At 45.5% G+C, this 257,305-nt stretch overlaps 1 protein-coding gene across 3 annotated transcripts; it reads right to left on the reverse strand.

Annotated features, from left to right (window-relative positions):
- Positions 1–34,823: 34,823 nt before the first annotated feature.
- Positions 34,824–178,415, reverse strand: MAVS (mitochondrial antiviral signaling protein). 3 transcript variants are annotated; one of them, XM_029593586.1, is made up of 6 exons: positions 178,100–178,415; positions 139,830–139,957; positions 110,858–111,035; positions 98,981–99,483; positions 57,435–58,134; positions 34,824–35,043 (listed from the first exon to the last, which is right to left on the reverse strand). In XM_029593586.1, the coding sequence occupies exons 2-6, from the start codon at positions 139,941–139,943 to the stop codon at positions 35,033–35,035; spliced, it is 1,506 nt and encodes a 501-aa protein (XP_029449446.1). In that variant the 5' UTR covers positions 139,944–139,957; positions 178,100–178,415; the 3' UTR covers positions 34,824–35,032. The 3 variants fall into 3 exon arrangements, with proteins under 3 accessions (XP_029449446.1, XP_029449437.1, XP_029449454.1); XM_029593577.1 differs by lacking the exon at positions 34,824–35,043 and having other exon boundaries at positions 53,998–58,134; XM_029593594.1 differs by lacking the exons at positions 34,824–35,043; positions 110,858–111,035 and having other exon boundaries at positions 53,998–58,134.
- Positions 178,416–257,305: the final 78,890 nt, after the last annotated feature.

Genomic DNA, 257,305 nt, shown 5'->3' on the forward strand with positions numbered 1-257,305 from the left:
AGATTTATAAAATCATAAGTGAGGTAGAGTGAGTAAATACTAAATAGGGAATGGTTATTTACCCTTTCAAACCACACTAGGACTATAGGATACAAACCAGCAACCGGCAGATTTAAAACAAACCTTAGAAAGTATTTTTTTCACTCACAACACAATAAAGCTACGGAGTCTGTTGCCAGAGGATGTGATTAAGGCGACATAGTTGGTTTCAAAAGAGTTTTGGACAAGTTTCTAAAGGAAAAGTCCATAAACAATTATTAGCTAGATAGACTTTTGAAAGCTAGCCCTTATCCCTCAGGGTAAGATACAAGAAATTATTCAACTATTGCAGAACTGCGGGTACTTGTGACCCAGACTGGCCACTATCGGAGATATGATCATGTTGGGCTCGATGGACCTTGCTCTGACCCAGCATGGCACTTAAGTTCTTAAGTTAATAATATTTCAAAAAAAGCATTTACTAAGTTACATTTGGTTTGATGCTAAGTAACATAATAAATGATGGCAGATATAACCAAAATAGTCCATCTAGTCTGCCCAGCAAGGTTTCTTTGGGGTAGTAACTGCCACTCCGTGCAGGTTAACCCCAAGCCAGACCATGTAAACTTTAGGAGTAACAGAAGTTATCCCATTTCTTCACTTCTATTTTCTAACCACTATGGATCCTCTGTGTTTGTCCCATGTCCTTTTGAATTCTATTACCATTCTTGTCTTCACTACCTCTTTTAGAAGGGCATTCCATGCATCCATCACCCTCTCCTTGAAGAAATATTTCCTGACATTGTTCCTAAGTCTTTTTCCTTGGAATAACATATTGTTACCCCCTACTTCTACAGCTATCTTTGCATTAGAAAAGAATTGATTTTTGTGCATCATTAATTACTTTCAGGTATTTGAAAATCTTATCATATATACTGTCTCTCCTCTTCTCCAGGATATACATATTTTGGTCCTTCAGTCTCATCTCACAAGTCTTTCCATGCAGATCCCACATCATTTTGGTTACCTTTATCTGGATTGTATCCATTTTGCCCTTATCTTTTTTGAGATGTGGTCTCCAGAACTGAGCACTCCTTGTGAGGCTTCATCAAGCACCTGTATAAGGGCATTATCACCTTGTTCCTGTTATTTATGCCTCTTGCTATGCAGCTTAGCCTTGTCACATTGCTTCGCTGCTATGCCTCTGGCCTTAGCCTTGTCACATTGCTTCGCTGCCTTCAGACCATCCGATAATAGCACCCCACAGTCTCTCTTCCAGTCCATGTACATCAGCTTTCTCCTGCATCACATACAACTCCTTTGGACTGCCGAACCCCAGATGCACAAATCTGCATTTCTTGGAAATGAATTCCAGTTGCCAAAACTTTGACTATCTCTTGAGCTTTCCTAGGTCACTTCTCATTCTCTCTACTCCTTCCAGCGTGTTCACTCCATTGCAGAGTTTAGTGTCATCTGCAAAAAGACAAACGTTATCTTCTAATCCCTCCACAGAATCACTCAAAAAGATATTGAACAGAACTGGTCCCAGAACCAATCCTTGTACTCCACTTCTCTCTCCTCAGAGTAGGTTTCATTTACCTGACATCTTTCGGACCTACTCCAGGCTTCTCATTTTATTCATCAGCCTCCTGTGCAGGACTATATCAAAAGCCTTACTGAAATGCATGTAAAAAATACAACACCCTCCCCCCATGTTGGCCACTAGATGTCACTGTCCCTGTATAGAATATACAATCAATGAGCCTTCCATTCCTCACAACCCCCTCACAACCTGGAGAGTCTGGATTGTATGCCTCAACTCTATTTAACCCAGCCATTTTATAACTTTTTGGAATCAGTTCTGGGAATCCTTGGAACAGTAAGGATGTTTAAGTTTTGCACTCTGGTGAGGCCTCCCCGCTTCACGCTGGAGTTTCAGTTAGAAGTGATCCCTCAGCATGCACTACTTCTCAAACTAATTTACAGAAGAGAGAGATTTTTATGCTCAATTCCCTTTTGGGGTGAAAGGGCTCTCACCTAGAGGACCAAAGTGCGAATACACTCTAAAGCCGAAGTGGACAAGCACCAGTGATGGAGCCTGCTGCAAGAGACAGAGATGGATGAAGGTGTATCCAGCTTTATATTTAGAAGTATTTTTTGGACACAGACAGTGTGGGAGGTTTTTGGATCCCCTCTCCCCACAGGGATTGCAGTGTTGAGGTAGCCTGATCCCATTCTGACTTTTCCGCAAGAGAAATCCCCAGAACTGTCAACTACGGATGAAAGAACAAGATGGGGCGACCTCAACTGGATCTCCATCCAAGGGACCAGAATGGGCTGGGAAGTGGGGACCCCTCCAATAGGATTCTCGGTTAGCTGCTGTGTGAGCTTTACAGAAGTAAAATCACCTTGGGATCTCTATCAGTTGTCAGATGTAACTTCACTATTTATGGACAAATGGACTTTTATGTAATTATCAAATCAGTTAACTTTAATTTAACACCCCAAGCCTGGTCCTGCTGATTTATCCCGTCCCCCCATAGAAATCAGCTACACTCTAAACCAGGGGTGGGCAATTAATTTTCCCATGGGGCCGCATGAGAAATTGGGATGGTTTTAGAGGGCCGGACTAATATAATTAACTCAGTTCTACCCAATACTGTATATAGTATATATATACAGTATTGTGTAAACAATACTCCATAAATACTTCATAAACAAACAGTAAGTTAAATACAAAGATTCAATGAAAATATGGAGGACCTAATTACATCATTATTTAATGATGAGATGATGAACTTTAATGAACTTGTGATTGTTCACTTTAGAAAATTGTCAACTTTTACAGTGTTTAAAAAACTAACATCACATCTTGAATGTTTCCCTTACAGCTCATCCTACTAAAAGATATTTTCAAATTCTGGTGTCACCTCACAGTAACAACAACACAAACACCTTTCATTGTCAGATACATTGTGAACTAACACAAAACCCCGCAAAAAAGACACTCAAAATCTATACTGCAATCCCATCATAACATAACAGTAATAACACCAAGGACTCAAACAACAATAACCCTGCCAGTGAATAAGCAAGGGTAAATATTACACTGGGTCCTAGAATACCAATACACCACCTACTGAGGAAACAAACAAACCAGATTGCTATAGATCCCTATGCTAGCAGAATCTCTCATCATGGTCACACACACAGAGCAGAAACAGACTCTCACCAAATACAGAATACAAAATAAAGGAGCACAAATTAGAAAAAACTGAAATGGAAACCCCAAGAAGCCAGACTCTGTGTATTAATAATGGAAAAACAGAGCCACCATTCCTCATAAAACAATAAAATCAAGAAACATAAAGCATCAGTTATAATAGTAAAACCATACTAATAAAAGAATATTTTAAAACTACTGATAAACAGAATTTCTATTAATTAAAATCATATACATTTTTTACAATTTCCCAAACACCAATAAAATATTTCAAAACAGCACATATATCAAATAACACCCAATAATTAAAACTAATAAGGATTTTAAAAAAGTCCATGCATGGAAGCTCTTGATTTCCAGTCACCCTGATATTGTCGAGGATTAGGAGGTTATCCTCTCTCTCTCACACATACTCACATGTCCATTCTCTCTCACACATACACTGTCACATACATACACATTCATGCTCTTATACCCACCATAACCTCTCGCTCTCACAGACACTGACACACTCTCAGGTGTAAGACACTCTCTCCCCCAACACACACTCCCCCCCACACACTCTTACTCCCCTGGATTTTCTCATACACACTCATGCTCTCACTCTCACTGGCTCCCTCACATACACACAAACACATACACCCAGGCAAGCTCCCAATCATTCTCACACTGACCCTCAGGCAGGCTCCCATTCATTTTCACACCACTCCTTCACCATCCCCCAGGCATGCACACATTCATTCTCACACACACAGACCCCAGGCAGGCACCAATTCATTTACACACACACATGCATCACACACAGGCAGGCACCTATTCTCACACATACAAACCCCAGGAAGACACCCATTCATTCTCATACACAGACACACCCTCAGGCAGGCACACATGCATTCACACACGTGCACCCCCAGGCAGACTCCCATTCATTCACTTGCACACACTAAAGGCAGATCCCTCTCTTTCTTTTGCCAGCAACCTCAGAGCCTCTCTCATTCCTCTGCTGCCACTGTCACTGCTGCTGCATGGCTATTGGGGAGGCACTGATTGCTGCTACTGGCACTGAAGCCCATTCTGCTGCTTCTTCTCTGCAGGCCCCATGGGCTTCCACTTCCTCCATGCTGATCTCCTACATTGTGAGATCCGCATAGAGAAAGTGCTACTCTTGCACATTCCCAAAGATTACATGTGCCAATCAGTAAAAAGTAATTTTTTTTTTTTTTTTACTTTGCTGTCTGATCTTAGTTTTCTAATCGGTTGGTCACAGGATTTTTTTTTCCACCTTTCCTTTCTTATTTTTTTTGCCAATTTCTTTTATATTGTCTTTTTTTCTATTTATTTTCTCTCCATCTGTCTTCTTCCCTCAAAATCACAGTCAGGTTCTCATTCTCACATGCCTTCTCTCTCTCTCACACAGACACACAGGCTCTCACTCTCACATGCTCTCTCTCATACAATCATTCATACACACAGTCTCTCACTGGCACATGCTGTCTGACTCACACACACAGGCTCTCTCTCACTCCCACATGCTGTCTCTCTCTCACACACACACAGAGGCTCTCACATGCTGTCTCTGCAAACATTCAGGTCCTCACTCCCACACACAGTCTCTCAACTCATCTCATACATGCGCACACACACACCCTCAGCCTCTCTCTCACCTCTGGGCCTCCTCTTCACGGGTCGCCGCAGGATGGGCTCTGCAGCGGCCCTGGTCTTCTCGGGCCGCCCGCAATGTGGGATTCACGGCGGCCCGTAAGCGCTGCTCCTCTTCTGCACGTGGCGATGCTCCTCCTCCTTCCGGCACGCGGCTGATGCTCATCTTCCTTCCGGCACGCGGCTGATGCTCCTCTTCTGCACGCGGCTGATGCTCCTCCCCCTTCCTGCCTGCGCGGCTCCGGCAACATTTTTCTTCCGGGGCGCGGGGGCAGGAAGGAGGAGGAGTATTTGCAGGCTTAGAGCGACCTTTTTTTTCTGGCCGTGGCCGATCTTCGGCGGCTGTATGAGCCTTCTTATCGGCCACCAGCGGCTCGGCGCCCCCTAATGCTAGGCGCCAGTGCTTCCACCGGCCCTGGTCTCAGCTCCTGTCCGATTGGCCAGTGCTGGGCAAGCCTTGCCCAGCACCGGCCAATCGGGCAGCGTGCCTTCGCTCGAGTCACTCCCTCCCCCCCACCCCGATTGGCCGTTGCTGGCCAATCGGGGAGCGAGGGAGCGGAGAATGAACTTTTTTTTTTTTACAGCCTCCGGTGGGGGGGGGAGGGAGTGACTCGAGCGAAGGCATGCTATCCGATTGGCCGGTGCTGGGCAAGGCTTGCCCAGCACCGGCCAATCAGACAGCGTGCCTTCGCTCGAGTCACTCCCTCCCCCCCACCGGATGCTCGCTCTGCAAGGGAAGGCAGCGTGCCTCATTCTCCGTCTGCTCTCAGCAGCGGGCGGGCCGGTCACAGACAGTAGGCGGGCCGGATTCGGCCCGCGGGCCGCCCCTTGCCCAGGTCTGCTCTAAACCAACTGAAATCAAGACACCATGGTCCGTGCTATAAGCAAGAGCTTCTCCCCCCTAGAAACAATCCCCCCAGGATTAAAAATTAAGCATAGGAGTAAATTGCTAGCCGGAGCAGCTCAGAAGAAAATAAATATGTGTGTGTGCCCTTGGGATTAAACCTCCCACTAAGGGTTACCCCTATATCTGAAAAACATGGCCATGCAAATGATTAATCAGGTCAAATAAAATGTCTGCCTAAATAAGGGCGTTTTCAGCTGCTTTTTGTTTTGTTTTGGGTTTTTTTTAACATTTTCCAGCAGACGTCTTTGCGTAAATGCAGAGGTAGCTGGTTCCATAACATTGCGCCTGCTACTGAAAACATCTCTCTAAATTCTGAAAGCCTAATCAGCTTAAAGCTTAGCATATCAAGAAGGCATTGATCCTCCGATTGCAGATTTCTAACAAGGCGAAGATTTCTGAGCAAGGAGTTGATACAGTAAAGAGAATCATCACGCAAAGCATTATGAATCATTAATACTTTATAGTATATCCGGTATTTCACAGGTAACCAGTGTAGTGAGCTCAGCACAGGAATGATAGGATCACACCTGGTGGAGGCTGTCAGTATTCTGGCCACAGAGTTTTGAATTATTTGTAAAGCCTTTAAAGTATTTTGGGCAATCTTAAATATAGGAAGTTACAGTAATATAAACTTGTCAATATTGTTTATAACAGTTCAGAAACTGGAGAAATCCAAATAAAGTTTTAGTCTATGAAGCTTCCAGCACAGTGATGGCGAACTCCAGTTCTCAAGTGCCACAAAGAGGCCAGGTTTTCAGGATATCTACAATAAATATGTATGAGAAAGGTTTGTATGCACTGCCTCCATTGTATGCAAATCTATCTCATGCTTATTCATTGTGGATATCCTGAAAACCTGGCCTGTTTGTGGCACTTGAGGACTGGAATTTGCCATCACTGTTGCAGTATAATCTCTGTCTTTGATTTAACACAGGGTTTCCCAAACCTGTCCTGAGGACCCCATAGCCAGTCGGGTTTTCAGGATATCCACAATGAATATGCATGAGATCAATTTACATATACTGAGTCTCCATGGTATGCAAATTTATCACATGTATATTCATTGTGGATATCCTGAAAACCCGACTGGCTGTGGGGTCCCCAGGACAGGTTTGGGAAGCCCTGATTTAACATGTCCTTTAAATAGAGGTCAGACTGCAAAATAACTCCAAGATTCTTTTTGCTTGGCATTTGATCGGAACATCATAGCCCTGGAAGGAAAGTACTAATAGAAAGGCCTTTTCTACATTTTTACTTAAAAGAATCTCAGTCTTGCCAAGATTTAGTGATAATCTGTTATAAGATAGCCAGCTTTTTATGGATGTCAAATTAATGACAAGTAGACCTAAGGTGGTACTGATATCTGAAAAACGAACTGGATATCACCTGCATACAGCTAATAATGCAGATCTAGCCCTGTTAGTAGTTTATACAAAGGTCTCGAATAAATGTTAAACAATAGGGCTTAAAGTGAAGACCCCTGTGGGACACAAATATTTAATGGGAGCCATACAGAAGTTTGCTGCCCAAATCTGTTCACAACAGTACCTCTCATTCTGATTTGGGTAAGATGAGTCCTAAGTATCTTATGGTCAAGGGTTTCGAAAGCAGAAGTGAGGTCTAATAGTACTATGATAAAACTTGAGTTGTAGTCAAACCCACACTAGATGTCAGCTACACTGGATCTTAGAAGAAATTTTGTGCTGAATTTGGGCCTAACCTAAACTGAGAGTTATTAATGCATTCCATATTTGTCCAGAAATGTCTGCAACTGCTTTAGGACTCTGCTTCAGCAACCTTAGCAAACTATAGGCCTATACCATTTTTGGCCAAGTCAGACCTATCTGTTTGCGGATTTTTTTATTTTTTTGGTATAAACTGTTTATTAGAATGTAAAAGAAAAAACATTACAGTATGTAAAATACACAACAAATATTTAACCAACAGTTTACATTTGTATACAGATCCCCTGCGTTCCCCATCCCTCCCCCCTATTTCTCTCTCCCCCCCTATTTCTCTCTCCCCCATCCCCGTCCTTTAAAGGGTAGAAAGTGTAAGCATAGGTAAATATTGTTGGTGTTAGAAAGTCTTAAAGCAGTATAAGAGATTTGCATCAACTACTTCGTAGATACATCTCCGTTTCCGCCGTCTCCGTCAAAATAGTGGTCTATGATCCGTCAGCCTCTAGGCTTGAGTCCTCTGCATATTTATCCGCCATTCCATCGAGAGGTGTTGAAGAAACGATCCCCAAGAGCCAAGATCGATGATCCATCTGTAATAGTGTACACATCTCAGAGATCCAAAAATCATTTGTGGGGGTGTATATCTGAATCCATTTTGTTAGGATACATTTCTTCGCTTGGCCTAATGCTTTGTTAATTAGCAAATATTTCCCTGGTTCCCAATACAAGCTGGGTTGGCCCACTCCGAGAATCGCCCATTCAGCCCGGAGAAATGGCAGATTGACAAGTACGGTTTCCATGAATTGCCCTACTGCAGTCCAGAAGGCTTGAACCGGTGGACACTCCCCCAGCCCATGAACCAATGTCTCCTAGGCTTCTGGGCACTTAAGGCATGCTGGAGTAGAAATAAGTTTCATTTGGAATGCACGTATGCAGGGAGCCTGGGAGGACAACCAATAGGATGTCATCTGCAAACAAAAAGGTATTAGGAAGTCTCATCCCATTGTGAACTGTGAGGCTATGTAGAATAAATTGTAAGGCATGAACTAGCGGTTCCAGGGACAAAATGAACAAAAGAGGGGACATCGGGCACCCTTGTCTGGTACCTCTGGTTAAAGAGAAAGGTTTCAATAGACACCCATTAACCATAATTCTGGCCCCAGGATTAGAGTAAAGAACCTGGATAGCTTGATAGTAAAATCCCATTTTGTCCAAAGTGTATCGTAGAAATGAGCATGACACCCTATCAAATGCCTTTTTGCCGTCAAATCCCACTAGAATTGGGTCGGCAAACACGTGTTGGTGACATAAATGTAAAATTTGTGCCAATCTCCTGATATTTATGCTGGATCTTCAGCCCTTAACAAAACCCGCCTGCCCCGCCGAAACCAGAGTCGGCAATATATCCCCCAGTCTATTGGCTAGCACTTTGGCAAAGATTTTGATATCTAGGTTTAATAGGGAAATTGGCAGAAACACTGAGGGTGTGTCAGGTGAGCGTCCCGGCTTGGGCAGGACTATAATTGTGGCCATTCGAAGCAACTCTGGCATCATTCCCGAGTCTACCATGGAGTTAAAAAGAGACTCCATGCTACCCCCTATCTCTGATCTGAGAATTTTGTAAAATAAGGATGACATCCCATCTGGCCCTGGTGACTTGAAGTTTTGCAGACCCTGGATCACTTTTTAAATCTCTCCCTCGTGAATTGGTTCATTTAATTTAATCACCTGTTCATCAGTAAGCGTAGGCAAGATAATAGATTGCATAAAACTCTCTCTCTTTGCTTCATCTTCCCTATCAGCACTATATAATTGCGTTCGTGCCTATTCTCGCCCTCGCTCCACCCTCTCTACCTCTGTGGGGACTCCCTTCGGCTCTGACGGACAAATGCTGCCGCGGCTTCTCTCTGCCTCTGTGTCCCGGAGTCCCCGGGCTGGCTTGACGCTACAGATCCGCCATGTTCCTGATGACTTAAGGGTAAGCGCACTCCAGACTTGTACCGGCAAGGGCGCGAACCTCGGGGGCGTCCCCCCATAGTGACGTCATCTGCTTCCAACATAAAAGTTCTTTGCTTGCAACTACGAATCGAATTAGCAAGGAGGATTCTTTCTTTGCTGCTCTGCCTCTATAAACTTACCTAGGGGTACCCGCTCTCTCTCTTCTTGATTTCAGATACAGGACGGAATCCGGTACTCGCTCCACGAGGGCCCACGTTCCTGAAGACTCCTATTGCCTGGAAGCGATCGCAGACGTGAACACTGTGAGTTCTATTCAGATAGGAACCGGTACTCGCTCCACGAGGGCCTATGTTCCTCAACTCTCTTCTATTGCAGAAGCCATCTCATACACAGTTATTGTGAATTACTATTTCAGACTGTTTACAGGAACCAGTACTCGCCTGTGGCTCCTGTTCCTGAATACTGAAGACTCTCTGTTGCATAAGAGGACCTTACAGACATCTAAAATTGTGAGTGTTTCATCCACTACTGGTTATGTATCCAGCATACCCTGTCTACTCACTACCTATAGTCTCTCTCTACAGCTCAGCAACTCAGAGATCGCTATTCCAGTATCTGAAGGACTTCAGCCCTGCCGAGCACATCAGCTCACTACTACCACCTCTGGTGGTTCTACTTCCAGTCTAATAAAGAACTATCTGTGTTTGTCTCAATACTCCAGCCTAGCCGGTGGTTCCTCTCAGGATCTCCTCTTCGGGGTGCTGTCATCTGCCATTGGCGCAAGGATTCACCATTTCTACTAAGTGTTCATTCCTTACAATAATAGAGCGGTATTATATCATCTACCACACTGTGGGAGCCAACCCACATTAGTTCACTATTCTGCCTACAAAGTATCATCACTGTTACTCCTTCTTCAAGGGAACAGATCCATAACAGATTGCTACTTCAGTACAGAGATTATATTAAGTGCTAACTCCCTAGTGGATCTGTCTCAGATTGCTCAACTCCAAAGCAGAATTATAACAGAGTGCTTACTCTTTCATTCTACAGGAACCAGCGCATACCAGGTTGCCAACTCTGCCCTCCTGGCGGGGTTAGCCATATCAGACTGCCAACTCCTCCCCTCAGAGGAGCTGGTCGATATAGACTGCTAACTCCACCCGCCTGGCAGGTTGAGCCACAACAGTTTGCTAACTCCTCCTCCCGGGGAGCTGGAACTTAATAGATTGCTAACTCCACCCTCCTGGCGGGGTGAGCAATAACAATAATTCTCGATAATAATCATGAAACAGGGTAGCTATCTGTTGTATCGTAGAGACACATTCCCCACTGGTGGTTTTTAAGTGGGTGATATGACTCGTCTTCCGTTCCCCTTTAACGATCTGGGACAGTAGTTTCCCCACTTTGTTTCCATATAGGTATAGACGATGTTTCAGAGAGAATAACGAGGAGGTCGCTCGTTTGTGGAGGAGTTCGTTATGTTCTGTGCGGACCAGGGGATATGTTTTGAGGGCTGTTGAATTATCTGTGAGACCTAAGTCTTTTTTATACCCCTGTAGTTGAGATGTAAGGCATAAAATATCTTTGTCAATTTCCCTTTTACGGCGTATAGAATATCCAATGATATTTCCTCTCAGGACTGCTTTAGCAGTCTCCCAGAACAATATGGGCATGGACTAATGATCAGCATTAAAAGACAAACTCTTTCCATTTAGTAAGCAAAAATTCTTTAAAGTTTTTATCTTGAACTAACCAAGCTGGCATTTTCCAGGTAGCTGGATCTCTATAATTTCCCTTTTTCCCTATCTGGCATAATACTGGACTGTGATCGGAAATCACTAACTGTTCTATGCTTGCAGTACGCAGTTGTGAAAACAGTGAGTCAGAAATAAGTATATAATCCAATCTGGATTTAGCATCTGATGCCCTCGCCATATGGGTAAAGTCTCTAGTATCAGGGTTTAGTATTCTCCATGTATCTAGAAGATGTAAAGAGTCTTGTAGGAAGGGAATTCCCTTGTGTGGGCCTGAAGGCTTGGGGTAGATTTTTAAAGAAGCACGCGCGGGGTACATTTGTGCATGCTACCCGGCGCGCACAAATGTACACCCGATTTTATAACATGCGAGTGCTGCCGCGCGCATGTTATAAAATCCAGGGTCGGCACGCGCAAGGGGGTGCATACTTGTGCACCTTGCACGCACCGAGCCCTAGGGGAGCCCCGATGGCTTTCCCCGTTCTCTCCGAGGCCACTCCAAAATCGGAGTGGCCTCGGAGGGAACTTTCCTTCCGCTCCCCCCCACCTTCCCCTCCCTTCCCCTATCTAACCCACCCCCCAGCCTTACCTAAATCCTCCCCCATCTTTGTTTCAAGAGTTACGCTTCTGGCAGGTGTAACTTGCATGCGCCGGCCAGCTGCCGGCGCGCCATCCCCCGGCACAGCCTCTGTGCCGGAGGTCTCTGTCCCACCCCCGGACCGGCACCATGCCCCCGGCCCTGCCCCCGGCCCTGCCCCCTTCCCGCCCCTTTTTCAAAGCCCCGGGACATACGCGCGTCCCGGGGCTTGCGTGTGCCGCCAAGCTTATGCAAAATAGGCTCGGCCCGCGCAGGAGGGTTTTTAAAGGGTTATGCGCATATATTACATGCTTAACCCTTTGAAAATCTACCCCTTAATGTGAGCACTAGATGCCTTGTCCAATGCATGATCCGCCACACAATTAAAGTCTCCTCCCATCACAATAGGTGCCTGATTTAGGGAGAGTATTTTAGTCACAATACCTGAAAAAAAAAATGGTTATATTGATTGGTGCCATTTACAGATGCCAAGCTGACCATTTGACCAAAGAGCATCCCTGTAATTATAATATATCTCCCCCTGGGTCACCTAAAGTTTGTTGAAGTTGGAAAGAAATAGATTTGTGAATCAAGATGGCCACACCTCTGCTATGGGACGTCCCATGTGCCACATAAATCTGATTGAAACCTCTCTTTTTGAGTTTCAAGTGGGTATTAGCCTTCATGTGAGTTTCCTGGAGAAACACAACAGTTCCTTTAAGTCTATTAATATGCAAAATAATTTTTTCCTGCTTTAACTGGGGTACCCATCCCCGCTACATTCCAGGACAAATATTTTACATTGTCCGTCATTTATACTTTCCCGTGTGGGTAATTGCCCTTGGGATTGGGTTTAGTTTGGGCTGGCGCTCTAAGTTTAATCACAGATCTTGACGCTTACCGCTCCGCAGGCCTTGAGAACATAACTCCCAGTGATAGGGGCTCTCTACCCGCTGCTTTCGCCTATGTGCTATTCCCAACAATCCCTTCCAACAAGTTCTATGCTTACCAAGTCTCCCATACTTAAATCCCTTCATCCCACCCCCTCTCCCCACCTCCCCTCCCCCCTGTAATTCTTCCGGTAGCAAACGAAACCATTCCCTTCCTTAGAGATCACTCATGAATGCGTGGGTGCTCCCCTCCCCCCCCCCCCCCATGTCTGATCATTTCCTAGGGTTGCAACAGGGTGGACTATACATAGTTATTCTTTAGATATTTCACATACCTGGAACAAAGCAATGTAAATCCAATTGTTGCTTCTCTAACACTTGCGTCTGTTAAGTCTTAGCCTATATGACAGGTAATGCTGCCTATCCCAAAACATTTTCCACTTTTGGAGCTGTGAAATTGTGCTCCCTCTCAAAGATATTAACATTCAACAATGCTCAATCGCGGTTTGAGGTCTCTCTTATTCTTGCTAGCCATCTGCCGACTACCAAAGTACTTAGTTCAGGATGCTGCTTCTGAGAAAGTGAGAAGAAATTTTTCTGCCTCCTTGGGCTCTTCAAAAAAAATGGCATCCCGAGTTGGCCCAAATTTTAAGCTTTGCAGGATAATTGAGAGCGAATTTAATCTTACGGTTCACCAAATTCGTGCAGAGCGGCGCAAAGGCCCGTCTTTTCTGCGCCACCTGAGTAGAAAAATCTTGGAATATAAGCAAACGCTTCCCACCATGCAACAGCTCTTTCTTTTTATGGTAGGCCTGGAGCAGCTGCGCTTTTGTGCTAGTTCAGAAATTTGGCAGCTAGTACTACTCAGGGAGATCTCTGTTCTGCCTACCTGGCCGTGCCCTCCTTAGGTTCATCTTCCAGGCACAGTAGTGCTACATTCTAAAGGATGTCTGACCACATTTGCAGCAATTGGAGGAGTCATGGTCCAGACCCAAGCAGCAATAGCAGATGAAGTGCATATCTGAAATGGATATATAATGATTATGGAGATACAGGCCTTGAAGCTGCTGTATGTGGGATTCTCCACACTTTTCTTAATCCTTTTTTTTTTTTTAACTGAAAAGTTCCAGTTAATGGGCTGTCAAGGAAGCAGTAAGAAAACAGAAAAGCAATGAGGCAGCAACAAGGCACAAGGCCAAAAGCTGAAATAATTTGAGAGAGTGGGACACGTATGTGCCATAGCTTGCATTAAAAAAGACTGAGAGGCACTTGAAGCAGTGTTCCCATGCGGGAGCTCCCATGTATGCTCAGTAAGGTTTTTACTGAGCTCTGAGAGCTAGGTCCATGTCAGAATTGTCAGATAACATCACCCATGTGTAATGGCTAATTCATGCATACATGTCGATGGAGAATATCATAGTGCCTCTTTATTGGGCCATGGAGCAATCACACCTTGAGTATTTTGGGAAGTTCTGGTTGCCCACACCCAAAGGAGATATAGCATAGCTAGAAAAGGTACACAGAAGGGTAAAAAAATGAAAAAGGGGATGGAACGGCTTCCTTATGACGAAAGGTTTAAACAGATTTGGGCTTCTCATCTTGAAGAGGGGCTATAACAGAAGTTGACTAAATCATGAGTGGGGTAGAACAAGTAAATATATAACTGTCATTTACCCTATCAATTAGTGCCATGGCATGTCCCTTAGTCCTAGTACTAATGGGTAGCAGATTTAATACAAATTAGAGAAAGTATTTTTTCACTCAACCCACAATCAAGCTGTTGCATTTGTTGACAGAGGGTGAGATCAAGGTGTCTGGCACAGCTGGGTTTAGAGAGAGTTTGGACAAATTCCTTAAGGTAAAAAGCTCCTTAAACAATAATTGGTTAGACAGATTTGGGAACACATTACATATCCCTGGGAGCCTGATCTTTCCTTCAAATTCAAGTAAAAACTGTAGTGAGGAGCTCCTTCTTTAAACAGACTTTTGTAGAAACTTAAACCTTATCTGTGTTTCAGTGATTTCCAAACTGTATTACTGTAATTCTATCTACAATGGACTTCCTTTATCTGAAAGCAATGCAAAATTCAGCAGCATGGGTTTTCATGAGAGCCAAGCCTCAGACTACATTATTCCAGTTTTAAAGTCTCTTCACTGGTTGCTGTCCAGAAGAGAATAAAGTTTAAGATTCTCACACCAATACTTAAGGCCATTGTCACAATCTTTGCTGGGAGGGAAGCTGCCTAGCAGCCAAGATCCTCACTGAGGCACTCTCTCTCCCTGTGCTAGCTAATTCCTTGATGCTTCCGTGATGCAGTAGGGCCAGCTGTATTTAGCCCTTCCTCTCTCATAACTCATTGCTTCTTCATTAAGTAACTTGACTCTTTGTATTGGCCCACCTTGCCTTACCCTCCTTCTGTGTGGCCTTCCTGCCCTTCTGTCTTGCTTGTGGCCTTTCTGGCCTTCTCATCCTGTGCTGTGGCTTTGGGCCTTCTTGTCCTGCTAAGTTTTACATGGGCCTTTGGGCCTTCTGTATTTCCTTGCCCTGTCTGTGGAATTTGTTGCCAGGGGATGTGGTTAGTGCAGTTAGTGTAGCTGGGTTTAAAAAAGGATTGGATAAGTTCTTGGAAGAGAAGTCCATTACCTGCTATTAAGTTGACTTAGAAAATTGCCACTGCTATTACTAGCAACAGTAACATGGGACAGACTTAGTTTTTGGGAACTTGCCATGTTCTTATGGCCTGGATTGGCCACTGTTGGAGACAGGATGCTGGGCTTGATGGACCCTTGGTCTGCTCCAGTATGGCATGTTCTTATGTATTTCCTTGTCTTGTCCATGTCTACTCTCTTGTCTAGTCCTCCCTGTGGCCTCAGTTCCTAGTAGGTATTCTGAGTCTCCCTCTATAGCCCTTGCCTCCTGTTGCAGCCGTGTCTTCAGGCCAGGCCTTAGCTCCTGTTCCAGACCTATCTCTAACCCCTGCCTGCTTCCATCTCCTGTCTGCCTTCAATGCCATCCTGTGCCTCCAGTTCCAGTCCCTGCTTCTAGTTTCAGCTTGTCTCTGGTTCCTATCTCATTGCCGCTACCGGCCTTAACTCCTGTGCTTGCTCTATTTTGAGACCCAGCTTGTCTCCAGTTACAGCCTAAATCCTGCTGGCCAACAGCATCCAAGGGCTCAACCTTTGGGGGAGGTGGCTGGTTGGGTGGAAAATTCTGTCCAGCCATGCCCTAGAATCTGGCCCTACTTCTGCAGAGGAAATTCCTGTCCAGCTGGTTCCCCACTCTTGACAGCCATGAGCAGTGATACACCAGCTACTATAGGTCATCTTAAGAATCTGCAGATCAACTAGGGCTTTGAGATCTGCTAATTGCAATGACCTGGACATGCCCTCCTACCATATAACTCAGCTCACTGAATCACTTGCAAGGACTTTTGCAGTGGCTGGACCACTATTATGGAATTTCCCATCCAGACAAGTTCTTGACTGAACCTTGTTTGGCCGCATTTGACACTGTGAACCATGAGTGTCTCATTGATAGATTAACGGAGATCAGCATCAAAAACACTGCCCTAAAATGGTTCAAATCCTTCCTCCAGAACAGATATTACAGAGTCAAGATCAACAGCAAAGAGTCTCCTCCATTCATTTCCACCCTAGGAGTCCCTCAAGGTTCTTCATTATCCCCAACTTTATTTAACATCTACCTACTCCCACTTTGTCAACTCCTTTCCGAGCTCAAGCTAACCCATTACTTATATGCAGATGACGTCCAAATCCTTATACCGATTACAGACTCACTGCACAAAACCATACTCCTTTGGAATTCCTGCCTTCTCTCCATCAATAACCTCCTGTCAAATCTCAACTTGTTACTCAACACCAAGACAGAGTACCTCCTGATTACACAGGATGGCAACCTTCCGCTAAACAACTCACTCCCTACTGCTCCAACCTTCTCCCCCCGAGTCAGAAACCTTGGGGTAGTCATGGATAATCAACTGAGCTTTACAGATTTCATCAATAACACGGTAAAAGAGTGCTACTATAAACTCCAAGTTTTAAAAAGGCTAAGACCCCTCCTCCATTTCTATGATTTCAGGTCAGTTTTACAATCAATCATTTTCTCAAAAATCGATTATTGTAATTCTCTGCTACACGGCCTCCCAGACAACTCCCTAAAACCTCTCCAGTTGTTACAAAACACAACAGCAAGGATCCTTACAAAATCCAACAAAAGGGACCATATAACACCAATACTAAAGAATCTCCACTGGCTCCCAGTCAAATTTAGAATCCGCTACAAACTTCTATCTATCATCCACAAAGCCATTCACAACATCACTTCGTTGGACCTCAGGATCCCGCTACAACTTCACACCTCCTCCCGTCCACTGAGACTAGCACAGAGAGGCACTCTACAGGCACCATCTATCAATACGTCAGTAAGAAAAAGAGCTCTTTCCACCACTGGCCCCAAACAGTGGAATTCGCTCCCACCTGACCTTAGGCTGGAACATTGTCCAATCACGTTCAAGAAAAGACTCAAGACTTTGCTCTTCTCCCAAGCTTTTCCATAACAACACGTCCCCTCCACAGCTCCACGGTCTGTCCCCACCTAGGGCCTTCCGCTTAGTTTCCATCTCGTGTTTTTAATAAAGCTTTAGTAACACTTTTCCCTCTACCCTCATTTAGTCAACCGTCCCTCTCCTGTCAGCTTGAAACCCCTCAAGCCCGCCTCCTACTTTTCTTTACACTCTGTTTCTTCCAAGTTAAGTTTATCCAAGTTGTTTCGCCACCCTGTTCGATGTAAGACAATTCTTTGTCATTGTTTGCTTGCTTGTTGGAATGTAAACCGAAGTGATAAGTAACTATGTTACCTGAACCTCAGTATATAAAAGCTATATATATATATATATATATATATATATATATATATATATAAATAAATAAATAGTTTTAAAAGTGGCTAAAAACAGTTTTGTTCAAGGAAGCACTTGGGCTACCTTAACTAACAGCTGAATTTACTAGTTAACTTTGATACTGGCAGGCACACTTTATAATAGGCACTGATTTATAATACACATGGAAAATATAATTGCTTGTTGCAAGAGACAGAATGACATTACAAAGATCCATTATTGAGTGCTTCTGTGGCCTGCAGATTGTGCTGTAAACTACTTGAACTGTCTGTCTAGTCCTGCCAGCTCTGAGTGCCTGGCTTCCTCCTGGCAGCAGTGGCAGAGTCACAAGTGGGCCTGAATGAGCAGTGGTCCACCCAACCAGAAGAGGCCTGTTGGAACAATGCCTCGTGGGATCCCATCCCCACGACAGCGAAGAGGAAGGAGACTGAGAAGACTAAAGGTCATCCTGGGATCCCATTTCCACGATGGCAAAGACGAGGGGCCTCAGAAGAAGAAAGGCCATCGCAGGATTCCATCCCGGCGGCGGCAGAAGTAGGACTTTGACTGTGCCTAATGATAAAGGCCCTGTATGTGTGAGAACGGGAGCTTGAATGTGTGCATGTGAGAACGGGAGCGAGAGAGAGAGTGTGTGTGAGTGTGTAAGGGAGCTTGAATGTGTGTTTTGTGGGTGAGAATGGGAGCCTGGGGGGGGGGGGGGGGCGGGGGAAGAGAGTGTTTGTGTGTGTGCAGAGAATGTAAGCTTGTGGGGGAAGGAGGACAGCATATGAGAGTGAGAGATTTTGTGTGTGTGTGAGGGAGGAAGGGAAGAAGACAGTAGGAGAAGAAAGACACTGAAAAGGAATTAGGAAATGAACGATAAGGGAAAAATGGGAAAGAGACCAGGACCAACTGATTAGAAAAATACAAAGATCAGACAACAAAGGTAAAAAAAAATAATAATAACATGGGACACAACACCTGCGCTCGTTTGCTGTCCCGTTTGACCCTCCCAATCAACACACAACACCTGAGTGGCTTTAAATTGGCCGCAGTTCATTTACAAACATAACCCGAGCCCGTACAAACAAACTGTCTCCCCACTTCCCCCTTTTCCTTCCCACCCCAGTTCTCCACCACCATAGAACCCCAATGGTGGAAAGGCCCCTCCGCCACCTGCCAGCGAGAGCGGGCTCCATTATGAACCTTTCGCCCAAGGTTCAAGTCATCCAGCGTAGCAGCCCCCCCTTGGCTACGCAGGGCACCCCCCTCTCCCTTCCCCCAACTCCCCCTTTAAACAGGTAACACAAACTGGGCTCGGGTTTACCGCCTCCACTGCGACATTACATAGTGTCTGAACCTAACAATCGAATCGAATACAGGGAGGGAGGGCGGGCGGGACAACAACAACAACGCTCGTGCTCCTACCCTGCTCAGCTCGCTCTCGAACTGCTGCCTGAATTTTCCTATGTCATTGCTTTTCACCAATCCCTACACTCCCATTTGAATGTATCTAATATCTCTGCCTCCTGAACCGCCCTTCACCCTAACTCCTCCCCCTCGTTTTCCTGCACTTTCTTGCCTGCTTCCCTATCCCTTCCCCCAACCTATCCGCTCCTGCCTCACTCATACGGTTGCCCCCACATTATTGTCGCGGCTCGGTATCCCCTCGCCACTTGACTTTAACATGGGATGCAACACCTGCGCTCGTTTGCTGTCCCGTCTGAGCCCCCCCCCAATCAACACACAACACCTGAGTGGCTTTAAATTGGCCGCAGTTTATTTACAAACATAACCCGAGCCCGTACAAACATAAACTGTCCCCCCACTTCCCCCTTTTCCTTCCGCCATCTCACCCCACCCCAGTTCTTCACCACCATAGAACCCCAATGGTGGAGAGGCCCCTCCCCCCGTTTTCCATGCCTGCTCTGCCACCTGCCAGCGAGAGCGGGCTCCACTATGAGCCTTTCGCCCAAGGTTCAAGTCATCCAGCGTAGCAGCCCCCCCTTGGCTACGCATGGCACCCCCCTCTCCCTTCCTCCAACTCCCCCTTTAAACAGGTAACACAAACTGGGCTCAGGTTTACCACCACAAATGAACGACTTATGGACAGTTCGTTCCCCCCAAATTGCGGCTACTACCACTTTCTAATTTCTTTCTCCAACCTTTCTTGTAGCTCATTATTAAACAAGTCCATGCCGATCTCCGACAAATGTATCCCGTCCCCACTGAAATGTCCTGCCTTGCACTCCCATGACCATCTGTGTCTGATCTAAAAACCCCTTCCCACCCCATCCACTTGCCCATTTGGCGGTTCAATTTCTTAACCACTGTGTTCCATATTACTTCGTCCTTATTTTTTAAGCGGACAATTATGTTCGACCATCCTATGCGCATGTGCGGCCATCTACTCATGAACTGGGCTAGATCCTTTTAGTACAAGTTAGCAGAGATCGGCATGTCTTGACACTTATATCATTACCCCCTAAGTGAATTACTAAGATATTCAGCGTCCCCCATAACTTGATTCGGTTCCTCACGAAAGACCGCAGTTCGTCCCACTGCATGCCTCTCTTGCTGAACCAGGCCAGCTTCCACCCGAAACGTTCAAGTTCCAGACTTTCTCAAGGCATGCCGCTGAGCTCTGTGGATGAAGGAATGGCCCACAATCCAGGAACATCCCGTCCCATGCCTCCTCCCCATGCTTTCTGTAAGAAAAAAAATCTTATTAAACACTGCCGATCCCTCCCCTTTACCAAATCCCTTCCCATGTTCTTATGCTCTACCTCTATTCTGCGCCCTTCCTAATGTACCCCTTATAAGCGTCCAAACTCCATCTTCCCAACCGCTTGATCCCTTCGGCCGACACTCCTGCTTCCACCACTGAAGTCGCCGCTCCAATCTGAAATGAGTGGGAACTATATAACCCCGGCTCTCTACCCTCTTCTCGCACTACACAATGCAAAACCTGTGAGAATTGGTATGAGGTCAACCCCGATCCATCCTTGTGTATTAGGAAAGGCCCTTGCCCCTCCGGCCTATGTCTGATGTAATTCCAGGCGGTCTGGACCGGGAAAACCACTTCATCCAAAACGGGCAATAACTGTATGTGTTTTCCCCTACACGCCTGGTCCGTTTTTAACCTGGGCAGGAATAATATAACTTCTCTTGCTTGAATACTCAGCTCTTCGCCCCCAACCCGTGGGTCTGTGTACCCTTCTTGGATTTTGCAATCATCTCCCCAATACACAGTGCCCCAAAAAATGCCCACGAGAATGCTACCTGAAATAAAGCAACTTCAAAATTGGACCAACAAACTTTCGGTAAACTAGAAGAAAATTTCACCAAGTCATGATATCTTATCGGCAACTGCTTATCGCTGATGTCACCTAAGCCTCTTTTCCATCCAAGCAACACTTTCTTGACCCTAAAACTGCGCACCTGTCTTTTGCCTTCTGCCAGTTTCTGAAAGAAGTTAAAGCCTGCCATGTAGGCATTCACCGATCCCACTGTATACCCATCTCTTTTTGCTTGCAACACAAATCTGAATAACATGTCCTCTGGCACTGGCATGCCCCGCCACCCCATCCGTCGTAAGTACCCCGTAACTAACTGATTTCCTTTCACGTAAGCTGCCCATGTGTTGAGCGCTACTGAACTCTGGATTAGAGCTCATTCCTCTTTGTCCATGCTCTTCGACCTGGTCGCCGCTCCCGACAAGTGCCATGCCTCAACCCGTCCTTTCATGAAAGGGAAATGTGAACACAGCCTGCTTACTTGCATGCCACTGTCTCTAATCTCTATTCCTGTCCCCTCCGTCCTATTTTTTTTTGTTCCCCTTCGTTCTCCCCCTCTGCTGCTTTAGTTAACGCCTGTGAACATTTCGCGCTGGGATGGGCGCCATTACATGTCGCTCACGCATGTCAGAATTTACAATCAGGAAACAGACACATGGCTCGGTTGTACCTCCAGTTTATGTCCTTACTACCTCCTAATGACCTATCCTCTCATAAGGCTGCTGCAGTCCCTCCCCCTTTGTCCCCCCATGCGTTCGTTCCTCCTCCTACCCCCCTGCTAAGGCTCCTGATCTCGCTCCTCCGGTGGCTCTCCCCTGTGAGGCCCCTTTGTTCGTCATCTGAGTAAGCCATAGGTTGATATCCTACACCCCCCAACTCATGAACCTATTGCCTGCCATTTTCTCCAGGAACTTCTCATCATAGTTGAGCCATGCCCAACCTTCATAATCCTTGTAAGCCCCCAGTATGCTGTCATAATATGATAGCAACGCACCATGCAATTCTGGCTGGTAGTGCCCTACCACGCTAGCTAATCTTAAGAAACCTCTCATCCAGTTAAGTATATTCTTGGCTATGCTGTTCCCGAGCTCACTTTCCTGGGCTCGTTTACTACTCTTCTTCTTGCACCTTTTGTTCCCCCATCTCCCTGCGAGTAATAGGAAAATGTTGACATATCTACACTTCCTGATCTTCCTACGCAAATGGCTGGGTACACCTTCCCATAATTCTGTTAACGAAGCTAGCGCGGTGTGCCCCATATCCTGCTGCAGCCCTAGGTTGCTCCTCCTCATGACCTTCCTTTCCACACTCGAATCCGAGGTGGACTCCATGGAGGAACTGCTACTGGTGGTGTCGCTAGATGAGGATTCCCTGCGACACTTTCCTTTCTTCTGGCTCGCCTTGTCTACCTGCCCGTCCCCTACTTTACCTGCTGCCTGTCTGTACATCCTGTCGCCTGAGACTTCTCCCAGCAATCCAGGAGTCCCTTCCTCTCGTTGACTCTCGCCGCACTGCATGGTTTGGTCCTGCTGCCCTCTCGCTCCGGTCTCCCCAGCCGCCCCCTGTTGACTCGTTTCTTCACCACCTGTCAAGACAAAAACCCTGGCCACAGCATCTGGATACTCTGACTCAGGCTCGTTCCCTGCACTATATCTTGTCCCGGCCCATGGGCTCTTTCCCACAGTTCTACCTTCTCCCGCCATGAAGCTCTGATACACAGGTACCCCGCTGTACCCAGCTTGCCCCAGGACTCTGCCCCCAAGCTCTACCCTGATCCCCCCCCTCTGTAATCTGAGCCCCTCCCCCCCCCCCCCCCCACATGATGCACGTGATACCCCTCATCCCCTGCCACCTGGTCCCCTACAACCCCCATACTCCCCACATCCCTTGCCCAGTCCACTCCATATTCACCGCCCGAAAACTGGGGTCTACTTGCCACGTGCTCTTCCCCGCTTCTGCTGGGCCTATGCGCTCCTGCTACCGACCTACTCCTTCCTTTTCTCTCTCCTGGGTGCACCGGGCTTGCGGCTCGTCTGGTAAGCCTCCCTGCTGGGCCCTCTGCGCCCGACCCCTCTCCTGCCAGCGTGCTACATGCGGCGCTGGAATTCCTCCCCCCTTAGCGCCGCCATTGTGTGTCTCCTGGGCACTGCAGCTCCCTGCTTGCCTATTCGCTCCATGTCTGGCTGGGGGCCGCACCCAATCGCGGCCGGGCACCTGGGGTCACCTCCGTGTCTCATTGCCGTACCAGGGACTCTATGTCCGATCCGGATGCCAGGATAGATATCACCTCACCGCCCTCTTGCTCTCGTGGTGATATCACCTGTCTTGGGTTCCCTGGCTCGCTCGCTTCCGCTTCTGGGCCGCTCTTGTCCGAGCTATGATCTCTACGTGGCCCTGCATCGATCGCCTCTCCCCACTCAATGCTGTCCGGCTCCGGCACCACAGCTGCGGTCGGCTCGCCCTCCTGCTCACATCTGCTGTGCGTCTTCGCCAGCATTTTGCCGGTTCCCTTCCTGCCTCTCTCCTCATTCTTATCTCCGTAGGCCGCACAACAACGCTCGTGCTCCTACCCTGCTCAGCTCGCTCTCGAACTGCTGCCTGAATTTTCCTATGTCATTGCTTTTCACCAATCCCTACACTCCCATTTGAATGTATCTAATATCTCTGCCTCCTGAACCGCCCTTCACCCTAACTCCTCCCCCTCGTTTTCCCGTACTTTCTTGCCTGCTTCCCTATCCCTTCCCCCCAACCTATTTGCTCCTGCCTCACTCACGCGGTTGCCCCCACGTTATTGTCGCAGCTCGGTATCCCCCTCGCCACTTGACTTTAATTTTGAGATTATAGCAATCTGAATATGCCATCTTTGGGAATGTGCATTTCTTATATTTAGTTCTTTCTTCAGTATTCCACTGTTCAGGATCTAGTTTCTCAGGCTATTTTGTTTTGATCTGCTTCTTTCTGTTTCTAATTTGTAATCTCTTATTTCTATATTATATGTTTTGCCTACGTGTGTGTGTGTGACTGAAGTGTAGTATTTCAGTTTGCATGTAGTTTCTCTGGAGTAGTCCAGCTTGTTCTGTTATTCCAGTAGGTGATGTATTAATGTTAAGGTCTGGTGTAGTATTTGCATTGCTGCTTTTTCATAAGGTTGCTGTTATTCGAGACCTGAGCATCAGTGACTGTAAGTGTGCAAGGTTCTAGATGTCTCTTTCTTTGCAGGAGTTTGTGTACTTCACAAAATAGCAGTGGAGGGATATTTTTTGCTGAGGTGACACCAAAATCTGAATTTTTTTTTTCATGATAGTTGTAACACCAGGACAGGTGCCATGCACCTATCCTGGTGTTTAATGATATTTTATTGTAGTTATGATGATTTCTGGCTTTCTGCAAAGAGGATTCATGAAAGAATACATTATTTTTTTTATTTATTATATGATTGACTGGATATGATTGTTTTCTTTGCATTTTACATGATACACTTGTGCATTAATAAACTGCAATAAATAAAAAATAAATAAATTAATTTATTTATTTTTTGTTTTTTTATACCGATCTTCCTACATTAGATGCAAATCAAACCGGTTTACATAGAACAAAAAGAAACTTGCCTGATGGCATTACATGAAACAATGAACATTTATGCAACTTTAAGTAACATAGTCAAAGAGAAGAAAAACCAAGTATACAATTTGAATTACATAGTAATCACAGTAAATAAGAATTGGGTAACATAGTAATGAAGGTCATAAGTAATAAAATCTAACAAATGAATAAACAGACAATTTGTTGTCTTGTACTAAGCTTAGTTAGGGAGAAGGAAAGAAGATAAGTAGAAACAGGAGTGGAGAATAGCTGAAGAACCAATAAAAAGGAAAGAAATAAAATAAAAATAAAATAAAATAAAATAAAATAAATAAATAAATAAAAATAAAAATTAATGCAGATTAATAAGGAATTTTTAATGCTTGAAATAATTAAGGTAAAATGTTTTTAAAGTTTCATGCATGATGCATAATAGCTGTTGCAAACTACAGAGAAAGCCATTGTAGGGTGCAATATATGGCATTATTTATCAATAAGAATACAAGTAGTAGGTCTCAGACCTGCATTCCTACAGCCCACCAATGTTAACCTTGGGCCCACCCAAAAAATAAATTCTGGCTATGCCACTGCCTGGCAGCCATCTTGTTTCCTGTATAGACTCGTTATTATACTGAAGTAGTCTAAGCAGTCAATTGCCAGGGATTCGTCCTACTTTCCCATCCTCATACTCTGGCTCCACTCCGCTATACAGTAGACTTCATTATCTTCAGCTTCCACATTCAGTGCTCCTGTTTATTCTCCTTCCTGGGTTCCTGGATTTCTGAATCATTCTTCTTTATTTCCCTGTTTCAGGCCTCTTGCCCCCCTGTCTATGTTGGGGGACTTTCCCCGGTTTTCATGCCTTGCCAGCCATCAGCACTGGAAAGCTCAACTCTAAGGGAAGGTGAATGGCCTAGGCCAGGGGTCGGGAACCCATGGCTCGCGAGCCAGATATGGCTCTTTTGAGGGCTGCATCTGGCTCGCAGACAAGTGTCCCCACACTTTCCCGCTGACCCAGCTGCTCCCCGGTCCTCCTCCGCCCGGGCTTAAAATGCTGTCAGCCCGGGCGGAACGCGGCAGGACAGCTGGAGTCAGTGGCACCGGCGTGCTCTCTTCTTCCCGCCCCCCCCCCCCCCCGCGGCCCGGAAGAGGAAGTGGAGAGTATCGGGTGCCTGCGCGGCAAGCAGAGGCCACGCTAGTGTGCTCGGCATCGGCCCGAAGAAAAGAAGACTGCAGCGCGGCTCGGAGGAAAATGAAGAGGTTCAGCCGCGGCCATGGGACTCCGCCTCCGCGAGGGCTGAAGATGAAGGAGGTTAGCGTTGGGAGGAGGCTGCTGCTGCCGCGAGTTCCCGGGGTGGGGGAGAGAGTGAATGAGCGAGCAAACACAGCTCGCTCATTCACTCTCTCTCCCCCCCACCCCGGGAACTCGCGGCAGCAGCAGCCTCCTCCCAACGCTAACCTCCTTCATCTTCAGCCCTCGCGGAGGCGGAGTCCCATGGCCGCGGCTGAACCTCTTCATTTTCCTCCGAGCCGCGCTGCAGTCTTCTTTTCTTCGGGCCGATGCCGAGCACACTAGCGTGGCCTCTGCTTGCCGCGCAGGCACCCGATACTCTCCACTTCCTCTTCCGGGCCGCAGGGGGGGGGGGCTGTGTGTGTGTGTGTGTGAGAGATTGCATGTATGTGAATGATTGAGAGCCTGTATGTAAGTTTACCATTGGGAACCTGTATGTGTAAGTTTGTGATTGAAAACCTGTTTGTGTGAAAGAGTATGTGTGTATGATTGAGATCCTTTGTGTGTGAGAGAAATCATGTGTATGTATGATTAAGAGCCTGTGTGTATAAGTAAGAGAGATCATGTGTGTCTGTGTGTGATTGAGAGCTGGTTTAGGTGATGGAGCATGTGAGTATGTGATTGAGAGCCTGTGTGTAAATGAGAGAGAGACCATGTGTGTCTGTGTGTGATTGAGAGCTGGTTTAGGTGAGGGAGCATGTGAGTATGTGATTGAGAGCCTGTGTGTAAATGAGAGAAAGAGAGGACATGTTTGTAAGCATGTGAATGAGAGTCTGTGTGTGAGAGAAAAAGACAGCATGTATTTATGTGATTGAAAGCCTGTGTGTGTGTAAGCATGAAAAGATAGACAGCATGTGTGTAAATGTGTAATCAAGAGCCTATATAAGTGAGAGAGAAAAAACATGTGTATATGTGAGTACTGAGAGCATGTGTGTATAGGTGTGTCATTGAGAGCCAGTGTGAGAGAGAGCGCTGGTATGTGACAGAGAGGAGAAAGTTCCAAGCAAACCACCCCACCTCCTGCTAATTCAGAACAATCTCAGGACACCTGGATATCAAACGTTCCCAGGTATGCAGAGCAAAAAAATTTTTGTATCCTTATTATTTTTCATTACTGGGTCTTTGTGTCTGCTATTTTGAAATATTTTGTTGGTATCTGGAAATGTTTTATATGAGTTTTTAATTATTGGATATTCCACTCATCAGCTGTTTTGAAATATGTTCTTTTTGTTAGTACAGTTTTACTGCAGATTTTATATTTCTTGATTTGTTTTATAAGGATGGGTGATGTTTCTTTTTTCCTTTGTTACACTGCATACAGAGACTCTGGCTTGTTGCAGTTTCCAATTCAGTTTTTTCTGCATGCTTCTTGTTATGCATTTTGGTCTCTTTATTCTATGTTAGGTGAGGGACAGCATGTGATTCAGGTGAGGTTTTCTGCTGGCGTGTAGTTTCTGTGTAGGACTCTATAGCAGCCTGACTTGGTCCGTTTTCCTAATAGGAGATGTATTGGTGTCTTAAGGCCTGGTGTAATATTTTCAGAGACTTATTGTACTTTAAAAGTGTGATCTTACATAAAATGCACACATTTACTTGTATTTAGTTTTAAACATATTGTATGGCTCTCATGGAATTACATTTTAAAATATGTGGCGTTTATGGCTCTCTCAGCCAAAAAGGTTCCTGACCCCTGGCCTAGGCAGAAGTCTATCTACCTTCAATGGCATGCATTCCTGGGATTAGATCACTCATTTCTGGGGCAAACCACCCTCACAGACAGAGCATGAGTTTTATGCAGGTCTTATATGTTTTTTAAGTTGCTCTAAAGGAATTGTGTATATTGTACTATACACCACCTGGCACTATGAATTGTAGATTATGAATATTTTAAATAAGTCTATTCTTTGTAGATAGGGTTCTGGGTTTGATAAACCTTTGGTCTGACCCAACATAGCACACCTTATGTTCATAAGATTATAATTACTATAGCAAATGCATATGTATATTTCTTAAGGTGTGTAGTAGAGGGATGTGCATTGATTTTTTTGTGTCATTTTTGTTTCAGTTCATTACCTGTTTGATTTCATTTTTAAAATGGTTCAGGGGTTCCTTAATTTCAGAGTTAGTGCGCACTAACTATAGTAGGTGCACACTAACTGAAAATGTTACCTATATGTTAAAAAGTGTCAATCAGGGAGCTGTTCGTTAGCTAGAGGTATGGTTCTGCATTCCCATTGGCTGTCTTCTTAGTTACTTGTTTGTGCTGCTAAGATTGTAAGGTGGTGTTTGTGGGGGGATGTAATAATAGCATCAAGTTCTAGTCAGCAAAAGCCTGTAGGGCAAATGCATATTTTGAATTCTCCATCCCTTTGTATTTTAGGAAAGGAGCCCTAGCATGTTGGGATATGCATACTTTGAATTCCCCTGGTGTGTGTTTGAGTGTTTGGGATTTGGGGGGGGGGGGCTGGTGAGAAGGGAAGTGACTGGGGTGAATGTCACCCCATACATTCACCCCAGTCACTCCCCCTTTCACCAGTCCCGTCCCCCCCCAGATACCAGGATGCTTCTCTCTCACCAGTCACCACTCACATCTCCAACCAGTCTCTCCCCACCTGTCACTCCATACATTTACCCTAGTTACTTACCCTTTCACTAGTCACACCCATACCACCAAGGGAATTATAAATATTCATATCCCAAAATGCCAGGGGCCTTTTCCTAAAACACAAAGGGATTGGCAAAAATCAAAATATGCATTTGCATTACATACTTTTGCTAACTAGAACTTATTTGTTTACATTTGTTACCAGGTACTTTTCCATCCCCCCCACAAACACCACCTTGCAACCCTGGCAAACAAACAAGTAACTAAGGAGACATCCAATGGGAATGCAGAACCATACCTCTAGCCAACAAACTGCTCTCCCAATTGACACTTTTAAACTTATAGATAATATTTTCAATTAATGCGCACTAACATCCAGTTAACGCATACTAACAGAAAATACTAATTTTTACGAAATGTTGTCATTTTTTCATTCGTTTCATGGTACTCCCGAAACAAGACGAAATAGACAATTGTTTCCATTGTCTATTTTGTTTAAAACGAATGCACATCCCTGTATAGTATACATCTCCTCACAGGAAAGACAGGAGGAATCAGCCCATTACAAGGAAAGGCAATCAGCTGTTTAGGGAGTACACAGCAACAGCCCCAGGTAAAAGTATCAAATGTATCAGATGGAAAACCTCTCTCAGGTGGGGATAACAGGGCTTCTGGGGTGCAGTTCAGAAAAAAAGTGGGCCTAGAGCTCCAAGTCATTCTCATCCTAACCGAGAAAAAGGAAGGCAGTTTGGAAATATGAGGGAGGAGGAATAGACAAACTGGCTGAAAGCCCAGAAGAGGAGAAACTGAAGGTACCAAGCCTTGAGCAGCAAGCAAGCCAAGGAAGTCATTAAAGTTCGGAAATAATGTTTTTGCAGAGAGAAGCCAGAACAGAACCTACAAGCCAGCATCAGTTTATGTATGCTGAAAGGCATACTGCCCAGGAACCTGCAAGACTGACATTACTGCTGTGGGATATGGTTTTTCCCTCATACTTGGGGCTGTTCATATCTGAAATAGGTCTAAAAGAATTCATTCAGGCTATATAGTAGTGAGCAAAAATTGCCAGACAAACCTGGCAATTTAATGCCTTGGTGTGCTCTGGCTCATGGCTGAGCTAGGAAGGACTGTGATAAATTGGGACTGCTGATCACAGATCACAGAGCTAAAAGCAGAGGTGAGACAGGTTCATATGTGGAGCCACAGCCTCTCTTGTCAAAAGTGGCTTTGCTTTGCTTTTTTAATGGTTTACTGACAGGCTGGAGGTGGTCCAGATAAGAGCTACTAAAATGGTACAAGCTCTACAGAAAAAAGTCATATGAGATTAAACTTAAGGACCTAAATATATATACCACAAAGGAGAGGAGACACATGGGTGATATGATAAAAACATTAAAATATTTATTTAAACCATTTATAGTCCATAGTTATCCAAAGGTCTAAGCAGAGTACAATTATACTTTCATAAAAGTACATAAAATGCAGCATGACAATCTTTAATACAAATGCTTTGCCAACACCTATTCCTAACTCATCACACTGCATGCCATAACTCAAGAGGAATCAATCATAAACAGTTCATGCTTCCTCAGTATTTAATCATCCCGGGCTTACCTACCACTCCAACAGCATGCATAAAAAAGTAAGCCTTCAGATGTTTCTTAAAGGATTGAGTACAAATCTTGATTCAGTGCATCAGGAAGTGAATTCCACAATTGGGGATTGGCAAACAATACAGTCCTTGCTGAATTTCACTCAAATGACAAATCCATGGGGAAGGAATGGCCAAATCAGTTCTGACCATCGGTTCTCAATAAGCATGGGGTCTATAAATCTTTAACAGAGTGCTAAAGAAAGCAGGAACATCCAAGTTCAAACTTTTATGAATGTATAGTAGTATCTTAAATGTGACCCACCACTGAATTGGTAGCCAAAGCAAGAAATACAGAATTGGCAAAAGAGATCCAGTCAAACTCTCAAAAGGTATAAGCACAAGTAGCAAACCTTTGAGAGGTAAGAATGCTGTAGAACAAGTAGTCATGACATGAAGTTCCCAACACGTAGAGTCAAGAGCAACATCAGAAAATATTTCTTCATGGAAAGGATGGTGGCTGCATGAAATGGCCTCCCAAGGGAGATGATGAAAACAGAAATGTCAGAGTGGGGAATCCGTTGGATGTGGGATTTCCCTAGCAAGAGCAGGGCCATACTCTAAGGCAAAACTGGACAGGGCTTTCACCTAACCAGTCACTTCCACTTTTGTTGAGCCCACAGATTCTGATGGGCAGGAGGGATTTCCCAAGGGTAGTACATAGCAGGCAGGGTCTAGGCAGGTAGAGTTCAGAAAAAGTCAGAGTTCATACAGGAGGTCAGGGCAGGCAGTGAAGTCAAGGCCAGAGACAGTCTGAGCCAGCCCTAGGAAGGCGAGACAGCACAAGGAAATCCTTGTGCTGTCTTGTGCAGAAGCAGAGGACTGGCACAGGAGACAAGGCCTGGGACTGGAAACAGGTACTGGAACTAGAGGCAAGGCAGAAGAGGGTGACAAGGGCTGGAACTGAAGGCCCATAGGGCACAGGGGCCACAGGGAGGACCAGGCAGGACAAGACTAGGACTGGACAGAGCCATGAGACCATGACAAGGAATATATAGACACAGGCTAACAGGAACTAACATAAAGCAAGGTACATATAAAGTAAGACAAGGGAGAAATAGGCAAGGAGGCCTAAACCCAGGCCACAAAGCAAGGTCGAGTGAGGCTAGTAGGCCCGAAGACCACAAGGCTGGGCAAGAAGGCCACAGGGGGCCAAAGGACAAGGCAGAAGGTCACAAAGGCTACAAAGCAAGGTAGAAGGCCACAGGACAAGGTAAGGTGTGCAAATGCAGAGAGCTGAGGTGATTCGATGAAGAGTTACAGAGTTCTGGGAGATGCAGGGCTAAATAGGGCTGGCCCTGCTGTGTCATGGGAGCATTAAGGAGGTGGCTAGTACAGGAAAGAGGGTGGCTCCATGAGGACATCTGCTGGCATGGAGGCTGCCTTGCAGCCAGGATCATGGCAAATGGTAAGTTCATTAAAGCTTTGGATAATAACAGACAATCACTTAATGCAAAGAGATAATGAGAAAGCAAGTGGGATTTATGACTATGCACCAGGTATTAAACTGAGCAGACTAGCTGGTCTTTACAGTCTTATCTGCCATCATTTTCTACTTTTATATGAAAATTTTTTTAACAAACTTATAGCCCACACTCTCCAAAGATCAGCGTGGGTTAGAGTTAAACATGCATAAAATCATACAATACAACAATTAAATGACATAAAAATACAGATTTCTGGTGTATGAACAAAACTATCAAGAGGCTACAGAACATAATCAGGAGGAGGATGACTAGTCTGCCCGTTCCAAAACAATTTTAGAGGAGGAAGGTTTTTCAGGGCCTCCTTGAACAGCTGAGCATCAGCTATTATGTGAACTTGTCCAAGTAGAGATTTCCAGAGTATGGGACCAGCAACTTAAAATTACTCTTTTGCAAGTAAACCTCTGGACATAAATGATAATCTCAAATGAAAAGGAAAACGCAATAGAAGAGTTTGGTACATGATTTTTTCAGTTAAAACTTAATGGAAAAACTATTCACTATGTTAGGAGCTATCCAATGCATTAGAAAAACATAACAGCCAGAAAAATAGTATGGATTTTCCCTATTATTTATTGAACTTAACACATTATATAGCATCAAGGTAGACAACTCCGGTCCTCAAGTGCCACAAGCCATTCAGGTTTTCAAGATATCCAAGCTGAATATTCATGAGCTGCATTTGCGTGCACTGCTTCCAATGCATGCAAAAGCATCTCATGTATATTCTTAGCATGGTTAGCCTGAAAACCCAACTGGCTTATGGCACTCATGGACTGGAGTTGCCAACCTCTGGTTTAACACTTAAATCTTACTTTGTTATTCTAAAGTTTGCAAAAATCCCTGCTTCTCTGTGTTACAGTGTTTCTTGGTCCAGCACAAGCCCTAAGTTACATAGATTTGTTTTTTTACTTTTGTGACCAATAGACACTTAAAGCCTGGCGTTTTTTCACTGAATACATGTAGCCACTAAAATATTCTGAGCTTCTCAGAATACTAACAGAATAATAGAAAGCAATATAATTTACAATAATCTTCACTATATTAGGAAATTTACTAAAACAAGATGAGAGCTTCAACTGTACTCTGCATACATACACAGTGCTCCCTACTTTTCATAATTATAGTACAGTATTTCAAAATCATATCTAGCAATGTCTGAAGTGAATGGTCTCACATGAACTAAATACCGGCTTTGGAAATGTAAGTGAAAATGGAACAATACATATTATTGTCAGGACACAAGTGCTGGTTATTATTGTCAGGCAGGAACAGAGTGAACCAAGGGACAGGTCTGGCTTGGCAACAGAAATCTTCTGCCTGACAGCTACCTCTCCCTCAGGTTGAGTGCTCAGGTTCTTGTAGTCGGCAGAACTTGAACTTGTGCTCATAGAACTGAAAGGAACCCATTAAGACAAGGCAGGACTAAAGCCAGGACAAAACAAGAGGATGCCCACAAAGACAGAACATGGAAGAGCACTTCAGAAGCCACAAAAAAAAAAAAAAAAAAGACATAGAACAAGACCAAAACAAGAGAAACAGAAGGCCAAACAGGACACAAGAACAAATACTACGAACAAACACCATGTGAGGGAGTCTACAGGAAGCTCCCTCACACCACTTTCAGGGACCAGCCACAGCTATCTGGCCTGGTCCTCATTAAGTCCCAACCCAGCAAAGAATTCTGGGCCCAGGGAGGATCCCTTCAGCTTAGCATAAACTCTCAGGGCCTAGAGAGGTTAAAGAAGCCTGGGAAGCAGGCAGGAAGCTACTCTATAAGAAAACATGCTGTGTGTGATGTCTCAGTGCTACCTGAACTTTAAGGTGAACTGCATAATTTGTTTGTTTTACTTTGCATTTTGTTTTTCCACTGTAAATAAGTTGCACAAAAGGAAGCAGCCAGAGTCTGCCTCCTTATTCTTTCTGGCTGTTTCCCAAGCTGCTATTGCCCAAGTTACCACATACCAAAAATACAGAGCAAAGACTAAGATAAACACAGGCCGCCACAATAATAGGGCAAAATACAGAGCTAAGGCAAGAACTAGGACTAAGATGGACACAACACAGAAGGTAAGAGACTCAAAGATGAGGCAGGCTACCTCCTGTGAGGTCAGTTTTTAAATTGTGGCAATGCAGGAAACATGGCCGCCAGCAGGACCTCCAAGCCAAAGCCAGCTTTAGGGTTGTGCGACCTGTGTGATAGCACAGGGCACCATGACTGAGGGGTGCCATGCCAGCAGTGCTGGTGCAGTGTGATAGCATCCCTCCTCCAGTGTTTTCTCACTTAGTAACCGGCACTTTCACTCTGATCCCTCATTAGGCTGCAAATACTGTCCCTGCAAAGGTAAGGCCTGCCTCTGCAGCTTCATGCTGCACGCTTCCACCCCCAAGAAAGTAGAGGTACGACATGCTTAGAGACTGCCATTTCGGATCATCTTGGTTTTAGTTGTCTTTCCTGCTGTGCCCCCCCCCCCCCCAATCTCTTCATTGCAAGACAAGCCATGGAAACTGTAAAAAAATTGTCACCACTACCAGTGGGGTGGAGGCAATCATATGGCTGGTGTACATAGGAACGTAGGATATGCCATACTGGGTCAGACAAGGGTCCATTAAGCCTAATATCCTGTTTCCAAACAGTTGCCAATCCAAGTCACAAGTACCTAGTAAGTATCCAAACATTAGAAAGCTCACAAGCTACTATTACCATCATAGCAGTTTATGGATTTATCCTCAGGAACTTATCCAAATCTTTTTTAAACCCAATTACACTAACTGCTGTAACCACATCCTCTGGGAATGAATTCCAGAGCTTAACTATGTGCTGAATGAAAAAGAATTTTCTTTGATTTGTTTTAAATGAGCTACTTGCTAACTTCACAGAGTGCCCCCTGGTCCTTCTATTATCTGAGATAGTAATAACCGATTACATTAACGTTCAAGTTCTTTCATGATTTTGTACACTTCTAGCATATCCCCCCTCAGTCATCCCTTCTCTAGCCTTTCCTCATAGGGCAGCCGTTCTATGCCCCTTATTTTGGTTGCCCTTCTCTGTACCTTCTCCATCGCAACCATATCTTTTTTGAGATGTGGTGACCAGAACTGCACACAGTATTCAAGGTGCGGTCTCACCATGGGGCAATATAGAGGCATTATGACATCCTCCGTTTTATTTTCCATTCCCTTCTTAATAATTCCTAACATTCTGGTGTGTTGATCTCAGCAGCCCCTACATATGGAGGTGCTGCAACAAGTACTATTCTCTGCTGCAGCAGCATCATTTTTCCTGTACAGCAAGTTATTCCTGCTGCTCTCCTCACACCTACCTTGCCTCTGTCTCAAAGTGGCGATGAAAGTAGCACAGGGGTCTTTCCACTTCTGCCAGCTCCCCTCTTGCATGTCTCTCCCAGCAGCTCCTGCCTGTGGAGTTATTGTGACAAACACTAGGCCCTGCTGCAGCATTTTTCCCATGTGGTGATGGCAGTGACCTGCTCCTTCTGCTCCCCTCACACATCTGCATCTAAGTGCGGACGGGCGGCAAGTGCGAGGATCATCCTCCCCCTACTGCAGCACAGCTCTCAGCCGCTGGCTCCCCTCATGCTGGGCCTGCAGCAAAACATAATTTAATAATAATGATAATTAAAAAAAAACAACCCCTCCATCGGGGCCCTTCCAGCCTCTCCTTCCTTTCTACACCTAGAAAGGAACACAACTTTGGGTTAAGAGCAGTAGCAAGAGCCAACCTGGATTCAATTATTTTGGGGCCCACTATGTTTGCTGTCAATTCCCTTGTCCCTGACCCACTAATACAAGTAAAATTAGAAATTACTACTTTCTTGATAATTTCCTTTTCTTTAGTATAGACAGGTGGATCCAGAACAAGTGGGTTATGCTACCAGCAGATGATACAAAATTATTCAGAGTAGTTAAATCACAAGCGGACTGTGATACATTACAGGAGGACCTTGCAAGCCTGGAAGATTGGGTATCCAAATGGCAGATGAAATTTAATGTGGACAAGTGCAAGGTGTTGCATATATAACCCTTGCTGTAGTTACACGATGTTAGGTTCCATATTAGGAGCTACCACCCAGGAAAAAGATCTAGGCATCATAGTGGATAATACTTTAAAATCATCGGCTCAGTGTGCTGCAGCAGTCAAAAAAGCAAACAGAATGTTAGGAATTATTAGGAAGGAAATGGTTAATAAAACAGAAAATGTCATAATGCCTCTATATCGCTCCATGGTGAGACCGCACCTTGAATACTGTGTACAATTCTGGTCGCCGCATCTCAAAAAAGATATAGTTGCGATGGAGAAGGTATAGAGAAGGGCAAGCAAAATGATAAAGGGGATAGAACAGCTCCCCTATGAGGAAAGGCTGAAGAGGTTAGGGCTGTTCAGCTTGGAGAAGAGATGGCTGAGGGGGGATATGATAGAGGTCTTTAAGATCATGAGAGGTCTTGAACGAGTAGATGTGACTCTGTTATTTACGCTTTCGAATAATAGAAGGACTAGGGGGCATTCCATGAAGTTAGCAAGTAGCACATTTAAGACTAATCGGAGAATATTCTTTTTCACTCAACGCACAATAAAGCTCTGGAATTTGTTGCCAGAGGATGTGGTTAGTGCAATTAGTGTAGATCCACATTTCTATACTAAAGAAAAGATCCAAAACAGTACACCGGAGAAAAAAGCACTCCAAAAACAAATATCCACACAAAAAGGAGATACAAACAAATGAATCACAGTCCAGATATCCACATAAGTTGAAGAGAATCTTCTTAAAGTATTAATTTTTTTATAAGTTAACCACGGCAACTCCAATGCTCATCATATTTATACAGACGTTGTCAACTGGGTTCCCCAACATGGTCTCCGTGTTTTGCCAAAAGGCTGCATCGGGAGGGACCATAGCAAAGTAAATTTTTCAGCTAAAAGTAAAACACAAGAGAATAAACACATCAATTTAAAAAATGGACTGTAAAAGAACAGGGCATACCGTAAGTATTTCGCCAAAACAATACCTTAACTTCAAGTACATTTCTGAGTCAAAAGGAGAGCAAGCAGTAATGACAGATACGGCAATTTAAAGGTCTAAGTATTGGCGTGAAACTGCGGGCCAATAGGAGTAAACCAATGCAGAATGATTAAACCAATCAAAGACCCAGGACTACAATGACGTTTAGATGAAATAATGCCATTTTATCTCATTATTGAGATCTTTGGGAGCTAAACAATCCAATCTATGGATCCATTTTTGTTCCCTAAGGATCAGTATCTCAGAGAAATTCCCCCTCCCCCCGGGGAGGTACCAGGTCAATTACAAAAATTATTTTTAGATCGGCTTCAGTGTGTGCATGGATGGAACAATGGGGGACCAAAGGGGCGACTTCTCTACCTGTCCTTATTTTAGAGCAGTGTTCAATAATTCGTGTACCGTACTGGGTGAATAATCTTACCAACATATAATTTAGAACAGGGGCTTATTGAACACTTATTGAATACTGTCGGGTTAAAAGGATCCCCCGGGGATTGCGGATTCAGAAGGAACCCCGTTTACACACTGACAATAAGGAATTTATTACTCGATTAAACCAGATCCTGAGCAAATGTTCTTTTGATCTGATGTTACTTATCGAAACTACAAACATCTAACATCTTCTCTACGGGGTGAATTAACTGTTCAGACATCCTCTATTTTGGAATCCTTAGACCAACAACTAACAGACTTTAATACCAACCTAGATACATTTAGAAGTGATTTGAAGGCAGCTAAGTTTAAGAAATTCCAAAGAGACGAAGCGGATTATTCTAAGGGTTTTGTTTATTCATGGATGTCCACGTCACGTCCAGCGCACAAGAAAGTCACCTATGCTACTTCATCCGATGAAGAGATTTTTCCAGTGACACATCAGGAAGATACATCTACTGGCTCTGGAGCCTATGTCTCATCTATGTCATCTTCATAACAACAACAAACATTTTTAGACCAACCTCAGCCTGTGCCACCGCAGCCAGGGAAACCCGGACGGAATCCCCGTTTTCGGGGCAAGTCCCAATCTATACAGACTCCTCATGTAACACGTACCACTCGACAACAGCAGTTCAACAATCCGTGGCAATAACTACTGAGAACTCGGGTCTAGTATTCAATTTATCTTCTCGTTCATTTTCTCAATCTGAAATTGCTGTCTTGGAGAAGGGGCTGTCCTTTGTTCAGACAGTCTACTTTGATTCTTTTGATATACAAGTGCACCTGTACCATTTCTTTCGAATGTTACGTATCAAGTGTTTTTTTGCTGATTCTCCTCCTAGCTATAACACCTCTCTTATACGTAAGAAGTTCAGATGGGTACCGCCGGGTCCAGGGACCCGATCTTATAAACTTTTGAGAGATTGATACAGTATGACATCAATCAGTTACCTTCACGACCTTATGTTAAATACTATAATGTCTCCAGAGCTGAAAGAACTGCCATTAATTCCTTATCTAATGATCCCTCGATTGCGATTAAACCAGCAGACAAGGGAGGAGGAATTGTTGTTTTGGAAAAAATTTGGTTCATTAACGAGGTCATACATCAGTTACAAGATATAGAATTCTACACTCCTTTATCTCAGGATCCTACAATTGAATTACAACAACTCATTAAAGTATCAATACAACAAGCTTTGGACTCACAACAGATCACTCCCCACGAAGCAGCTTTTTTATAGGTCGACTTCCCAAGAATACCAACCTTTACATACTTCCCAAAATCCATAAATCCTTGCAAAATCCCCTGGGTCATCCCATTATTTCAGGGATTGGCTCGATGTTGGAACCATTATCTCAGTTCGTGGATCTGTTTTTGCAGCCTTTTGTCTGTAAAGCTGTTCCTTTGTTAGAGATTCCAGCCATTTTATCAATCTGCTCCATGAATTTCCTCAACCCCCCAAGTCCTTGTTTATTGGTTACCTTGGATATTGTATCACTTTATTCAAATATTCCCCAGGAAGAAGCCTCTTGTTGATCGAGGAAGTCCTCGACCTTCGGCCTGGTCCCACTCGCACATTCACGTCATTTTTACTCACATTCACACATCTGGCATTGACAAGGAATTATTTTCAATTTCAATCAACCATATATCAACAAATAAAGGGGACTGATATGGGCGAAACCATGGCGCCCAGTCTAGCATGTTTATATGTTAGCAAATTTGAAGAAGTTTTCATTTATCCTTCATTTTGGTTTTCTTTTATTCACACTTGGCATCGATACATAGACGATATATTTTTGATCTGGACTGGGACTGACATCCAGTTCTTTTTGTTTTTAGACTGGCTCAACTCTTGCAATAAACATTTACAATTTAATTTTTGCATTAATCCCTCAAGGATCCCATTCCTTGATATTATGGTCACACTTGATTCAGGGTCGTTCACCACTTCTATTTTTCGTAAGGCTACTGACCACAACACTCTACTGAAATTTGACAGTCATCATCCACCTCACTTAAGAAAGAATATACCTGTGGGCCAGCTATTAAGGCTTCGGCAGCTATGTTCATCAAAGTCGGATTTTCTCACTCAAGCTAAGCAGATGATGGTCAGGTTCAGGGAGAGAGGGTACCCCTGACATGTGCTTCAAAAGGCTTTCAAATGCGCTCTATTTGCAAATCTAGAGTTCGTTCCTCTGACGGCTGTATCAACTGCATTTTACCTTTCTCCACTCAAAGGAACTTACATCTATTATCAGCCACTACTGGCCTATTTTGTCTCTTCATAAGTTTTTTGATTGTCTCCTTAGATTCACATTTTGTCGGGGTAGAAACCTTAGGGACCTATAAGTTCAGTCTCAGCTTAGCAATGACGCCCTTTTAAACCCTTCAAGTGTTTCTGGTCACTTATGTGGACACTGTTCAGTTTGCCCTCACATATTGCCTTTAACTATTTTTGAACATCCGGTGTCACAAACTTTACACTCTGAATTTTCTACTACCTGCTCTTCTAGGGGAGTGATCTATGTGATTGTTTGCCCCTGTTCTAAATTATATGTTGGTAAGACTACTCGCCCTGTACGTACACGAATTATTGAGCACCGCTCTAACATAAGGACTGGTAGAGAAGTCGCCCCTTTGGTCCCCCATTGGTCCAGCCATGCACACACTGAAGCAGATTTAAAAAAAATTTTTGTAATTGACCTGGTACTTCCCCTCCCTGGGGGGGGGGGGGGGGGTGTAATTTCTCTGAGATACTGACCCATAGGGAACAAAAATGGATCCATAGACTGCATTGTTTAGCTCCTAAAGGTCTCGATAATGAGATAGAATGGCATTATTTCATCTAAACGTCATTACAGTCCTGGGTCTGTGATTGATTTAATCATTCTGCATTGTTTACTCCTATTGGCCCGCAGTTTCACGCCAATACTTAGACCTTTAAATTGCCGTATCTGTCATTACTGCTTGCTCTCCTTTGACTCAGAAATGTACTTGAAATTAAGGTATGTGTTTCGGTGAAATACTTACGGTATATGCCCTGTTCTTTTACAGTCCATTTTTTTAATTTTACATGTTTATTCTCTTGTGTTTACTTTTAGCTGAAAAATTTACATTGTTATAGTCCCCTCCTGACGCAGCCTTTGGCGAAACACAGGGTCCATGTCGGATGGACCCAGTTGACAACTTCTGTATAAATATGATGAGCATTGGAGTTGCCGTGGTTAACTTATAAAAAAAATAAATACTTTAAGAAGATTCTCTTCAACTTATGTGGATATCTGGATTGCATCTCCTTTTTATGTGGATATACTAAAGAAAAGGAAATTATCAGGTAAGTAGTAATTTCTCATTTCTTAATGTTTTGACAGGTGGTTCCAGAACAAGTGGGATATAACAAAGCTACTCCCGAACAGGGTGGGGGGCTGCCCAAGGTCCAGTCAAAACCACATGTGTAAAGGCTGCATCCTTCTGGGCCTGCACATCCAGACCTGGAAAAACGTGTGAAAGGAGGACCATGTTGCCGCTTGGCAAATGTAAACAAGAGACAACATTCTAACCTCCACCCATGACACTGCCTGAGCCCTAGTAAAATGAGCCCTAACCTGACTAGGCAATGGCTTCTCAGCATTCACATACATGGCTATGACTACCTCCTTAATCCAGGAGCTATTGTAGCCCGTGAAGCCAGCTTGCCCCGTTTGGTTCCACTGCGGAGAACAAACAGGTGATCCATTTTCCCAAGAGGTTTAGAAACCTCCAGATACTTCACGATATGTCTATATCCTCCCCATCTCTTTCCCTGTCCAGGGAAATGGATTGATTCAAGTGAAAATCTGAAACCACTTTTGGCAAAAAGGAAGGCGCAGGTTGCAACTGTATTGCCTCTGGAGTCACCAAAAGGAACAGTTCCCAGCAGGACAAGGCCTGCAGTTCAGATTCTCTGCGTGTAGAACATATTGCCACAAAAAAAACATTTTCAAGGCCAGTAACTGCAAGGAGAGGTTATGCATCAGTCAAAAGGTAAGGCCTGCTAAAAAAAATCCAAAACCAGATTAAGACTCCAGAAGGGCACCAGTAACCACAAGGGAGGATGAAGATGTTTTCATTCATTTCAAGAAATGGGCCACATCTGGATGAGCTGACAAGGGTCCACTGTTCACCTGATCCCTGAAACAGGCAAGATCCGCTACCTATACTTTTAAGGAATTAAGGGCCAATCCTTTAACTCAATCCATCCTGCAAAAATTCCAAAATGAGCGGAATCTTAACCAAACGAGGAACCCCCTCCTCGATCTTCACACCAAGCCTCAAACACTCGCCAAACCCGCATGTAAGCTAAGGAAGTGGAAAACCTTCTCACTCATAGCAAGGTGGCAATCATCGTAGCAGAATATCCACTCTTCAGCAAGTGAGCCCTCTCAAGGGCTATACCATAATACAAAACTGAATCAGATCTTTGTGAAGAATAAGCTCCTGCCACAGCAAATCCCTGTGCACCAGAAGCCGGGGGGGGGGGGGGGGGGGGGGACCACCTCCAGGCGCTTTCGCAGATCTGCATACCATGGTCTCCTGGGGCAAGCTGCTGCCACCAGAAGCACCATCCCCCTGTGACACTTGATCTTCCGGATCACTCTGCCCAACATGGGCCACAGGGGGCAGGCATACAGTAACTCGCTCCCCAGCCACTCCTACACAAGGGCATCAATGCCCAAGGACTTTGGATCTCTCCTACGACTGAAGAAACTAGGAACCTTTGTAGTGCGAGAAGTCGCTAGTAGGTCCAGAAACAGAAGGCCCCAGCGATCCACTATCAGCTGAAATGCCTCATTTGACAATTCCCATTCTTCTGGATTCAAAACTGTTTGCTGAGAAAGTCTGCTCTTACATTATCTTTTCCTGTAATGACCTGGACCTATACAATCTTAGGCAGAAGTAGTGAATGGAAGGGATATTTGGCCTTGATTTTACAGGTGATTTCAGAATGGCATTTTGAAATGTTTTTTTTTATTTTGTCTTTTTATGTTTTGATTTCATGTTCATTTAAGTTTGTAAAACACATCGATGTATTATGATTTTGCGGTATATAAGTGACTGTAAATAAGTAAATGCACGAGGCTGAGAGCTCCTGAAGATGCAACTCTGCCCATTCCATTAACTGGGCTATTTGCTTTTTGCTGGCTCTTGGTTCCTCCCTGCTGACTGATGTAAGCTACTATCGTTGCATTGTCTGCTATTATTTGGACTGCTCGACCCTGCAATTGGTCATCGAATCGCAAACAAGCCAACGGACAGAACAGGCTTCTACCCCGATTGATACTCCAGAGAGATGCTTCTGCATTTCAGCGCCCCTTGTGCTGTCAACTCCTGACAGTGAAACCCCCCCCCCCCCCCAACCCTAGAGGCTCACATCTGCCATGAGTACAAGTCAGTCCGGTGAGCATAGAGAAACCCCCTTTCTCAGATGATCTGCTTTTAACCACCACTGCAGATATGGGCAGACCTCCATCAGCAGGAGAAGCTAAATCAAATAGCCTTGAGACTGTGGCTTCCAACAAAATAGCAGACTGAGCCGAAGAGAAAGCATATGTACCCTCACTCACGGTACCACTTCTAGTCTCACTGCCATCCGAGCACCTGTAGATAGGAACACACTGTCAGGCATATTGAGTTCATCAATAGACACACCTGCGTCAACAACTTCTGAATACGCTCCTCCGGCAGGAACACCCCCTACCCTGCTTCGTGTTGAGCCAAATATCGAGATACTCTAGCTGAAGACTGCTTTTGGCCAGGTTCACCACCCAACCAAGCTCCTGCAACAAAGAGATCAACTTGCGCAATACCAGGAGGCTGTCTTCCAGAGTTTTGGCCTGAATCAGCCAGTCGTCCAAGTACGGGTGGACTAGAATCCCATCCTGTCTCAACTCTGCTGCTACCACCACCATAACTTTGAAAAAGTTCTGGATGCGATGGCCAAACCAAAAGGCAGAGCTCGAAACTGATGACATCCCAAAACCACAAATCACAGAAAAAGTTGATGGTCTAGCTGAATAGAAATATGCAGGTATGCCTTGGACGGATCAAAGGATGTCAAAAACTTCCCCAACTAGCCAATGCAAATGAGTTGCCCACAAATGGATCCCTTTGGGATCTAGGATGGGATGAAAAGAGCTCTCCTGCTTGGGCACAAATTCCACACAACTCAGTAGCAGTTGAATCAGCAATGAAAAAGGCAAAAAATCCCCCAAAAACCCCAGACTGCATTCAAATACTCCCCCACAAATTGGCCGCAAATTATTCCAAAATTCCATGCTAAATGCCTGCATTCAGCACCATCAATTGTATATAGCACAGTATCTATATGAATGTGCACAACGATTGAAATCTTTCGTATCATCACAGGGAGATGCAGTGCTTCCACAACCCTTCCAGGACCTGCAGGAAGGATTGCGACACCTTTTGAGGACGGTGTATGAGGCCCTCTGCCTGTTCAGCGGCAGTCTCCATAGCAGCTGGACTGATGTCGTTGGCTATGTGCTGGCAGCATAAGGGAAGATGTACATGAAAAACTAGCCAATTTACCCTGCAAAGCATATAATCTTTTTTGGAGAAAAGCTCAGGGAAACAGTATCACAGATAAAAACAAAACATAGCAGTTCAGTCCCTAACATCTCCTTCTGACGGTTATAGCATCTCCAAGAAAATATTACAACCAGTACAAGCAGAGGTATTACTATCAAAGACCATATAGGTTGAACCAATCATACTACCAGTACTACAGACTACCAACTTATCAGCAAATGAGGCCACAACCTCAACAGCAGCAGCAAAGAAGTCGCCAAAGATCAAAAGGGCACAAAAAATTCAACAAACTCAGATAAAACAAAGTTTTTAAGTCTGTGTGCCACAACAATTCGCCATGTCGGGAGCAGAATTTCCTTTTTCCACCAGAAGTGATCAGAAATTACTACGGACCAATGGGTACTCAACATAGTAGCAGAAGGTGACAAACTACAGTTCAACCATCTTCCCATATTGCGTCATCGGGTAAAACCCAGACCATCTCATTCCGGGAATCCCTTACTACAACAAGAAATAAAATCACTCCCTCAACAGAAAGCAATCCAGCCCCTTCCCCCTTCTCAACTGGGAAAGGGACACTTCTCCCAATACTTCCTCATTCCCAAGAAAATGGGAGGACTTTGTCCCATACTGGATTTGCAATTCCCAAACAAAACATCTTATGAAGCATAAATTCAAAATGACCTCTTTGAAGGTAGTACTCCCAATTCCTGGATGTGCTCTCTAGACCTAAAAGATGCATACACACACATTCCCATCCACAAGAATTTCTGCGATACCTATGTCTACAAGTTGGGAATCAGTATTACCAATACAAGGTACTCCCACTGTTTGGACTCTCTTCTGCCTCAAGGGTATTTACGAAATGTCTTGCGGTTGTCATGGCGCACTTACAGAAACATGGAATAAGGATTGTTTCCTACCTCAACGACTGGCTCATTAACTCCCCAAATGCTCACACAATAGAGAACCATTTGATAGACACAATCAAATGCTTGGAGAACCTGGTTTGGATAATAAATTACGAAAAATCTCACCTCTATCCTAACTCAGACTCTGCAATTCATCAGAGCGAGGATTCACATTTCCATTTCCAGAGTTTTCTTCCCTTAGACTGAGCACAAAACTCTGCACTCTGTATCTATCTCTTCAAAATTAACTTATTCTTCAGTATGCCGAATACTGTAGAGATTACTTACCTGATAATCTCGTTTTCCTTAGTGTATGCAGATGGACTCAAAACAAGTGGGTATAGTATGCTCGTGCTAGCAGTTGGAGACTGATCTGACGTCAGCACGGGTACATATACCCCCGCAGGAAGTGCAGCAACTCAGTAATCTTCCTTGCAAAAGCTTTATGGATATATGTGTAACTGACCGATCGATTAAAATATACAGGATTACCCTGACCGATTGATAGTAGCTGGAGACCACCAGTGTTCTCAACCGGAAGGCGTCGACACCCGGCAGGGTGGATGCCCTATATCAGAAAACATGGCTTACCGTGAGTCGGTGAATCCCCATGTATACCAGCAGCCGGGCGGGATGCTGAGTCCATCTGCATACACTAAGGAAAAAGAGATTATCAGGTAAGTAATCTCTACATTTCCTAGTGTGTAGCAGATGGACTCAAAACAAGTGGGATGTACAAAAGCTACTCCCGGACTTGGCAGGAGGCTGCCCGAGGTCCGTTCAGGATTGCCCTTGCAAATGCTGTGTCCTCCCTGGCCTGGACGTCCAGACGATAGAATCTGGAGAAGGTATGGAGGGAGGACCATGTCGCCGCTCTACATATTTCTGCAGGCGACAGCATCCTAGTTTCTGCCCAAGAGGCCGCTTGCGCTCTGGTAGAGTGAGCCTTGACCCGTAGAGGCGGTGGTTTTCCTGCTTCTACGTAGGCTGCCTTGACAACTTCTTTGATCCAACGGGCGATGGTTGCCCGTGAGGCCGCTTCCCCTTGCTTCTTCCCGCTGTGAAGGACGAACAGGTGGTCCGTCTTTCGTACTGCCTCTGACATTGCCAGGTATCTGGACAGCAGCCTGCCGAAGTCGAGATGGCGTAGTATTCGACCTTCTTCTGACTTCTCCAAACCTTCCGTGGTAGGCAAGGATATGGTTTGGTTGAGGTGAAATTGTGAGACTACTTTGGGTAAGAAGGAAGGAACCGTGCGAAGATGGATAGCCTCTGGGGTGATCCTGAGAAACGGATCACGGCAGGACAGCGCTTGTAGCTCTGAGATGAGGCGTGCTGAGCATACGGCCAGCAGGAACACCATCTTCAAGGTTAACAACGGAGGGACAGGCCTCGAAGGGGTCTGAAGGCGTGTCCCGCTAGGAAGTCCAAGACTAGGTTGAGGTTCCACAGGGGCACTGGCCACTTCAGTGGCGGGCGAATGTGTTTGACTCCTTTCAGGAAATGTGAAATGTCTGGGTGTGTGGCGATGCTGTTGCCGTCACTCCAAGGACCGTAGCAGGATAGCGCTGCCACTTGAACCTTGATGGAATTGAGGAACAGACCCTTCTGAAGTCCATCTTGCACGAAATCCAAAATGATAGGGATCTTAGCGGCATGTGGATTGGTGCTGTGAGTGTCGCACCAGGCTTCAAATACTCTCCAGATCCTTATATATGTTAATGATGTGGAGAACTTGCGTGCTCGGAGGAGGGTATCTATTACCGGCCCCGAGTATCCTCTTTTCTTCAGTCTAGCCCTCTCAATGGCCAGACCGTAAGAGAGAATTGAGCTGGATCCTCGTGGAGGATGGGACCTTGCCGCAGCAGGTCCCTGTGTGGAGGCAGGGGAAATGGAGCCCCTGCCAGTAGTCTTCTCATGTCTGCGTACCATGTCTGCGTACCAAGGGTCTTCTTGGCCAGTTCGGGGCCACTAGAAGAACTAGGCCTCTGTGCCGCTGAATCTTGTGTAGAAGGGCGCCCAGCAGGGGCCATGGAGGGAAGGCATAGAGCAGGATCCCCTGAGGCCATGGCTATACCAGGGCGTCGATCCCCTGGGATAGCTGATCCTGTCTGCGGCTGAAATATCTGGGTACTTGAGCGTTGGACCTGTCTGCTAGTAGGTCCATGCCCGGCGTCCCCCACTGATCCACAATCATCTGGAAAGCTGTGGGCGACAGCTGCCATTCCCCTGGATTTAGGCTTTCTCTGCTGAGGAAGTCTGCCGTGGTGTTGTCCTTCCCGGCGATGTGGACGGCGGAGATGTCCTGGAGATTTGCTTCCGCCCAAGTCATCAGGGGGGCTATTTCTAGGGATACCTGTTGGCTTCTGGTTCTGCCCTGTCGGTTGATGTATGCCACAGTGGTGGCGTTGTCCGACATCACTCTGACCGCTCTGTTTCGAAGTCTGTGGGCAAATCGCAGGCATGCTAGCCTGACTGCCCGTGCCTCTAGTCGGTTGATGTTCCACCCCGACTCTACTCTGTTCCACCGCCCTTGGGCGGTGAGTTCTTCACAGTGCGCTCCCCATCCGTTCAGGCTGGCATCTGTAGTGAGCAGGGTCCAGGTTGGGGAGGACATTCTTGCCCCCCGGCTCATGTGGCCGGGCTGTAACCACCATCGCATCTGATTCCGCACTCTGGCTGGTAGAGGTAGGTGTACGGTGTAGTTCTGTGATCGTGGGCTCCACCGAGATAGGAGGGCGCGTTGTAATGGCCTCATATGAGCCCGCGCCCATGGTATCACCTTCAGCGTGGATGCCATAAGGCCGAGGACCTGTAGGTAATCCCAAGCTGTGGGCCGGGTGGCACTCAGCAGGGCCTGCAGACGATTCCGGAGCTTTGCTCTCCTCTTGGCTGTCAGGCTGACCTTGTCTTCCTGGGTGTCGAATCGGACTCCTAGGTATTCCAGCGACTGAGAAGGCTGTAGGGAACTCTTGTTCAAGTTTACTACCCATCCTAGGCGTTCCAGAAGAGCTATAACTCTGTTGGTTGCCTGGTGGCTCTCCTCCGGGGACTTTGCCCTGATCAGCCAATCGTCCAGGTAGGGATGGACGAGGATCCCTTCCTTCCTGAGTGACGCCGCCACTACTACTATGACCTTGGTAAAGATTTGTGGTGCGGTGGCTAACCCGAAGGGTAAAGCTCGGAACTGGAAGTGTTGATTCAGGACTTTGAAGTGTAAATAGCGCTGGTGATCCCGATGGATTGGGATATGCAAGTAGGCTTCCGACAGATCTAGGGATGTGAGAAACTCCCCTGGCTGTACTGCATTCTTGACCGATCGCAGGGTTTCCATGCGAAAGCTGGGGACCCGTAGGTGTCGGTTGACTGACTTGAGGTCCAGGACGGGCCTGAAAGTGCCCTCCTTCTTGGGTACTATGAAATAAATGGAATACTGCCCAGAATTTTCCTCCCATGCAGGCACTGGGATTATGGCTTTTAGGGATAGGAGCCTCTGCAAGGTAACCTCTAGTGCCGCCCTCTTGAGGGGTGAGCAAGGAGATTCCACAAACCTGTCCGTCGGGAGTCGAAGAAAGTCCAGGTAATACCCTTCTCGGATAATGGCGAGGACCCACCGGTCCGAGGTAATCTCGACCCACCTGCGGTAGAAGAGGGTTAGCCTGCCCCCTATGGCTGCTACCCCGGATGGGTCGGCTGATTGTCATTGTGGGGTGCGGCCGGAACCAGAGCCCGAGCCGGTTCGTCTCTTGTTGTGCTTAGTCCGAAAGGACTGGTTCCTGGCCTGAGAACGAGGTGCTTGGTAGCGAGCCCTATATGGGTTGAAGCGCTGAGAGTTTCTACCTCTGGATGGCCTAGGAAAAAGGCGCTGGGCCCTCCTGGACCTGTCTTCCGGTAGACGGGGTAATGGAGAGGCGCCCCATTTATTAGCCAATTTCTCGAGGTCGCTGCCGAACAAGAGGGATCCCTTAAAGGGCATTCTCGTGAGGCGAGTCTTGGAGGAGTCGTCGGCCAACCAATTACGTAGCCAGAGGTGTCTTCTGGCTGCCACTGAGGATGATACTCCTTTGGTTGCCGTACGAATTAGGTCGGAGGCAGCGTCAGTGAGGAACGAGAGAGCTGATTCCATTTCTTCTCCCGGGGTGTTCCTGGCTTGTGATAAACAGGAACGCGTCACCACGGTGCAGCAGGTCGCGATTCGTAGGGACATGGCTGCCACCTCAAAGGTTTGTTTCAGAATGGCGTCCATGCGCCGGTCATGTGCATCCTTGAGGGCCACCCCTCCCTCCACCGGAATGGTGGTGCGCTTCACAATTGCGCTAACTATGGCGTCTACCATCGGGCATGCCAGCAGTTCCTTGGTTGCCGGGTCTAGGGGGTACATGCTAAACAAAACCCGACCCCCTTTGAAGGAAGCATCTGGCGTATTCCACTCCAGATCGATTAACTGCTGTGCTGCTTTTAGGAGGGGAAAATGGTGAGACCTTGGACGCAGGCCCTCTAGTAGGGGGTTCCTTCTGGGTTCCCCTGGGGTGCCCTGGCCTGGTATAGCCAGCTCCGACAGGCATTGAGAGACCAGGTCTGGAAGATCCTCTTTAGGAAAGAAGCGTCTCATGGTTCGATATGGTTCTATCCCCGAGGGGAGTTCTCCCTCCTCGGGGGGCTCGCCATCTTCCTCAGAGTAATCTGAGTCCCCATAAGTGGGGCTTCCGGGTGGCGGGTGGCCATGCGTAGGTCTTGAGGGTCCCGGGGCAGGGTCATCCGGTGTGTATGGGTCCGGTCGGGGATCAGACTGCATCTTGACGAAGGCATGAATCCCCTTGAACAATTCCACCCAGGAGAGGGAAGCAGGCTCTAGCCGTAGGGGCACCAGGTCTGTAGGGTTCCCTGGCTGCTCACTGCGGCCTGCTAGGTTTGGGGTGTTCCCTGAGGAACTGGCAGTCAAACTGGGCTGAGACCGGCCCTGGCCTGGAACTCCCAGGGCCTCTTCACATTGGGCACATAGGGAGTCTGTTTCCTCGCTCTGTGTAGCTCTGAGGTGGCATGCTGAGCAGAGGCCTAGAGCTCTTATGCCTGCATCTGGAGGTGCCGGCTCTGCGGCCGCATGGGCTCTCTTACGCTCCATCGCGTCTGAGCTCCTATCAATGAGCGCCTCTAAGTGTGCGCGTATCAACGTGCGTCTACACGTATTAATGTGCGCCTATGAACGTGCGCCTATGAACGTGCGCGTATCAATGTGCGCGTATGAACGTGCGCCTAACAACGTGTGGGTATCAACGTGCGCCTAACAACGTGCGCGTATCAATGTGCGCCTATGCTATCAACGTGCTATCAGCGTGCGCGTATCACCAACAATGGGCGCCCAAATCGTTTCGGGCGCCTAACATACGCGCCCATCGTCCCGCTTAGATCGAGGCGGCGAACCAGGGCTGGCGAGCAGGCAAAATGGCGACCTCCTTGGCGGGCTGCCACGTAGGCAGACCCTGCTAATCCTCGCTCTTCGGAGACCAGTAAGTAAAGATGTACGCCTTACCTTGTCTTCAGCGCTTCCCGGCTGCGATCCGGGCGGTCTCCGGCTACGGGGGGAGAGGGTGATTACAGACACCGCCGCGCTCGAGGAAGTGCACCCGCTGCCTCTAAGCCACGCCCGAACATCGTCTCGCTCGGGGGCCAAGTCCTCACCGGGACCGAGGCTGCCTCTGAGCCACGCCAGAGCCCTTCTCACTCGGGGGCTAGGTCCCTGCCGCGATCCGGCCACCGGACCGAGGCACTCACCTCCGAGGGACCGCGGAAATCACCTCGGGAAACTCAACTGGGGGAGGGACCCGAGGGTATCACCGCAGGAGTGCGGGGCTCGTCTTCAGGTAGGATTTCTTCTAATAATTTAGTCGTTATAATTTGGAAAAACGCTCAGCGAGCGTAAGGTAGCTCCAAACTGCTTTGGAGACGGAAATTACTGAGTTGCTGCACTTCCTGTGGGGGTATATGTACCGGTGCTGACGTCAGATCAGTCTCCAACTGCTAGCACGAGCACACTATACCCACTTGTTTTGAGTCCATCTGCTACACGCTAGAAAATGGTGCATTTGGGACAAATGGCAGCAGCAATCCACGTAGTCCCCAACACGTGTCCTCACATGAGATGTCTGCAATGGGGACTAAAAGCTCAATGAAACCAATGAAAACAACCAATGTCAAAAAGAATTAATATTTCAGCATCGATGAAAAAAAGACATTGCTTGGTGGCCAACACCTTCAGTTTTGGTGAATTTAGCACCACTCAAAAATCTTCCCCATCAGCTAATCATAACAACGGATGCTTCAGCAAAAGGTTGGGGATCCCATTTTTCCCCATCTAAAAACACACGGTTTCTGGAACCCAGAAGAACAGTGTTATCAAATAAACCTAATAGAAATGAGAGCAACAAGAAATGCCCTACTCACCTTCCATTCATGGACCTGAAGCAAATCCATAATGATTCACACAGACACCAAGTAGCAATGTTCTACATAAACAAGGAGGATCAGGTTTCAGGATTCTGTTCAGGGAAGCTGTTCAGATAGCTGAATGGGCAGAGAAAACCAAAGTATTCCTTCAAGCATTCTACCTGCCAGGAATTGGGAACACAAAAGCAGATGGACTCAGCAGAATCTTTAACCCCCATGAATGGTCTCTAAACCAAACTGTAGCAGAAGACCTCTTCCTATGCTGGGAAATGCCACACTTGGACCTCTTTGCATCAGAGACCAACAAGAAGGTAAGCAATTTTTGTTCAATTCTTCCCAGTGCATCGAGATTATCCCAGAATGCATTCCTGATCCCTTGGTCTCAGGGTCTGCTGTACACCTATCCTCCAAATCCATTAATCTCACGCACGATTCAGAAGTGCATATCAGACAAAGCGGACATGATTCTAATCGCTCCTGCTTGGCAGAGACAACCATGGTATGCCTATCTAGTTCACCTGTCAATCCAAACACTGATTTTTCTGGGAAACAGCCCGCACCTTCTGACGCAGGAAGGGGGAAATCTTATCCATTCCATGCACTCCTCTCTCCAGTTGACAGCATGGAGATTGATTGGAAAGTGTTGACAATTGCAGCTTCCTTCCCAAATCGCGGGCATACTAATAACAGAAACTTTCCACAAGGAAAAATTATGCCTTCAAATGGAAAAATATTCTACTTGGTGCGACTGGCAGGGAGTTAACCCCCTTCGCACTTTATTATCATATTTACATTCTCTATTATCTACGTCGGGATTAGCAGTCACATTAATTCATGTGCATTTGGGTGCTATAGTGGTTTACCACTCAGAAGAAAGATCAACAATCTCTTCCCATCCTCTCATTTCAAAATTTATGAGGGGTTTGACTCATATTCATCCCTCATTTCAGAAACCTCCTATTCCTTTAGACATCAATATAGTCCTCGAAGCCTTGATGAAAGCTCCATTCGACCCTATGGATTCAGCATCCTCAAAATATCTTACATAGAAAGTTCTCTTCCTGATTGCAGTGACATTGGCAAGACGAATAAGTGAACTTCAAGCCTTAGTAATCAAATATCTGTATCTACAATTTCACCATGACAAGCTAGTATTATGGACTCATCCCTCCTTCCTACCCAAAATAGTCTCAGCTTTTCACCTGAACCAGTCAGTCAATCTTGCTACCAGTCTTTTTTTCTAACCCTCACATTAATGAGAGACAAAAGGCTCTGCACTTTAGACCAGCGGTTCTACACCAGTGTGTCGCCAAGAACATGCAGGTGTGTCGCCACACTTCCCGGTCCCTTGCTGTCCCAGCTGCTCCCCCTACCCAAGCGAAACAGGTCCTCCGCCCGGGCTTAAAATGCTGATAGCCCGGGCGGAATGCAGCAGGAAAGCTGGAGTCAGCGGCAGCGGCATGCTCTCTTCTTCCCGTGCCCCGGAAGAGAAAGTGGTGAGCGGCAGGTGCGTGCGCGGGAAGAAGAGACCATGCTAGTACGCTCAGCATCGGCCCAAAGAAAAAAGAGAGGGGCAGCCTGAAGGATGAGCAGCGCAGCTCGGAGTAAAATGAGGAACAACGTCAACCCTCGCGGCTGATGGGACTCCTTTCTCTGTGAGGGCTGAAAATGAAGGAGGTTGCTGCTGCTTTTAGGGTTGGGAGGAGGCTGCTGCTGCCGCTAGTTTGGAGGAGGGGTGGAGAGTGATTGAATGAGCAAGCATATGTGCTTGAGATCTTGTGTGTGTGTGTGTGTGATTGAGAGCTGGTTTAGGCAAGGGAGCATGTGAATATGTGATTGAGAGCCTGTGTGTAAATGAGAGAAAGAAAGAATGTTTGTAAGCATGTGAATGAGAGTCTGTGTGTGAGAGAAAAAGACAGCATGTATGTGTGCGATTGAAAGCCTGTGTGTGTAAGTGTGAAAAGATAGACAGCATGTGTGTAAATGTGTAATTAAGAGCCTATGTAAGTGAGAGAGAATGCATGTGTATATGTGAGCGATTGAGAGCCAGTGTGAGAGTGAGAGAGAGAGAGAGAGAGAGAGGAGAGAGTTGCAAGCAAACCATCCTGCCTCCTGCAAATTCAAAACAATTTCAGGGCACCTGGATATCAAACTTTCTCAGGTCGGCGCTAATTTCTGAAAGTAAACTGTGCGACTTGGCTGCACATTTTTCTTTCTGAATCGCGCGCGCATACCTATTAGGGCCCTCAACATGCATTTGCATGTTGAGGGCGCTATTAGGTTCCGCGGGTTGGACGTGCGTTTTCCTCCCCTTACTGAATAAGGGGTAAGGGAAAACGCGCGTCCAATTGCAGGTTAACAGTGCGCTCCGTTGGAGCGCACTGTACTGTATCGGCCTGTAACTGAGGAGACACCTCGAGGAGCGTGGGAACAGCCTCGCAGACGCAGTTCAGAAAGCTCCTAGAGCTTGGAACATAAAGCTCCGCCCTGTGACAACCCGGATGTCGTCACCCAAACAGTAAGGCTAAATCATCCTATCATCTATGGGAAACACCATTTACGATAAGCAAACTTGCTTTTTCTTGATTCTATTGTTTTATGAGGAATGGTAGCAATTCTGTTTTTCCATTGTTGCATCGTATAGAGCATCTGGCTTGTTGTGGTTTCCATTTCAGTTTTTGTCTGCATGTTTATATTTATACTTTATAGTGTTTATTCTGTATTTGGTAAGGGTCTGTGTTTTGCATAGTGTAACTGAGGTGAGTTATTCTACTAGTGTGAAATTTTTATGTAGCAGCTTGGCTTGTTCTGTTTTCCTAATAGGAGGTGTATTGATGTTCCAGTGCTCGGTGTAATGTTTGCAATGTTGTCTTTTCATACATAGGGTTGTTGCTTGGGCGTGTATATGAGAGAGGGAATGTGTTAGAATGAACTTGTGCGTGTGAGCCTGTGTATTTGTGTGTGAAGATAAAAGTTTGTGTGGCCCCCACCTCCCCCACTCCGCAACAATCTCTGGGTGACTGGAAATCAAAAGATCCCAAGTTATGGACAGCAGATTTTTAATTCTTATTAGTTTTAATAATTGAGGGCTATTTGATGTTTCTTCTGTTTTGAAATAATTTGATATTTTGGGAAATTTATAACTTTTTAAATATCAGATGTTTTAATCATAAGATGTTTTAAAATATTCTCATTAGTATGGTTTTACAATTATGATTCATATTTCTTGATTTTCTTTGATATTCTATGAGGAATGATAAAGTTTCACTGCATACATCATGTAGTTTGTGGTGACTTCCAGCAAAGTTTTTATCTGCACATTTATTTTTGCTTAATGGACTCTTTATTCTATATTTGTCTCCAGCAGTTAACACAAAAAATACCTACAGATGTTGGTTATCAATGAGGTATTAAATATCATCTCAATATGATCTTGTATCTATTTTCTAAAATTGATACAATGCTGTCAAATGATTTTAAAAAGTTTTGCTGAGTGGCTAGAATTGGCCATGGCTTTCTTTACTGTATATAGGGCCCTTAGGAGTTTTTCTTGTAATATGTTATAGCCATGTTGCCAGATACAGGTTAGTTAACAGCAGGCCAACGTATGCATAGTCTAACGGAGGTGTATTCCACTCCTTGGTTATTTAGATAAAATTTGAATTTGTGTTGGAGATTTTTTTTTTGTCTCAGTTCCACTGGTGATGTGTGATCCAAGGATACATGACTGATAGACAATGAAAAAAATAAGTCATTTTAGTCTGCAGATGCATTTCTTTATCTAGAGAATGTGTATTTCTATATTTTTTAAGGGCAGTACAATAGTGATGTGTGGGGGGTGGGGGCATGAAGAGCATGCTTACCCTTCTCCCGCCTCCTCCCAGTCTGATTTCCTACCCTTTGCCTCCAAGGAGCAAGGATCAGTTGGTCGGGGGGGGGGGGGGGGGCACCAATTTTCACACAGGGTGCCATTTGCTCTAGAGCCGGCCTTCTCCAAGCCATGCAACTAGGATGACTGAGCGGCAAGTAACAAGGCCCCCTTATGGGCCCTGCTTGGAGGAGATATGTACTGTATACAGACCTTCACAGTACCCCCCCCTTTAACAAGGGTGAATTCCAGACACCCCTAGGGAGAACACCTCCCCCTGGATCTCAACTGAAAATTGGGTTTAATGTATCTGGAATGGAGTCAGGATCCATTTGGAGCAGAGCAAGGCCTGGACCAGATTTGAAGCTGGAGCAAGACAAGGCTTGGACTGGAGTCCGAGCCGGGCTGAAGCAAGGCAAGGCCTGGGCTGGAGCGCCAGGAATGGAGTTGGAGTCAGACTGGAATAGAATCTTCAGGGCAAACTGTGGGCCCAGTGTTGTGGGTGCTGACACTAGATCCGGAGTGGGCTGTGGGACCGCTTCTGCAGGTGCTGGTACTAGATCCGGAGTAGGCTGTGGAACTTCTGTTGTATGTGCTGGTACTGGATCTGGAGCAGGCTGTGAAACAGCTGCTGACTGGAATGATGCCCTCAGAGATGGATTTAAAACAGCTTCTACTGGCTAGAATGAAGTCTGCAGTACAGGACTTGAAACAGCTTTCACTGGCTGAGATGGAGCTTGCAGAGCAGCACTAGAAGCAGCTTCTGCTGGCGGAGATGGAGTCTCTAAGTCAAAACTGGAATCAGTGATGCAGCCAGAAGCATAATCTGATTCCCTCATCGAGGACAGATGTAAGCCCTGAAACAAGGAAATTAGGTTTTCAATAGGAGCAGGTTCTGGTTTAATCAGCACTGGATTACCTGGAACCAAGACTGGGGCCAGGATTCCCACAACAGCTAAAACTGAGGCTGGCTTAAAAGGAACCAAGACCGAGGATGGCTTAAGTGGAGCTAGGACTGGAGTCTCGAATATCGAAAACGAACAAGTCACACAAACATCAGAGGCATTCTTGGTAAAATACAAACAGCAAATCTAGCCTCTGGATTCTGAACTCAAAAACCAGGTCTTTTCCAAAGAAAAAGAGCAGGGCACATACCTGGCTAGATTCAGGCCTGAAAAAATTTAGCCCGACATGGGAGAGAGTTCATAATGCCACTCCTTTGGGTTCATCTGGACTCATCTTGATGTCAGAGTCCAGGAACCTTTTGCCTGACCAGCTGCCTCCCCTTTGGGTTGAGCGCTCAGGATCTAGTAGCCGGCAGGACTTGAAGTGCTCATAGAACTGAACACCACCCACTAAGACAGGACAGGACTAAAGCTAGGACAAAACAAAAGAGTGCTCACAAACAAGACAGAATAGGGAAGAGGACAACAAGAAGAAGCCAAACAAAATAAGAGAAACAGAAGGCCATGTACTGGGGCCAAACAAGACACAGGAACAAAGACTAGGAACAAACACCAAAGATACAAAGCAAAGCCTAAGTCAAATACAGAAGTCCACAATAATAAGGCCAAGCACAGATCTAAGGTAAAAACATCGCAGAGTGTAGGAGACTCCAAGATGAGGTAGGGTGCTTGCTGTGAAGACGGCTTTTAAACTGTGGTAATGCAGGAAACATGGAGGCCTCCAAGCCACACAACTTGGAGGACTGAGCAGCAGGTCACATGGCCCACTGAGGGCCCTTGCTGGCAGAAGGTGAACACTGCACACATTCTCTCACAATTATAATCCCATATAGTTGAGGCACAGGAAAAAGTGATTGAGACACAGTAACTAAGAGGTCCCTATTCAGAAGCATTTAGAGGGATAACTCAGAAGATATCCAGCTAAATGAATATTTGGGCACTTAGTCGGTTATATTTTAGCAGGCTAATAAGTTAGGGGAGTTCCTGGGGCATAACTGGCAGGGTTGAATTAGGCAGCTAAGTTATCAGGCTCACTCCAATATTCAAGCTTAGCTGGCTAACTCTGGTCGGTCAAAAGAGCCGGATATCTGGTTAACTTTGCTATCCAGACAGTGACTGAATATGGACCTCACAGAGAGCAAGGGAGAGAACAGATTATAATGTGAGAGACCAAGCAATATTTCTGATTCACAGTGCCAGGTTCCAACGTTTAAACCACAGCACATCACTGTTCTGAGCAAACTAGTCTAATTTTTGATAACATTAACTCTAGAGGAAAAGAAGCCATTGTCTTTGGCCTAATAAAATGAGTTAGCTAAAATGAAATTGATTTATCATTCTCATAAATGTGCTTTAAGCTGCCTTAATTTCGCAGATATTTCCATAGAAGGATGACTATGACAGATGAAAATGCAACAATAACAGCCATGGAATCGAACAGATCAAATGTTCCCTCACCACTTTCTGCTGGAGCATTTTTGCTTCTTTGGGTATCAGTGTCAATGATCTTTTTAACACAGGGGCTGGAAGATGACTCTTTGTAAAAGCTAGGCACAGAGACCATGCCATTAGTTGTTCCACAGTCCATGCCAGGTTCCTCTGCAATGCCAAATTTGTGATAGATTGTGTCCGTGCTATCCAATCTTGCATTTCTCTCTCTCTCAGGCTGAAGGGAAGTGTCGTCTCTAGTTGTCTCCCTAATATAATTTCTTCCCATACCATCAGCATTTTTCCACTTACCAGAGTTGTCGACATCATTTGGGTCTCTTCCTTCTTCTTGGGTGCTCATTTTAACATCTGTTTTTTCGGTGTTGAAACTTTTATGTCCTGTGACCAAATCTTTCGTGTCTGGCTTGTCTTGATGGGCACTCCTGTTTTCCCTGCCCATAGCCAGGGAACGACTTTCATAAGAGTAGTAATTTTCTTCTGGCTGTCTTGTTCTGGATACTCTGAAATCTGCAGAATGGCTACTGACAGTGGAATTGCTTGTCATTACAGGATCATTCCTCACTGTAGGGAGACTATTGCTAGGTAATTGGTTACTATCAATATTCATTGTGGAAACTCTGTTCCCCTCGTGCTGCTGGAACTCATCTTGCAGATGTTCCTTTCTGGAATCTCCTGGATTTGAACTGTTTGCTCCTGATCTTCTATTTTCGGCTGTGCTACAACTTACTTGCAGATCGTTTGAGTTTCCAGAATATGGTTCTCCTTCATTCCAATGAGACATTAGCACACCTGGTTTGCTGAAACATGTGGACTTTTCTTCTTCTGAAACTCTGGAAGTCACCTGATCCTGATTTGGTTCAGTCACTGCTGTTGTGATTTGTTTTGGGAAAATGTGTCTGTCTTCACTTTTCTTCATAGGCTCTTCTGCTCCCAATTTACTTACAGCTGCAGCAGGACTGGGGGAATGCTGCTGAGGATCTTCCCCACCAACCTTCAAGGGAAAAAAATAGAAAATTTTACATATCAGTAAAGAGTCTAAAAATATTTACTGAAAACAATTTTTCTCAGGACAAAGTTACATCTACAGGTTTTATTTTCTTATTGGTTGCATTCATTTGAACTCTCAGTATCAGAATCATGTGATGAGGTGGGGTTATGCGTTTCTCAGTCTCTTTTTGGCTAAGATCTAAGCACAAGGTATGAACTATGAGATCAGGATGGTCTCTTCTTGGTCTTTTGGCAAAGACTGAGAAAGCAAATGTTGCTTACCTGATGTAACAGGTGTTCTCACAGGACAGCAGAATGTTAGTCCTCACAAATGGGTGACATCGAAGGTGGAGCCCACCACGGAAAACTTCTGTCAAAGTTTAAAAGAACTTTGACTGGCCCCTACTGGGCATGCCCAGCACGGCACTGACCCTGCAGCCAGCAGGGGTCTCCCTTCAGTCTGATTTTCAAAGCTACAGGCAGTGCCTAAAAAGGAAAAAATAAAACGAACCCAACACCGCGGGGTGGCGGGCGGGTTTCGTGAGGACTAACATCCTGCTGTCCTGTGAGAACACCTGTTACATCAGGTAAGCAACATTTGCTTTCTCACAGGACAAGCAGGATGGTTGTCCTCACGAAACCCGCCCGCCACCCCGCGGGCGGGCGGGTTTCGTGAGGACAACAACTGAGGTAGAATTTTGGAAAGGGCATCCGCACCCTACCAGGCAGGTGGAAGGGTGTTGGTACATCAGGTTGGAAAAAGGTTACGTAAGACAGATTGGCCGAAGATGGAGTCCTGTCTTCCAGCTTTGTCCAAACAATAGTGGGCTGCAAAGGTATGGAGAGAACTCCAGGTTGCAGCTTTGCAGATGTCAGGAAGCGGCACCGAACGAAGGTGTGCCACTGAAGTCGCCATGGCCCTCACAGAGTGTGCTTTAACACGGTCTTGAAAAGGAATGCCAGCTTGCTGATAGCAAAAAGAGATGCAGTCCGCCAACCAGGAGGAAAGAGCCTGCTTACCCACAGGTTGTCCTAATTTGTTAGGATGGAAAGAGACGAATAATTGAGTGCTCTTCCTGTGAGAAACTGTACGGTCAAGGTAAAAAGCTAGAGCCCGTTTACAGTCTAGGGTATGCAGAGTCTGTTCTCCGGAGTTGGAGTGGGGCCTGGGAAAAAAGATAGGTAGTATGATGGATTGATTGATATGAAACTCCGAAACTACCTTAGGTAAAAATTTAGGGTGAGTGCGGAGTATCGCTCGATCTTGCAGGAGCTTAGTGTAAGGCAGATAGGTAACTAGGGCCTGTAATTCACTAACCCTGCGAGCTGAAGTAACAGCCAAAAGAAATAACACTTTCCAAGTGAGATATTTCAAGTCACAGGAGTACAGAGGTTCGAAAGGTGGTTTCTTTAGACGACCAAGAACCAGATTAAGGTCCCAAGATGGGGCCGGAGGACGTAAAGGTGGCTTCAGATGGAGCAAGCCCTTAAGAAAGCCTGTTACCAGGGGTTGTACTGAAATAGGGACACCCTCGATACCTTTATGGAAGGCGGCTACCGCACTGACATGCATCCTTATGGAAGAGGTTTTAAGACCTGATTCCGAGAGATGCCATAAATAGTCCAAGAAGTCAGAGATTGGACAGGAAAGGGGATCAAGGGAGTGAGAAACACACCATGATGTATACCTTTTCCATTTGTATGAATAGGACCTTCTGGTGGAGGGCTTTCGTGAAGCTATCAGGACACGAGAAACTGAATCGGAAAGGTTAAAAGGCAGAAGGACTAACCTTTCAACATCCATGCCGTCAGGGACAAGGCTTGGAGGTTGGGATGGAGGAGGCATCCGTCGTTTTGAGTGAGGAGATGCGGGTCGTTTCCCAAGGGAATGTGCCTGCGGATGGAGAGATCCTGGAGTATGGGGAACCATACTTGGCGTGGCCAGTAAGGTGCTATCAGGATCATGGTTCCTCCGTCCTGGCGTAGCTTCACGAGAGTCCTCGATAGAAGAGGAAGTGGAGGGAATGCATAAAGCAGACCGGTTGCCCACTTGAGGGAGAAGGCATCCCTGGGCCGAGAGTGTTGGCTCCGAATGAGGGAGCAGTAATTGTCCACTTTGTGGTTCTGAGGGGACGCAAAGAGGTCTATGTGGGGGTAACCCCATTTGTGAAATAGAGAGGTCGCTACTAAGGGATTGAGTGACCACTCGTGTGGTTGGAAGACACGGCTTAGTTGGTCTGCCAATACATTGTCCACTCCCGGCAAGTAGGTGGCCCTGAGGTACATAGAATGGGAGAGGGCTTCCGCCCAAATCTGCGCAGCTTCCTGACACAAAAGGAAGGAGCCTGTGCCTCCCTGCTTGTTTATGTACCACATGGCCACCTGGTTGTCCGTTTGTATCAAGATAACCTGATTCGATAGGAGAGCTTGGAAAGTTCTGAGTGCGTAGCGGATTGCTCTCAGTTCCAAGAAATTTATCTGGTGTTTGGCTTCCTCTCGAGACCAGACTCCTTGAGTTTGTAAAATATCTACATGGGCTCCCCAACCGATGTGGGATGCGTCGGTGGTTAGGATGACCTGCGGGTCTGGTAGGAGAAAGGGTAAGCCCTGAAGGAGGTTGACACGATTTGTCCACCAGGTTAAGGACAGGCGTAGCGCTTGTGTAACTGTGACTATGGAGGACAGAGGCTGAAAAGCTTGAATCCATTGATGTCGCAGAGTCCATTGTGTTACTCTCATGGCTAGTCGAGTCATGGGAGTGACTTGAACCGAGGATGCCATGTGTCCTAAGAGGTCGAGGAACTGGCGAGCCGTGGCTGTGGTTTGAGACTGGAGCTGGCGAGCTAAGGATATTAGGGTTTGAACCCTTTGATGAGGAAGGTAAGCTTTTGCCTGTAAGGTGTCCAAGTCTGCCCCAATGAAGGATAAGGTTTGAGATGGGACTAAGCAAGATTTCTCGTAATTGACAAGAAACCCTAAGGAAAGGAGTGTTTGAATTGTCAATTTTAGGGAGGAGTGAGCAATCTGTTGGGTGGAGGCCCTGATTAGCCAATCGTCCAGGTAGGGGTAGATGTGGACACCTTCCTTCCTGAGGAATGCTGCTACCACAACGAGGCATTTGGTAAAGACCCGCGGTGCAGATGCCAGGCCGAAAGGAAGTACTCGATATTGGTAATGGTTCCGGCCCACCAGAAAACGTAGGTACTTGCGATGAGATTGTGTTATCGCAATGTGGGTATAAGCGTCTTTGAGGTCGAGAGAGCACAGCCAATCTCCCCTTTGCAGCAGAGGGAGAAGCGAGCCTAGGGTTACCATCTTGAACTTTTCTTTTTGAAGGTACTTGTTGAGGGCTCGAAGGTCCAAAATAGGTCGTAGCCCCCCTGATTTCTTTGGTATTAGAAAGTACCTGGAGTAGAATCCCTTTCCTCGTTGAGAGGGAGGGACGGGTTCTATAGCATTTGATTGTAGAAGAAGGAATACTTCTTGTTGTAATTGAGTCAAATGGCTGGTTAGACTCCATGCTTGAAGAGGCGGGGAGTCTGCTGGAAGAGTGACGAAGTTGAGGTGGTAACCCTGTGCGATAATCGCTAAAACCCACTGATCTGAGGTGATCTGTATCCAGTGTTGTAAAAAATGGTACAGTCGACCTCCCACAGGGATGTCTGGAAGAGGGGTTTGGCATGTGCTCTCTACAGGGAAGTCAAAGGCCCGCCGCAGGTCCCGGGGGTGGGGCTACAGTAGGTCTTTGCTTCCGAGGCTGGCGTGGCTGAGCTCTGTTGGAGGACCGTACAGGTCGAGGCCTAGCCGATGGAGGATAATAACGCCGTGGACGAAAGAACGACTTTTTAGTGTCCTTCTTTGGAGGTTGTTTGGAGGATACCTCAGCTGGAATGGAAGAGAGCTGTTTCAACGTCTCGTGGTGATCTTTTAATTCAGCTACAATTTGCTGAATTTGTTCTCCAAACAAATTGTCCCCTAAGCAGGGTAAATCAGATAGACGGTCTTGGACTTCTGGGCGAAGGTTGGATGATTTTAACCAAGCCCAACGTCTGGCTGAGATTGCTGTGGCCGAAACTTTTGTGGAAGCATCAAAGATGTCATAGGCTGTTCTAATTTCGTGCTTCCCTGCCTCAAAGCCTTTGTGGAGAAGGGCTTGAAGCTGTGGTTGATATTGATCCGGCAAGGTGTCAGCGTAGTCTTGCATCTGCTTAAGGATGGCTCTGTTGTATTGAGTCATATAAAGTTGATATGAAGCTATGCGTGAAATCAACATAGCTCCATGATACACTTTCCGTCCCACACTATCCAGGAATTTGTTGTCCTTGGTAGGTGGAGTAGAAGAATGTGATTTCAGACGCTTGGCTTTCTTTTGCGCGGACTCAACTACAACCGAGCGGTGATCTAGTTGGGGCTTCTGAAATCCTGGTGTTGACTGAACGAGATATGTTGAGTCAGCTTTCTTGTTAACTGGGGAAACAGATGAAGGAGATTCCCAGTTTTTCTTCAACAGATCCAGAAATACCTGGTGAATAGGGATGGAAGCGATGATTTTAGGAGCATCCAGAAATTGGAGCAGTTCCATCATCTGGTGTCTGTCATCGGTTTCAGATTGTAGCTGAAAAGGTACAACTTCCGACATCTCCTTCACAAAACTAATAAAAGAAAGATCCTCAGGAGGAGAACGTTTTCTACTCTCTGTAGGAGATGGTGGTGAAGGCAAATCGGTGTCAGAAGATGTATCATCACCCCAGGTATCGTAGGGATCATGTGGGGGTTGAAGCCCTGAAGGACCTGGTTGAGGATCCACCGGCATCGAGTGAAATCTTGAAGGCATCGGTGCTGAAGGCGGAAGTGGGTATGGCATCGAGGGCTTCGGGGGCGCCGATGGAATCGGTGCCGGTCTTGGAATCGATGGCGCCGAAGGATAAATCGGTGGAGATATACGAGAAGGCACCGATGGGACCACCCCAGAAGGGGGAATCAGGAACGGTGTTTCTCCTGCCGATGAGAATCCAGTCGAAGACGGTGGAGTCGTCGGTGCTACTGGAATCACCGATGGAAGGGCCTTCATGAGTGCCTCCATGCGATGCAGTAGCGGTGCCAGCGCTTCCACTAGAGGCTCGGTGGTCGTTTCCCTCCTCGGTGGCGGAGTCGGTGCCGGAGTCGGTGCCGGAATCGGTATCGGTGGAGGTTGGAACCTTCGCATCGCTTTTTCGATGGCCTCCTGGACCAGCCGGTCCAGTTCTGCCCGGAGACCAGGGGTAACAATACCCGGCTCGACGGGAGAGGGAAGCTGAGGCAGAGCCGGAGGGACCACCGTAACCGGTGGGATCACGGCTCCCACACCCGGAGAGGGTGAGGGTTTCCTCGGTGCCTGCGATCGAGACGTGGACGGTGCCAGGTCGGACCGAGGCTTTTTTGTCGGTGGCTCGGCCTGTACAGAGGTCGATGGTTCTGGATCCTCGGCGGGCCGAGACTTGTGCCGTCGATGGCGATGTTTATCCTTCCGATCTCCTCGCCCATCCGGGGAGGGGACGGGAGTCGACGGCCGAGAAGTCATCGATGGAGGACGGTCACCGGAGGGTTGACGATGATGGTGCAACTTCGACGGTGCCGGTTCCGATGACGTCGATGCTATCGATGGCGTCGGGGTGGGTGCATGGAAGAGGAGCCCCATCTTCTCCATCCTGGCTTTGCGACCTTTGGGTGTCATTAGGGCACATTTAGTGCAAGTCAGGACATCATGCTCACTACCCAAACACAAAACACAGACCCTGTGGGGGTCTGTGATTGACATAGTCCGGGTGCAATCCGGACATCGACGGAACCCCGTCGCCATGGCTGTAGGCCAAAATTTAGCCGCGGGATCGGTAATTGCCAACAGGCCTCGAGGGCCAAAATCGACGGAAGTCGATAAAAAATGGCAAAAAACTTACCGGATTCCGCGAAGCTGAAAAAAATTTGTCGAAGGGAGACCCCTGAGGGGCAAATTTTCTTCGGAAAGAAAAGAACCGAATTCCTGTCAGGAACGTGGTAGAAGAGCTCCTTTCACCGCGTGGCAACTGCTGCGCGGAAAAAAGAAGACTGAAGGGAGACCCCTGCTGGCTGCAGGGTCAGTGCCGTGCTGGGCATGCCCAGTAGGGGCCAGTCAAAGTTCTTTTAAACTTTGACAGAAGTTTTCCGTGGTGGGCTCCACCTTCGATGTCACCCATTTGTGAGGACAACCATCCTGCTTGTCCTGTGAGAAACCGTATTATATAGTGAAAAAGGTGTGTGTGGGGGGGTAGAGGGTGTTAATGCCCTGCCCAGTGAATTCATTGCCAAGCAGGAGGATGATGAAACTTCCTGCTTAAAAACAAAATCCCATTCCAGAGCTCTGACACCTACAAACAAGTAACAGCTGAAAGAATGAAGAATGGAGTTAAAAACCCCCCAAAAAAGCAAAAACACAAGGGTGAGAGAGAATGTTGACAGGCAATGTTCAGAAGTAGTAACAGCAGTCAATCCTGAAGGGAAGTGGTTTGTTTAATTCAGCAGAGGCAGTTGGACAAAATATTTAATTGGTTAGGCAAAGTAAGTTTTTGTAGTAAGGAGTTTGCGCACTATGCCGGTAACGAGAAAGGCATGGGTAGGAGTCAGGGAATCTGCACCAGAGAAGGAGGGGGGAGAATACATGGTGGAAATAGTGAGATGGGCAGATCATGGGAGCCTAAAACATCCACCTGCCTTGAGCACTTATTCTCACTCCTCGTGCTTGGTCACTATGCTGCTGCTTCTTATTTTGGTAAAAGGCTCCTTTTTCAAGGGGACAATATTCTAACAAGCTGTCATGCAAATATCTTCAAAGAAGCATGGGACATTAAAAGTCTCCCCTCTAAGGGAGAAGAACTTTTCTAATATCGCCATATATGCATGTTCATAAATCTTCCTCAGTTTTATAAAATCATCATCATGAAGAAAAAAGGCCAAACAGTTTTAAAATTATGCCTTTTTTTTTTGGAGTAGGGAGATATATAAACATGCAATGTAATGTAATGTTACTTGATAAACCAACCAGCTTTAAATAGACAAGAATGCTCATGTGCATAGTAGCGCATCAATCAAGCAGAAAACAAGCTATCTGATGAAATAGTAAGGTACAGACAACAGCCCTACTAAAACCACATAACTATGCTACACTAAATTAAATTTCAGTACTCAGAAAAGCTGAACATTCAATCTTAGAGTTATAACCATATGGATATTCATTTGAAAGATCCAGCATAGATCCATCATCAATAATGTAATGCTTCTAAACTACCTTTACAACTGGCAAGGATCAGGAAGGAAAGAAAAGGATTACAAAAGTTACAGATTTATTGAAGAGCTACACAGGTAAATAGATTGGATTGAATGAGTAATTGTAAATAGTCTTTCACTATTTCACCATTGTCAGTAAAGTTAAATTTGGAATCACTTACAACCTTCAATGTGATTACTGTTGTATACAAAGACCGTGTTAATGATACTCAGGGTCTAGGGGAGAATCTTGGAACTCAGAGAGGGACTTTAGAACTGTATGGGAAGTTTAGATATCTTAATCCCTTGGAATTGAGAGTGGGCTGTGGACTGCTCAGTGAGGACCTCACCTCAGAGGTTACAGTAATATTGGAATCCTCACTTCCTCTCCAGTCCCATTTGACTTTATTTAAAACAAAGAATTGAAGATACTCAAAAAAAATGTTACAACTAGCACCCACAATTATTTTTGATTCTTTATTTCAGATTAAGTCAAACGGGAGCTCCGCACAGTTCATTTTTTGATTGTGTTAATTTTTTTTCTTCAAACATTATTGTGCTACAGAACTATGCCATTTTACTCTTTCTAAAGACTCAACTATTTGCATACAGTAACAAAAAGTGCCCTAACAAAACACATATACCAATAGAGTGAGTTCAGTACAAGTACACTTGCAAACCTGCCAAGAAAAAACCAAAACCAAAAAACCAAACACACACACACACACAGAAAAATCTCTGCTTTTGTGATGCAGAGAAAGGATCTCTAGGCCTGTATGATTTCTGGCTCCATCCAGGCTGTGTGTCACCTTCTCTCTTATTTCACGTTCTTGCAAGGGAATCCCAGAGTCATGCTCACAGTTTTTTTTTGGAGCTAACCTTGCCCAGGTATGAATAAGGGCTTTAGCGCCAAAAAAACCCACAGCACGTTTAGCGCATCTAATACAAATTGCAATAGCTAATAGCCTTACTATTTATTACCCTGCAATGCAAGGATGTGCTAGTGGGAAGGCTGCCTGGAAAAGAAAATACTACCAGAACCCAAACAGGCCAGCACAGTTTGGTTCAAGTCACTGTGTATCAGTGAGAACCAGGGTAAAATGTCAATTGAGGGGAGAAGTAACCTTGTAGTTAGAGCAGCAGGCTGCAAACCAGGACCATCAGGGTTCAAATCCCATTTCCATGCCTTGTGGGCAAACACTTTACCCTCTATTGCCTCAGGAACAAACTTAGGGCCTAATTCATCAAGATATTTTCCCATAGACACAGAGTGGGAGAAAAGCCTTAGTGAATCAGGCAGTTAGATTGTAAGCCCTCTGGGGATAGGGAAATATCTACAGTTCCTGAATGTAAACCACTTTGAAAGTGCCTGAAAAGCAGAACGTATATAAATAATGAAAACCGCATTTGTTATCCTTTACAGTTTCCCCCAGATGAACCTGAAATGCATTTCCTGTGTTTCAAATACATGTAAAGCTGATCACTGCAAAGAAGAAATGGAGTTCTGCCTTGTTCAGTTGAAAGATACTGGAGAAGAACTACACAAGTGGAAATAAATTTATACTTGTTTGCAGGAGAAAATAAATGAGTATTGTAAAGTTATGCTTTATATATCATCCACGTTTGTGGCTCTTCATGTGGACATTAATAAAATGTTACTGTGAAGGAGTATACAAGAGAAAACCCGAGAACATCTTAAAGGACTAGTTCCAGAGATCTGGCCCAATCCACCTTAAACCCCTGATCCTGGGTGGAGATCTTTAGGAAAGGAGTATAACTAGCCAGGACCAGGAAGGAACGGGAGGCCCAGGAGAGAAAAGGAAGCCTAGAGAATGAGAATACTGCTGAATAGTAAAAGCAAGTTTTTACTGTAAACTGTGTTTTCCATAGATAGCAGCATGAATTAGCCATGCTCTCTGGGTGACGTCCTCTGGGCAGAACTTTCCCTTAGAATACAGAGCTTTCTAATGTGCTATAATTTCCCACGTGATCATCTCCTTCTCCTCAATTGATGAGAAAGCTACGATATTGCAGCAATGCATAGGGAATCTGTCCAGGGAGGAGGGCAAGATCACATGGTTAATTCATCCTGATATCTACAGAAAACACTATTTACATTAAGCAAACTTGCTTTTTTTTTCCTGTCAAAAAGCAGGCTGAATTACCATGCTCTGGGTGTTCCCAGCTTAGGGTGGCATTGAATACATACACAGTGCACTGATCATTGAGGATGATGTGATCCTTAGAGGCTATCAATTCATACTTGTACTGTGCACAACCCACCCTTTTCGTGGACAGCCTTGACCTCCTTTGGTATGATGTAAACTGATGAGCCCATGAGTCATCTGATGCTGACTATTGGTCGAGACAGTATTGAGATGTAAAGATTTGTACAGATGACCATGTCGCTACCTTACAAATGTCCAGAAATGGTACTGTATATAAATATGTAAGAGATGCTGCAGTGGCTCTAATTTGATGTGCTTTAACAAAGCCCAGAAGCTTAGAGGAATGGGATGCCTAGCAGAACCGAATGCACTGAGTTATCCATATCGCTAAGGTACTTTTTGCTACTGGAGCACCTGGCACATTTGGGTTAAACAATACAAACAATTGGGATGCACGTTTGGTTATTTGAGCTCTCTTTTTGTAGTAAGCTAATGCTCTTTTGCAGTCCAAGGTGCGCAGCAACCTCTCTTTCATTGTAACGCGGCTTTGGAAAGAATGTTGGCAATGTGATCATCTGATTCAGGTGGAAAGCAGATATTGAGATATTGGTAAGAAGGATAGATGCGTCCACAAAGTAACTTTGTCATGGTAAAACCGTAAGTATGGGGAATAGTGAACCAAAGCCTGAAGCTCCCTCACCTGTCTCGCCGAAGTTACTGTGACTAGAAACACTATTTTCCAAGTACTTCTTAGGGACCAACTTCATGGGTTTGAAAGGTGGAAGCATGAGCTTCTCCAGGACAATATTCAAATCCTAAGGAACTGCAAGTAGAACACAAATAAGTCCCTTCATGAATCTAGATACTAGTGCATCTGTAGAAATGGAGAGCCCATTCTTTGGGAAATGATACGCTGCTATTGCACTCAAGTGGACTCTAATAGAGGAGGTGACTAGTCCTGCTGCAAACAATGTATGTAAATACCACAACAGCAGTTCAGGGGCACAGGAGAATGAACAAACATCATTTGTTTGATAAAAATGAAGGTATATGTGCCATTTACAAGCATAATTCTCTCTTATTGATGGTTTTGTAGCTAATACAAGAATGTCCTGAATTCCATGTGATAACTGGAGGTGGTCTAATGCCCTCCTTTCAATCTCCACGCTGTCAGTTAAAGGGATGCATGCATCGGGTGTAGCAGAGTACCCCCTTCCTGTGTCTAAACATACCATAGCTGTCTCAGCCAAGCTGGAGCAATCAGAATTAGATCTGCCTTATCCATGATGCATTTTTGCACCATTCGAGATATTAGTGGTATCAGAGGGTATGCATAGAATAGATCCCCCCCCAGGAGATGAGGAACGCATCCTGTGAGTGCCTTATTGGATTTGGACAGAAGGAGCAAACTGGTTTAGTTTCCTGCTCTGCTCTGTTGCAAACAGATCCATACATGGCATGCCCTATGTGGTGAAGAGATTGTACATCACGCTCTGGTGCAGGAACCACTTGTGGGGATGAAAGATCCTGCTGAGCCTGTTGGCCTCCGTGTTTGCAACCCCCAGTAGGTAGGTTGCTCGCAAGGTGATCGCTCGTACTTCTGCTCATTCCAGAATCTGTACTGCTTCCCTGCATAATACTCTGGAACTGGACCCACCTTCTTTGTTTATGTAGAACATTGTTCCCTGGTTGTCTGTGTGTATCATTACATTGAAGTGTAAATGTGCAAATTGCATGTTTCATCGCTCTCAACTCCAGAAGGTTTATTTGAAAGTTGACCATTGTGGCAGAACATAACCCCTGTGTCTTTAAACCACACAAATGGGCTCCCCAACCTTTTGTTGATGCTTCTGCTGTCAGAATTAGCTGATTCGTCAGGGGTGAAATGGCGTTCCTACAGTTAAGACAGATGGCTTTAGCCACCAGGCTATGTCTATTTTCATTGCATGAGTCAACACTACCCTTTTGGATATTGGTTGGCTGTACTGGGACCACTGGGATTTGAGACCCCACTGCAGACGTCACATGTGAAGCAAGTATGAGGGACGATGTAAATTGCTGCTGCTATGTGTCCCAATAAGATTAGAATTGCTTGTGCAGAGAAGTGAGAATGCTGTAGTAGTTTAGAGCTATGGAACTAAGGACTCTGTCTCTCTCATCTGGAAGAAACACCTTGCACAACGGTGTTCATTTTTGCTCCTATGAATTATATCATCTGCGGTGGCTGGAGGTTGGACTTCTTGTAATTTACAATGAAACCTAGATTTTCGAGGCAGAGAATTGTTTTGGTTAGGTATGTTTGAAGAGTTGCAGACTGCAGTGATACAACCAGCCAATCATCCAGATAGGGCAATAGTCTTAATCCCTTCCTTCTCAGATGGGCCACAGCTGTGGCCAGGCACTTTGCAAAGACTCTTGGGCTAGATGAGAAGCCAAAGCGAAAAGCCTTGTATTGGTAGTGTTGGGTGTTGACCTAAAAGCAAAGGTAACACCAGGAGGATTGGTGTATTGGGATGTGGGAATATGCATCCTTGAGCACATCCAATTATTGGGCTGGAGGAATGGCAGAATCAACTTGAGATGTCATCTTGAATTTCTCCCTGTGGATGAATTTGTTGAGGAAGGTCTAGGGTCAGGAGAAGGCCCCCAGCTTTTTGGGGGATGAGGAAGTATTTGGAATAGAACTCCCTGCTGCACTATTGAGGCAGTGTACATATCATTTATTTATTTAACACTTTTTTATACCGACCTTCATAGTAATAACCATATCGGATCGGTTTACATAGAACAAGGGTATAACTGAAGCAATAAATAAAAGTAATTAACAATAGAGGTGAATAAGGCAAAGTTACATTTAACAAGGAGTAAAAAACTTGGAAGCTTAAATAGCTGGAAGAAAGGTAAGGCAGGAGGTAATTATGACATAAAACAATAAATAATATGGGTTATGGCTTAAGGTGCTTTAACTTGGAAGTGCCAGAGTCCATCGTTCGAGAGGATAGAAGACCAAACGTCCAGGTGAGAATAATGACGACTAGTGATTGTCTGGAGGATCATCGAAGGCTTGGTGAAAGAGCCACGTCTTGAGTTTTTTTCTGAACGTTATGAGGCAGGGTTCTAATCTGAGGCTTGAAGGGATGTTATTCCAGTCCTGCAATTGAAAAAGCTCTGTCTTTGGTCGAGGAAAGGCATGTGGCTTTAGTTGGGGGGAAATTCAAAGTACCTTTGTGAATATCTCTAATTGGTCTGTTGGAGGAGTGTAGTTTGAAGGGGATTTCGAGGTCAAGTTGGAGTTGATGATGGATGGATTTGTGTATTAGGGTGATTGATTTGTAAAGGATTCTAAAATTTACTGGTAACCAATGTAGGTTTCTGAGGATGGGTGAAATGTGATCTCCGCGGCTGGTGTTGGTCAGTAATCTCGCTGCGGCATTTTGTATCATCTGCAGTGGTTTGGTAGTCGATTTGGGGAGGCCAAGGAGAAGGGCACTGCAGTAGTCTATCTTGGCAATTAGCAACGCTTGGAGGACTGTCCTGAAGTCTTGGAAAAATAGTAGTGGTTTGAGTCGTTTTAGAACCTGGAGTCTATAAAAGCAGTCTTTGGATGTGGTGTTGACCATTTTCTTTAGGTTTAGTCGGTTATCTAGAAGTACCCCAAGGTCTCTCACATGCTTATGGGTGATGTAGGAGTTGTGTGGAGATGATAGGGGAATATTTTCTTCGTTTGAAGAGATGAGGAGGAGCTCCGTCTTCGAGGCATTAAGGACCAAGTTTAATCTGTTGAGGAGGCTGGTGATAGATAAAAGGCAATTATTCCAGTGGATAAGCGCTTTTGAAATAGATTCTGTAATAGGGATTAGAATCTGCACGTCGTCTGCGTACAGATAATGAATTAAATTAAGATCAGTTAGCAGTTGGCAGAGGGGGAGGAGGTAAATATTGAAAAGGGTTGGAGATAGGGAGGATCCTTGTGGTACGCCAAGGGTGGATTTTGTTAAAGGCGAGTCTTTATTGTTTATTTTAACTTTGAAGGTTCTATTGCAGAGGAAGGACTTGAACCAACTATGGGCTGATCTGGAGATACCTATATCTGTTAGGCGATCCAGAAGGATGGCGTGGTTGACTGTGTCAAATGCCGCCGAGATGTCTAGCAGGACTAATAAAAAGGAGTAGCCTTTGTCTAGACCCATTATGATATGATCTGTAAGTGAAATGAGGAGGGTTTCCGTGCTGCGTGACTTGCGAAAGCCATATTGTGAAGGGTGTAGGATATTGTGATCTTCTAGGTACTCTGAAAGCTGGGTGTTTACCAACTTCTCCGTTAGTTTGGCTAAGAATGGGAGATTGGAGATGGGTCTGAAGTTGGCTGGTTCATTTGGGTCTAAATTGTGTTTCTTAAGGAGGGGTTTAAGTGCCGCGGTTTTTAGACTGTCAGGGTAACTCCCTTGGGTTAGAAAGCAATTTATGATACTTGTCAAAGGTCCTGAAATCGTGTTTGGAATGAGAAGCAAGAGTTTCGATGGGATGTTATCTGCTGGATGACTAGATGGTTTCTGTTTTTTTAGTAGGGATTCAATCTCTTTGGTGGATATTGATTCGAAGCTGTCGAGCTTTGCTCCCTTGAGTGAATGAGGATTCTTGTCTGAGGTGAGAGGTAAAGTATTTGGTGGTAGAAGGGCGAGCGTATTCAAGATCTTCTGTTGAAAAAAAGAAGCAAGTTCATTAGCCTTGGATAGTGCTTGTTCGTCTGGAATGGATGGAGGGGTTGACTTCGTGATTTGGGTAACGTATGCGAAAAGGGCCTGGGCATCATACTGGAGATGATGAATTTTGTTGGCATAGAATTCCTTTTTTGTTAGTAGAATAGAAGTCCTGTAATGATGTAGAAAGCCTTTGAACGTTGACAGGGTGGCTGTGTTGGGGGTTTTTCGCCATATATTTTCCTTGTGACATAGCTCCTGTTTCATCTGTTTTAGTTTAGGGGTAAACCAGGGTTGATTTCCTTTTTTTGTAGGATTGATTGTTTTGGAGACTATTGGGCACCATTTGTTAGCAACTGTTTCAGTGATCTTATGCCAGGAAAATAGAGCTGAGTCAGGATTGGCAAGGTCTAGGTTCGTGAGTTCCTTGGAGAGCTGATCATTAAGTATATCGGATGGGCATGATTTCCTGAATTGAATAGTAGACAGGTGAGGAGAGGTGAGTGTCTGTTTATCTATGGAGAAGGAGGATTCTATCAAGAAATGGTCTGACCAGGGGATTGGAGTGCAAGAAGGTTCTGATGTGCAGGAGAAATTAGATATCCTAATTTCCTAATATCCTAGAAAATATCCTTTCATGAAGCAGAGAAAGAACATCTTGTTGCAGAAGATTAGTTTGTGTTTGGTCCCAAAAAGGAGTTACAGTGTGAGGAATTGATGGGAGTCAGAAGAACATAAGATATACCATACTGGGTCAGACCAAGGGTTCATAAAGCCCAGCATCCTGTGTCCAATAGTGGCCAATCCAAGTCACAAGTACCTAGCAATTACCCAAATATTAAATAGATTCCAAGCTAATATTCCTTATTGATTAATAGCAGTTTATGAGCTTCTCCTCTAGGAAATTTTCCAAACCTTTTTTAAACCCATTTACACTAACTGCCAAAACCACATCCTCTGACAATGAATTCCAGAGCTTAACTATGCGTTGAGTGAAAAATAATTTTCTCAGATTTGTTTTAAATGAGCTACTTGCTAACTTCATGGAGTGCCCCCTAGTCTTATTATCTGAGAGAGTAAATAACTGATTTAATTAATCTGTTCAAGTTCTTTCATGATTTTAAACACCTCTATCATATTTCCCCTTAGCCATCTCTTCTCCAAGCTGAACAGTCCTAACCTATTTAGCTTTTCTTCTTAGGGGAGCCACCCGTGCCCTTTATTTTGACCACCCTTCTCTGCACTTTCTCCAGTGAAACTATATCCTTTTTGCGATGTGGTGACCAGAATTGCACACAGTATTCAAGGTGCGGTCTCACCATGGAGTGATAAAGAGGCATTATGACAACCACCATTTTATTTGTCATTCTCTTCCTAATAATTCCTAACATTGTTTGCTTTTTTTTGACTGCCACAGCACACTGACCAATGATTTCAATGTATTATCCACTATGACATCTACATCTCTTTTCTGGGTGGTAACTCCTAAGATGGAACCTAACATCGTGTAACTACAGCATGGGTTTCCCTATATGCATCACCTTGCACTTATTCACATTAAATTTCATCTGCCACTTGGAAGCCCAATCTTTCAATCTCACAAGGTCCTCCTACAATTTATTTATTTAGGCGTTTTATACGCCATCTTCCAAATGAAGATCACAACGGTTTACAAGATTTATTCCAATCCGCTTGAGATTTAACTACTCTGCATAATTCTGTGTCATCTGCAAATTTGATCACCTCACTCATCGCATCCCTTTCCAGATCATTTATAAATATATTAACAAGCACCGGTCCAAGTACACATACCAGAGTTTACCTTTTTCCACTGTGAAAACAGATCATTTAATCCTATTCTCCATTTTCTGTCTCTTGACGTTTAGCTGGAAATCACTGCAAATTATGCTCAAGACCCATCGATCCAATGTGATGGAGTCCCAGAAGTGGTAGAAATGAGAAATTCTGCCCCCCACCTTCAATGGTAGCTATGGCCCTGCTCTGTTCAAAGCCTCTGCTGGGGCTTCTGGACAGAGCTCTGCTGCTGTTTTTGAGGCCATTGGCTCTGTGGACATACTGTGGGCTGGTTTTGTTGCCCCTGCTGCCTAGGCATCTGGTACGTCTTTGATGGCTGCGGTCTGAAAGACAAATATGGCCGGTACGAGTACATCTGGTAGTAAGGTCTTTTATAATGGGGATAATATTTCTTTGCAGAAGCTTGTTGATCAGCAGGCAAGGCAAAGGAGAGCCCAGTCACATTTTGCTCTTTTATTTGGGAGACTGTTTCCCTAAATGTATCCCCAAATAATTTATCTCCCTTGCAGGGTAAGTCAGCAAGCTTCCCATGGACGTCTTCCCGGATTGCATTTGCATGGAGCCAAGCTATTCTGCGAGCAGCTATTGAAGTTGCAGATGTATGTGTGGACGTATCCAAAGCTTCAAAGATGGTTCTCAACAAGTGCCGTAGGCCCTTTTCCAGCTGTATCAAGGGTTGCAGTTTGAGTCATCCCCTGCACCTTTCGGTATGGATGGCTTCAGGGCCTGAATACATTCATATAAGTAATGCAAGATATAAAATTGATGCTGTTGGATCCTAGCATTCAGCATGAAGCCCTGAAGAACTTTGCAGCCAAATTCATCCAGAATCTTGTTGTCTTTTCTTGGAGGCATACTGGAGTGAAGGTGGGATTTCTTTGCCTTCTTCATTGCTGATTCCACAACTACTGATGCATGCGGCAGCTGTACCATGCCATAGTGGGTTGATTTATGCATCAGAAACTTTAAATCCGTTTTGCAGGGGACTGACTGACCTGTGAACAGGACTCCCAGGATTTGTCCATGACCCCCATCTAGGATCGAATGCGACGGCAAGGCAGTGGGCTCAGATGGGACATCAAAGATCTTCAGAATACCCACTGTCTCAGATATCAGATCCGTCATTTTCCTTGTTTCTACTTTCAAGACCGAGCCAACCTTTTCAATAAACTTTGAATAAGAAAGATCTTCCGAGGCCGATGAAAGCTCTGGCGGATCCTCAGAGAGGATCCCTGTAGAGGTGCTCGGGGAAGTCTGAGGAGAATACTGGAACTCCGCATCTGGTTCTGGGGAAAAAGTTGGCTCTTGCTTCTCCACTAGGTCTAGTTATCTACTGTCCTCCCTCACCGATGATGAAAGGTCTGTGGGAGAAAGAGTTCCTCTTCCTCTGGTGGACTAGGCGATAGTCTCGGGTGCCGGTCCGTGTCAATCGAGGAGAAAAGGTTCTTAAGAATAGCTGGGTCCCTGCTTGGTTTTGTTTGTGAAGCAGGCTTTCTGTGCGTTTGTTGAGAAGGAGGCACAGTTGCCAACAAAATGGAGGAATCTGGTCCCCTATGGAGTTCTGATGCCCCATAGTCTGGGCGAGTCATTTGTGTCTTTTAATGAGTGGCTCCTGAAGCTGAGGGTCCTGTCTTTTATGCCTTCATACAGATGAAAAGTCTGAATACACTTTTTGGGAGGATGTAATGACCCCTCCGACAGCAGCTCTACCAGAGAAGACATGACGTCCTCTCTATCAGAGGGGTTGAATCCCATGAGCTCTTCTGGCAGGAAGACTATTTGAGGGTCATGCTCTTTCTGAGCTCTGGAGGGAGGTAGTTGGCCTCCCCTAATCTCCTGCGATGGTAGTTGCTTCTTCTGCATCGCCTGTTTTGAATATTGTGCACTTGCTTTGAGTGTGTTGTATGCTTCAACAACTGCGTCTTGTGCGCCTGGATGTTCTTCATATGGGTGATTTGCTTCAATGTGCTTGAAGCTGGCGTCTTGTGTTGTGTGTTGTACCTGTAGCATCCTGTGTTGGGTGCATGGAGTGCTGTCGATGAGATGCAGATTTTCCTGATTTTACGTCGTGTTTGGGGTGCACTGGACATTGTGATCCAGATTTCTCTTTGATTCCATCATGCTTGGGGTGAGTCAGATGACAACTCAGATATCTGTGCTGTTGTGTCATGCCTCGGATGCTCATGTGTTGGATGGGCTTCCAGTTCCTGTCTCACCGACGATGCATTTTTCCCCGCAGCATGCACCATATGCTCATTGGGTCTTTTGGTGGCCTGTGATGGCTTGGACGCATTGGAAGCTTTCCTACCCATCTGGCCCTGCATGGAGCTCGATGTATCTATCGGGCCCACCGATGCTGCCCTTTTCTCATGGTGGATTCATTATGTATTGGGCCCAAGCAAAGATTAGGTGGAATGATGGTCTTCCTGAAGTGAGGCTTAAGACCCCAATGAAGTCCCCTCACCTTCCCGCAGACGTGTGATCTTGGCTGCATATTGTCTCTGGGCCCATGGGGACAACCTCCCCAGTCTCGGCATATAGATAGGTCATTAATAGGCCTGAGGCAGAAATAGCAATGATTATGTCCATCCATGATGGTCATAATTTTGCCACACTGGCTGTATTTGAAACCTGGTGCTTTTGGCGCCATGGGAGCACTGAAAGGTGCTGTTGTGGGTTCACTGTGATATGAAGATGATTAAGAGGAGAAGTGAAGAGAAAGCCTTCTGCTCCACCGTCCAGCTGCACGGAAAGAAAAAAATTGAGAAAAGGTAATCACGCGTGAAATGACCATGCCTGCGCACAGAGCAAAGCTCTGTATTCTAAGGGGAAAGCTCCGCCCAGAGGACGTCATCCAGAGAGCATGGCTAATACAGCTTACTTATTAATGGGAAAAGATATATTGCTGTATTTGTTTTTGTGAAATGCAAAGGAAAACAGAGCTGCTTCTGTTTTTTTTCTTGTCATTAATAAAGAGGTTTATGAGAGACTTGCCAGAGTCCAGTCTGAGTCTTTTCTCTGGCTACCCCAAGACCACTCACAGTGCCATATAGTGTCTCATTTCGGAGATTTTCACACTAAGCTTGGAACAGACAGAGAACCATGCCAAAAGAAAGGGGAAAGCAAATGTTGCTTACCTGTAACAGGTGTTCTCACAGGACAGCAGGATGTTAGTTCTCACATATGGGTGACATCACAGGATGTAGCCCTGTACGGAAAACTTTTCTGTCAAAGTTTCTATAAAGCTTTAACTGACACTGGCACACTGAGTGCACTGAGCATGCTCAGCCTGCAATTATCCCTGTGACCACAGGTGTCTCCCTCAGTCTCATCTTGTAGCAAAAAGCGCAAGCGAAACTAAAACAGTAAAAACGTATATATACCCAACTCCGTGGGGTGGCGTACGGGTTTCGTGAGGACTAACATCCTGCTGTCTGCGAGAACACCTGTTACAGGTAAGCAACATTTGCTTTCTCATAGGACAAGCAGGATGGTAGTCCTCACATATGGGTGAGTACCGAGCTGAGGATGCCCGAGAGTGCACCAAATGCACCCAAAACGCACAAAAGGCGCAATGACGGGGGTGGAATTTGGACAGGAGGGCATCCTGAAACCCTTAACGGGTTGGTGGAAGGATGTTGGGTAGTTAAACCGAAAAGAAGAGGAGTAGACGGACTGGCCAAACATGGAGCATGCCGGCTAGTCATATCTAAGCAATAATAGGCTGCGAAGGTATGGAGAGAGCTCCAGGTCGCAGCAGTACCGGCCGAAGGTGAGCTATTGAGGCTGGGATGGCCCCAACAGAGTTGGTTACACACAGTGTTGTAGTGAAATGCCTGCTTGTTGGTACGAAAAAGAGATACAGACCGTCAATTAGGAGGAATAGGTCTGTTTGCCCACTGGAACTCGCAGCTTGGCTTTTGCCACAGAAGGAAAGAGGTAGGTGTAAATCCTATGGAGTGTAGTGCGGTCTAGATAGAATGTAAGTACACTATTACAGTCCAAGGAGTGGAAAAAATCCCTCTCGCTCTGGTGAGAGAGAGGTGTTGGGAAAAGTGAGCAGAGTATATTCTGAGTAAGGTGAGATGCAACGTCTACCTTAAGAAGGATATGAAGTTGAATATGTAAAACCACTCGGTCACGGAGGAACGCAGGGTCAGGTGAATATGTAACAAGGTAGAAGTGATGTCTATGAGGGAAAGAATTCCCCATGCCAGACTGTTAAGTGAGAGGAATGGATAGGCTTGAACGGAGAACGCGTGAGTCTTGTAAGCACTAAATATAGGCCCCATTCTGTGACCAGTGAAAATAGAGGCAGCTTAATCAGTGGATCAATCCATGGTAAGCTGACTCAGAAGGGGTTGACTGTTAATCAGGTATCCCCACTTCCAAGTGGTACACCAATTGGAACCAAGGTGCACCCATGTGGAGGATGTCTGGGGAGCAGAATCCGAGGGAGTAAGAGAAGAAAGTGGTGTAGAAAAAAGAAAAAGGGTAAAACTCTTTTGTATGCGTCATGTGGTAAATCATGCCATTTTGAATGGTAGGATTTAGGTGTGGAAGGGTTTTTGTGATGCTACCAGTACCCGAGAACATCAGTGAGTCTATATGAGACTGACTTGTGAGAAGGTGAATTGGTTACTGGTGTGATAGATTGAGAAGTAGGGGAAGCATACTGGTCTCGGCCAGGACATGAGCCTGAGGAACAGTGAACCCCGTCCTGGTTCAGCATTAGAAGAGTGCTGGCTATGAGAGGCAGCGGAAGAGACACATATAAGAGGCCCTTGATGGAACAAAGGCGTCTATGGGAACGCATTGGAGACATGTGTAGGGAGTAGAATCTGTGCACTGTATGGTTTGATTTGGACGCAGAAGGCAAGTTCGGTTGACCTCAGCGCTAGAAAGTTTTTCTCGCTACACATGTAGTCCGAGACCATTCAAGAGGATGGAAACCTATATGGAGAAGGTCTGCTAGTGCGTTCAGTAAGTCTCTTAGATAAGTGGCCCGAGGATGCATGGAGTGAGCAAGGGCCAAGAGTAGAGCTGCGCAGCTTCCTAGCAGAGCATCTAAGAGGTTGTGTGTGCTTGTGTGTTGGAAAAGCACATTGTCCCTATGCTGTCTGTCTGTATGCACAAAGATTTGTTGCAGAGGCAGTATTGGAAGGCATAAGGGCATAACTCATGGCTACAAGCTCCAGGAAGTTCATGTGAAACTCTGCATGGAGCGGAAGAGACGCATATTGGGTTGAGAAGATGTTAGGTCAAACTTTACAACCCTGAGTAAATGAGAGCATGAGCAGGACCAGACTAGGTTTTGGTTCTAGATCTGCAATATGGATGAGGGACGAAAGCGGTTGAACAGCTTAGACCCACTGATAATGGAATTTCACTGAATCTAACCCATAGCAATTTTGGATCTATGAGGAAAGTGCATAGTGAAAAAACCCCATGGCCCGACAATGAAAGAATTGAGGAGCTGAGGTTATGGAATATGCGCGCAGGGACATATAGAAATTTGTTAGAATGTCTGCGCAGTTGCTGGACAGGAAGTTCGTTGTGACTGTGGTGTCCAGAAGTATTGTATAAGGGATTTATGGCAGTGACAGCAATCCCAGGTAGTAGATTTATAGTGAGTCATGAAGAAGTTAGAGCTCCTTGCTTGGATTGACTGTGGTTATGCAGCTGTCCATGCAAGGAAAAGCGTGAATGATGTTATACTTTGTAGAGAAACAGCAGTCACCGATAGTGATTTAATAAAATACCCCAGTTGCCGAAGATGGTGCAACTGGCAGAGCTTGGGATTGTAATATTGTTCACTCACCATGAAGCACATAGAAAGATTAGAAGCAATGTACTTACTGCGGTATGGAAGCATGGTGACTAGAGATACCATTTTACCTGTGCCTTCTAAAGAAAGTTGGTATTTCTGAGGTCCAGGATGGGCGGAGAGTAACTACTTTCTGTTGAAAGAAAGAATAGTGAAATTAAAACTCCCCAACCCACGGTACACTCCCCTCCGCTTTGTAGCGTCCGGGGAGTGTACCGTGAACCTTGGTACAAAGTGGGGTGGCCGCTCTGATATCCGGCAAGTTGAGAGACCCGGAGGGGTCCAATTGGCGGGGCTGATGCAACCTGGATATCATGTAATCTCCCACAGAAGCGTGAGCGGTAAAAGTCTTACCCGCATTTCTGTGTGCTGTACAAGGAAACCGAGACCTGTCGCCAGGTTTTGAGGTGGACTTGTACTTGAGGCAGTGTTTGCTGGATCTCGTGTTTAGCAGATCAGCGAAAGCATCTGGAACTTTGGTCCTTAATTAGGAACCAGAAGTAAGAGTATTAATCAGTACAGAATGCCGTTGCTGACAACGGGAGAATGTCCTGATGCAATCCCAAATAAATGGTAGAGAGGTTCTCTTAGTATTGTGGCTGACATAGCTGGCAATTGCGATATGTGACACTAATACAGTTCTTGGAAGACAGACGACCTAGAATCTTTCAAACTGTGTGGCCCAATTTAGAGAACAGATCTCAATGGGAATGCCGCTGAAGCAGAATTAGAGTACTTACATCCGACGTGGATCGCCGAAGGACGAGCCGGTGAAGATTGATGGCTCCGTGGATTTCAGGAGTCATCGAGGGATAGCCTGTAGGACGTAGACATCCATCTCAACTCTGAAACCTGGTATGGTAGCGCAGGTATAGAGGAGACAGGCTGAGCGTGACTGGCGCTACTACAATAATTTGTGGAGGGTCAGAATCCCGCACCAATGTCGGTGGGACACGCTCGGGTACAGGGGAGCCATTATGACTCATGAACTCTGCCCTCGTTGCAGCGGCTCGATGTCTCGTGACGCCAGTACAGAATTCTTCGGCACTCGTTCCGGTGTTTCTGGAGCACCAAGGACTGCCAGCACTGTGTGGAACAGTGGCGATGACAGTGATGATGTTGCTCGGCCCGGGCATTCTCCAGCACCAAGAAGGATAGCACCAGATGTGCTGGATGGCATCGGTGGAGGACGATCACCGTGCCGGTGACAATGAGTGCCAAGGTGCTCAGCCCGGTCTTTCCCCAGCGCAGAGGTGGATGCCCTTGCTGTCTTGGATGGCGAATAATGACGAACTGTGTCAGTGTCGTAGGCCGATACGGGGCTTTAATAAGAACCCAAAGCATGGAGCACTGTGTTTAGGCGAGGGCATTACGTGGAGGTGCTATGTCGGTATTGATGGTATCATCATAAATATATATGAAAAACGTTGATGACCCGGGGTAGAGCAACGATAACAGTGACAGAAGCACTGACTGCATCAGCGTAGGTATCTATGGAAACGATGTGGCATCGAAGAATCGAAAAAATCTCGATGGCATCGGAAAAATGATACCGACATCGAAAGAGTCGATGACCGCATCGATAGGAACATCGAAGACACTGATGGAAACGACGTGGGTGTCAACGGCATCAGTGGCATGGCCATGGGCATCGACGGGATTGACTTGAGCACCAATGGCATCGACCTGGGCATAGATGATGGCATCGATGGAATTGTCCTGGGCGACGATGGCAGACAACACAAAGGTGTGCATCGATGGCATCCATCCGGGCAATGATAGCATCGATGAAACCCAAGGAAAAATCAACGCCATGGATGAAAAACATGGATGGCACTGATAGAATCGATGCAGGGATCGATGGCATTGATGTACCACGGGTGGAGGGGTACCACTGGCATCGAAGAATTCAGGATGGTCTGGAAGGGGGTACTGACGGTAGCGATAGGGGCATCGACTGTACGAAAGTACTGAGGAAATCGAAGGACCTGGATTCGACAAAGGCCCTGGCGGCAACGGAAATCATGGACGTCCCTGTCCCACTAGCACTAATAACCAGGCAGAGTGTCACAGAGGGACACTCACAGGCTATGTGTGGCTAACTATGAAAACATAGGGAGAGGGAAGGCCGCAGTCGGTTGGCAGGCCAGGGAGGTGACAGGAACAGACCGAAAAACAGGGCATAGTACTCACCGAGCGTTGAATAAATGGAGACCCGTGCAGGGAAAAAGTGTTTGTGAAGTAAAAGTTTAAGTGTTTCTGTAAGGAAAAAAAGTGTTAGAATTTCTCACAGAGCTCCTAACCGCTATGCTTACTGCAGAGCGGAAAAAAGAAGACTGAGGGAGACACCTGTGGTCACAGGGATAATTGCAGGCTGAGCATGCTCAGTGCACTCAGTGTGCCAGTGTCAGTCAAAGCTTTATAGAAACTTTGACAGAAAAGTTTTCCGTACAGGGCTCCATCCTGTGATGTCACCCATATGTGAGGACTACCATCCTGCTTGTCCTGTGAGAACATTTTTTTTCCCTTTTCCTGGGGCCCCGTTGCAGCAGTAGCCAAGAGGCTAAGGAGGATAGCTCTACCTGGAGAGAGGGATTTAAATTTAATGAGTTAAGAGCTGAACAGGCAGGAGGTTTTTTGGTCGTTTGTTATGGAGGTGTTCTAGAACAGGGCACAGCCTCCAAAGAAAACCCTATGTTACAGGAGCTCAGTAAGTTGACATGGAGCGAGTAGTACAGGCTCTTGCTGAAAGGTGGCAGCATTTCCAGAGAAGGATTCAAAGCCTACTTGAACACTTTACCTAGCAAGAGGGGAGACTGATACAGTTAATCCAACTAATGCAAACCGCCACAATGCGGGCTACTGTTTTGTTTAACATGAAGGTGGGAGAACACCCAGATATCATCACCTCAGGCTCAGTACCTATTCCCCTTAAACAAGCGATAGTCAAACCTATTTTTAATAAACCTAAACTTGACCCCTCTGACCCATCAAATTACCGACCAAACTCCAACTTACCCTTCCTATCCAAAATCCTTGAAAGGACAGTTAACCGGCAACTCACAGACTACCTTGACAACCAGTCACTCTTATCCTCCTCACAATATGGTTTCCGAAAATACCACAGTACCGAAACCCTGTTACTTTCTATGGCAGATCACCTCATCAAAGGCCTCAACAAAGGCCAATCATACATTCTAGCCCTCCTAGACATATCCTCGGCCTTCGACACTATTAACCACAATAACCTCATACAGCAATTCAGCGAAATTGCCCTTAGCTGAATTACATCATATCTTAGCAACAGGCAATACAAAATCAAAATTGCAAATCACGAATCCAAAGTTATCCCCCTTAATCAGGGCGTCCCACAAGGCTCCTCCCTATCATCTACCTTATTCAACATTTATCTACTGCCCCTCTGCCACCTACTATCTGAACTTGGTCTCCCACACTTTATATACGCAGATGTGCAGATACTCATACCAGTTAATGACTCTCTGCCCAAGGCCATCAACACTTGGGAATCCACCTTAGTTGCAATTAACAATCTTCTATCCAACATACATCTTGCCCTTAACACCACTAAAACAGAGCTTATGTTCATCACACCGCAATATAGCACTGATATCTCTCCACCCCACACGCCTCCCACATCTAATCTCGTTCACCCAGCATGCTAGAGACCTTGGTGTCATCCTAGACAACCATATGAACTTCAAAAAATGCATCAATTCCACTCTTAAAGAGTGCTTTTTCAAACTTCATACCTTGAAAAAACTAAAACCCCTCCTTCACCTTACCGATTTTCGTACAGTACTACAGGCAACCATCTTCTCAAAAACTGACTATTGCAACTCCCTCTTCCTAGGTCTCCCCAAAAACACTATCCACCCACTCCAAATCCTCCAAAACGCCACAGCCCACATCCTCACTAACATCCGTAAAAATGAACACATATCACCTGTCCTCAAGGATCTACACTGGCTCCCCATCGGTCACCGTATCCTATACAAACTCTCTCCATCATCATAACCCCGACATGAATTGGTTCAAAGACTCATTAATATTCCACACCTCCTCAAGACTGACCAGAAATCAATACCTGGCAACTCTACCCACATCCTCTCCCAAACTCTACAACCTTGCATCCACAAAAGCTCGAGCACTGTCCATAGCCGGTCCTGTGCTGTGGAACTCCATGCAAGTTAGTCTGCGCCAGGAACTCTGCCCAAAGAAATTTAAGCAGAAGCTAAAGACCTGGCTATTTAAACAGGCATACACCTGTACAGGCTAAAACCCGTCTCAGGCATCTTCCTCCTTCTTGCCCTCTCAATTCAGGTCCCTATCAGGCTTCTTTCCTACTACCTCTCACTCTTTCTAAGCCCCCCCCCCCTCATTCCCCTAACGTCCCACTTCTAAAATACCGCACTTATAAAAAGTTCTCTGTAAAATGCCATAAGCTAAACGCAAGTTATTCCCTTTAATTTAAGCCCTTGTTGTTCGCATTTCAATTAGCTCATGTTACTTGTATTTACGAAGAGTATTCTGTAAAGCGTTATTAAGCTAAATTCATGTTTTAATATAAACTGGTGTGATACTCACAGTGTATGTCGGTATATAAAAATCTTTAAATAAATAAATAAATAAAATCTTGAAAATTTTTAAAAGAACCATTCATATGAATGGCTAGCCAGAAGTCACCTGGACCACATACCTGGCAAATTACTGACCGGCAAAGTCAAGCAGCCTTTCAAGCTGCCAATCCCAATGGGAGAGCCAATTGTTCCAATTTCAAAACAGTCATCCTGGAGAAAGCAGGTTACATGACTGAAACAATTCCAAAAAAGTTCCATACAACCTGGGTAAACTTCATGCAGTCTTTTCCATTAGCTAAAAGATACCAGATGAAAGTGGCTATAGCCAGAGGAAAAAACTGGAGCAACCCATGTGGAATTGGGTATGTCAGCACCAGGGCTCACCACCAAGAAAGTAGTGGAAGTGGCAGACGCCTTCCATCAGGCTCAATTAATGCCAGAATTAGTGTGGAGGTTGGAAAGACAACCTACACAGGCTCCCTATCATGGCAGTAAGAGTTCAGGACCTAGAAACAAATGCTGGATATCTTCCAGCTTTGAATCCCATTAGATGCTGTGGCATTGCCTGTCCACAACATCCTTAAGGAGATATGGATGAAAATGTGAGAGATCCTCTTCTCTGGACCTCCAGTCAATAGGAAGGCAGGCTCCATGTATCATGTCCAGAAGGCTCCTGGATTTGAAAATAGCAACTACCTCACCAGTCTGTTGTGGTAGAAGGGTGAGGATGAGAACTCATTCCTTGATATCCCCTGGGAGTGAGCCACATCCCCTTGATGTTATTGGGAGGAAGGTTTACCAAAATGCTATGCTGTCTTCCTGAACACCGTTCTACTAGCTCTTTAAGGACCAATACATGCTAAACATTCTGCAAAAGGTAAATGCATTGTCAAGAGAATGCATGGAGAAGTATAAGTAGCTAGAGACACTAGTGAACAAGAGTCAGGAGTATAGAAAACATCTGGTCAGATAATCCTAATATATTTTTGGAAAAAGCATAGAGAGCACATGGCTCTCATGGTTACAAGCTTCAGATCTCAGGACTAGGGATGTGTATTTGTTTGAAATGACATTGTCATTTCATGTCATTTTCAAAATGAGACGATAGGAAAAAAACACACATGAAATTTTGTGTTTTCCCCTATCGTTTTTAGTGCGCACTATTTGCAGAAATCATGCACATTATTTCCAAAACCAAAAAAAAATTTGGGAAAAAGAAACCTAAATGACATGGACATTTGCCCCCAAAATAACATGAAATTTTTTGGTCTCCACACCCGAAGTCAGGACATTCAGGATACGCTTGCTGACATGCCCTGTGGTGGAAGAAATCTCTTTGGAGATAAAATCAAAGGAGTGGTGGATCAAAAAAAAAAAATCACTGTGCCACACTTCAGACCCTCTCTACAGCCATTATGACTTGTCCTCCATATCAACTAGGAAGTATTTGAATGGGGTACCAAGAAGCCTCTTCTATCTTTAGAAGATGCGTTATCCTCTCCCCCTTCTTCCCGTCAACAGTGCCTCGCTCTCAACCCAGACAGCAGAGGACTCCTAAGTCTGTTGCGTCCATCGGTGCTAGACGGCTTTGCCCCGTTTGCCTCATCTTGTTCTCGGCTCCTCCCGCTTACCTTGGGAAAATGGCTACCGCTGCATCTACAAGCCGACCTCTCCAGCGTCCCTGGAACAACTATGGTACTGCCTCCTGCCATGCTCCTCTCAAGGACCTGCTAGGGTGCGCACGCGCCACCCACGCCTTTATTCCAACATTGGAGCGAACCTCGGGGGCGTCCCCTCTACTGACGTCACACCATCTGGGTATTTAGCCTGAACTGTTTTGCTAGCTCATTGAGTTAGCAAGGATTGGTCTCGGCCAGTCTAAGCTACTCTGCTGCTTCCGTGCTGCCGCTGGAAGCTCTCTCTCTGCCCTTCGGGGTAACTACTAACCTGGGTACCCGCTCCTCGGGGGCCCTCTGCTTTATTTCAGGTGCCTTACAGGGATCAGGTACTCGCTCCTCGAAGGTCTGCTCTCCCTGCCTCGGTGCCTGTACCAACTTCTTCAACCTGGTGGAATTGCATACCTACCATCTAGTGAGTAGTCTAACTCTCAGTCTATCTCATCCACAGTACTGCCTTACTGGGAAACCTACACCGGAATCCCCCTATACCAACGGGGTGAGAAGGCTCCCCACTGCCGAGGGTCCTGAGACTGCTACATCCAGACAACCTCACTACTGCCACCTCTGGTGGTATGCTCCAAGCTGTATAATAAAAGAACTAATTCTGTGTTTGTGCGTCCTGCGTTTAGCCCAGTACTGTGGCTCCTCATGGGGCTCCTCCCTGTGGGCGTGGTCACCTGCCGCAGTACCCAAGAATCCACACAAACACTGCTTAACCAGTCACAGTCAGCTCCCCAATCAAAACCTGGAATGAGGTTTTGACTGGATCCAAGAAAACATAGCTAGCTTTCATCCTGGAGAAACTACCTTGGGAGGAAGGCTGAGGTTTTACATAAACTGTACTGTTTAGTACAATTTATGTACTAAACAGTACTAGTGTTTTTGGGGACAAGCTATACTCTTGGTCCAGTATAGCTCAGATAGCTGAATTCTTAGTACAATTAACAACAGATACATACTGCATCTATTTGAAACCCTATCAGACTGCCCAGGAATTGCTTTTGAAGGAGTTTTCATCCTTCCTAGATGCCAAAGCACTCAAACCAATTCCACCTTGGGAAAGAAGGTAGGGATTTTACTCCTACTATTTCCTTATCCCAAAGAAGATAGGAAAAGACCATTATATCCTAAACCAATAAGCCTTGAACAAGTTCTTAGTAAAGGAAAAGTTCAAGATGTATTAAGGTGCCTAGGAAAACACTCTCCTGGAAAAAGGAGATTGGCCACGGTCCCTGGATTTAAGGATGCCCATACCCTGTGAGGGAATCTACAGGAAACTCCCTCAGACCATCTTAAGGGATCAGCCACAGCTATCTGGTATGGTCCTCCTTAAGTCCCAAGCCAGCAAGAGATTCTGGATCCAGGGAGGATCGCTTCAGCCTAGCATAAAAAGGCAAGGCCCAGAAGGGCCCTGGGGAGAAGGTAGAGACCCAGCCTATGTAGAGACTTGCTATGTTTGAGGACTGTGTGTTACCTGCGGTTAAGGTGAGCTGCATGGTTTATTTGATTTTGACTTTCTCACTGTAAATAAACTGCACCCAAGGAAATAGCCAGTATCTGACGCCTCATTTTTCTTGGTGGTTTCCTAAGCCACGACTGGCCATGTTATCACACGCCCATATAAGGATATTTCCAGGTCACAGAAAATATCTCAGATTATAATAGAGAAATGCCACCTCCAATATTATGTTCTGCCACTCAGCCTAGCATCAGCATCATGCATATTCTGAAATGTTTAGTAGTGATAGCTGTGTAACTTTCCATATTTGGAATGTGTGTTTCTCTATCTAGGCAATTGGTTGATCAAGAGCACATCTCAAAGAGGTAAAGCAGAATCAATGAATAAAATCATTTGTATGTCAATTACTAGGGTTCATCATCAACTACCCAAAATTCCAGTTAAACCTGTCATCTCAATTGAGTTTATAGGACTTCTGCTAAACATGACTCTGGCAAAAGCCTTCTTTCCACAAGAAATGATTACAGACTTGGTATCCATAGTGGAAGAACCATATAGCATCAATAGAACATGACACCTTTGGTACATCTTCACATGAGACAAGGCCAATGGACCCCAAGATCTCAGTGGATACAGGCCATGTGGTATCACTGAGATATATTCAAATCATTCAGCAGCTCAAGGACTCATTGTCCTGGTGGCTGGACTAGGAGAATTCGGCCAGAGGAGTGTCTTTCCAAACTCCACCTTTACAAGTTACCATATCAGATGCGTCCAAACTGGGCTGAGGATCACATATATATGGGCTCTGCACACAGGGCCTATGGTCTGCCTAGGAGAAACACTGCCTCAAATCTCTTAGAGCTCTTGGCGATCTGGCATTCTCTAAATGCCACCAAAATTATTCTAATTCAGACAGCTAAGTGGCTATATTTTTTTGTAAACATGCAGAGAGGAACAAGATCCTAACTTCTTTTTTCAGAGAATGTCAGAATATGGTCTTGGGCCATTGCACAGGTGATGACCCTAAGAGTTACCTGTCAGGCAATGACAATATCCTTGCAGACAAACTGAGTTGGGTTTTGGAACCACACAAATGGTAGCAATGTTGGGGCTAGCAATTCAGATATTCTGCAAACAAGGAAAACATGTGGAAGATCTATTTGCATCCCTTTTGAACAGAAAGGTTCCTCGGTTTATTTCCAGGACAAAGTCATACAGCAAACAAGTCTTATATGCCTTCTCCCTAGATTGGGGAGGTGGTCTTCAGAAAACAGATCCTCCAATTTCTCTGGTAGCAAAGAAATTGCTAAAATTCTAAAGAGATTAAGGGACTCTAATATTTGAAGTACCTTATTGGTAGAAATACATTTGAAGCCTGCTCCTTTGGGAGTTATCCACTGGGGAACCAACCAAGTTGGGGAATTCTCGCAACCCTAATCACACAAAACCAGAGAACAATGTTAAATCCCAACATCTGGTCTCTGGCCCCCACAGCCTGGAAGTTAAGAGGGTAGTATTGGGCTTCTTAAATCTGTTTGAAGATGTTTCTCATTCTACTGGCTTTTAGGAAAGATTCCACTGTAAGAATTTTTTATTTTAAATGGAGGTGGTTTGCTTTATGGTGTGAGGGAACGGCACTAGATCCTTTCTTCTGTCCCACACAAAATGTCATTGACTAGCTTCTACATGATAGGTATTCAAGTACTAGACCTATCTTTCAGAGTCTAATCTAAAATCTAATTCTATTAAGGTTCACATCAGGACACTTATCACCATGTCGAAAGATAAACCCATCTCTATATAGCCTTTAGTTGTTCTATTCAAGCCTTGCATCAAGCCTACCAGTATGCCAAGTGAGCTCATCATGGTACTCACCTACCTGATGAAAATTCCCTTTGAGCCATTAGACTCCAGTGAGCTGAGGTACCTGACCTGGAAAGTCATATTTTTGGTGGTGGTCACTTCGCACGCAGAATCTGTGAACGCTAAGCTCTAGTGACTTATCCACCTTACAGAAAGGTATTTTTTCATAATAGAAACATAGAAATGATGGCAGAAAAAGACCAATTGGCCCATCTAGTCTGCGCAGCAAGCTCCCACACATTTTCCCATATGTATCTGTTCACCAACCACCAATTTCAGGGCCTTTGTTGGTAACTGTTTGATTCATGTTTCCTGCCATCCCCTGCCATTGATCCAGAGAGTATTGTTGGAGTTGCATCAAAGGTGAGCATAAGGCTTAATGGTTAAGGGTAGTAACTGCCACATTAAGCAAGTTACCCCGATGCTAATAGGGTGGTTTGGTGCATGCATCCTAAGTTTCTAACAGGGTAATTTTTTTTTTTTTTATGTATGTCACTGTGTAACCTGCCCTGAAACACTCAGAGAGGCGGGATATAAAAACTTCTAAATAAACAAATAAATTAATAAATAAATCATAGGAATGCACATGTGCCCATAGATGTATTTTTTCAGGGCATAAGCAGAGACACACTGCAATTTTAAATTGCACTTGCAAATATGCATGTATCATTTAAAGTACCCTCCCGTGTGTATTTGGCTATGGCTTTAATAGCTTTTATGCCACTAAAACATGCTCACACTAGGGAAAAAAATCAGTTTTTCCAACGGAGTCCACCTGTTTGCCCAGTTCATATGGAGGTCTTCAAGACCCCGTTTTTTTTTCATCCTGCAAGCCCCCCTCTTGACCCCAAATCCTCATGCTGTGCTAAACACCCTAAAACCTGAGATCTCCAGACTTGTTCCTCACCAGGACCAGAAGTAAGTTACGTGGATAACAAGCCAATATGCGCCATGGTCAGCTTTTCTAAAATGCGGGACTTGCACGCCTAAGTCTTGGCCCCACCCCAGAATGCTCATATTCCATCCATGCCCTGCCCCTTTTCCATCCCCTTCTTCTCGACGTACGCCTGTGTATGTATGTGTGGACTTCGCGACTTCTTAAATTGCACGTTGCTCGCATGAGTCCCGCTTTTAAAATCGGCCCATAAGGTAGTGTCAGACTTCCACTTTAAAGAATCAATCTCCTCCCAAAATTAACAAAAAATATTCCACAAGCTTTGTATAGTTTGGACTGCCAAAGAGATATAATCTTCGATCTGGAATGGACTGAATCTCTTAGAAAGTCCAATTGGTTTTGTTTCTATAGATCTCAATTATCCTGGAATTGCCACAGACAAAAAGCACAACCTTTAATTGGATATCAGATGCCAACTCCATCCCTCTATGGCCTGATCTTTTGATTTCTAAACAAAACAAAACAAAAAAAAGAGGGGGGGGGGGGGTAGGGGGGAATTACAAAGTAGGAAAAAATGTGTTGTTTATCTTTTGGTATTATTGTTCTTCTCTCTTTTTTTTTTTTTTACTGACCTAGGGATTTCAATCTGTGATGATCATTAGTCCTCAGAAAAAGCATAATTTCTTGCCTGTAATAGGTGTTCTCTGAGGACGGCAGAATACATAGTTTTCACAGTCTCATCCTCCTCGGCTAGATGCTGAATCGACGGGAACTGTGCGTGCTTCACTGACACGAGGAGTCCTGCACGTACTCAGGAGAACATTTAAAAAGTGTTGAGCTTAAAAAGGAAAAAAAAAAAAAAGGCTCTGAAGTGGGCTCCATCTGTTGACATCACCTACTGTGAGGACTATGTATCCTGCTGTTCTCTGAGAAAGCAAAATTGCTTACCTTGTAATAGGTGTTATCCCAGGACAGCAGGATGTAGTCCTCACATATGGGTGACGTCATTGACGGAGCCCTATCCCGGAAAACTTTGTCAAAGTTTCTAGAAACTTTTGACTGGCATCCTGAGCATGCCCAGCATGCCATGATCCCTCGAGCCACAGGGGTCTCCCTTCAGTCTCGTTTGTAACATTGAGCGTTAGCCAAAAATAAAATAATATAATGTATTGGACCCAACTCCGCGGGGTGGTGGGTGGGTTTCGTGAGGACTACATCATGCTGTCCTGAGATAACACCTATTACAAGGTAAGCAATTTTGCTTTATCTCAGGACAAGCAGGATGCTAGTCCTCTCATATGGGTGATTAGCAAGCTATAGGCTGAGTCATCCTTGTATTGGACCAACAGTGTACAACTTGTGCAACAGGCACAACAACTGGTGTACTGTTGGGAAAAATGAGGCAGCCTGAAATCACGAAAGGTTGGATGTGGAAGGAGTTGGATCATGCTGGAAACAAGTTCTTTAAGATAGATTGTCCATAGGCTGAATCTTGTCATCCTTCCTTGTCGAGACAGTAATGAGCCGCAAAGGTGCGAAGAGAACTCCATGTTGTGGTTTTACATATGTCAGCTATTGGCACTGAACAATAGTGTGCTACTGAGGTTGACATTGCTCTTACTGAGTGAGCCTTTACTCGCCCCTGGAGAGGAAGGCCTGCTTTTTCATAACAAAATAGTATGCAATCTGCAAGCCAATTAGATAGAGTTTGCTTGCCCACCGCTTTTCCAGGTTTGTTTTGATCAAAAGAAACAAAGAGCTGGGTGGATTTCCTATGGGCCGTAGTGCGATCTAAGTAGTACGCAAGCGCACGTTTACAGTCCAAGATGTGTAAAGCCCTCTCTCCTTGGTGAGAGTGCGGTTTTGGAAAGAAAGTAGGCAAGATGGAGGATTGATTCAAGTGGAATTCCGTAACTACCTTGGGGAGAAATTTTGGGTGTGTATGGAGTACCACTCGGTCATGTAGAAATTTTGTGTAGGGTGAGTATGTGACAAGTGCTTGTAACTCGCTAACCCTTCTCGCAGATGTGATGGCTATTAAGAAGATAGTCTTCCAAGTGAGAAATTTAACATCACAGGAATCCATGGGTTCAAAGGGAGAACGCATGAGCCTCATTAATACTACATTAAGGTCCCATTCTGTGACCAGTGGTCAGTGTGGAGGTTTAAGTTGAATTAAACCTCTCATAAACCTACTAACGAGGGGTTGCACTGATATTGGGGCATCTCCAACGGTATTGTGATAAGCTGAGATTGCATTTAAATGTATTCTTACAGATGAGGTCTGGAGACCAGAGTCTGAGAGATGCCATAGATAGTCTAATAAAGATGATGAAGTGCAGGAAAAAGGGTCGACACTGTTGTGTGCACCACGTGGTAAACAGTTTCCATTTAGTACGATAGTTCTTTCGTGTGGAGGTTTATGTGAAGCTACAAGCACTTGAGAGACATTAGTTGAAAGATTGAGAGGTTGTAGAATCAAGCTTTCAACATCCATGCTGTGAGGGATAGGGATTGAAGGTTGAGATGACGCAACCTGCCCTGATCTTGAGTTATGAGAGTGGGTGCTGTGCCCAGGCGAATTGGGTCTCTGATCGAGATGTCAAGGAGTATTGGAAACCATACTTGTCGAGGCCAATATGGGGCTATGAGTATCATGGACCCTTTGTCCTGTTGTAGCTTCACTAGGGTTTTGGTTATTAGCAGTATCTGAGGATACACGTATAGAAGACCTGAGTTCCAGTGGCGAGCAAAGGCATCCCTGGGTAAGTGGTTTCTCTGCTTGTACAGGGAGCAAAAATTGACCACTTTGTAATGCAGTTGTGATGCAAAAGAGGTCTACTGTTGGTTGGCCCCAACGTTGAAAGATCTTGGTCGCCACTTCTGGATCCAAAGACCACTCGTGAGGTTGGAATTGACGACTGAGGCAATCCGCCACTACATTGTGAATGCCTGCCAGATAAGTGGCCTGGAGAAACATTGAGTGTGCTAGGGCCCAGTTACAAATCTGTGCTGCTTCTTGACAAAGGAGATACAAGCCCGTACCTCCCTGTTTGTTTATGTACCACATGGCTACTGTGTTGTCTGTTTGTATCAGAACAGTCTTGTGGGAAAGGCAGTCCTTGAACGCATGCAGCGCATAATGTATAGCTCGAAGCTCTAGGAAATTTATCTGAAATGTAACTTCGAGTTTTGTCCAAGTATCTTGAGTCTGCAGATGACCAATTGTGTGCTCCCCACCCGAAAGTGGATGCATCTGTAGTTAATGTCACTTGCGTAATCGGTTGTTGGAAAGGTAGGCCTGTGAGCAAGTTGTCCATGTTTGTCCACCATAAGAGCGAGGACCGTAGTTGCTGAGTTACTTGAACTGGTTAAGACAGTGGTTAAATGGCCTGTATCCATTAGTTTCGGAGTGTCCATTGAGTGACTCTCATGGCTAATCTGGCCATAGGAGTGACGTGAACTGTGGAGGCCATGTGACCTAAAAAAGAATGTCACTACGTGACACTACGCCAGTCACTACGTGAACAATTGAGAAACTATAACAGTCCATTAGATCCTGATGAAATTTGTGGACAATTCAGATGTGAGGCCTGTTCGGTCTGCTCTTCAGTAATGGTGTGTAAAGTTTTTGAACATTCTCATTTAAAGCATCCTTATAAGATCCCCGGGAGATTAGACTGTAATTCTAGTGGTGTAGTATACGCCACACTTTGCCCATGCGGGTTGATCTACGTGGGGCAAACGGCGCGTTCAATACGCTTAAGAATTATTGAGCACTGTAGTCGCATTAGGACACGTCGAGAACACGCCCCCTTGGTAGAACATTGGGTGCTAAAAAATCATTCTGTAGATGAGATTCGCTTTTTTGTGATTAAACGAGTAATATTGAAGCATGGTGGGGATTTGTCTGGAGCTTTAAGAAGAACGGAACAACGTTTTATTTTTAATTGGCGAACTATCATACCATCGGGCCTAAATGATGCCATTGAATGGCATGCATTTTTCTGAATGAGAACTAATTGAAGGGGTGGAGAAATGGATTGTTTGGAAGATAGTATATAAAGTTTTGGGTATTCAATATTGTTACTCTATTTCCGGCGTAGAATGCTACGTTGGGTCACGTGTAAGTATGGCGGAGGTGAATCGATTGTGGTTAGGAGTGCTACAAAGTAATGGTAAGTTTGTATTTAAAAGATGTATTGTAAAGAATTACGTATTGTTGGTTTTTAATAGATACAATGAGGCACTACACGCAAGGTTCCACGTTGAATTAAGACTTATGAATTGTCTGAGATGAGTTATGAAAAGATTGGAACCAGCGGTGATGCTTGGTTGTACTGTTTTGCACTACTGAGAGGTGTGAGTATATTGAGATAGGGGGTAAAATTCGATTTGGGATATAGTTATGTGTTGTAGGGTTTATATAACATTTCGGCTGTTTGTTGTAGTGATCAAAAGCTGGTTCGGGATGGTATGTTGATTTGGAAATAACCTTGAGCTACACCGATGGTAGAATGAGAATTGTGTGGGGATTCGTACCTTATGAGAGGTAAGCTTCGGGTTGATATAACGGTTATTAATGTATACTGATTGACTTTCGGGATAAAAAACATCTTTTGTCTGTTTTTAGTTTTTTTAGTGATGTTATAAGAATAAAAAGTCTCAAGATAAAAACATTAAGAGATAAACAACCAGCTTTATGAGATTAAGTCCCTGAGGAAGCCCGATTGGAAGGCGAAACAAGGAGATCCTTTGTTGGACACACAAGAAAAAAGCCAAGAAACATTTGAAAAAATTAAAGTAGTAAAAATGATGTATACTCGTTAATTGTATCTTAGGAGTGTTGAACATTGTTTGTGCAATATAGATTTTATGTTGGTGTATGAATGGTGGTTGAATGTGTGAGTTTAGATTTTAAAATGTCTAGATAGGTGAATACCTTGTGATTTCTAATAAATAATAAATTATATTTCTATGTATGTGGTCTCTCTGTGACGTAATATAGCTAAAAAAGAATGAGGCATTGATGAGCTGTTATTTGAGTGCGTGCGCGGAGAGAGCCTGCTAACGAGGCGAGTGTCTGTGCGTGGTCTTTTGGAAGAAAAGCTTTTGACGTTATGGTGTTTAATTCTGCTCCAATGAATTGTAACAGGTGAGATGGTATGAAGTGGGATTTCTGGTAGCTGATGAGGAATCTCAATGAATGGAGTAGAGTTATTGTGAGCTTGAGAGAGTTGAGAGCTCCTTGTCTTGTTTGGTTTCTGATGAGCCAATCGTCCAGGTAAGGAAATGTGCACGCCTTCCTTGTGCAAGTGGTCAGCTGCCACTGCCAGGCACTTTGTGAACACTCGGGGTGCTGAGGCAAGACCGAATGGTAGCACCTTGTATTGGAAATGTTGACTTCCTACTAGGAATCGCAGATACTTGCGATGAGGAGAGAATATTGGAATGTGAGCGTAAGTGTCTTGAAGATCCAGAGAACAGAGCCAATCTCCTTTTTGAAGTAGAGGTAGCATGGTGCCCAATGACACCATCCTGAATTTTTCTTTTTTCAGGTATTTGTTGAGTTTCCGGAGGTCCAATATGGGACGTAGGCCTCCTGTTTTCTTTGGAACGAGGAAGTAACGGGAGTAGAATCCTCTGCCCTGCTGAGGCCGGGGAACTGGTTCCACGGCCCTGGCTCTCAGAAGGGTGGATAATTCTTTTTGTAAGAGTGTGCATTGATTGTTTACTGTCCAAGACGAGGTGGGTGGAGTAACGTTTGGTACAGTGAGAAAGTCCAGGTGGTACCCTTGAGATGTTATCGAGAGTACCCATTGGTCTGTGGTGATGTGCGACCAATTGTGCTGGAAGAAAGTGATCTGACCTCCTACTGGCAAATTTGGGGTCGGATTGGCAGGTAGGCTTCTGTTCCCCGGTGAGATTTCAAAATCCCAAAGTCGGGCCTGTTTGCGGAGGGGGTTGAGCTCTAGGTGCTCTTGGTTGTCAGGCCTGCGGTCTTTGTGCTGGCCTAGATGACCTTCCACGGGCAGGAGGTGGATAGTACTGCCGTGGCCTATAATTTGGCCGTTTTAAATCTTTCCTTGGGAGTCTTCGTGAAGATGTTTGAGACTCCTGAGGAGCAGAGGAGAGCTGTCGCAAGGTTTCTGAATATTCCTTCAGCTGGGAAACTGCCTCTTTTACTTTATCTTCAAAGAGATTGTCCCTGCACAAGGGAGATCAGCAAGTTTCTCCTGTACTTCTGGTCTCAGGTCGGAGGCCTTGAGCCAGGCCCATCTGCGGGCACTTATGCCAGTGGCAGACATTCTAGATGAAGTCTCGAAGCTATCGTAAGCTGCACAAACTTCGTGTTTCCCAGCCTCCAGGCCCTTATGGATGATACTACTGAAGGAATCTTGGAATTGCTGGGGAAGAGATTCTGAGAGTTTCTGAATTTGTTTCCACAAATTACGCTGATATTGCGTCATATATAGTTGGTAGGATGCAATTCTGGAAAGTAACAAGTATCCCTGAAACATTTTCCTGCCTATGGTGTCCAAAAACCTATTGTCTTTTCCAGGAGGATTGGATGAATGAGGCTTTATTCTTTTTGACCTCGTTTGAGCTGACTCAACTACTACCGATTGATGGGGTAGTTGAGATTTTTGGAAGCCTGGGATATGTTGGACTAGATACGTAGCATAAGTTCTTTTATTCACCGGTGGTATGGTGCAGGGATGCTCACATAGCCTGTGTTGTAAGTCAACTAGGACTTCGTGAACTGGAATTTCCAGTACTTCTTTAGGTGGGTCCACGAATTGTAATATCTCCAGAGTTTCTTGTCTAGTATCCTCTTCAGATTCCAGCTGAAAAGGGATGGTGTACGCCATATCCTTGATGAAATTTGAAAAGGAAAGGTCCTCTGGAGAGGATTTCCTTCTTTCCTCTGGAGGAGAAGGTTCTGAGAGGACTTCCTCTGAGGAAGAGTCAGTATTTGGATCCTCCCAAGTGTCCGGTGAACGTGGATGAGGAGTCGATGGAATAGAAGAGATGGCATCGACTGCATCGAAGGTTTCTCCAGTGGCTTCAATGGAAATAGTGGAGAAAACGATGGGCGTGGATGTGAAATTCCCAATGGACCTGGAATTGGTTCAGGCATCGGTACTTCCTTCACTATTTCTTCTTCCATCGGTCTTGGCATCGGTACATCTGGTGGTTGTACCGGGATGGCACCGATGAGTGTGTCTAATTTCGCTAAAATTGGCGCGAAAAAGGACATTTCCGGCATCGGTATGGGTAGGGATGGAACCGGCGATGGCATCGGAATGGGCACCGATGACGGAAATGGAACCGGTACTGGCGATGGTGCTGGCATCGATGGCAGAATCGTGATCGGTGCTGGCATCGGAGGCATGTTACAGAGTGCATCTCGAACTGCCTGGCAGATGTAATCATCCAGTTCCGCCCTCATAGCTGGTGAAACCAGAGCAGCTACAGGGGGAAGCAGCGAAGGCGATACCGTTACCTCCGTAGGGCCCTGTGGAGGTATGGTTCCCGGCACAGATATCTGTGGGGATCGCCTAGGAGTTGAAGGCCTCGGTGGACATGGAGAGTCCTCTCTCCGAGGTTTTTCTGGAGTTGATTCGAGACTCGATGGAACTCCGGTTATCTGATCCAATTCAGGATCGTGAGGCCTCTAGTGTCGATGACTATGCTTCTGCCGATGTTCGACGCCTTTCTCGATGACAGATGTAGACTTTATCAATCATTTTGAAGGGATTTGTGATGGCTGATCACCTGCTTCATCCGGTCTAAGTTTTTTTTGTTTTGTTTTTTTTAAGGACGACCTTCCTGATCGCTCCAGCCGGAGACGACTGTGTAGAAGTTAAGGTCGATGGCATTAGTTGGAGATGGAATAAATGTTCCATTTTCTCCATGCACAGTCTTCTGCCTTTCGGCGTCATCTCGGTGTATCTTGGGCACGTCGAAACGTCATGTCCCTCGCCGAGGTAAAGTACACACTTGACGTGTGAGTCCGTGATGGACATGGTGCGGGAACAAATCGGGCACTTCTTGAAACCCGTAGCCATAACAAAGGTCGGACAGCCGTCAACGACTTTGTGACACGGTTTAGCGGTAACGGAACAGACAGGAAAAATTTAAAGACTTACCGACAGTGGGAAAAAAGGGAGACCCCTATGGTGTTCTGAAGTTTTTCCCGAGTTTTTAAAACTTTTTTATGTAGTCAAAATTCACAACACTGGACTCCTATAACCGCGAGGCTAACGGCTTCGTGGAAAAAAGAAGACTGAAGGGAGACCTCTGTGGCTCGAGGGATCATGGCATGCTGGGCATACTCAGTAGGCTCAGGATGCCAGTCAAAAGTTTCTAGAAACTTTGACAGAAAGTTTTCCGGGATAGGGCTCCGTCAGTGAAGTCACCCATATGTGAGGACTAGCATCCTGCTTGTCCTGGGATAACACCTATTACAGGTAAGCAATTCGGCTTTATCAGGGAGAGAATATACGAATGGGGAAATATTAATTTAAACAAAATACAAAAATTCTAGATATGAAGTCTTACTTTTCTTGTTTCAGTTGTCATGCTGGTCCTCGATACTTCGCTTTCTGATTGCTGGGTTTCCAGAATAGGAGTCTTAAGATCTAGAGATTCATAGTTGTGATGGCTAGAGTTCTCTCTGTCCAAAGCAGATAAAGATGAGTGACCAGAAGCAGCAGCACTGGATGGAGATACAGCCATGGGAAAGGATTGATCACGAGAATGTGATGCAGCAATCACTGGGTGGGGTGCTGCTTGGGAACACACACTAGTTTGCAACACATTCTTCTGTGTGTCACAAGTAGGCAGAGGAGGGGGAAGAGTATCTTGAGAAGGAGAAGATAAGGTACAAGAACTGGGTGGCTGGGAATCCATTGCTGCTGAGGTAGCTGCAGCTTCTGCTAGAAGAGGAGCAGCAGCACATGGAGGAGGAGGAGGAGGAGCAGCACATGGGGGAGGAGGAGGAGCAGCACATGGGGGAGGAGGAGGAGCAGCAGATGAAATAGCTGGAGTATTGTTTGGATGAGCTGAGAAAAGAAAATCAGACAGAAAAAAAATGTCAGTAGAACATTTTGGTTGATCAACAGAGAGATTAAGCAATTTGTCAGATGTGCTATCTACAGGCATAAGATAAGAGAAACTTTCATACAAATCTGGCCTTAGGAAGCACTGCAGGTGAGTGCCCTAGTTTCCTGAAAGCATGGGCATAGCATCATTAGTGCAGTAGTATGAGCACCACTAAACGAATTTCCAGGAAGGTGTGCCAGAGTAGAAGGGATCATGACCACCCGCAGAGAGGCACTCCACATCACAGTTTATTTAAAAACATGTCTTAACTGCAGTACTATTCTAAGTGCTTTACAAATAAATATACATAAATTTAATACATATACAAAAATATAAGCTAAAAAATAAAACTCAGCAAAAACCAAAGAAAATCACAAGAACAATATGCAAATCAAGGAAAACAAAGTTCCATAGTACAGTTCCTACAAAGATTGAAATATCAACTCTTTGCACAGTATTATTCTTACCTAGACCTTTAAAATACTTCCTGCTGAACTATACATTGCACTCCTGGCAACTACATATAAAACAGCAGCAAGGACTTAATATATTGTAAATAAATACAAAAATCCTTAATTAGAACTTAATATAAATGATACAAAGGCCACAGTTAATAAACAGCTCACCTCCATTTAAAACCAAAATTATAAAAACTCTACCAACAGAGTCGCAATACAGAAATGAATGTCAAATGATTCCCTACATTAAATTATTAAAGGCTTGATCTAACAGTTTAAGGAATTGCAAAATAGAATTTTCAGGCTTCAAATTTTCAGGTAAAATTCCAAAAAGCTAGACCCTCCACTCCAAATAACCATTCCCTGGTTTCTGCATGGCATACTTGCTTTACAGAGAACACTTCTAGAAGACTCTGAGAAGCAGATCTAAGGGAACACAAAGGTTTACACAGCTTAATAACTGACAAAACAGGCAGGTACTGACTCAGAGTACTTTATAAATTAGCATAACCATTTTAAAATTTCAACTGTCAAATAATCGGCAGCCAGTGCAATCTAAAAACTAGGTATCATGTAATCACAAATACCAATGCCAGTAAAAAGTTGTGCCACAGTGTTTTGAATGATCTGAAGGGCTCCGACAGTAGATTACAGAAGACCAACATGTAAAACATTGCAGTAATCAAATATAGCAGTAACTACATCCATTGGTACAACAGTCTTCAGTTGCTAAGTCAAGTTTATATATGGAGATTCCTTCACCTCTCATATACCTTTTTTAAATGTTTATTTGCTTGGATGCATTTATGTTTTCATTTGTATTGTTATAATGTAGATTACTTACCTGATAATCTTGTTTTCCTTAGTGTATGCAGATGGACTCAGAACAAATGGACTCAGAACAAATAGGTATAGTGTGCTCGTGCTAGCAGTTGGAGACGGATCTGACGTCAGCACGGGGTACATATACCCCCCGCAGGAAGTGCAGCTACTCAGTAATCTTCCTTGCAAAAGCTTTATGGATATATGTGTGACTGACCGATCAATTAAATGAACATGATTACCCTGACCGATTGATAGTAGCTGGAGACCGCCAGTGTTCTCAACCGGAAGGAGTCGACACCCGGCAGGGTGGATGCCCTATGTAAGAAAACATGGCTTATCGTGAGTCGGTGAATCCCCATGTATACCGGCAGCCGGGCGGGATGCTGAGTCCATCTGCATACACTAAGGAAAACGAGATTATCAGGTAAGTAATCTCTACATTTCCTAGCGTGTAGCAGATGGACTCAGAACAAATGGAATGTACAAAAGCTACTCCCGGACTGGGCGGGAGGCTGCCCGAGGTCCGTTTAGGATTGCCCTCGCAAATGCTGTGTCCTCCCTGGCCTGGACATCCAGACGGTAGAATCTGGAGAAGGTATGGAGGGAGGACCACGTTGCCGCTTTACATATCTCTGCCGATGACAGCAACCTAGTTTCTGCCCAGGAGGCCGCCTGCGCTCTGGTAGAATGAGCCTTGACTTGTAGAGGCGGAGACTTCCCGGCCTCCACGTAAGCTGCTCTGATAACTTCTTTAATCCAGTGGGCGATGGTGGGCCGAGAGGCCGCTTCCCCTTGTCTTTTTCCGCTGTGCAGGACGAACAGATGGTCCGTCTTTCGTACTTCTTGTGTCATTTCCAGATATCTGGGCAGCATTCTGCCTATGTCGAGATGGCGTAGCAAACGCCCTTCTTCAGATTTCTTCAAACCCGCCGTGGTAGGCAAGGATATAGTTTGGTTAAGGTGAAATTGTGAGACCACTTTAGGTAGAAAGGAGGGAACCGTGCAAAGATGGATAGCCTCTGGAGTGATTCTCAGAAAGGGATCACGGCAGGACAGTGCTTGTAGCTCTGAGACGCGGCGTGCTGAACACACCGCCAATAAGAACACCATCTTCAAGGTTAGAGAACGGAGAGACAGGTCCCGAAGGGGTCTGAAGGTGGATCCCACGAGGAAATCCAAAACAAGGTTGAGGTTCCACAAAGGCACTGGCCACTTCAGTGGCGGACGAATGTGCTTAACTCCTTTCAGGAAGCGAGACACATCTGGATGCGTGGCAATGGTCTTGCCGTCCCTCCTGGGACCATAGCAAGACAGTGCAGCCACCTGAACTTTGATGAAGCTGAGGGAGAGACCCTTCTGAAGCCCATCTTGCAGGAAATCCAGAACAATAGGGATTGTGGTCGCATGTGGATTGGTGCCATGAGTGTCGCACCATGCTTCAAATATTCTCCAGATCCTTACGTAGGTGAGGGAAGTGGGAAAACTTGCGGGCTCGGAGGAGTGTATCTATCACGGGCTCCGAGTAACCTCTTTTCTTCAGTCTAGCCCTCTCAATGGCCAGACCGTAAGAGAGAATTCAGCCGGATCCTCGTGGAGGATGGGACCTTGACGTAGAAGGTCCCGGCGAGGAGGCAGGGGAAGGGGCTCCCCTGCCAGTAGTCTTCTCATGTCTGTGTACCAGGGTCTTCTTGGCCAGTCTGGTGCCACCAGAAGAACTAGGCCTCTGTGCCGCTGAATCTTGTGTATAATGGCACCCAGCAGGGGCCATGGGGGAAATGTGTATAGCAGAGTCCCTGGAGGCCATGGCTGAACCAGGGCGTCGATCCCGTGTGAGAACGGGTCGCGTTTGCGGCTGAAATATCTGGGTACTTGAGCGTTGGACCTGTCCGCTAGTAAGTCCATGTCCGGAATTCCCCCAGTGATCCACAATCATCTGGAAGGCTGTGGGTGACAGCTGCCACTCTCCCGGATCTAGGCTTTCTCTGCTGAGGAAGTCCGCCGCGGTGTTGTCTTCCCGGCAATGTGGACGGCGGAGATGTCCTGGAGATTTGCTTCCGCCCAAGCCATCAGGGGGGCTATTTCTAAGGATACCTGTCAGCTTCTGGTTCCGCCCTGTCGGTTGATGTATGCCACCGTAGTGGCATTGTCCGACATCACTCTGACTGCTCTGTTCTTCAGTCTGTGAGCAAATCGTAGGCATGCCAATCGGACTGCCCGGGCCTCTAGACGGTTGATGTTCCACGCGGACTCTTCTCTGTTCCACCGCCCTTGTGCGGTGAGTTCTTCGTAGTGTGCTCCCCAGCCGCTCAGGCTGGCATCTGTGGTGAGCAGAGTCCACGTGGGTGAGGACATCTTCAACCCCCTGCTCATGTGGTTGGACTGCAACCACCACCATAACTGGGTCCGTACTCTGGCTGCCAGAGGAAGGTGCGTGGAATAGTTCCGCAAGCAGGGGCTCCAGCGACAGAGCAGGGAGTGTTGTAACGGTCTCATATGGGCCCTTGCCCAAGGTACCACTTCTAGGGTGGATGCCATAAGGCCGAGAACCTGCAGATAATCCCAAGCTATGGGCCGACTAGCTCCCATCAAGTACCGGATACACGTCTGAAGTTTTAACCTTCTCTTGGTAGTGAGACTGACTGTGTCCGCCTGGGTGTCGAACTGTACTCCCAGGTATTCCAGCGACTGGGAAGGCTGCAGGCAACTCTTGCTGAGGTTGATTACCCAGCCCAAGCTTTCCAGAAGGGTGATCACTCTGTCGGTTGTCCGATGGCTCTCCTCTCGTGATTTCGCCCTGATCAGCCAGTCGTCTAGGTAGGGATGGACCAGGATTCCTTCCCGTCTGAGTGCCGCTGCTACCACTACAACCACCTTGGTGAAGGTCCGCGGTGACGTGGCCAACCCGAAGGGCAGAGCCCGGAATTGGAAGTGGCGTCCTAGAACCTTGAAGCGTAGGTAGCGCTGATGATCCGGATGGATCGGGATATGCAGGTAGGCTTCCGACAAGTCTAAGGCCGTGAGGAATTCTCCTGGCTGTACTACGGTCTTGACGGAGCGCAGAGTTTCCATGCGAAACCTCAGGACCCTTAAGTATCGATTGACTGACTTGAGGTCCAGTACGGGCCGAAAAGTGCCCCCTTTCTTGGGTACCATGAAATAAATGGAATAGTGTCCAGAATTCACTTCCCATGCAGGTACTGGGATGATGGCTTTCAGGAGCCTCGCCAGGGTAGCTTCCAATGCTGCCTTCTTGTGTATGGGACATGAAGATTCCCACAAACTTGTCCGGAGGGAGATGATGAAAGTCCAGATAATACCCCCTCTTGATGATGGCGAGGACCCACTGGTCCGACGTAATCTCGACCCATCTGGGGTAGAAGAGGGTTAACCTGCCCCCTATGGCTCCGTCCCCCAGATGAATCGGCGGATTCTCATTGTGAGGCGCAGCCGGGACCTAAACCCGGGCCTGCTCCCCTCTTGCGCTGCTTGGTCCGAAAGGACTGATTCCGGGCCTGAGGACGAGGCACTGGTAGCGACGCCTGTAGGAAGTGAAGCACTGGGAGCTTCTACCCCTGGAGGGCCTTGGAAAGGCGCGCTGGTTCCTTCTGAACCGATCTTCCGGCAGTCGAGGGTACTGGAGAGGCGCCCCCATGTGCTGGCCAGTCTATCAAGGTCGCTACCAACACAGGAAAGAGCCCTTAAAGGGCAATCTGGTGAGGCGTGTCTTCAAAGGAGCATCAGCTGACCATTCCGGATCCAGAGCTGCCTCCTGGCAGCTACTGAGGATGAGATCCCTTGGCTGTTGTCCGGACTAGGTCTGATGCAGCATCCGTAAGGAACGAGAGAGCTGACTCCATGTCCGCTGCTGGAGCGTTGTTCCTGACCTGTGACAAACAGGAATGCGTCACCACTGTGCAGCAGGTTGCGATCCGCAAAGATAGAGCTGCCACCTCAAAAGTCTGTTCAGAATGGCGTCCAATCGCCGGTCATGAGGCTCCTTGAGGGCCACCCCCCCCTCAACTGGAATGGTAGTGCCGCTTGACCACAGCGCTAATCAAGGCGTCCACCTGAGGGCATGCCAGCAGCTCCTGGATAGCCGGTGCCAGGGGGTACATGCTTGTCAGTGCCCGACCCCTTTGAATGAGGCCGCTGGTGCAGCCCATTCCTAAATCTATCAGTTGTTGTGCCGCTTGCAAGAATGGAAAATGGCGGGGCTGTAGGACAAAGACCTTCCAGCAGGGGGTTCTGCGCGGAGGGTACCGTTAGTGCTGGGACCTGTAATATCCAACTCCGCCAGGCACTGAGACACCAGGTCGGAGAGATCCTCTTAGGGAAAGAACCGCCTCATGGTTCTATATGGCTCAATCCCTGAGGGAATTCCCCCTCGTCCGGGAGTTCGGACTGTCCGGTGAAACATCCGGGTCCGACTGATCCGGACTGTCTGGAGGCGGAGGTCCGGCACACGATAAGGGCGTGAGGGTCCAGAACAGGATCTGCTGGAGCCGCAACCGCAGCAGCAGCCAACCGCCGCAGCCGGAACAGCAGGAACAGCAGGGCCTGGACGGGAAGCTGTTTTGCATCTGTACAAAGGCATGAATCCCTTAAAGAGCTCCACCCAGGAAATGGAGGCGGTCTCTAATCGCCGGGGTACGAGATCCCCCGGATTCCAGGCTGGTCGAGACTGCCCGCTAAATCCGGGGTAGCCCCTGGGGAACTGTCAGCGAATCGGGCTGAGACTGGTCCTGGCCCGAGGGTCCCCACGGCCTCCTCACACTGGGCACATAGGGAGTCGGGCTCTTCACTGTGCGTGGCTCTAAGCTGGCATGCAGAGCAGAGGCAGAGGGCTTTAATGCCGGAGGCGCCCCTGCTGAAGACGCTGAGGCGTTCTGTTCCATTGGAAAATATGCGCTTAATGAGAAGTGGCAGCAATATACGCTTAATATAACAGGCGCTCAATAATATGCGGCCGCAATATTACGCTTAATATAACAAGGCGTTCAATAATAAGCGGCAGCAATATACGCTTAATACAACAGGCGCTCAATAATATGCGGCAGCAATATACGCTTAATAATATGCGGCAGCAATATACGCTTAATACAACAGGCGCTTAATAATATGCGGCAGTAATATACGCTCAATGATATCCAATATGCTCTCAGCAATAGACGGCTAGCAGTATACGCTCAATGATATCCAATATGCTCTCAGCAATAGGCGGCTAGCAATATACGCTCAATGATATCCAATATGCTCTCAGCAATAAGCGGCTAGCAATATACGCTAATTAATATGCAATATGCTCTCGGCAATATGCGGCTTAGCAATGTATGCTGAACAATATGCAATATGCTCTCAGCAATATGCGGCTTAGTCATAGACATGCGCCTATCATGGGCGCTCAATACCTGAGTAAGGCCAACAAAATGGCGCCCTTCCACGGCGTGCCGCCTACGGGCCACGCCTCCGATCCTCGTTCCTCGGAGACCAAAGAGTAAGAGATGTACGCCTTACCTGATCCTCGACGCTTCCCGGCTGGAACCCGGGCGGTCTCCGGCTGCGGGGGGAGAGGGCAAGTACCTTCACCGCCGCGCTTTGAGGAAATGCACCCGCTGCCTCGTTCACGCCGGGACCGAGGCGCCTCGTTCACCCCGCCCGAGCCTCGCCCGGGGGCTAGGTCCCTGCCGCGATTCGGCCACCGGACCGAGGACTTAGACCTCCGGGGGATCTCGGAAATCACCCCGTGAAACTCAACTGGGGGAGGGACCGTAGGGTATCACCGCAGGAGTGCGGGGCTCGAAGGTGCTGTAGAAGTTTAGTAAGAAGAAAGTAGAAAGTAGATTTGGAAACACGCTCAGCGAGCGTGCAGGCTCTCCAAACTGCTTTGGAGACGGAAATTACTAAGTTGCTATGCTTCCTGTGGGGGTATATATACCCGTGCTGACGTCAGATCCGTCTCCAACTGCTAGCACGAGCATACTATACCCATTTGTTCTGAGTCCATCTGGCTACACGACAGGAAATGTTTTATTTTTGTTGTACAACTTTAAGAAAGATGAGTAGTTAAAATGTGAATCATAAAAGAAAGTCTGCTGGAAGGAACATGCAAGGCCATTCATGCCAAGGAATGCTGCCCGCCCAAGTAGTTTCTTCCTCCTGCTGCTGCAGGCAGACTGTTGTACGAGAAACTCCACCTACCTGTTTGAGTGCTTCCTCTCAACTGACACACTGGCGCAAATACTCCATGCTGTATCTGAGTGCTATATATCACCAACTCCAAAATTTATCCCTTTACTTATTTTTTTTAAAATACTTATTTTTGAAAATCCATTGCAACATTATATAAGATAAGTACTCCTTTATTTAATTCTTAATAATTCAAATAAAGATTTTCAATGAAAAAAAAAAATTTTAAGGAAAGAGTGGAAGGTTTCATACACAATTTCTTGCCATTCCCACCATGTAATGTGCTTTTAGGCTATAATGATTAACAATCCACCTCCAACCTTTATTTTTTTTTAATCTTTATATAGATATATGTATCAAAAATTCTCTCATCAATTTAAATAAAAGAGTCCTTCAACTGTCTTGCGACTTCTGTTTTTTCTCTTTCACAAAGATTTTTCCATAAGTCACACTAATACACTCATTAAAAGTATCTATCGTTATATTGGCGACAACTTGCCGAACCTCTTTCTCAGTATGATTTTTCCAAGTCAACCAAGACTATAAAAAAACGACTTATCTTAAACTCTGCTGCCGTCCACCCGACAAGGCCTCGTTTCAGACCTGGGTCGGTCTTCCTCAGGGGATGTATGCCTAGCTCGTAAAGTCGGATTTGCAGTCCTTCATTTTTTACGTTGTTAAAACTGGAGTGTTTGTGCCTTCTATTTCGAAATGCTCTGAACTTGCACACTTTTGCTGATGTCTTTAACTCCTCCTCTTACTTCAAATTTGACCAATCACTTATCACGTATATTGCAGTCTTCTCCTAATGTCAAATTAAAGCATTCCATTCCAATTCTTCATTCAAACTGGTTGGTGTCTGAGTCTTCAATGTGAATATCCAAAAGGATTCCCGATGATTTAAAAGCGGTTTCCTCCCCATGGTGAATAATTTACATGATCCAAAATTGTCCATTTTAATTGTGTAAAACTATGTTGATACTGTAGGCAGTGCAAGACTGTCTGTGCCATCATCAACTCTGTGTTTAGGCGTGACATGTTCATTTAACCGTGTTCTCATGCTACGGGACGTCCTGCCTACATACACTTTCAGACACGGACAGCTGAGTGCATACACTACATGGTCTGTGTTGCAATTTGTAGCAAACTTCCAGAAAACTTTATATTTAAACACCGGATAAAGACAGCTCACCTCTCACTACTGAACCCGATTTTTGAGAACCACAGAGGAGGATGGCAGCAAAACCACAAAGACGCAGCCTTGACAATTATCAGCATACAGAGCACAAAATGATATAAAGCCAGGGAAGCTGATCTCTTCTGGACCTGTAAAAGAAGTAGTTACTAACTTCTTTGAATATTCTTTTCTTGTCAAACAATCCTTTTCAAAGGTCAAACCGTAAGACAAAATGGAGATAATCCTCTAGAATCGCTTCTCAGCCTTTTGGCTAAGATCAAGTGTAGTAATCACCAATCCTTGAGACAAAAGGCCCCTGACCTAGGGGAGTTAAAGAAGTTACCCCATTCTTGAGTCTCATCAGATCCAGAAAACAAGTGTGCCTGGGCCAATCAGGTGCTATCACCATATTCCACTGAACTGTTACCTTCTAAATGACTCAACCCATCAACAACCATAGAAGAAAGACATAAACGAGACCCCAAATGGGCCATAATTGTGTTAGAGCATCAAGCCCCATTGAATCTCTTTCTTTTCAGCAACTGAAAACTCTTTCCACTTTGGAATTTCTTCTGGTGGCCATGAGATCCATGATTAGCCTTCCCAACCTGCTTACAATCTGAGGGGCGGATTTTAAAAGCCCTGCGCCGGCGCACCTATTTTGCATAGGCCGCCGGCGCGCGTAAAGCCCCGGGACGCGTGTAAGTCCCGGAGCTTTCAAAAAGGGGCGTGTCGGGGGCGGCGACGCGCGTGGTGGCGTTTTGGGGGTGGCGACGCGGGTGTGGTTTCGGCCCGGGGGTGTTCCGGGGGCGTGGCCGCGGCCTCCGGACCAGCCCCCGGGACCGGAACACGGGCATAACTTTGACGACAAAGGTAGGGGGGGGTGGGTTAGGTAGGGGAAGGTGGGGGGAGGGCGAAGGAAAGTTCCCTCCGAGGCCGCTCCGAAATCGGAGCGGCCTCGGAGGGAACAGGCAGCGTGCGCTGGGCTCGGCGCGCGCAGGTTGCACAAATGTGCACCCCCTTGCGTGCGCCGACCCCGGATACGCGCGTATCTTATAAAATCCAGCGTGCTTTTGTTCGCGCCTGGTGCGCGAACAAAAGTACGCGATCGCGCAATTTTTTAAAATCTACCCCTGAGTGAAGCCTGCTTCTGAGAGTTCCCACTTTCCTGGTTTGTGTGTGCCTGCTCCAAAATCTGCCTGCACTCTGTATATCCAATATGTGAGTTTCCGAGAGAATATGTAACTTTCTCCAGCCAACTTAACAGAAGATTCGCATATCTGGACACTTGCGGATACCTTGCTCCTCCTTGGTGATTAGCATAAGTCACTGCCATTGCATTGTCAAACAGTATTCAAGGCAAACTCCAACAAGGCCATTCTTACCACCCTGGTTTTCAACAGATTGATAGACCACTTGGCCTAAGAGTTCCCTGGGCTACTTGTTTTTGGCAGAGAGCCCTACCAGCTTGTCAGACAGACAGAAGTCATCATAGTTATCCAAGCTAGAAACTCCAGGTCTTAAACAACCACCCAGTCCAGTTCCTCTACCAGAAGGAGTCTTGCTAAATAGTTATGAGACTGAGGGGACCATTGTAATAGACCCATGCAGGCCCTTGCCCAAGGCAAGTCCAAGGCGGTCACCATGGACTCCAGAACTTACAGGTAGTCCCATATGCTGGGACAGCTCACCAATATCAGGCCACATATCTGACCCTGGAGCTTCTGAATTCTCTCTACAGTTGTATATAATAGACCTTCCTTAATGTTGAAGCAGGTTACCAGGTATTTCAAGCACCAAGATGGCTCCAGCTTGCTCTTGGTAAAATGCACCTTTCAGACCATTCCTGTAATAGCGCAATCACTCTTGCAGTTGAACTCTGACTTTGCATAGCAGACTTTGCCCTTACCAGCCAGTCATCTAGATATAGATGCACTAAAAATCAAGTCTTGGCATAGTGCTACTGCTACCAACATCATAATTTTGGAAAGGCTCTTGTAGCCATAGTTAGTCTAAATGGCAAAGCTTAGAACTAAAATGCCTCCTAAAAACTGTAAAGCATAGAAACCTGATGGGGATATGCAGATATGCTGCCATCAAATCCAGGGAAGTAAGAAACATTCTCTGCCTTACTGATACCACGACCAATCTTTTGGTTTCCATCTGGAGGAATTTCTCAGCACTCTGTTGGCTTATTTTAGGTGCAAGATAAGACAAAATCCTTCATCAAATCATCATTAAAAAAAACAGTGAGCCCCAGATAAGGCTATACATCTAAATGAAAAGCCTGTCTGAATAAGAAAGTCTTCACTTTCTTTCGAAAGGTTTTATTACAGACTTTCAGGCATACCTTCTCTATTAACGCTTTCTAGAGCAAGGGACCAGCTAATGAGAAGGCCCTCTCGCAGGCTTGTGTGAAATGAGCCAATTGAGGAGAAGGAACCTCCAGCAAAGCACAATGTACCAATCGCAAAGAATGGGAAGGATTATAAATGCGTAGAGCTATGCAAATCCATGGGGAAGCGCTATTGTTCAGTAGTTTACAAATTAATGAGCGTATCTTGAATTTAATTCTCCGCAGGACAGGGCCCCAGTGAAGGCTTACATTCTAAGGCATGCAATCAAATTTAGTAGCCAATACTATTTTGAATAGTTCTTCAGCCCTCTCATTTTTTTCACTTAACTTACATCTGAGAGCTAGGGAATCAAATTGGTGTTGAAGTTCATCCGCAAGCTCGGTGTATTCAAATCTCCTGAGCGCAGCAATGAAATAAGTTGGCCAGTTGCTTCTGCGTTGCAGTGCGTTCAATAAAGGCCACACCGCATTTTGATTTCCTTTGTTGTTTATAATTGCTCTTAACTCTTCCTGAAAGGAAAAAAAAAATGAAATAAAACAGAATGCAAACATTCAGCGGTAACCAGTGCATGGATGCCTGACAATCTGTGGATGCTGACACAGTTTTGCCAGTACAAGAGATTGTTCTTGCCTCCCAGAATCTTGTTTAGTTGCTTTCTATTTTATAGGTGGGTCTTTATATTGGATTTTTTACTAGATTTTGTTGTAAATAACTGTGGGTTGTACTTTTATGCAAACAAAGCAGTATATCAGTGTAAAATTAGTGCCATGGAAGCAGAAGGAAGAGTTTAATTATCATGGTGAACCTCTTCATTGCTGACTCCTTCCTTTTGGGACATTACTCATCGGACTGGTATTTGAATTGGATTTTTTTTTACACATTGTGCCATTACTGTACATAGTTTCATTAGTTTAGTTTACTTAAAGAATGATTCACTATGGTGAAAACCCATATTATTTACCACAGAGCCCATTTTACTCATGGAGGCTATTCACTAAGAGGATAACTTTAAAACGTGGATGCGGGTACCCATATATAGATGTACAGTGGGCCCTTGAGTTATGACTGGCTCAGGTTACGACCAACTTTCATGGTCTTGGGTTACGACCAAATTTCGAGTTATGAACAAAATTCTGGTTTTGAGTTACGAACAGATCTCGACTTAGAACCAAAATGGGAGAGAGAGAGAGAAAGGGAGAGAAAGACTAGCCTTAATGCCCCCACACTGGATAGTTATTTATATCTCTATGGGAGTCATACCTAGTAACTCGAGGTGAGGTTTAGATATTAGTGTAGGGGTTAGGGGCCACTTTGACATTCAAAGTGAGACATACAAACACACCAGTGCTCTCTTGTGAAGATCTGATGATCTTTGGATTGAGGAAATTCACCCAAAGATGAGATTTGTAAAATGTTCTCTCAACCTAGCTTGATGTTACCCAGGTGGAGAGAGTCCATATGCAGATATCATAAAAGAACTGGTGCAGGAGGTGAAATTGTTGTTTCTGGTAGGCTAGGCACATTTTATAACTTTTTGGTGAGTACACTAGGAAATTATTGGTGTTTCTGGTAATTACAGACATACAACCATTTTTTATTATAGAAATGGTTAGGTAAGGGGTACTTTTGGGAGGTTTGGAACGGATTATGGGTATTTCCATTATTTCCTATGGAAAAAATAGTCTTGACACAACCAACTTGAGTTACAACCAGCCCTCTGGAACCAATTGAGTTCGTAAGTCAAGGGACCACTGTATATGGATATGTGGTAAGATGCGTTGAAATTTTATATCCAATACGCATACACACGGGCATGTTATAAAATAGACTGGTGCGTGTATGTATGCTCCTAATTTTAAGCATTTATGAAAACAGCAGGGAAATATCAGCATTTAAACGCACGTCCAGGAAATAAGAACATAACATAAGAACATGCCATACTGGGTCAGACCAAGGGTTCATCAAGCCCAGCATCCTGTTTCCAACAGTGGCCAATCCAGGCCATAAGAACCTGGCAAGTACCCAAAAACTAAGTCTATTCCATGTTACCATTGCTAATGGCAGTGGCTATTCTCTAAGTGAATTTAATAGCAGGTAATGGACTTCTCCGCCAAGAACTTATCCAATCCTTTTTTAAACACAGCTATACTAACTGCACTAACCACATCCTCTGGCAACAAATTCCAGAGTTTAATTGTGCGTTGAGTAAAAAAGAACTTTCTCTGATTAGTTTTAAATGTGCCCCATGCTAGCTTCATGGAGTGCCCCCTAGTCTTTCTACTATCCGAAAGAGTAAATAACAGATTCACATCTACCCGTTCTAGAACTCTCATGATTTTAAAACATCTATATCATATCCCCCCCTCAGTCGTCTCTTCTCCAAGCTGAAAAGTCCTAACCTCTTTAGTCTTTCCTCATAGGGGAGCTGTTCCATTCCCCTTATTTTGGTAGCCCTTCTCTGTACCTTCTCCATCGCAATTATATCTTTTTTAAGATGCGGCGACCAGAATTGTACACAGTATTCAAGGTGCGGTCTCACCATGGAGCGATACAGAGGATTTATGACATTTTCCGCTTTATTCACCATTCCCCTTCTAATAATTCCCAACATTCTGTTTGCTTTTTTGCACACTGAACTGACGATTTCAATGTATTATCCACTATGACACCTAGATCTCTTTCTTGGGTTGTAGCACCTAATATGGAACCCAACATTGTGTAACTATAGCATGGGTTATTTTTCCCTCTATGCATCACCTTGCACTTATCCACATTAAATTTTATCTGCCATTTGGATGCCCAATTTTCCAGTCTCACAAGGTCTTCCTGCAATTTATCACAATCTGCTTGTGATTTAACTACTCTGAACAATTTTGTGTCATCTGCAAATTTGATCATCTCACTCGTCGTATTTCTTTCCAGATCATTTATAAATATATTGAAAAGTAAGGGTCCCAATACAGATTTGTGAGGCAAGACTTGCCTTGGGTAAAGCCATGCTGACTTTGTTCCATTAAACCATGTCTTTCTATATGTCCAGAATTCACTTCCCATGCAGGTACTGGGATGATGGCTTTCAAGGACAGGAGCCTCGCCAGGGTAGCTTCCAATGCCGCCTTCTTGTGTATGGGACATGAAGATTCTACAAACTTGTCCGGAGGGAGATGATGAAAGTCCAGATAATACCCCTCTCGGATGATGGCGAGGACCCACTGGTCCGATGTAATCTCGACCCATCTGGGGTAGAAGAGGGTTAACCTGCCCCCTATGGCTCCGTCCCCCAGATGAATCGGCGGATTCTCATTGGGAGGCGTGGCCGGGACCGGAACCCGGGTCGGCTCCCCTCTTGCGCTGCTTGGTCCGAAAGGACTGACTCCTGGCCTGAGGACGAGGCGCCTGGTAGCGACTCCCATAGGGAGTGAAGCACTGGGAGCTTCTACCCCTGGAGGGCCTTGGAAAGGCGCGCTGGTTCCGTCTGAACCGATCTTCCGGCATGCCCCATCACAACGAAAGTACTAAACCCCACTCTCGATAATAGAAAACCCTGGTTCACACCGGAACTGAAGATACTCAAACAAGAACTAAGAAGCAGAGAACACAAATGGTGCAAAAATCCCTTCACAACGACTTTGGACGCCTACAAATCCCTCATGCACAGTTACAGGAACTCCATCCTCCGCACAAAAAGATTTCTTCGCCTGAAAAATCCATCACTTCATCTTTGACCACAAGGCATTGTTCGCTTACGTCTCTGTTCTCACTAAACCGTCCCCACCAACCATCCTCGATGACCAAGCACTACGCAAATCTACAGAACTCGCTACCTACTTTGAGAAAAAAATTACCAACCTTATAACCCCGCTTATCTCATCCAATCCCCAGCCCCCACCCCTCTACACCCCTACCAACCACATAACAACAAACTTTGAATCATTCGAACTCACATCATCCCTTGAAATAGAAACCATGCTCAAGAAGATGAAACCATCCTCTCACCCTTCGGACCAGATACATTCAAAACTACTCATCTCCATCCCGAAAACCATCGCTAAACCTCTAACAGAAATCATCAATTGCTCTTTATCACAAGGATTAGTACCAGACTCTCTTAAACTTGCCATCCTCCAACCTTTATTAAAGAAACCTAACTTGAATCCAGCTGATCCTGCTAACTTCCGCCCTATAGCTAACCTACCGTTTATTGCTAAACTTATGGAAAAAAGAGTCAATAAGCAACTCACAGAATACCTTGACAAACACAAGATCCTTGCCCCTGCTCAGTTCGGATTCCGCAAATGTTTAAATACTGAATCCCTCTTAATCTCGCTCACAGACACCATTCTCCTGGGACTAGAAAAAAAGACAACCATATCTTCTCGCTCTTCTAGATATTTCTGCGGCCTTCGACATGGTGAACCATTCAATACTCATAGATTGATTCTCAGACATCGGCATCACAGGAACTGCACTCAACTGGTTCAAGTCATTCCTCAGCAACAGGAACTTCAAGGTCAGAATCAACAACAAAGAATCCCACCCGGTCAGCTCCACCCTGGGAGTCCCATAAGGATCATCTCTCTCCCCTACGCTTTTCAACATTTACCTTCTCCCTCTCTGCCATCTACTTGCAAGTCTAAAGATAACTCACTTTATCTACGCCGACGATGTGCAAATACTCATCCCGATCACCGATTCCCTTTCCAAAACCCTCAGTTTCTGTAACAGTTGTCTACACAGTCAATCAACCACCTTCTCACCAGCCTCAACTTAGTCCTCAACAGTAACAAAACTGAGATCCTTATCTCCCCAGGATGAAAAAAAACGGGCTAATCAACAAATCTCCGACATCTCAAAAGACTGACACCTCCCATGTGAGAGACCTCGGTGTAATTCTGGACAATCATCTAAACCTAAAATGATTTGTCAACAATACCACAAATGTTAAGATTACTTACTTGGTAATCTCCTTTTCCTTAGTGTATGCAGATGGACTCAAAACAAATGGGTATAGTGTGCTCGTGCTAGCAGTTGGAGACGGATCTGACATCAGCACGGGTACATATACCCCCACAGGAAGTGAAGCAATTCAGTAATCTTCCTTGCAAAGCTGTTATAGGTATATGTGTACTGACCGATCGATTAATCTACAGGATTACCCTGACCAAGTGATGGTAGCTGGAGACCGCCAGTGTTCTCATCCGGAAGGAGTTGACAACCCGGTAGGGTGGAAGCCCTATTATAAGCAAAACATGGCTTACCGTGAGTCAGCGAATCCCATGTATACCGGCAGCCGGGCGGGATGCTGAGTCCATCTGCATACACTAAGGAAAAGGAGATTACCAGGTAAGTAATCTTAACATTTCCTAGCGTGTAGCAGATGGACTCAAAACAAATGGGATGTACAAAAGCTACTCCCGGCCTGGGCGGGAGGCTGCCCAAGGACCGTGTAGGATCGCCCTCGCAAATGCTGTGTCCTCCCTGGCCTGAACGTCCAGACGGTATAGAATCTGGAGAAGGTATAGAGGGAGGAGCACATCGCCGCTTTGCATATCTCTGCAGGCGACAGCAGCTTAGCTTCTGCCCAAGAGGCTGATTGTGCTCTGGTAGAATGAGCCTTGACCTGTAGAGGTGGTGGTTTTCCTGCCTCTACGTAGGCTGCCTTGATAACTTCTTTAATCCAGCGGGCGATGGTCGGCCGTGAGGCCGCTTCCCCTTGCTTCTTCCCGCTGTGCAGGACGAACAGGTGGTCCATCTTTCGTACTGCTTCTGACATTTCCAGGTATCTGGACAGCAGTCTGCCGATGTCGAGATGACGTAGTATTCGACCTTCTTCCGATTTCTTCAAACCTTCCGTGGTAGGCAAGGATATGGTTTGGTTAGGGTGAAAGTGTGAGACCACCTTGGGTAAAAAGGAGGGAACTGTGCGAAGATGGATAGCCTCTGGAGTGCTTCTAAGAAAAGGATCACGACAGGATAGTGCTTGTAGCTCTGAGGTGCGGCGTGCTGAACACACAGCCAGCAAGAACACCATCTTCAAGGTCAATAAACGGAGAGACAGGCCTCGAAGGGGCCTGAAGGCTGATCCTGCTAGAAATTCCAATACTAGATTAAGGTTCCACAAGGGCACTGGCCACTTCAGTGGCGGGCGAATGTGTTTAACTCCTTTCAGGAAGCATGAAACATCTGGGTGCTGGGCAATGGATTTGCAGTCACGTCTGGGACCGTAGCAAGACAGCGCTGCTACCTGTACCTTGATGGAGCTGAGGGATAGACCCTTCTGAAGTCCATCTTGTAGAAAGTCCAAGATGAGAGGAATCTTAGCGGCATGTGAATTGGTGCCATGAGAATCACACCATGCTTCAAAAACTCTCCAGATCCTGATATATGTTAGTGATGTGGAGAACTTGCGTGCTCGGAGGAGTGTATCTAATACCGGCTCTGAGTACCCTCTTTCTTCAGTCTAGCCCTCTCAATGGCCAGACCATAAGAGAGAATTGAGCTGGATCCTCGTGGAGAATGGGGCCTTGCCGTAGCAGGTCCCGGTATGGAGGCAGAGGAAGAAGATTCCCTGCCAGTAGTCTTCTCATGTCTGCGTACCAGGGTCTTCTTGGCCAGTCCGGGGCCACTAGAAGAACTAGGCCTCTGTGTCTCTGAATCCTGTGAACAATGGCGCCCAGCAGGGGCCATGGAGGAAAGGCGTATAGCAGGATCCCCTGAGGCCACGGCTGTACCAGGGCATCGATCCCCTGAGCCCGAGGATCTCGCCTGCGGCTGAAATATCTGGGAACTTGAGCGTTGGACCTGTCCGCTAGTAGGTCCATGGCTGGCGTCCCCCATCGATCCACAATTATCTGAAAAACTGTGGGTGACAGTTGCCACTCCCCCCGGGTTTAGGCTTTCTCTGCTGAGGAAGTCTGCCGTCATGTTGTCCTTCCCGGCAATGTGGACGGCAGAGATGTCCTGGAGATTTGCTTCTGCCCAAAACATCAGGGGAGTTATTTCCAGAGACACTTGTTGGCTTCTGGTTCCGCCCTGTCGGTTGATGTATGCCACCGTGGTGGCATTGTCTGACATCACCCTGACCGCTCTGTTGCGAAGTCTGTGGGCAAATCGCAGGCACGCTAGCCTGACTGCCCGTGCCTCTAGTCGGTTGATATTCCACCTTGACTCTTCTCTGGTCCACCGTCCTTGGGCGGTGAGCTCCTCGCAGTGCGCTCCCCATCCGTTCAGGCTGGCATCTGTGGTGAGCAGAATCCAGGTTGGTGAGGACATTCTTGACCCCCGGCTCAAGTGGCTGGGCCGTAACCACCAGCGTAGTTGATTCCGCACTCTGGCTGGTAGAGGCAGGCGTATGGTGTAGTCCTGTGATTGTGGACTCCATCGAGATAGAAGGGCGCGTTGCAATGGTCTCATATGAGCCCGCGCCCATGGCACCACCTCCAGAGTGGATGCCATGAGGCCGAGGACTTGTAGATAATCCCGAGCTGTGGGCCGGCTGGCGCTCAGCAGGACCTGCAGATGATTCCGGAGTTTTGCCTGTCTCTTGGAGGTCAGGCTGACCTTGTCTTCTTGGGTGTCGAATTGGACCCCTAGGTATTCCAGCAACTGGGATGGCTGTAGGGAACTCTTCTTAAGTTGACTACCCAGCCTAGGCTTTCCAGAAGAGCAATAACTCTGTTGGTTGCCCGGTGACTCTCCTCCGGTGACTTTGCCCTGATCACCAATCGTCCAGGTAAGGGATGGACGAGAATTCCTTCCTTCCTGAGCGCCGCCCGCCAGTACTAACTATGACCTTGGTAAAGATCCTCGGCGCGGTGGCCCAACCCGAAGGGTAAGGCCCTGAACTGGAAGTGCTGATTCAGGACTTTGAAGTGTAAGAGCCTGGTGGATCCCGATGAGTGGATATGCAGGTAGGCTTCTGACAGATCTAGGGAGGTGAGGAACTCCCTGGCTGTACTGAGTTCTTGACAGACCGTAGAGTTTCCATGCGAAAAACTGGGGACCCGTAGGTGGCGGTTGACTGACTTAGGTCCAGGACGGGCCTGAAAGTGCCCTCTTTCTTGGGTACTATAAATAAATAGAATAATGCCCAGAAGGTACCTCTTCCGCAGGTACTGGATTATGGCTTTTAGGGCCAGGAGCCTCTGTAAGGTCACTTCTAGTGTCCGCTGTCTTGAGTGGTGAACAAGGAGATTCCACAAAATTGGTCGGCGGAAGCCGAAAGAAATCCAGTAATTCCTTCCGGATGATGCGAGACCCACTGGTCCGAAGTGATCTCGACCCACCTGCGGTAGAAGAGGGTTAGCCTGCCCCCCCTATGGCTGCTACCCTCGGATGGGTCGGCTGATTGTCATTGTGGGTTACGGCCGGGGCCAGAACCCGGGGGCCGGTTCTCTTCTTGGTGTGCTTAGCCCGAAAGGGCTGATTCCTGGCCTGAGAACGAGGTGCTTGATAGCGAGACCCGTAAGGGTTTGAAGCTTGCGAGTTTCTACCTCTGGATGGTCTGGAAACAGGACGCTGGCTCCTCCTTGACCTGTCCTTCTGTAGACGTGGGTAACGGAGAGGCACCCCATTTAGTAGCCCAATTCTCAAGGTCGCTGCTGAACAGTAGGGAACCCTTAAAGGGCATCCTTGTGAGTCGAGTTTTGGAAGGACGAGTCGGCCGCCTAATTGCGTAGCCAAAGCTGTCTTCTGGCTGCCACTGAGGAGGACACTCCCTTGGCTGCCGTACGGACGAGGTCGGAGGCTGCGTCTGTGCGAAAAGCGAGAGCCGATTCCATGTCTTCTCCCGGGGGTGTTATTTCTTGCCTGTGATAAACAGGAGCGCGTCACCACGTGCAGCAAGTCGCGATTCGAAGGGACATGGCTGCTACCTCAAAGGCTTGTTTCAGAATGATGTCCATTGCGTATCCTTGAGAGCCGCTCCCCCCTCCACCGGAATGGTGGTGCGTTTCACAATAGCGTTAATTATGGCGTCTACCCTGGGGCACGCCAGCAGTTCCTTGGCTGTCGGATCTAGAGGGTACATGCCAGACAAGGCCCGACCCCCTTTGAATGAGGCCTCCGGTGCCTTCCATTCCGGCTCAATTAGCTGCTGTGCTGCTTGTAGGAGGGGAAAGTGGTGAGCCGATTTGGCGCAGGCCCTCTAGCAGAGGGTTCTGGTACAGGGACCCCTGGGGGGTCCTGGCCCGGAATGGCCAGCTCCGATAGGCATTGTGAGACCAGGCCAGCAGATCTTCTTTCCGAAAGAAGCGTCTCATGGTCCGATATGGGTTCTATCTCAGAGGGAAGTTCATTCTCCTCGGGGGGGCTCCTCACTTACCTGTGAATAATCCGAATCCCCATGATGGGGCTGTCGGGAGGTGAAGTGGCTGCGCCTAGGTCTCGAGGGTCCAGGGGCCGGATTCAACCGGGACGGAAAGACCCATCCGAGGAGCAGACTGCACCTGGACAAAGGCGTGAATCCCCTTAAATAATTCCACCCAGGAAAGCGAAGCCAGATCTGGCTGCAGGGGTACGAGGTCCTCTCGGATTCCCTGGCTGCTCGCCGCGGCCTGCTACGTCCGGGGTGTTCTCTAAGGAACCGCTGGGCTGGGACCGGTCTGTCCTGGAACTGCCATGGCTTCCTCACATTGGGCACATAAGGAGTCTGCTTCCTCGCTCTGTGTGGCTCTAAGATTGCATGCTGAGGCAGAGGCTTAGAGCATTCATGCCTGATTCTGGGGGCGCCAGCTCTGCGGATGCAGAGGCCTTCTTATGCTCCATTTGTCTACGATGTGCGCCTAACACCGGGCGTGTAACAGCATGCACCTAGAACAGGCAATCTTAACATGCGCCTAACCACGGGCGTCTTATAATAAACGTGCGCCTATAGCGGGCGCTAACAAACGTGCGCCTATCACGAGCGCTGCGAGTAGCAAGCAAAAAACGCTGAATTAGGAAAGAGAAGTAGGCAGGCAACAATGGCGGACCTCCCAGGCGGGCGGCCACGTAGGCAGGCCCAGTTAGTCCACACTTCCTCGGAGACCAAGTAAAGATGTACGGCCTTACCTTGTCCTTCGGCGCTTCCTGGCTGCGACCCGGGCGAGTCTCCAGCTGCGGGGGGATAGGGAAATACCTTCACCGCCGCGCTTAAGGAAGTGCACCCGCTGCCTCTAGGCCGCGCCCCAACCGCTTCGGGTGGCCCAAGTCCACGCCGGGACCGAGGCTGCCTCTAGGCCCGCGCCCGAACTCGTCTCGCTCTGGGGGGCCAAGCCGCGCCCGAGCCCTTCCTCACTCGGAGCTGGGTCCCTGCCGCGAACCGGCCACCGGACCGAGGCTCTTACCTCCGAGGGACCACGGAAGTCAGCTCGGGAAACTCAACTGGGTGAGTGACCGCCTGGTATCACCACAGGAGTGCGGGGCTCGTCTTCAGTAGATTTCTTCTATAAATTTAGTCGTTAGAATTTGGAAACACGCTCAGCGAGCGTGAGGTAGCTCCAAAATGCTTTGGAGACGGAAATTACTGAATTGCTTCACTTCCTGTGGGGGTATATGTACCCGTGCTGACGTCAGATGTGTCTCCAACTGCTAGCACGAGCACACTATACCCATTTGTTTTGAGTCCATCTGCTACACGCTAGGAAAAGAATGTTTCTACAAATTACAAATCCTAAAAAAGCTGAGACCCCTCCTCCACCTTCAAGACTACCGCACGGTGCTTCAATCCATCATCTTCTCAAAAATCGACTATTGCAACTCTCTCCTTCTCGGACTCCCAGCTAACACCACCAGACCCCTTCAGATGTTACAGAACTCCACCACCAGGATTCTGACCAACACCAACAAAGGAGAGCATATTACCCCCATCCTTCGGAATCTGCATTGGCTCCCCATCAAATTCAGAATTCTCCACAAAGTCCCCACGATGATCCACAAATCCATGCACAATCTAACCCCTCTTGATTTAAACATCCCTCTTCGACTCCACACGTCATCGAGACCTATAAGAACAGCTTACATAGGCCCTCTGTATGCACCCCCCCCCCCCCCCCAGCCAAGACCTCTCTAAGAAAACGCGCCCTATCAACAGCAGGTCCCCTTCAATGGAATGTTCTCCCCCCTGATCTCCGTCAGGAACCCTGCCCGTTGACCTTAAAAAAAAAAAAAAAAAAAGCTTAAAACGTGGCTATTCAGACAAGCTTTTCCCTAATGGATGAACATTCTCACACCCATGACAGGACAGGACACTTGTACTGAGACTCTGGATAGGGCCTCTCTCCTGCTGGCAGGCTAGGCCAATCACTAGCTCACATTTACCATTCTTATCACCGATCGGTGTATCCTCTCTACCCTTCCTCCCCCTCTCGTGACCCTGACGACCCCCATCTCTAGCGAAAGCTTGTAAACTTATTAGAGAACCAGCATTCTCTTAGTCTCTGGTTGTAATCCTCTTGTCAACTTACTATTATTTTCCTCACCTGATGTAATCTTTTTTGCTAACCTACTACTATAAGAAATCCCCTCCCCCTCGCAAATGAGATCCTTATCCTCCACCTGCCGTTGAAGTATCTCTGAGTTTCATCAGAGAAGGTGGTGTTCAGTTCAGTTCTATTTCACGCTTGCACGTTATTTAAATTATGTGTTAGCAGTTTGTATTTAATATCCCGGGTCCCAGTTCTATGTAACCCCTGTTCTATGTAATGTTATTCCTATAATTTGTTTCACTGTAAACCGATGTGATATGTATTTTACATGAATGTTGGTATAAAAAAGTTCAAAATAAATAAATAAATACTGCCAGGATTACGATTTTGGTAAAGCCTGGGCGGGATCAGACAGTATGCGGTTCTTATAGACCCATATCCCTCCTGAACATAGACATTAAATTATTAGCTAAAATTCTTGCCAACCGTTTGAACTGTTTTATAGCACAGCTGGTTCATAACGATCAGGCGGGTTTTATTCCAGGGCGGACTACAGCTGACAACGTACATAAAATCCTGGATAACATTTGGTATGCGCAAAAGCACAATCTCCCCTCTATAGCCTTATCAATTAACGCCAAGGTGGCGTTCGATATGGTGCACTGGCCTTACCTTTTTCATACCATGGAAAACATGGGATTTGGGGCCCCATATCTACAGTGGATACGTCGACTGTATAGTTCCCCTAGGGCATGCCTTAAGGTAAATGGTGCTACTCCTCTATCTTTCTTGTGGGAAGAGGGACTAGACAGGGTTGCCCGCTATCCCCGTTGCTTTTCGCTCTGTTTCTTGAACCCTTTGCGATCAATGTCAGACACAATGCTGCCATCACTGGGTTGACTGTAGGAAGGCTTTCCACTAAACTATCTTTATATGCCGATGATATTCTGCTTACACTAATGGATCCAGAGAACTCTCTGATATATATGACTGAGGAAATTGATTCATTTAGTTGAGTCTCAGGTTTCAGAGTCAACTGGGATACTTAATATTAATATTTCCCCTAGAGAGGCTACTCGCCTACAAGGGTTATTTCCATTTAAGTGGGCAAAAATGCAGATTAAATACCTAGGAATTCAGCTCAGCGCTACTCAGAATTTACTAAACATAAATTATATGCCTCTTTGGCACAAAATTTCTAGGGACATGGAAGAGTGGAGCTGCTACCACATTTCAAGGAGGGGTAGAATGGTTATCTTTAAAATGACTATCTTGCCGAAACTTTTATATCTATTCCAGGCACTACCTATTCTGATCCCAGCTCCACTCTTGAAGTAATGGCAAAAGAAATGTATGACTTTCATATGGGCAGGACGCAGGCCCAGAGTGGCCAGGCAGGTTCTTACCCAACCTAAAACACAGGGGGGCCTTAACGTCCCTGATATCTCTCGCTATTACTGGGCTGCCCAGTTTAAAAAGCTAGTTGACTGGCATATTACCAGACAGCCTAAACAATGGGTGCTAGTCTCCCAAGATTTGATAGGGCATGTATCACTTAGTAGTCTTCTTTGGCAGCCTAGGAAGACCTGGCTGGTGGAACCTTGTTCGGTCCTTCCCCCCTCCACACTCCTTTTGTTACAATTTGGCGTAAGTATGGAATTGGATTGCTGGGTAGGGGGGAATACCATGCCAGCACTAGTTTATACGCTAACAAAGCGTTCAGACCTGGTTTTGAGAGTCCTGCTTTTAGAATGTGGAGGAGGCAGGGAATATAGACATGGGGATATATTTGGGGTCACAACAGCATGCGTTCTTTTTCAGATTTGCAACAGGCCTACGATTTACTGGCATCAGCTGTGTACCCCTACGCACAATTAGCCCTCTTCACACAAAATCATATGCTTGCCCTACATCTCAATTTAGGACAGTCAGATTTTGAAAAGATTTGTGAAAAGGCAAACTGCTGTACTAAAGTAATTTCCCTGATATATCAATCATTATCTATCCAGGATGGGACTCTCCATGCCTTTCAGAAAGGGTGGGAAAGGGATCTGCAGGTAGCTTGGACAGCCCGGGACTGGAAGACTGTATTCCAGAATATGGGCAGAGGATATATTGCTACTTCTCTCATAGAAAACTCATATAAAGTACTACATCGTTGGTATGTTTGTCCTTACCAATTACACAAATTCACACCAGATTTTTCGTATCTTTGCTGGCGGGCATGCACGGACGTGGTAACTTATCTTCACATGTGGTGGGCTTGCCCAATACTTTAGACTGTATGGCAGGAGGTGTTTCACTGGATGAGAGCCCTACTGCCAGGGTTAATCTCACCGTTGCCCGCACAGGTTCTTTTGGATATAAAAATCCCAGAGATTATGGATAACCACAATCGTTTAGCCCATTATATCTTTACTGCCAGTCGCTGTGAGATTGCGCGACTGTGGAAGTCCCCAAGAGTGCCAATAAAAGCAGACATACAACAAAAGGTGCATAAATTGTATTTATTATCAAAAATCACAGCTTATAAAAACAAGAGTATAATCTCGCTTTGAACATACCTGCAAACTTATCAATTGTGGCTATCCTCTCAGGAAACATGTGCTACTGCACAGGTAACAGCCTAACTTACCCGTTTTCTTGATAGAGCATTCAGACAGTGACATGATTTCGCCTTATTACCTAATCTATCCTTAAACTTACTTTCAGTCTCATTCGTACTAGGTGTAAATGCGGGAGGCAAGGGGGGGGGGGGGTTGGATAATATCAAAAGTTGTTAGATGTTCGGATATTGTGTGAATCATTACATGGTTCCTGTTTTTACAATTTACTCTACAGATTGTTCTCTGGGTATGAAAGATGCCTTTGTACTATGATCTTGTGATGTTTCCTTTGTACATTTCTGGTTGGACCCTGTATGATTTATCACTTGTTCTGGTTGACATAATAAAAAACTTTTAATTATAAAAAAAACCCCACTTATGTGTTGCTCAAATATATGCCCTTATCAACTGGACACCCAACCAGGTGCCCAACTGGACGCACAAACTGGATGCACTTGCACGAACCGATGGACCCGAAGGCGGCAGCCTAATGCTCAGGGAAAAAATGCGCAAAAAGACCACCGCGGCCTACCACATGGAGGACAAGAAACAAGCCTGAGAGTGGAGCCTAGCCATAATGGCTGTTCAACCCGCCACGCTGCTCACATCCCCTCAGCACCTCTGGAGGCAGGAATGAATATCGGATCGGTGCACCAACTACGGAGACCAGAGAAGAAGAATCCCTACAAAAAGAACACTCCTCTGTATTATTCTATTTTTTTTAAATTTACTTTACCTGGGTTCAGCCATCTCAGCTGAGTACAGAATCAGTCTTTGGCTGCGGGGGGGGGGGGGGGGGGGGGGGGGGGGGGGGTGGGGGTGGCGGGGAAAAGCCTTGCCTGAGGGATGGATCCAACATATCACCTCCGGAATCCTCAACTGAGGGAGGAACCATATGGTATCACCACAGGAGAGCAGGGCGAACTACATTTCTATCCTCTTTTCTCCTCTAAAAAACTTTAAGCAATCCCCAGAAGGGAGATACACTTCCACCAACTGCTGGAGATGGAGAATACTGGCAGGCTGATGTCACTGCAGAGGTATATATACTGTGATGTTAGATTTACTCCATCTCCATCTGCTGGTAGAAGTGTATAACCCACTTGTTCTAAACACTAAGAAATGCATGGTACTCTTTATCCTTAGTCACTAATGAGGTTAAGAAATCTCTCACCAACTCCACTACTTGGTCAAGTGACTGAATTGTCCTTGAACCTGGAGTGGGTGATGGAACATCTTCTGATACTAGAATGGAATTTTGTACATATTCTGGACTTAAAACAATTTTAACTGGAGGCTGACTGGAAATAAGAACCACTAAAGAGAAAAAAGGATTTGGCGTTTCTAGACACAGACCCTGTGATAGTAGTTTTGCTGCCGAGAATGCTCTAGTAATTGGCGGAAAAAGGAGGGATCCTGTCCCTTGACCAACATATAGCTGCGAAGGAAAATTTGCTGTACAATACACTGATGCTTCCAATGGTTTAATGGGCAAATGCAAACGCACAGCTGGGTTTTTATGCTTCACTTCTGTGTTTCTTCAACACTTGCTGTGCCGGCAGTTCCACAGAGCAGTGCTTCCTTTCCTTCAATGCATGATGGCTATGTTTGCTCAGCTCCAAGGATCTGACCTGTTCTGGTGTTAAGGGAGATATTTTAGAGGAGCTATTGCTCAACTCTATTCCCGATAAGGCAGACAAGGCTGCACTTCTGGCAGAAGACAGACTGCGCCTTCTCAGAGACTTAAGCGGATTTGCCATTTTCCAGGCCCTAGACCTTTGTGTTCACAGGGACATCTGCCCATAATTATAACAATTGGTTTGATCAGTAGTAGAGATCATGTCCATCTGTAATGGACATTTTTCTGCCACAAATACAGTCTTCAAACCCACTTACTGTAGCCTTTTTCTTAGAAAATATTCTGACAAAAAATATTTTTTTTTCTTAAGATAGCACTGAAAAGTGCTGTTTGGGGCTGCTAAGGCAGTGAGGCAACTTTAAAGATAAAATCAGAAGAGTATTTTAGAAAAACAGAGAGATGTACACATCAGTGCTAGTGCTTGGACAAAAAAAACGCTGAATAGGCTCATGAGCAATTCATGAGTGGGAATTCCCGTAAAAGCTCTACTAGCTATGAAAGACGTCCATTCAGTGCCACTGGATGACGTCAGTCACTTGTTATGGCTAATTCAGCACTCTTATCAACAAAAAATCCCAAGTGCACTTATGACACTGGGGTCCATAGCAGGAGTCACTACCCAGGAAAATTACTTTGGAGTCCTTGTGGGCAATACCTTTCGGCTAAAGGTGCAGTGACAGACAAAAAAGCAAACAGATTGTTAGGAATTATTTGGAAAGCAAAAGAGAACTAAGCTAAGATTATGTCTTTGTATAGATGAATGGTGTGACCACATCTTGAATATTATGTGCAGTTCTAGTCACCCCATCTAAAAAAAAAAAACAAAAAAATTAGTAGAGACAGAAAAGGTATAGAGATGGGTGACAAAAATGATAAAGGGGATGGAAAAGCTAAACAGATTACGACTCTTTAGCTTGAACATAAGAACATGCCATACTGGGTCAGACCAAGGGTCCATCAAGCCCAGCATCCTGTTTCCAACAGTGGCCAATCCAGGCTATAAGTACCTGGCAAGTACCCAAAAACTAAGTCTATTCCATGCTACTGATGCTAGTAATAGCAGTGGCTATTTTCTAAGTCAACTCGATTAATAGCAGGTAATGGACTTCTCCTCCAAGAAATTATCCAAACCTTTTTTAAACCCAGCTACACTAACTGCACTAACCACATCCGCTGGCAACAAATTCCAGAGTTTAATTGTGCATTGAGTGAAAAAGAACTTTCTCAGATTAGTTTTAAATGTGCTACATGTTAATTCATGGAGTGCCCCCTAGTCTATTATCCAAAAAAGTAAATAATAGATTCACATTTACCCGTTCTAGACCTCTCACAATTTTAAACACCTCTATCATATCCCCCCCCCCCCCCCCTCAGCTGTCTCTTCTCCAAGCTGAACAGTCTCTGTAACTTCTCCATCATAACTATATCATTTTTGAGATGCGGCGACCAGAATTGTACACAGTATTCAAGGTCTCACCATGGAACAATTGAAGGCATTTTGACATTTTCTGTTTTATTCACCATTCCCTTCCTGATAATTCCTAACATTGTTTGCTTTTTTGACTGCAGCAGCACACCGAGCAGATGATTTCAATGTATTATCTACCATGACGCCAAGATCTCTTTCCTGGGTGGTAGTTCCTAATATGGAACCTATCATGTAACTATAGCATGGGTTATTTTACCCTATATGCATCACCTTGCACTTATCCACATTAAATGTCATCTGCCATTTGGATGCCCAATTTTCCAGTCTCACAAGGTCCTCCTGCAATTTATCATATTCTGCTTGTGATTTAACTACTCGGAACAATTTTGTATCATCTGCAAATTAGATTACCTCACTCATCGTATTTCTTCCAGATCATTTATAAATATATTGAAAAGTAAGGGTCCCAGTAGAGATCCCTGAGGCACTGCACTGCCCTCCCCCCTCCACTGAAAAAACTGTCCATTTAATCCTGTTTCCTGTCTTTTAGCCAGTTTGTAATCCACAAAAGGACACTGTCACCTATCCCATGACCTTTTACTTTTCCTAGAAGCCTCTCATGAGGAACTTAGTCAAATGCCTTCTGAAAATCCAAATACACTACATCTACTGGTTCACCTTTATCTACATGTTTATTAACCCCTTCAAAAAAGCAGATTTGAGAGGCAAGACTTGCCTTGGGTAAAGACATGCTGTCTTTGTTCCATTAAACCATGCCTTTCTATATGTTCTGTGATTTTGATCTTTAAAATACTTTCCATTTTTCCTGGCTCTAAAGTCAGGCTAGCTGGTCTGTAGTTTCCCGGATCGCCCCGGAGCCCTTTTTAAATATTGGGTTTACATTAGCCACCCTCCAGTCTTCAGATACAATGGATGATTTTAATGATAGGTTACAAATTTTTACTAATAGATCTGAAATTTCATTTTTTAGTTCCTTCAGAACCCTAGGGTGTATACCATCTGGTCCAGGTGATTTACTACTCTTTAGTTTGTCAATCAGGCCTTTCACATCTTCTAGGTTACCGTGATTTGGTTCAGTCCATCTGAATCATTACCCATGAAAACCTTCTCCGGAACAGGTATCTCCCCAACATCCTCTTCAGTAAACCCTGAAGGAAAGAAATAGTTTAATCTTTCCACGATGGCCTTATTGTCTCTAAGTGCCCCTTTAACCCCCTCGATCATCTAACTGTCCAACTGACTCCCTCGCAGGCTTTTTCTTCGGATATATTTAGAAATGTTTTCACTGTGAGTTTTTGCCTCTACGGCCAACTTCTTTTCAATGCCAGCCTATCTTATCAATGTCTTCTATTTAACTTGCCAGCGCTTATGCTTTATCTTATTTTGTGTTGAATCCTTCTTCCAATTTCTGAATGAAGATCTTTTGGCTAAAATAGCCTCTTTTACCTCACCCTTTAACCAAGTCCGGTAATCATTTTGCCTTCCTTCCACCTTTCTTAATTTGTGGAATACATCTGGACTGTTAAAAAAAAAAAAAAAAAAATACCATCCTAGAAGCACAATGTCCACACCTCTTGCACACTTTTTACCTCTGTAGCTGCTCCTTTCAGTTTTTTTCTAATTTTCTCATTTTATCAAAGTTTCCCTTTTGAAAGTTTAGACTAGAGATTTGGATTTGCTTACTGTCCCCATTCTAGTCGATTCAAATTTGATCATATTATGATCACTATTGGAAAAGAGAAGACAGAATTGATTTGATTGAAATTTATAAAATCATAAATGGGGACACTCCATGAAACTAGCAACCAGCAGGTTTAAAACAAACCATAGGAAGTATTTTTTCACTCAGTGTTCAATACAGTTATGGCATCTGTTGGCAGAGAACATGGACAAGTGGGGTTCAAAAGCAGATTGGAAGTTCCTTAAGGAAGAGTCCATAAACAGTTATTAGTCAGGTAGACTTGGGCAAGAGAGATACAAGAAATAGATCAAATCAGTTGAGATCCGAAAGGTAATTTTGACCAGAGAGAGGATGCTAGGCTTGATGGACCTTGGTCCGACCCAGAATGGCATTTAGGTTCTTACATTAAAAATGCATAAGAAACTACCCTTTTTAAATGGAAAGGAAGATGCAGAACTAGGATTCATGATATGAAGCTCCAGAGAGGTAGACTCAGGAACATTAGAAACTATTCTTTCAAAGAAAGGGTAGTGGATGCCTGGAATTCTCTCCAGGGGAAGATAATGAAGACAACAACAGTAACTGAATTCAAAAGGGTGTGGGATAAACACAGAAGATCCCAGTGACAAGAGAAAAGAAATTAATTACCAATATAACATTTCTGCATGGGGTAACCTGCACAGAGCAGCACTTAACAATTCTAAACAACTTGCTATTTTAGTCTATCTGCTATCATTTACTATGTTATAATGTTACTATGAGAACTCTAACTAGAACGGGAGTGATGTGAACTAATTGATCTTTGTACTAAAACTCTGAGATTGACTCACTTGCTCAGCCCAGAAAAATCCAGAACTGTGTACATTCAAATGGTGCCCATTTAGCAGCATTGTAAATATTTTTCTATGTAAATAAAAGTCAGACCAGCTGCACACACAACTTAAGAGTTGTCCACAATTATTTCAGGTAATGATTTCAGCTAACAATGCTGCCACAGAGATGCTTTGGTCACCATTTCATTTGAGCATTCTCACTTGAGGTTGCCCTCTGCTGCCAGGTCACATAAAAGTGGAGAGATGATGGAGGGAAGAAGAGGAAACAAGGCTGGAGAAGAAGAGATAGGCTTGAGAGAAAAGAAGAAAAGGAAAGAAAAAAAAAGCAGAAAAAAAATAGAATAAATTATACAAAGGAATTATTTTCTTGGCCCCTAAAAATGTTGCCTGGCACCTAAATTTTATAAGTAATTTTGCACACCCCCTCCCCCAAGTATAGTAGTCCAATACTATGCAGTATGTAGGACTTAAAAATTATTAGGACTCTACACATTTTGATAATGTGTGCCAAGAAATTAACCCTCTCCTCCCTGGCCACTACCGGGCCCTCTCAGCGACTCCCCACTTAAGGGTCCTCCATGATTGACTCCCCCGACCCCCCACTTAAATGTAATTCACAAAATATGAGAAGTTATTTCCCATGCAGAGCTTTGATGATTATGCCCCGGGTTCAATTCCCGGTTTTATCCACCATTGATGAATATACTGATGTTATTTCTGCTAAATACCAGAAACCTTGAATGCCAGACTTGCAAGAGGAATGCCAGGCTCTGCAGGAAGAGTTATAAACAACTAGATAACAGAAGAACTAGTGAGACACAGGATGATGGAGGTGACTTGTGGAGGGTACGCAACAGGCAATCTGTATTAAGGAATGCAAGGGAAAAGATAAGGGAGAGACTAAGCAAGAGAAGGCAATAAGATTTGTGGTATGTAAACATGCAAGCAGAAACCAGCTGGTTTACTGTGTTTGCCTTTTAACCTATATAAAGTAGAACAGAAATGAAGTAAGTTAGATAGAGACATTTTTTTTGTTCCTGCGCGAGAGCTTTGCTAGCTATAACCATTATGTAAGTATTTATACTCATTTTTGTCACTTAACTATATATCCAGTTTCATTTTTTGTTCATATGTTGTGTATGCTGTGAATGAGATAATATAATGATATAAAATAATCCTGTGAATGATATCCATAAAGAGTAGTAGAGTAAATAGTTTCTGAGTTGTTCTTGTAAACACCCAAAGGTCGAGCACACAATTTAAAACAAATTGGTGGAGATGCCGGGGAGACTCGACATGTGTTTACAGTAGTAAATCTGATTGTTTCTTGTGCAGAGTAGAAGATTCACTCCTTTGGTGATTCCCCAGGGCCCGGATTGATCAGCTGAGGCTCGGGAGTAATCAGTTTGGAGCCAATGTGTGAATCTTGTTGAAAGGTGCACCTAAGGGTTTAGATTCACGTTCTCGGCAGAGGTACGGACCGAGTCCTGTGTGAATGGTGAATTGAGCAAAGGCGCCGAGGGTTTTAACACTGCTGCAATTGTTGTTTGTTCTGTGGGTACCCAGGGTTAATATACTGCTGAAAAGATTGCTGTGATATTTTTCTTGTACTTATTGTGTGGTTTGCTATTAGCGTGTATATATTTTTTGTGTCTGTTTTGTATTTGCTACTATACCCAGTTATTAGTGCGTAGAAAAAATAGACGGGATTCTGCTATGGCAGAACGGATCTCAGAAAACCGAATAGGACAGTCTAGCACATTGCATACCTTATATGTTGATAGTGCTGATGCATGCACAGCTGTCCAACATGTTATTAATTTATTTCCACACCATAAAGATCTGATACATAAGATTAATGAAAAATGGCTGAAATATTCATTGAAAGACCCCTTTCTCTCCTGGTCGAGGGAAGGGTCATTGGAAGTAAGCCAGTTGGTTCCATTACTTAAATTCTTAAACGACACAAAAAAGAAAGACAGTCTAAAAAAACATTTACATGTATGGAACTTGTTCTCCGTCACTGGAGATCTCTACCATGCTGATGTGGAAATAAAAGCACAAAATAAAATTATTACTGAGATGAAAAGTGACCATAAGCCGGGTGGTCAGACAATAATTGGGGGGCCCCCTCCATATGCAACTGAGTGTGTGGTATTTAAAAAGCCAAATGTGGAAAAGCATCCCCCCAAACAACCAAAAGCTATACCTGAACCCCTGATCCCAGTCCCTGCGGGGTATGGACCCTTGCGGGGAGCGCTCGAAGGGGCAGAAGGGAATACCCTTTACCCTAGTCTAGAGGGATTGAAACAAAGGATTAGACACCTTGAAAGTGGTGGAGGGTGTGGTGAGGCCGAGGCGGTCCCTGCAAGAAATGATTTCGCTATTAAAGGGGTAGTGCAATTATCTGAAGTGTCGGCTGACAGTGAATATTGTAAGTTCAATCGTTCTGTAGACTTACCAAGGAAGGAAGTTTTAGACAGAAAGGGCGAAGGAGTGGTGACACAATGGATATTTGAGAGGTTGGCTGAGGATAAGGAAGAACGCTTCGGTGTCCCATGGTGGGACACAGTAGTGAAGGCGTTGACAGAAGCGGGGGTGGAGATGATTCCTTGCCCTGAGCAAGGTCCACAGTCTGAGGGAGAACTTGATGAGGTGTTCACTCTGATAGTATTACATTGTGAAAAAACGAAGGATTATGATTATATGATAGAGGGCTGTAAGGTTTGGCGAAAATATTTTAAAGCTTATAATAAAAAGCCCAGTTCTAACACTAGGAGTCACCTGTTTGGTGTTCCCGAGCTCACAAGCAAACAGTTCCCTGTATTCCTACGATCTGACGCTCATAATCAGCCAGTGGCAACATACAAACCATATACTCCTACTGATGTTAGTGCAATTGTTCAGAAGCTGCCCAGTATACATAAAGGAGCCCGGTTGTGGCTAGAGGCACTTGATACAAATACAGCTGGAACACAAAGCCTTATGGATTTCAAAGCCTTATGTGCAGCTTGTGGAATCGGTTTACAACAACTTGCGGTTATAAGCGCTTTACCTAGATTAACGACACATACTGCTGATGGTCTTCCTTTCCACGGGCAAGACAGAATTGACCTAGTGCATGCTTTAAATGTCCTTTATCCCACAGTAATTGATTTTACTGCTATTACTGCATTTAAATGGGATGTGTCCAAAGATTTCTCTGGGCACTTAACTAGATGTATGGATATATATAAGGCACAGACTGGGCAGGATGCTGATATACAGCCAAATATTCCAGTGTTCCTGCATTTGTTTTATGCTACTTAACCAACTAACATGCAAAATAATTTAAATAATGTGGTAGCATTGTCTACTAAACCATGGCCAGAGGTCCGGGCCACACTCTTACATTTTTCCTCAGTACATATAAAAATGGTTGGGGCTTCTAATAAAGAGCAATTAAAAATGTCTAATAAGTTAATGACATTACAAATCGCAGATTTAGAAAAGAAAAATTCCACACCTCAGGTTAAAGACCACTTACGACCTACAGATATTCAGGATTGTTATATTATGCAGGGTCCACCACAGTTTATGCCTGCCGGAACATATCGGGGAGGATACCCCTCATATATTCCCCGAGGCAGAGGGATGAGAAGGGGACGTGGGGGTGGTAGAGGTTTTGTTCAAGGAACCATGAATAGGCCTTCCCCGGATAGAAGGGCTTATGTGCGATGCTGGACCTGTCAGTCCCTTGGCCATTATGCAAGCGAATGCAGACCGCCTGGAGCTCAGGGGCACATACCACAATCAGCACAAGCATTACCACCACCACCACCGCCGGTTGTTCCAGATCAGTTGCAATCTGGCCAACCCTCGCAATACCCTGTGTGGGGGCCTTCTGATACATATTGACAAAATGCAGGGAACGAAGGGATCGTACACGGAGACACTGTGTTTTTACAGACCTCAGAACCATTTATTCAGTTGTTAGTAGGTCCCCACCAGACCCCGATGCAGTTTTTAATTGATACGGGTGCCACTTCATCTGTTATCTGTGTAAAGCCAAATGCTGTTAAAAGATCTCTGGAAACCAATACTACTATCGGCTTCGATGGGAAGCCTAGTGAGACACATTTAACTGAATTAACCCCAGTGGTTATTAAAACCACGCAAGGTAAAAGGGAGGCATCCGTGAAATTCTTGATTGCTGAACATTGTCCTGTAAATTTATTAGGGCGAGATTTACTGACCCAATTTGGATTAACTTTAACGTTTAAAATTCCTGCGGTTAAAAGCCTTCTTTCATTAGTTACAACTGGAGGAAACGGAGAAGAAAGTGAAATCCCGAATGAATGGAAATGGGATCAGTTACCCTTAGATTTATGGAGCACAGAAGAGGCTCCTTATGGTAGAGCAAAATCAGCTCAGGCCTACCAAATTAATATGATGTCAGGTAAACAGGGGCCATTTGTGAGTCCTTACCCAGTTAAAGAAAAATTAATGAAATCTACTTTGAAACATATTGCACAACTTTTAACCCATGGTATTCTTGAGGAATCACAATCACCCTATAATACCCCTTTGTTCCCTGTACCAAAAGGAGAAAATGATGTCAGAATTGTTCATGATTTACGTGCTTTGAATGATGTTGTGATTCCACAATATCCAGTTTGCGCTAACCCTCTGACATTATTACAAACTCAGCCTATATATAAGTTTAATTCTGTCATTGATTTATCTAATGCATTCTTTGCAATTCCATTACATGCGGCTTCCCGTGATTTAACATCCTTTGTATTAGGCACTAAGGCATATCAATGGACTCGAATGCCACAAGGGTTCACGGATAGCCCGACTGTTTTCTCAAACAGTTAAACAAGGATCTAGAACAGTTTAGGAATAAATTACCAAATTCTGTATCCCTGTTCACCTATGTTGATGATATATTGCTTTCAGCTGATAATAAAGCAGAATGTTGGGAATGGACATATAAACTGTTACAAGTATTGGGTGAAGCTGGATACAAGTGTAATCGAAAGAAATGTATATTAGCTAAAACTCAAGTTAATTTCCTGGGACAAATAATATCCTCAACTACTAAATATAACACAAAAGATTTGCTGTTAGAGTTGCAAGAAACAAGAGTTACCCCACAATTTAAAACAATTAAGAGGTTTGTTGGGAACATTTAACTATTGTAGACAATGGATACCGAGATATTCTGCGCGCATTTCACCTCTACTGAGGCACCTACAGGTACCGGCTGGTACCAGCTCTAATGCGCAGGTGATTTTGACTGAAAATGACGAAATGATTATACGAGAATTATTACAGGCATTGTTACAAGCTGAACCTCTAGGTACGGTAGACCCCCGATTGAATGTACATATTTGGGTCCGAGATATGGGACATACATGGGCTGCTTTTGTAAATCAGGAAGATACCCCGAAATGAGCAGTAGCATTTCTATCTGGTTCTTTTAGCCCAGTGGAAATGGCTCTCCCTGAGATCCCAAAGTTACTAACAGCCATTGTTGCAGCAGTTGGGAAATGGCGGGCTGTCATGCCATACAGCGCGTTAATATTACACTGCGCTCATTCCATACATTATTGTTATCAACTAGTCAAGCGGCATTGACAGCATCTAGATTTGGTAAATATCAAGCAGTATTAAATGGCCAGAATATTGTGACGGCAACCCCTTACGAAAGCTCAGAATAAATTACTAGACTGTTTCTTTCCCAGTACTAATCAACAGCAGATGGAAAGAAAAGATATCCCAGAACTATTACTAATACAATTTGACCCTCTTGAGGCGGGACTAATATGGTTTACAGATGGAGCTCAGAGGGATCAACGAGCAGCATTTGCTGCGGTGCAAGTGACACCGGACTTAAGTATCATTTCTAAATTACAATATCATACACAAAACGGAGTCACAGCACAAGAAGCTGAACTATTGGCTGTGATAGCAGCCCTCAAAGCCGCAGGTAATGATAGAGATTGTACGATTTACACTGACAGTTCTTATGTAGTTAGTTCCTTACAATATCATTTGTTAAAATGGAAAAGAAGGGGCATGATAACTGCTGCGGGGCAACCCTTACAACACATTCATAATTGGCAACAAATACTTACTTTGTTATCACAAAGGGAAGGTGTTGGTTCTCGAACTGCTATAGTATGGACGCCAGCACATACAGGGAACACGAGTTTTGAGGCGAAGGGCAATGACTTAGCAGATAAAGCTGCTACAGAAATCCTTACCGTGCACTTAATGGCCATGCAAACACGGTTTAATCCAGAAATGAGTCATACTCCATATCCAATGCCATTGGATATATTCCATGAACAACCCAGTGGTGAGGAATTACAGAAATGGATAACAATTGGATGTTACCAAAAAGGTAAAAAATGGCTGCACCCTAATGGAAAAAAAATGTTTAACTACATCAGAAGTGTTGCGGTATTTCTGTGCATGGCATGCAACCATGCATCTGTCTGCCACCGCGTTATTAGCTGGTATACAAAGTAATCACTGGAATCAAAATTTATATGCCTTAGCTGTACAGGTAATTCATAACTGTCTAGTTTGTTCTACTCATATAGCTCGTCGAGGCCCAGCTGTGAGTCCTGGAAGTTTGCCTATTCCCCAGGGACCAGGTTTGGAATGGCACATTGATTACACTGATATGCTTGAAGCAATCAAAGGAAAACGGTATGTATTGGTATGGGTAGATAGCTTTTCACATTGGATCGAAGCTTTTCCATGTACAAAAGAAACAGCTCATATTGTCATTGATACCTTCTTGCATGGAATTTTGCCTACTCATGGTTGCCCAATCAAAATTGTATCCGATAATGGTACACACTTTAATAACCAAATTATGAGAGAGTTACAAGAAGTCTGTGATATTATCCACCGACGTGTATCTATTTATAAGCCAACATCAAATGGTTTGGTAGAACGCTATAATGGGATATTGAAAACAAAACTAAGAGTATTGCTCACAGCACTGAATAAAAATAAGACAAAAAAATTATATACCTGGTTAGATGTACTACCACTAGCCTTGATGATTATACGTAACACGCCAGGTACCATTCATAAAATTACTCCATTCCAATTACAGACAGGACGGATTATGAATCCGATGATAGTAAAAACGAACTGATACCCAAGTGGAATATTGGAAAAAGGTGCAACCCCTAATGGCAATGGCAGCAGACCTGGTACAGGCTGAATCATTGAAAGCCCCTAAAAAGACGTTTTGTGCTTCTTTTTCTGTAGGTGATCAAGTGCTGAGAAGAATTATACACACAAGACTTGGAAGGATCCGATCTACGTTGGTCCATTCACTATCACAGGGTTGAGCCACACTGCTGCTCGTTTAACAGAACATTCCACCTGGGTACACTTGTCAGATATTCGCTCCTACAGACCCAGTCCATAACGTCATGCCCAACTTGACTACATTTGTTTGGACTGTTATCCTTTGTCTGGGACTATGGGGGGAATTGAACTCTTCAGCATCCAGTATTTTTGATATAGAAACTGATTCACTTCCTACACGTTTTCAACACAATCTGTGGCTGCGTTTAGCCAATATTACAAATGTCACTTCCTTTTGTTTGACGTATAGTTTAGATTTACATACAATGTTGGGATTCTTGTCTTATTCCAGTGTGTAAGGTCCGAATGATATTGCAAATGATACCCAGTTGCCGCTTATCACTAATGCTTGGCAATACACCTCTCTCCCATTCTGGGGTCGAATAACAAAACGCTTGCCTGTAGATGCCTTAGAATTCCATACCCCGTATGTAGCAAAACCCCTTAATAGTACCTGTGCTCGTGTTGTAAATTGTACTGAACGGGGTGCCGGTAAATGCCGTAATCTCCCTGAGGGAAATTGGAATTGCAGTTATTATACTAATGTCAGCTTTAATTATGCTCACATTATATTACCCATAGGGTGGTTCTTTACCTGTGGGGCTACTACATTTAACTATATTCCAGCTAATATCAGTGAGTGTATCTGTTGTCTCAGTAGACTTGTTCCTGTGTTGCCCCAGAAACCACAACTACTAGATTCCAAGCATCGGCAGACACGTGATTTGTCCTCCTTGGCACCCACGTGTGATGGAAATGTTTCATTATATAGTAAGCAAGAATCACTAGCATTAGCTTTAACTTGATTAGTGTACCTGCTTTGGCTATGCATGCCAACATTGAAGTCACAAAACTGGCTTGTACATTAGCAAAATCTATTAATACTACTTCCAAAGCTTTAGCTTTATTGAATCAAGAGCAAGCTACCCTCCGCAATGCTATTCTAAGTAATCGTGGTGCTATTGATTTTTTATTATTGCAGCATTGATTTGGTTGTGAGATTATGCCTGACATGTGTTGTTTTAATATTACTGATAACTCATGGGCCATTGAAAATCAAATTGTCCACTTACATAAGTATGCACAAGATATTAAAATTCATTCTTGGTCCAATATGTGGGACAATATATGGTCCATATTCCCGATTGGGTGGATTAGAACAGCTTGTCAATATATTTTAACTATTCTGATCATTTTGGTTAGCGTAGGCTGTTTTGTACAATGTATACCTAGTTTGATTTTTTCTGTACAGAGATGGTTTCAACCTAGATTTATCAAGAACAATTTGATAGCTTATAGCAACATTGACCTGGATTCTGTTCGCATAGTACATACCACAAATCATGTAAGAGATAGAAGGGCCGTGGAACAGTGAGAATAGTTAAAAGGGAGGTGTCAGGGAAAGTTTCTCCTCGGATTGTGAAGAACGGCCCCCACCCTCGTTGCTAAATCCCCTGTGTGAAGAAACGAATGCCAGTGTGAGCCAGCAGCCTTTCTGGCTCACAAGGGAGGATTTGATGATTATGCCCCGGGTTCAATTCCCGGTTTTATCCACCATTGATGAATATACTAATGTTATTTCTGCTAAATACCAGAAACCTTGAATGCCAGACTTGCAAGAGGAATGCCAGGCTCTGCAGGAAGAGTCATAAACAACTAGATAACAGAAGAACTAGTGAGACACAGGATGATGGAGGTGACTTGTGGAGGGTACGCAACAGGCAATCTGTATTAAGGAATGCAAGGGAAAAGATAAGGGAGAGACTAAGCAAGAGAAGGCAATAAGATTTGTGGTATGTAAACATGCAAGCAGAAACCAGCTGGTTTGCTGTGTTTGCCTTTTAACCTATATAAAGTAGAACAGAAATGAAGTAAGTTAGAGACATTTTTTTTGTTCCTGCGCGAGAGCTTTGCTAGCTATAACCATTATGTAAGTATTTATACTCATTTTTGTCACTTAACTATATATCCAGTTTCATTTTTTGTTCATATGTTGTGTATGCTGTGAATGAGATAATATAATGATATAAAATAATCCTGTGAATGATATCCAATAAAGAGTAGTAGAGTAAATTAGTTTCTGAGTTGTTCTTGTAAACACCCAAAGGTCGAGCACACAATTTAAAACAGCTTACACTGTAGCCGATCTTGAAATGCACATTAAATTGATGGGCTATACTGTAATTCACATGGAATACTATCAGCCAATTGACACAGAAATGACGGGTAGGGCACCCAATAAATGACTTAAACAAGCAAGCAAGCATAGCAAATGCAAAACATAGTGGAACGCAGAAGAAAAGCAAATATACCTGATCTGTTTCTGTCAGGCAGTTAAGGTAAGGTAGCAACTCCAACACCTTAATATGTTGAAAGTCCATGTTGCGATTAACATAACGCGCCAGTTGTTCTTCAGCAAATTTCATTTTTCACTTGGTACCTACAGTGGGGAAAAATGCATATACGGTTTTAATATACACTGTAAACCACTGAAGTAATTCTGATATTTGATGAACAGATAACCAGTTCTTGACCCCTGGACAAATCTAGGCCTAGCTATAAAATATTTTAATTTGTGGGCCCAAGTCTCTCTGGATCCTTAAGTATTCAACCAGTCAGATCCTGTCACAATCCATTCACTACCACTTTTGTTTCATGCCAGCTTCATTCCAGAAGTGTCCACCAGGTGTGATGCTTCACAACAGGGTTGGTACAGGTATGAGTCCCACCAAGTAGTCCATCATAGTAGGTTGTTGATTTACCTATCCTCTTTCTATCCATTTCTGGGTGGTAAGGGTTAGGCAATCATTGTCCCACTGATCTTTTCTTGGCAGAATACTGCAGCAGTTTGCTATTGCTTTCTGCATCCCACAGCACCTGGTTTTGCTTGGTGGCCTGATTCTGCTTGGCTTCCAAGATCTAACAAGTTTGGGTTCTCCCAGGCCATTGAGTAAGAGTGTGTAACTGTAAATGATGAGAGAGACAATTGGCATCTCAGAGACCTGGTGTAAGGAGGATAACCAATGGGATACTGCATATTCACTCTCATACATACTCATTCACACACACACACACACACACCTCATTCACTGTTAAGTCTGTTGACCACGGAGGCCGTGGCTGACCGTACTCACCCGCCTTTGCAGCGGGTCAGAGACGCCGAGAGGCCTTCCTCCGAGGAAGGAGCGCTGCACTGCCGAAGCCCTGCCCCCTGACGTCGCCTAGACGCACGCGACGACGTCAGCCTCTCTTTTTAAAGGGGCCAGCGCGGGAAAGACCCGGGCCAGCCCCAGAAGTTCCTCACTTTGGTGGGGGTATTTAGCCGGCTTTTCTACTGCTAACCGGCGAGTTAGCAAGGATTGGACTTGTTCGGTCTAAGCTACTCGGCCACTTCCTGCTGCCGCTGGAAGCTCTACCTTGCCCTTCGGGGTATTCTTTAACCTGGGTACCCGCTCCTCGGGGGGCCCTCTGCTTTCCTTTCAGGTGCCTTACTGGGATCAGGGACTCGCTCCTCAAGGGCCTGCTCTCCCTGCCTCGGTGCCCGTACCATCTACTTCAGCCTGGTGGAATCGCCAACCTTACAGCTACCATCTAGTGAGTAATCTCATTCTATCTCACCCATAGCTTGCTGTGCTGGGAAACCTACACCAGAATCTCCCTATTCCAACTTGGTGAGACGGGTCCCCTCTGCCGAGGGTCCTGGGACTGCTACCTCTGGATCACCTCATTACTGCCACCTCTGGTGGTATACTACAAGCTGTATAATAAAAGATCTAACTCTGTTTGTGCATCCTTAGTCTAGCCCAGTACTGTGGCCCCCCACGGGGATCCTCCCCATGGGCGTGGTCATCTGCCACAGTACCCAAGAATCCACCCAAACAACGCTTAACCATAACATTCACTCACCAAACTCATGCACATTCACTCAGTTCTCCTCCGTTTCCACATATTCACATTCATCTCAGTAACTGCAAACCCTTCACTGCCAAACAAACACTTTGAGAAATAACACAAACCACTCAGTACTCAAACAGCAGCAGCCTTATTTATGACATGGCAGCAATGCAAATATTATACCATGCCCTAGAACACTAATACACTACCTACTGGGGTTTACAGAACAAAGCCCTACAGAAAAACTACATGCCAGAAGAAATAATGCACCTCAGTTACACATGCAGAACACAGACTCTTTCCTAATACAGAATAAAGGACTACAAATTAGAAACAGAAATATGCAGCCAAAAATAAAATGGAAAGTCAGAGAAACCAGACTCTGAACAGTGGAATACTAAAAGGAAGAACAAAATACAAATATGTAATGCACATTCCAAAAAGATATCATATGCCAATCACAAAAAATACTAAATACATTTGTTTAACCTTTGTTTGATCTTATTTTTTAAATCTGTTGGTCACAGGGTTTTTTCCCATGCTCCGTTTCTCGGTCTTCTTCCAATTCTTTTTACAGGGTCTTTTTTTTCCTGTTTCTTCTCTCTCCACCTGTCTTCTTCCCTTCCTCCATCAAACACACTCAAGCTCTCATTTTCACCTGCTGTCTCTCTCTCTCATACACACATGCTCCCACTTTCACATGCTCTCTCACACACCTGTAGTCTCACACATTCAGAGAAGCTCTCATGCATACACACAGGCTCTCATTCCCACATGCTGTTTGCTTGTTTATTAAAATTTTTAATTGCTTTGTGCGTGAGCTCTAAGTGATTTATATAATAACATACATAATTAGTTACAAGTAACAAATGCAATAACAGATTACATAAATATAAAAATCTAAAATCACAAACAAACATTCTTAGCAAGCCTAAAATAAGACAAGTTACTTGCCAAATCAAGAAGGCCTGAAGGATTGTTGACTTGAACCTAATTACTCCCCGCAGCTATGTAACATGAAAGGAACCTGATTGCACCAGAGTCGCTAATGAATATTTATAGGCACCTCTCAATTTTATGCTTGCTTCAGCAAGAATGCCTTTAAAAGTTACTTTACATTTCTTGGGACATACTTCTAATCTCATAGTTGCAGGTACAGAATTCCATAAATTAGTTGCAGCTACGGAAAAGGCACAGTCTCTTGTAGATTATAGTCTGGCTGTTTTAATTGAGGGAACCTCAAGCAGGCCTCTTTCTTGAGATCTGAGCCTCCTCGTTGGTTGACAAATATGAAGCAATGAATTAGCCCAAGGAAAAGAAGAGCTACTTAATAGTTTATGAGTCATAAATAATATTTTTGAATGAACTCTGAAACGCACCGGAAGCCATTGGAATTGTATTAAAGTAGGGGTAGTATGATCCATTAATGAGATGTGCAGTTGAATAGAAAAGAAGTTGAAGTGGCTTCAGAGTTGACTCTGGAAGTCCAAGGTATATGGCATTGCAGTAATCGATAGTGGGAAGTACCGATGCCTGAACCAACAACTTAAAATCACTGTATTCTACAGCAGTAGTGTGTGGTAAGATTTATAGCAGGGGATTCAGTCTCATTCCCTCAGTCCCCCCCTCCCCTCCCACATGTGCCATCAGCCCCGCTCCCTCAACCCCCTCACCCCTAGAGACACGAGACACATGGAACCCATATGGCTTTAGTGTCTTGTTGTAATATGTAATGGGTGTTGGCTTGACCCTCAGAAAGCCACGAATAAAAAGCTACGATATAGTAAACCTCCCATACCAAAAACAGCGCTAACTGCCAGCACTCAAACTCACCATGACAAATATTACATCAAGTTCTAAAAACACCAATATAACATAGCTCCAATGAAAGCTATCACAGACTGCTAAGAATACAGTTTACTCCAACAAATAAATCTGCCAGATCAACACAGCAAAAATCCTACCCTGCAAATATTACATCAGGCTCTGGAAGACTAATGCACCTCCTACTGAAAACAGAACAAGACGGACTGCTATACATCCCTACAGAGAAATTATACACTAGCAGAATCCCTCACCTTGATCATACATACAGAACACAGACAGCCCCTTATCAAAGACAAAATAAGAAACCAACAAACAAAATATATACATATAAATCATAGAAAGAAAATCATACTAATACAAGGAATAAATAAAAACTGATGAACAGAACATCCAATAATTAAAACATTTATAAAATTTCCCCCATGCCAATTTAATATTTCAAAACAGCAGACAGAAAATAACATCCAATAATGAAACTAGTAAGGATTTTTAAAAATTTCCCGCTCTTCATACCTGGTGTGTTTTGATTTCCAGCCACTCAGATTGTTGTGGATTAGTGGTTGGAAATGAAATCTAAATGGGATTGAGTTGTCTGTGAAGGAGGAAAGGAGATCATTGGGGGTTTTACTGGAGCCCTGTCTGAATACAGATAAACATATTGCACGAACAGGTACGTAATGTCTATACTAAGGTAAGAATGAGTATATCGTTAAGATTATATCTGGATTTGTTTATGTTAAAAACCACTGCGTATGCTTTGGTGCTATCACATGTTTATTACTGGGGTTACCTATAAATGTGTAAGCTGCCGTTGATTCAGAACAAGGACTGCACGCATATCACAGGCAGCTCCAGAAGGGCCCCAGCCTCATCTTTGCTGTTACGGCTACATTGGTTGCCTATGCAAGCATGTTGTAAGTTTAAAATATTTTTACTTACTTTTAAGACAATTTGAGGTATACGTCCATCCCACATGAAAGGCAAATTATGGTGGAATGAACCAGGAAGAAATTTGCGATCAACTTCAAAAGTTTGTTTTTTTTTTGCAGACTCCTGGGGTTAAATGTTTTTTTCGCCATCAAAGGCTACAAAATAGATCTTTTTTAGCTTCTGCCCCAGGACTCTGGAATAGTTTTTGCCTCAAGAATTGAAGGAATAACAGGATATGTTGAAATTTAGGAAAAGGTGAAAACTTGGTTAAATGTTATCCGCTTTTAAACCATTAATTGGATTTTATGAAACCTCATTAAATGCTTTGAAATTACTTTACAATTTTTAAAGAATGCTGTTATTGTATTTATGATTTTTGTTTAATTTTTTTTAATCTTATGAAAAATGTGATTCACCTTGAGATATTTATCAGGAAGACGATTAATAAGTATTTTTTTAAATAAATAAATAAATAAATAAATAATTGGGGGAGGGGGAGCGATACAGACTATCCTCTCTCTCTCTCACACACACACACACACACAGGCAGTCATTCATTCAGGCTGTTATTCTCCCTTCACACCCACACATACAAGCAATCACACATATACATACATATCCCTAAACTCAGGCTCTCACCCAGCCACCCCCCCATATAGGCTCTCTCAAGCCTCACCCCCACATACACAGGATATCACCCAGCCACACATACTCATGCTCTCACCCCTGCAAGTTCTTCATTCCCACATACACGCAAGCCTTTTACCCACACATACACAGAATCTCATCCACCCACATACAGGCAGTTCCCCCCCCCCCCACATACACACACACACACACACACACAGCCTCTCAAACCCTGACACCCAAACAACCGCTCTCACCCCCACACCCAGGCTCTCACCCCACCACCACCCAGGCTCTGTTTCAACCAGCCACACAAACACACACAGAGCCTGGGCCTCTTCTTCAGCCGCCAGCAGGATGGGGTCCAATGGCAGCACTAGGTCCTCCTCCTCCTTTCAGCCACCAGTAGGATGAGATTCGTTGGCAGCCACCATATCCTCTCGCTTCACCCGCCAGGGGCCTGTCGAATTGTGGGGTGGGCGGCAGCAGGAGTTGTGATTATCCTAACTTCATCTTCTGCCACCGGGCTGATTTCATGGTAAGAGCTGCGAGACTGGACCCACAGCAGCAGATGTTACTTGAATAAACGTGACTACTGCTGCCCAGGATGGGGTATAGGGAGTTATGATGCTGCTGATCATATCAGGCAGGGGTTTGGTTTATCCTTGCCCAATCTGATTCCTGCGCGGGAGGTAAAAGCAGTGCGCAGACACAAGAAAAGTTGTGCTCGGCTGTGCATGCATGCAGTTAAAGGGAACACTGCACGTAACCATCCCTTGTATCGAAAAGCTTGCTTAAAAACTCTAGCAACTGGGAGGGTTCCAAGTTGCATTTTGCATAGATCACTACCAGCCCAAACATTGTAGGAGCCGGATTAGTATGGCTGAAGCCTGCCGGATACCCTGGGCAGATTTTGCTCCAATAAGCCAATAATCCAAATAAGGATGAACTATTATCCCCCCCTGCATGCATAGTATCACCACTATGAGCACTCAGGGTTAAGGCCCTTGGCGCTGTTTTAAGTCCGAAGGACAGGACCTGTAACTGAAAGTGCTGACCTAGAACACAAAAGCAAAGACAACCTTCAAATAACAGTCTCATGGGGATATGAAGAGAGGCCTCTGCCAGATTTTCTCCTTTTCATTCTGCTACCATGACTGAACAGAAGGACTCCATTCTGAAGTGGGGGACCCTCAAAAAGAAAATTATTCCTTACCTGCTAATTTTCGTTCCTGTAGTACCATGGATCAGTTATGTCCCCCGACCAGCAGATGGAGTCAGAACAGAGCTCTAGGGCTCCGCCTCCTATACCAGCTCACCCTCTGCTGGAGCTCAGTATCGTGAATAACAAAGCCCAAAAGAGCAATAACAAAACAATTTGGATCAAAACCCTGATGAAAATCAACATCAATAACAATAAAACAGGCATGACCTAACAAAAAGAGGTCGCCAACGTCAACTTGTGAGGAGCTGTACAACTCTGAGAGAGAACCAGAGAGAAGAAAGAAGAGACAGGAGATAACAATGAATCCGAGCAGGTCGCAAGATCCCAGCGTGGTGGGCGTCTGGACTGATCCATGGTACTACAGGAATGAAAATTAGCAGGTAAGGAATAATTTTCTTTTCCCTGTACGTACCAGGATCAGTCCAGACGGTGGGATGTACCAAAGCTTCCCTACTATGGGTGGGCCCTTGAGAGCCCTGCTCGGAGAACCTGATCGCCAAAGTGTCCAGGAGCTGAAGGCGCCAGGTGTAGGCGATAATGCTTAGCGAAGGTATGCAGCGACTTCCACGTCGCCGCCCGGCAAATTTCCTGTGGGGAGACGGCACGAGACTCCGCCCAAGACGCTGCTTGAGAGCGTGTAGAATGAGCTCGAACGCCCCTGGGCGGATCCCGACCGGCCCCGATATAAGACGACGAGATGGCATCCTTGATCCAGCGGGCGATGGTCGTCTTTGAAGCCGAGGAGCCCTTCTTAGGTCCCGACCAGAGCACAAACAAATGATCGGAAACCCGAAAGGCATTGGTAACCTCCAGGTAGTGGAGTAAGACTCGTTTGACGTCCAAGTTATGAAGAGACCTCGACTCCTCTGGAGAGAACGCCGGGAGTTCCACCGTCTGATTCACGTGAAACGAAGAGACCACCTTCGGGAGGAAGGAAGGTACTGTACGCAGCGAGATCCCCGCCTCCGAAATGCGAAGGTAGGGTTCCCTGCAGGAAAGAGCCTGCAGCTCCGAGATTCGACGGGCAGAGCATATTGCCACGAGAAAGACCGTCTTCATAGTGAGGTCTAAGAGAAGACTCCTGCAGAGGTTCGAAAGGAGCACCCGCTAGGGCCCGGAGAACCAGGTTAAGACTCCACGACGGACAAGGGTCCCTGACCGGCGGCCGTAGATGTTTGGCCCCCTTCAGGAAACGGGCGATATCCGCCTGGAGAGGAAGGGCGACCGGTGTCTGTACCAGAACATTCAGGGCCGCTACCTGCACACTTATGGAATTGTATGCAAGACCCTTATCTAGCCCGTCCTGCAAAAATTGAAGGATTAGAGGTACCGACGCCTCCGTGGGTCGGGCCCCATGATCGGTACACCAGGCCTCGAAGACCTTCCACACTCGCACATAAGCAACAGAGGTAGAAGGTTTGCGGGCCCGGAGCATCGTAGAGATTACCGCCTCCGGGTAGCCTCGTCTGCGGAGGCGGCGCCGTTCAAAAGCCAAGCCGCAAGACAAAAGAGTGCCGCCTGCTCGAAAAATACCGGACCCTGCTGCAGGAGCCGAGGAAGATGACTCAGGCGTAACGGTCCGTCCACTGTCATGTGAAGCAGGTCTGCAAACCAAGGACGACGCGGCCACTCCGGAGCTACCAGAATCACGGGACCGCTGTGAGTTTCTATCCTGCGGAGTATCTTGCCCACTAAGGGCCAGGGAGGAAAAACAGAGTAGCTGATCTGCCGGCCACGGCAGCGCTAGAGCATCCACCCCCTCCGCGCCGCGCTCCCTTCTGCGACTGAAGAAGCGCGGGGCCTTGGCGTTGAGGGCGGTCGCCATCAAGTCTAGTCGCGGCGTTCCCCAACGGCGAACCAGGAGCGTCATCGCCTCGTCGGAAAGGGACCATTCGCCGGGGTCCAACCGCTGACGACTCAGGTAATCCGCTTGCACGTTGTCCACGCCAGCGATGTGGGAGGCCGCGAGCCGAACCAGATGAAGTTCCGCCCATTCCATCAGGAGCGTGGTTTCGGCGGAGACCTGTTCGCTCCTCGTCCCGCCTTGACGATTGATGTACGCCACCGTGGTGGCGTTGTCCGAAAGAACCTGTACCTCTCGGTTCCGAATCAGGGGGAGGAAACGTCGAAGTGTGAGGCGTACTGCTCTGGTCTCCAGACGATTGATCGGCCACCTCGCCTCCTCCGGGGACCACGTCCCCTGTGTGGCGCTTCGTTCGCAGACAGCGCCCCACCCCACGAGGCTGGCGTCGGTGGTCACGATCACCCAAGAAGGAACGTCGAGGGAGACGCCTCGGGCCAGGTGAGCCGGGACCAGCCACCACTCCAGACTGTCTCGAGCTGACTGAGGGAGGGGTAGAACCACCTGATACTCCTGTGACACCGGTTTCCATCGCGACAGCAGGGACGCCTGTAGTGGACGTAGGTGAGCAAACGCCCAGGGCACCATGTCGATGGTGGACCCCATCACTCCCAGAAGCTGTAGATAATTCCAAGCGGTGGGTTCCGACAAAGTCGCGAACTGACTGACGTGCTCCCTCAAGGAGAGTGCCTTGTCCGCACGCAGGAAGACCATGCCTTGCTGAGTGTTGAAGGTCGCCCCCAGAAAATCCAAGCGTTGGGATGGGACGTGGGAACTCTTGGGGAGATTCACAACCCAGCCCAGAGAGCGAAGCATCTCCAAGACTCTGGCCACCGAGGCCTGTCCATGCGAGAAGGACTTCGCCCGCACCAGCCAGTCGTCCAGGTAGGGGTGCACTAAGATCCCCTCCCGCCGGAGGGCCGCCGCAACCACCACCATGATCTTGGTGAAGGTCCGCGGAGCCGTTGCGAGCCCGAAGGGTAGGGCCTGAAACTGAAAGTGCTGACCGAGGATCTTGAAACGTAGGTAGCGTCTGTGGTCCGGACGTATCGGGATGTGCAGATACGCCTCCGTCAGATCCAGGGAAGCCAAAAACTCCCCCTGGTGTACCGCAGCAATCACTGAACGCAGCGTCTCCATGCGGAATCGGTTGACCCGCAGAGAGCGGTTCACTTCCTTCAGATCCAGTATGGGCCGGAACGAGCCGTCCTTTTTGGGAACCACGAAGTAGATGGAATAATGGCCCGAGCCCACCTCGGCGAAAGGAACGGGAACGATAGCCTCTATGGCTTGCAGACGGTCTAGTGTCTATTGAACCGCCATCTGTTTGAGGTCGGAGCCGCACGGAGAGAAGAGAAATCTGTCCCGAGGAAGATGGACAAATTCCAAGGCGTAACCGAGACTCAAAAACCTGTCAGACTGGGGAAGCACTGTTTCCCCAACTCACATCTGCTGGAGTCAGAAAGATACTGAGCTCCAGCAGAGGGTGAGCTGGTATAGGAAGCGGAGCCCTCGAGCTCTGTTCTGACTCCATCTGCTGGACGGGGGACATAACCCACCGTCTGGACTGATCCTGGTACGTACAGGGAACATCTGTTGACCCTTTTAGGTCTAGGTTAGGCCGAAAGATGCCATCCTTCTTTGGTGCTATAAAATAAATTGAATAGGATCCTTGCCCCTTTTCCTGAGCTGAGGCTAGAACTCTCTCTTTCAGGTCCCGCAACCCTTGCAGTGTTATTCTTACTGAGTCCCTCTTCTCCCTGCACATCATAAATCAAATCATAACATTTGGCACTGGGGAGATGCACATCATTTTTCCACTGACTTTCTTTTTTGTCCTAACATTGAAATTCCCATTCAAAATAAAATAAAAACTGATAATGAAGGTCCCTAATCATATCTCATTAAATACATTTAGTTACTTGGGTTTAACAAGCTGTGTGTCAAATTTGTGTCAATTATTTTTGATGGTACGGTCTCAAAACTTTTAGGGAACGTTTGCTCAGCTTTTCAGAAAATTGATTGTGGAGTCCTTCAGGTCTCTATTTTATTGCCTATCTTGTTTATTATTTATATGAAAAACTTCAAGGGCTAATTTTAAAAGCCCCATGTGCATGAAAACCGGAGGATATGCACCAAAGAACGGGTTAGGGAAAAAGAGGTGGGCCAGGACAGCATCACTAAGTACTGTCCCGCTGAAGCAGGCGCCGGCAGCCAACTGCCCCACGCAACCTGCTACTGCTCCGGAGAGCAGGTAAGTCATAAAATAAATAAATAAATAATAGGTTACTTAGCGGGGTTTTAGGGTTGGGTTAGTAGGGGAAGAGGGAGGCAGGTTAGGTAGGGGGTTTAGGAAGTTCCCTCCCAGTTCGCTTCTTTACTGGTGTGAACTGGGAGGGAACGGGGAACAGGGCCTATCGCGTCGCTGCACGCAGTTTGTGAAACCCCCCCGCGATTCGGCACTCGCGCGCACATGCTCGTGCAGATATAAAATCGTGTGTGCGGGTAGCGGATTTTATAACATGCGCGTGTCCACGTGCGCGTGCCGGGAACCCCTCGCCCTGGATTAAAAAGGTTACTGTCTCAAGGCACATGTTCGACTACGGTTTTACATTTTTTATTTACACTACATAGATGATATTCATTCAAATCCTTCCCCCCCCCCCCAATCCTAAATGGAAGGATAGGAGATGTGGATCAATTATGATATAGAGTTGATACTTGGATGTCTCAAAAGAGATGTTTTTTAAAATAAATACAAATCCACCTGTATTTCATACACACACCAACATAAATCATATATTGAAAAAAAATGTATGAATGACCATCATATAAAGATAGTGATATCTACTAATTTTGTAGAAAATCAGCTGGGTGGTCTTATGCAGTCCTCGTCTTGGAAATATAATCATTGGACATTTAGAATATATTTTTGAGACACTTTCATTATGCAATCATTTTAGAAATTATACCAACAATTTTTAAATTTGTAAGTGAAAGAATGTAACTTGAAAAGGACCATCAAGTAGTTCCGAAATGCAGGCTGTTGAAAGCAGCTGGCAGACACTGTCTGCACTGTTTCAGTGTTTTGGTTTTTCTGCATCGGGGCAAAAAGTGAAGAGGTAAATCTTTGTAGAATGCAAAATTTCACATGTGGTCTATGTTGAGACAGTCAGGAACGCTGTCAATTTAAACAGCGAAACACCCTGTGGTTAACTTTTTATAAAGCGTTCTTAAAAGTTAGTAAGTATTGCCTTTATACAGTGTTTTTTAAGTGACTGTCTTTGAAACATTTGTTTTCAAAACTCCTGGGTTGTTTGTTTTTTCAAACCTGCAAGAACAGAAACTGTGCCGGTGTTTCTGCTGTCAGTTCAGCGAGCAAAGTAGGACATAGTGACAGCTGTAATATTGGCTAGTAAGTATTTGGTCAGTGCTTTCATAAATGTTTGTTGTCTAACATAGACCACATGTGAAGTTTTACATTCTACAAAGATTTACCTCTTCACTTTTTGTCCCGATGCAGAAAAACCGAAACACTGAAACAGTGCAGATAGTGTTGGGCGGCTGCTTTCAACAGCCTGCATTTCGGAACTACTTGATGGTCCTTTTCAAGTTACATTCTTTCACTTACATTATATTTCGAAGATGAGGTCTGCATAAGACCACCCAGCTGATTTTCTACAAATTAGTAGATATCACTGTCTTATATATGTTCATTCATACATTTTTCAATATGTGGCTATGAAATACAGATGGATTTTTTTTTTTTTCACTTGATGGAATATTCACCTCACGGTTTACCTTTATAAGTGTTAAATCTATCAAAGACATGTTTTCATTATTTGGGGAAAGAATGAGCTTCCTTTAATGAGTTTTTGTTGTCCTAAACAATCTGTTAAAAAGATCTTTCTCAATCCTAAACTATTAATGTCTATGCACCTTACTAAGATTAGTAAAGGCCCATATATGACTAGGAGCTCTTTGGAAAATTCAAGGGTTTTTTTTTGTTTGTTTTGTTTTTTTTAGGAGGGCCAACTTTAGAATTAATAGTAAAGGATCACTTCTAGGATTGATTATTGTAATAGATGTAAATGTAAACATACAAGAATACTATCATAAACTCCAGTTAATTCAAAATTCAGTGATATAGTGGTCTCAAGGGTTAGAAAATTAGATTGTATTACCCTCATTTTGAAAGAGCTTCATTGGTTACTGTTTCTTTTTAGAATTCAACTTAAAGTTTTGGTGTTAAATTGTGTAATACACAAAAAAACTAGCACCTGAATATCTGAGCTCACAAATAATATTTTACAGCCAAAATGCTTCTCAAAATGAATAGAATCAAACTTTACTCAATCTACTAAATTTGGTCACTGAGAGCGAAAATGATGCTAAAAATTGTTGATTGGCTTTAGTTTTCAAGATATACTACTGGGTCAGTATGTACAACCTTTGACTTGGGAATAGGAGAGGATCAGTGAGATAAGAAGGGAAAGAATCTCAAATTAAATAAGAAATGACTAACATACATCTCTGACTGAATCTATGAATATATCAACAATTGCATTTAGAATATACTTGCTTTTTGGGCATAACAATGAATGATGCATTCCGAAGCTCATATTGCATCATACATAATATGAATTGCATTATGTTGTTCCTAGAAATCTTTGTTGGCCCTCAGATTTGTGAACTTCTTCGAGATGATGCATTTAACAATGCATCTTCTGGCAAGGAAAAGATGGCAGGGAAAGTCTTCCAGTTAGTGGTAAATTCTCTCGGAAACAACAAGGCAGACAACTATAAGGAAAACCTTCTCAAGGCATTCAAAAGCCTTGGCTGCAACATGTCTCTAAAGATACATTTTTTGCACTCTCAACTAGATTTTTTTTTCAAAACTGTAGAGCAGTGAGCAATAAGCATGGCGATGAATTTCACCAGGGCATTCCAGCAATGGAAAACTAATATCAGAGTAGTTAAATCACAAGCAGATTGTGATAAATTGCAGGAAGACCTTGTGAGACTGGAAAATTGGGCATCCAAATGGCAGATGAAATTTAATGTGGATAAGTGCAAGGTGATGCATATAGGGAAAAATAACCCATGCTATAATTACACGATGTTGGGTTCCATATTAGGTGCTACAACCCAAGAAAGAGATCTAGGTGTCATAGTGGATAACACATTGAAATCGTCGGTTCAGTGTGCTGCGGCAGTCAAAAAAGCAAACAGAATGTTGGGAATTATTAGAAAAGGAATGATGAATAAAACGGAAAATGTCATAATGCCTCTGTATCGCTCCATGGTGAGACCGCACCTTGAATACTGTGTACAATTCTGGTCGCCGCATCTCAAAAAAGATATAATTGCGATGGAGAAGGTACAGAGAAGGGCTACCAAAATGATAAGGGGAATGGAACAACTCCCCTATGAGGAAAGACTAAAGAGGTTAGGACTTTTCAGTTTGGAGAAGAGACGACTGAGGGGGGATATGATAGAGATGTTTAAAATCATGAGAGGTCTAGAACGGGTAGATGTGAATCGGTTATTTACTCTTTCGGATAGTAGAAAGACTAGGGGACACTCCATGAAGTTAGCATGGGGCACATTTAAAACTAATCGGAGAAAGTTCTTTTTACTCAACGCACAATTAAACTCTGGAATTTGTTGCCAGAGAATGTGGTTCGTGCAGTTAGTATAGCTGTGTTTAAAAAAGGATTGGATAAGTTCTTGGAGGAGAAGTCCATTACCTGCTATTAAGTTCACTTAGAGAATAGCCACTGCCACTAGCAATGGTTACATGGAATAGACTTAGTTTTTGGGTACTTGCCAAGTTCTTATGGCCTGGATTGGCCACTGTTGGAAACAGGATGCTGGGCTTGATGGACCCTTGGTCTGACCCAGTATGGCATTTTCTTATGTTCTTATGTTCTTAATGTTTGCAGATCATTGCTGGTCAGTGACAAGAGATGTTCCATTTACAGAATATAAGAGACAAGCCAAAAAGAGCAGAGTAGCCACTGAATAAGGACTAAACTATATATATATATATATATATACACACACACACACACACACACACACACACACGGTACATAATAGTTTGCAGCCTTTTGTTTCATAGTAAAATTTATTTCTGTAAATGTTTTGCTGATTTAATTTTTTAAAGTGTTACATAAACAGGACATGCGAAATATTAAGCAACCATAAATATACAAAGAGACCCAAATTAATGTATGATTTAAACTCTAACATCTATGCACTATCTATACAATAGACAGACATAAGAACATGCCATACTGGGTCAGACCAAGGGTCCATCAAGCCCAGCATCCTGTTTCCAACAGTGGCCAATCCAGGCCATAAGAACCTGGCAAGTACCCAAAACTAAGTCTATTCCATGTTACTGTTGCTAGTAATAGCAGTGGCTATTTTCTAAGTCAGCTTAATTAATAGCAGGTAATGGACTTCTCCTCCAAGAACTTATCCAATCCTTTTTTAAACACAGCTACACTAACTGCACTAACCACATCCTCTGGCAACAAATTCCAGAGTTTAATTGTGCGCTGAGTGAAAAAGAACTTTCTCCGATTAGTTTTAAATATGCCACATGCTAACTTCATGGAGTGCCCCTAGTTTTTCTATTATCCAAAAGAGTAAATAACCGATTCACATTTACCCGTTCTAGACCTCTCATGATTTTAAACTCCTCTATCATATCCCCCCCTCAGCCATCTCTTCTACAAGCTGAAAAATCCTAACCTCTTTAGTCTTTCCTCACAGGGGAGCTGTTCCATTCCCTTTATCATTTTGGTCACCCTTCTCTGTACCTTCTCCATCGCAACTATATCTTTTTTGAGATGCGGCGATCAGAATTGTACACAGTATTCCAAGTGCGGTCTCACCATGGAGCGATACAGAGGCATTATGACATTTTCCATTTTATTCACCATTCCCTTTCTAATAATTCCCAACAATCTGTTTGCTTTTTTGACTACCGCAGCACTGAACGGATGATTTCAATGTGTTATCCATTATGATGCCTGGATCTCTTTCTTGGGTGGTAGCTCCTAAAATGGAACCTAACATTGTGTAACTATAGCATGGGTTATTTTTCCCTATATGCTTCACCGTGCACTTATCCACATTAAATTTCATCTGCTATTTCAATGCCCAATTTTCCAGTCTCACAAGGTCTTCCTGCAATTTATCTACCTCACTCGTATTTCTTTCCAAATCATTTATAAATATATTGAAAAGTATGGGTCGTAATACAGATCCCTGAGGCACTCCACTGCCCACTCCCTTCCACTGAGAAAATTGTCCATTTAATCCTACTCTCAGTTTCCTGTCTTTTAGTCAGTTTGTAATCCACGAAAGGACATTGCCACCTATCCCATGACTTTTTACTTTTCCTAGAAGTCTCTAATGAGGAACTTTGTCAAAAGCCTTCTGAAAATTCAAATACACTACATCTACCGGTTCACCTTTATCTGCATGTTTATTAACTTCTTCAAAAAAGTGAAGCAGATTTGTGAGGCAAGACTTGCCTTGGGTAAAGCCATGCTGACTTTGTTCCATTAAACCATGCCTTTCCATATGCTCTGTGATTTTGATATTTAGAACACTTTCCACTATTTTTTCTGGCACTGAAGTCAGGCTAACTGGTCTGTAGTTTCCCAGATCGCCCCTGGAGCCCTTTTTAAATATTGGGGTTACATTAGCCACACTCCAGGTACAATGGATGATTTTAATGATAGGTTACAAATTTTTACTAATAGCTCTGAAATTTCATTTTTGAGTTCCTTCAGAACCCTGAGGTGTATACCATCCAGTCCAGGTGATTGACTACTCTTCAGTTTGTCAATCAGGCCTACCACATCTTCTAGGTTCACTGTGATTTGATTCAGTCCATCTGAATCATTATCCATGAAAACCTTCTCCGGAATGGGTTATCTCCCCAACATCCTCTTTAGTAAACACCGAAGCAAAGAAATAATTTAATCTTTCCGCGATGACCTTATCTTCTCCAAGTGCCCTTTAACCCCTTGATCATCTAATGGTCCAACTGACTCCCTCACAGGCTTTCTGCTTCAGATATATTTTAAAAAGTTTTTACTTTAAGTTTTTGCCTCTATGGCCAACTTCTTTTCAAATTCTCTCTTAGCCTGTCTTATCAATGTCTTACATTTAACTTGCCAACGCTAATGCATTATCCTATTTTCTTCTGTTGGATCCTTCTTCTAATTTTTGAATGAAGATCTTTTGGCTAAAATAGCTTTCACCTCACCTTTTAATCATGCCAGTAATAGTTTTGCCTTCTTTTCATCTTTATTAATGTATGGAATACATCTGGACTGTGCTTTTAGGATGGTTTTGGGTTTTTTTTTGGGGGGGGGGGGGGGGGGGGTTTCAAACTATAACCACGCCTCTTGCACACTTTTTACCTTTGTAGCTGCTCCTTTCAGTTTTTTCCTAACTATTTTTCTCATTTTATCAAAGTTTCCCTTTTGAAAGTTTAGCACGAGAGCCGTGGATTTGCTTACTGTCCCCCTTCCAGTCATTAATATGTAAAAACCTAAATATCATGGAAACAGAGGTCAATCAGCTGGTTTAACTGCCATATTTGAATTCAGAATATAGAAAAATAGGGTGTAAGAGGGTAATCGATGTCCAAAGGGTCAAAGATGAGTAATAAAGAATTCAATAATGACTTTCAATCAGAAATTTTAGAGAGTTCAAATCACAGTGTGCCCCCGACATGAATCCGTGTTTTGCCAGAGGACTGCAACGGGAGGGACTAAACGGCAGAAGGCTCAAAGCTTCAGCAAAGCATTCATAAATTTTTTTTGCCAGAAGCTTCTGTCAAAATTATATTTATTTATAATGTATCTTTTCCCAAATTTGGCCTCAATGTGGATTACAACAAACTTAAATGAGCAGAGACCGAATAGCTGCCTATCACCTCAGCACCCCCCCCCCCCCCTTATTACCAGAATGCGTTCTACTTATATTTACTGGTAATGTCATCGTTTCCTCATTCTGTTCCGACCTCCAAAGCAAGCAAATCATATATTAAGTTAGTCCAATTAAAAAAAAAAGTAAGTATAACCTTATAGCCTTTTTTGTTGTTTTAAATCTATTAAACCTTTACTACTCAACAATTAAACAGAGACAGCAGAAATCAACCTTTATATATATGTTGATTATATCTATCACTCATTAATGTTATAGTTTAATTCTGCCCTATCTTCCGACATCCATGTTTTACGCTCCCTGTTTTAATGTAACTTGTCATTTCTACTTAGACGTGAATTGGTTTCCCCATATTCTAATGTAAACCGGTACGATAAGACCTGGTCTTGAGTATCGGTATAGTAAAAGAAGTTAAATAAATATCTGAAAGTCTTCTTCCAATAAATTGAAGAAAGGAAGCGAAATGGAACCCAAACGCAGAATACTCCAGCAAAGACCAAAAACCACACCATGCGATGGCAAGACATATGGTGACGATTCTGGAAGCAAGGGATGGGTTTACCAATTTTACCTACCTACCCATGTAGACAGGTAACCAACAAGAAAATTGAGAAGCAGGGTGAGCGGGTAAGATCCGAAGAAGGCAGTGAGAGCAAGTGCGCATGCCCTTAATTCCTTGTCAGTCGGCCATGGGCCTGGGATGGCAGCAAAAGGCTTTTCAACTTGTATCAACTTTCCACCGCTGAAGGCGGCCATTGAGTCCATAGTGAGCAGGGCAAACCAGGAACTATGGGCTGCCAGCGGAAGAGCCAGAGCACCATTTCAAAGGACTCGGGGGGGAAACAAAAGTTGTAGAGGGAAATACTTTTAGATGCTCAGATGGAAAAAGGCAAGAACTGGATCGTGCCCAGAGGACAAGCTGCTGAAGAGGGCAGCCTCAGGAATTCAGTGCACGTGAGAAAAGCTGGAGAAAGTTCCAGGACAAAAAGGGGAGTGAGTGATCCCAGGATAGGAAGTAGTTTAGGATCGCTCTTGGGAAGAGACCTACATGTGAGGGAAGGGACACGACGGAAGAGGGAGAAAGAGAGGCAGCGTTGCCAGATTTTAAATGGGTTTGTAGCACAAAACTAGGCCAGCTAACTAGGGAAAATGGAAGTCTCAACTCCAAAAGTAGCCCTGTGGGATGAGCAAGCAACCTTCTTATGCTTGGAGGCAGAAACTACGCTTACTCCAGCCTCTTAGCAGACTAAGGCTTTATTTACACTTTTCAACATACAGTCAGCACAGTATCTACCTTCTAGCAGTAGCACTCACAGGTTTAATCAGGACAGAAATGTATATAGGAGCTGCCTTCTCCCAATACCACTGCTTATCTCTAGAAGGATTACTTACATATTCAGTTAGGCCAGCAATGTATGCAGGAGCTAGCTTCTGGGCTAGGCCTACTGATCTCAGCTAGACTAACTCTTCCCTCCCCCATCTGCAGCAGGGTCCCAGTCACAAAGCTCTCTCCCTCTAATGGATTTAAGGTAGACTAGGCATCTAGACTGGTCCCCCCACAGGTTAGGGAGGGGTAGTAAGGCCACTCCTTGAGAAACCCTTCACCTCAGCTTGAACCCATTGGGACAAGAGTCTTTGCTCACCCTGGATACCATCCAGGGAAGTGGTTTCACTCCCCAATAGACTCTTTTTGGCCTTTCGCCAGCTAGACTCTTGGTTGGAGCTACAGGGCTGCGTAGCCCACCTATCGCTAGGATTATCCCAAATACGAATATTACCACCACCCACTGCACCTTTTGCCCAGTGTCCACCCACAGTCTATCACAAGTCCATTTTCTACACCGGGTTCCAATCCTCCTCCAGCAGGACTCTCTGGACTTCACTGGGGCATTGCTGTTGTGGCTTCTTTTCTCTTTCTACTTTATCTACGGCATCTTCTGACTCCTCAGTGCCTTCTCCACCTGCAGCGCTTCCCTCTGGTCCTGCAGTAGTTGGGTTTGGGCACTCTACAACACCTCCCTCTGGACTCTGAAGAATTGCCTTCCATATGCCATTCTGTACTGCTTCCTCCTGACCACACTATAGTGCCTTCTTCCAGTCAATTTGTAAGGCTCCCTTGGAGCTCTCTGGCACAATAATCACAGTCACCAAAGGTCCAGACAGCTGACTCTCCTTCTCTTTCCTGGGATTCAGCTGTTCTTGCCTGTGTAAGTTAAGTTTTTTTCTGCCCCCCTGTTTCAGCGGTGTGTTCACCGGTTCCCCTCCAGGATTTCTTGTTACACGGTCCACAGGGTTTCCTCTGGCTTCTGCCACTTCGCTGGTTTACCTTCCCTAACAAGCTTTATCCCTCTGAAGGGCAAGGTACCAGTCATGTATTCAGATGGCTGCCGTGCTTCCTCAGCTTCCAGATCCCTGAGCCCTTCTCTGACTTTACTTCTAGCAGTCTTTCCCCACTTCCTTTATCAACATCGTGTTTTCCCTGGCGAGTTGTTTCAGTTCACTCTCCGTTTCGGTCATTTTGGCTACAATCTTATGTATTTCGGCCATCATCTATAGCCATCTGAGCAATCTGGGCTTCAGGAGTGGGTTCTCTGGTCCCACTACCTTGGTGGTTTTTTTTTTTGTTTGTTTGTTTATTTTTAAACTACCCTCTCTCTTCCTTTAACCGAGCATCTGCTTCTGCATACTCACTCTCCTTTATTTCTAGCTTCAGCGTCTCTACCAGCTAGTTCAGGTTTTTTCCCTGCTCCTAGGCACTGCTACAGGAAGCCTTCTCTTCATCCAGACTCTCTTCTAATTCTGCCACTTGGGCTTGCAGCTCTTGCACCTTTTTATGAGCCCTGTTCTTCTGTACAGTTTCTTCAGCTCCCCTGGCCCTCATCACTTTGAGCTCTCTTTAGGCTTGTTCGCTCTCCTGAAGTTTAGCTTGAAACTCCTGCATCTTTCCTTCCACCTTTCCGCTGTTTCCTTTCAGACTCCAACTGGCTCAGAGCCTCCTCCAGTTGAAACTCCAGCCTTACATTTTCCATAAGGTCTCTGCCAACTGATTGGGGAGATCCTTCTTCCCAAACCTCTTGCTCCCATAGGTCTAGTCCTGTAGTTGAATTCTATATATGACAGGATATTCTCTCTTCCTCTAACCCTTCTGAAAGCTTAGACTTCTTTTTCTTCCACCTTGAAGTCTAAGCCCTTTTGGGTTATCACACTCTCTTCACTTCCTGCTCTCTCTCTCTCTCCTGTGTTACTAATCCTAGGTTCAGTAACTGGGGGTGGGGGCCTAATTCTGTCCGGTCACCCTTGGTTTCTTCATGTGTACCTACATTCCTTTCTGTGGGCTCACTACTTATGGGGGCACTTCCTTCAGCATATTGTTTCCCAAACCTCCATGTTCCTGTCTCTGCACTTGCATAAAGGCAGGTTCCTGAGGTATAATCCCCCGAATCCCACAGGGAACACTCCAAGCCAGCGTTACCAAGGATTTCCACCGCCACATCAAGCGCTGGCAATGCCACCCCCTTATATTCAGCTTCAGAGTGGCTTTGCCTTGCTGTACATAGTTTTGGCGGGCCCACCCCTTTTCATTCTCCTGAGCCTCGGTGATGGCTTTTGGGGTCCCCTTTCAGTGGATGCTCCTGCTTTAGCCACTTTTCTTCCCCTTAGGATTCCCCACTGATCCATTGGAAACCCCCCTTAGCTTCTACTTTTACAGCAGGTCTTTTTTCTGTCGCTAATACCTTTACACATATTTCACAAACAGGCATTATTTCTGCAGCTAATACCTTTTCAGTCATTATCCCTGTAGTGAGCACAGCACTTCCCCCTCCTTCTATAGCAAGAACCCCTTCCTTGGGCTTCCACCCCTCACATACAAACATTTCCATACAAGGTACCCCTACCAGACAGACAAGCATGCATGGTACACTTTAAACCTTGTTTTCCTCTTTCTAGAACCCCAAGTAACTTCCACAAACCAAGGACTTCTCTTCCCAACTGCTTCTCTCAATTTTCCAAGTTTTCTTTGTGCCTTGAAGTCTATTTCCATGCACCCCAGTATAGGCTTCACTGTATAGTTCTAGGTCTGGTCTTGTTCCAACTGCACCTGCTGGGCTATGCGCCACCATCTTCCCTCTAGGCAGCGACCTAGGGGAAGAGAAACAAGCTCCAAGCGTGGGCCGATTGGAAACCCTGGTATGCAACCCAGCACTTCCCCCAACTCCAGACTTCTATGAGTTAGGTATCCTTACCAACAGTAAAGCAAAATAAGGCCTTTCCATGCTCCTTAGACACCGGCCAACCACCTTCCCCAAGTATACTTACCAGAACAAAGAAAATCACAGGCCTCTCGAGCTTTCCCCAGCTCACTCCGTTTGGACTGCTCTCCCTGCTTTTCCATGGCTCTGTCTGTCTCTGGTCTGGTTGCTGTTTTTATTACCACCTGCTCCTGCAGAGGGATTCGCTGGCTCTACTCCAGGTTTCTACTCCCTTGCCACAGGCTTCAAAAACAAACACTCTGGGGTGTTTTGTTTTTTTTTCCTTCTGGCCACCTGTTTTCTCCACTCCAGGTTTTCCTTACCATCGCCCAGGCTCTCTCTGTATGTGAGGGGTGGTAGCTGTACTCCTTGAGCTTTAATGCACAGCAGCTCACTTGCTGTGGAAGGGCCCTGCCCTGTCCAAACACCAACCTCAACTCAAGCAGCTTTAGTGCACAACTGTTACACTTTTTTTTTTCTAGAAAAGAAAACTAATCCCTGGCTGATATCACTGACTCAAAAACAAAGGGAGATGTTCTCCTTACTTGTTATAAATCTATATCTGATTGCTGCTCCCTCCCCCCACTCTCTCCTGCATTAAAACATACTTTTAATGTTTAAAGTATGTGTTCCCTGAGCAACAATCTTTTAAACTAGTTAGTGGTCTGTGCCCTGTTTAGAGCCACACCCTTTTAAAACTCTTCAGTGCTCTTGGGCTCTCCTGTGCTCTGTTCTTTGTTTAAAGCCACAGGTTCTCTGCACAAGTTTCTGTGTTAAAACAGAAAAAGTGGCAATTTATTTCTGCGTGCTCCCTGAGCCACACCCTTTTAACAACTCTTCACAGTGCAATGTGTACATCCTTAGGAGCATTGCCACTGTCCCAAACTGCTTCTATGGGCAGGATACACACCAAAAGGAAAATTAGTTCTTACCTGTTAATTTTCGTTCCTGTAGTACCACGGATCAGTCCAGATCATGGGTTGAGCCTCCTGTCCAGCAGATGGAGACAGACCAAAACTGAAAGGGTATCCTATTATCAGGACAGAGCCTACCCTGCAGCCCTTCAGTATAACCATTGTCAAAGCAGAAAACATGACGATAAACAGTAAGGAATCAAGCAAGTAACAAGAGAACTCGAGCAAACAACAAGAGAACTCAAAATTTGAACAAGTGCAAACATTGATTGGACTCTGTAGATGGACGCTCTTGCATGAATGTCCATGGTCATCATAGATGCTTCCGGTGCCTCTTGAGTATCATTACAGAAAAAAATCATTCGGAATCATGCAGAGAAAGGACAGGAGCTTCGAGCAGACAGTAGGTAGAATAGGGAAGGGTGTCTGGACTGATCCGTGGTACTATAGGAACGAAAATTAACAGGTAAGAACTAATTTTTCTTTCCCTGAACGTACCTGGATCAGTCCAGACCATGGAATGTACCAGAGCTTCCCTAAACAAGATGGGACCGAGACAGTCCCGCTTGAAGCACCTGCCGAACAAAGGAACCAAAGACTGGCGACTGAACATCAAGGCGGTAATGCCGAGCAAAAGTATGCAGAGACGTCCACGTAGCTGCCCTACAAATCTCCTGCAGGGAGACCGACTGACTCTCCGCCCAAGAAGTTGCTTGAGAACGCAAGGAATGAGCCTTCAGACCCTCCAGGACCGCCCGGCCCTGACAGATATAGGCCGACGCGATCGCCTCCTTCAGCCAGCGGGAAATCGTAGTCTTAGAGGACTGTTTGCCCCGTTGGGACCACTCCATAAGATAAAGATGATCCAAAACTCTGAATTCACTGGTCATCTGAAAATAACGCATGAGAACGCGCTTCACATCCAGACGGCGTAGATCATCCCCAAATGTACTCGCAATATCCGTGGGAGAGAACGTGGGGAGCTCCACCAACTGATTGACCTGAAAAGCAGAAACAACCTTCGGCAGGAAAGACGGTAAAGTCTTAAGGGAGACACACCCCCCCCCCCCCCCCAGAGTCCAAAAAACGTAGGAAGCGCTCCCGGCAAGGCAACTCTTGAATCTCCAACACCCATCTGGCGGAGCAAATAAAGACCAAACACACTGTCTTAAGTGTTAAATCCTTGAGAGTAGAGCGGTGGAGAGGCTCGAAGGGAGCAAGGCAGAGAGACCGGAGGACCAAGTTAAGGCTCCACGAAGGACAAGTGGAATGGCTAATGCGGCGGCTTCAAATGTTTAACTCCCTTGAGGAAACGGACAATATCTGGATGAGATGCAACTGCATAACCTTCAAGACTTCCCAAGAGAGAGCAGAGGGCCGAAACCTGTACCCAGAGCGAGCCAAACGATAGGCCCTTAGAGAGACCGCGCTGGAGAAAAGGAAAGAACCAACAAAACTGGGGCCGAATGTGCTGATTCTGCGCAGACAAGCTTGAAAACCTTCCAAACCCGGACATAGGCGAGGGAAGAAGTCTTGCGAGCACGCAGAATAGTGGAAATGACGTCCTCCCTATATCCCTTCTTCCTCAGTCTCCAGGCCACTAGACAGAAGCGATCCGCCTGGTCGAAAAATACGGGACCTTACCGGAGCAGGTACTGAAGGTGACCGAGACGAAGAGGGCCGTCCCTCGACAGGTTTACAAGATCTGCGAACCATGGCCTGCGAGGCCACTTGGAAGCTACAAGAATGACTGGACCCCTGTGGAGCTCTATCCTTCTGAGTACTTTTCCCACCAGGGGCCAAGGAGAGAACACATACAGAAGGACGTCGCACGGCCAGGGAAGGACTAGAGCATCCACTCCCTCCGAGCAGTGCTCCCTCCAGCGGCTGAAAAACCTGGGAGCTTTGGCATTGTCCAAGGTTGCCATCAGGTCCAGGAAAGGGGGGAACTCGCCGGCTGACAATCAGCGCCATTGCCTCGTCAGACAATTCCCACTCGCTAGGGTCGAGCCGCTGGCGACTCAAAAAATCTGCTTGAACATTCTCCTTGCCTGCAATGTGAGACGCTGTTAAGCACTGCAGATGGTGCTCCGCCCATGTGAAGAGATGGCTGGCCTCGAGGGCCACTAGGCGACTCCTGGTGCCCCCCTGGAGATTGATGTATGCCACCGTGGTAGAGTTGTCCGAGAGAACCCGAACTGCTCTTCGGCGAAGCAAGGGGAGAAACGCTTGAAGAGCCAGACGGACCCCCCGAGCCTCCAGGCGATTGATGTGCCAGCGGGACTGGGCAGGGGACCAGTACCCCTGCGTGGCCTGTGTCTGGCAGACTGCTCCCCAACCTGAAAGGCTGGCATCCGTCGTGACTACAATCCATTGCGGAGTCTGAAGGGAAATTCCTTTCAGAAGGTGCTTGAGTGATAGCCACCAATGTATGTCTCTGATGGTAGAGTCGGAGAGAGGAAGCTGCGCTTGAAACAGTTCAGACACCAGTTTCCAGCGGGAGAGCAAAGCTTTCTGTAGAGGACACATATGCGCAAAAGCCCAGGGGACCAAGTCAATTGTAGAAGCCATGGTATCCAGAACCTGTAGGTAGTCCCACACCATGGGGAGAGGCATGGAAAGGAAGTTTCGGACTTGATCCATCAGCTTGGACGCTTGAGAGCCCAGCAGGAATACCTTGCCGACCTGAGTATCGAACAGAGCCCCTAGGAATTCCAGGGCCTGGGAAGGTCGGAGATTGCTCTTGGAAAAATTGACTATCCACCCCAGGGACGAGAGGAGAGCAAGAACACGGTCCACTGCCAGCTTGCATAAGGTCTCTGACTTGGCTTGCACTAGCTAATCGTCTAGATATGGGTGGACTAGGACTCCGTCCCGCCGGAGGACAGCCACCACCACCATCACCTTGGTAAACATGCGTGGTGCCGTGGTCAGACCAAAGGGGAGAGCCCGGAACTGGAAATGTTGACCCAAGATGTGGAACCGAAGATACCTCTGATGTTCGGCACAGATCGGAATATGCAGGTAGGCCTCCGTCAAGTCGAGAGAGGCCAGAAGTTCTCCGGGATGAACAGCCACTATAACTGCCCTCAGGGTTTCCATCCGAAAATGGGGCACTTTGAGGGTTCGGTTGACCCTCTTGAGGTCCAAGATGGGGCGGAAGAAGGAGTCCTTTTTGGAACCACGAAGTAAATAGGATACTGGCCGGCGCCCCGTTCCTCCACGGGAACGGGGACTATAGCCCCCAGCCCCTGGAGTATGGCAAGAGTCTGACATACAGCAGCCTGCTTCCGATGACCGCACAGGGAGACCATGTACAGATCCAGCAGGTCCCGAGCAAATTCTAAAGTGTAGCCTCTCTCGATTATCTCGAGGACCCACTGGTCCGACGTGATTTTGACCCATTCCTCCAAGAACAGGGACAGCCGCCCACCTAAGTTAGGAAGGGAGGAATGGGCTGGCCAAATCTCACTGATAGGCGGGCTTGGACGCAGGACGCTGTGGATTACCATCACGGAAGGCACGGCGCCCTCAAAAGGACTGAGACCTGGAGGAATTTCCTCTAGAGAAGGTGCCCCGCGCCCTAGGATTATATCTCCGCTGAGCCCTGAAGCAGGTGCGAGTAGGGAAGAAAGTTCTTGCTTGCTTCGGGCGATCCTCAGGCAGTTTGTGGCCCTTGTTCACACCCAAGGATTTAATAAGTTGTTCCAGGTCCTCGCCAAAAAGTAACTTACCTTTGAAGGGGAGCGTGCCCAGCTGCGCCTTGGAAAACAAGTCGGCCGCCCAATTACGGAGCCAGAGAAGCCGTCTGCCCGAGACCGCGGAAGCCATCGCTTTTGCCTGGACCTGGAACATGTCGTAAAGGGCATCCGCCCCATGCTCTATAGCGCCTTCCAATCTTTCAGCCTGCTCTGCCTCTGCAGACGGGAGGTCCTGGGTGCTGGGCAATTGTTGAACCCACCTGAGGCTTGCCTGCTGCATGAGACTGCTGCAGATTGACGCCCAGACACCCAAGGCCAAGACTTCGAAGATGCGCTTGAGATGGAATTCTAGCTTGCGGTCTTGGACATCCCTTAGGGCCGTAGCACCCATCACCGGGATGGTGGTGTGCTTAGTAACTGCAGGCACAAAGGAATCCACCTTGGGCATTTTCAGCATGACTAAGCACTCCTCCGGGAGAGGATAAAGCTTCTCCATAGCTCTACCGACGCGGAGCCCTGATTCGGGAGCCTCCCACTACCTAAGGAGCATTAGCCGAAGCATCGGATGGAAGGGAAAAGTGCACGGAAGACGGAAGAGCCCTGAGTCCTGCCAGGACCAGGTCCGTGCAAGCCGGCATTGCGGTCGAAAACTCGTCCACTGCGGGGCACTCTATCCCCAGCTCCTGAGAAATAAAAGGGATAAGTGTCTCCAGTTCCTCCCTTCTGAATAGACATAGAACCCTGGGGTCATCCCCCTCCGGGGGGGGAGGGGGAGTTTCAACAAAATCCTGATATGGATCCTGGTCCGGGGCACCCAAGGGAGTGTGGGGAGTGTGGGGGACCTCCAGGACCACCCGCACTCGGACAGGCCCCCGCTGGGGCGGACGGTGCAACAATCAGAGGAATTTTAGGGAGAGGAGGAGCAGGGGGGGGGTCCGCCTCTTCTTGCAGGCTAGCTAAATAAGATTTGTGCATTAAAAGCACAAATTCTGAAGAAAAACGAGGCCTGAAAAACAAGGCCTGAAACCTCCGGGGGGGGGGGAGGAGAGGAGAGAAATCTAAAAAATCCGAGTCCTGCTGTCCCGAAATAGCAGCATCTGAAAAACCCAAAATGTCCGCCGTTCCCGTGGTTTGTCAGCCCAGGAACGGCGCGGCCATGCGCTTGTGCGGCCTTGCTCGGGCTCTGGTGGAGATCGCAGCCGCAGAGGGACACCCCCCCCCCCCCCCCCCGCCCCGGCAAACACTTAGAGCAAAGCCCTTCTCTAGAGAGATGGAGCGAAGAATCCCCCCAGGCAAGGCAGAGAGGAGAGCGCGGGCATGGCCCCGATGCAGAGGAGGAGCAGTAATTAAAATCAGCTGGGCTGCCGGGGCTGAGGGAGCAGAGGCAGGAGACTGAACTCTGCATGCTCCCAACTCTCACAAAAGGCTGCCAAGTGTTTAGTTTCACTTTGATTCTTATCTTTTTTTTTTTTTTTTTTTTAAACTTAGAGAGCGCAGAGAAAAACATGTCCCTGCAGGCAGCTCCAGGGAATAAGCATCCCGGTAGAAGAGAGACAGAGAGAGAGAGAGCTGTACAGGGGGAGTAACCAGCATCACCAATTTCACCCCACAGCCGAGGAACACCGGGAATAGGGAGTCTAGGCTACATTACACAAGGGGCAAAGCCCCCCCCAAGAGCGAGGAGACAGAAACTGTCTCCTGTAGGAAATCAACAGAATCCAAAAACTTTTTTTTTCCCCAAAAAGGATAGATAATAAATATTTCCTTGATCCAATAAGTTTAGAGAAGAAAGAAAGCCCCTAAGCAAAAGAAACAGGGAACCGCAGGGTGAGCTGTCGCATCTGTTGGAGACAGACAAATACTGAAGGGCTGCGGGGTAGGAACTGCGACTAGACCCCTGCCCAATTTCCTTCCAAAAAAAAAAAACAAACCTCAAAACGTGGCTATTTAAATCAGCTTTCCCAGACCCGCCCGGGTAGCCATACCAATTCACCGTAACTGGTCGCATGGCACCCAGCAATCATGGTATTTTGTATCAAGTTAATTCTGTATCTCATTTATTAAGTCTTTCGTACCTCATGTACCAATTCGGATCATCCTTGGTGCATCCAATGCCCTCCTATTTTAATGTTATTTATTCAAAGCTATTGAATGTTTTATTCAAAGTTATTATATGTTCAAGGTTTGATGTAACGCTCTCATGCGAAGTTATTGTTCCACTGTAAACCGGTCTGATTTGTATCCTATACAAGAAGATTGGTATATAAAATTTAAATAAATAAGCAAGCAAGCAAGCTCTGTCCTGATATAAGATACCCTTTCAGTTTTGGTCTGTCTCCATCTGCTGGACAGGAGGTTCAACCAATGGTTTGGACTGATCCGGGTACGTACAGGGAAACTCTCTTTTCATCTAGCTGTTCCTCCCCTGGAGACTGTTTCTCTCCGTGCACAGGGTAGTGAAAAATCCCCAAACTGACATTATATGTGGGATGACAAAGCAACCTTCTTAGGCTTGCAAGCAGAAACCACACTGACTCCAGCCTCTTCTTAACAGACTAAGGATTTAATACACTTTTCAACAGACAATCAGCACAGTATCTACCTTCTAGCAGTACCACTCACAGGTTTAATCAGTACAGAAATGTATATAGGAGCTGCCTTCTCCTAATACCACTCCTAATTCCCCCCCCCCTGTGCAGAATTGCCATTTTCTTTGCAGAATTTGCAATCATGAGCAGAAAATGGCAGAGGAGATCCTAGCATGCCGCGAACAGAGTGCGCGAAGATGAAGGCCCCCTGTGCCGCAGGATGTGCGCCGTTCACGGAGAAAATTAAGGTCCTGGTGAGAGTAAATGTGTGTATGAGAGGAGAGGGAGAGGGGAAGGTGAGAGTGCAGGGAGAGAGGGGTGGGTGAGAGTGGAGGGTAAGCAGGAGGGGGTGAGAGAGAGCATGGGAGGTAAGGGGGGGGATGCTTGAGTGTGGGTGCCAGAGAGAGGGAGCCTATAGGAGGAGATTGTGAAGGAGTGTGTATGTGTGTGAGAGTTTGGGAGCTCATGTGTCTGAAAAAGGGATCGTGTGTATGTGAGGGTGAAGGGATTGTTATGGTAGTGGATCCTTGGTCCGGGACGAGGGATGATACCCACCAACAGTGCCAAGGTGTGCTCGTCTCCGGAAGGTGGAATGTACTGCAGCACAGCGATGAGAAGTTCCAGGCAAGGGGTCTGAGGCAGGCGGCAGCAACAAAGTCCGAGTTCCAATCCAAGTCAAGTCAGAAGACAGAGAATCCAAGCAACATGTCAGGGCAGGCAGCGAACAATCAAAGTCCAATATCCAGGCAAAAGGTCCGAGACAGGTGGCGAGCAGCAAAGTCTAAATCCAATCTGAGTCAAGCCAGAAGACAGGGAATCCAGAAGAAAACTAGCAGGCAACCACTGGAACCTTGTTGCAAAGGCATCTTCCTGTATTCAGGGAGAGGTTAAATCTCCCTGGCTGATGTCATCTTCCAGGGTCGGCCTGGGCTTTGCGCTGCTGCCCCTTTAACAGGCGGAGTTTGCCGCGTCTTCCCCGACGCTGCTCCCCGACATCCGGAGGCAGTCGTGCCGCAGCCCGTGCGCTGCTGGCCGCCCCGATTGGGTCCCTGTGCCGGCAGCGTGAAGAAGGTAGGGGGGCCTGGCCGCGGGTAAGTGTGGCCGGGAACCATAACAGGGATTGTGTATGTGTGAGACAGAGCCTGTGTGAAGGGGTGTTTGAGAGAGACATAGGTAGCCTGTGTGAGGATGTATGTGTGAGAGAGAAAGGATGCTTGTGTGGGTGTTTATGCAAGAGAGATGGACCCTGTATGAGGGAATGTATGTGTGCGAGATAGTGAGGGAGCCTGTATGAGGGTATGTGTACTAGAGAGAGGGAGCATGTGTGTGACAGAGGGAGCCGGTGTGAGGGGCAGTACTGAGAACGGGGTCAAACTCTGGGACTGGTGATAGAGTGGAAGGGGTTGAGTCTAGAGGTGGAGGGGAGAGATACTGACAGGTGGAAGAGTTGGGGCATGAGATGGCAAAGTGGCCAGGGGAGTAGGGAGAGAGGAAGGGACACGCTTACAGTGAATTTCTAGGGAAATTCTGCTCAAAATATTTAAAATTCTGCAGGTCTAAGTAATAACTTTTTTTCTGTATTAATTTAAAATACAATTACTTAAAGACTGTCATGTAACTTGTGTTATTTTGACCAATATGAAGTTTGCAGAATTTTAAGTTTTTGTGCGCAGAATTCCCCCAGGAGTAAATATGCTATACTGGGTCAGACCAAGGGTCTATCAAGCCCAGTATCCTGCCTCCAATAGTGGCCACTGGTCAATCCAAGACACAAGTACCTGGCAAGTACCCAAACATTAAATAGATCCCATGCTACTAATGCCAGCAACAAGCAGTGGCTATTCCCAATTGATTAATAGTAGTTTACGGACTTCTCCAAACCTTTTTTAAACCCAGCTACACTAGCTGCCTTAACCTCAACCTCTAGCAACAAATTCCAGAGCTTATTTGTGCATTGAGTGAAAAAGAATTTTCTCCAATTTGTTTTAAATGTGCTACTTGCTAATTTCATGGAGTGCCCTTTAGTCCCTGGATTATACAAAGGAGTAAATAGCAGTTTCACATTTACCCATTCAAATCCTTTCATGATTCTGTAGAAGTCTATCATATCCCCCCCCCCCCCCACCCCCGCCCCGTTGTCTCTTCTCCAAGCTGACCAGCCTTAACCTTTTTACCCTATATGCATCACCTTGCACTTGCCCACATTATATGTCATCTGCCATATAGATGCCCAATCTTCCAGACTTGCAACGTCCTCCTGCAAATTATCACAATCCGCTTGTGATTTAACTACTCTGATGGGGGAAATTTTTTCCCCCAGTACAATGTGCCCAACAGTCTCTGAATCTCTCCCACCATCTCCCAACCTCTTCAGGCCCTGCACTATCAGGTGGGCATTCTATGCAGTTGCAAAGGATGGCACCCCTTGTGGGGGAGGGGAAGCAGTGGTAGACTGCAGATTCAGCATTAGCCCAGTGTGGAGCCTATAGGCAGTGGCGGATTGGCCTATCGAGGCTTCGGGTATGCTCCGGTGAAGCAGTCATGTTGGTCATGTGATGAAAGGCAGAAGCACGACTTCTGCATTGGTTGCTTGCTTGCTGTGCTGTGTCCCCGCGCTCTGGGCCTAAAGAAGCTGCCAACAGAGTCATCCTGCTGCAACCAAAGGAGGAGGAGAGATCTGGGCCTTCACTGGAGCAAAAGAAGAGAAACCTGGCTACAAGCCGAAGTAAAAAAATAAAATAAAAGAGAGAGAGAACCAGCTGATGCTGCCATCAGATCCCAGGCTGAAAGAGAAAGAGCCATGCTATGGGTTACAGCCGGATCCTAGGCCGGAGAAGCCAAAATGAAATAAGACTTGCTGTTGGCCACCACCGGAGTCCAGGCCAGTGGGAATAAAGAATGAGCAGAGATACAATAGTGAGAAAGAGCTTGGGAGTGTGTGTGTGTGCAAGGAGAACGTTTGTGCACCCCCCACTCTCCTGATAATAATCCACAACAATTTTAGGATGAGTGAAAATCAAACATTCCCAGCTATAGAGAGCAGGGTATTTTTTTTATCCTTGCTAGTTTTACTTATTGGGTATTAATTCATGTGTCTCCCAAACACCAATAATATTTGAAAAGAGTAAATCTTTTTTTAAAATGTATTAGTTTTCATCTATTGAATAATCTATTCATCAGCTGTTTTGAAATATTTGTTCTTTTTTTTAGTATGCTTTTACTATTATGTTTTATATTTCTTGGTTTTATTGTTTGATGTTTTATTTGGAATAGTAATGTTTCTGTTTTTCATATACAGTGTCTGGCTTGTTGCAGTTTCCAGTTCAGATTTTATCTGATTGGCTTTTTTTTGTTACACTTTATATTCTTTTTATTCTGTTTTTGTTGAGAGTGTCTGTTTTCTGCCTGTGCCAGACCAAAGCGAGGTATTTGGTTAGGGTATAATTTCTGTGTAGAGATCTATAGCTGCTTGGCTTGTTCTGTTTTCCTAATAGGAACATGCATCAAATGCAATTTGATGGCCCTATTAGTTATTCCCGTGCGATATAGAAAGTAAAAACGTGCAGCCAAGCCGCACATTTTACTTTCAGAAATTAACGCCTGCCCAAAGGCTAGCGTTAATTTCTGCCGGGACTGGGAAAGTGTACAGAAAAGCAGAAAAAACTGCTTTTCTGTACACCCTCTGACTTAATATCATAGCAATATTAAGTCGGAGGCCCCAAAATTTAAAAAAAAAATAAAAAATTTTAAAAAAAGTACGGCGGCCCGTGGGTCGGAAGACGGACGCTCAATTATGCGGGCGTCCATTTTCCGAACCCATGGCTGTCAGCGGGTTTGAGAACCGACGCCGGTAAAATTGAGCATCGGCTGTCAAACCCACTGACAGCCGTCGCTCCTGTCAAAAAGGAGGTGCTAGGGACGCGCTAGTATCCCTAGCGCCTCCTTTTACCCCGGGCCCTCATTTGCGTGTGTCGGGAGAGCGGGCGCTCACCTCAGAGCACCGGCTCTCCCGCGGTTTTCACTGTATTGGCCAGATAGATAAGGAGGGGATGAACCAGAAGGAGATGCTGTGTATTGTTAGTGACATTTCTGTCTGAAGTGGCTGGGCCAAACTCTTAGAGGGGCAGGATGGCACACTCTGAATGAGCACAAGAGAAGCAGCACAACAGAGTGTCCGTCTGTCTGTCACTGGCTGGCAGTTTGGATTTTTCATTACTTGGCAACTGGTTCAAAAGCTGATTGGTTGGAAAAAGACTAACACCAGATCAGGAATTGAGGATATATGAGGGATGCAACCAAATCTGCGGAGGACCCAACCAATTGCATGGCTAGAAGTGGGATCGCAGCTCAGTTTGCTCACCCCAGTCTAGGAAGTGCTCTACTTAAATTTCACCTTTTTCATAAAAAATTATGTTGGAGATTATTTTGTCTCGGTTTTATCAGGCTCTAAGTTACATGATGTACCTCCTAGCGAATAGCTCGTTGTGCTTTTTGGGAGGTATTGAAGCAACAACTGTACAGAAAGCACGTTAGTGGGTCACAAATACCTTGTGGGCTGGTTTTGAAAAAAATCCCCTGGGCTGGCATCTGCCTGCAATCCACCCCTGGGGCAGTGGTCAGTACCTTCAAGTCCACTAGGTCCAATCACAGTCATATGCCAGCACAAGAAGATCAAAAGGGTGCTGGGATGCGGCACCTGGAGCTGATGTTTTCTAAAGGGGAGCGCAGAACGATAGGCCCATGAGCATGAAGTCCAACCGATGTAAGATGCTCCCGCATAGGCAGCAAACACGGACCCCAGCAACATTTATTTTTCTGGTTTCGCATGGCTGCTGCCGACACTCCACCCCTCTACAGCTAATAGCGAGGCTGAAAGCAGCAGAGGCAGGCTGTAGGCAGGGGTAGCGTTGCTGTGTCAATGAGGTGACTTGAGTTCCTCCAGGGGTAAGGTAAGGCTAATGAATGGCTCTTGTGGTGCCCAGCAGATTAAATGTTGTTCTCGCAGATCTACTTCCAGGACCGCAGGAGCCATACATTAGGTGGGTCAGGTTTCTCATTGTATTGGGAATCCTGCTGCAGAACCAGGAAATGGGGCAGGAACCAAATAGGAGCCAGGAGGCACTGAACTAGTGGAGCCCATCCTGTAGGGCAGTGGTCCCCAACCTTGTCCTGGGGGCCCCCACCAGCCAGTCGGGTTTTCACGATATCCACAATGAATATGCATGAGAGAACATTTGCTTGTTATGGAGAAATGCAAATTCTCTCTCATGCATATTCATTGTGGATATCGTGAAAACCCGACTGGCTGGTGGGCTCCCAGGACATGGTTGGGGACCACTGCTGTAGGGCATATGAGTGAGAAAGAGAGCTTGTGAGGGAGAGCACGTGACTGAGGGAGAATATTTGTGAAATTTGTTGAGGGTGGTATATTTTATTAAAATTAAAGAAAGGAAATGTGTTTGTGAGCGAGTGTGTGTGAGAGAGAGAGTGTGAGTGAAAATGTGAGTAAAAGAATAAATGTGTATGTCACAGAATATGTGTATGAGAGAGAGGAGTAAATTTGTTCACCTACCCCCGCTGCAATCATGGGTTGGGGGGTATCAGGGGTTTTTTTTTAATTTATTGATAAAGAATTTTACACAATAGCATTACAAATGCAATTGAAGAAAACTCGAAGTAAAATATAAAAGATAATGGAGAAATTACTTACCTGATAATTTCGTTTTCCTTAGTGTAGACAGATGGACTCAGGACCAGTGGGTTATGTGCTCTTCTGCTAGCAGATGGGAGACTCAGTCAGATTTCAAAGCTGACGTCACTCTAGATATACCCCTGCAGTAACCTCAGCTCTTCAGTATTCTCTTCGAAAAGCCATTGTGGATATATCTTTGCTTAAATAACTTGATTAAAACTTGATTGAACTGGTTCAACTGATTTCAAAACTGGAGACCGCCAGTGCACTCAACCAATTAACACCGACACCGGACAAACTGTGGGTGTCTTGAAATGGGGTAAGCAGCGGCTTACCCGTATTTGCTTAGTCTCGAGGTTCGCGGGATGCTAAGTCCATCTGTCTACACTAAGGAAAACGAAATTATCAGGTAAGTAATTTCTCCATTTCCTAGCGTGTAGCCAGATGGAGTCAGGACCAGTGAGATGTACAAAAGCTACTCCCGGTTGATAAAACAAGAGGGTAGGCGATCTAAAAGAGCCGTGGGGGCAACACAATGAATAAGATGCCAAATGTCCGTTTAGAATCTTTATTTTGGAGACTCGCTCATCAAATAAAAAAGCCCAACTCAGGCCGAGTTTCGCCCACACAATTGGGCTACCTCAGGGGCTGTATGCAATATCTCTTGTATATGTATGATTGTTGTTTCATACCATCGGGTTTAACAAACAGTTTAGAGTTATGCTAGCAAGGAAGTGCCGGTCTCTCTCTATAGCTGAGAACGAGAGCTTTTTTTTAACGGGAGGTTTTTTTTGGGGGGGGGGGGGTTTTAACACTGTATTCCTCTCCAAATTGCTGTAATTCAACAGTATGTGCATCAGGGCTGCATCCGAGCTAATGGGAGGTGTGGGAGTGGCAGGGTGACAACATAAATTTGTCTCGAGTGATGCTGTGGAACTCCAGAGAGTAACCTTCTCGAATGATGTTTAGTACCCATTTGTCTGACGTGATCTCGACTCATCTTTGGAAGAAGAGGACAAGTTGACCCCTTATTTTCTCTTCCTGTGGATGGGTCAGCCCATTCTCATTGGGAAGCACAGCTGGAGCCTGCCCCCGGGCTGTTCCTCTCTTGATCTGTCGGTTCCAAAAGGGCTGGGACCTTCCGGAGGGACGAGGTGCCTGGAACTGCTAGATCCTGTAGGGTCTAAAGTGTTGCAAACCTCTGCTCTTGGATCTTCTGGGGGAGGGGCGCTGAGATCTTTTACTCCTGTCTTCCAGTAGCCGAGGCACTGGGGATTCGCTCCATTTGCTGGCTAACTTCTCCAATTCGCTTCCGAAAAAGAGAGATCCTTTAAAGGGCATTCTTGTGAGATTTGCTTTAGAGGTCGCGTCAGCAGACCAATTCCATAGCCATTGCTGTCTTCTGGCTGCCACTACCGAGGCTACACACCAGGTCCGAGCTTGTGTCCGTCAGGAAGGCTGCTGCAGATTCCATCGTCTCGCCAGTATATGTTCTGGAGTTATTTGCCTCTCTCGAGAGGAGCAAGCAGGAACGTGCCACCAGTGCGCAGCAGGAAGCAATCTGCAGTATCACTGCTGTTGCATTGAAGGTCTGCTTAAGAATGGATTCCAATGGTCTATCCTGAGTATCCTTCAATGCAGCCCCTCTCTCAAAGGGAATGGTTGTTCGCTATGAGACAGCACAGACCATGGCATCCCCTTTCAGGAAATGCAGGCATTCCTTGGTCGCTGGTTCCAGAGGGTAGAGGGCTTCCAAAGCTCGACCCCCTTTAAAGCTGGCCCCCCGGGGCATCCCACTCCAGGTCAATCAGTTTCTGGATGGCTTCCATCATTGGGAAGTAGCATAAGGCTTTACAAAGGGACACCAGGATGGGGTTCTTCTTTGGTTCTGCCATAGGATCCGTGCTTGGAATACCCAGAGTCTTCAGAGTCTGGGAAACAAGGGCTGGTAACTCATCCTTGTGGAAGAAGCGAAGCATGGTTCAGTATGGTTCCAGGCCTGGAGGCATTTCTCCTTCCAGGGAGTCACCATCATCATCTGAGGTGTCTAGGTCCCTGTCAGGGAAATTCTTGGTTAGGCGATACATGTCTCGAGGCATCGAGCAGGGCCGGGAGGATCTTGTGCTTCCAGCAGGGGTTAAGCCCGGGGCGCAGCCAGGGCTGATTGTGCCTGAACAAAGACTTGCAGCCCTTGGAAAAATTCTAACCAAGAGAAGGTCCCTGGGTCCATGTTAATCCCAGGGGGGAAGTCGGAGTAGGGGCCCCTGAGGTGCCCTCTTGTGGAGAAGCCATCTTGGAGATGCATAGATCCGGGGAGCTATTGTCTGTAGCAGTTCTGGACCCATCCCCTGACAGTGAGGGACTAAGCTTTGTTTCCCCCTGGGCTTCCTTGCAATGTTGACACAGGCACGGCTCTTATGTGGCAGGCTGTGCAAAGGGAGTACCTTCTGGCCTTCTTGGGCGCCGGCGCCATAGCCTCTATGTCTAGGCGCATAGGTAATGAGCTTCAATGCGCGTGCGTGGTTGTAATCGCTGCTGTGCATGTAGGTGTGCGCGCAGCTCAGTTGTGAGCGCATCTGTATTAGATGCGTACAAGTTAGGCACATCAGCCGCTCGGCCTGCCCCGCGCGTACCGCCAGTCGAGAAGGGAAGATGGCGGTGACATCGCTAAATGAAGCGATAGTTACGGTTCCTTAGCGATAGTTATGGTTCCTTGTAAACCGGGGTGATATGTATACTATACAGGAACCCCGGTATATAAATTCTTTAAATAAATAAATAAATAAATAAATAAATAAATAAATTGCATAAGATGGCGCCCCCAAGGGTCTCTTCATGGACCCCTGCACCGGGTCAGGGCCTAGCCCAACCAGGGCTGCTCAACCCGTCGGTGCTCCCTTTCTACCTCGCCGGAAGGAAAAACAGAATCGGTATGGCAATCCGAGCCTCGGAGACCTGAATTTAAGGTTTTCTGCTTACCTGGTCTCGGCGCTTACTGATCATGTGCCGAGACGGTCTCTAGCTGCGGGGGGGGAAGGGCTCTGCCTTCACCGCCACGCTCAGATGTGCACCCGCTGCCTTTCAGCCACTCTGGGGGCTAAGTCCACACCGGGAACCAGCTACCGGACCAAGGCACACCTCTGAGGGATATCAGAATCACCTCAGGAATTCTCAACTGGGGGAGGGACCCTTAGATTTCACCACAGGAGAGCGGGGCTTGATCTTAAGGTAAAATTTTGTTTCTTTTTCTTCTTTGCTGTAATTCTTAACACTATTCTAGTGTGTGGGATAGTGTCTGCATCTGCTAGGAGACGGAGAGATACTGAAGATCTGAGGTTACTGCAGGGGTATATCTTGAGTGACCTCAGCTTTGAAATCTGACTCTGTCTCCCATCTGCTAGCAGAAGAGCACATAACCCACTGGTCCCGAGTCCATCTGGCTACACGCTAGGAAAACAGGAATATTTAAAACAAGAAAAAAAATTCTGTTCACAAGGCTAATAAAGGGGGATCTAGTTGGTGTAGCAATACAAGGAAAACAGTACAATAAAGACATCAATACTTATCCAATAAACCTAAGTCAGTTTTTAAAGTTTAGATTGCTGAAGGGACCTGGGCTTTTTTGTGCAGGCCAGAGACTGAATGAATTGTGGAGGGCACAGTAATTGTTTGTGCAGCCAGCAAAAAAGATAGCCCTAGCTCTGCATTCCTCTCTGCTCCCCCCCCCCCCCCCCCTTCATACTTACTTCTCTCTCGTCCCACCCATTTTCCTCTTTAATCCTCCCCTCCCACTCTCTGCTCTTTGTCCCTCACCCAGACTCCTCTCTCTCTTCTTTGCCCTTCACTGCCACACTCCTCTCCTATCCCTCACTCCTTCCATTGCTTATTCCACCTTTGACAATGCACCATTATCCCCACCCTGCCTTTGCCCTCTTTTCATGGTGTTCAGTGTCCTCTCTTTTCCCCCAAAACTTCCTTTCTAACCTCTTCTTGTCCTCCACCTATTCTACCGTGCTACTTTCCCACAGAAAGCTAATTCTCAATCAGGCAAAAACCAAAACAACACAAAATGTTCTTCCCTTAATCTCGCCTCTTACCTTTATCTCCAGTTCCCGGGAAGCAGCTGCGTTAGAAGGCTTTAGCGGAGTAAAGCGGGGAGGTCGGCAGCTTCGGGCTCAGCACCGAGATGAGAGGATAACACTGCAGCAATAGCAGGTTCAAGGATGAAAACAGGCGGCAGCAGCCCGATGGGGGTAAAAGCAGAGTCGCAGGCTGCTGGAAGAGCTCTCCTTCTATGAGCCTGTACAGAGCTTCCGGGTTCAGCAGCCACCCCGCCCTGCTGCTCTTGTCATCTCTGGTTGGCTGCTACCCCCGAGTCATCAGTCTGCGACTGCTGAGCTGTCCGAGGCACAGAGAAAAGGTGACGACCGCAACACACATCTGCCCAACCCACACAACAGGGGAAAAAAGTGGCCCAACTGGGGGGGGGGGGAAGAAGAGGTCCCAATCTGGCAACACAAGAGTTGACAGAACTCGGTGAGACAGGAAATGCGCAGAGTGAACTGAACAGACTGGGAAGAGGCAAAGGGAATGAGATTCTGCCAAGCCCGGATGAGATTGAAAGAGGAAAATAAAACGAAAACGTGAAAAGAAAGGCAACAACAAAAGTGAAACAATTGAGACAGAAAACTATGAAAGAGGGAAAAAACTTAATTCAGGCAGTCAAAACCTTTATAGAAATGTTTCGTTCAGAATTTAAGAACTTAAATCGGATTCGCTGAAAAAAAAAATAGTTTGTGGGGAAAAAACCAGGGAAATCAAAAATGAGTATCTGCTGAAGTACTTGTATTGAAGGGGTCTGAAGGCTTCAACCTGACAAAGGACAACCTGAAACTCCTGCCAAACAGGACTTCATGTACCAGAATTCCCTGCTTCATGACGGGTTTACTTACAGTCTGCAATACAGCTGTAGTTAGGACATTGAGAAACTCTCTGTCAGCACATTGCACGTTTTCATTTTTTTGGCTTCGCTGTTCTTATTCTCTGATAAGCTTTCACTGCTGTAACCTAGATTAGAACAATGGATGTATTATGTGAAGGGCTGTATTGCTGCAGACTCGCAAATTCCTTTCCAGAACTGCAAGTCCCAGCAGCCTCTCCTGCAGAACATGGGTGAAGTTTGAAAGTTCCAGGGTGTCTAGGGAGGGGGTCAGTAGCCCCTTCAGCCGGGATGTGCTTGCTCAGCAAGGCGTAGAACGCATGTGTAAAAGATAAGGATTGTGGAATGTATAAGAGCCAGCTCCTGAAGGGGAGGGGCATGCAGTTGTACTAAGCCATTGTCTTAGCTGCATCTTGCTGGCAAGAAAAGTCTATCTTTACGGATCAGTTGTCTGGGCCTTCTTTCTGACTTTTAGAGAGGGTTTCAGTATGAGCAAGTGTGTGAGACATGCTATGGCAGGAAAACAATTTGTTGTAAAGAACAATGATATTAAAATAAACATATCTAAATAATGTAGCAATATGATAGAAACATTTAAATTCCTCCGAGGTATTATTGCATAGGAGGGGAGTCTCTTTTGATGGAAAGGAGGGAGTCATGGGATAAGGGTGAAAAGGGATAGACTCAGAAGTAATCTATGGAAATATTTCTTTACGAAAAAAGGTGATGGATATATTTCCTAGCATGTAGACCACAGGTGGCAAACTCCAGTCCTCGAGGGCCACAAACAGGCATGCAGATCTATCTCATGTATATTCATTGTAGATATGAGAATAAAATTGGCGGCTACATTTTAAAAACTTAAAGAACAGAAATTAAAACAGAAAAGTAGATATTAACTTATCATTAGTAAGATATATCTGAAGAGCAGTTCACCTAACAACTATTTACTCTAAGAGGTACAATATCTTTAAATGCTTCTTGAAACAAGTGAGTTTTTAATGCTTTTTTAAACTCTTTCTTACTAGGTATTTGCCTTAAAAAATCCAGCAAAGCATTCCAAAGAACAGGTCCAACAACCGAAAAAGCTCTATTTCTAGACACGCTCAATGCTGCATTTTTTACTGATGGAACTTCTAGCAGGTTATTTCCTGCTGACCTAAGTTCTCTCTGTGGTTTATATACTCGCAGCATAGAGCACAGCCAGGCAGAATCTATGTTATTTAATAAAGAATGTATGAGCGAGATGATTTTGTACTGGATTTGGTATTTAACAGGTAGCCAGTGTAACTTGAACAGAACTGGGGTAATATGTTGTTTTAGAGGAGTACCTGTAAGGAGTCTAGCTGCTGAATTCAGAACCAATTGTAAAGGTCTAATAGCAGTCTCCGATAAACCGATATATAAACCATTACAATAGTCTAGACCAGACAAAATCAACACTTGTAGTACTGATCAAAAATCGTGAGGAAACAGAAGAGGGCGTAATCGTTTCAGAACGTGCAGTTTGAAAAAAGAGTTTTTGAGAGTAGGTGGCAGAGGGGAAGGAGGTATATGTTAAAGAGTGTGGAGGATAGAGAGGAGCCTTGGGGTACTCCCCTTGTGATGTTGATGGGGGTTGGATTCGAAGTTTTCAATTTTTACCTTGAAGTGTCTGTCACTGATGAATGATTTGAACCAGCAGAGGGGGGTCCCAGAGATACCAATGTCAGATAGCCTATCGAGCAGTATAGAGTGGTTAATAGTGTCGAAGGCTGCAGAGATGTCTAATAGGGCTAGAATGTAGGTGTGACCTTTGTCTAGGCCTCTGATGACGTAGTCAGCGAGGGAGATCAGGAGTGTTTCGGTACTGAAATGTTTTCGAAAGCTGTGTTGTGATGGATAAAGTATCTGGTGCTGATCTAGGTAGTTTGATAGTTGAGTGTTGACAGTTTTTTCAAGAACTTTAACAAGGAAGGGTAGGTTGAAAATGGGGCGGTAGTTAGATAAGTCAGCTGGGTCCAGTTTTGGTTTCTTTAGGATAGGTTTTACTATAGCTAATTTGAGTTGGCTGGGAACATCTCCAGTGGACATGGACGTGTTGATAATGTCAGCTAAGGGTTTGGAGATGCTGTCTGAAATAGTTAGGAGAACTTTAGTGGGAATCATGTCAGAGGGGTGGGTGGCTGGTCGCATTTTCTTAAGTATTGAAGACATTTCAGAGGCAGTTGTGAATTCAAAAGTGTCCATTTTAATGTCTGAGCTTTTTGGGGTAAATTTGGTTGGTGCAGGTATGGTGGGAAAGCGGGAGGAAAGTAGGGTTATTTTATTGTGGAAAAATTGGGCGAGCTCATCACATTTGGTTTTGACGTCTTTGCAGTGTGTGGTCTTGGGAGAAGTGCTGGTTAGGTTAGAGATGAGCGAGAAAAGGGCTCTCGGATTGAATTGAAAATTGCGAATTCTGGTAGCATAGTAGTCTCGTTTTGTTTCGAGAGTGCTAGATCTGTAGGTGTGCAGTAGGGTTTTGTATTTGGTGAGTTGCGTGGCTGAGGGATCTTTGCGCCATAGTTTTTCTTGAGTTCTGAGTTTGTGTTTAAGGAGTTTTAGTTCGGGTGTGTACCATGGTTGTTTTGTTTTAGCGGGAGTCTGAATCTCTTTCGTTATCAGTGGGCAAAGTTTGTTGGCTGCATCTTTGGTGATGTGATTCCAAGAAGTGATGGCAGTTTGCGAGTCCGAGAGGTCGAGTTTTTTGAGGTTGTCCATAAGGGTGTCTATGAGGTCATCCCTGGGACAAGATTTCCTGAATTGTATAGTGGTTTTAGTGTTAGAATGTTTAGGGATGTGCTTTATAGTGCAGGATGTCTTAATAAGAAAGTGGTCGGACCAGGGTACTGGGGTGTAGGTGATTGGGTTTGGGAGGAGGAGGGAGTTCATGAAAATAAGGTCGAGGGAGTAGCCTGCTTTGTGAGTGGGGTTGGTAATGATTTGATGGAGGTCCATCGCGTAGAGAGAAGAGAGGAGCAACTCGCAGCTGTGAGTGAGGGGAAGTGAGTCGATGTGGAGGTTGAAATCACCAAGGACGATGGCGGGTATGTCTCTGGAAATGTTTGCTGCAATGCATTCTATGATAGGGGAAATGTCAGAGTCTAAGATGCCAGGGGGGGTGTAAATTAAACATATTTGGAGGAGTGGGGATTTGAAGAGACCCACCTTCACTCTCTTGTGAGCTCTTCCTAAATACCCTCCAGGCACTAGGCTTCAGACAACTGATCACAACCCCCACCCACAAAGCAGGTCATACCCTTGATCTCCTTTTCGTCAATGCCACTATTCAATCTCACCATACCCCCGACACGGCCCCAGTCCCTTGGTCTGACCATTCCCATATCAATGCACTCCTCACCATAAATGCCCCTGCCCCCTCTCCCACCACCCTTAGTAACCCATCTCCTACCGCAAATCCTGCTCAACTGAAAACCTCAACTCAGCCTTTGACGAAGTCAAACTGAACCTCGACCTGACCAACCCAGACTCCGCCCTGCTATCATGGAACAATCTCACCTCTACAATAGGTAATGAAGTTTGCCCTATAGTTAACAAAAAAATTTCCTACAACCAATCAGCAAAAAAACCTTGATACACTATAGAACTAAAAAAGCTAAAAAATGAACTGAGAAATAAAGAGAGAACCTGGCGTAAACTCCTTTCCCCTACTCACACAGCTGCCTACAAATCCACTTTACATGCATATAGACAATCTACACTAAAAGCTAAACGAGACTATTACTCCGCAAAAATACATGAGTACTAATTTTACGCAAATGCGCTCTTCTCCTATGTGACAGAACTCACCAACTCTTCCCCCCCCCCCCCCCCCCCCCCCATCTACTGATGAAAACGCCAGTAGTAAATGTGAGGAACTTGCTATGTTCTTCAGAAATAAAATTGCAAATGTCCTTCAACGCTTCCCCACTAATCCTTCCCCTGTCACCCCACTCCCCAAGAATACTGGTGCCAGCCTTGGGTCCCTTGATCTAACCTCGTCTAAAGAAATCAAATCCTGTTGTGAATCCTGCCTGCGGGTCCCCCCGCGAGCAGGCTCCTCACCTGGCTGCCGTTCCGATGCGGCTGGACGCTGCCGACATCGGGCCTCCCTCGCAGCTGGAGCCACAGACTTGGTTTGCCCTCCGTGGCCCGGAGGCCGTCCATCGTGCTCCCCTTCACCACAGCGGGAGCCATGGACGTTTCAGTCTTCTTCGCGGCTGGAGCCACCGCCCAAGCCAGTGCCATCTTTACAGCTGATGGTCGCAGTCCCCGAGCTTGCCTGGCAGCTGGAGCCACCCTCGGGGCCTCCTGCAGTGGCAGGAGCTGCTGCCATCATCGGGGCCTGCTCCTCAGCCCAGCTCTGCCTTGCCATACTGACGTCAGTGCAGGGCCACTGTCCACAGTCCTGCACAGCTTCCTGCTTCCTCCCTCTAGGCACGCGGCCGCGCTTCTCTTCAGGATTTAAAGGGCCCATGGCCGGATATGCCCTGGGCCCCACCTATGGACTGTTTCCTGTATCAGCCCTATAAAAGGGCTGCTCCTGCATTCTGTCTTCGCCTTGCATCGGAGTTACTTCTCTCCTGGTCTACTTCTCTCAGGTCCTTCGTTTTCTTCGTTGGAGCTCCATGTCTTGTCTGCTTCTTGTGCCATGTCTTCATCACCTGAGGTCCTCGTCCAGGTCTCCTGATGTCTCGTCGTCTGATGTCTTGCTTCCTGATGTTCCAGGTTCCTTGATGTCCTTCTCCAGTGCTCTTGAGCCTTCTGTTCTGCCGGCGCTTTGGTTCTCCGAGTGATGCGCCTTCGTCTTTGGAGTTACCTACAGTGGACTTGTGTCTTGTGCTCCTGAGCCTTCCTGTCCTGCCAGCCCTTGTGGTTCTCCGGATGACACCGGCTCCGTCGGAATCTTGTCTCGGCTGGATTCCTTCCTGCGCTCATCCCGCTCTCCTCATGATCTGTGACCAGCCTCCTCGGGCTGTGTAGGGCGCGCAGTGGGACAGGGTGGTCCGCGACAAGCCCATTGGGTCCGCACATGAAGGTGGGCTGTGTAGGGTGCCCTGAGAGACAGTGCCAATGTCTGACCTCCCCAGCTTCTTGTCTTTTCTTGACTCTGCCAAATTCCTCGCCTCCTGTGATGCCGTCGCATCAGTCCTTCGTCTGTGATGTCGTTGCATCAGTCCTTCATCTGTGATGTCTTCGCTTCAGTCATAGTCTCAAGTCTTCGTGTCACAAGGCCTCCGTCTGCCCTCATCCTCAGGCTGGCCTGCTGCTCCATGCCGATCCTAAGCAGCAGGTCTGAAAGGGCTTGTGACGGTCGGAGGACTGTTCCTCTACCAACATCATCTAGTTGGTTCTGGGAGCATGCAGGCCCGGTGGAGGGTAAGACCGTGTCTCCGCCATGCTGGGACATGCAGCCAACCCTCGGTTTGGTCCTGGATCCGTCTGGGGTCGTGCCAAGGCCCAAGAGCACACAAAACCCGTTACATAACAAATCCATCCTAAAAAAAGTTAAACCCGCCACCCATTCATCCGACACAATCCCCACAAAGACACTCCTTACTATCCCCGCAACCATTGCAAAACCCCTGGCTGATATAATCAATTGCTCCCTCTCACATGGAAAAGTTCCAGACCCCCTTAAACATGCAGTAGTCAAACCCCTCCTCAAAAAACCCAATCTCGATCCCAGTAATCCAGCTAGCTATCGTCCTATTTCCAATCTGCCCTTCATAGCAAAAATTATGGAGAAAGTAGTGAATGCCCAGCTTACCGACTTCCTGGAAGAATACAATATCTTTCACCCCTCTCAATTTGGCTTTCGCAAAGCTCGCAACACCTGTTTATAGTCCCGAGGGCGGCTGCCTCGGGGACTATTTAGTTAAGAAAACATAAGAAAATGCCATACTGGGTCAGACCAAGGGTCCATCAAGCCCAGCATCCTGTTTCCAACAGTGGCCAATCCAGGTCATAAGAACCTGGCAAGTACCCAAAAACTAAGTCTATTCCATGTTACCATTGCTAATGGCAGTGGCTATTCTCTAAGTGAACTTAATATCAGGTGATGGACTTCTCCTCCAAGAACTTATCCAATCCTTTTTTAAACACAGCTATACTAACTGCACTAACCACATCCTCTGGCAACAAATTCCAGAGTTTAATTGTGCGTTGACTAAAAAAGAACTTTCTCCGATTAGTTTTAAATGTGCCCCATGCTAACTTCATGGAGTGCCCCCTAGTCTTTCTACTATCCGAAAGAGTAAATAACCGATTCACATCTACCCGTTCTAGACCTCTCATGATTTTAAACACCTCTATCATATCCCCCCTCAGTCATCTCTTCTCCAAGCTGAAAAGTCCTAACCTCTTTAGTCTTTCCTCATAGGGGAGTTGTTCCATTCCCCTTATCATTTTGGTAGCCCTTCTCTGTACCTTCTCCATCGCAATTATATCTTTTTTGAGATGCGGCAACCAGAATTGTACACAGTATTCAAGGTGCGGTCTCACCATGGAGCGATACAGAGGCATTATGACATTTTCCGTTTTATTCACCATTCGCTTTCTAATAATTCCCAACATTCTGTTTGCTTTTTTGACTGCCGCAGCACACTGTACTGACGATTTCAATGTGTTATCCACTATGACGCCTAGATTTCTTTCTTGGGTTGTAGCACCTAATATGGAACCCAACATTGTGTAATTGTAGCATAGGTTATTTTTCCCTATATGCATCACCTTACACTTATCCACATTAAATTTCATCTGCCATTTGGATGCCCAATTTTCCAGTCTCACAAGGTCTTCCTGCAATTTATCACAATCTGCTTGTGATTTAACTACTCTGAACAATTTTGTGTCATCTGCAAATTTGATTATCTCACTCGTCGTATTTCTTTCCAGATCATTTATAAATATATTGAAAAGTAAGGGTCCCAATACAGACAGATCCCTGAGGCACTCCACTGTCCACTCCCTTCCACTGAGAAAATTGCCCATTTAATCCTACTCTGTTTCCTGTCTTTTAGCCAGTTTGCAATCCACGAAAGGACATCGCCACCTATCCCATGACTTTTTACTTTTCCTAGAAGCCTCTCATGAGGAACTTTGTCAAATGCCTTCTGAAAATCCAAGTATACTATATCTACCGGTTCACCTTTATCCACATGTTTATTAACTCCTTCAAAAAAGTGAAGCAGATTTGTGAGGCAAGACTTGCCCTGGGTAAAGCCATGCTGACTTTGTTCCATTAAACCATGTCTTTCTATATGTTCTGTGACTTTGATGTTTAGAACACTTTCCACTATTTTTCCTGGCACTGAAGTCAGGCTAACCGGTCTGTAGTTTCCTGGATCGCCCCTGGAGCCCTTTTTAAATATTGGGGTTACATGTGCTATCCTCCAGTCTTCAGGTACCATGGATGATTTTAATGATAAGTTACAAATTTTTACTAATAGGTCTGAAATTTCATTTTTAAGTTCCTTCAAAACTCTGGGGTGTATACCATCCGGTCCAAGTGATTTACTACTCTTCAGTTTGTCAATCAGGCCTACCACATCTTCTAGGTTCACCGTGATTTGATTCAGTCCATCTGAATCATTACCCATGAAAACCTTCTCCATTACGGGTACCTCCCCAACATCCTCTTCAGTAAACACCGAAGCAAAGAAATCATTTAATCTTTCCGCGATGGCCTTATCTTCTCTAAGTGCCCCTTTAACCCCTCGATCATCTAACGGTCCAACTGACTCCCTCACAGGCTTTCTGCTTCGGATATATTTTAAAAAGTTTTTACTGTGAGTTTTTGCCTCTATTCCTCCATGGGCAATCTAAGACATGGGAGGGAGGCCAGAAGTACTGGAGATTGAAACATATGGTAGTATCAGACATGACAAAAAAGAGAGAATGTAAGGATGTTTTGAAAAGGTTTTCTATGAAGCCAGACTAGTTTGGTGGCAGTGAAGAAATAGAAAGATAATAACAGCATAATTACAGCACAGTGAGGTTGCACTGATCAGACATGTAGAAATAGTTAAGGTTGTTGAAATGAAGAAGTATGTTAAAGGTCTCCATTAAGTTTTGTTTCTGACTTCTCAGCTCAATTTACAAGAAATCATATGATTTACAAGAATCCAGTCTTATTATAATGCCAGTCTTATTATAATACTAACCAGCTGGAAAACGATATGCCAGCAAGCAAACTAATCAATCGGTTTGTATAGTTAGAGGCATTGACATATTTAACTAAGTGTAATGCCTCAGAACAGCTGAGTTGAGGTTTACTCTACATTATTTGGTAATCTACATTGTGCCTTTTATGAGATATCTTATAATAAAAAACTGAAGATTTTTCTCTTACTGGATGTTGGTAATCAGTGTTTACTAGCTTCCAACAAGAGATGAAGTACTGCTAGCTGAACAAGAGTCAAAGCAGAGGAGGAGCAACTGCTGACAGTTTTGGGAACAGAGATGGGTACACAAGGGTTGAAGAAGGGAGGAGGAGATCACAGCAGAGACTGTGGTGGGGGGGTGGACAGGGGGAAAAGGGACAGGAAGGGGGAAAGAGTGAACCACATGTACCCCATTCACTCGCTCGCATATAGAGCCTACCCAGTCACTAACTCACTCAGCACTCCTACCACTCATATATACACCATATATATCCCCATCTACTCAGTCACTCACACTTACCCATGCGCACACATACAGAACCTACGCACCCCACACACTCACTTGCAGACAGACCCCACATATTCCATCCCACCCATGCTCTCCATACAGACATCCCTGCCCATGCAACTACTCTAGTCCATATGAAGAAGCACATTTTACCATGTGATTTCTGATGGGCTTTTTAACTAGTATAATATATTTTGTTGCTATTCCTTTTCCCCAGGATTATACAAGTTGCCACGGTTTTACTGCTCTGCAGTCTCACCATGCCCAGGTTTTACTTGCTATGACACCTCGCTACCAGCAGAGGCTTCCGGTGAGCTTCGCTTACAGTTCTGCCAGTCACATCCTCACTGGTCACACGACACCTCAGCCTCAGTCCTATTTAGGCAAGCCTGCTCAATATGTTGGTGCGTCTTCATCTTGGCTCCCTGACCTAGCCACCATGTCCTTGCTATCCTGTCTTGCCTTGCAGCCTACCCAGACCTCCTGTTTTTCTCTGTGGCCTCCTTGTCTTGCTCTGTGGCCTCCCAGGCCTTCTTATCTTGCTCTGTTTCCTCCCAGGTTTCCTTGCCTTCTTCTGTAGCCAGCTTGGGCCACTCCTCCTTACCTTATGACTTCTAAGCCTTCTAGGGTTTCTCTGTTTTCTGTTGCTTGTTCTGTCTAGTGTAATCCTGCCCTTGTCCCAGACCTGTCTTGGTTCCTGTCTTTTCTATGTATCCTGTATAGAGCACCAGCCAACCCCAGTACTCAATCTATGTCCGTATCCAGCCCCAGCCAGGCCCTGTATTCAGTCTGTGTCTGTACCCAACCCTAGCCAGTCCCTGCATTTAGTCTGTGTTTGAATTCAGCCCCAACCAGTCCCTGCATTCAGTCTGTGGCTGTATCCAGCCCCAGCCGGTGTCAGCATTCAGTCTGTGTCTGTATCTAGCCCCAATCTGTACTCTGCATCTAGCTTCCATCTAGTAGCTGTGTCCAGCTTCCAGCTGTTACCTGTATCTAGCTCACTGCCTGCACCAATTTGTACAGCCAAAAACAAGCCCTACAGGCCCCCAGAACCCAAGGGCTCAACTACTGAGGAAGGGGTTGGATAGGCAGAAGACGAGCTCCAGTCCTGCTCTGCCACCCTGTACTGCCTCTGTGGGGACATAAGAACATGCCATACTGGATCATACCAAGGGTCCATCAAGCCCAGCATCCTGTTTCCGAAGTATGTTCCGAGGTCAGGACGGGCAGCAGGCAAGCCAAGCCGGAGATAGGCTCGGAGGCAGGAGCAAGGAGCAGGAACACCCAGCAACCAGCAGCTCACGAGGAGAAGGACCCATTGCAGAGGCAATCCAGACTGCCAGGGCTCAAGTTTAAATAGGGCCCTGGCTCTGACGTCATCTCCTCGGGCCACGGCATTCCCTTGCCACTGGCCCTTTAAGAGGCAGGGAGGCGTGCGCGTTTAGGGGTCCTGCCAACATGCAGGTCAGCTAGCGTCTGTGCCAGCATCCCGAGTAGGGAGTGCCCACGGAGAATGGCGACAGGGATTACCCATAACGAGGATAGAGCCGGCGGAGGGCCTTGTCACGCCAGTAAGCAGGGTCGGCTGCGCGGCCGGCCCGTGCACAACATGGGCTTTTTTTTATTGTTGTGAGTAGTGTGTCATGCATATGAGCATTGTCTGTTCAGTATGTCAGGACAGGAAAAAGGTTGAGAATGCCAATAAATCTCCTATTGGGAACTGCACAGTGGAAAACACAACAAACTGGACTGCTATAAATCCCTACACAGAAACTATATGTTAATACCTCACCCCAGTCATTCAAAATGATCATCACCAAATATAAATTAGAAATATAAATATGCAAACAAAAACTGAAATGGTAATGCCAAGACTGCATGAGATGCAACACTGGGAAAAAAAATCTTGTATCATGGACTGCCAGCAAAAGTCTGGGAGCTTGCCTGCTGCCCACCTGACCTCGGAATGTACTTCAGATTCTGCTTGCCTGCTGCCCACCTGACCTCGGAATGTACTTCAGATTCTGCTTGCCTGCTGCCCGTCCTGACCTCGGAACATCTCTTGGATTCTGCCTGTCTGCCGCCAGCCCCGACCTCGGAACGCCTCTCGGATTCTGCCTGTCTGCCACCCGTCCTGACCCTGGCCTGTCTGACCTCTCCATCTTCATCACCAGGAACCCTCACCTAAGTCCTGCCGGTCCCAGCACCCAATGGCTCAACCCACGGGTGAAGATCCAGTTCGGGTTCCTGCTATGACCAGTTCTGCCTGCTGACGGCAGGGACCTGCAGGGGCATCTTCTACAGGTAGCGACAACCCCGCCTCAGCAGAGGGTCCACACTCCGGCTGGCAACAGTTAACACACATATTACTTGTTTTGTTAAAAATGAGAAGAGAAAGATAAGAGTACTCTCTCTGAACAGAAATGCCATCATTTTTGTACAAGCCCATGTAATGTGCCTAAGGATTAGGAAATTTCCATGCACAGTGATGGATGAGGTTATATATATTATTTTAGATATTAAGTTAAAGTTTTAAATCTTAGTTTAAATTTAAACAACAAATACATCAGACGTTTTTAAAGAATATAGTTTTTTTCTGTTTGCATGGATAGTTTTTGTTATTTCAGCTGGCAGAAAAGATGAAGCTTATAATAAGAATGCAAGTACATTTTAACAATGAAATGAAATCATTCATATTAGCAAGCAATACTTCGCACAGAAACTCTCTTTTTGCTTTACAGGTATTTGCCTTAATAAAGTGTTTGAAAAAATGCTTTTTACTTTCTAATTCAGTTAACTTTAATGTAAATAGGGTAAAATAAAATAATGTATTATAATTACCTGCCTGGTGGTTGGGGGGGCTTAGGGAAGATTATGTATAATTTTTTTATGTATAATTTTTTAGTAAATTGACCGTATCGGCAAGCTTGGCGACGCACAACCCCACAGTTTTTTAAAGGGAGCCGTCCGGACTTCTCATCATTTACGGTCCAATTCAATTTAACCAGATTCCTAAATAATGTTCAATTTTTATAATTTTGCATTTTTTAAAGACTTTTTCAATTTTATAAATATCCCATGGACAGAAAAGAGTCAGCTCGACACCCGGCTGATGTTTCGCTTCTGCTTCTTCAGGAGCTTACAAAATTGAACCTCTCCCGCCAATTTTTTAAAGGGACTTTGCTTCTTCAGGGATATTTATAAAATTAAAAAAGTCTTTAAAAAATGCAAAAGTCTTTAAAAAATGCAAAAATGCAAAATTATAAAAATTGAACATTATTTAGGAATCTGGTTAAATTGAATTGGACTGTAAATGATGAAAAGTCCGGACAGCTGTCTTTAAAAAAACTGTGGAGTTGCGCGTCGCCAGGCTTGCCGATACGGTCAATTTACTAAAAAATTATACATAAAAAAATTATACATAATGTTTTCAATGAGCTTTGGGTAATGTGAGCACAAAGAAAATAGTTGTTTTGGTTTTTCCTTTTTTTGGTGATTTAATGCATTAGATGGAAGAACAGTAGCTCTTGTATTTATTCTGGGGCTTAGGGAAGCCCAGGAGTGATGGCGCATTGGTATTCTTGGGTTGGGGAGGCCTCTGTGGAGCTGTGCTAGCATTTTCTTTTTGTTTTGTGAGGCCCGGGAGGAAAAGAGCACGTGCCTGCTGCTAGCAGCTCCAAACTGTGATTAAAACTGCAAGCGGCAATCAGCCACAATGATGAGAAAGTGCCCTGGGGGGCCTGGGAAACTCCCCAGGGAAATAAAATGGGGACCACAGGATAAGGCATTTCAATTGTTTCAATATTTTCAATCAGAAATTATTTACATCTGATATACAAAACAATTTAGTAAATTATCCATTTGACAGTAAAATACAAACATTAGTTTGATTATAGAAATGCCTTTGAGATCATTTTTCTATTTTAATTTATTTCATGGTGAAAATTCTAAACTATTTCCATAACATCTTTTAAAGCTGAATCCCCAATAGCCTTACCATCTGGCTACCCATGTGATAGTGCCCAAAATAGTTTTGTGCCCAAGGGTGTTTACATTAACTTTTAAGCGATCACTTTTACTTTTTTTTCACTCACAGATTTTATTATCCAATTATATTATCCACGTAAGCTAAGTACTTGTTTGAAAGGACAATAAACTCAGCCTCTTCTTCTTTGAAATACTCCCCTATTTTTAGCTTCTGTCTTTCTCTTTTGTTCTCAGGTCATGCTCTGAACTCTGGATTTTCTAAAAATTAAATAATTTTCCTACACTGCATTTTCTCAATGTTATATTTAACTTTAGAATAATCTGTCTTTTCTGTGAATTTCTATTGTTTCTTTTTCAAGTTCTTCAAAGGAAATCCTGATTCATTCTTAATTTAGGTAGTAACAATAGGTGATCTTTTCTCTAATACTTAATGAAATCTATGATGTTGTGCCTAAAAATTACTTTATGATAATTTCTAGTAATGCCTAATAATTTCTGGCAAAAAATAATTTGCTGTTCTTTTATGGTGAGAACATGCGACTGGGTGCAAAGAAGTCCAAGAACCATTGTAGAGACAGTGAGAACCCTGGAGCAATGTCCCCATCATGATTGTTCTCAGTCTCTTCACAGTAACCTGCCTCCCTAATTTTAAATATAATAACAAGAAAAATAAATAAAACAAACGAGCCAAGGAAGAGTTGCAACGTCTTCAGTCCCACTGGCCGAGAACAGTCCATGATGGTTTCACTTTGGCGGATCCATGCGGAGACCTTGATGAGAAATAATGTATCCTAGGAAGGGAAGTTATTCTTGTTCAAAAACACACTTCTCCCGCTTGGCATAGACATGGTTTTCATGGAGCCATTGAGGACTTGTCTCACCTGGCCTTGATGCTCAGACAGGGATTTGGAGAAGACTTGTATGTCAACAAGATATACCACCATGTGGGAGTAAAGCAGATCTCTGAAGATCTCATTTACCATAGACTGAAATACCGCTGGTGCATCGCATAATTCAAAAGGCATCACCAAGTATTTGTAGTGGCCAACGTGGGTGATAAATGTGATTTTCCATTTGTCACCCCCTCTGATTCTTTTTTTTTTTTTTAACATTTCTTTATTGAAATTTTTGCCATTATAAGTATAACAACATAGGAAACTCCTGAACAGTAACAGCATTCTGAATCCCCATACCCCCTCCTCCCCCCCCCCCCCCCCTTCACAGCGGGAATGAGAAGTCTCTCTACCAACTAGGGTTCTAATGAAACCCCCGCAGAGTCCTGGTACTTATAGTTTGTGGCTCTTTTGACAAGGTCTCTTTTGGAAGATGGGAGTGACCACCAAAGTTTGCTCCAAATAGAAGAACAAGCAGACTGTACCGCCCTCTTCTGCGATTGTGCCATTTGGAGTTCATGTTGCAGCAAAGTGACCAGGCGATTATGCCATTGGCTTCCCGTTGGCCTCTTGTTTGTAATCCTCAAGGACATAATTGTCTGTACCGCTATAAGTAAAGCTTTCTGCAAAAACAGCTGGTCATACTCCGACAGGTGAGCAAGAGGGGCAATAGGAAGGCGCAGTAGACATAATTTAAGATCCCTAGATAGCTGTACCTGCAACATCCTTCCCAGACTCTCCAGAACTTCCCCCCAAAATCCAACCAACTGGTCACACTCCCACAGACTATGGAGATATGTCCCCTTGCCCCTCTGACATTTGAGACAGAGATCGGAATCACAGAGCTTTGCAGCATACAATCTGGATTGAGAGATGTACATACAGGGGCAGAATTTCAAAGGCTACGCGCGTAACCCGAGAAAATCTGCCCCTCCGTGTGCCGAGCCTATTTTGCATAGGCTCGGTGGCGCGCGCAAGCCCCGGGACGCGTGTATGTCCTGGGACTTTGAAAAAGGGGCGGGAAGTGGATGGGAAGGGGGCGGTCTGGGGGCAGGTCCAGGGGAGTGGCGGCAGTTCGGGGGCGGGGCCAAATCTTCCGGCACAGCGACCTGTGCTGGGGATGGTGAGCCGGTGTGTGCAAGTTACGCCTGCCTTGGGCAGGCATAACTTTTGAAATAAAGGTAGGGGGGATGATTTAGTTAGGGCTGGGGGGTGGGTTAGATAGGGGAAGGGAGGTTAAGGTGGGGGGGGTAAGGTGAGGGGGGGCCGAAAAAAGTTCCCTCTGAGGCCGCTCTAATTTCGGAGCGGCCTTGGAGGGAACGGGGAAAGCCATCGGGGCTCCCCTTGGGCTCGGCGCGTGCAAGGTTCACATGTACGCGGCAACGCGCATGTTATAAAATCGGGCATAGATTTGTTCGCACTGGGTTACGCGAACAAATCTACGGCCGAGCGTAGATTTTAAAATTTGGCCCACAATGTAGGATTTTAAACCCCAGTTCTTGGAGGATAACATTTTCTGTTACCTTGACACAACCTCCCAATATTGTGTCAATATTCACCATAGACAGGTAAATGTCAGCATGCTGGATCCATTTATTTTGAAGAGACAGCTTAGCCGATTGGTCAGGTATACCTTGTAAAGCCTTAGAAAAGGTTGAACATGAGTGTCCCCTCTGGGTCCCTGGGGTAAAGAATGCCCGAAGATTGTCCCATGGGGTCCCCAATACATGTGCCCCCAACAACGCCCGAATATAGTGCCTCGCTTGTAAGTAAGCAAAGAACTCATGTTTATGGAGCCTATATAACTATTGTAGTGTTAAGCTTAGGCTTGTGAACCCTTGGGCCAATGGGAGGATGGTATACCTTAGGAGGTGGATCCTTAGGGTCTCCCGTCGGGTGGCGAGGCAGAACAGAAGATGTGACTGGCTGACCCTCGGCACTGGAGACTGAGGCAACTGTGGTGAAGGTGAAGAGTCGCGACGTCGGGAAAGCCAACTGGGTCTTTGCCACTGGAAGCCCGCGGTCCCCCCGGGAGGAGTCCATAGGGACCCCGGCCGCTAGGACTTAGGTGAACCTTTGAGAGGTCAAGGAGTCGTGAGGATGGTGCAAGGGATAACTGGAGTTTCACCCCTGGAAGCCTGCAGTCCCCCTGGGAGGAGCCCATAGGGATCTGGGCCGCTGGGACTTAGGTGGGCCCTTGGAGACGATGGTCCAGAAGAAGTCCAAGGTCAAGTGCCAGAGGGTCGTCGCTTACCAGTCCGAGGTCACACACCAAGGGATCGCTGTTTGCCAGTCCGAAGTCACACACCAGGAATCACCACTTGCCAGTCCAAAGTCACACACCAGGAATCACCGCTTGCCAATCTGAAGTCAGGAACCAAGGAATCAATGAGATGAGACAGGAACCAGGAAGCATGGATCCGAAGCAAGCAGACCTGATCAACCACGGAAGTTGCCAAGTCAAGGAATGAGCAGAGGAAGTCTCCTTATATACTTCCTCTTCTCTGGCTCATTGGAAACAGGTCCAGGCAACTAAAGGTACGAGGTCCCTTTAAATCCTGTGAGGAGGCACGGCCTCGTGCCTAAGATGGTGGCGGCCATCTTGGATTCCCGGCCGCGGAGGAAGGCTGGGAAGGGAGGAAGGGAGGAGCAGGAACGGCTCCCAACCTGGCGGCCACCCCGGAGACCCGCGCCGATGCGCGGGAACGATGGGCACCGGATTCCCGCAGCTTCCCCCGACGCTGCTGCGGTGGCCTGCCAACAGGGCTCAGGTAGGGGGCCGTGACTGCGGGCGTCCGCGGCCGTGGAACACAACATGTAGATCCTGGAAATTCCATAGAACTCCCGTCCCTGGGGCGCAGAGCTGGTATACACTCTTCAAGCCTTTAGTGTTCCAAGATTGGAAAACTGATCCCGTCAAACCAATAGGGAACTGGGGATTACCACACAGTGTAACATACAGGGTCTCACACACCTCCCTAGGAGCAATTTGTGGAGACAAAGGAATCTCCAAGCTTTTCTCCCAGAGGTGATTATCATATTTTGCTTACATACTGCTGGAACCTGCGTTCCTGGGATTTGCATAATAGTTTCAGGCCTGTATGGGTGCATCCATTCTAACAAAAAATCAATTGGCGGGTATTTCCCCGTTCCAGCCAACCAATCCTGGATGTGCCGCAAGAGACATGCTAAGTTATAATCTCTCCAGCTTGGGCAAGTCAGGCCCCCCTGGGTTCTGTCCAACTTCAGTGTACTGAGCGAAAGCTGGGCTTTCCGGCTCCCCCCCAATATGTACTGGCGTACCAGCCGATTTATGCCCTCAGTCTCTGCCTTGGTTAGCCAAATTGGGATTTGCTGTAGTAGATATAGCCAGCGTGGCAATTCAAGCATTTTTAGCAAGAAAGTTTTCCCCTTCAGCTATAGCGGTAGGGTTCCCTGGGTTTTCAGCTTTTTAGCCATATTGCTAAGTAACGGCCTTATATTCACATTGTGAATTTTAGTAGTGTCTCTAGTCAGCTGGATACCCAAGTGCTGCATAGTCCTGTCAACCCAGCGTAGAGGGAAAACCCCCTCCCAGTCTGTCTTTACAATTGCACCTAGGTCCATGGCCTCTGACTTATCCACATTTATTTTCAGGCCTGCAAAGGTCCCAAAAAGGCCTTGCTGGAGCAAGACCTGCTCTAATGATCTCTGGGACGGGGGTTAGGAAAACCAGAACATCGTCCGCGAACACAGATACCTTAAATTCTTGCCTTCCCCAGGTAAACCCTTGGACCAAAGGGTCTGCTTCTATCTTTCGAAGTAGGGGATCTATTGAAAGGATATAGATGAGGGGAGAAAGTGGACAGCCTTGCCTGGTCCCTCTATATAACAAGAAATCCTCGGAAACCTGTCCATTTGCCAGGATCGCTGACTGGGGGTTGTGATAAAGCAGCGCTATGTTTTGTAATATCTCCCCTGCAAAGCCATAACGCTTTAAGACTAAGAAAAGGCCTAGGACACCCTATCAAAAGCGCTCTCAGAATCAATAGGTACTAACTTTTGTTAATCAAGAGAGCAGTGAGTCACTCTGGCTGACTAATTGAAGTTAGACTGTTTGTATTTCCCAACCCACACACCCCTAGCTCATCCCTTAATTTATAGGCAGGTGCCACTTTCACAAAAAGAAAGAACCCCCAAAAAAATCATCAACAAAAACTTTGAGAATTCGATCACTAATACATTTAAAGGACATTAGACACATTCCTACTTCCATAGCAACCTAAAACTTAACTAGGAACTGATCAAAATTGAGATGAAGGCAGCAGTCCAGCAGAAAGAGGGGCACTTCCCAGACTTTTGCATCAAGTGTCACATGTATGATTTTTTACCCACCAGTGAGAAGTTGTACATGTGAATGCGATGCAAAGAGATCCTGGCTCTCAGAGAACGAGTCCGATCTCTGGAGGCTAGAGTGGCAGACCTAGAGGAGCTGAGGCAGACAGAGAGGTATATAGATGAGACCTTCAGGGACATAGTAGCCAAGTCCCAACTTCAGACTGGCAGCCCTGGTGCTGTCTTGGAGGAAGAAGGTCTCATGATGGGAGAGCATCAACTGGGTGTAGCAGGAAAGGATCCTGTAGCAAGAACCTGCTCTCCAGGTGATGCATTGTCCTTTCACACTGAGGATATCTCCCCAAGGCCTACTGCCCAGGAGGAAAGGGTTAGGTCGGCCGTCATAGTTGGTGATTCGATTATTAGGAATGTAGATAGCTGGGTGGCTGGTGGGCATGAGGATCGCCTGGTAACATGCCTACCTGGTGCGAAGGTGGCGGACCTTACGCGTCAACTAGATAGGACTTTAGACAGTGCTGGGGAGGAGCCGGCTGTCGTGGTACATGTGGGCACCAGCGACATAGGAAAATGTGGGAGGGAGGTTCTGGAAGCCAAATTTAAGCTCTTAGGTAGAAAACTTAAATCCAGAACCCCCAGGGTAGCATTCTCTGAAATGCTCCCTGTTCCACGCGCAGGTCACCAGAGGCAGGCAGAGCTCCGGAGTCTCAATGTGTGGATGAGACGATGGTGCAAGGAAGAGGGATTCAGTTTTGTTAGGAACTGGGGAACCTTTTGGGGAAGGGGGAGTCTCTTCCGAAGGGCTGGGCTCCACCTTAACCAGGGTGGAACCAGACTGCTGGCGCTAACCTTTAAAAAGGAGATAGAGCAGCTTTTAAAATAGAACAAAGGGGAAAGCCAACAGTCGCTCAGCAGCACATAGTTCGGAGAGAGGTATCTTCAAAGGATACTAATGATGCATTAGAATTAGGGCATCCCGACAGTGAGGTTCCAATACTAAGAAAAGTAGTCCAAGTGCCTGTAACTAAAAACTCACCTGAGCTAAAATATTCTAACTTATCCCCATCAATTAAAAAGCATAATGAAAATACAAACAAAAAACAAACTTTGAAATGTTTGTATGCTAATGCCAGAAGTCTAAGAAGTAAGATGGGAGAATTAGAACATATAGCAGTGAATGATGACATAGACTTAATTGTCATCTCAGAGACATGGTGGAAAGAGGATAACCAATGGGACAGTGCACTACCGGGGTACAAATTATATCGCAATGACAGAGAGGAGCACCCGGGAGGAGGTGTGGCGCCTTATGTCCGGGATGACATAGAGTCCAACAGGATAAACATCCTGCATAAGACTAAATACAAAATTGAATCTTTATGGGTAGAAATCCCTTGTGTGTTGGGGAAGACTATAGTGATAGGAGTATACTACCGTCCACCTGGTCAAGATGGTGAGACACACAGTGAAATGCTAAGAGAAATTAGGGAAGCTAACCAAATTGGTATTGCAGTAATAATGGGAGACTTCAATTACCAAGCAAAGACATGAAGCAAGTGCCTTGCACATCAATGAATATCCACAGACCCAGGGTGCAAGAAACAGGTAACAAAGTCCACCGTAGAAATTATAATGATTTTTATTCAACTATTTTCTTCAGCATTATTAATGGCAACTCCATACATCTTCAAAAACAATAGTTAAAGTCCCCCGACACGACACGGACTTCAATTACCCCAATATTGACTGGGTAAATGTATCATCGGGACACGCTAGAGAGATAACGTTCCTGGATGGAATAAATGGTAGCTTTATGGAGCAATTGGTTCAGGAACCGATGAGAGAGGGAGCAATTTTAGATCTAATTCTCAGTGGAGCACAGGACTTGGTGAGAGAGGTAACGGTGGTGGGGCCGCTTGGCAATAGTGATCATAATATGATCAAATTTGATTTAATGACTGGAAGAGGAACAGTGTGCAAATCCACGACTCTCATGCTAAACTTTCAAAAGGGAAACTTTGATAAAATGAGAAAAATTGTTAGAAAAAAACTGAAAGGAGCAGCTACAAGAGTAAAAAATGTCCAAAAGGCGTGGTCATTGTTAAAAAATACCATTCTAGAAGCACAGTCCAGGTGTATTCCACACATTAAGAAAGGTGGAAAGAAGGCAAAACGATTACCAGCATGGTTAAAAGGGGAGGTGAAAGAAGCTATTTTAGCCAAAAGATCTTCATTCAAATATTGGAAGAAAGATCCAACAGAAGAAAATAGGATAAAGCATAAACATTGGCAGGCTAAGAGAGAATTTGAAAGGAAGTTGGCCGTAGAGGCAAAAACTCACAGTAAAAACTTTTTAAAATATATCTGAAGCAGAAAGCCTGTGAGGGAGTCAGTTGGACCGTTAGATGATCGAGGGGTTAAAGGGGCACTTAGAGAAGATAAGGCCATCGCGGAAAGATTAAATGATTCCTTTGCTTCGGTGTTTACTGAAGAGGATGTTGGGGAGGTACCCGTAATGGAGAAGGTTTTCATGGGTAATGATTCAGATGGACTGAATCAAATCATGGTGAACCTAGAAGATGTGGTAGGCCTGACTGACAAACTGAAGAGTAGTAAATCACCTGGACTGGATGGTATACACCCCAGAGTTCTGAAGAAACTAAAAAATGAAATTTCAGACCTATTAGTAAAAATTTGTAACCTATCATTAAAATCATCCATTGTACCTGAAGACTGGAGGATAGCAAATGTAACCCCAATATTTAAAAAGGGCTCCAGGGGTGATCCGGGAAACTACAGACCAGTTAGCCTGACTTCAGTGCCAGGAAAAATAGTGGAAAGTGTTCTAAACATCAAAATCACAGAACATATAGAAAGACATGGTTTAATGGAAGAAAGTCAGCATGGCTTTACCCAAGGCAAGTCTTGCCTCACAAATCTGCTTCACTTTTTTGAAGGAGTTAATAAACATATGGATAAAGGTGAACCGGTAAATGTAGCATACTTGGATTTTCAGAAGGCATTTGACAAAATTCCTCATGAGAGGCTTCTAGGAAAAGTAAAAAGTCATGGAATAGGTGGCGATGTCCTTTCGTGGATTGCAAACTAGCTAAAAGACAGGAAACAGAGAATAGGATTAAATGGACAGTTTTCTCAGTGGAAGGGAGTGGACAGTGGAGTGCCTCAGGGATCTGTATTGGGACCCTTACTTTTCAATATATTTATAAATGATCTGGAAAGAAATACGATGAGTGAGATAATCAAATTTGCAGATGACACAAAATTGTTCAGAGTAGTTAAATCACAAGCAGATTGTGATAAATTGCAGGAAGACCTTGTGAGACTGGAAAATTGGGCATCCAAATGGCAGATGAAATTTAATGTGGATAAGTGCAAGGTGATGCATATAGGGAAAAATAACCCATGCTATAATTACACAATGTTGGGTTCCATATTAGGTGCCACAACCCAAGAAAGGGATCTAGGCGTCATAGTGGATAACACATTGAAATCGTCGGTTCAGTGTGCTGCGGCAGTCAAAAAGCAAACAATGTTGGGAATTATTAGAAAGGGAATGGTGAATAAAACAGAAAATATCATAATGCCTCTGTATCGCTCCACGGTGAGACCGCACCTTGAATACTGTGTACAATTCTGGTCACCGCATCTCAAAGTAGAAAGACTAGGGGGCACTCCATGAAGTTAGCATTGGGCACATTTAAAACTAATCGGAGAAAGTTCTTTTTTACTCAATGCACAATTAAACTCTGGAATTTGTTGCCAGAGAATGTGGTTAGTGCAGTTAGTATAGCTGTGTTTAAAAAAGGATTGGATAAGTTCTTGGAGGAAAAGTCCATTACCTGCTATTAAGTTCACTTAGAGAATAGCCACTGCCATTAGCAATGGTTACATGGAATAGACTTAGTTTTTGGGTACTTGCCAGGTTCTTATGGCCTGGATTGGCCACTGTTGGAAACAGGATGCTGGGCTTTATGGACCCTTGGTCTGACCCAGTATGGCATGTTCTTACTATCATCATCACCTTCCTTGTTTTTGACATTCCTTCATAGCTTTGATTAATTTGGTCATATTTGTGCTTATTGTATTGCCTTTGTCAAACCCCCATCTGATTGCCGCTGATAATATCAGAAAAAACCCCACCTAGTCTATCTGCCATAATTTTTGCAAACAATTTAGCCTCGAAATTTAGCAGGGATATGGGCTGATACGTAGCTGGAGATGTTAAATCTTTACCTGGTTTTTTGAATACTGTGATGTAAGCCCTCGTGATGTCTACGGGAAACTGCCCTCACCTTTGAGCCTCCCAGTAAATGTTTAGGAGGTCTCCTGTAGCTTGGGTAGACAAACACTTATAATATTCGGCACTGAGGCCATCTGAGACTGGTGCTTTGTGGGATTTGCTTGCTTTGATAGCCCCCCTTAGCTCTTCAAGCCCTATAGGCTTGTTCAAGCTGCCAAATTGTTCTGCTATAACGTGTGGAATGTCGAGTCCTCAAAAGAACTCCTCTGTTGTGTTTGTGGCATATTTGTGGACTCTTGGTCAAAGTGGCAATGACTCTTCCCACGGGGAGGGGCCCCGTGGGGAACCACAACGATTCGCTAGACTCTAGTAAGCAGACTGAGAGGAGAAGACTTTATTATGCTGCTGATGAATCTTGCCCAAGGAACGGATAGTGCTGTAGATCAGTGGTATCACAGTAGTTCAGGCACTATCTGTAGTAGATGGTCTCACCCAGATGTAGCAAAGGTCCAGTAGTGTTCTGCAGCGTGGAATAAGCCGTGAACCTGAAGGGTGGAATAGGAAGAGCTGGAGCGTAGCAATACTCACAGAGTGTCAGTGCTGTTAACTTCCTTCGGTAGTAGAATGAAGAAAAGGACCCGAGGTCTAAGGTGCAGGATACCCTGAGCATAGTAGGCCCTCAAGGAGTGAGTACCTAAGGGTGCCAAGAGTTCCTAAAAGAAAGCAGACGGGACCCCCGAGGAGTGGATGTCCTTAAGGTTAGGTAGTTGAACCCCGAAGGACAGGTAGAAGCGAGAGGCCCCCGAAGAGCGGGTACCCAGAGCTTCTTTTGGAGTGAGATACCCTGGAGGGTGGTGAAGAATCCAAGCGAGCAGTTTAGAAGCGGTCAGAGTAGGAAAACTGAAGTCCTTGCTAACTTGTTGATTTGGAGCGGAGCTGAGATTTAAATACGCAGAGGTACTAACGTCATGCAGTGGGGACGCCCCCGAGGTTCCCATCGTGAATTATACAAAAGCGTAGGCAGCTTGCATGCGCGTGCCGTAGGAGGCCTCAGGAAGAAGCATGGCAGACGGGGACACCCATGCTGGTTTGGAGACGCCAAAGGTTTTGGCAATTAGCAGCAGAGGCAGCCATCCTTCCGAGGGAGGAGGAAAAAGGTAGATGAGAGGTGAGGCAGAGTGGTCGCAGGTGTGTGTGACCGACGGATGCAACAGAAGAAGTAGCAAGGCAGAATAGAAAACAGCCATCATGCCTTTGGTTCAGCAAAAAGCAAGTGAGCTCTTCTTGTAAGAGACAGCCCCTGATGTATGGGCCAGTGATGTCAGTAAAATAAATGAACTTCTGGATATATTGTTAAGGAAATTAAAGTTATTAAAATTTTTCTCAAAAACATTTAGGGATAGATATTTAAAAGCCATTTAGATGCATAATTCATAAGTTATCCATCTAAATGGCTTAAATGTCATATTGAGTCCTTTATCTGGCTAAATTATAGCTGGATCTGTTGTTGTCCAGCTATAATTTAACTGGATACAAAAGGGGCATTTTGGGGGAGTTCTCGGGAGGGATTCCATTATCTGGCTAAGGAGATCATTTTCTTAATCAGGGCAGCGTCGGCACCGGAAGAGGAGGAGTCGGGGCGGCACCGGGACCGACGCGGCGGAAACATTGCTGGCTGCGAAAAGGTAAGAACCCTTATCGCTGCCAGTAGCGTGCCCAATAGCACCACCTTTTACGATAGCGCTATTGGGTGCGAAAGCCGATGGGAGTACTTGCTAGCATGGGAAGGATGTGGTGACGAGGACAACACCTGGGAGCCCAGCCGGAATATCCTGGATAAGGATCTCCTGCGTCAGTTTCACCAAGCTCATCCTGAAAAACCCGGTCCTCTCAAGAGGGGCCGTAAAGGGGGGGTACTGTTGCGGTCTCCACCGCTTCCCCCTTACTAGCTGTGATCAGGGCTCACCTCCGAGGCCGGGAATGCCGCCTCCGTGGCTCTGCTGAGTATTCAGGGCGTCCGCCATTGCTGGGCCGGCTCGCTGCCGCCCCGCGCGCATGCGGGGACGCATGTTATGGACGTATGCTCACCAGAAGCCTGACCCCGCCTGAGCTGGCCACGCCACGCCCCAAGCCCGATATAACCGGCGTTCTTCAGTCCTCTCATTGCCTTGCAACGAGGGTCGCTACAGTGTGTAGTTCTTAGTTGCACTTCCGTTGTTCTGCTTCAGCCACCGACCTCTGCTCGTTCCTGACTCTGCTTCTGCCTGCCGCCAGCCACCGACCTCTGCTCGTTCCTGACTCTGCTTCTGCCTGCCGCCAGCCACCGACCTCTGCTCATTCCTGACTCGACCGCTGCCTGCCGCCTGCCTTCAGTCCACGGCTTCTCTGCCGCAGCTGCTGCGCTCCTGTCCTCCGGACCGCGCCCTCCGCAGGCCTGGGCTGGAACTACTGCCAGACTGTCTTGGGTCCTAATACCTTCTACTTCCTGCCAGGCTCTGGCCTACTCGCTGCTGGCTCCCATATTGCACCCTGCAAGTTCCATTCAAGACTTTACTGACTCTGACCCTGCTCCCGCTTGCTCTGTGCTCCCTGGCCTATTGGCTCTTGCTGCTGGACTCTGTGCTTACTCCTTGCCCGGGCCTTCCTAGAGAGACTGACACTGTGCATAAGTCCCAAGGGACTGGGACCCTACGGGTTCCTCCTGGGGGGTTCCGGATCCCGGGTGAAGGTCCTACGTGTGTCTCCTAAGTCCCAAGGGACTGGGACCCTACGGGCTCCTCCTGGGGGGTTCCGGATCCCGGGTGAAGACCCCTACGTGTGTCTCCTAAGTCCCAAGGCTCCAGGACCCTACGGGCTCCTCCTGGGGGGTTCCTGGTTCCCGGGTGAAGATCTGTGCCTGTGGCTCCGCCTCCCGAGCTACTCTACCCAGGGTGGTTCGGCTCAAGGGTCCACTCTCGAACCGCAGCTTCCCAGACTGCAACAGGTTGAGGGAAAAGCAATAACAGGGAGCCATGAGGAATTTTAAGTACCAGCTCCTTACTCTTCACTCTCTACAAGCAGCAAGCCCATGTAGCTGTTATAGAAAGCATAGACTTGCTATGTCAAATTTTTGGTGACACACTGGTTGAAAACCACTGGTTTAGATGCCCTAGGCTAAGAAAAAAAATCCTAGCAGTGGATAATTGTAGGGGCAATTATCCATGCTATATTGCCACTTGGTGACACCTTTTGGAACTGGTACAAAGATCTGACATTACATAATTGCGCAAAAACGTTGTATCGTTCCTTCCTTATATGTTCATCTCACTTTATTACTTTAGGTCTTACATTCTTTGGGCTAAGAACTTTCAGATAGTTAGTCCTATACTAACTGTTTCATTTCTCCTCTTTTTCTTTTTTCCATTACTCATGGAAAATCTGCATTTTCTTTTTGCATACTTTGCTATTTAAATTATTCCATTGCCTGATGGTTTTGTTTTTTTTTGCCCTGCACATTTTGCCCTGCACATTTGCCGATGCGCTAGCTTTACCCCTTATTCAGTAAGAGGTAATAGCGCGTCAAAAATGCGCGTCCAACCCCCCCCCCCCCCCCGAAAGTAACAGCGCCAGCAACATGCAAATGCATGTTGATGGCCCTATTAGTTATTCCCGCGCGATTCACTAAGTAAAATGTGCAGCCAAGCCGCACATTTTACTTTCAGAAATCAGTGCCTACCCAAAGGTAGGCGTTAATTTCAGCCGGCACCGGGAAAGTGTACAGAAAGGCAGTAAAAACTGCTTTTCTGTACACCCTCCGACTTAATATCATGGTGATATTAAGTTGGAGGTCCCAAAGTAAAAAATAATTAAAAATAAAAAAATTGAAAATGGGCCCGCGGCTCGTGGGTTGAAAACTTGACGCTCAATTTTGCCGGCGTCTGGTTTCCGAACCCGTGGCTGTCAGCAGTTTTGAGAACCGACGCCGGCAAAATTGAGCGTCGGCTGTCAAACCTGCTGACAGCCGCCGCTCCTGTCAAAAAAGAGGTGCTAGGTACGCGCTAGTGTCCCTAGCGCCTCTTTTTACTGTGGGCCCTAATTTAAATACTGAATCGTGCACACAGGAGAGTGGCCTGTGCGCCCGCTGGCAAAGCGTGCACTCGCCCGCTCTCCCGTGACTTTTACTGAATCGGCCTGTGAGTTATCAGGTTGTCTCTGTCCAACCAAAGTAAAAACCATGGTGGCCATAAATGATGCCTATAGTGAATCAGTTTTGGACCCCATCCCCTCACCATCATCACCATCACCCCCCATCATAAATGATTTGCACTGAGGCAAGCAGGTTACAAATTAGGTAGGTGTGGATAAAAGCAAGTCAGGTCAAAAAGAAAAGAAGAGAAAAATGAAAAGAAAAAACTGACTAGAAGAAAAAAGAACTTAAGAAGAAATATAAAATATGAAACAGAATGAAAGAAAAATATCAGACACATGCATCCACGCATGTGGAACTGCTCATTATAATTATTTTAAAATGAAAATATTCAAAATTGGTTACTATAGCTGGCAAATCATAGTTACAGTAACTAATGCTACTTCCTGACCAAAAAAAAACATGTTTTACTTGTAAAAATAATTCTGAATTTTGATTTGACTTCTCACTCAACAATCCTAGGATCACTAGTGATTTTACATGGCTTCCTGGTCTTACAGGTATACTTACTGGGGAAACAGGTGACAGACACTTATACCATAATTAATAAAGCTGCCTGATGGGCAGTAGCTAGGTATGGAAAAATTCAAAGCAGATTCAGGACTGAACGACGATTGCAAGAAATATGGGAAATATAGGTTATGGAGATGTTAAACTTTTTGTGTTGTGATAGATATTCTGATTATGTTACACTTTGGTAACCCTTTCAGAATATGACACAATCTGGCATACCTATAACAAATTGTTCCTTCAGTGGAGAAACAGTTTAGCTCAAACAGCAAGTAGCTTGATTTATATACCAGTCTAGCTGTTTCCCAGGAGCTTGCTTTATTTTGAGGCATTCAACAACCAGTGTAGCAAACAGTTCACTTTATACATTAATATAGATACAATAGGGTTGAAAGGTTCCAACTTCAGATACAAAGTAGTAGTCAACAATAAATGTGAGCAATTAGGGTTCAGATAAAGTCTATTATAAATAATGGTTAGTTGCACACTAGGCCACTTCTTTTCACTGCTAGAAAGAATAGTAATATTATTATTGGGCGTAGTGTAATATTCATATTACTGCCTTTTCATAGGTAGAGTTGTTGTTTGAGTTCTGGGAGTCAGTGCTGTTTGATACGAAAGGTTTGCTATATGGATTCTGAGTGAGTTTTTTGCAGGTTTTTGTGGTACTTTACAAGATGCCTGGTAATGGAGGCAGTCTGTGTCAATGTTACTGAGGTGAAAAACAAATCTGATTCTTTTTTGTATGGTGAGTAGTAAAGAGAAACATCCTAGTTCAGCCCAGCCAGCCAGAGAATACTTTCAGCCAATGTGATATGGATTTCTTTTAATTCATACAATTCATGCATTTCTTGATTTTATTTTGTATTCTACCCCAACAACTATCATAGATGATACATTCAAATGCTGTGACATGATTTTTGAGACATATTTGTAACATATATATATCTACTAGATAAATGAAGCTTGACCGACGTGCCGCAAATGCGCAGTAGAGAGCAGCTCTACCGCGCATGCACGGGCGAGCACGTCGGTCAGAGCTTGCCTGTAACAAAAATGGTGCTGGGAGGAGCAGTAGTGGCGGTGAGGAGCAGTAGCGGTGGCAGAACGCGCGAGGGAGGGAGGGAGCTCCCCCAGAGATCTTCCGTTTGCGCCATCCGAAGGGGTTGTGAATGAGCTGAGAGGGGAGGGGAGGGGATTGAGAGAGGAGGAGAGAGTGAGGTGAGAGGGAAGGAGGGAGAGAGGGGAGTATGAGGAGAATGGGGGGGGGGGGAGAGGAGAATGAGGGGGAGAAGAGAATGAGGGGGAGAATGAAGGGGAGAGGAGGAGAATGAGGGGGAGGGGAGAAAGGGGAGAATGAGGGGGAAGGGAATGGACCGAAAAAATGTTTTTAATGTAGCCCGTTGTTATGGGCTTAACGGCTAGTGTGTGTGTATATATATATATATATATATATATATATATATATAAAACAGAAAAATGGCATTCATACAAAATATAAAGTGTTCATGAGATATATCAAAAAGAAGAAAATGAACACTTTTGCTAAACTATATCCTGTTTGAGGCAACAAAACTGGTCTTCTTGTGAAGAGCTTGTCATTTACAAATCTGAGCAGCTTACTGTTTGAAGAGCAGCATCTCATACTGAATCTTACATTCAAATATTGCTACATTGTGAACAAGCAGGATATCAGCAACTGTTTCTTCAAGATTATCATAGTTCGTGATATAGATATTATGTTGCTAAAATACTTGTGAAGGGATTGGTTTTTCCTTTTTCATTTATCTGCTGTTATTTAATGAAGTAGTATGTAAATGATACTTTTGTAAACATTTTTTAAATTTTGTGTGGAAAATAAAACTTGCTCTATATTTCAAATTTGATAATTTGTAGGTTCACTGATTGTGTCATATACATTAAGGGCTGGATTGTAATAGGTACGCATGGGCGTAGATTTGTGCATGCAACCTGGCGCGCACAAATCTACGCCCAATTTTATACCATGAACACGCAGCCACACGCATGTTATAAAATCAGGGGTCAGCGCATGCAAGGGGGTGCACAGTAGTGCACCTTGCACACGCCAAGCCCTAGGGGAGCCCCGATGGCTTTCCCCGTTCCCTCCGAGGCCGCTCCGAAATCAGAATGGCCTCGGAGGGAACTTTCCTTCAGCCACCCCCCACCTTCCCCTATCTAACCCGCCCCCCAGCTCTACCTAAATCCCCCCCTACCTTTATTTTAGAAGTTGCGCCTGCCTCCGGGCAGGCGTAGGTTGCGCGCGCCGGCCAACAGCTGGCCCACGATCCCGGGCACAGCAGCAAATGGCCACTGTGCCTAGAGGCTCCGGCCCCACCCCCTGCCGTGCCCTGCCCACTCCCCGCCCCTTTTTTCCAAGCCCCGGGACATATGCGCATCCCGGGGCTTTATGTGCGCCGCCGGTCTTTTTGAAAATAGGCCCGGCACGCGTGAATCCACCTGGATTTACCCGTGTAGGCTTTGAAAATCTGCCCCTAAGGATATAGTTTAGCATAAAAGTGTTTTTTGATATTTATAAATTTTCACAACTACTTCTTCTTAGTTGTATACTTCTAAACCCTGCAGCGTCGGAGGATCGACTTCAGGACCAGATTAAAGAGAGAAGTGCACATTACACATCCTTTAATTGTGCACAACTTTGAAAATTGACAGTTACAGCGAAGACAGCCACACAGTCAAGATAATGAAACCAGTGACCGATGATTAAACTGGTCGTTGTGCTTTAAGGCTTCACCAATAAGCCATTAGCACCAGAGATACCAGGTTCTCGGGCTCTAAAGGCTTTATCAAATAAGTCTTGAGGCACCAGAGACACTATATGATGGTCACTTTAAATTTTCATTAAGTGATATGATAAGAGCCTTTTTCATAGCAGAATATTTATTTTAGTGTTGAATTCTTGATTTCTGCTTCCTTTTGGGTTTAATTATACTTATTTCCTTTTAACCATGCATAGTTTTAGGCACTTTGAGAATGGGCAGTTTTCAAAAAGCCCTTTCACCTAGGTAAACCAGGATTTACTCAATGGCTGTGGAAAAATTATCCCTCCTATGACCAATTATATGTTTTTACAGAATTGTCCTGGGAGGGGTGGTGCTAAAATCATCATGATTATTGAGTTTAATTATGAAAATCTCTGGGTGGGAGGTGCCTATGGTCCTAAAAGTTAATGGCTGAAGGTTCACCTAAGATGCTTAATATCCTTGCACTAGCACTTGCTTACTGAATTGCTTTCTAAACTGCTTTAAGAGATTCCAAGAGCAGCTAAAAAATAATATGTTTCTCTTTTTATTGCAGGGAAAAAATAAGATCTAAAACTGCACTGAATTTTCAAAACTCATTTTTAGAGCCACACCTAAAGGACAAGGAAGTATTTCTGCAAATGTTCCTCTCTGCTTGTCATAACTATTGATTTTAACCAATATAAAAAAAGTTATTAAAAACGAAAAGAAAACATTGAATTCAGCTTGCATGCCCTTCAGTATTAGCTTGCACAAGTTCCAAGTAGTAAGAGTTCACACACATAATATATAGCATCTCTAGTGACTATTTGCTCATGTGATTGATTGCCAGAACAAATTTGCACAAACAATGGAGATGGCACAAGGAGGCGTGAATTGCCTAGTGAGTGAGCGAACCTAACTCTCTATTTGGGCGAATATAGTAACTGCTCTCTGAGGGATTAATTCACCCAATTTGAGGGCAAAAGGAGACCCTGGAAAATAACAATTGGAAGTGGCTATTAAACAACAATTTAAAAAAAAAAAAAAGTGGAAACAGATTCTATGTGGGAGGCTGAACAGTGACAAATTGAATGATAATGAGTGGATAATGAAGCACTTGGGGGTTGTCAGCTCCAAGCCATGGAATGCATTAGCTAGCTCATTGCATTATGCATAACCAGGCATGTGCCTAGGCATGGTGCACTGTACACGTTTTCTTGTGTGTTCCTCCTCGTTTTTCAACCCAATCCTATGACTCTGCAGCCACAACCAACCTGTGCCCTCCCTTGGCAGCAGGAGGGTATCACTCATGCCCTCCCAAGCAGGGCCAATATTGGAGGAGGGAGGGGGAGAGCAGCCACATCACAAGGTCTCCTTAATCCTGCCATTGAGGATCTTCAAGTGGCAACTTCTGCAGAGATAATAGAAGGATAATTCCGCACAGGGCCTGTGAGCCAGCACTCCTCATGTGGTCTCCTTGGTAACAGTAAGATCTTTTATTATACTTGGAGGCCTCTGTCCAGAGTTTTCACCCTGGGAGGAGAGGTACAATCGGGAGCTTGTGCAGAGGCTGAGACCTTATTTTTGTCCACCGGTATATTTGGAAGGGGATATTTTTGTGCCCATCTAGGATGCCCCTGTCTACCTGGGAAGCCTTACTTTTCCACACCCTGGAGGGTGAGTATTTTTCCTGGCCCAGCTATTGAGAGGCACTTGCACAGATAGGGGAAAGATTGGAGAACTGTGATTTTCAACTGGAACTGCAAAGATCTCATGCGCAAAGTGCCATTTAAGTTCTACAGTAAAGATTTATTTTGGACACTCAACCTGAGCCCCCAGAGCATTTTGTTAGCAATTACATCCTTTATAGTGGAACATGAGCTGATACTTCTCTAGGATAGTATCATTGAGATTCACCCCAACACCTTGTGTTTTGGAGGATTAAGTCCTCCCCTTGTTTGAAAGATCCCTACCCCAGGACCTCTGGGACTGTGCTAAAGGGTAAAGACGTTGGCCCTTGGACCCTGTGTGCCTCTGGCTTTTAAGCTACCACCCAAGCTGGGGTTACATAGGTAGAAAGTAGAGGCAGAAGACACCCATATGCTGTTCTAGTTGGAATCTGTGTGTCTTGTCTGACCAGTGTACTAGCCACTCCATCCTTGTACTAGCCACTCCAGCCTTGGGGGGTCACACTCCTGGTAGACCACACCATCACACCGCTCCAGGGCCATGGCCTATTGAGAGAAGCAGAAGGTGGAAAATCTTTGGCCCTGCTTGCTATCCACAGATTTTTACCACCTAATCACAGTCCTCATGTGCCTGAGCATAAATCCAGATCTAGTTGTCATTAGGGAGTCTGATGAAAGAGCTAGAGAGTCCAGGGTGTGAGAGAAGTTAGCCTGGAGAGAATGACAGCTAACTGACTCCTTAGCGAGGTTATCATTTGCCCAAAGGAAAGATCATGGCATCAGAATTATAGTAAACCAGTGTCCTCACTTGTCTGAAAGCCAGAGATGAGGAGGAGGCTGAGATATCTACAGAACTAAGAGTAATAAGAAGTTATCTAAACCCTGGGTATCCTGCTAGTGAGAATACCTACTGAAGACTGGGTGCCAGCAAAGGATATCTAATGCTGGAGAGGATCCTTATATGAAGAAGGCAAGAAGCCAGGTTCTGAGCAAACAGCTTGAGGAGAACCTGGAGAGCTTCAACATTACTGTTACTGCAGGGAAAAGAGTTTGGGAAAGTAACCCTGAAGTTGCCTCGGATGCTGGAATTCTGACACCTCTGCTCAGTGTTGCGACTGTCGCTGCCCGACGGCTTCACTCCGCCTACCTTTCCTTTCCTGCGACGCCTCCTGCTTCTCATGGATGCCTGGCGTCCTCTCCGGCGTCCCCGGACCGGCTTGGGCACTGCCTCCCGACAGGTCCTCCAGGTACCTTAGGGCGCGCACGCCACGCGACCCTCATTCTTATTTCCTCATTGGCGCGTTCCTCAGGGGCGTCCCCCTGTGATGACATCACATTGCCCGGATATTTAAGCCTACTGTTTATTGCTAGCCGTTGAGTTAGCAAGGGGTTTCTTATGGATGGGATTTGTGCTCTGTACCCAGCTACTCTGCCTCTCCAACTTCCATTGAACTCTTTCTGCTAACAAGGTATCTGCTCTTTGGGGGCCTCTTTTGCTTCTTTCAGGTCGCTCCTCGAGGGCCCATGTTCCCTGACCCGCTGCCTGCATCTATCTCCTCTTCTACTTGGAAGAATTCGCTATAGACACCATTAGTGAGTACTATCATCATCTACTACTCAGAGCTGTCTCCCTGGAACCAGGTACTCACTCCTCGAGGGCCTGCCTCTGTTCCATCATCAGTGCCATCTCCTACGGGGAACCACTGTGTGAGTACTTTACCAATGAGTCTCTCTGCTCCCAGGGATCTGGTACTCACTCCTCGAGGGCCTGCACTCCCTATATCGGGGCTTCTCTATATTTGGGGCTCTGTGAATGTTCTATTGTACTCATTTTCTCAGTTCTCTCCACTACAGCACTGCTACCGGAGGAACCGCTGTTCCAGCGCCCTGGGGAATACTAGTCCAGCCGGGCTACATCTTCTACTCACTATGCCACCTCTGGTGGCTTCATAAACTGTCTAACTAAAGATATAATCTGTGTTGTGTATCCTGAGCTGAGCCTGACCTGTGGCCCCTCACGGGACTTCCCCCCGTGGGCATGGTCAGCTGCCACAGTGTCCAAGGGTCCATCCAACCTCACTAATTATAACAGTTTCATGTGAAATCCCAACAAGGGACAGAGGAGACAGGAACTGAGAGACTTCCTTTCCATAGATATCCAGGTTCTGGAGCACACGGCTGGATCACCCTCCTAAGAGACTGAGTTAAGTAGTCTAAACTTTACACAGAGAGTATCTTAGCATAGGAGGGAGAAGGTTTATTTCCTTGTCTTGTCACAAATTCAGTATCTCATCTTAACTGCTTCAGCCTTTCAGCTGAAGTGAAACATAAACCCTTGCTGGCTGGGACAGAGAAGCTGATGGACTGTGGTCTTTCTGTAAGAGACTGAAACCAGGCCAGCTTTCTGTTTAGTACCAAGTAAACATGTGGGTAAGCTCCCCAAAAGAGAGAGACCTTTCACACACTGCTATGCTCATCTATTTGGTTTGTCATCTAGCCAGCTCCACCTTCAAGAGGAACATTTTCATTTTCTTGCATATGTGGATAGGCCTTTAAAGTTTGCCTATGACATCTAATACCCTTGCATTGGCCCTGGGTGTTGTGTGTGTTGGCCGTGGCAGGCCTGCGGCCAGGCCCTCTTACCCTCTTCTGCCTGTTCCAGCGTCTGGCTCCACTTCCCTCGTGGCAGTGGGCCGCCGCCTCCGACCTTGAGCCATCCCCGGTGCTCCTGTCTCCACAGCAGACACCTGTGCTCCATGGCGGGCCTCCCCATGTGGTCCGCGAAGAGACGCTGCCATCCTGTGCCGTGCTCCTCCCTAGGCACACGCACATCTTGTTCCTTTTAAAGGAGCCGCGGTGGGAATCCAACCTGCACCCCCGATTGATGACATCACTGGGTTCCGGTATATAAGGCCGGGCCCAGCTCCTGTTAGTCACCTTTGCAACAGGTCTCCACACTGGACGTGTACTTCGTTGCCTCCTCTGGTGATTTCCTCGTGTTTCTGGTTCCTGTTCTCCATCTTCCTCTACTAGATTTACGGACTGTTCTTCTCCTGGACCAAACCTCTGCTTTGCCGGACCATGCCATCGATCTTCTCCTGGACCCGACCTCTGCTTTGCCTGACCACGCCATTTATCATCTCCTAGTCCTGACCTCTACTTTGCCCGACCATGTTACTGATCATCTCCTGGACCAGACCTCTGCCTTGCCTTGCTACTGCTCCTTGCTTGCCACCTGCTCTATGATGCCTCTACAGTCTCAACCCTGGACTTGGCCTTTCAGGCTTCGGCCTGCTTTTACCTGGGCACCCCCTCGTCCAGTACAGAATCTCCATTTCCACTGTTGCTGGCCCCTGGCTGACTTCCTTATCTCCCAGAAGATCTTGGATGGAAGTCAACCAAACTCCAGCCGGCCCCGGCACCCAAGGGCTCAACCCACAGGGGAACGAGGGCTGGTATTGGCGAAGCTTCAGCTGGCCTTCATCAGTCAACCAGCTCCGCCTATCTATGGTGGGGACCCATAAGGCCTCCCCTATGGGTCACGTTAACCCCACCTCGGCCCAAGGGTCCATCTCCTGCGTAACAATGAGTCCCAGAGGAGAGAGGGTGGACCTGGGTAGGGAGGAATGTCAAAGTTTTTATTACTGGAAGGAGATGAATGAACCGGGAAGGGGGGGGGGGGTTTTAGCACAGTATTTGTTTGCACAGGGCAGCAAAAAAGTTAGCACCAGCCCTGATACAACTTTGCCTGAGGATTATGAAATTTTTGTCTTCTTTGTCACGTGTGAGCTGTTACACTAACTGCTTAATCAAGTGTACCATGAATGAACGCCCCTAGTTATTTCAGGGAACACATAAAGGCACCTGTAAATCTTACTTATCAACAGATATGAATGCCGATGTGGCCTTGGCCATAGGTGCCATACACTAAGGGTGCCGTCTCACACTCACAATGTGGCTAAAAAGCCTCCCTTCCTCCCTCTAGAGTTCTGTTTCCTGGGGTATGCTTCTGCACTGTTACGACTGTCATTGCCCGACGTCTCCACTCCGCCCTCCTTACCTCTTTGGCGACTCCTCTCACGGTTGATGGATGTCTGGCTGCCGCGGTGTCTGCCTGCCGTCCTCTCCGGCGTCCCCGGTCCGGCTTGGGCGCTGCATCCTGCCATGTTGTTCAGCTACCATAGGGCGTGTGCGCCGCGCAGCCCTGCTTCTTATTCCTTCTTTGGCGCGAACCTCAGGGGCGTCCCCCTGTGATGACGTCACGCATCCCGGATACAAAAGCCTACTCTATTTGCTAGCCTAATCGAGTTATCAACGGAACTCCTTACAGAGGGGAATTGGACTTATTTTATCGGGGTACCCGCTCCTCAGGGGCCTCTCTCTTTTCTTTCAGGTCGCTGTCTGGAACTGGTACTCGCTCCTCGAGGGCCCATGTTCCCCAGACTCGCTGCCTGAACTTATCACTTCTGCTTGGAAGAAACTGCTGCCTATACCATCAGTGAGTTACCATCTATATTCTCTCAAAGCTGTTCCCTGGAACCAGGTACTCGCTTCTCGAGGGCCTGCCTCTATTCCAGCTTCTGTGTTACTTTCCGGGAGAAACCGCTGTGTGAGTAACTTTACCAACGAGGCTCCATACTAGAACCCTGGGTATGCTCCACTGTACTCACTATCTCAGTTTCTTTCCACTACAGCACAGCTATTGAGGGATCGCTGTTCCAGTGTCCTGAGGGACTACAAGCCCAGCCTGGCTTCATCATCTACTCACTACTGCCACCTCTGGTGGCTTCTCAACTCTGTCTCATAAAAGATAATTCTATAAAAGAAGGGCCCTGCGGCGAGTGAGTCGGGGAAAGGAGGTGAACCGACTGCGAGCTGACCCCGAGACGAGTGCCTTTGAGTGGTGAGAGAAAAAGAACTTTGAACTCCTCGTCGAGGGAGAAGGGAGGCGCGGCCGGAGAGCACGCCCCCTTGGTGACGTCATTTTCAGGAGCCCCGGGACAGCATAAAAGAAGGGCCCTGCGGCGAGTGAGTCGGGGAAAGGAGGTGAACCGACTGCGAGCTGACCCCGAGACGAGTGCCTTTGAGCGGTGAGAGAAAAAGAACTTTGAACTCCTCGTCGAGGGAGAAGGGAGGCGCGGCCGGAGAGCACGCCCCCTTGGTGACGTCATTTTCAGGAGCCCCGGGACAGCATAAAAGAAGGGCCCTGAGGCGCGCAGCCGCCGGCGCGCAGCCGAAGCCACGCGCCAAAGGGGCGCGCCCCTGGTAAAAAATTTTCTTTCTACCCTATCCTTTAATATATAGTTTTCTTTTAACTTGCTGGTAGTATGGGTAGAAAACGTAAATCAAAGACCTGGACCTCTTCTCCTGTAACATCTGGTCAAAAGAAAACTGGACCCATGGACGACCATATTATACATATGGGTGAGTCCTTGGTTAGGGACGATATAGAAGGGGACTCCCAGCTAGGGGTCTCCTTAAGTCCCAGGTCCAGGCAACCTCCCTTACAACCCTTAGGAGAAAGTATTGATTTGATAAATAACCCCCTAATAGCGACCCAAACTTCTATTGGGTGTACATTAGGAGGGAATAGATTGTTGGTAAATGATACGGAAGAAATTAGAACTTCAGTTAGTAATAACAATGTTGCCCCATGTGTGGGAGTCCCATGCCCAATGGTACTGCCAGATATAACTGAAGAAGGTGATGAATGCAATGTAGAACCAGAAAGTGTTACACTTTTGGATGTATGGAGGTTATCGGCAAAAATCGATAAAAAATTATCTAAATCTGTTTCACAAGTGCATGAGTTCTCCCTTCAGGTACGATCCAAATTTGAGGATTTGGAAAGTAGGGCTACTAAAGCCGAACAAGCGCTTGCAGTATTAAACCCACAAGTAAATGTGATATATAATACCAATACTACTTTCATTAAAGACAATTTGGCAATGCACAATCAAATAGAAAGTTTGGAGAACGAACTTAGATCATTTAATTTGAGGTTATTGAACTTCCCTAAAACTCGATTGTTATCAGCTGTCGAATTGTTTAATAAATATGTTGTGGAGATATTGTCCTTTGAGAGTAATAAGGTCCCAGTATTATCTAGATTGTATTATTTACCTAATAGAAGAGTGCTCCAAGTTCCAGAGGGGGGTACAGATATATTAGGTAGCCCAGGAGTCTCCACATTTTTGGAGGACTCCATGGATAACGTACATACAAGAGCCACTTTGTTGGTTTCTTTTTCTTTAAAAAAGGATAGAGACTTATTTTTTTCAAAATATTTTCAAGTAAAAGATTTCATATTTTGCGGGCAGAAAATCCAGATTTTTCCGGATGTTTCGCGTGCTACCCAAGCACGTAGAAAACAATTTTTGAATTTAAAAAAACAAGCTCTCGATCTGGGAGCTAGTTATTTCTTGAAATTTCCCTGCAAATGTTATATTACTTACCAGAATAATAAGTTTATTTTTACTGACCCCACTCACTTGGATCGCTTCTTAAAGGACAAATCACCAAGTGAAGTTTTGAATGTTTAAGGAGTTAAGGTTGCAAAAAGGAAAAAAGTGAAGCAGGTAGGATCTCCTCCCGTACCCCTTGATGTGGACTTGACTATGATTCTATAATGAAGAGTATAAATGTGACCTGTTTAAAGGTTAAAAATGTTTCTTGTATGCCTTGATTATTGCATTTTGTAAATAAATGTTATAATTAATAAAACATAAATAAAAAAAAAAGATAATTCTGTGTTGAGTGTCCTAAAGCTGAGCCTGACCTGTGGCCCCTCACAGGACTTCCCCCTGTGGGTGTGGTCACCTGCCACAGTGTCCAAGGGTCCACCCAAAACCTTACAAACAATAACATGCACCTGCTCCTGGTGACCCCTTTCCCCTCAGGGCTGTCCTTGGAAGGGGGGACTCATAATCAGTCAGTACATGCACGTCTCCTCACCCTATTCCGCCCCGCAGTAAGAAGCAGCGTGCCCCCTGGGGCTGCAAGAATCGTCATCTGCCTTTCCCCCCCCTTTAGATGGGAGGAGGAAAAGCAGTGTGGCACTGTAAAAAGAAGCATCTGTTCCCCTCTCCTCTCTGGCAGTCAGGAGTAGGAAGAGCACTGCAAGAAGCATTATCAGTCCCCGTCCCCCCCTTCCAGTTAAGAGCAGTTAGAAAAGTGCATTCATAGTTCTCTGTTAGTTGTTTACAGTGTTTACATTATTTATTTATTTATTATTTTTTTATACCGACTTTCATGACAGGAATCACATCAACCCGGTTTACAATTAACAATCTGAATAAGGTAGAGAGTAACATAGTAATTAATATTCAAAGTTCAAACACAGTAAACAATAGCATGGATGTGAGAAAGTTACAATAAAACAGGGAGAATTAACTTGGATCAGGAAAGGGGAGATAACTGAACAGTAGAATCTTAACCGTGCAGCCAATTGCATCAAATAATATAGTTGTATGGCAAAAATGAATCTATGATACAGGTGAGTAGCATGATAATATGGTGCTTGGTAAACGTGGGAAGTTGGTGGTTTTTTATTTCATGTGAGTGAAATAAAAAAACAGCACTCACATTGTTTTTAAACAGCACTCACATTAGTGAGTGCTGTTTAAAAACAATATATTTTTTAGGAATTGGGTTATCTAATTGTCAGAGTAATGGCTCTAATGTATTTATAGAATTCTTCATTTTATTTGTTTTTTTTTTTATCACTGGCTGAATTAGATAGAATATTTTATTCTTGGCAGACAGAAAGCTGACCACCGGTGTCAATTGCGCCCATTGTCACTTTACTCAAGAAACTATACTGCTTTAAATTGTGCAGTCATAGTTCTTTTTAATGCCAGATATCTGTTATATTCACTCAATCCACTTTGGCAGATTAAAAATGCAGTCACAGTTTTTGGTAATGTTCAAAATCGCTTAGCTGTTTACAGCGTGCACAGTAGTGAGTGTTGTTTAAAAATGATATATTTTTTAAGAATCGGGTCATTCAAATTTTTAATCAGAGTAATGGCTCAAATGTATTCTTTATTTTATTTTTTATTTCTTATAACTGGCTGAATTAGTATTTTATCCTCCGCAGACAGAAAGCTTACTACGAATGCTTATTGCGCTCATTGTTAATTTTTATTTAAAATTTGGTCATTAAATAGTAATGTTGTCAATGTAGATTGGTTATAGTGTTAATAGTTGTACAGTGCTGTTATTTTTTATGGTAAAGAAATTAAATCCATCTAGCTTAATACTTTGCTATGCTAATTTTTGTGTTTTAAAGAGTTTTTTGGTCAGACTGCTTAAAACTTTTCAGCTCTGGTCAATTGTTTGTGCTCAAAAATGTTTCTCCCAGTCAGACTTTGTATCGAGTTTTTGATTCAATGATGTGATACTTTGTTTCACATAGAGGTCTCTTATGCTTAGTTATGTCTGGCCTTTCAGCTCATTGGAACAGTTCACCTGCTGTATGAAGATTAATCATCTGCAAGATTTGAAATAGGTATTAAAAATGACTTTATCAAAGTTTTTTTTACAACTAACAGACTGCACCAATTAATTTATCTTTTATTAGAAGCTTTTAGCACTCAATAGGATAGCATTGATTAATAATTTTATGTGGACATATATGAGTCATACATAACACTTTATAGACTATGCTTGAATAACACTTTGTCTGTTCTTATCTAGTTTTTATGGTGTGATTAAGTGTGTCATGGATCTATTTTAATTTAAATTTATTTATGTTTTTTTTATTATTTGTGTATGGTGTATATGTTTCTATTTGTATTTATATGTTTCTATATATGTTTTATTTTATTAGCCCCTGAAGCAGCTCATAGAGTGAAACTCGGCCTGAGTCCGGCTTTTATCACATTCTGTGCTCAATAAAGAGCTCAAAAAAGAACTCCTGGTGTTTATTGATCCTTTTTTCTTCTGATTGCTACTGCTACATTGGATCAATTTCCGGTTTGTTTTTTTGGACCTCCCACCTTCCCTCTCCTCATAGTCAAAAAATGGAGCAGCAACCGGAAGCTAGAAGAAAGAAGAAAATCTGATGGGCTGAAGAAGAGGCTTCTGTTGCTGCTCCTTTTGCTTCCAGAGGAGGAGGAGGGAACCAGTGAGAGAGCATGTATGTATGTGACTGAGCATGTGAGCGAGTGAGCATGTGTGAGTGAGACTGAGCATATAAGCAAGTGAACGTGCTTGTGTGTGTGTGACCAGCGAGCATGTGTGTGTGTGTGTGTATGTGACTGAGCATGTGAACAGCAAGTGTGTATGTGTGTGTGATTGAGCACGTGACTAGCAAGCATGTGTACATGTGACTGAGCATGTGAGTGAGTGAACATGTGTGTGTGTGACTGAGTTAGCATGGGTGAGTGAGACTGAGCATATAAGCGAGTGAGCGTGCTTGTGTGTGTGACTGAGCACATGACCAGCGAGCATGTGTACATGTGACTGAGCATGTGAGCAGTGAGCATGTGTGTGTTGCGTTTGATTATGTAAGTGAGCATGTGAGTGTGTATGATTGAGCATATGAGAGAGTGAGTGAACATGTGAGAGAGCATGTGAAAGTGAGACTGAGCATGTGAGAGAGAGAGAGAGAGAGAGAGAGTGTGTGTGTGTGTGATAGAAAAAGCATTCTTATGAGTGTATGTGCAGCAACCCCTTACTGTCCTAATCCATGACAAACTCAGGATATCTGGAAATCAGAAGTTCCCAGGTATGGAAAGCCTGTGATGTTTTAAAATCCTTATTTGTTTTAATTATTGGATACCATTTGATGTATCTGTTCTTTCGAAATATTGTATTGGCATTTGGGAATGTTTTATGAATTTTTAATTATTGGATGTTCTATTTGTCAGCTGTTTTGAAATATTTATACTTTGTATCTATATGGTTTTACTATTCTTGATTTTATTGTCTTAATGAGGAACGGCCATGTTTCTGTTTTTTTCCACTGTTGCACTGCATACAGAGACTGGCTTACTGGGATTACCAATTGTTTTATTCTACATGTTTCCATTTATACTTTATGGTCTCTTTATTCTGTATTTGGTGAAGGTTTGTCTGCGTTCTGCATGTATGATTGAGGTGAGGTATTCTGCTAGTGTGTAGTTTCTGTGTAGGGGTTTATAACAGCCTACCTTGTTCTTTTTTCCTAATAGGAAGTCTGTTGGTGTTTTAGGACCTCATAATATTTATAGTATTGCCTTTTCATAGGTAGGGTGGTTACTGTTTGCGTGCTGGTAGTTAATGCTGTTTTGGTAGGGGAGTTTACTATATTGTAATTATAATTCAGTTTACTCATGGCTTTTTCAGGGCCAAGCCCATACCCAACACATCATAGGCCTAATACCATATGGGTTGCAAATATCTTTTTTAGCAGGGTTTTCTGGATGGCACCACAATAGTGCAGGTAAATATAATATACGTGTTGTAAGAAGCATTTTTAGTCTCAGAAGACTATACTTTGAATGTTTTCATATTAAAATCTTATGCATCATTTTTAATTTTATGTGGGGAGGTTGTGACTTGGGGGGCCGGGTTAAGGCTATAAGAGGGAGAGTGGAGCTAATAAGCAACATGTTGAGATTTCATTTTGAAATTCCTGCATGTGCTTTATGATGTTGACTTTGTATTTGCTACAAATCAGATGCAAAGTCTGTGACTGCAAGTATTTCTGGTTCCAGCTGACCCCCAGATTTTCAAAGAGAAACTGTGGGAAATTTCCCAGCCTCTTATATTATTTATATTGGCTATGTCTGATGATACTGAATTCTCTCATCTATCCATAAGCTACAGACACAAATATTTTGCATGCTCAATATTTCAACATTGGAAACCTGACTATTTTAAATACGGTGAGTAATATTTGATGCATGGATATATAAATATTTTTGTTTGTGAGCCTTTTGATGGTTCTAAGTTTTAATATGAATGTCATTAGATAGAGTAGGTTATATGTCTTTATAAATAAATAAGACTCATGGTGCTAGGATCCCCGTACTGGTTCCAATTGAGCTGGAAGCCCAAAATGCAGGAGGAAACCGCTGGGGAAAAATAGAAATTAACACCCCTATATGTAACAAGGTCTCAGCTTGTGGTGTGTTATGACTGTTGGTCGCAGACAGCTGTGACAGATTCAACTCACGTCATGTGTTGCCCTGCTCTCCTCTCCAGGTCAACTCGCAGCTGGGGCTAGCTGCTGCCGCCGCATACCTCTGGGTTCTCAAGGCTCCTCATGGGGGCCGGGAAGCCACCACTACCCATGCCGACTCCGGGCCTTCCTAGGCGTGCGCGTGCACCATTGGGCCACCCTTTAAAGGCCCAATGGTGGGAACCTCAGGGGCGTCCCCGACTGATGACATCACAAGGTTGGGATTCATAAGCACTTCCCTCGCCCTTTGCTAGTTGACTTGGCGACGGGTTCCTTTGCCTGGTGCTTGCTCCTGTGTCCTGGATCCATGGTAAATGTACCGGATCTATCTGCGGCTCTGGACCCTGGCTCAGGTACTTGCTCCTGGGGGGCCTGCTCACGCTCCAGTTGGAGACCTTGTCTCCAGGCTTCACCGCTCCTCGGGGTAGCCCCTGTGCCTTCCAGAGTTCCTAACTGCTGGCTTCCCTGCTCCTCGGGGCGGTCCCTCGAACTACCTTACTACTTGGAGGCTCGACTCTGTGCTCCCTCATTCCTCGGGGCAGTGCCTACGTTCTGCATCAGTGCCCTGCTCTTCCCCGCTCCTTGGGACAGTGCCTACGTTCTCTAACCAGAGATTCCATCGTGGGCAGCCCCGCTCCTCGGGGCAGCTTATGTCACTACTTAGGAGATTCGACTCGGGCTTCCCCGCTCCTCGGGTCAGCCTACGTATTCACACCAGAGCCTCGCTTGCTTGCTGCCCCGCCCCTCGGGACAGTCTCCGCTGCATTCCTCCAGTACTTCCTGTCTCAGGCTCCTGCTCTGGTACCTGCATCTCCAACTGTGGTTCCCTCCGAACTGTGTCTCTTACCCCGCTCTGCGGGACACTTCACAGTACTCTCTGTACAAGCTCCAGCGATCACGTGGCTGTGACACAGGACGTCCTACCTCTCTACTACCGTATCTCCTTTTGCAGCTGACCTCGTCTCCCGATGGTGAGGGCCTGTGGGGCTCCTCCCCGTAGGTGGTATCAACCCTCACTTCGGGCCAAGGGTCCACGAAACCCACAAATCCTAACATGGTGCTCAGGTGAGGGCGTATTTATTTGGCCATAGGTGCCAAATGGCTGGCTACGACTGTGTTTTCCACTCTTTCCTGTCTATCCACCCTGTTATAGATTTTAGTATCATCGGCAAAAATGACAAACTTTTCCTGACAACCTTTCTGTTATGTTGCTGACAAAAATGTTGAAGAGAACTGGTTCAAGGACCGATCCCTGAGGCACGCCACTAGTAACAAACCCCACCCCCTCAGAGAAAACTCTATTTACCACTACCCTTTGTCGCCTCCCACTCAGCCAATTTCTAACCCAATCAATCCCTCTAGGATCCATACCAAGGACGCACAATTTATTTATAAGTCTTCTGTGCAAAACTGTGTCAAAGGCTGAAATCCAAGTTCACTACGTCTAGCGCTCTCTCTTGATCCAACTCTCTGGTCACCCAATCAAAGAAATTGATCCGATTCATTTGACAAGATTATCCTCTGGTAAAACCATGTTGTCCCAGATCTTGCAATCCATTGGATTCCAAAAACTGCACTACCCTCTGTTTTAGCAGCGAATGCATTAGTTTGCTCACCACAGAGGTCAAACTAACTGGCCTGTAGTTCCAGCCTCCTCCTTACTTCCACTTTTATGAATAGGAACCACATCCGTCCCTTTCCAGTCCTCTGGAACTACTCCAGACTCTAAGGAAGCATTGAAAAGGTCAATTGGTGGAGCTGCCAGGACATCTCTAAGTTCCCTAAGTACCCTCAGATGTATCCCATCTGGCCCCATTGTCTTATCTACTTTAAGTTTAATTAGCTCCTCACAAACACACTCTTCTGAAAATCGATTGAGGATTAACTCACTTCCAGTCTTATTTGTGCTTGTTTTATGTGGTCCTGCTCCAGGCCCTTCCACAGTGAACACTGAACAGAAATATTTATTAAACAATTTTGCTTTTTCCTCATCAGCCTCTACTTATTCCTCCCCTTCACCTTTGATTCTCACAATGCCACTTTTGCATTTCCTTCTATCACTAACATATCTAAAACAAAGTTTTGTGATGTGTGAATTTGAATCATCGGCCTAATTGCTGGTGTGTGAGTACAAAGGTGTACTGTAGGTTTATGACAGGGAATATGGGAGGGAACATGCAGTTTGAGTCTGTGCTGGGATGCTTGCCAGTTAAGATATTTTTCAACACTAAAGTGATGCAATGTGATCTCAGTGTATCTTTATGTGACTCTGCCTTGGGTTCACTAGGAATCAGGGCCGGTGCAAGGGTATTAGGCTCCCTATGCGAACCTTCTGCCTTGGGTCTGCCCCCCCCCCTTGCCCCCTGGTCCAGGCCCCAGCTCCAGCCCTACCTCATTCAATCAGACAAACCCCCTCTATTACACACACTTAGTGGCAGATTTTCAAAGGGTTACACGTGTAAGATATGCGCGTAACCCCCAAAAAGCTGCCCCTTCCACCCCTTGCGCGCGCCGAACCTATCTTGCATAGGCTCGGCGGCGCGCACAAGTCCCGGGGCTTTCCTGGGGGGTGTACCGGGGGCGGGGCCGCGGGCATGGTTCCGGCCCTGGGGTATTCTGGGGGCGTGGCCGCAGCTCCGGACCAGCCCCTGGACTGGAACATGGCGCGCCGGCAGCCAGCCGACACCCGCAAGTTAAGCCTGCCTCAGGCAGGCATAACTTGTAAAATAAAGGTAGGGGGGAATTAGTTAGGGCTGAGGGGTGGGTTAGATAGGGGAAGGGAGGGGAAGGTGGGGGGGGGGGGGGCCCAGAAGGAAAGTTCCCTCCGAGGCCGCTCCAATTTCGAAGCGGCCTCGGAGGGAACGGAGGATGGCTGTATGGCTCAGCGCATGCAGGCTGCCAATTTTGCGCAGCCTTGCGCGCGCCGACCCTGTATTTTATAACATGCGCGCAGCAGCGCGCATGTTATAAAACCGGGAGTAGATTTGTTCGCGCCCGGTTGCACGAACAAATCTACTCCCGCGCGCACCTTTTAAAATCTACCCCTTAGGTTCCTTTTCTCATTCACACATGCACCCTTACACAGGCTCTTTCCCTCTCTCTCACTAACACCATTGCTCTCTCATAGACACACACACACACACACAAAGAGAGGAGCCACTCATGGCCCACTGAGACTCTGCTTCTCTCAGCCACGAGCAGGATGGGTGCTGTTCATGGCCTTCCAACTATCTGCTTTTCTGGCAAAGGCCAGCTTGCATGACTTTCCATGGGAGGAAAATAAAATGAATAACTTACTGCTGCTCTATTCAGGGTAAAAGCCTCAGGGAGGCAAATAATTCCTTGGAGGCCAGATCAGAGGTATTACAGTGCCAATAAATGCAGACTATAAGGGGACTCCACTTACTGCAAGCTCCAAATACCATTTGGGGCTTTTCCAGATAAGATTGTGGGTATTTCAATAGCAGCCCTATATCCCATACTGTTTTACAACCTTGAGGTTACCAGATATGATCATCCAGACATCCCTTTCCTGTTTGGAGCACATCAGAATATCATCCTAATCATGTACGGTCCTCTTGGATTTCTGCAGCCAAAACGAATGGCTGAAAACTTAAGTAGAATATAAATAAATAATATTGAATCTCAGCTGCCAAGCACTTGAATCTCAGCTGCCAAGCACTTGACTACTCCTCAAGCTTATTTTGTCTACTCCATCATGCGTTTTCACCCTGTTGCATCCTTTTCTTATTTAATATTAATTATTTATTTAAAATTTCTTTGTTAACCACCTTTCCAATTTGGAAGAATTGCTCAAATAAATTATGCAAACCCTTCTTGCAGAAAATACATATAAGCTCAATTGAGAAATTACAAAAACAAAAAGGCAATAACCAAAATAAATTCAAAACCCTACGAGCTCATATTACATTAAACCACAAGAAATGGGAGGGACCCTAAAGCACTATAGCAGATAGGAAACAAACCACATTGATCATGAAAAGTAACATATAGCATATGCCCAATATAAAAGTAAGGCTAATCCAGGAGCCAATTCTGATTTCACCCTTCCTCCCCTGCCGCAGAGTCCCATTTAGCTTCTATAAACCTCTGCAATTGCTAGGGGGCCAAAAAATATGTATCTACTATCTTGTCACATGATGGAACAAGGTCAGGTCGATGGGCCCAGAGCTAAGGGGTGCTCTGGGCCCCCACTGCCATAAAAATTCATTTTAGAGGTATAGGAGGGTGGCGGGTGGGGTGGGGGTCGACGTGTGCCCTTAGACTACCTGGGGCATATTTTTGGGTTGTGGAGTGGGGTTTGGGGGAGGGGGGACCACTGGACCACAGAATTTAATTTTCTTGAAAGTACAGATAAAATGTATTCCACAAATTATAAAAGATCAAAAGAGCAGTAAGTCCCTAGTTAAAAGGTGCTGTGAAAGCAGCTATCAAAGCCAGAAAAGTCATCTTTTAAAAAATGGAAAGCAGGGCCTAATGAGGAAAATAAGAAGGCACACAAGCAATACCAAATTAGATGAAAAACAATAAAACAGTCCAAGAGAGAATTTGAGGAGAGACTTGCCAAAGGGTCAAAAGCTAATAATATAAACTTTTTCAAGTACATTTAAAACAAGAAACCCGCAAGAGAATTATTTGGGCCATTAGATGATCAGTGATCAAAGAGGCACTCAGAAAAGATACGGTCATACCAGTAAAAGTAAATGAATTCTTTGCTTCAACTGAGAAGGATGTTGTGGAGATATCCGTGCCCGAATCATTCTTTGTAGATGATGTTTCAGAGGATTAGAATGAAATCAGTGTGAATCTGGAAAAGGTGATACAGCAAACTGTATGAATATGGTCAGTGCAAGAGACGTCAGACCGGAGAAAATGAAACTTAAGAAGACTGATTTCCTGGAAATTAACAGCAAGTGCATTCAGCAGAACAAGCACCCTAGTAACAAGGCATATATACATGTACAAATTTACTAATTGGACAAGGGATAAGGGGTGGGTAAATGCAGACATCTGTTGATTGGCTGTAGGCAATCCCTTATAAAGCAGTGCACTAGCAGTATAGCTCGGAGTAGATTTGAGCTTGCAACATTTGCTTTGAAATGCTTGCTACTTCTGAAGAAACCACGCCTTTCTTCATAATAAACTTCACTGTTAGACTTCTAAAGATGGTCTTTATTAGTCTTACTTTATCCAAGGTTTTTCCAAAACTAACAAACTAAATGCAGCAAAAGCCCCATTGGTGCTCAGTAAAATGATAAAAGCTATTGTTAACAAAATTACTGGTCACATGGATAAACATGGCTTAATGGGGAAGAACCAGCATAGATATAGGGAGGTTGTACCTTACTAACCTATTAGAATATTTTGAAAGTGTGAATAAGCATGTTGATTAAGTGAACCTATTGATATAGTTAGTGTATTTGGATTTTCAAAAGGCTTTTCATGAAGGTCCTCTTTAGAGAATCCTCAAAAAACTAAAAAGTCATGGGATAGGAGGCAATGTCTTATTGTGGGTTGGTAACTGGTTAAAAGATAAGAAACAAAGAGTAGGACTATATAAGAGGTCCCCAAACTATGAACTGAGGGCCAGATTGATCACCCGGCAGCAAAAGCAGAAGGGGCTTGACCTTGCCTGCAGCAGTAATGACAGGAGCTTGATCTGTCTCTTTTGGTGATTTGAAATGTCTTTTCTGACCCTTTTCTTGAAAGAATTGGGGACCCCTGAATTAAATTATCACTTTTCCGAAAGGATAAAGAGGGTAGATATTCAAAAGTAATTTAGAAGGATAACTATCCTAAATGGCAGATGTAGCATATTCAGTCACTTTTCCAGCTAAATTATAGACAGGTAAGTACATAAGAACATAAAATATGCCATGCTGGGTCAGATCAAGGGTCCATCAAGCCTAGTATCCTGTATCCAACAGTGGCCAATCCAGGCTATAAGTACCTGGCAAGTACCCAAACAATATCGGGTCGATTTTAAAAGCAGCGCGCGGCTGTCCATGTGTGAGTGGTTCCTGGCACACGCATATGGACACGCCGATTTTATAACATACATGCGCCGGCACACACATGTTATAAAATCTGATGGCCACATGCAGAGGGGAATTTTCACTAAATATGCGCGGCAATGCATCGGGCCTCCCCCAGTTCCCTACCCCCTACCTAACCTTCGTCTCTCTTCCCCTCTTATCCCCGCCCCCTAAACCTAAGCTATCGCCAATTTTTTAAATTTTACTACTTACTGCTTCTCCAAAGCACAAGTAGTTTCCGCGCTGGCCGGCTGCCGCTGTCCCGGCCAGGACGCCCTGCCCTGCACCACCCAGACCATGCCCCCGGCCCAGCCCTTTTTCAGGGTTCAGCACTTCTGCGTGTAACGGGGGTGCATGTAACAGGGTGCGCGCAAGGCCCAGCTACAAACATAACCTCCGTTATTTATGCACATGGCCATTTGAAAATGTGATTGTAAATGAATAGATCCCAAACTTCTAAACCTTATTAATTATATATATGGACTTCTGCTCTAGTAACTTATCCAAGTCTTTTTTAAGCCCAACTACACTAGCGGCCATAACACATCATCTGGCAATGAATTCCAGAGCTTAATTATGCATTGAGTAAAAAAAGAATTTTCCCAGATTTGTTTTAAATGAGCTACTTGCTAACTTCAACCCAACACTAACTCCCAGGACTCAACAGCAACAACCCTACCCAGGAAAGAGCAGCACTGCAAATATTACATCAGGCCTTAGAAGACCAATACACTTCCTACTGAAAACAGAACAAGACAGACTGCTACATTCCCCTAGAAACTATAGACTAGCAGAATCCCTCACCTTGATCACATATACAGAAAACAGACAGCCCCTTACCAAAGGCAAAATAAGAGACCAACAAACAAAATAAATATAAAACATCAATCATAAAAGTAAAACTATACTAATAAAAATAATAAATATTTAAAAACTGATGAAAAGAATATCCAATAATTAAAACCTCATAAAAAATGTTTATAAGGGGGGAAAATCCAAGATGGCGCTGTAAGGAGAGGACGTGGAATTAACAGCTCCTGCAATTCTTGGTTACTTTTTCCCTGAATGATTATGCCGCATACTAAAAGGAAGGGGCAAGTCAGAGAAGGAGCCTCGGCCCTTCAAGGACCCACGCTAATACAGACGACGATTGCGGGTTTCTACCCACCTTCAGATTTACCCCTACTCTGGAGGTTCCCGCGAGAGCGGCAGTTGGAGAGCAAACATCCCCGCTCATGGGAGAAGTCACGCTTAGTCCCGGAGCGCCGGTGATGCCCTCTCCACCAACGAGCGCCATAACTGCAGGCCCAGACACACCCCAGCGACGGATGGCATCTTTCGGGGTGAGCACAGCCGAGGAGGGAGCTGCGGGAGACATCATGTCGCCGGTTTTGGAGGGTGGAATTACAACATTCCACCCTCCATTCGGAAGGGCTTAACCTAGGCTTGGATCGAGCTGGTAGAGGCGATTGAGCCACAGAAATTCTGAGAGAAACTGCACAGTTCCCGAGGATCCAAGATCTTCAGATGGCTCAAGCATTTTAAACGGTAACGTTTACACCACAATTAATATTAGAAAAACCAAGAACAGTAACTATGGACTCACTGTGGTGAGCAATTTCTATTTTGCAAAATTTTATAGGTTAATTTAACTGCTGTTATGAAAGAGACACAAGTGCAATTTAGCAATATTAACCCAGTTGTAATTACAACTGTAATTACTGTAACATTTATTGTAACAACTGTAACATTTACCCACAGGAAATGTTATGCTTCTTTACCCCGCAGAAATGTTATCCTAGTAACTGCTTATGATAAATTTCCCACTGAATCAAGCAACTCTATGTTTAACTATATATGTACCGCTACTTAATCTACTGCTCGCTGCTCAACCATATTACTCGCCAGTTGTATTCGTTTGAACTTCTTCTTCCTCTCTCCTAACGCCCAAGTTTATACTCCCTGTTTATTGTAACTTTGTCTTCTCCATAGTTGTTAGTGGTTTTTCCCCTAGTTCCATTGTAAACCGGTACGATAAGACTTGTCTTGAGCATCGGTATATTAAAAGAATTTAAATAAATAAATAATTCAGCATACTGAAAAAGTGGAAAAGATGGAGACAGAAATTCTTCAGATAAAGTGCACAGTACCTTGCTACAAGGGGAAATGGCACTGAATAAAAAAATTGAGAACTTGGAGAACTCAGTGAGATATTCAAATTTGAGAATTTTGAATTTCCCCAAATGCAGGTTGGTTTCACCAAGAGAACAGTTTAAAAGTTACCTTCAAGAAATTGTGCAGCTGCCAATAGATGTCCTACCGCCATTATCTAAAGTTTACCTTTTACCCGGAGTAAATAATGAAGGAATGAATATTCAGCCTGTCGAGGAGAGAGCTTTAAATGTTTCAGTGCTGCTGGAAACCTCCTTGGAATCCCAAACAGAGAAAAGGGGCACGTTGATGGTAAAATTTACATTGTCTTCTGATAGGGGCAATATATTAAATTATTTCTTTATAAAAGGAGCTCACTCTATCTGAGACAGAAAATCTGGATGTATCCTGACGTATCTAAGACGACACAGCAAAGACGTAAAAGATTTCTGACCCTTGCAACCCAGGCAAGAAATATGGGGGCACAAATAATAATTAGAGTTCCTTGTAAATGTATCATGAGGGTTAATGGGGTTAGATATATATTTTTTGATCCTGTTCAATTGGAAAAGTATATAGACTCTCATCAACAGATCCAAGGAAATGAGTGAATTCCAACATCCTCAGAAATCGTCGGTATATGATTAATATCTGTACCCTCTCCTTTTTCCTATTATATAGTTGGTGTATTTGCTCAATTACTGGCCCCCCCCCCACCCCCAAGTAGTATTGTGAAAGGGTAAATGGTTTAGATAGCTTGATTTAAAAAAAAAAAAAAAAAGTTTTTCTTTCGGTTGGAATGTTATATTGCCATGTATACCCGATATTTCCTTTGACACAAGTATATTGATGTCTGTAATAATTGAAATGCATAAAAATTAAAAAAAAAATAAAGTTTATAAAATGTCCCAAAACACCAATATAATATTTCAAAACAGCAAACATATCAAATATCATCCAGTAATGAAACTAATAAGGATTTTAAAAATCTCCTTCATACTGGGATGTTTTAATTTCCAGCCACTCAAATTGTTGTGGATTAGGGGATGGAATGGAGAGCTGTACAAACTTTATCCTCTCAGTCACACACACAGGTTCTCACTTCCTCATACACCTACACCCACACATGGGTTCTCCTCCACACACACACAGGTACACACACAGGCACTCACACACACACAGGCACTCACACACACACAGGCACTCAGGCTCTCACCCACCCAGGTAGTCATCCACACACACCGGCAGTCATACACACGCACACAAAAGCAGTCACCTATCCACCCAGGTAGTCATGCACACATACATAAGCAGTCACAGATACACATACACTCCAACGCCCATTCCAACTCCTACACACAGGCACTCACCCAGCCACACTCACCCACCCACTGGCATCCACCCACACAGGCTGTCACCCCTCCACACATATACACACACACAAGCAGTCATACACACGCACACAAAAGCAGTCACCTATCCACCCAGCCAGACACACACTCACATATATACATACATATGGCCTGGGCCTCTTCTTCAGCTGTCAGCGGGATGGGGTTCATTTGCTGGCCACCACATCTTTCTCCTCTCTTTAGCTGCCAGCGGGATGGAGTCCACTGGCAGCCGCTGCATCTGATCTCTTTCTTTAGCCGCCAGAGGGATGGGATTGGTTGGTGGCCATTGCATCCTTCTCCTCTCTTTTGCCACCAGCAGGATGAAGTCTGCTGATGGCCACCATGTCTGATCTCACTCTTCAGCCAGCACAGGACAGGCTGCGTGGAGGCCTGCTGCGTTGTGGAGTGGGCAACAGCACGAGTTGCATTTATCCAAATGTCATCTCCTGCTGCCACAGGACTGGGATCATGGTAAGAGTTACAAGATTGGCCCCTTGGCAGCAAGAGATGACATTTGGATAAATGCAACTCCTGCTGCCCATGGAGGGGGGAGCCCTTTGATTGGATCGAGCAGGGTTTTGGTTTATCCCTGCCCAATCTGTTGTATAAATTTGGGATGGAACCAGAAAACAGTGCAGAAGATGCTCTAAGAAAGGAGGCAGATAAAAAGCGTAGACCAGTTGTCTTAATTGCAGGGGTATATTTATTAGACGAAACAAGGTTAAGTAGTATAATCATAAATAGTCCAATTCACCCGACTCTGGCTGAGTTTCACCTATACAATAGGCTGTATCAGGGGCTTTTCTTTGATACAGGTAACTTGTTAAACACGCAAAATGTAAAATCCTTGATTATTGGTTCTCCATTAAAGTAGTAGTAAATGTGTGCTTCATAAGTACAATATACTTAATGCCTATGTGTTTAACAAGTTATCTGTAGGACTATTTATGATCATACTATTTAAATCTGGGATGGCACTTGCCATCTTGTAGCAATGCCTATGGACTGGGGATTCACTGATTCCCTTGAAGGCCCTGATTGCATGCCACTGGTGAGAAGGGCATGGCCCAACAGGGCCTTTATGAGATATTTTTTGGGGGGAGGCGGGATGGTCTTGCTGGATCATTTATTTATTTGGTTGTTATTCTTTAATGATAGCACATTTTCAAATATAGCCAGTTAGTGTTACGAGCGCGCACGGGCGCGGTCGTCTCGGGCAGGTGGTGAGCCCTTGGGCCACGGCAGGACCCCAGGAGGAGCCCAAGGCCACACCGTGGGAGGTGAGCTGAGCAGGCATGGTGAGCCAGGCAGGCAGGAACAGAAGCAGGAAGTCCGGCCCTCAGCCGGACCTGCATGCCCATGGTAGCCAACACGGGGAAGTTGACTAATGAACGGTCCTCCGACTGTTCCCGGCCCTTTCGGACCTGCCGCAGGGAACGGCAATGGGCAGCAGGCCGGACAGAGGCGAGGGCAGACAGAGTCCTTAAACAGACGACATCAGACAGGGCAGAAGCAGGCTGAAGCAGACGGAGACATCAGGACAAGGGCTGAAGCGAGACACTAGAAGGATCCAGGCGAGCGGGAACTCCGATGCTGGGATACTCACATCCGAAGCCCCCTCGGCTGGCAGAGGAAGACATCAGGGTACGGGCTGAAGCAGACACTGGAGACAAGGCTGGACGGGAACATTGCACTGTCCATCAGGGCGCCCTACTCAGCCCACCCGTGGGACTGAGTCACGGACCACCCTGTCCCAGACGCGCCCTACACAGCCCTGGGAGGCTGGTCGCAGACCACGCTGAGAAGGAGGGCGCGGGGAAGACCCAGGCGAACAGGACTCCGATGCTGGGAAACTCACATCCAAAGCCCTTACGGCTGGCAGGCACAGGAACAAACATCTAGGCAGGGTCAGAGACAGGCATCAAGGCAGAGACACTGGACATCAGGAACAGCAAGCAGAGACAGGACAAGGCACCATCAAACATGGAGGACCTGGATCAGCTAGGTTACAGGCAACTGTAATGCTTAGATCCAAGGCAAAGACACAGTGAACCGAAAGTCCTTAAATACTGGAGGTAGAAGGCAACTCCCTGGGAGGAGCTTGCCAGGACCGCCCACCGCTGGTCCTATAACTAGGGTAGAGAGCTGCGGGCCAGCCCCTAGGGAAGGGCGTCGCCCAACAGGAAGTCCAAACACTGAGGCTGCAAGCCACCGGCATGCCTCAGGAGCAGCTAGGCCTCTCAGGCCCTGGAGCAAGTCCTGGATGATGCGCAGGCGAAGCCCTGGCTTCAGAGCGGCCTCTGGAGGAAGGTAAGAGACCTCCTGCAGCGCAGCAGCAGGGGGGATCGCAACAGTTAGGTTTTTTTTAAGCTTGTATATTCAGTGGGATGTTATCCCGCTGAATATATGGGACAAGTTATCTGGCTAACTTTAGCAGGCTAACTTTTCCACTAAATAGCCTATTGAATATTGGCTTCAAGGTAAATAGCGGAGTGTCCCACATATCTCTACTGGAGCCAGTGTTGTTTAACTTGTTCAATAATAATCTAGAAAAAGGGATCAAATCTGCAGGTGACATAAAAATATTCAATGTAGTTAAAATAAACAAGCAGACTGAGAAACTGCAGAAAGACCTTGCAAGACTGGGGAACTGGACATCTAAATAGCAGATAAAATTTGATGTGGACAAGTGTAAAGTGACGCGCCTAGAGAAAAATAATCCCAACTATAGGTACACCATTCTGGTTCCGTAGTAGGCATCACAACCCAGTGGCTGGACAATTAAATGAAATCCTTAGCTCAGTGTGAGGCAGCGGTCAAAAAAGCAAATAGAATGTTAGGAATTATTCAGACAGGAAGGGAGAGTAACATATTGCCTCCATATAGATCCATGATTCAATCTCACTTTGGGTATTGTGTGCAGTTGTCATTGCACCACTTCAAGAAAGGTATTGTGAAAGTAGAAAAGGAACAAAAAAGATGAACTAAAACAAAGTGATGGAACAGCTCCCTTATGGAGAAAGGCTAAACTGGTTAGGGTTCTGCAGCTGTTGCAACCGTCGCTGCCCCACGTCTCCACCCCGCCCACCTTACCTCTGTGGCGACTCCCTCTTTGCTTGTTGGATGTTTGGCTGCCGCGGCGTCATCTTGCCACCCTCCTCCGGCGTCTCCGGGCCGGCAAGATGCTGCACTCTACCATGTTTCCCAGAAGCCTAAGGGCGTGTGCGGCGCGGCGCCAACTCAAGTACCAGCAGTGGCGCGAACCTCAGGGGCGTCCTCCTGAGATGACGTCATCCGCACCGGATATATAAGGTCTCTGAATTCGCTAACTAATCGAGTTAGCAAGGAAAGTTTCTTACGCTCCTAGCTACTCTGCCTCCTTGGACTTACCAGGGGTACCCACTCCTCGGGGGCCTCGTTTCTCTTTTGCCTTTCAGGTCGCAGTCTGGAACCGGTACTCGCTCCTCGAGGGCCCACGTTCTCGGACCTGCTTCTGAATGCCACTTCTGCCAGGAAGTCATCGTTGCCTACAACACCAGTGAGTTACCATCTCTCTCTCAGAGCTTTCCCTAGAACCAGGTACTCGCTCCTCGAGGGCCTAATCCATTCCAGCTCCTGGGCTGCTTCTAAGAGACTATTGTGTGAGTGTTACCATCAAGGTTCTGTTCCTGAACTCTGCATACCCTGCCTACTCTCTCTACTTAGTTTCTCTACAGCTCTGCCATCCTGGGATCGCTGTTCCAGTATCTGAGGGACTACAGCCCAGCCGGGCATTTCCAGCTCACTACTGCCACCTCTGGTGGTTCAATATACTGTTTAAAAAAAGAACTAGCTGCGTCTGTCTCCAAACTCTGAACCTGACCAGTGGTCCCTCTCGGGATCTTCCCCCGGGGCGTGGTCATCTGCCACCAGCCCAAGGATCCACCCACAACTATCCCAAACAATAACAGCAGCTTGGAGACGAGAAGACTGAGGGAATGTGATAGAGGTTTATAAAATCATGAATGGGGTGTAACAAGAAAATAGGGAATGGTTATTTACCTCTAGGAGACTAGAAGACACTCCATGAAACTACCGAAGCAGATATCAGACTTAAAACAAACTGGAGAAAGGATTTTTGTATGGAATGCACCATGAAACTATGGAATTAGTGGCAGGAGGACATGATCAAAGCATGTTGCAAGTCTGAGTTTAAAAGGGCTTTTTTGACAAGTTCCTGAAGGAAATGGCCATAAATAATTGTTAGCTAGTTGGACTCAGGGAGAGCCACTGCTTTTCCCCAGAAGTGAACAACAAGGAAATGCATTTATTCTTTGGGATCTGCTGGGTACTTGTGACCCAAACTGGGCACCCCTGGAGACAGGATGCTGAGCTCTGTTGACCTTTGTTCTGACCCAGCATGAGGTCAATATTCAGTAAGCTGGCCAGCAGCAGTATTACTGGAAAAGTTACTTGGATAACATATGTCAAATATTCAGAGGGGAAAAAATCTCTCACTGAACATAACTGGCTACAGTTACTCAGATAAAGCTGTCCAGTTAACTTAGCCCTTGTTGGTTTTTAATGTAGTGGGCGAGCAGCCCCGATCCTTCCCACTCATGATCATTCCAATAAATACTTCTGTAGCGGGCGAGCAGCCCCGATCCCTCCCCCCCCCCCCCCCCCATTTCACCGCAATTCCAAACCACCCTCCCTCTACTCCCCAACCCCCAAATGTGTACAGGCAAGCCAGCAAGAAAACGAGAGGTTTTGTCCTTCTCCCACTGGCTTCAGTGTTAAATGCCAGTACCCTAGAAAGCTGTACAGGCATTTAATATGCATTTATTCACTTCACCGACTTTCTGAGCTGCCAGTGAAAGGACCAATCAGAAAGCCGGTGAAGTGAATAAGTGCATATTAAATGCCGGCACAGCTCTCTGCCACACCGGCATTTAATACTGAAGTCAGAGGAAGAACGACAAAACCTCTCCTGCTGGCTTAGCTGTACACTTTTGGGGGTTGGAGAGTGGGGGAGGGTGGTTCGGAATAGGGGAGTAATTTGGGGAAAGGGATTGGTGGTGCTTGCCCGCTACAGAAGAACTTACTATGGGGATTAGGAGGGAGCAGGGCAGGCTGCAGCTGCACAACCGCTTGTAGTTTTCATTTTTGGCAGGGAGGCTTTAAGTTAGCCTGAGAACGTTACCAAGTTAGCGCTGATATTCAGAGCTAGCCAGGCAAATGCAAACCACGCCACAGAATGCCCACATCCTGCCTCTGGCACAGAATAAGCTAACAGAATTCCACAGTCACAATTTCAACTCAGTGATACAAACTCAAACAGATCAACTGTCTTGAAGGGGCTGCCTTCCCTTTTTACTCACGAACAATCCACAAGCTGTTCTCTCCTAGAGTCAGAGTCTCCCTTTGCTCCCCCGAACTCAGATTACAGAATAATCTCAAAACTTTTAAGAAAAATCTAAAAACGTGGCTCTTTAAAAAAGCCTTCACTAAAGAGTGTGGAGGGTAGAGAATGAAAGTACAGGGTAGTGCAGATGAGAATGAATTTACTCAATCCTACATTTAAGAAGTAATATCTCAAAGAGATAGTAACTCAATAATATACCTGGACTTGACCAACATTACTCAAATAATGATTTTATTTATGAAATTGTAACCAAACTTTATTGGCACCTGTTAGAATGTACGATATCCTACATTTACGTACCTTAGTCTATGTGCCTATTTGTAAACCGTTGCGATGGTATATAACTTAGCGACAGTATAGAAAGGTTTTTAAATAAATAAATAAATAAATAAATAAAAATATCCCCTGGTCAGAGGTGAAAACCTGTACCCAGAATTCCCTCTCTTAAGGTGGACCAGGTTCAGATAGCTAAGCCCCATTTTTAAGGTGTTCCAGGGTTCCTGGGTATATACCTTGTCACATATTCTCCCCCTCAGTTCAGTCTTACAGGGTTGAGCACTTGCCTGTGCCAGGGCAATCTCTCTGGGGAAAGAAAGCTCTCTTCTACCACCTGTGGGTCTAGAGGTTGGCTTAACAGTTACTGACAGTAACCAAGTGAGCCTCTTTGCACCTCTCATTGGGAGTCACATTCCCTACAGTTCTTGAACCTTGGTGTAGATTGGGGTTCCTCCTTTTTTTTTGCTTTCATGATCTGACCACCTTAGTTCACGTGATATATCTCTTATAGTCTGTCCTGATCAAGATAGTCTTGAAGTAGTCCCAAAGTGCCTCAGATTGCAGGTAATCCCATCCTATTATTAATGGGTATATGAGCTGAGGTAGTATTCCAAACTCCATACAGGCCTGCCTGCCATTGTTTTCAGTATCACCTACCCAGTGGGCTACTATTGCTGATCCCCATGGACACATGCAAGGGTTGCCTTTCTCTTATAGCTAACCCCTAGTCTTCTACTTAAGTCTTTCCTCACAAGTTTTTTGCAACACCACAAATCTATCAAAGCTTGGGTAGGGATTTCATTCAACACGACTGGGATTACGAAATCCGCCAGTCTTAAAAGTGGGCCATCCACCAGGTTACAGCTTTGCGTTTTCATAAAGAAGGGAATAGTATGGGCCCACTCCTGTTCCTCCTCCTCATTCTCAGGTTGGGAGTTGTCCTTGCCAACCTGCTTATCTTCTTTATATTCATTTTTCCATTCCCTTGGTTGAGGTCTCTTTTGCTGTGCTCCACTAGGTGGCACTCCCATTCCAGATCTTCCAGCCATAGGCACTCCTCTTCTATAATATGGTCTGCAGTCTTACAATAAGAGCATTCCCAGAGGGCTTCTTTCACTTTGCCTTCATTGCTTTGCTTATAGAGCCCTCTATCGCTTGCCTTATCATAGGGGCAACAGTCTTCTTGGTGCCCATTTCCCGCACAGGGGGCACAAAAAGAAAAAGGATCTGAATCATCACCATCTAGGTGGAGAGGTATCTCCCTGAGTCTTTTCTTTTCTTGGTTTTGGGGTTGCTGCTTCTTTAAAGGTTCTCTCTTATTAGTATGCTCTACAGCCTCTCAGAATACCATGTCAACATCCATGGCCTCTCTTCCTGACAGTCTCTGGTGAAGTGTCCATGTCTGCCTCAGGAGCTTACTACTTGTTCTCTGATTATCAAGGTGGAGTCTCGCTGCCCAGTGGATGATTCCTGGGTCCCCCTATTTTCTATGTCAAAATCAGGTGTCTGGATGGGGTTGTCTCTCTATTTTTGGTCGCACTCCAGAATAATCCTGCTGAGAGCTGAGCTTGATGGAAGGCATCAACCAGCTCTATGGCTGAGTCCAGGTTAAGCTTGGTATATTGGCTTATCCATTGCCATATGAACGAATTTAAACTCTCTATGAATTGTTCAAGCAGGACTAAGTCAGCCACTTCTTAGTCTGACTTTGTATTAGGCTGTAGCCATTTCCATTCAAGGTCCTTGAGACGATGGAAAATATTCCTGGGACTTTCCAGAACTGTAGTTGATATGTCTTTAGATTATAGTCAGCCCTTTGATGTCTGGATAACTAGCCCACCCACCTGGATTTGCAGACTGATACGCCACTTAGCTAGGATCAGACAATAGGTTTCCTTGATGTATAGTCCAGTCAGCCTCAGGCCAGTTGGCCAATCAAGCACTCTGCTCAGTGTTCACTGGATCTTCTCCCAGTCCTAACTTGTGGTTTATAGGAGCTGTCATAGTATGCCTTTCAGTGATATCTTGAATAATTTTTGTAAATGTCGTATGTTGCTTGGCTGCACCCTTTTGCAGTGCAATCAAGGTTACTTGTAAAGTGCTCAAATCTACTAGAAGGTGCTGTTTTTCTGCCCCCAGACCTTGTACAATGGTTTGTAAATCTAATAGTCCCTCAGTAAGGATCTGAATCACCCACTCCATGTTCAAATGTTTCCACCTTAGTTTTCCTTTGCAGGGAGGGGAGGGCTCTAACTCACTGATCACCTAATTACACCCTGAGAACTAGCCCTTTAGCCTGCTGAACAAAACTCCTGCAGCAAAGCCCCAACCGTTTTTCATGAGCCCTGCTCTGTGCTGCTATATTCCTCAGCGGTTTTTTGTAACACAGCCTTTCCCAAGTGTCAAACACTTCTTTTCTACCTTGAGGCCTGGACTTCTGGTTGTATAAAAAAAAAGTTTCCTCTTGAGGCGTGGAGTTCTATTGCTTAGCGCAGAAAATCTCCAAGCTGACACCATATGAGGCACAGAAATGAGCAGTTAAGGCTTTTTCTCTTTGTGTGCTTTATTTACAGTGCAAATAAACCAACAGAATTCCAAATTCACAATTCCAGCTCAGTAATACAAATTCAAACCGGTCATCTATCTTGAAGGGGCTGCCGTCCCTTTTTGCTCATGGTCAATCCACAAGCTGTTCTCTCCTAGAGACAGGGCCTCCCTTTGCGCCTTCCATTCCCCTCGGGTTCCTTCCACCTTGGAGAGCTGGGATTGATTGCTCTTGCCTTTATAACCCAGCCATTTTGTGAGTCAGAGTGTAGTTATTTTAGGTCAGACAAGATGTCTGATTTCTCCCTCCTGGTGAGGCCTCCCTGCCTCATCAGGCTATTGCTTTAGGAAGAAGACTTCCTCTATGCACTCCCTGCCAAAGGATCTCTCTGTTTTTAGTTGCAGTAATAAAAATGTTTTGACAGAACCCCTGTGGAACTCCCATTCCAAGGCTGAAGACCAGTGAGACCATTCACCCCATAAATGTGGCAGGCACCTGTGACAGGCTTGGCAGTGTGAGATGTTTGATGGCCAGAAGATATCTATTTTTGAGAAGAGACCGTGTTTAAACCTTGCTCCTTTGGGGAAGGTCATCTTCGCTGGCTAGACACAAAGAACAGAGGCTGAAGATCAGTGAGCCCATTCACCCCATGAATGTGGCAAAAACCTGTGACAGCAGAACACAAGTCATGGAAGTATTTGATTAAGGAAGGATTTCTTTTTTGTTGTAAGGAGGTTTTTAATCACCCCTTCTCCCTGGGAATCAGGCTGGTATAGAAGGTTCTTGATCCTACATCTTTTCAACATGAGGAGTCACCATTTAAGCAACTAAGGAGACGAAGTAAGACCTGGAGAATCCCATCCAATCTCCACCCATGTGGGACCAGGACACAGGGCTGGGTGTTTGGGAATGAGCTGGAGGCTCAGATAGGACTGCTTTGTCACTGTTGGAAGGGGACCCCTTTCATAGGATTCCTGGTAGGCCACTGGGAGAGCTTTTGTGCACATTTATATCACCATTTGAAGTTCTGCTCAGATTGCTGAAGTAAAGGACACCTACTCAGAGGGACAGTCATGTCTGTACCAAATTCATATGTAATTTCATATTTATGGATAAAATGTACTTTAATTTTGACTTTTAACAAATCAATAAATTATAATTTAACATCCAGTGCTTTATCCTGCCTGGTCTGTCCCAGCATCTCTCCCCTTGGGATGCAGCAGCTATCAACACACACAGAGAATAACACTCCGCTGCCCGGGCCATAAGCGAAAGCTTCCCCCCATAAAAAGAATCCATCTCTGGGATAGTGAGTGCAAGCCATGAGAGGAGGGCTAGCTGGAGTAGCCCAGAAGAAAAATAAATATGTTTGTGTGTCCTTGGGGTTACAATTATATCCCCAGGGCAGAGGAGCTAGCTAGCACCCAGAAATCCCTCTCTTAAGGTGGTCTGAGTTCAGATAGCTAAGCCCTGTTCTTTCCTGGTGTAGAATAGTGAATTGCATATATCCTGCACATATGTAGTTATAGCACTGTGAAGCACTAGGATCATTGAACTTACCAGAGAATCATCAGCACGGATGACATCATTCCTGGAAGGATGGAACTAAGTTTGTTATTCTAACTGATAAGAAGAGGTCTGTGGCCTATAGTAAGAGCAAGCTGCTGTACACATGTTAAAATATATATTGATTGGTTATTAAAGGAAAGGGTATGGATTATGCAGATAACTGATAATAGCAGACGCCAGACCCTTTATAAGCTGAAGCACACATCTTGAAGCTTTGAGCAGATTTTGAACAGACTTTGTACACCTTTGCTTGTACCATTTTCTCTCTGTATCTTCTGCTCCATAGAGGAAATTTTCCGCATTCCTCTATTAATTACCTGTATCAATAAACCCCTTTCTTTATTATCGTCTGAAGCTGGTATTCATTCTGTAATTAGATAGAGGGGAAGCCCCTCTTTTAACACTGGGTATATTCACTGTCACACTGCCCCCTTTTTTTTATCCAGCTAAGCTTTAACTATCTGATGTCTTACACGTCTAAAACATAACCATTCAGCTTAGAGAGATATTCAGAACTCAGGGTTTGTCCAGCTAAGTCTTGAACTTAGCTGAACAAGCCCTTTTGAATATTGACCTCCTTATGTTTTTATGTACTTAATGAGATCTTTCAGCTATCAGCATTACAAGCTTCATCACCTATATGGAGTTGTTCCTTATCCTTTTTGCCATTAGCTGGGAATTATAGATACACAGTCCTGTACCCCTGCTAGGCGACCTGCCACTCTCTTCCACAATTATATTTTAGTACATATCCAAGTCTTAACAGCACTACATGCAAATCAAGCTTTCCACTTCTCCCTGGGAGCATGACATAGTCATACCATCACTTTGTGCTAATTGCTTTTGTTGTTTTCCAGTTTTGACTTATTCTAAATCAACACCTAGCCCTCCCTCTGCCTTTACAACTGCCTTCTACATCTGTCATAAGCATGCTTGAATTCTCTCACGTTTTGGTTACTGCCATCTCTTCTGATAAAGAAGTATTTCCTCTAAGACTGGTTCTTCCACTAGGCGAACTAGGCAGTCGTCATCTAGGGAGGGAGGAGGAATAGCCTAGTGGTTAGAGCAGTGGACTATGAACAAGGAGACCAAGGTTCAAGTCCCACTGTCACTCCTTATGACCTTGGGCAAGTCACTTTACCCTACATTGCCTCAGGTACAAAAACTTAGATTGTAAGCCCTCTGGGGATAGAGAAATACCTACAGTACCTGAATGTAAACCAGTGTGATATCTCAATTGAGATCAAATGTTGGTATATAAGAACAATAAAAAAAAAAATCTATTCTAGAGTGTCAAACCTTACCGGGAGGAGGTTGGCATTGGAGAGAGAGAGAGGAGGGATATTGGTGGATAGGTAGAAAGAGGGCTGAAAGACTGGGGTAATACTGGTAAATTACATGTTGAGGGGAGAGAGGAGAGTACTGTGGGTTGGGGAAAAGAAGAGATGCTAGGCAGGAAGAGAGTGGATTCTGGGCACTATGGGCAAGAGGCAAGAGAGGAGATACTGAGCAGAGAGTGAAGGAAGAGATCAAAGGCAGGGTGCTTTGTAAGAGCCAGTGCCACCAAGGAAGCAAGCACTGTGCTAGATCTGCCACCAGTAGGTAAGTCTCAGAGTGGAGGGGGGTAAGAGGGGTGCAAGACTTGATTTCCAAATTCATATCATGACTCTTTGTCATTGAGTTTGGTTGTCTTATGCAAAATGCTAGCTTACTGAATTTTATAGAAACCTGCTAGATCTTTGACTATTTCTATCAAACCCCCTTTCTCCTTCTTTTTCACTGCCTTTGCTGCAAATCTTTAGTTACTAGTTCAAACCACTTTTATGCATATAGAGGGACTTTTATGCCTTGAAAAAGTGTGATGCGACCAAATCATCTGCATACATTGATATTCAAAGTTTCTGGAGGAAGAGATTTGGGGAGGGGTTGTGCGATATCTTATTCTCCTTTTAGAACTGCATTGGAATAAGAAGTTTGCAGATGGAGACTGGAAAATGCTTCATTTTTGGTCAAATGACAAGGAGTGTCCCTCATCAAAAATTAAGCGCCTGGCACTTTTAACTAATGTATGTTTGTTTCAGTTATTTCTCTACTATATAGTTAAATTGTCCCACTTGTTTTAGAATGAGCTCATTATGTTTTAATGTGCAAGCATTTTAAATAAACAAAATATGGCAGCTATTACAAGCAACTCCTACCTTCAGCTGTCTATCTCTGTTGTATATTACTTTTGCACCTTTGACTAATGTCATGATGTGCGAGACAGGCACAGGGTATACAAGACAAAAAGAGGACTTATGTGACTGATTTTCCAAAAGCACATATCTTTCTGACTGTATCATTCAACACTTCATAAAATGATTCTACTGCATCTGCTTTTCTGTGGAAGGGTCAGAAAACAAGAGCTATAAATGGTCAGTAATCCACAGATCATGCACAGGATGTGAATAACTGGTATCCTGCCCATTATTTATCATTATATTATTTATGTATTTATTTATTTATTATTGTTATTATTTAATATTTACATATTCAACCATGAAAGCTCAGATCACAAAACAAAGGCCTCATAGAAATCCCAACCATAAAAACTCTCATCTGAAGCAAACTAAAGAAAGAGCAATTTCAGTCACTGGAACAAAGCTATGGAACTCCATGCCAGAGGACCTGCAAACTATAAGACAATAAAAAATTCAAGAGTGAGTTGAAGACCTGGTGTTATGATCGTGGACCCTTGGGCCGGCTGAGACTGCAGATGTTGCACTGTGGGGACCCACAGTGAGTGTCGCCGCCGGGAGGCGGTGCTGACGAGAGACTCCGGAGAAGACTTCACCACTGGAAGTCCGAGGTCCTCCCAGGAGGAGCCCGTAGGGACCCGGACCTCTTGGACTTAGGTGGGACCCTCTGTGACCAAGGATCCAGGAAGTGGTCAAAGAGATGGTCGATGAGGACGGTAGGACCCAGGAGGCTGGAAGAGTCTTCACCCTCGGAAGCCCACGGCTCCCCCGGGAGGAGCCCGTGAGAGCCCAAGCCGCTGGGACTTAGGATAATCCCCTGGGCCAGCAAGAACTGGATACCTGAAGAGGCGGAGGGACCAGAAGTCAGAGTCCAGGAACGAAGCAGGGTCAGAAGCCAGAAGTCAGAGGTTCGAAGTCAAAGCAGGGGCGGAAGCTGGAAACAGTCTCACTGAGGACACAATTATTTTACAACACAGCCAAAGCAGAAAAAAAATGAAACCTTCTGGAAGAGTTACAAAGGAAGACTTCTCTTAGACTGAATACGTTGAGTGCCACTGCGATGGCAAAGAGAAGTAGCAAAGCTACAAAGGAGAGTCATAGCTCTCTCCTCCCCTCTCCCTCCCCAACACGGGCTAGGGGCCACAAACCAGGGTGTTAGGAACTCAGCTCCCATGGTTCGAGGAGTTAGCAATCTGTTAGGATCTGCTATGCTAATGGGAGAAGCAAGCAGATGGGAGTTAGCAATCTGTTATTAAACTGATGCTGATGACTCCTGATGGGGGAGGAGTAGCAATCAGTTATGAATATGCTCCCGTGGTAGGAGGAGTTAGCAATCTTGTTATGGTCTGCTCCTGTAGAGGGAGGAGTTAGCAATCTTGTTATACCTCGACTCCTGTAGAAGGGAGGAATTAGCAATCTGTTAGAGATTCCGTGAGGAGTTAGCAAACTGTTACCAGCGGAGTGCTTGGAGAGAGCACTTGGCTGTAAAGGAGAGTAGATAGGTGGGTCCTTGGGCCGATGGCAGCGCCCCCAGGAGGATATCCTGAGAGGGACCACCGGCTAGGCTAGGGTATGGAGACAGACACAGATAATTCTTTTATTAGACAGGTAGTAGAAACACCTGAGGTGGCAGTAGTGAGTTGATGTGCCCGGCAGGGCTGAAGTCCCACAGGAACTGGAACAGCGATCCCAGGGTTGCTGAGCTGTAGAGAAACTATAGATAGTGAATAGACAGGGTATGCTGTGTTCATAGCCAAAACTAGATGACAAAACTCACATAAGGTCTTAAAGAAGCTCAGTTGCTGGAAAGGGTTAGGCCCTCGAGGAGCGAGTACCTGGTTCCAGGGAAAGCTCTGAGAGAGCGATGGTAGCTCACAATTGTCTGTATCTGTGATAGCTTCCAGGCAGTAGAGAATCTTCAGTGTGTTCAGGAACATGGACCCTCGAGGAGTGAGTACCGGTTCCTATCTACAATCTGAAATAGTAATTCACAAATGTCTGTATCTGCGATCGCTTCCAGGCAGTAGAGAATCTTCAGAGTGTTCAGGAACATGGGCCCTCTAGAAATGAGTACCGGTTCCTATCTGTAATCCGAAATAAAGAAAAGAGAGCGAGGCCCCTGAGGAGCGGGTACTCCTGGTAAGTCTGAGGAGGCAGAGTAGCTTGGATGAATCCCGAATGCATTTCCAAATCCATATCCATATCCTTGCGAACTCGATTCGTTAGCAATTACTGAGACCTTTTATATTGGAAGCGGATGACGTCATCTCAGGGGACGCCCCTGAGGTTCGCGCCCTTGCTGGTACATCAATGGGAGCGCGCGCATGCGCCCTACGTCATCAGGAACATGGCGGATCCACAGCGTCGTGCCAGTCCGGGGACGCCAGAGAGAGAGGCCAGAAGGCGCTGTGGCATCAAACCATTCATCAGACCTGGAGGGAGTCGCCACAGAGGTAAAAAGGGCGGAGTGAGGGCGTCGACCAGCGATGGACGCAACATAGGGGCTGTGGAACAACTTTTTGGTTGGGGAATCCAAATATGCCAACATCCCCTCAAGTTCTCTAGTCGCTGATACAATATTGGTCAAAAAGTAAGTCAGACCATGGCCCTGGTGGCACAGCCTTTTCCATTTCTTATCCCACAAACACATTGCCAAGATTGGAAGAAAGACCTAAACGTAGGTCTTCTACAATGCTACCAAGTCATTTTGACTGGCACATTATGGGGCAATTGTCATATTGCCTACTTAGTTGAAAAGTCCACAGATTCTTTCTACCAGGGTTTCTTCCACTGTTTTTTAAAGTGACAGCATGTGTGTACTTTCACTTTGAGCCTTGCCTAAGGAAAAAGTACCTGAAGACATTTGCTTCTAAATTTTTCTGCAGGTACATTTTTAAAGTAAAAACAATGTGCTCACTTTTGAAAATACAAATCCCTCATGTAACCCTGCCCCAGGAACGCTTCCATTACAGTATTGATAAAAGCACATACATTTGTCTGCATACAAGGTGAACAATTTTCAAACAGCCTATTTACAGACTTTGAAAATTTCCTTCCTTAAAAAAATTGTAAGCTGTTCAATCAGACCTCAGCTCTAATTGTGCTTTCCAAACATATATAATGTTAGAAATAATTCTGTTGTGAGCGAGGGCCTTTAGATCCTGCTGCGAGTCGCGGAGGCGCAGTCCCTTCTCAAGGGGGATTGTGAGCCCTTGGATCACGGGACGGCTCAGGGAGAAGCCCCAAGACGCACACTGTGGGAGGTGAGAGAGTACCAGCAAGGACAAAACAGGAACAAGGCTGGACTAAAGACAAGGCAAGGAACAACTGGAACAGGAGCAAGGCAGGCTCAGCCCTCCACTGGACCTACACACACCAATGAGACCCAGCAACGCAATGCTGATCTCGAGAGTAGCCCTCCGGCCACTCGATAGTCCTTCCAGACCCGCTGCTTGGGAACGACAAGGGCAAGGGGGCCAGATGGAGGCTGAGGGCAGGAACAAGAAGACTCAGACGAAGACTCAGGATATTCAGAAGACTCAGACATAGACTCAGGTTACTCTGAGGACTCAGACGTAGACTAGGATACTTGGAGGACTTCAGACATAGACGGATACTCGGAGGACTCAGACAAGGATTCAGGTTGCTCGGAGGTCTCAGACAAGGACTCAGGGTACTCAGAGGACTCAGACAAGGCCCCAGGTTGCTCAGAAAACTCAGACTAGGATTCAGGTCACTCGGAGGTTTCAGGCAAGGGTTCAGGATTCAGGAGAAGGTACTGGGTGAGTGCTGCAATGCAGCGTGCCCTACACAGCCGTCCATGGCTGGTTGCGGACCACGCTGAAAGAGAAGCAGACGGCGAAGCAATGGAACTAAAGCCAGGACATGATGAAGATTCAGGAGAGGCCTGCTGTGGGGCGCGCCCTACACAGCCGCTGGTGGCTGGTCGCAGACCATGCTGAAGCGGAGCAGGTTCTGGCAGAGTCTTGGGCATGGACGGAAGCAGGCACAAGGAACTCTGAAGACTGGGATGGGATTAAAGACTCAGGATTCAAGACTCAGGATTCAGAAGCTGGCATTAAAAACAGGAGTCTTCTGGAGGCTTGCACTGCAGATGAGAGGGTAGGCCTTATGCCATGAGGTGCCCTACACAGACCCCCATGGGTTGGTTATGGACCACAACGGTGGCATACCAGGAAAGGTGGACAGACAAGGAACCTGGGAACTGAATGAAGAGCTGAAGATGAGACGGACAGAGTCAGGAAAGGAACATCAGACATCAGGGACATCTGGAACATCAGGAACAAGCAACAAAGGAGCTCTGATGAGGGACGAGTCCAGGAACATCAAGACGAAGGAGATCAGAGACATGAAGAACATGGAACAAAGATTCATTAAGGCACAGGAAGACCACAGAGGACCTGGACTGGAAGAAGACCACAGATGCTGTGAAGACCGGATCCAAAGGCCCTGAGGAAATGAGGCTGGGCCCTTTTATAGGGCTGATCCAGGAACACAGAGATGACATAAGTGGAGAGGGCTGCGGGGCTTTTCCCACCGCTGGCCCTTTAAGAGGAGTGAAGAGGCATGTGCCCACGCCTAAGAGGAAACCAGAAAGTAAGAGTCTGCAGCGGCGTCCCTGCCACATGGGAGGCCAGGTGGAACTTGGCTTCAAGCCGCAAAAAAGAGAAGTGAGGCAGCGGCAGCTTCCTTGCCGCTCAGGCAAGGACCCCGACAGCGGCTCCAGCTGCAATGAACAGGAGTGGCAGAAGTCTGGGCAGTGGCGCTAGGCTGCGGAAGAAAAAAGGATGGTGTCAGTGTCAGTGGCGGTTTGCTGCAGACAGGAAGGGGACTGCCTGCGGGTCCAGCCATGGGCAGGATCCCAACAAATTCTGTGAAAGGGGAATTTGCTTCTGTTCAGCGTGGGGAGAGTGATGAGAGAAATAAGTCTCCAAAGATGGGATGAAAATTCACCAAATTTTGGCTTGCTGGAAGAAGATGGAAATATGAGATGAGTTGGAAACCCAGAAACATCAATTGAGTATTTTCAGAGAAAAAATCCTCTCAAACTATCTCAGTGCTTGACTATAGACGATGGTTGGAAACTGCAGAATGTTGGTGACCCCCCCCCCCCCAATCCCGGTCTCCCAGCCCCCAGCAGGTTGGCCCCAGAGCAACACAGACAGGCAACAAAAGCCTGAAGCAGCACATTCCCTAAGTTACTCCCCCATGTCCTCCTGTACATCTCTCCTCTCACACACCCTCAAACCCAACTCACCTAACCCCCTAAATCAGTTACATTTTTTTGAAGGGGTGAATAAGCACCAACATTCTGCAGTGAATAAGCACCAACATTCAATCATCTAACAGTCCAACCGACTTCCTCCCAGGCTTTCTGCCTTGGATATATTTTAAAAGTTTTACAGTGAGTTTTTGCCTCTACGGCCAACTTCTTTTCAAATTCTCTCTTAGCCTGTCTTATCAATGTCTTACATTTAACTTGCCAACGCTTATGCATTATCCTATTTTCTTCTGTTGGATCCTTCTTCCAATTTTTGAATGAAGATCTTTTGGCTAAAATAGCTTCTTTCACCTCTCCTTTTAACCATGCTGGTAATCGTTTTTTGCCTTCTTTCCACCTTTTTTAATGTGTGGAATACATCTGGACTGTGCTTCTAGGATGGATTTTTTTAACAATGACCATGCCTCTTGCACACTTTTTACCTTTGTAGCTGCTTCTTTCAGTTTTTTCTAACAATTGTTCTCATTTTATCAAAGTTTCCCTTTTAAAGGTTTAGCACGAGAGCAGTGGATTTGCTTGCTGTCCCCCTTCCAGTCATTAATTCAAATTTGATCATATTATGATCACTATTGCCAAGTGGCCCCACCACCATTATCTCTCTCACCAAATCCTGCACTCCACTGAGAACTAGTGGAGTTCCTGAACCAATTGCTCCATAAAACTGTCATTCATTCCATCCAGGAACTTTATCTCTCTAGCATGTCCTGATGTTTCACTTACCCATTCAATATTGGGGTAATTGAAATCTCCCATTATTACTGCACTACCAATTTGGTTATATTCCCTAATTTCTCTTAGTATTTCACTGTCCTTCTCACCATCTTGGCCAGGATTTCTACCCATAAAGATTTGATTGTGCATTTAGTCTCATGCAGGATCTTTATTCTGTTGGATTGTATGTCATCCTGGACATAAAGTGCCATCCCCGCCACCAAGATGATCCTGTCATTGCGATATAATTTGTACCTGTTGCGTGTGCCAGCTGCGGTAGCCCCGCGGCTCGGACCCCTCACCTCTCTCTGGCGAATCCAGGGCCTAGTTCCTCATTTCTGGCTCCATCCTTGGGCCTCCCCCAGTGCCTCAGCCTCTGCCACAGACCTCCGTGCTCCGTGTCGGGCATCTCTGCTTGGCCCGCGGAGAGACGCCGCCGTTCAGCGCCACGCCCCTCCCTGCGTGCACATCAGTTTCACTTATGAAGGGCCCGCGGCGGGAACTAGGCCACAGTCCCGGATGTTGATGTCGCCGAAGCTCCGGTATTTAAGGCCAGGCTCGGCTTCCAGTGATTGCCTTTGCAACAGGTCTCCACACTGGTCGTGTACTTGTTGCCTCCTGGTGATTATCCTATGTTCCTAATTTCTGATCCTTGCTGGTTCCAGTTCCTGTTCTCCTTCATTCCTGCATTCCTGATTTCCATCCCTTCTTTGGATTGCCTTCTCGGACACGATCTCTGAATTGCCTGACTACGCCATTGACTCTCTCCAAGCCCGGACCTCTGCATTGCCTGACTACATCATTGACTCTCTCCAAGCCCGGACCTCTGCATTGCCTGACTGCGTCATTGACTCTCTCCAAGCCCAGACCTCTGCATTGCCTGACTACGCCATTGACTCTCTCCAAACCCGGACCTCTGCATTGCCTGACTACATCATTGACTCTCTCCAGCCCGGACCTCTGCATTGCCTGACTACGCTAAAGACTCTATCCTTGCCCAGACCTCAGCCTTGCCTTGTCACCGCTTCTTGATTGCCCCAGCCCTGACTCCAGCTTGCTCTACGATGCCTCTTCAGTCTATGTCCTGGACTTGGCCTATTCAGGCTCCAGCCTGTTCTTGCTCGGGGACTCTGCCTCGTCCAGTACAGACTTTTCCATTTCTCTGTTGCTGCCTCTGGGCTGACCTCTCTTCCTTTCCACTGACGACGACGACATACGGAGGCCCACCTAAGCCCCGGTACCCAAAGGCTCAACCCATGGGGAACGAGGGCTGGTATTGTTGAAGCGCCAGCCGGCCTCCGTCCTTCAGCCCACTCAGCCTGCCAATGGTGCGGACCCATAGGATCCTTCCTACAGGTAGCGTCAACCCCACCTCGGCCCAAGGCTCCCAGTGCAACAGCACCCTGGTATAGCACTATCCCATTGGTTATCCTCTTTCCACCATGTCTCTGAGATGCCAATTAAGTCTATGTCATCATTCACTGCTATACATTCTAATTCTCCCATCTTACTTCTTAGACTTCTTAGACTTCTGGCATTAGCATACAAACATTTCAAAGTGTGTTTTTTGTCTGTATTAACATTCTGGACCTCTCGGATGCTGATACCGCTATTAACTCCTGGCAAACTATCACACACGCAGTAGCTAACTTAATCTGCCCCTTATCTTCAAAAGTTATCAACCCTGCCCGCACGAACAAAAAACCCTGGTTCTCAACTGAATTAAGAAAACTCAAACAAGACCTACAACACAAAGAACAACGCTGGCGAAAAGATCCCTCCCCTACCTCACTGGCTTCTTACAAAACAACAATGAACCTCTATAGGACATCCATTACCCGCACTAAACGAGATTTCTATGCCAAAAAAATACACAGCTTCCTATACGACCCTAAAACTTTGTTCTCATATGTTGCAGCCCTTACCACCCCTATTCCCCCTACCTTCCCAGAAGAAGAAGCCCAAAACAAATCTACAGAGTTGGCAATCTTCTTTGACAACAAAATAAAAAATCTACTTGCCCCGCTGGCAACATCCAACACTTCATCAACTCCCTCACATCCACCATGCCAAAATCCTTCACCAACTATCCACGAACAGATGCTAGAATCTCTTGAACCTACATCATCCCTAGAAATCGCATCGATAATCAAGAAAATGAAACCTTCATTACACCCATTGGATCAAATACCGACCAAACTCCTTCTCACCATTCCTAACACCATTGCTAAACCTCTGGCTGACATTATAAATTGCTCCCTCAATCAAGGATCTGTCCCTGACTCTTTAAAAATTGCTTCCCTGAAACCCTTACTAAAAAAACCCAACCTGGACCCAGCGAACCCTGTAAATTTCCGCCCCATTGCAAACCTACCTTTTATAGCCAAGCTAATGGAAAAGCTGGTCAACATCTGACTCACAGACTACCTTGACTCTCACAACATTCTCTACCCTTCTCAATTCGGTTTCAGGAAACGCCTAAACACAGAATCCCTCCTTCTTTCTTTAACAGACAACATCCTGATGGGCCTTGACAAGGGACAATCATACCTTCTAGCCCTACTCGATATCTCTGCGGCGTTCAACACGGTAAACCATTCTATCATCATCAACCGTCTAATGAAAATAGGCATTTCTGGCTCTGCACTGCTCTGGTTCAAATCTTTTCTGACAACAGGCACTACAAAGTTAAAATAAATGACAAAGAATCCCACCCCATACCTTCAAAACAAGGAGTACCACAGGGTTCCTCACTTTCCCCTACCCTGTTCAATATATATCTACTCCCTCTATGCCAGCTACTCAATAGCCTCAACCTTACCCATTTTATATATACGTGGACGATGTGCAAATCATAATCCCCATCTCGGACCCCATCTCCTCCACTCTAAACTTTTGGAACAACTGCTTACACGCCATCAACCTTCTTCTCTCGAGTCTCAACCTGGTCCTTAATACGTCCAAAACAGAACTCCTGATTATCTCCCCTAACGATAACAACCCCTTCGCCAATAATGCAATTATTCCTCTAGCAAGCCAGGTTAGAGACCTTGGGGCCACCCTTGACTCTAGAACAGGGGTCAGGAACCTTTTTGGCTGAGAGAGCCATAAACGCCACATATTTTAAAATGTAATTCCATGAGAGCCATACAATATGTTTAAAACTAAATACAAGTAAATGTGTGCATTTTATGTAAGATCACACTTTTAAAGTACAATAAGTCTCTGAAAATATTACACCAGGCCTTAAGACACCAATACATCTCCTATTAGGAAAACGGACCAAGTCAGGCTGCTATAGAGTCCTACACAGAAACTACACGCCAGCAGAAAACCTCACCTGAATCACGTGCTGTCCCTCACCTAACATAGAATAAAGAGACCAAAACGCATAACAAGAAGCATGCAGACAAAAACTGAATTGGAAACTGCAACAAGCCAGAGTCTCTGTATGCAGTGTAACAAAGGAAAAAAGAAACATCACACATCCTTATAAAACAAATCAAGAAATATAAAATCATCAGCAGTAAAACTGTACTAACAAAAAGAACATATTTCGAAACAGCTGATGAGTGGAATATCCAATAATTAAAAACTCATATAAAACATTTCCAGATACCAACAAAATATTTCAAAATAGCAGACACAAAGATCCAGTAATGAAAAATAATAAGGATACAAAAATTTTTTTGCTCTGCATACCTGGGAACGTTTGATATCCAGGTGTCCTGAGATTGTTCTGAATTAGCAGGAGGTGGGGTGGTTTGCTTGGAACTTTCTCCTCTCTCAGTCACATACCAGCGCTCTCTCTCACACTGGCTCTCAATGACACACCTATACACACATGCTCTCAGTCACTCACATATACAAATGTTTTTTCTCTCTCACTTATATAGGCTCTTAATTACACATTTACACACATGCTGTCTATCTTTTCACGCTTACACACACACAGGCTTTCAATCACATAAATACATGCTGTCTTTTTCTCTCACACACAGACTCTCATTCACATGCTTACAAACATGTCCTCTCTTTCTCTCATTTACACACAGGCTCTCAATCACATACTCACATGCTCCCTCACCTAAATCAGCTCTCAATCACACACAGACACACATGGTCTCTCTCTCTCATTTAAACACAGGCTCTCAATCACATACTCACATGCTCCCTCACCTAAATCAGCTCTCAATCACACAGACACACATGGTCTCTCTCTCTCATTTAAACACAGGCTCTCAATCACATACTCACATGCTCCATCACCTAAACCAGCTGTCAATCAGACACAGACACACATGATCTCTCTCTTACTTATACACACAGGCTCTTAATCATACATACACATGATCTCTCTCACACACAAAGGATCTCAATCATACACACATACTCTTTCACACAAACAGGTTTTCAATCACAAACTTACACATACAGGTTCCCAATTGTAAACTTACATTCATGCTCTCTCTCTCTCTCTCACAGGCAGGCTCTCAATCACAGACATACTCTCTTTCACATATACAGGCTCTCAATCATTCACATACATGCAATCTCTCACTCACACACACAGGATCTCAAACACACATGCTTGCTCGCTCATTCACTCTCTCTCTCCCCCTTCCCCCCCCCCCGGGGAACTCGCGGCGGCAGCAGCAGCAGCCACCTCCCAACGCTAACCTCCTTCATTTTCAGCCCTCGCGGAGGCGAAGGCGGAGTCCCATCGGCCGCGGTTGAAGATTTTCATTTTCCTCCGAGCCGCGCTGCAGTCACCGGCGTGCTCTCTTCTTCCCGCGGCCCGGAAGAGGAAGTGGAGAGCATCGGGTGCCTGCGCGGGAAGACCCGCGCAGGCACCCGATGACTCCAGCGCTGGCACCCGGCTGACACCCGATGACTCCCGCGCAGGCACCCGGATGACTCCAGTCGGCGTGCTCTCTTCTCCTCCCCCCCGCGGCCCGGAAGAGGAAGTGGTGAGCATCGGGTGCCTGCGCGGAAGAAGAGACCACGCTAGTGTGGTCTCTTCTTCCCGCGCAGGCACCCGATGCTCTCCACTTCCTCTTCCGGGCCGCGGGGGGGGGGGGGGAGGAGAAGAGAGCACGCCGGTGCCGCTGACTCCAGCTGTCCTGCCGCGTTCCGCCCGGGCTGACAGCATTTTAAGCCCGGGCGGTGGAGGACCGGGGAGCAGCTGGGTCAGCGGGGAACCGCGAAGTATGGCGACACTTGTCTGCGAGCCAGATGCAGCCCTCAAAAGAGCCATATCTGGCTCGCGAGCCATGGGTTCCCGACCCCTGCTCTAGAATGAATTTCAAAAAGTTCATTAACACTACAACTAAAGAATGTTTCTTTAAGCTACAGGTCCTGAAGCAGCTAAGACCGCTCTTACACTTCCAGGATTTCCGTTCAGTGCTGCAAGCCATACTGTTTTCAAAGATCGACTATTCCAATGCTCTACTACTTGGTCTTCCCACCTCTTCTACTAAACCTCTACAGATGCTGCAAAACGCAGCGGCCAGGATCCTTACAAACACACGTCATAAGGACCACATCACACCAAATCCTAAAAATCCTACATTGGCTACCCATCCAATATAGAATATTATTCAAGGCTCTCACCATCATCCACAAATCCGTATACCAGCAATCCACACTCCAACTCACCATCCCTCTCGAACTACATACTTCAGCAAGGCCGATCAGATCCGCCTACAAAGGTTCTCTCAAGGCCCCCTCCCAACAAATCTTTGGTCCACAACTCCATTCATAAACGAGCACTTTTGACTGCGGGTCCGCTACATTGGAATTCGCTTCCCCCAGACATACACCAGGAACAATGCCATCTCTCCTTCAGAAAGAAACTGAAAACCTGGCTGTTCACACAAGCTTACAGTTGAAGGAACTTTTATCAACCAACATTGACTTTCACCCTCCGACCTCTTCCCCAACTCCTACCCCCCCTCCCCTTCACAGTCCCTGCCCTGCCACCACCCCACCTAGCTTACCTCTCCTTGTTTCCTCCTTCCACAAGATATATTATGTTAATAATCATTCTGTTTTTGTCTCAAATCATTCTGTTTTTGTCTCGCTACTCGATTGTATATTATGTAAGATATATACATATGATATATTATGTTAATAATCATTCTGTTTATGTCTCGCTACTCGATTGTCTTCATTGACCATTTTATCACTCTCCAGTTGTTATCGTTTAAAATCTTTCCTGTCTTCCAGGTCCCATGTTTTCGCTCCCTGTTTAATGTAACTTTACTTTCTATATAGTTGTTAATTGGTTTCCCCCTGTTCTATTGTAAACCGGTACGATAAGACCTCGTCTTGAGTATCGGTATAGTAAAAGAATTTAAATAAATTAAATAAATTTCACAAACATGTGGCAACAGTAAGCCTAGCGATGCAAAACAAATAAATGCCCTCTCTTCTGATAGCATTCCTGGGCTTGGACCCTTCCCAGAACCCCATAATCTATAAACAAAATATTAGACATACCCCCTCACCGCGGGACACCGAGGCCTGGAGGAGCTTGTGGCTGCTACTGGGGAGGCCGACTCGTGACCTGCAGAGAAGTTAGTGAGGTGAGCAGGCCCGTAGGGCTGGCTCTATAGCAGGGGTGGGCAATTCCGGTCCTCGAGGGCTGCAAACCAGTTGGGTTTTCAGGATATCCTTAATGAATATGCATGAGAGAGACCTGCATATACACTGCCTCAGTTGTATGCAAATCTATTTCATGCATATTCATTAGGGGTATCCTGAAAACCCGACTGGTTTGCAGCCCTCGAGGACCGGACTTGCCCACCCCTGTTCTATAGCAAATGGTGCCCTGGGTGAAAATTGTCAATGGTGGGCGCCCCTCAAACTGATCCCCATACCCCAATCCTTGCAATAGCGAGCAAGAGGTGCAAGTAAGCTTTCTCTACAAGTGAGCAGCAGGGGCTGGATCTCTTTTTCCCCAGCATCCAACTCCTGGCATGCTCTGCCCTGCCAGTTAGTCTTTCCCAGCAACCTCTATCCTGTTTCTTTTTTTTTAATTTTTAATTTATAATTTTTTAACAAATATACAAATAAACATTTGTACTGGAAATACAGAGATATATTATACATATAATCTAAGGCGAAAGCCTGTAAGCCTATAAATTTAAAGCCCAAATTCTCAATCCCAATCTCTTGTTTCATAGGAAAACTGGAGAGAACAGAAACTCTTACGAGGAGTATATAACATAAGCATTTTCAAATTTTAGGAACCCTGACCACCACAGTATTAATATACACCCATTATTCCTCATCAGGAAGTCTCCTACCAGAAATAAAAACCCTCAACTGTTCCGGTAAAAAGAAAACATAAGTATTCCTGGCCAGTTGGATTATGCATTTGCAGGGGTAGCGCAACTTAAAGCTACCCCCCAATGCTAAGGTCTCAGCTTTCAAAGATAGGAATTCTTTTCTACGCTGCTGCATAGACCTAGCTAGGTCTGGGTATACTCGTACTAGGCCCCCATGAAAAGAAACATTTATATTCTTAAAATAACTCTTCATTATCAGAGATACTGCCATTTCATCAAAAAAAGTAACAAAAAGCACCGCACGATCCATTATATCATCATTGGAGTTTTCCAAATAATCTGTCAGATTTTGAAAATCTGATCGTGGAGGAATTATTAACGGTGTGCTGCTTCTCTTCGGTAGAAAGAAAAGTTTTTTTATAGGTGGTATCTCTTCACATGGAATTTTTAATACCTCCATTGCATATTTCTTAAAGGACAATAGGGGTATTTCCCCATTAATAACGGGAAAGTTTAGTAGCCTTAGATTAAGATGTCTCATATAGTTTTCAATAGACTCAAGTCTTCTCAGGGATGATACTTTTTCTAAGACCATTGCAGCGTTGGCACTCTGGATGCTTTTTATATCTTCATTAATTTTCTTTATGGAGTTATCTTGCTCATTAAATTTAGTTCTTGTGTCCGTTTCGAGAACTCCAACCTTAGCTACTATCTCATCCAGTTTTTGAGTTTGGACATCTAGTTTAAGGGACTTTCCTGCCATGAGTTCCCAGATATTATCTAGGGTTATCACCGCTGGTTTATTCAATTGCCGGGGAGGGTTCCTTACCCCAAGTCCGACGTTTTCGTCGGTTTCGCCCGTTGTTCTGGGAGTTACCACTCTCATTCCTCCTTCTTCTCCCGGCATTTCAGATTCTCGGGGATCCAGAAAAACTCCCTCCACTCCA

Source organism: Rhinatrema bivittatum, chromosome 1 (genome assembly GCF_901001135.1).
Source record: "Rhinatrema bivittatum chromosome 1, aRhiBiv1.1, whole genome shotgun sequence".
Taxonomy (NCBI): domain Eukaryota; kingdom Metazoa; phylum Chordata; class Amphibia; order Gymnophiona; family Rhinatrematidae; genus Rhinatrema; species Rhinatrema bivittatum.

Coding starts and splice junctions, on each gene's coding strand:
- MAVS (XM_029593577.1), bottom strand. CDS start 139,943: ATGAAATTTGCTGAAGAACAACTGGCGCGTTATGTTAATCGCAACATG. Junction 99,484..110,857: donor TGATTCCCTAGCTCTCAGAT/GTAAGTTAAGTG, acceptor TTCTTTTCTCAG/CTCATCCAAACAATACTCCA. Junction 58,135..98,980: donor TGACAACTGAAACAAGAAAA/GTAAGACTTCAT, acceptor TTTCCCTTGAAG/GTTGGTGGGGAAGATCCTCA.